The sequence below is a fragment of the Sceloporus occidentalis genome, unplaced genomic scaffold (assembly GCF_023333645.1).
Source record: "Sceloporus occidentalis isolate IW3139 unplaced genomic scaffold, rSceOcc1.0.p SCAF_3, whole genome shotgun sequence".
Lineage (NCBI taxonomy): Eukaryota > Metazoa > Chordata > Lepidosauria > Squamata > Phrynosomatidae > Sceloporus > Sceloporus occidentalis.
Genome location: NW_028316983.1, coordinates 113,649,527 through 113,937,884, shown reverse-complemented (window position 1 = coordinate 113,937,884; position 288,358 = coordinate 113,649,527). Strand labels below are relative to the sequence as shown.

General features: G+C 40.0%; 3 protein-coding genes and 2 long non-coding RNA genes across 10 annotated transcripts in view; 3 read left to right on the top strand and 2 right to left on the bottom strand.

Moving 5' to 3' along the window:
• Positions 1–129,452, top strand: part of CUNH1orf21 (chromosome unknown C1orf21 homolog) — a 141,405-nt gene extending 11,953 nt beyond the window's left edge. For 2 of the 4 annotated variants that reach the window (XM_089515858.1, XM_089515857.1), the window contains exons 2-6: positions 39,513–39,739; positions 61,535–61,629; positions 104,957–105,033; positions 114,516–114,576; positions 126,939–127,698. In XM_089515858.1, the coding sequence (XP_089371984.1) occupies positions 39,646–39,739; positions 61,535–61,629; positions 104,957–105,033; positions 114,516–114,576; positions 126,939–126,977 (366 nt within the window). In that variant the 5' untranslated portion in view covers positions 39,513–39,645 and the 3' untranslated portion in view covers positions 126,978–127,698. Of the gene's footprint in view, positions 1–39,512; positions 39,740–61,534; positions 61,630–104,956; positions 105,034–114,515; positions 114,577–126,938 lie in introns of all 4 variants that reach the window. The other 2 variants (XM_089515856.1, XM_089515860.1) reach the window with 2 other exon arrangements.
• A 35,043-nt stretch (positions 129,453–164,495) lies between these two features.
• EDEM3 (ER degradation enhancing alpha-mannosidase like protein 3) lies at positions 164,496–204,167 on the bottom strand. 3 transcript variants are annotated; one of them, XM_089515853.1, is made up of 21 exons: positions 203,890–204,167; positions 201,329–201,374; positions 196,934–197,034; positions 195,120–195,159; positions 194,083–194,195; positions 193,050–193,203; positions 192,224–192,358; positions 190,814–190,919; positions 190,315–190,412; positions 188,113–188,238; positions 185,088–185,171; positions 184,049–184,132; positions 181,386–181,510; positions 179,299–179,464; positions 178,899–179,053; positions 177,715–177,868; positions 176,589–176,783; positions 174,730–174,895; positions 173,230–173,415; positions 171,084–171,131; positions 164,496–168,083 (listed from the first exon to the last, which is right to left on the bottom strand). In XM_089515853.1, the coding sequence occupies exons 1-21, from the start codon at positions 204,033–204,035 to the stop codon at positions 167,707–167,709; spliced, it is 2,805 nt and encodes a 934-aa protein (XP_089371979.1). In that variant the 5' UTR covers positions 204,036–204,167; the 3' UTR covers positions 164,496–167,706. The 3 variants fall into 3 exon arrangements, with proteins under 3 accessions (XP_089371979.1, XP_089371980.1, XP_089371981.1); XM_089515854.1 differs by lacking the exon at positions 171,084–171,131; XM_089515855.1 differs by lacking the exons at positions 195,120–195,159; positions 196,934–197,034; positions 201,329–201,374; positions 203,890–204,167 and adding an exon at positions 194,683–194,752.
• Positions 204,168–204,304: 137 nt separating this feature from the next.
• On the top strand, positions 204,305–210,489 carry LOC149316573 (uncharacterized). The gene is made up of 3 exons (XR_016280709.1): positions 204,305–204,391; positions 208,579–208,734; positions 210,363–210,489. It is a non-coding gene; the product is annotated as an uncharacterized LOC149316573 (long non-coding RNA).
• Positions 210,490–211,069: 580 nt separating this feature from the next.
• On the top strand, positions 211,070–217,734 carry LOC149316572 (uncharacterized). Its single transcript, XR_016280507.1, has 3 exons — positions 211,070–211,147; positions 214,345–214,436; positions 217,435–217,734. It is a non-coding gene; the product is annotated as an uncharacterized LOC149316572 (long non-coding RNA).
• On the bottom strand, positions 211,444–286,423 carry NIBAN1 (niban apoptosis regulator 1). The gene is made up of 14 exons (XM_089515827.1): positions 286,329–286,423; positions 248,433–248,563; positions 246,454–246,585; positions 245,504–245,618; positions 241,941–242,108; positions 228,424–228,539; positions 225,196–225,300; positions 223,162–223,324; positions 221,856–222,043; positions 220,591–220,752; positions 218,595–218,705; positions 217,448–217,555; positions 216,442–216,553; positions 211,444–215,924 (listed from the first exon to the last, which is right to left on the bottom strand). Exons 1-14 carry the CDS (start codon positions 286,381–286,383, stop codon positions 214,537–214,539), a joined length of 3,054 nt encoding a protein of 1,017 aa, XP_089371953.1. The 5' UTR covers positions 286,384–286,423; the 3' UTR covers positions 211,444–214,536.
• Positions 286,424–288,358: the final 1,935 nt, after the last annotated feature.

The window sequence follows — 288,358 nt, the reverse complement described above, 5'->3', positions numbered from 1 at the left end:
CCTCTGGCTTTCTAGTAAGAAACTCTGGCACACTCTGTGCTAGGGCAACAGCATGTGTCTTGCATGCGTGCCATAGGTTTGCCACGACTGGGTTAAATGTACACAAGAATGCAAATGGACTTCTATGTGCAGACTTATTAGAATAAATCTGTTTAAGATTGTAAAATGAGAAAATAACCCAAGTGGACAGATTTAAACATTTGTAATTGAGGTATGTGGTTCTGTAGGATGGCGCCTGCTTCTACTTTAGTCTGCTCAAGGAGTTATTTTCTGATTTAGGAATGCTTTGGCTTTTTAAAAAAAATTACCAAGGCTTACAGTCTGTTGATGGCTTTGGCTTCTTGTAAGTTTGTAAACAGTTAAAGAGGGTGGAAGAAAAGTAGCACTGCTGACTGCTGATGAATTATTAATTCACATAATGTATGTCCATGCATCTGTGTGTGTTTTGTTCCATTATGCCTCTTCAGCAGTATGTGTAATGGTTCCTCCCAATTGCAAATGACTGGTTTTTATATATAGGTCAGAAAGCATATTGTAGTTGGAATAACTATGTCATTTAAGTAAACAAAGATGTTAATCAAGTAGTGCAAGCAATACTTAAAATGTTGGTGTAGCCCAAATAGGTGGCTTAGAATGTTGTCACTAGAATCCCTATTCAGTGCAACATAAAATACTTCCAAAATAAACAGTAAAGCTAAACAAGACACAGAAAAAAAATTAACATGATCAGAATGGTCAAAACAGGCCAACTTTTAGGGATTGTTTGTGTAAAAAAAAGAAGAGTGACTGAAAACACAAGAGTAAGACAAGCAGAAATAGAAGAGTCACCAAGGCACAAGAGAGTTGTAAGACATAAGTGCTGTGGAGATCATGAGAAAATACTCCATGACCAAATGACAAACTGGGTTTGAATCCTCTGCAGATTTGCAAGGGAATATATGCAGTTGCGTATATTTATATACATGGGAATGTATGGAGAAACAAGATGTGCCTCTGAGTAAATCAGCATAGGATTCTGTGACCTACACTTGAGAGGCAGCAGATTTTTTTAGATAAAAATAAAAGCTCCCAATAATAAGTAAATAATGCATTTGAAATACTCAGAATTTGATGATTGAAACTTGGCTTATATAGGAAGTGCTTGCCCAGGTTTTGTGCACTTGTACAGTTCTTCTTTGTATATTTGTTCATATAAGTAAGTGAACAAACCAGAAGCTACACTTAATCAAAGCTTCTTGTTGAATCCTAACCAGGAGACCCTGGCATGAATCCTATTGGTAATCCAAGTCAAGTAGACCTCTTCAGTTGTTGAATGGTGAGTCAGAACTTGTGTAAATCCTATTGATTCAATGTTGAGACTGTCAGTAGGATTTAGGCCTATGTTTAGTGGCCTCCCATCAAGCCAGGGTATGGAGCCAGTGGAAGCGAAGGGGCTCTTTGATAAAGCAGATGCATGTTTGGGTTCATGAAGCCAAGATTTTGTTGTTTGAAATCAACCTCTGTTTTAATAATCTGCACACCAGTCTTGAAAGATATAGATTAATATCATGTAGTAGATTAAGATGGAACTGAGTAGAAATATATTGCTTAATTCAGATGGTAAATTCATGGTCAAGCCAGCAGTTTCTTGATTTACAGCTCAGGTTACTTGAAGTATGTTTTGTATTCATTGAAAAGCTAAAGTGTGAAACCAAGAGCATAAACTTTGTAGAATATATTGTTTGCATCTTTTTATGGCGGTTGAATGAAAAGGCTTCATTATGGAATAGATATTGATATTAGCATATACTGTACATCCTCTATGAAAAGTAGTATCTGTCCGTGCAGCTCTGAGTCAAGCGAGGAATTGCTGCAAAAAATGTGCAAGTTCTTCAAGAAAGCTTTTTGTCAGTCTGGTGGATGTGCCTCAAACATGTTTATTAGACTGTTTTTGGTGGGGAAATTCTTGCTTGCATCAAAGTTTCTTCAGTTGTAGTGCCAGGACTACCAGCAGCCACATTCCTGGTGGCTGGCCGATAGATGTAATAAATTGGTCCATTAAGTGCCACATAGATAAACTATCTCTGTGTGTATGGGTTTTAAATAATCCCAGACTGACGCATCACTGTGGGCAGAGTAATTCCCTTGTGCTACTGAATGAAAGGGACTCTTATAATTAGCTCTCACTGACAACTTGAGACATTCCTGATCTTTTAAAAAAATTCCACTGGAACATACCAAATTTTATAGGGAAGAAATCACTGGAAGTGGTTTGCTTTTACTTCATGCCCTCTTTCCTTACTTTTCCCTTCCATACCAGCCCACCTGATTACTAACCTGGTGTAGAGGAGCAGTTGGTCATGGCCCTCTCTTTTCTTTGGTCCTAATGCACCTCTCACCCACTCTGAATTGAGATTCTGTTACTTATATTGGAATTTTAAAAAAATCTCCAGGCAAGTAGACAGGCAGTTCTTTTTTTCCCTTTTAGTTGATGTCCCACCTCATCATTAACATGTTATTGCAAGTGGCCTAGTGAGTTTTCTTTCCCAGTCTTTGCAACTCCCAGAGAGAAATGAATGCCTTTTGATGCGGCTGCTCGCTTTCTGCAAAGAGCCAAAAAAGACATCTCTCTACCCATACAAGTGGTGGCAGTTCAGATGGCCTGGGGTAAGCCTCTTTCTCCTACTCCATTATGCCTCCCTGCTGCTCTTCTGGCTTTGCTCAAGTGCCGGAATGTCTGTGGTTGGCGCATGGCACATTGGGCAGAACCATCCTGAATGGCTGGCAAGGCATCAAAGCACAGGACCTGTCTTGCAAGCGGTGCAGCCATGATGAGGGGTAGGAGATTGTGTGCACTAGGTTTGCTGTCTAAGCATGTAGGGGTTTTTATTTTTCAACAGTGCAGCTACAGTGGGCATGGATATGCATGTGTGTGAAACCCTCAAGGAAATTAGGAGCCAGTTGGAGACCTTCATATTTTGGAGATATATTTTTACTCATGTGTTTTCTGCAGACGCTGTTCTGTATGCTGTTCTTCCAGGAGTATTTGCATTTTTTAAAAATAGAAATGCGTCACAGTACATCAGAAATTAGGAATATTCATAGATGAAATTTTTAATATGCATTACTATGGTAGCCAGTCTTCCCAATAACTGTGGAAAATTTAACTAGCTTCCTGCCCTCACATGCCCATTATTAGTCAGCATGGATACACTAAAGGCCTAAAAGAATAAGGAGATATCTTTATAAAAGTTTATAATCTGGCTGTCAGAGAGCAGTTCTAGTTTGATAACGGCAACCAAACAGATGAATATTTTAAAATCAGAGAATAATCTTCTGCAGTATGAGAATTAAATTTCCCATGGGTAAGCTTAGAGCTTCCTTAGATTCTAACTGTTCTAGCAAGGAAGTTACTGCTGCGTTTTTCCTCCCAGGGACAGAAGACGGCACAAGTGTTGGAAAGAGCTACATTACAGACCTAACAAGCTCTAGAGCTGCTGCTTTCAAATTAAACCATCTGGTTTAATTTGAAATAGGAAAAAAACATGCACTTTCCACCCTAAAAATTCTTAAAATTGGAATCTGTATCTCAGGGAAGTGATTTTCAAATTTCATTTTTCAAGTTAGGAAATTGCAAGCTCAGAAAATATGGGCATGCCAGTGATTCTTCCATTCTGGCACTAGGAAATTACATGGTTGTTGTTAACTGCCCTCAGGTTGACTTGAATGACAGATTTTCAAATCACGCTATCATCACATTTTTTTGTGGGTTTTTCGGGCTATGTGGCCATGTTCTAGAAGAGTTTCTTCCTGATGTTTCGCCTGCATCTGTGGCTGGGATCTTCAGAGAATGCTTGCCTGGAAAGAGTTGGGTATGTATATACAGTGTGAACCTGGGAAGGCAGGAGTGATTTCCCTGTATTATTCTGTTGCTAATGGAAGGCCTCAGGCTGGGAGGCTAATTCAAAAGAGGATTAGTGTCTGCTTGATTAGTGCTCATTGTCTGCTGGGAAACCTCTGACCCTGTGAGATTTCTCATTTGCATTTGTTGAGTCTTCATCTTGCTATTTTTCAGGACTGGTAGCCAAACCTTGTTTACTTTAAGGGTTTCCTCTTTCCTGTTGAAATTATCCAGGTGTTTGTGGATTTCAGTGGCTTCCCTGTGCATCCTGACATGGTATTGGTTGGCATGGTCCAGAATTTCAGTGTTTTCAAACAGTATTTTATGCCCAGGATGGTTTGTAACATGTTCTGCTACTGCTGATTTTTCTGGCTGACCCAGTCTGCAGAGTCTCTCGTGTTCCTTGATTCTTGTTTGCACACTGTGTTTGGTGGTCCCTATGTAGACTTGTCCGCAGCTGCATGGTATGTAGTAAACTCCTACGGCTGTAAGAGGGTCTCTCTGGTCCTTGGCTGAGCGAAGCATTTGCTGGATTTTCTTCATTGGTTTGTAAACCATTTGAAGGTTGTGTTTCCTCACTAGTTTCCCTATTCTGTCTGTGACTCCTTTGATGTTTGGTAAAAATATCCTTTGGGTGGTTGTTTGTCTTCCCTTCTCTGAGTTTTTCTGGGCCTGGCAGCCCTTGTGATGTCTGAGCTGGATAACCATTCACCTGTAGAGCCTGGTCTAGGTGCTTCAATTCGTCTTCCAAGAAATGGGGTTCGCAGATGCGTTTTGCCTGGTCTACCAGTGTTTTGATTGTGCTTCTTTTTTGTCCTGGGTGATGGTTGGAGTTCTTGTGCAGGCATCTGTCTGTATGTGTAGGTTTTCTGTATACTGTGTGACTCAAACGTTGGTTCGGTTTGCGGATGACTAGGACATCATCATTTAGGTCTTGCACACACAGGGCTGCGGCTTCCTTGGTTGAATCTATCTTTGGGCCCAAACAGACAGGCCAAAATAAAGCTGCTTCGGGTCACTTTGGCGGTATGCTGTTTAAATGACACACACATCTTAAGAGGCCACAAGGTGCGCCAAAGCTGCACTCCAGTCCTTAGGACTGGAGCATGGTTTTGACATGGCTTCCTGCCTCTTTAGGATGCATGCATCATTTAAACAGCATACCACCAAAGTGACCCAAAGCAGCTTTATTTTGGCTTGTCTGTTCAGGCCATTTCTGAAATCCTCTTTCCCTACTGACTTCTACCTTACCAAGCATTAATTGTCTTTTTAGGGAGTTCCGCCTTCCAATGCTGTTTCCAAAGAACAACAGTTTTAGTTTAGGCATCTTGGTTTTTCAGGCTTGATTTGTTCTAGGACCCATTTATTTATCTTTTTCACAGTCCATGATATCTGTAGAACTCCTCTCTACCAACACATTTCAGATGAATTGATTTTCTTCCTATAGGCTGAGTCTCCCTTATCCAAAATGCTTCAGACCAGAAGTGTTTTGGATTTCAGGGTTGTTGTTTTTTTGAATTTTGGAATATTTGCATCTGCTGAATGAGACATCTTGGAGATGGGAACCAAGTCTAAGCATGAGATTAATTTGTTTCGTATGCATCTCATACACATAGCCTGAAGCTAATTTTATGCACAATACTTTTAATAATTTGGTGCATGAAACAAAGTTTGTACATAATCTCCTTTAAAAACCACCCTATCATCGGCAGCCCTGCTCAGGTCTTGCTGACTCAGGACTATGGCTTCCTTGACTGAGTATCCATCTGTAATCCAGTATTCCTTTTGCCCTACTTCTTTCTATCCTACCAAGCATTATTATGTTTTCTAGTGAGTCATGTTCTGACGTGAGACCTCCTGTCTATGCTTTGAGGTTACCCTTTTCCTCTTCTCTCATAAAATGCCCTCGTCAATGACACCTGCCTAGCATTCACTCTTTATACACTTTCCCTCAATATATAAGGACTAGAGACCCCAAGCGTCTTCCTCTTAATAGTTTAATATCGTGTTTTTATGTGCCTGTATGGTTTAAAATTCACACAGGCGGAGGCTTCTGTTGTAAGAAATAAACATTTACTTTATTGAATAACATTTAGCAAGAATTTAACTTGGGGAGAATAGTTCCAAGGTGGCATGGGTCCAAAATACACTGCAGAAACTTTTCTGTTTATCCCTAATTCCAGATCATTTATAAACAAGTTTAAAAACGCAAGCCCCAAAACAGAACCTTCAAGGACTCCATTGAAAGTCCATTTGGTTAGTAGAAAGACCAACATGGAACTAGAGTACAGCCTGATCTAGATGGGAATGCATTCTCTCATTCTGGAGTACAGCTATGGGGATGTGGGAGTTTTGTTAGGTACTGGTACTAACAAAGGAAAGTTGGGTGGCATTGGTGGCTGGATGTCTTTACCTTTAGCTGGTTCTCTATCAACTCATGTTTAGATTAATAAAGAGCAGAACTGCCCTTCTAAAGCGTGGCTAGTGCAAACTGCAGCCCTAGTGACAGGCCAGACACCAGGCTGTCTTGACGTACTCTCCTTAGTTTCTTGCTGATTTTTAAGCCCAAAGACATGGAACCAGAATTTCTGACAAACCATCTCCTTTTGTATGGACCTACTCAGAGACCCAAAACAGGGGCTTGTGTGTAATAGCGCTCTGGTTGTAAAACTCCTTTCCTAGGGAAGTTGGCTTGGCTCTTTCATTATTGGCTTTTAGCTAGTAAGGAAAAAGCATATTATTCCACTAACCTTTGCTGATTTTAAAATGTTAACTTTTTTTTATTACGTTTTTACTAGTTTTGCCCACAGTATGGAAATAGTACATTACAAATAAAGTTACCAAGGGCCATGCTACATTTAGGGCAACAAGGAGGATAATATTGTTATTTTTGTCAGGTAACATAACAGTGGATAATCCTAGTACTTTTTTCTTAATGTAATGGATAATGTTTACTTTTTCTCTTAAACCATTGTTTTGGGGACTTGTTTTGGGGGATTGGGGGCCATTTTCAGTGTTTTTAAATCTTGTAAAATGATTCTAAAAATAGCTGAACTGTAATGTTGCCCATTAAAAAAAAGCAGTGATGCCTCCTAAAAACAAGCACAGCTTAACAATAAATTCCTATAATGTTCTATGCTTTTAGGTTGTCTAGCTTTAGTGTGAGTGTTTTTACTATAACATTGTCCTGCGTATTCATTAGAGAGAGAAGTGATTCCAAAATATTTTAAGTTGCAACATGGAGTGTTAAAATGTTCTGAACGGGAAATGCTTAGAACATTTCAAAACTCCATGTTCCTCACAGAGACTCAGAATGACTTAAGGAAAATATAACACTGGAAATTAAATGTTTCCATTGTAAACAAATATTCCGAAAATCAGCAGATTTGGCTGAAGCTCCGTACCTCTTTGCTTCTTTTTTCAGCAGCACTGCTGCTGTCAGTGTTATTTATGAGTTTTGAGTGTATTCAAGACAGGCTTGCACAGGCATTATACCCAAAGGGCACCTGTTGGTTAAATGAAAATGGGGTGGTGGTGATGCTGGCTGGTTGGGAGGACAGCTGTTAAGGCTCTGGCCGGTTCCTTCTTTGATCCAGTTGCCAGGCCTTGTCGATTAGGAGGGGCAGGTGTTAACGCTTTGGTGTAATAATGTCTAGCTAAGGCAAAAGCAGTCAAGAATATAATTGGGAAGCTACCAACAGCTTCCCAAAACACTGAAATGCTTCACCAAGAACAGCAGATAGAAAAGGTATCCTTCTGTTAAACCAAGGTTCATGTTTTGTTTCTCCCTGAGTGGGACATTAGCCATGTTCAAATGTCACATTGGACTAGACTTAGGCAGTCTACAGCCAGGGGCCTGGACTGATCCATTGTCTCTTTGTTAAACCTTTTTGCCACAGGCACAGGATCTTTTTCTTAGTACACTATTCATTCTTGCTGTGCTGAATTGTGGACCAAACTGGGGCAGTGACTATTCTGTAGCCACTTGAACCTTAAGTATAGTTGAGGCAGAAGAGTAGAAATCGCTGTTTTTCAAAATGGATTAAAAAGGAGCTGACATTCTGGAGTCTCCTGCTTCACATACATGCATTGACACTGGCCAGATTTTAAATTGTGGACATGTTTTGATTTCTAGTCAGTGAGTCAGTGTTCATGCCCTCACAAGTTTTCTCCCAACCTGGTCTTCTTGTGAAAATTGTTTGCAAGTCCTTCTAACCTTGCTATGAGGTATGTGCAATTTTGCAACTGTTGTATCTTAGTTGCCTGGGTAAATGAATTATAATGGCCCTATGTATAATTCCTTGAGAGAGAGAAAAACAATTTTTTAGTTGCACATTCTTCATCCTATTGCCCAGCAGATTGTGCTGGACACTGTATGTCTGTCTGTAGTTTGAATGTTACTGTTAAAGCGCTCTGGTGTATGAATGCATCCTGTGTGTTTGTGTGTACACACACACACACATACATACATATAAAATAACTTCTGTGTGTACACATAAAACACTCTGTGTCTGCACTACAAACATTTATTTTTATGAAGTTTTGTGTTTTGGGAGAGGAAAGTTACTCAACTGCTTTATTTTTATTTGGAATTATATTTCTATTCTTTTCAAGAAAAACTGAGCTTAAAACAAATACACTTCATGCTTTCCTGTCTAAATCATAGAAAGTCATTTTTTGGAAGGTGAATAATTTATTCTAGCATTCTAGTTGGAAGGACATATTTCTTTGCCATCCTCTCTGTTTTTTAGGGCCACAAAGTACAAATAGGCTGGTTGATGAATTGATAGGAGCCACTTTTATTCAATAAGGCTCTAATTTTAGGGCAATCTCTTTTTACATTTGAAGCTGTTCGCCAAGTTTTCCTGGTGCAGTACTATAAAAGCAAGTGAAAGAAAATATGACAGACTAGCAAAAATATGCTGCCCATGAAACAATGAGCAAGTATCTAAGAGAGATCTTCTTGAAGATCTTTGCATATTGAGCTTCTTATAGTCGGGGTGGGGTGGGTGGAAGGAAGATTTTGACTTTACTACAGTGGTGTCATCATGGTTGGCAAGTTATTTATTTTATTTCCCAACCTTTCTCTCAACATATTTTACCTCCCACCTTTCCGCCAAGGCAGCTCACAGTGGTCTATCCTCCTGCCAAAGGGGTGAATAGCAACCCTTTCATTTACATGGGGTGTACTTGAGGAGAGAGATGTTCTCTGAGGCACCACTGGGTTGTGGGTTAAGCTGCTAGGCATCCCTGGAATCATTGAGGATCTTTCCTCATGAAAGAACTTTCTTCTTAGTGGGGTAATATTTGTGTTGACAAAACTGAAAGGAGTGCTGACCAGAGTCGTGTTCCCTAAGCACAGCCATTACTTCTAGAGGTACTTCTTTTCTTCTTATAATAACTAGGCAGCAAAACACCACACAAGTGACATACTGATTCCCCACCTCCACCCTTAAATTTGGAAAGTCATAGGAAAGCCACTAAGCTTTTTTGTTACCAGATATATGGTGGAGTACCCTAGGAAAGATACCCAGCATTGAGACATAAATTCATTGTATAGCTACATTGTGGGTTCTCTTCTGTGGTTGTATTGGGAGTATGAGGGAATGCTTAGACAGTGGGACATCATGTTGGGAACTATGGTATTTATATAAATACATGTAAAATCTTGTTTTGGTGGGTGGAGTGTGCTTGGAAAGATGAGTTCTGACAGTGCAGTAGTCTTCCAACACAAAGTGGATCTGTTGGTGGAATCTGTTTTGCTTCTCCACATAAGAATTAATGGCAAATATTTGTCCATATGAGGAAAAAGTTGACAAACTGAAGATTAGCACTGAAATGGCTGGCTAAATCTCTTCTTTTGACTCTCCATCCCTCCTTCAGTTCAGGCCCTTTAACTGCCCTGTGGAGGCATTTCCTGCAACACACGAAAAAGCAAAAGAGTGCACAAAAATCTCAACAGCTAATATCAGCAGACACTATTGGAGTCATTTTCCTATATTGCTGTTCTAATGCTAGATACGAAACAAAAGATGCTCTGTATGATTTTACACTGTTCAAATTAGCTGTTAATGGCGATTGCATGGCTGCTGCCAAAAGTGACAGCTTTCTCTCCTGTCTTTTCCCTGGTAATGTTTAGTAAACTAAAATGACTGTATGGTTTTGGATACGAAAATTCACTTAATCTGTTCATGGTGTAACATTTGAAAGGACAGAGAAACCCCCAGCATGATGGCATTGTGTTTTGCTTTGCCGGACGTTATGAGGGGTGATGGACAAGTCTGAGTAGAGCTTGAAAAATGTACTTCTGAACGTCCAGTGGCCATGCTGGTTGTTCTCCAAAAATAGAGGGTTTCCAAACTTTGCTTTCTTAGACAGCCATGCAGTTTTTAAGGTCATTTTTTTTTACCTTTGTTCTCCAATCCACAAAATAAACAACTTTTAAAAATTTGAGTAGTTTTGTTAGAACTGTTGAAACGGTTAAACTTGGATAAGCTAAATAAAATATAATTGACCAGATTTTTTTCCCCTCACCAGACAATTCCTTTCCCTCCCCAAGTATATTGTTTTTTATTTCTGGTACTACATTAAACATATATCTAAAAATGAAAGCTATAACTTTTTTTTATTAAAATTAGGATTTTTATAGGCAATGGTATAACATTACATGGTATTGAACATGTTTCAGTGGAGTTAAGGTCTCTGTGATGAACGTCTTAAAAATGCAGCCATGACATTATTTCTTGCCTTTTAAAATTTTGAATAAATGACTCCTTCTACCATAGGCATTTTTATTGAAATTGTTATAGGCTTATTTGCATATGTGAAAAGAAAAACAAATACAGAGGCAGAAACTGTATATTGGATCATAACCATAATGCTCTGAGAACAGGACTTCATTGTCACTTTAATGATTTTGTTACATTTTTATTAGGTACCAAGCTTATGTGTCTTGTTCACTTGTGAAGGAAAATGAGATGGAGTTTCTAAGGTTACATCATCATCCTTTCATTTGTATATTTCCATGACATGATGCTATACAAAAAACAAGCCTGATAAGTGTATGGTTTAAAACTGTACACAGTAGGAAGGAAGAGTTATGGGGGACTCTTGGCAAAGTCCTGGAAAGCCAATGTCGTGGTGTGATTCAGAGTACAGGATTGGGATTTGTGTGATCCAGGTTCAAGCTCCCCACCCGGTTGAAAAATTCACCAGTTGACAATAGGGCACTCACTGCCTGTCAGCATGACCTACCTCACAGGATTGTTGTGATGGTGAGCTGATGTCTTTGGACATCAGCTTGAGATCTTTGGAACAGGGGCAGAATTCGTATGTAAAAAATACAAATACAAATCAATACAAATCAATAAATAATGCAAATAAATGCCTTGCAAGTATACAGGGAAAATACAAAGCGATAGTATGCAAGCAAGGAAAGTTGTTTAGGCAGTTGGAGGCTTTTAGATGTCTAAAGGTGGCTGGATCACAGAAATGAACTTTCATGGGGAAGAAAATATGGTGAAAGGCAAGGAGTGGGCAAAACTCTGGAGAACCTTGAAACTAAGTAGAACTGGGTTTGCTGAGCAGGGATATCACGGGGTCTGAACTTCAAGAGAGTTGTGGGCAGGTGCCTGTGAATACGTTTTGTTGTTGCCAAATCTCTTGCACCTGTGGGAAACTGTGACCACGGGCATGATCCTTGAACACAGTACGTGAGCTTAGACTTAGCCAGTGGACTTGGTTGCATGTTGGGAGGCATGTAGGAAGTTTTTCAGCCAGATTTCCACACTTGAACTTTGCAGCACAACTACTGTTGTTCCATCATGACCTCTCCGTTGCCCCAGATCCCAGGAATGGGCATGTAGCTAGGATGGAGGAGGACTGAATGCATACACAACTCTTTCACTCCGGAGGTTCTGGACTTAAGTAGAAAATGTTGCTGCATTTATTAGATAAAGGAAAGTAAAGTATTGTTATGTGTGCACTATACAGAAATAGAACATATGTTAAGAATCAAATTTGAAATGAAACCGGAGACATATTTGCTAAACATGTTAGATAAGATTAATTTTCAAATCAAGAGAAAATATGAAAGAATTTTGCTTTATTTAGTAACCCTGGTGAGAACTGTAATAACACAATTTTGGAAAAGTCATGCGATGCCTACCTTGGAAGATTGGTTAGTAAAAAATTTTGAAATGTGGGAGATGGACATGTTAACAGGTCGCTTAGCACAGAAAGATAGTACAATAATAGCAGAAGAGTGGGACCCGATTTTAACGTATTGTAAAAAGAGACAATAGAGGGTGCGGATTACAGTGAGCTAAATGTATTCAACGTATGATTAAAGTTTGATAGGATTGGAATAGTAAGATCAATACTTTGAGGATACAAGTAGTAAAGAAAGATGGATAGAAGAAAGAGAAGGAAACTTCTACAATGTAAACTGTTGAGACAAAGCTCTAAGGCAATGAGGGAAGTAAGGTTTATACTCAATTTACTGTCTGACACTATAGAAAGGGGAATTCACTTTCAAATGTGATATGAAAGTTGTGTTGAGCATGTATTTTATGTTTTAATAAAATAAAAAATAAGGGAAGGATATATTAGGAAAGGGTAAGAGAGAATGGAGTTTGGGGCATGAGTGGTGATTAGTGGAGCATCTAAGGAGATTTTGAAAATGCTAGTATATGACGGTTGGTCGGGGAGTGAAAGTTGTGTTGGTCAGGATCAGGAGTTAGTTGGGTTTAGGAATCTGAGTGGTTAGGAGGGGATAGTCAGGGTCAGAGATAGTGATTAGTTAGATTCGTGGTCAGAGTTAGCAAGGAGATGAGTGTGGGATATGTGATTTAGATCCATTAAATAACTACTCTGTGATGTTATGTTCAATTTCTGTTTAATAATTCAACTGACTGTATTATACACCTGAACCTCAGAGAATGTTGCATAAGAAATTTTAGTGGAAAGCCTCATAGTTGATGGCAGCGGGGAAATTAGTGGAAAACCGCACACCCCACCATTGTGTGTGAAAGTAACCTGGCATGGCCAGCCCACAACAAGTGTAGTGCCTAGCCTTTTTATGTCATCCCTGCTCCTTCTTTGTGTGCTGAGCTAAAATTGTTGTGTGCACCCAGGATGGATTTTGCAAAGTGAGAAAGGAATGGAAGCAAGTGAACAGAGTAAGGGAAGAAGGCACACAGTGTTTCAGTGACAAGGTGCAGCTGCTGGCAACCACTAGGGCTGAGCACAGTTGCATGAAGAATTATGGTCTTGCCTTGAGTGGGGGGGGGGGGGGGGAGATAAGAAATAAAAGAAATGGATCCCGTTTAACCAAAATAACCAGGTCTGGTCTTCCAAACAAAATGAGCCCAGAAACAACCCCCTAATAATGCTGGCCCTTCAGGATTAGACCTGATTCCAACCCAGGTGGAAGAAAGGTAATGCAAAATACTGACAAAACTTGGATTAAAACTGTGTTAAGTCTCATCTAAAATTATAGCCCGTAGGCAGTGAAAAGATCTGAGACTGCTCCAAGAGGAAGTGAACCTCATAAACCACACAACGGTTAGAATCAAGACTAAGCAGTATTTTTAGCTCCATATAGATTGAGCCAAGGTAGGAGTGAAGAGAAAGGAAAGTTTGTTTGCATTTGCTGTGTTACAAAGGGAGAAGTGACATGACTTGTCAACAGAACTGAATAAAGGGTGGGGGGAGTCAAAGATAATACCAGTTTCTTACATAATGCACGATGAGATAAATCATCATAACTCTGAAAAGAACATGAGGATAGATACTTAAGAAGTGAAATAAATGCTTCAGCATAACTGTATGAAACTAACAAAGTGGTATTTCAACAGAGTGATTTAGAGAAAGTGATGTGAATGCCTGAGACGGTTGAAATACACATTTAAAACATGGTTGATGTTTCTGAAACTGCCACTTAACTTTTCCCCCACACTTTCTTTTCTGTGTGACACAATTGTTTTTTTAATTTCAATGGCTTTGTTTGTATTTGACTGCAAAATAGAAAGCGTAGTGTCTTTAAGTTTTTGTTTTGCTGTAGTTGTGATTATATTTTTAATCAGATGTTAACCAGCCTGGTCTGGTGGAGGTGTCACAGCTCCATTCTCATGAGTGCAGGCACTGGGGAATTGTTTTTTCTCCCTGCACAACTTTGGTGGCGTGAGTTCCCTGTGACTGAGGCTTTTATGAATTATATTCATCTTAATTGGGGTTTTTTTTGTCTCCTGGACACCCTAATAGTTGATTTGGAGAAAGTACTAAATATCCAAACTAATAGCCAAATAGCACTGGTTTTAATCACAAAATAAATACTAGCCAGCCTTCCTCTTTTAGCATGTTCAATTCACATTCTAGTTAGGAGGATTATATGATTACTTTTATTCCTGCTTAAGATAGGTGCCAGCGGGCCTAATACAAGAGTAGAATGGTATTTGTTCGTCACCACTTGCATACATCTTCTTTATTTCAGTGGAGACAAAATCATTTCCTTTGTTTTACGAAAGTTGATGGTTTCTTCTATTTTATTTGGAGCTTTTTGTCTGTTTGTCATAAACAGGCAAACTAAACAGGATCTGTATAGTTCAGGTGTTCTTTACAGTTTTGGCCTTGTAGTTCCAGTTGTAACCAATTTTTTAAAAGACATTTCAATTTGTAATTATTTTCTGATACAAACAGCTCTTTTACTACATTAGTCATGATAACTTTATACAAAACCAAATTATTTGTATGATGTGTTTTATGTGATGTGTTTTACGTAAATAAAATAACAGGATGACTTTCAGTCTGTAAACGTGGCATGTTTCCAATATTTTTTTGCTGAAAAAATCTGTTTTAGCTCCAAGCTGGACGGTGAAGAGAGCGCATGGGAAGAGAAATCAACTCATTTGATTTCTGGAGGAGAATGGAGGATACCCTGGACTGCTAAAAAGATAAACAAATGGGTTCTAGAGCATTATACTGTACATCAAGGCTAAACTCTCCCAGAAGCCAAGATGATTAAACTGAGATTTCGTACTTAGGCCATGTTGTGAGATGACATGTCTCACTAGAGGGGGAAAAAAAAAAGACAATTATGCTTGATAACATAGAAGTAGTAGGAAATTAGGAAGACTGCATTACAGATGGATAGATTTAATCACGAATGGCCCTGAGTCTACAAGACCTGAGCAGGGCCGTTGTTGATAGGGTGACTTGGAGGTCTCTTATTCATAGGATCTCTGTACGTCAACGTCAGTTTGACAGCAGTTAACAACAATTCCTTTTCATCAACTGTTGCAGCATAAGTACTACTCCAGTCAGCTCCAATGATTGGGAGCATCTGATGTTTCAGCATTGTGGAATCTTAACTGAACATGAACCTGAGCAGTCTTTTGCATAGGCAGCAACTGGGAAGTCCATGTAAATTAGCTTGTACATGCAATAAATTAAAAACAAAAATATAACTCCTGTAATCTCCATTGAGATAGCAAGCAGATTCAGTTTTGGAGAGTGAGATTACAAGGTGTTGGGTTATTGTGGGGAAGGGCATTGTCTTCATACTATCACTGCACAACAATTTCTCTAGAAGTTAATTATGTCATAACTAATTTTTACTAACCTCTAAACCCACAATTCCCATGCAAATTATTTGTGGAGAACTCACAATAGAAAGGAGATTAAAAAACATTGCCCTAGCTGTCTCTCTGTTTTCAGAAGCTCTTCTGTTTGGTTGCCAGAAATCAGTTCTTAACTTGCCATTGGTTACTAGGGAAGTGACACTTTACAAGCCTGTGTTATCAATAAGTATGTTTATTTTAAATTATAATCCTACTGTGAACTGCTGAGTTACTAAATTCTAGATATTTTCCAAGTTTATACTTTAAAGTTTAATCTGAGTCCTAAGAACAGGTCATATGATTCTTAAATGTTATGTGTGCTCTGAACCAAAGTTATTTCTTTTGTCACATAATACATTTGCAGTATTTGTGAAGTTCTTAAATATTCTGTTCTCCGGCAATAATTTGTCCACTTTTTCCCAATTAAGGAATGTTATGTCCATCACAGAGAACTTGTGATGATGGGAATTTCTGAGCCACTCAAAACTTGTTCCATTGCTCATTTCCTATGCAGATGTGTTTACTCTCTGCTTCAGTTTGCTTGTCTTTTCAAAATGGGGGAAAATCTCTAGACTAAATAAGATCAAGATGTTGCAAAACCATGCATTAATTTACAAATTCTGGACAACATAACCCCTCCAGTGCAATAATTTCTGTAAATATTAAGGCACTGTTTAGTCTAAGCTTCTAGGACCGTTTTAGGATCCACAGCTCCTGAAAGAATAAAGCATTTATTTCTGGTGGACAACTCTGGGTAGTAGACTGATTTGAATTTTATGTCATCTTTTACTTTGTCCCTTAAGACTACAATCAGTATACCAAAATCTTCATGCAGTTGATGAGCACGCCATATCCTTGTTGGGAAACCTTAAGTGTTCATTTACATTGACCATGTTTTTTTCACACTATAGGATTATAGCACTATGATTCCACTTCAGCTGCAACAGTGGCATCCTGTATAGTTTGATAAAACACTAGAGCTCTCTGGCAGAGAAATCTAAACATCCCTTCTTTAAGCAGTTGAACAATAGACAGTTAAAATGGAATCACAGCTGTAATTGTTTTGTGTGAAAGGACCCCAGATTTTATTTCTCTGTGGGATGTGAAAGTACCTAATGGACTCAAGTGGCTCTACCCTTTACCTTTCTGGGGAAATTTTTGTTTGTTTCTTTATATCTTTTTCTTATCTGTGAGGGACAAATGACATTTGTGTTTGGGTGCTGGAGGAGAGTTTTATGGATAATATGGATTCTCAAAATAACCAGTAAATGGGCTGTAGAAGAAAGCAAGTGTGCGCTCTCCCTAGGAGTCAAAATGGCCAAACTGAGCATATTGTACTATGGCTGTATCATGAGAAAAGACATTTATGGTTGGTGAACTGGTGGCCTAATACCCTAAAGACACCAGATCCCATTTGATTGTAGAAGCAAGCAGATCTTAGAAGCAATAGTTAGATGGGAGACCACCAGTGAATACCAGGTGCTGTAGGCTATATTTCAGGGGAAGGAACCTGCAAACCACCTCTTTCTATTCTTTGCCTAAGAAAACCATATGAAATTCATGTGGGTCACCATAGGTCAATAGGTGGCTTGAAGATGCATGTGCACACACAGTGGGAGGCAGTAGGAAAAGAGGAAGACTCCATTACAAGCGGATACCTCAACCAAGGAAACCACAGCTTTGAATAGGACACAAGATGTCTCAGAGTTCTGTCATATGTGTGTTGTGTGGCTTTAAGTAATTTCCAAATAAGGCAACCTTATCATGGGATTTTCTTGATAAGATTTGTGCAGAGTGCATTGTCTTCCCCTGAGGCTGAGAGTATGTGACTTGCCCAGGGTGACCCAGTAGGTTTCTTGGTTGAGCTGGGAATCAAACCCTGTTCTCCACAGTTGTAGTCTAATGCTGAAGCCGCTACACCACACTGACTCTCTCTCTTGGATTTATAGGGCTGCCATAAATTGAAACTGGCTTAACAGTGATTGGCAGCAGTCAATATATAGAGATAAATAATTAGTACAGTATTGTAATGGGCTGACAGTTTTGTCCTTTTTCAAAAAGGCACTTTCAAAGTTATTCAGCAGTTATGTTATCTCAAGTTTCTATAACAAAGAAGCAAAATTAAATCAACAGTGATGGAAACTTCTTTTTTGTTCAAGACACAGGTATTTAAAAATAATAAGAGTATGTCCCACCGAGTCAGTGCTGCTGACTTTCCTGGAAACATTTTTAGGACTTGAAGACGTTTATTCTTTAATGACAGAAAAGTATTTTAATTTTAAGACAGTCATTAAGAAATAGGGTTGGCAAGGAAATGAGAAAAGGTAAATCAACACTTGTGTAAATCCCACTGAATTATTATTGGCATCCCATTGATAGTTTACTGTAGTTGGAGCTAGCAGGTGGGTTTAGGTCTAAGGAATGAATGTGTCAGAAGAGAGTGGAGTAGTTTTTCAAAAGTCTTTAACTCCTTTGTAAATGCAGCTAAAAGTCAGAGATAGGAGGAGTCTGGGATTTGATAAAACATATTTCTGAGAAAGAACTCATGTTTTAAGGAGCAGCATAACAATGGAGGACAAGTTGTTGCTTCTGTACTGTGTTTTAATCTTAATTTTGTACACGTAAACATTTAAACATGTGCACCAGCTGTTTGACAAAGGAGTTGTTAGCGTTTTAATAAATGTAGGGCCTAATCCTTTATAAACTAGGAGATAATTGGTTTTTAATCCTGTGTCTTGTTAGCTCTGGCCTTATTCTTTAAAGCTTACGTAGTTCCTTGAAAGTGAGTGTCAGCAGATGCAGTGGGATGTTTCTAAGCTTAAAACATAAGTGAATTATAGAAGCTTTAGTAAAAAGCTACAATTTCCAGAACATTAATATACAACATTGTTTGAAAGGAATTTTGTCCATTGTATATGTCAGAGGTTCTCTGACCTTTGATCCTCCAGCTGTTTTGGACTTCAGCACCTAGAAGCCTTTGCCAGCATGACCAATGATGAGGGAATCTCCTTTGATCCTCCAGCTGTTTTGGACTTCAGCACCCAGAAGCCTTTACCAGCATGACCAATGACCACTGTCTGTTGGTTCATTTAAGATTTTCATGTGCTTTCATGTTCTGGTTTTGTATTGAATGTATTCTCACAACTTCAGAGGTTGATAGTTTCTACATTGGGTTGGATTCATTTGGAGGGAGGGAGAACCTGTCTACCCTACTTTTGGAGATCCATTTAATGAACCTTAAGGGTTGAGGCATTTGGGGGCAAGTCCAGCTTAGGTGCCATCACCCTTGTCTCATCCGCAGGGCTTTCACCCATGTGGCTCCCACTTAGGGTTCCTAAGTGGCAGACTAGGCTATGGAATTACATTGAGTGGGTTGTTCAGTGTCTGGATCCATTGCCCCTAGGCAGTGCCAGAGTTCTAACCATTCTGACTAATAAATCTGTGGCCATTTCAACTCAAAACATAGCTTCCACCTGCATTCAATCTTGACCTCCCTTTTGCCACTGGACTTGCAAAATGTTGTTGCCAGGACTGTAAGAACTGAATGGGAACACTGCCTAGAGAAGTTGTTGTTTTTATGGTAGAATCTTATTTTATCTTATTCAGTAGAATAACTGAATTAATTTTGATAATGAACTTTTACACTTGGTACCATCTTCTGTACAGGGAGGATATGATAGTTTTTATATTAGCTTTATATGGTGAACACTAGTTTTTTCCTTTCACTTCACAAATTGTGCAGTCTTAGTAAATGGGTGTAAATGGCTATATTTGTGGTGGTTTGGAATGTTCTCCCTATCTTTGTCCCCTTTGTGAACAGTGAACTTTTCCCAGTCTTTTGTGTAAGAAACAAAAGGTCATGTGAAACATTGGTAGGGAGGGTTTTTTTATTAAAAAAACTATTCAAACTGGTTAATTTAAATGGATCTTTTTTCATTGGGAACAACATCATTAAGCTACTTTATCTCTATAAAGTTTTGTTTTTCTGTGCTATAATTAACCATTTTCCCAAAAAGATAGTTCCCCCCCCCAAATTGTCAGAAAAGCTTGTGTCTGTATATCTCTAGATTCAGTGAACGTTTTTGTTTTGTTTTGTTTCTAATGCCATATATGGTGGAAAATGGAGTTTATCCTTTGATCAGATGAACTGAAGTATTGACTTGTTGTTTGCTCCTCTTTTCAATTTTTATGGTGCACAGTGTTGCCAGAGAAACAATCAAAGAAGGTGATAAATGGGTTATATTTCAAGATTTTTATCCTGCTTTCTCTGTTTTCTCATAACCTTTGGCATTTCAAGACAGATCAGTTTCATTTGTGGACAGTAATAAGACTGACATTTTGCTGTGGGTACTGAGAACACATGAGACAATGGGCCAAAAGTGCTGAAATGGAAACCAAGCCAGCAAAGCTTATTTTTGTTCATGTAATTTTCCTCGGTTTCTCTTTAATACTGAGCACTCAGCTCTCTGTTTGTCATAGTAGTTGTATATACTGTAGTAGGCTTTTGGAGCACTGGGGCACCTGAGCGATAGAAATCTGAAGACACTTTAGTTTGGGCACCAACCTTTAATTTAGTTTATAAATAATTAGTTACCAGGTGAAAAAAAAGCTCTTATAAAAGTGGAATAGGCCTAGCTTGGTGCTTTATTCTGCTGATTTGGATGACTAACTTTGGCATCTGTAAGAGGACAGATGAATGAAAAAAGAACTGGTGATGATTGTGGGGATTAGTAACTTTTGTATGAACTTGGTTGCAAGGCTATACTTTGGGAACTACTTTGCATTAACTTTATAAGATGTCTCTAAAATCCTCCTGAAGTCTTTATATTTTGTGGTCTGTGCATCAAGAGAAAAGATGAAACAAGAAATGGTGCATGGTTAATTTTCTTCACCTCTTTCACAATGTGTATGCATGATGCTTCCCTCATACAAGAACACTTTCTGAAGGGGACCAAACTTTGCTCTGGTCCAGCCTTGAGAGGCTGAATCCTTCCATGTGATTTGGCCTGCAATTCTTATCATCCTTGACCATAGGAAAGGACTTCCCTTTGGATATAGTAGTTCAGATTTTTTAAAATTTAATACTCCATTTACTCCCAACATGGGACCAGAGGCACCTTATAGCAAGGTTAAAACAAAGCAGAACTAAATGTATAAAATCATTAAGGAGCCAATGTGATGTAGTGCTTTGAGTGTTGGACTAGGTCTCTGGTACACCAGGTTAGAATCCCCACTCAGCCATGGAAATGCATTGTGTAACCTTTGGCAAGTCCCACTCTCTCAGCCTCAGAGAAGGGCAAAGTCAAACCCTCTCTGAACAATTCCTGCAAAGAAAACCCCATGATAGGATTGCCTTAGGGTTGCCGTAAGTTGGAGATGACTTGAGGATGCACACAAACAACAACATTAAAAACACAATAACAATAAAAATACAATTCCTTCTCCTTAAAACAGACTTTCCTACAGACAATTATTGGTTTAAAGAAAATGGTCTCGACACTGAAAGGAGAGCAGAGGGGCCTCCTGTGAAAGGGAACTCATCATCTTGGGAGCAGCTATTGGGGTGGCCTCCTTCTCAAATGAAGAAAGAAGGCACTTTGGAGATTATTTTGCATATATAGGCCTCATACAGACTGACCAAAATAAAGCTACTTTACAAAATAAAGCTGCGCTCCCGTCCTTAGGACTGGATTGTACCTTCTGCGCAGCTTCCAGACTCTTAGGACGCATGCATCATTTAAACAGCATACCTCCAAAGTGACCCGAAGCAGCTTTATTTTGGCCTGTCTGTATGAGGCCATAGTCTTGTATTAAAATCAGATTATACCTTGTATTTGTCCCACCAGCGAGAGTTTTTAGATCCTTTGTCAAGTGGTAAATGTGTAGTATGTACACATTTTAAGGATGAGGAAACTTCTGGGCTTAATACGATCAACAAGGTTAAAGATAGGAAAGGGAGTAAGAAAACTGTTGAACTTCTCTTCCTCCCTCACTGGTGTCCCTGGACCACCGCCCACCCCCGGAAATGGTTAGTACTTAGTTATTTTTGGACAGTGGGAATTTAATATTTGAATTAATGGAACAAAACAGGCCCCAAATTAATTTGATCTGCTTTTTAAAAAACTGCTAAGGCTAAATGTAGTATGGTTCTGTCACTAATAGATATTAGCTGGAGCTGAGATGGTAACATAAACTTTGAACAGCTGGAAATGGTAACTGAGAAGAAAATCAGCATTTCATTTCTCTACCCACAAAATGCTGTCTTCTTTCCTTTCACAACAACCAGTGTTGCGTGCAAATAATATCTCTTTTTCCACTGAGCATTACTGTTGTTTTGTTTCTGACTGTGTCTGTCAAATCACATTGGGGTCAAGTGCTGAGTTGACTTTCTCTCTGTTGCTATACAGTGGAAGGAAGAGCTTATATTTCCGCTTACCTTGCCAACATTTTGTACCTCAGTAACAATACGACTGGCCCCTTTTTCAGAGTCAGGCTAGTCAAACTGCAGAGATTGTTAAGGTGGCCTGAGGAGCAAGGTTCTTGTGTATGTTCCTCTGGGATGAGAGTTTGAAAACCATGGCACCTGCAACAAGCGCCCTTGATGGCGTCTAGGACAAATAAAATTAGCATTTGGATTTCTCTCCTACAACTTGTAGCGTTGGCAATTACCTTAATTGACTTCAAAAGGAATGACAGTTTCATAGCAGACACACCTGCCAGTGGGTATGATGCCAAAGTGGAGCTTCCAAGTATAAAGAAGCTCTTATCTTTGAAAAGGAATTCAAAGATACTAGACAGTAGGAAGAATAATAATTGGAGGAGATCAACATTGCTATGCTCTGCCTGTAACTCCAAGAGGGATTTAGCCTACAACGCTGGTGAAAATACAGATATACATGGACTTGTACTTTGATCCTAAAAGGCAGTTCTCACCTGATGTTTACATGCAGTACCATGTTGGAAAACTGAAAGTGTATTGTTGGTGAAGTGGAAACCTTTAAGGAAAATACTTGAGTTAGATGCTCAGAATCATTTTGAATTTGTGCATTGAGTAGGCTTCATAGTAGATGGGTCCAGGAGATGTGTCTCCTTTTGGTTACCAATTATAGGTAAAACATTTTTTGTGGGATTTTTGGGCTATGTAGCCGTGTCCTGGAAGAATTTATTCATGACATTTCACCTGCATCTGTGGCTGGCATCTTCAGAGAATGGTGGCATGGAGGTGTGTGGGGAATATATACTGTGTGACCCTAGGTTGAGAGGAAGTATTTGAATGTTAATCTGTGTGTTGGTCTGTTGGTGAATGGCAAGGCCTCAGGGTGGGAGAATATGCAAGGAGAATTTGTGTCTATTTAATTTGTGATCCATTATCTGCTGGGAAAGCCCCTGACTCTGGGTGATGTTCATTTGCATGTGCTGAGTCTTGATTTTGGTGTTTTTCAGGACTGTTAGCCAAACTTAGTTTACTTTCAGGGCTTCAAAGTTTAAAGTTACTTTCAAAGTTTGGCTACCAGTCCTGAAAAACACCAAAATCAAGACTCAGCACATGCAAATGAACATCACCCAGGGCTTTCCCAGCAGATAATGGGTCTCTGGTTAAATAGACACCCTGAGGCTTGCCATTTACCAACAGACCAGCACACATGTTAACATGTAAATCACTTTCTCTCAACCAAGGATCACACAGTATATATACTCCACACACCTCCATGCCATCATTCTCAGAAGATGCCAGCCACAGATGCAGGCAAAATGTTAGAAATAAATTCTTTCAGAATATGGGCACATAGCCCGAAAAAACCACATAAAACTATAGGTAGAATAGTTTGGGTAGGCTTGCATAAAATCGTATTTTGCTAAAGTTTTCATTGAAGGGGATTAGATTTTTTTTCAAACCCTTGTTCACATTGTGCTGCTGATAAGCTTAATTTTTGATGCTTTGGAGTTGGTAGAGTTGAATCGATTTTAGTGGAGTTGTTGTTGCACTTTAGCTATTTTAAAGCACTTCCCAGAAATCGCTTGGTTGCTAATAGCTGCTGTGTCAGCTGACACACTATAATTATTGATTGCAATAGGATTGCAACAGTCAGAGACCAATTTGGATCATGCAGAACTCAGTAAACTGACACTAGAGCTAGCAGGTTAGTCATGCATAACATATGCATGCCCCCTCCCAAGCTAGGAAATGTGGCCAGAGATCCATGCATAGTCTTGGAGAAGGGGAATTCTGATAAATTGGCATTTTGTAGAATAAGAGATTTATGTGGTCTGTGTAACTGGCTTCCAGGAAGCCAGCTATATATTTGCAAAATCAAAGTAAACCTTGGATTAGATACTAAGGTCCTTACTAGAGTTGCTGAATTCAAAGCACTGAATGTACAGATTGAAATTGTTTTCGTGTCAGATCTCCACTCTCCCATCATCAGTTAAATACAACAAAATACTGCAACCTGAGGTAAACACAGTCTTTAGTTCTTGCAGCTCTACAGTTATTGAATTGCAAGATGACATGATTCTAGGGTACTAAAATGTCCTGTCTGCAACTGTGAGGATTTATTGTACTGTTAGTGCTCTATATCATGGATTTGCAAACCTTGATTTTGCCATTTTATACAAGAGAATCATTTTACTATGCCATTGTAATTAATGTGAGTTGAGCATCCATGGGTTTCAGTGTCCACGTGGAGTCCTGGGACCAAACCCCAGCGAATATCAAGGACCCACTGTATCTGCAGGAAGAAAAGGAGAAAGTTTCACTTTGATGAGATGCAGCTAACTTGGCTGATTAGTGATTAAACTATGTATCCCCCTAATTTTTGCTCTTATGTTCCTTAGCACCCTCTGCATGACTGTTAATATTTCAGCTATACCAACATAGACCTTCTGAAAGCATCCTGCTCCCTCAAAAAGTTATGCCCTTTCTCATTTGCTGGAATTGCCTCCCAGAATGTCCCTACCGCCTCTCCCAATCTTTCCTCAAAACGCACCTTCTATGTGAAGCCTTTAGCACAATCTTTATTTCCTCTACTCTGCTACAACTAATGCTAAGTACACGTAGCTGAACTAAATGCATATTTCAGCCTTGTTTCCATTTGTTTTATTGTGTTGAATTTGCCTTTGTAAGCCCCATGGGGTAGAAATTTGCCCTCATGTATTTAGTAAAGTAGCATGTACAATAATAGAACTACAGAGGTACACAGTAACAGTAAGATGTGTATTTGTGTGTTGTGTGCCTTCAAGTCGTTTTCAACGTATGGCAACCTTAAGACAACCATATCATGAGGGTTTCTTGGCAAGAGTTGTTCAGAGGTTTACCATTGCTTGTATGTAGAGATTGGTATGTAAATAAGGGATCCAAAGTGAGATCCAAGGATAGGATCCAAGATCTAAATTGATTTCTGTGGTTTTGGGAGATTTTAAGAAGAGCTATGTCTAGCCCTTTGGTTGGAGACACTGGAAACTGTGTGGACAGTGCCTGCTGAAATATTAGATGCTAAAGGGTTGCTGAAATAAGATGTGCCATGAGCTGAGACAAAGACCTTAGTGCCCTGTTTAACTTCATACAGAAGCAAAACAAATTATGCAGAATTGTACATATTGCAGCATGGAAGATTGCCAATATTTTATTTTGCATAGATTTATACAGCGTACAGGATTAAGAATACCAAAGAATTAGAGGGTACAGAATTACAGAATTTATTGTAACAGGATTTAGGGTACCTTGGTAAAGCACTGTGACTAAAAAGAAAACGCTGATTTTGCAGGATTTTAATCACCGAAATGTTTTTAAGTGAAGTATGTGCATGGCAGGGAATGCTAATAGATACATCACCAGTTGTAATACCTTTTTGGTTGAATGCAACTGGCTCTAGCCTGATCTCTGTGTGTGCAGATATAAACAAGTCCATTGTCCACATTACTATTTGCTTTTCTTCTAGGAAATTCAAACCAGCATTTTACTGTCATGTGCACAGAAGAGCAATGTTAATATCCTCTTTCCTGTGATTTTTGAAAGTCTCCTACCCAATTGCTGTCAGTAGCATCTAGTTGCTAAGTGACATTTCTCCTGCCTCTCTCCTTGTTGCTATGGTTCTTCTTTCTCTGTTTCTGTGCTGGTACTGGAGCAAAGCTGCTTTTACCATCCTACCAACAGTGAAGAACCTTCTTGGTGTATAACTGTGTTGTGGGTGGTTCACCAGTGTGAAGGTAGACATGCCTGTATTTGAAAGTTTCCCTCTCTGTTTTTCTAACACTGTTAGTCTTTAATGGTATGATATTTATTGGAAGGAAGAAAAGCAACATCTCCTAGCTTACTAAATAGAAAATAGCCCAATGGTCCCAGGAACAGCAAGGCTTCCTCTACTGCCTCCAGAGAAGTTTAAAAGTTAAGGAGTGATGATCACTACATCTCATAATAATTTGGATTACTTATTCTGCTGGATGACAACTGTCTATCACATTGTCAAGCACTACCTTTATTAATTTCTTGAAGAGTAACCTGAGGTCTCTCTTCAAATAAATGCTTCAGTTTTCAATGGTAGTCTATGTTCTCAGAACTGAATAAGCAATAGAGATGGTGGACTGCTGAGGGGCAACTTTAATAATAGAAGAACATCAGTGCATTGCAGAGATTCTGATGCCTGCATTTCAGAATAAATGTTTGGGTAGTATACAGTAGACTATTTAAAGAGTTTCACACTTGTTTAGGAATCCTCAGAAGACATTGACCATTATGTTAATGTAGATCAATGGTTCCCAAACTTTGGTCCTCTAGGTATTTTGGATTTCAGCTCCCAGAAGCCCCAGACACTTTGGCCAACAGTCAAGAAATCTGGGAGCTCAAGTCCAGAACACCTGGAGGACTGAAGTTTGGGAACTATTGCTATAGTATAGATGGTGCCAGAAGTGAAGAGAGGGTAGATTTGCTTTGGCAACCTAGTAAGTTTGTGGCTTAGAGGGTAAATGTTAGCAGGGTGGGAGGGAAAGTGAACTGCTGGACCACCCACTACGTCCAAAGCCCCCGCTGCCTCATGCCAGCAAGGAGGTAAGGGGTGAGGCAGTTTCCACCAGTGACTTTCTTATTAAGCCTCTCACTATTTAATAATAATATAATAAAATTTATGTATATCCCACCTCTCTGTGTAACACAACCAGGGCGGCTTACACGTTAAAATATTCAATCCTGTGTCCCAATAACCCCCCCCCCCCATACAATTAAACAATTACAGATTAAAACATGCCTTAAAATAATAGACAGGCTTAAGACAACATTCACATGTACACTTGCATAACATATTGAGTATACTTCTGAGTATTCCTTGCTTAAGAAAACCCTATGATATTCATGAGGCCACCATAAGTCGACAGGCAACTTGAAAGCATACACACAACAACACACATACAAATTCCCTCCCCCCATTCATTTCATTGCGGGGATTTTCCAGTTCCAAGTTGGTTGAGTTGAAGAATCTGATCCTATGTACTTCACAAGGCATTTTTAAAGTAGTAGTGAGAGTTGTCATCATCATCATCACCTGGGACGAACCCTTCATTGAAGAATGACATGTAGGTGGAACTGACTCTTTAAACTGGTTTTTGTTGTGAAAGGTGTGTTTACCAGCTTTCTGAAGTTGCATCATTTAGATATCACAAATAGCAGCAATGCTTATGCTGCTCTTCTTTTTCTTCTCAACAAACATCTGACACTAAATGTTGGAATACTGTAACTGTTTTTTAACACTGTTGTGATCCCGCCTCGATCCATTGGAAGAGGCGGGATGATATAAATAAAAACTATTATTATTATTATTATTATTATTATTATTAAATGGAACTACAGTGAAAGTTGTACTAGTTGTACCTTGATTCTTATCTGTCTGTGAGCATTAAAGTGACTCTCCTAAGCAGTGCCTTTCTCCTATGTTTTGAATAGAACTTTCTCTGGTGGGTTATAAGGCTCCTGTATCTAAGTTTCTGACAAAGCAGTTAGCAACTGTAATGATCCACAGCCATCTTTTTATTATATCACTTTTTAAGCCTTGTTTTATGCATTTTGGCCTTAGGAGATGCAGCAGAAGTGGGAATGCTGGCGCAGACAATCTGCCAGTTCGCTTTCGCGTCTCGTCCAACCCACATGTGCTTATGACATCTTTGCAAATTGCAGGATCTAAAGCTGGCATCTGCTGTCTCGGAGTTTTTGTTTTGTTTTGAGGCAACTCCTGTTTGACATGTTCAGCGACCTGGGCTGACATTATGATCGGCCACTCCTATACCCCCTCCTTAGATTAATGCTTTGCTTGATATTTTGCAATAATAAGATTACAAACATTTTAAATAACAGCTCATTTTAAGCATCTTGGAAATCTTCTTGAACATGGGCACCTGTCATTTTCAGTTGCTGTGCAGAATGACATGTCTTTAATAATTCCCTAGTATAAATGTTGCAGAAACACAATTGAATAAAATCAAGCTTGTGACCTAAACATTAAAATTCTTTCACATATGGCATAGCTTCTTTTGCAAGCATATAGCCACAATTCTAACTGAATCAATTTCATGTACATCTTTTTCTCAGATTAACATAAAACAATTGTATTCAGACATTCTTAAAGCGCTGTAAGCATAGAATGGGAGAGGGGGCAATGACCCATTAGCCTTTCCAGCATCAGTTGTCATTTCTGTTGCCTTCCACATGTGGAGAGCAACTTTCTGAATCTGCAAATGTCCTCTGTCTGAAAAGGGGTTCAGTTTTGAACACTGAAGAACTTCCATGGATACAAGAGGCTTTCCCATGTTTCTTGGAGTTAACCAGAATGAAGGGGCTGAATTCTGCAGTGTTGATTTTCTCTTCTGTTTAAGTTGTGTTGTGAACATTATTAGTATTGTGGCCTCATTTTACTCCCATCTCCAGAAAAACTGACTTGAAAATGTTTTATCCTAACCACTCCATCTCTGAGGATTACAGTGCTTACTTGAGCCATACATTTGACTGTACATAGCCATAGTTTCCAGCAAAGATGACAAAGTACTTATGCTTCTTATTAAGACTAGAGCATTTCCACCCAGCACATGTACTGCAAAGTAATGAACATGTGAAGCAGAGCAACAGCATTCAGCTGCATGCCTCACTGTGCAGTTGAGGTATTCATTAATCAGTGCTACTTCTCCAAATGTCGTGTCTCTTGTGATGGATTAACAGTGTCCCACTGTGTTCAGACTTTACCATTAAAAGACACCGCTCCCCCCCCCCCCCCCGGCCAAATCTGATGTGATTAGTTTTTTAGTATTGCTGTGGTAATCTGGCAATTTATTTCTGTGGGCTGCTGTTAACTATGGACCATCTCAGGTTAAATTGATCTGTTTCAGTGGGACTTCTAAACTAGAATGCAACCCACATTGCCTTGGGAATGTCTTTCTCTTTCTCGTTTCCTTCATCTTGAGTCCAAACCACACTTAGCAAGGATCTCCATCTCAGATAAATGAAATCAGTGTGGGTAGAATTCGGCTTACACAGCTAATAATTTCTTTTTATGCATTCATATAGTAAGAACTGCCTGGTTGGCTCAACACCAAAATCTGCTAGTCTGGCATCCTCTTGCACTATACTGAGCTACTACACTTGTCACCAATTTTTAGCAGTAAGCATGGTGGCATGATCCTATGTGTTTCTCAGGGGATCCAGTGCAGCCCAATAATCCTGGAATATTGCTCACTCTTGCTATGGGCAGCAGTGAGAATAGGGCTCAGTGTGGGTCCAATGCATAGTGGTGCTGAGATGGAGAAAGTGTAGAAAGCTAGTAGCTTCTTCTCCCCTCAGCCTAGTATTTCTTGCTCTCCCAGGAGAGGAAAATGTTGGTGGTTATCTCTACTTCCTCATTGCTTATTTGTCCACCTACACTTTGGGAAGGAGTTGGTGACCAGGCAGTGATGGTGGCAAGGGGGAGCAGAGGCTTCTATTGACCCTCTTGCTCCTGGCAATGGTAGAGAGAGGAAAGGACCCACTCAAGGTGTCTGTCTTTACACCTGCAGCTGGCACTAGATCTAAAATGGGTGGCTTGTATACAGTCTCCCCAGCCAGTTTATCTGGCCACTGGGCTCTTCTGAGGCCCTTTGATTCTTCCTCTCACTCTCAAGTATTTTTCATCAAAATAAAACTGCGGGGCTGGAAGCTTGTAGGAACTGTGGTTCTCCTTTTATTCAAAAGTGCAGCTCTCCAGTATCTTTTAAGAGCTGAAAAACATTTCTCCTTTCAAAGCAAGAAAATTGACTTTCTTCCACTTTCAGTTTTGTTTTGATTTCTTGTTCGTTTTTTCTTCAATGTGGTGGGTCAGTCTGGCGCTCCCGAGTTTCCCTGCTCCAGCCTATTGGTTGGGAAGGAGAGAAGCACTATTCAAGATCTTTCGGTTTTCTGTGGAGTTCCTTATGTAAAGTCTACTGTCTAGTTTTTCAGAAAGCAAAGGCAACTGGCTGCTTGGATCCCTGAGTGTGTGTGTGGAGGGGAGGTGGTTCGCATTTGTGCAGTGCTTTTATGAATGCCTACCAGCATGTCACAAAAGAGTGTGCAAACATTCTCCACACTTCTTCATCAGATTCAGTGATACGAAAGGCAGGGAAGGGACAGAAAGTAGTTCAGGATTTGTGGCTATGAGGTCTTTAAGCCAAAACTCAGATGGATTGTAAAGTGGTTCAGTTTCCTCTTGATTTTTTTTCCAACCGCTCTAAACAAGTAGGGTATAATAATTGTAAGATTGCCACCTTCAAGTCCCTTAAAGGTGATATAGGGCAAACACTCAGGGCCCAAGTCTAGGCAGAAGGAATTCCCTGAAGGCAGAAAGTTTGAAATCCACCTGCATAAATATACCATTTTATACATAGTCAAAGGATGAATTCCACTGCTGTCATCTTCAGTTCATTTCCTGTTAAGGAGCTTAAAATAGAGAAGGTAAGACTTAGGCATAAGCCACAACAGTGTTTATTAGGTATATGGTTTTGCTCCATCTCCCTGACTCAGCTGCATGTTCCTCTGGTTTCCATTTATTTGAGCATCCTGATCCTTCTTGTCCAGTTAGAGGTTATCTGGATTGCAAGCCCCCTCTTCTACTAATAGCTGCTGGGTGATTTTAAAAAGTGTGATTTAGAGAAGGAAGTCTAATTTCTGCTCTGTATTCATCTCCCCTTTACTACTTTCTCTCCTGAAGATTGCACAGGCACATGCTGTGGGCAGTTAGGTTTACTTACTGGGTAGCTCAGTAACTGCCTCTGTTCACCCCTGCCACCCAGCCTTTTACTCAAGCATACGTTATTGTGAATGTAATGCAGTCATATAAGGAAAAATAATTAGGATTTAGTAGGCTTTAAAATGGGGTGGCGTACATACAAGGTATAACCGTATCTCTGGTGTTGTTGAGTTGCTCTTGTATTTAGAAATTAGATTACTAACAAAATATTAGCATGCTTCTATTGTAATTCAGGGCTACAGGATACGAATAGGTTTGTGTTTGAGGAATCTGCAACAATTTGTGTTGGAGATACAGAGCAAATGTACTCATAGAATACACAGTCATTAATATCAGTGTTCCAGGTAGTGACACTAAATCAAGGCTGTCACTCTGCTGACAAAAACTGAATCTCTCTCTCTCTCTCTTTCTCTCATATTTTTAAATTTAGAGACTGTTATGCTCTTTAGGCAAAAGAACTGTGAAATAACGTAGTTTGACGAACATGGAATAATATTTTCAATCAACTTTTACCTCTTAGTTTCTTTTTTGTTTTAAGGGGGGAAAGAAACAGCATCAATGGGTGAAAAACACTTTAATGAATATTGGCTTTATCATGGCAATATTTTTCATTTTTCATACTTTTTGCAAGCAGCCGTGTAGTCCTTTTTGCTACAGCAGACGAACTATACTGTCTCTCTAGAATTCATTTACATCTATCTATCTGTAGTATTTACAGTGGTGGTAACCTCCTTCCGTTATATACCCTTTCATGGGGTTTTCTTGGCAAGTTTCTTTAGAGGCAGTTTGCCATTGCCATCCTCTGAGGCTGAGAGAGTGGGACTTTCCCAAGTGGATTTTTTATCTAGTGGGTTTTCATAGCCCAGTTAGGATTTGAATCCTGTTCTCCAGAGTCATAATCCAATGCTTAAACCATTCTACCACACTGGCTCCCCTATATCCTTTATATTGTTATTATGTTAGCTTGATCACTGTTTGGATTCATCAAGATACAGTCAAACTATGTGATAGGTGCAAAAACACATAATGAAAGTTCCAGCTTTCATAAAGGAGAAAATCTTTTGCTCAGGAATTTTAATATGGGTATATTGGTAGGAAGATAAATTTGTTTTAACAATGAGCAATAAATACATTGAAAAATCAGTGCTTGTGTTGATGATTCATTTAATGAACTCTTATTATGGAGTGTGCTTAAATTGTACAGGCAGAGTAGCTGCATCTTATTTTGATTTTAATATGCTCTGCAAAACATTGCCGGGAGCAAGGTATGTGGTAGTATTTGTTATAAACGTGACTCACAGAACCAGAAAAAGTAGCTGCTCTGGGATTAGTTGAATAAATTGTTTAATATGCCTTCTGTTTGCTAAGAAGCTGAATGGATTCATTTTACTCTTTGGATCATGGTGTCTATATATGGAGAAGTAAGCAATTTAGTGGGGAATTGAATCCCTGATTTGTATGCCTTACAATGAATTATTTCATTGAGGAATTAGGTTGCAATTTCATAGAAAAATCTTTTTTAAATGATCGAAGATGCTTAAGAGCAGTATTTGCAAATCGAAATTGTTTTTTTAAAAAAATGGTATAGTGGAAGTCATTTTTGGTATTAGCTTCATAATTCATGAAAACCAGAGGTAGAATATTTTTTTCATGATAATAACTTTATTACGGCCATTTGGCCAGCACAATTTTTTTTCATGAAACAGCTGAATGCCAGGTTTCTCAAAATTTCATATTAGAAGACCCCTTTTCTTGAATTCAAATTAATTGTGAAAATTTTACAATGGCATCTGGTACTGCTAACATCATTGATTTACGTTGTGTCTCAGTAATCCTGGAAGTTTACCAGTGGTCTTTCAGTGGGAATAACAGGCAAGATTTCTTAGTTTTCCCAGTGCTATCAGTCTTCCGCTTTAGAGTATGCCCACGTTGGTGTGGCATGGGGCAGTGCTTCTCAAAGTGTGGGTCCATGAAGAAGTGTGGTCCACTGGCAGCCCCTGAGAAGTTTCCAGGAAAGAAAAAAACTAGTGTTAACCGTGTGCACGAATATGATACTTGTCCTAGCACATTGGAGGAGGGGGGAAAAAATCACCAGTTTCCCACATCAAATACCTTGAAATGCACTGATATGTACATGCTATTTTTACATGGAATGAAGCCCCAAAGGTCTGATTCTCTGTATCTGAAACAAACAGAAACAAATCTGTTGCAATGTGGAGGTCTCCCTGATAAGCGGTCAGGATGCTTGGGTGTTCTTGGCACAGATTAGGGAGAAAAGTATACCTTTCACATAAAATTTGAAAAATATTTCCTACATTATGTGGTTTCTTCTGTTGCTAGAGATGCCCCCCAGCTCTCTGTGGAGCTGTTTTGTAGCCCCATAGAGAATAGTGACACATCTGTGGATATCATCTTTGATGGCTTGTTTGTCATCTCTTTCCTAACATCCCATTTGGTGGGCTCTAGGAAAAATTTGGAGAGCCAGTCATTGAAGAGTATCCTGGCTGGCTGGAGGGAACAGTCTTTCATCTTGAGAATATAAAAGCAGGGCTCAGAAAGTTCTGTGAGACTGTCATCCTGGGCAAATGATCTGGGGAATCAGAGTTAATTGATGGACAGACAGGTCACCCAGTGTTTGGATCTGAACCTGTGCTAAGACAAATGTCTTCAGCTGCAACCAATAAACTTGTGGCCTTCTCCACTCCAAATGCAGTGTCTGTGTTTATTTTAAACCAAAGAAAGCTGTTGATCTTGCAGCTGGGACCATAACTCCTATATCATTTCCTGATTTTAAAATTCAGAAGCAGTTTTATGATAGCATAAAGCACAACAATATTACAAATGCAATCCTCTATAAGGCAAGACGTGAAACAGCCTAATCAGTTAATGGTTGGAGAAAGCCAGAGTAAACAGGTAAGTTTATTCTTTAATAAATGCTGAAAGCAGACATCGTTGATGTCTGGCAGATTGCAGAGGGGGTGATTTCATTAAGTAGAATGTGTATTTGAGTTTAAAATAGATCAGTTTTGCTTTCTTGATTTCATTATAAATTTTACCTTCATTACCTGTATTGGGAAATTAATTGCTCAAGAAACCAAATGGCATTTTTATAGTTTTTGTTTGCTTCCAGAGGCATTGGTGTGTATGTGTTTGTTTAATACATGAATATTAAAAACAAGTGGGGTTTCTCAAACCGTGTCACACTGTTCCACTAATGAAAAAAGGACTTTTTTCCCTAGTTTATTTAAAGTATCAAATTGAAGTATTGTATAGGGGAAGGGTTTACTGGAGGTAACACCATTAGAAGGAAGTATTTGTTTATTTAACACATTTTTACCCCACTCTTCACCAAGAAGGACTTACCGAGTGGCTTGCAAGTATTCTGAAGAAATGACTCAGTCCCTGCCCACAGGCATAAAATCAAAGGAAAAAAAGATACAGGAGAAAATACACCAGGCTTGTAAATGGTTTTTCATCTACTTACCTTTGAGGAAGTAATGCTTCCAGGTATTCTGTCATTGTAAACTGGTGTAAGGATAGTGGTGTTTTAAAAATTGCTTCTTTCCATGGGCCATAAATTACTTGTACCATTGGTTGTGGGCAGGTAAGACGTGAATGAGTGAGAAAGAGAGAAAATAAGAGAGAGATTAGTATAAGCAGGGTTTGATTGGTGGTGGGTTTTTGGGGGGGCTTTTAAAAAATATTCTTAAGGCATTGCATTCAGCACTGGTCTAGTGGATAGGATTCTAGGCTTGGATTTAGGCAACTGTTCAATTCTCTTCTTGATCATGAAGTTCATTGGGGGGGGGGGTTGTTGGAGTAGTTGGTGTTGTTCAGCTTAAACTTCCTCAGTTGGTATCTGTGATGAGAAAGGAATCAGCTGCACTCTTTTGAGAATGGCAAACATAATAAGGTTCATGGCTGAATGTATACATCTTGTTGCAGTATTCCAGTTCTTTCCTTTTTTTGTTTTTTCTTTAATTGGCTTCTGCATATTATTTATTATTATTATTATTATTATTATTATTATTATTATTATTCCTTATGGTGATGATACTTTTCACAGGGCTTTGGTTGCCACATAGGCTATGTGTTGACATTGAGAATCTCTTACTCCAGTGAGATTGCTTCCTCCCTCCCACCAAAATACAAATAATTCTTTTTTTTAATTGATGATCTATACTGATGCTGTCAACCTATCTGCTTCCAGCAGCTGTCTGATACTTAAGGCATACTTTGTCCAATTCTTATGCTTATTCTTATTACTACGTATTACTGTTTCCTTACCCAAGGTTCTTGTTTTTGTTGTATGCCTTCAAGTTGTTTCTGACTTATGTCGAACTTAAGGTAAACCTATCATGGGGTTTCCTTGGCAGGATTTGTTCAAAGGAGGTTTGCTATCGCCATCCTCTGAAGCTGTGACAGTGTGACTTCCCCATCGTCAACTATTAGGTTTCCATAGTTGGAATTTGAACTCTGCTCTCCAGAGTCATAGACTAATGCTCAAACTACTACATCTGTATGCATTGAGGTAGAGAACAACAGGAAGTTAAAATACAGCACATAGCATCAGTTAAAGCACATAAACCATTTAAAATAGATGATATCAGTTTAAAAGAACATAGAAGACCAATACCAATTAAAACAATCGATTCATAGTTTTCAAATCCTAATTTAAAATTAATAATTTAAAATAATGTGGATAGGCCTGCCAAAGAGACTGGTCTTTAATACTGCTTTAAATTCAGACAGCAAATTCATCTGTCAAATCTCTTCTGGCAGGTCATTCCACGGTCTAGGAAAGTCTGAAGAAAAAGTCCTCTGGGTGACAGTTGTCAGTCTAGTCCTGGATGGTTGGAGTAACTGTTCCCCAGAAGACCTGAGCATAGAGGACAGGTAATACGGGTCAAGGCAATCCCATAGGTAACCTCAACCCAAACTATGTAGTGCTTTAAACATAATAGCCAACACTTTATACCTTGCCCAGAAACCATGGTCCAAAATACATTGCAGAAATAATCCAGTTTAAGACCACTTTAACAGCCCTAGCTCAGTGTTGAGGAATCCTGGGAATTGTAGTTTATCTTGGCACCAGAGTCTCTGACAGAGAAGGCTAAATGTCTCACAGAATTCCCTAGCATTGAGCTAGGGCAGTTAAAGTGGTCTCAAACTGGATTATTTCTACAGTGTGTTTTGGACCTATGGTGGCCATAATAGTCTCTATTCTGTTTCCTGCTCTGAACTTGTATCATCTTGGAGTTGGAAGGCAACTGCTCTCTGAATCACTTTGCCCAGAAAACGCAAATTTGATACTGGTCTGTACTTGTTTAAGTCCATAGAGTACAGGGAGGGCTTTTAAGAAGTGGTTGAATCACTACCTCTTTTTAAAAGATGGAAAATTTCAACCCCTGAGAGATCCATTAACAATACATTACAGCAGAGCTCTAACGTCATTTCCTCCCTGGACAACCAGCCAAGAAGGACGGGGATCAAGAGAACTGCAGAAATAGTCCAGTTTGGCACCAATTTAAGTGCTGTGGCTCAGTGCTAGAGAATCCTGGGGGTTGTAGTTTATTGTGGCTCAGAGATCTCTGACAGAGATGTCTAAATGTCTCAGGAAGTTCCCTAGCATTGAGCCATGGTGGTTGAAGTGGTCTCAAAATGGATTATTTTTGCAGTGTGTTTTGGATCATTGTCTTCCTTGTCTGTCCTAGTAGCTTGTCCATATTTGTGATACTCACCAACTGAACTGTTCAGTGTAATCCTACTCATGGGGTTACTAGACACCCCATTCTTTACTTTGGCTGTAACAATGGCATCTAAGTCAACTACGCATTAAAGGCAACACAGTGAACTGCTGAGTGTTGTTGAATTGGATTTGGGGGGGAGGATACCCAATTAGACTGCTCACTACCTTAAATAATTCAGCTGGACACAAATTTGCGGATGAAATGTGCGCAGAGAAGAAGGATTTCTTTTCTGAACATATTGCTACTGTATAGGAACAAAGATGTTCTTTGTATTGTGTCTTGCTGGATATGAGTTAGGTTTTCCACAATCTTTACTCCAGTTTTCAACTTTTCTATTTCAGCTCCGTGAGATCTTCTGTATACCAAGGAGCCTAGTTAGGAGCAGGTCAGAGAGGACCTTTGGGAGCAATCATGTCGATATACCTAGCTCATGATTCCATCTGTTGGCCAGCTGCACCTAACAGACTTCTCCCAAACATAATGTAGAAGTCACCCAAGACCAAAAGTTTGGACGGCTGCCACACCAACTCCAAGACTAGTTCTGTGAGCTTGGCCAGGGAAATTGGTGCAGCAGGGTGGACAGTACAATAACAAAATTGCCAGCCTATCAAGAATGCAGATAGTGGAAAAATTGTAATTCCCTTTAATTTCACATCATAGTACTGATGGTGGAGATTTCTATTGGGATTTTACTTGTACAGCAAATGAAGGGAAAAAAAGCATAGCCATGAATTGCAAATAGAAAAATCAATTGAGCTGCTTGTTTAAAATATGCCACCGTGTAATTCAGCATTGTATTTGATCTATATTTGTTTCATGGCTCTTTGAAACGCCTTCCTACTTAGTCCCTAGCTACAAAAGTGCAAAGCTAGTGTTTATGTTAAGTTTGAGTTTGAGAACGTTGTGTGTGTGTAGTTTATGTAGATGTGAAAATGGCTTCTTAGAAACCAGATGGTACATCAGAACAGTTGAAAGAAGTGAACAAGGGATTAGAAAGGGGAGTTGATTATTGAGACAATGACCTATTTAGCGAATGCATTGCTTCTGTTTACTGCTGCTGGTCTTTTCACTGAAAAATAATGCCGCTATTTGCCTGCATTTATGCTGTCCAGTTGTACGGTTCTGTTAATACATGCCATTCCTTTAGCCATGCAAAAACATGGCTTTCTTTCTACCTATTTCTTCATGTGTTCCTGCATGCTCCCACGAGGATCCACTATAGCATTCATTTTTCAGAATTTCAAGCTTTGGAAAATCCATTCTAAATTTAGTGACAAAGAGCTTCTGCATGTTAGTCACAAAACCTTTGTGGAAGATTTTGAAAGGCTTCCTAGGGTACTTGCACATTTTCCTATGAAGAACTGGCCAGGCCTCAAAAACCTTTCCCTCACTTTGTGTGAACTGATAGGACACAATAGAGCATACCTACTGTATATACTTGACTATAAGTCAACCTCATGTATCACTCAAGGGCAGGTTTTGGGGCCAAAATTATTGATTTTTATATGACCCATGGATAAGTCGAGGGTAAAACTGAAGGGCATGCAACAAAGGATCTATCTAAAGGATGAAGCAAGGAAAATAATGCCAAACAATTTACAAAATCCCAGCAGGCACAACTCTTTGTGCTCACCTTAAAGGTTGGATGGATGAGAGAATACAGAATGCTTCCAGGACAGATTATGCTCTTGCTTTTCACCAGGGCATGGTTCCTTTTAAAATAAGAGTTAAAGTATAATACTTGCATTGACCCGTGGATAAGTCAACTCAGGTTTTTGGGGTAAATTTTTTTACTAAAATTATACATGAGTATATATAGTAGTTTTTTGCATTTTGCTAGGATGTTGGTGGTGATAGTTGTGCTACAAGGTTTTATGTACACTCAGAATTTCAAAGAGTAAACAAATCTGTAAAGTTAAAGTACAGTATGTACAGTACAGTATTTTCATTCTAATCATGTGTATAGAGACAATTTTGTGTAGATGGAATTGTTAGATTTCACTAGGAGTGTTCAAAAATTGGTTCATTCTTCCTGTGTTCCAGGTTTAAGTGGATATTTTTGGGAAGGGGGAAAATATTCCAGCAGTCAAAAGGTGGCGGCTTGCTAAAATTAAAAGATCTTGCAACGATTTTTATTGTTTTCATAGGTTGCAAGGATAAAGTGTAGACCTCAATATGTATTTCCCAAGCCTGTTTCTGTAGCCTTGGGTCTTCCACATTCTCTTTCTCTGGCTGAAAAAAAAGTGAATTGCTTACCTTGGTAGCCTTCAGGTGCCTATTAAAACAGTTACAACAAGGAGCTCTCATGGTTTTTCAAAACCAAAAGTGACTTTCTGGCCCCCTTCCAGACCTGTTTTGTTCACCCTTGTTGTTCTTGTTGTCGTCATTGAGTTTGGGATTCATTTTTGGAAGTTCATGCTGGTTCCAGAAGTATTGCGAGGTGTTTAGATTAGCCCATGGATTGGCCATAGTTCCCCACCCTTGCTGAAAACTGAGATCAAGTGTAGTTTGAAATGTTAACAACTAATAGGAAGCCATTTCTTGCATACAATAAGAAAAAAAATATTGATTTAAAAACAAACGTTTATCCTCCCAAGCTTCCCCCGGATAATTTCATGGATGTTAAAAGACTAGAAGTGCTGCAGAAGACATTATTTTCTTATGCAGAACTCTTAAATCTCTTTCACACTACACACTTAGCAGCTTTTAATAATTGCCATTGCTTTACCTTGTGGAATCTTGGGATTTGTAGTTTTGTGAAGTGTGTAGTAGTCTCTGACAGAGATCTCTAGTGCCTCACCAAAATACAAATCCTGACATTCTGAAGGATGCAGCCATGGCACTTCACTTTATATTAAAGTGCTTCATTGTGTGATGAGGAAGGGTTATTACAGAAAAGAAATGTTTTATCACATTATATGCAAGGCAGTTCTTGATTGATTGCTCTTTTTATATGTTCTAACATTTAGAGAGTGTCAGTGATAGCTGTTTCACTCATACACCTATTGAATTTTTGTTTTGTCAACAGGCTAGAAGAAAAGTGTCTGGACCACAAAGTTGGAAGTTGGATTATTTCTTTTAAGAAAGGGAAAAAGACCATGCGTGCATGTCTGTAGAAATGGTTTGCGGCTCAGTCAAGCTGGAGCTGACTAAATGAAAGTATGGGCTGTGCGTCAGCCAAGCATGTTTCTGCTGTACAAAATGAAGAGGAAGCTCAGAAGGGGAAAAACTACCAGAATGGAGATGTATTTGGTGGTGAGTGTCACTGTTTGTAGCTCCTAACCATTTCATAGAAGGTCTCTTTATTGCACTCTGCTTTTTACCATGTCTCAACTCTATTTGCTCATGTTGTCTTTTCTGAACCTATCAAATTCTTCAAGAATTTGTCTTGTTCTCATATTGTTCATATTCTTAACTTGTTCATATATTTGGGCACATTACTTTATATAAATGTTTACTGCATTAGAGGCAAACAACCTCTTTGATTTTCTTTGAGTGCAGTGCAGAAGCAGAATGTGGAACTAATTCAAAAAATCACCTTGCTAATAATCAGTGTTTACTTTTTAAGACAAACTTTCTAGTCCTGATGCCTGAAAATTTATGCTTGAATGTATATGAACAATATTTGCTGACCCATAACATTCTTGCAAACAAACTAGTGGAATGTAGGCTAGACAACATAACTGTTACATGGATTTGTAATTGGCTGACCAGCCAAACCCAAAGGGTGCTCAACAATGCCTCCTTTTCATCCTGGAGAGAAGTGACCAGTGGGGTCCTACAGAGCTCTGTCCTGGGCCCAGTGCTATTCAACATCTTTATCAATGACTTGGATGACAGAATTGGGGGCATACTTATCAAATTTGCAGATGACACCAAATTAGGAGGAGTAGCTAATACCCCAGAGGACAGCATCAAGATTCAAAATGACCTTGATAGATTGGAAAGCTGGGCCAAGGCTAACAAAATGAATTTCAAAATGAAGGTACTGTAATTAGGGCGGAAAAATGAAATGCACAGATATGGGATGGGTGTCACCTGGCTGAATGAAACTACGTGTGAAAGGGATCTGGGAGTCCAAGTAGACCACAAATTGAACATGAGTCAACAGTGCGATGTGGCAGCTAACAAGGCCAATGCAATTTTAGGCTGCATCAATAGAAGTATAGCATGTAGATCAAGGAAAGTAATAGTTCCACTCTATTCTGCTCTGGTCAGACCCCACCTGGAATATTGTGTCCAGATCTGGGCACCACAATTTAAAAAGGATGTTGAAAAACTGGAGTGTGTCCAAAGGAGGGTGACTAAAGTGGTGAAAGGTCTGGAAACCATGCCCTGTGAGGAACGACTTAGGGAGCTGGGGATGTTTAGCCTGGAGAAGAGAAGGTTAAGAGGTGATATGATAACCCTGTTTAAATACTTGAAGAGATGTCATATTGAGGAGGGAGCAAGCTTGTTTTCTGTTGCTCCAGAGACTAGGACCTGGAGCAATGGTTGCAAGCTGCAGGAAAAGAAATTCCACCTCAACATTAGGAAAAACTTCTTTACAGTAAAAGCTGTTCAACAGTGGAACTCCCTCGGAGTGTACTGGAGTCGCCTTCCTTAGAGGTCTTTAAACAGAGGCTGGATGAACATCTGTCAGGGTTGCTTTGATTTAGATTTCCTGCATGGCAGGGGGTTGGACAGGATGGCCCTTGTGGTCTTTTCCAACTCTGTGATTCTATGACTTTTTACAGCAACTGCTTTTGGCTTTTGAAATTTCTCTAGATTGGGATCAGGACTTTCTTTTACAGTGTATGGGTTACTTCTTTTCCCTGTGACTGTCAGCAGTGTAGGAAAATACGTGCATACTTCCATAACTTTAACAATTAACAGAATTCTCCATTTCTTTTTGCAGACTTTGGGTTAATTTGGATTGTCCTTGATTATGTATTTTCTACCCTCCTCTGTATATGCATATTCTACATGTGGCAGTCCTCCTCATGTCCTGGTTATATTTGTTTCCCAGCATCTGTTAAATAGTATGTGTTGAAATCTCTTCAGTGTGTTTAATATTCTGGGGAGTAAGTACATATGCTGGAGGCAATAGCTGTCAGTATCTTCATTTGAAAACACTGATAGTAATAGAGGCATTTTGCAGACAAAATACTCAGATTTTCATTGAAATTAAGGGGAGAAATTTCTTAAAACATCTGTAAAGCTATCTAATGGGTGTACTTCACAGCAACTTTCATGTGAGGTACATAAAACATTCTTTGGAATCTGCTGCGAAATCCCACAAAAATTAGTGGATTTAGCAGAGTCTGAATTACATGCAGCAGGCAAGCTGGAACATTACATTTGTTTAGCAGAATAGCTGAGTGAACTGTGAGTCAAGTTATGTTTAGTTCAAATGATGCCTTAGGCAAGCTATGGTTTTCTTGGCCTTGGCCCTTTCTGGGGTCCATTTATTTATTTATTTACTTAACACCCTGCCTTTCTCCCAGCATGGGATTCTCTAACAGTAGAATTAATGCCATGGTCTTTCTTTAAATTGTGGTTTTTGGGTTTTATTTATTTATTTATTTTAGATCGTTGAGGTAATATATAGGAAGCTAATACATGGGAATAAATGAAAATGCTATATAACTTTTCTTTTCTTAAAAGCTTTGAAGGAGGACAGTGAATTGATTTAAAAAACATAACAAAACTTGAAGAGCATTAGCTATTTTACAGGTATAACTCCTATGGGAACAAGAGAAGACAGTCCTTTCCTTATGTCTACTTGTTAATGCCAACAAGACACTTGTTGGCCTCATGAGTTAGCTGTCTTTCCCAGTTATGTTGATTTTCCTGAAGTTGTGCAAACACATGTCCAGAATATAGGTAGTTCCTTCATATATACACTTTCACCATCACACACATTGTGAGACAAAGATGACACCTGGGCCCTCTCTAAGAACAGTGATCATCTTGTCCAGATGTCTACTCTATTTCTAAACAGGAGTTCATGGAGACACTTCAGAACAACTGTCTTTTCCTGTTCCCCTTTCCCAAAAGTGTAGCATTCTCAGACCTGTCACCTTTTAAAACCATACAGAAATACTGGTCCTGGATGGATGCTCTATGATGCTGTCCCTGGCGAGAGAATTGAGATTATGGCCTGCAGCTACCACCCTACTCTTTATGCCAGCTGCACTTCTGATCCATACATAGGCATAACTAAAAATAAAAACAACGTAGAGGGTGGCACATTCTATCCCTTCCTTAATGCAGAATCTTGGGTCCTGATTTTTAACAAATAAGGTATGCTCATGAGAAAGTACAGTACTAAAAAAATTGAAACACAGTGAACTGTAAATTGCTTGCATGAAATCTGTGAGGTTCGCTAATCTGGAAGGTTGGGATCTGTGTTTGGAGCAACATTATCAAGTTTGCTTTAGGCTATTACTCTCTTGCATTGGCAGTATTTTATGGCATGGGAGGACTGTGGATTGTGAAGACCCAAATATTTTGAGTCTGTAGATCCAAAGTGTTCCTGTTATCTTTGAATGTATTTAATCTCAGAGATTATTTTTAAAAAACCCACATATTTATATTAAAGTAGAGTGTCTCTCCATAAAGCAAATACTGTAGATATTGACTCCTAGCAGGGTGTGCTTGTCCCACAAATTAATTACCTTGCAGGAGCTGGAACCTGTATGCGATGCTGATATTATTAAGATGGATTAATAATAGATCAGCATTCTCAAATAACAGTTATTTATTTAAGAGACATTCCATATTTTTGTATACACAGAGCATAGCTACTGTATTGGTTTGAAAGAATATGAGGACCAAACAATTTCCTGCTGAAAAGGCTGTACAGTCCTGAGTTCTTTCATATAGAGGCTTTTTTGCTTTCTTTCTTCTGATTATTTAATCAGTTGACATATGTATGTATATATGTATGTATGTATATGTATATATCAATTATGAGGAGTTTAAATATCCTGAAGGCACCAGATCCCATGTGATCTTGGAAGCTAAGCAGAGTCAGCCCTGGTTAGTACTTGGCTGGGAGACCACCAGTGAATTCCAGGTGCTGTAGGCTAAATTTTCAAAGGAAGGAACTGGCAAAATCACCTCTGAGTGTTCCTTTCTTAAGAAAACCCTATGAAATGCATGTGGTCAACATAAGTGGACAAGTAGCTTCAAGGCACATACACACACATTATTTATACCTTTGTGGTTTCTGTTTTTAAAGGTCCAAGCGTCATGGAGTCATTCAGATAGATTTGAGGCAAGGTGTTTTCAAAAAGACAAGAAATGGCAGATACAGTTAAAAGGGGATTGTATTTAGATGCTTCTGCATTGGGCTCTTGGTATCCATTGGGGTTTGGTTCCAGAAACCCCTCCCTCCATGGATATCAACATACTTAGATGCTCAAGTCCCATTATATACAGTGGTATGGTAAAATGGCACCCTTTATATAAAAGGGTGAACAACTGAAAGGTTTGATTTTTGGATTGTTAAAAATATATATTTTCAACCAGTGGTTGGTTGAATCTGTGGATGCAGAATCCTATGGATATGAAGTGTAGTGTGTTTTTATGTCAATGGAGCTCTTATTAGTTTCTACAGCACCTGACAGAAAAAAAATAGAGGATCATTGACTGTAAGCTCTGCTCAGCAAAAGTGGATGTCTTTCTGTCTTGTAGAACAGTGAACTGTACACCCAAGAGGCCTATGGCTACATGAAAGTCATGTTACAGAAAGTTCTTTGTGTTCATCAGAATGTGACAGTAAGACAATAATTGGAAAGTTTCTGACTACAACTTCTTGGGATGATGCTGGGTTTTGCAGAATCATTGAAGTCCAGACCATTTTCTCTTAGAACTATCCTGTATTATTAACGCAGATCTGTACACTGCAGAATTTATAACAGGGGAGTTCTGGTGGTTAGCAGTATGTATGGATAGCAAAGAAAATAAGTGTTTCAGCCATTGTCCTCATCTAAATTGACAGCATGTGGTTCCTCTGTCTATGGGAAAGGTAAAGACTATTACATAATCTCTTCAGGTAAAGACTATTACATAATCTCTAAGGACATTTACTGTGAGGACAAATGTTATTCCATGGGTGGATAGAAGAAAGTATATCATTAAAAAGTGTTATAGAGAAAACCACTTTCTAAAAGAGGACTTGAAACCACTTGAGCTGCGTTCAGCTGAAGCAACTCTTTCTACTCTGATTTGTTTTAGTTGGCAGTCTTCTACTTACCAAAAATAGATCTCAAAACCTACCAAAATAGATCTCAAAATGAGCTGTGGAAAAGGTGAGATGAGGGCATCTACATAGGCCCCAAATGTCCATCAGAAATGTCAATTAACTCTTTGTTGGATTTTTTAGAAGAATGAACAGAACCTAATGACACCTCCTTTAAATTGGAAGCCCTGCATTCTCTAATTTAAAAAAAATTATTTAATCTTTGAAATTAGCTATTGAGTTACAGCAAACCCCAGAATATGAGGTATATAATGTTCTCCAAGAGAAAACTTTATGAGGTACAGAAGGTTGCCTGTCAGTAGGAAATAAATTATCAAATGAATAGGACAAACTGTTCTCTCATACCCCATGAGCAAAGAAATGTCTTCTGTATATTCCATTCATATTGAGAACCCTCCCCTGCAAGTCCAGTCATTGCTCTTAAAATGAGGATAGTTCAGGTGTCCTAAATACAGGACTTGCAGGCATTGCAGTGGTCTGAAACAACTTCTTGGTCAGAACTTAACCATAAGCTTCACAATGAAAAACCTCTTTTGCGTACATAAAATTGTTTCACCTTGGCTGACCAAATTTTAAGGAAGACGTGGCCTCTTGTATTTAATAGTTGAGCATTAGAAGAGTAACTTTTCTCATCTGTGGATAACTGAGTCACCTGTTCGGATTCCCTCTTCCATACTCCTTAACAGTTGTACAAAGTCCAAGCCCAACTGAAAAAACATACTCTGAGTAGCATAGGTAACTGGTGACCTAAATTGACTAGGAGTTGTGCATTTCCTTTGAGAATGGAATTAAATTTCCTTTCGACCTGATTAAGAAGAGATCTGTGGATTCTGAATTCTTCTCTGCCCTATGTATGCCAGAACAAATTGTTCCAACAAAAGGTATAATTTTCAATCAGTTTGTGAAATGTCTTTTGAGAAGAGATGCATAATGGATTAGTGGTGGATATGATCTATTCACAAAAAATGTCCTGTGTAGAATTGCCTATATTACATGAGGGTCTGTTTATTGTCCTTCATACGTTAATTTATCACTATGAAAAGTCCTTCTTTCCTTTTGAGTTCTTCTTTGTGACAATCATATTTAGGGCAGTGACTAATATTCATAGCATATAATGCTGCCCTGGTTAGTGCCTAGATGACCAGCTGTAAATTTGCCTTAAAATGTTTGAATAGTAATTGGAAGTAACTGCTACATAGAGCTGCACTTAATACCTGGAGCTTTAGTTTTCAAGAAAATAAACATCTGGTATCTACAAGTTCTGTTTGTCACAATTCTGTTTCCAAATTTAACCATATCTGTATCTTGCTGGTGTCTTGGATGGTGGACGCCTTAAGTGCTCCCTGAACTTCTTAGGAAAAGAGAGGATTCACATAACCTGAACATTTCCTTGTGTACACCTGCTCTACAATTGTTCCCACATACTCACTGGCAATGTTCTAATCATCACAAGTCTTTTTTGCCATTCCTAAGAAAACTTTTGATTAGAAGTGCTTAAAAGAAGTTATGATGACTGCCCATAAAGTGTGTGCCCTTGTTTCAGTGTTATGTGAACAAAGAAGGGTTATTAATTAACCAAATACTAGACACTCCCTTTCCAAGCATTGCGGAGTTTGCTTTTTTAACCAAATAAATACAAAAGCAAACACCAACAGGAGCATATCAGGTGAACTTGCATGTTGTTAAGATGTTGCAGTCACTTTGAGTCTGTGTGTGAAAGAGAAAGAGACATGTGGACAATTTTACTGTTACAGGAAGAAAGCTATATTTTTTGGAAGTGTTGGCTCTGGACTCCTACATTCTTTTCAGGACAAAAATGCTAAGAGTATTGAGCAACTAACAGCATTTACAGAAAGTGAACATCTGAAACAGAAGTGCTGATTTGGGAGGGATTCATCAGAACGAGGCACTGAAACTTTACTCCAGCACTACCCCCTTTCTTTCTAAGCAAACCCAACATGATTGATAAAACCTGGGCTTCTGGCAAAATCCCACTTTCTTGGAAGAACTCTGCCCTTGAAGCAAAGACTTGGAACACTTTCTAGGAACAGCACCCTAAACTGAGCTATACCTTATTCAGTGGTCTCCGATTATGTTCCCCATATTCACAACTTTCTTCATATTTGAACAACCTTGTGTGCTCATTGGATTGATCCAAATTCCTCACCCCAAAAGTCTGAGCTTTTGGAATCTCTAATTCCAAGTGTGGTAACATCTTCCCCCCTGCTATTGTTGTGGAGTTCCTCCCTGTGTCTAGTTCTAGCAGATCCAGGGACTATTGCTCACGGGCAAATAAACCTCAAGTCATAGTCTTTTAACCATCCATTAAGAAGCCAAGCCCTTCCTCCAGTCCATCTGCCTTGGTCCTGGCCTCGGAGGTGGAGAAGATCTGCTGGACCTGATCCCATTCCCCACCACCACTCCCTTCTCCTTTTGTGTCGTGTCTTTTTAGATTGTAAGCCTGAGGGCAGGGAACCGTCTGACTAAAAGATTGTATGTACAGCGCTGTGTAAATTTACAGCGCTTTATAAATAAAGATTAATAATAATAATAATAATAATAATAATAATAATAATAATAATCAGTGCTAAGATGTTACATTTTCCCTTCTGTTGTGTGCATTGATTTAGATTTATAGCTTGCTCTGTTCTAATGCTTCGTGACACATGTGAAAGAGTCTGGCCATGGTTGTTATTTGCTGTCAAGTCAACTTTGTCTACCAGCGTAGCATAGTGGTTTGAGCATTAGACTATGACTTTGGAGACCAGAGTTTGACTCCCCGATCATCCATGGGAAATTGCTGAGTGATCTTGAGAAAGTCACACTCTCTGTCAGCTTCAGAAGATGGCAAAGGCAACTTCCTTGAACAAATCTTATAAAGAAAATCCCACAATAGGTTCACTTCAGGGTTGCCATAAGTTGGAAATGACTTGAAGACATATAAGAACATTAAAAACATAATAATAAAAATACAGCAGTTTCCCCTTAAAACAGATTCTTTCATGTGGGTAGGAACACCTTTTGTGGTGAATCATTGCAGTGTAACTACCAAAGTAAAAAAAAGAATGGCTCCTGTAGATTATACAAATTGTGTCATTCCAAATAAAACACCCTGAGCTGGGAGACTTACATCATTGCCATCAACATGACCCACATTTATTAGTTTGAAAGAGTTTTTCTGTCACTCCGTCAGACTTAGATCTGTCACACCTCTCTTTCTTCTAAAATGGAGCTGAGTAGGCTAGATCATGTCAGACCCCGCTCTTGTTCATTTCCTACATCCGGATTCTTAGCAAAATCCCTGACTTTATCAGACTAACTCCCTTTTGCATTTATCCAATGATATAAGTGAGTGTAACCTGCTCCATGCACTCATAAAGTTTGTCAGTTAAATGATCACCACGTTACAACTCCCCTGTTACACAGAATGATAGGTATGGATTTGGGAAGGCTGGTTATCACATTGCTTCTTGAAGTATCAAGAAAGTAAAATATGATGGATTTACCATTAAAAGAGACAAGTGAAGCTGATAGCCAGCAGAACTCAAAAGCAAGGCTAAGCATGATAAATTAATAGTTGTGCATAACACACTGGGATACAAAGCGCTTCTGTGCCCTGAAATTCATTTGTGCCAAACCTGCCTTCTCATTGCTAATAGACTAATAGAGAGGCAGAAATGGAGATGGGGTGGAGACCATATTGCCCTTATGCCAAATGCAATAAGCGTTTGTTGCCTGTAGCATTGGTTGTTCTCCAGCTTGGAGTGCAGTCACAACGCTCCAGTGGCACACTTCCTCCATGTTGGGGGTAGACACACTAGTCAATTCATTTGAGATGTAGTGCTGGAGAAAGTTGCTAATGATACTATGGATAGACAGATCAAGCCTGGACTCTTCCTGGGAGCCAAGGTAATTAAACTGAGGTTGCCGTACTTTGTCCATATCATGAGAAGGATGATTCACTAGAAAAGACAATAATGTTGAGAAATGTGGAGGGTAGTAGAAAAAGAGGAAGACCCCTGCAGACCTGAGCAAAACAGTTAAGGATAGTGGGTCTTGGAGGTGTGTCATTCACAAGGTCATCATGAGTCAAGACTGACTCGAGGGCAGTTAACAGTAACAACACTGGTCTTAGCCACTCACTAGAAATTATGTTTCAGGCATATCTGTTTAAGTTATCTGTTATCCTTATAGGCAAAAAGAAAGTCACAAGAGAGTTTTGTTTGGTCACTTGGTTAGTATTACATCTTTCTACAAAAGGAGCTGCTATGCTGTAACTTTTATTTTTAATTCCGCATAATGAAAGTGGTTTCTAAAACAAGCTTCCCACTTACTTCAGTACTTGAAGAAAGAGTAGTCAGGTGGTTTAGAACCATTATAGTTATCTGTCCATTTCTTCTTTTCACTATAAATAAAAGTAATGTATTTTCTGCTTTAAAGTTGACAATGAAGACATTGAAATAGCTAAAGATTTTCCATACCTTGGCTCAGTTATTAATCAAAATGGAGACTGTAGTAAAGAAATCAGGAGAAGACTGGGATTTGGAAAGGCAACTATGAGGGAACTAGATGAGATCATAAAGTTTAATGATAATAGAATACTAAATGAAAGATTGTCTATGCCATTGTATTTTCCATTTCTTGTATGGTTGTGAAAGCAGGACAGTGAAGAAAGCTGATGAGAAGAAAATCAATTCATTTGAAATGTGGTAATGAAAAGTTCCACAAATACCATGGATTGTTAAAAAGGCTAATTAATGGGTCCTACATCACATCAAACCTGAACTCACTCTAGAAGCCAGGATGACTAAGCTGAAGGTATTGTACTTTAGACATGACTCACTAGAAAAGACAGTAATGCCTGGTAAGGTAGAAGGCAGTAGGAAAAGAGACCACATTCCAGATAGACTCAGTCAAGGAATCCATGACCCTCAGCCTGCAAGACCTGAGCAGGGCTGTTGATGATAGGGTGACTTGGATGTCTCTCATTTATGGGGTGGCCATAAATCAAAGTCAACTTGAGGACAGTTGACAACAGTAAATTCTCTGCTGTGTGAAAGGAAGATAGATAGTAAGCAGTGTCATATTGTGGTTATGTCCATCCTGTATGCATTGTTTGCGCTTGTGTGTACATTTCTTTCGTGAGTACAGAACACAGTTATGATGTCATCTCTATATATTTTGTCTTGTTATTTGATTTATACTCTTTAACAGTTTGAAATCTTTTTTTCTAAAGCACATGGAGTAAGTGTGTTTCTGTTTAGCTCCACCAATTTGTGGTTTCATGCTCCATTCATTTCTAAAACTGACATCAGCCTGGCTTACCACAGAAGTCATCATAGCCAGGTGAAAACTAAGGTAGTCATATCTGCCAGCCCTGAGGTATGGGAGGAGACCCAGAAGTAGACTGATCAGATGAAGAATTTACCATTCCCTACTTCTAGATTAAGAAGCAGCCGCCTTTTGAAAAGAATGTTTTCTTGTACTGAGCTACTTAAACAATAGTTGTGCAAATTGTTTGGCATGTATTACACCAAGCTCAGGTGTGTCTCAAAAACTAGAGGAAGCATGGAATGGTAAATTCTGTTAACATCAGTTGCCTAAAATATTGGAAGAGGTTTAATGGGATGGCTCCATCTCAGACAAACAGCTTCCTTGCTTATGATTTATTCTTCAACACATGACTAATATAAATAAAAAATCTTCTGTGAAATATTTTTAAACTATTCTGCACATGTCTTGTGTGAAAATGTATTTTAATGTACACAGTAAAATATGCTTCTCCTTATTAGCACTTAATAAATAATAAAATGTCTCTGAAAGTTTCATTTATTTGACTGTAATACAGAGCAGCACATCACGGAAAATGCAGCATGATTTACCATTAATTTGCCATTTCAGACTGCATGTTTGAAATCAGAAATCTAAAAGATACTTCTAAGAGAGGATAGAAGGAGTGTCTGGGGAAAGGAGTGTCTGGGGAATGCCAGTGCCATTAATGTGAGTCCTTCGATTGTAGATTGTCTGAATAAACACGATTGGGTAGTCAATAATGATTAAAGAAATGTAAGGAAACCTTATTGGGCATTTATGGTTTCCTGAAATAGCCTTGTTTGGGAAGCATTTTTCTAGAATTATAATTGGATGAAAAACAGATAAATGTCTGTATCAGCTGTAAAATATGTGGGCAGTTAGGGAACAGTTAGCCCTCTGGGTTCTTCTGGATGAATACAACCTATAAAATGGGTGAAAACACTTTGCATTTATAATACACTGATTGAAATGCCAGTTACAGACAGGGATGGAAATTATTTCTAAAGCAATTATTATGGCTGTGCTGAATTAAAGCAGTGTATTGAAAATGCTGCCAAACTCTGGAATGCATGTAAATACTCTGTAATAGATTAAATGAGAGGTGTATGATAGTCATGTACTACTAATAGTATATAAGTTGATGGTTCCTTAAGACTGAAATGTACTTCAAGAACAACATGCCTTGTAATTAAAGAAAATGTTCCTTATAGCAAGATATTTAACAAGCCTAGACTATGTAGTATCCAGAAAAGTTAATGTACCTAGATTGGAAATGTCCATGTGACTTAATGAACCTTCACCAAGAGTATGTGATTGAATAGAATCATAGAGTTGGAAGAGACTGCAAGGGCCATCCAGTCCAACCCCCTGCCATGCAGGAAATCCAGATCAAAACATCCCCGACAGATGGCCATCCAGCCTCTGTTTGAAGACCTCCAAGAAGGGAGACACCACCACACTCCGAAAGAGTGTGTTCCATTGTCGAACAGCCCTTACTGTCAAGAAGTTCCTCCTAATGTTGAGGTGGAATCTCTTTTCCTGCAGCTTGGATCCATTGTTCCGGGTCCTGTTCTCTGGAGCAGCAGAAAACAAGCTTGCTCCCTCCTCAATATGACATCCCTTCAAATATTTAAACAGGGCTATCATATCACCTCTTAACCTTCTTTTCTCCAGGCTAAACATACCCAGCTCCCTAAGGCATTCCTCGTAGGGCTTGGTTTCTAGACCCCGCACCAAACACTGTTACCTTCCTACTTAAGTGGTACCTATCTATCTACTTGGATTTGTTTGCTTTCCAACTGCTAGGCTGGCTCACTATAAGCCTGGTTCAAAAACCCTCTAGTTCTTCAAAAAAACTAAAAACAGAGTTTTTAAATTGGACTGAGGTCTGCTGTTAAACTTTACTTTCTTATCTTCATTTAGAGACCCAAAACCCATCCTGGTCAAGGCTAGGACTTTTTGTTTATAACCAGACTTTCCCTCTAGCTAGGTCTGCACTGTGGTCCTTGTGAATAGATATCTGGTAGTTGGAGTTTTTCTATCCACTTTGCTAACCTGGATTTAATCTAGAATGATACTTGAGTTTTGCGGCAACAGCTCAAGTTGTCTTTGCAAGAACAGACCTTGCAAGAACTCAATGGTGCTATAGAATTTTTCCCTCAGGGAGGGGCGTCATTAGGGGTATAGGGAGTGTGAACTGCACCGCCTGACACCCCAGAGGTGTGTGTGTACAACTGTTGGGGTGGTACACTCAGCGGTACTGGCACAGTTGCTGGGTAAGTGAGAAAGGGTGTTGCCTCCTGCAGCTGCGCCAGACCTGGAATCTGGTTGGGAGGCTACAGCACTGCCTTCCATCAGTGACTGCTAGCGGGTGGTGCAATGCCTTCCGTTATGAATCTAATGACGCTGCTAGGTGAGCAGCTGCACTAGACCCAGAATGGGCTTTGGGGAAGCCTCACCACTTCCTGTCATCAGTGATCTGGCCAGACGATGGTTGGCCGGGCAGACTAGCAAGACAGCAGAAGGAGAGGGAGAGGTAGTCCACTACCGTCACACACACTGCAGCTGCCCTTTCTAAGCATCCGTATTGGGTGACACGAACCTTAGTGACACCACTGTCCCTGGGGATTTAGTTTTTGAACTACAAATTCAGAATCGATCCCTAAGATTTAGTTCCCTTTGATGTGCCCTTATTTCAGGTTCAGCTGATGATTAGTAAATGATAACCTGAAATGGTAACACTCATCTTCTCCTTATACAACTTAAATAACTTGTCTAAATATGCTGAAAGCACCAGATCCTTCTGATCTTGCTTATCATTTGGATGGCAAAAAACCAAGGCACACTGGGTGCTGTAGGTTATATTCAGAGGATGGCATGACAAACCATCTAGTATTCCTTGTCTAAGAAGACCACTTGAAATTAATGGGACCACCAAAAGTTGACAGGAGGTAGGGTGGTGCATGATTTTTAAGGCTCATAAGAGTAACCAAGAAACATAATTGATTGCTACAATTGAGAGCCAGCACTGTGTGGTCAAACTACTTGTAGGTATCCTGTGCAGTAGATAAAGGAGTGTGACCTGCACTGGCTTGTGCAGGAACCATAAAGCAAACACACACATTAAGTAGTACATTGGTGAGCTGAGATTACTCTGAAGTTCGGGGGACTCCAAGAAATCTGTCATACTGGTATGTAAAATTTCTGGTAAAGACTAGACCAGCATTCCCCCTGAACTGATGCCCTTCAGATTATGTTATACTGAATTTCCCATCAGCCTCTGTGACCTGTGTTGAAGGATGGGACCTATATAATGGGGGATTATGGAAAATGATGTTGAAAAACATCTGGGAAACGAGTACAGGGAAGGGTGGAGTAAATACTGATGTCTTTTAGAAGCATTTGCAATTGTTAATATTCCCTAAATGTTTAAATAAACTTATCCTTTTAACTATTTGGCTTCTAGTTTGGTAATATTTAACTAACTCTGTGTGAATCTTACTACGTTTAGACTTTTGGTTGGGTTCTTAAGGCACAGTGGTAGTTTGCCTTGTCTTCCATCTTACGCCTTTCTTTTGCAATCTACATTGTACTATAAATGTTCCTCATATTGTTTCCTTTACCATGTTTCCTTCCCTTGTAATTGTTTCAGTGGTACATGCTGATATGCTCATTTATCACGGAGACCATTATTAATGAATACTGTGCTTCTTCATTATGTTGCCATGGTAGCTTTGGGTTGTAGAATGATGTGTTTCCAGATGGAAATCTTTATTTACCTGTAGTATTGTAGTGTGGTTATTTCTGTAACACACACACACAACCCTGTAGGTAGTGAGGATGGACTATATTTTTTTCAAACTTTACTTATTTAATCATTGTTTGCTTTTCAGGCTATCATCTGTTTTATGCCATGATTTTGGAGAGGTACATTATGTATGCAGTCATAATATGTCTGACACCTTTATTGCTTTTCTATGCTTGGGTTCATTGTGTTGCTCTGAGACGCTTTTGTTTTATGGCAGCGACAGTAAGGTACATTCCACAAAGTACCCTTTTCTTCTTGTTTAAAAAAAATGCTTCTTGCTGTCGTTTCTCAGTATAAAATATTACCCTATGCTTTGTATTTTGCCAGTCAGTTAACTAAGTGGAACAGAAAATAATATCTTGCAAATATTTCTTTTTAATTGATTGCCTTGTTTACCCAATATATAGTAATATTACTAAGAATTTATGGACTTTAGAGCATTCAAGGCACTTCTCACATAATAGTCCCAGTACGAACACAGTCCATAAGGGGAGGGGAAGTCCAAAGGATGGAGGGCTCTGATGTCAGGACTGCTAGCATTTCCAAAGTTCTGCAATGCTGTTCCCAGTACGATGGAAATAATAGCTTAGATATGTGTTGCTATCCTTACCCCACCCCACCCCTGCAGTGTTATGAAAAATACTTTCCCATAATGTCTTTCTAAAAATGTCTTCCCACAATGCAGAGAATTTTCACAATAGGGATAGACTAGGACTGGTTTGAATCATTATTTTTACTGGGAATGTGATTGGAGATTTAAGATCCAGTGAATCTGTCCCCTGTCCCTTCCCATCCACTACCATTCTCCATCATGGAGAGGAAGCACTGGAAACCTGTGTGGTGGATGGGAGAGGTCAAGAGGGATTGGTCAACAGCAGACCTTCCCCTCTGAGGTCAAAACTTCATCACAGATCCTGGAGGTGGGGGATTTCCATTCCTCTCCATGAGCCTGGAATGTTCTTCCAAGGCCAAAGGATTGCACCAGAGGCCTTAAAGCACTCCCATAAGGACACATAGGAAGTTCTCAGCTGAAATGAGACTTGAACTAGGAATTACTCTATGACCAACATAATTAGTTGGCTTGTAGATGTTGAATTCTTTCATAAATACAGGAGAGAGATCTACACTTCTGGGTTGTTGTTGTTTTTGTTTGTTTTGTTTTTACTGTTGACCCTTTATACACACACACACACAAATCTTTCCCCCTAGTTTTGGCATCTTAAGCATTAAGAGTTTGAGAGCACACAATTGTGCATTCTAATAATGGAGTTCACATACCTGATCTTTGCTATCCTTGTGTCCGTTCTTTGTTGTTGTTTCCCTTTAAGTTGTTTCCAACTAATGGCAACCCTTAGGTGAACCTATCGGGGGCGGGGGGGGGGGGGCGGGGGGGTTTCTTGGGAAGATTTCTTCAGAGAAGATTGCTGTTGCCTTCCCCTGAGGCTGAGAGCATGTGACTTGCTCAAAGTCACCCAGTGCATTTCATGACTGAATGGGGAATCAAACCGTGGTCTCCAGAGTCGCAGTCCAACACTAAAACCATTACGCCATGCTGGTACTTACTGTATTCATATTGCAGGTCCAAGGGTAAGACTGAACTAGACAAATGGGAGAGCATGTCACTGCAGGCAAAACCAAAGGTCCCATGTTCCTTATAGTAACATAATTTAAAAGACGCAATGAGAGTTTTAATGCTTTTCTTCTAATAGCAGCTCCTTGCAGGGGTGGGAAAATTCTCAGGTATTGTCATTTACTAGAAGGTGATGCATGGCTGTTGGTTTTGTTTAGTTCTAGTCAAAGGTTATCTAATGTGTTTGTGGCAGAGTTCTTGGTTGTGGGTACTTGGTTGTATCCAATTCATAACTTCTGTTCAGAAACCCAATTGATGTAACTGTATCATGCTCTCCCTGTGAGACCCATAAGGTTAACCACTGCTAGGGACAAACACAGGGCTAAACAGCTTCTTGGCCTTATCCAGCAAAGTGCTACTTAGATCATAGATTGAATTAAGTGTCTAGTTTTCCCTTGATACTCCAGATGGCACATTTTTATGCTGAGTTATGTTGTGGCTATTTCATGTTGTCTTGCTAGGAATCTGTATTTGAACTCAAACAGATCACTTACGGTCTGGATGACAGCTGTAGCTGCTCTAAATTGTGAATAGTGATGATAATATTAGAAAAAAGGGTACTGAACATTTGTTGCGTTTTCAATATTTTTCACATTAAAAATGGTCTGAATGCAGTACTTTAAAAAATTGTGGGTTGTCAGAGATTTTTTAGAGCGTTTGAATAATTGGTTGTAAATCATGAACTGAGTGTTATATATTCTGTGCTCTTGAATTAAATGAAAATATGAAAAAATAATTTATACAGTAAATAGGATAGAAATGTAGGATTAATGCACTCCAAATTATGGTTGAAAATCAAGTTGGAACAGTTCCACACATCATTCATTTTAATTTATATGTATAAGGATATATTCAAAGGTGAGCTTAATAACCATGCATGGCGTTTTCTACATCAGCCAAAAGCTGTAGCAAGTATAAAAATTAGTAGGTTACAAACAAATCCCCATTTATTATATATTCCATTAAAGAGTGAATTTCTGAAATCACCAATCATTTTACATGCTGAGTTGTGTTTAGCCTATTTTTGGCAGCAGCTATAACAAATGAAATAATACATTTTTTGCACTTTTATCTCCTGAATCTAATTCTAACTAGATTCAATCTTTTGGTAGAACCAGATCAAGAAGCAATGAGCTATAATGCAGATCCTCCATTTGTCCAGCTAGAAATTCTGTCTCCTCTCCAAAGCTCTAGTTGATGTAGTTGAGATCTCAAACAAGAGAATATTATCCTCAGGACCAATTTCTTATTACTGGAAAAATGGACAGAGCCGGTGATAGCTAGTAAGTTCAAAATAATATATGATGCACTAATACCATGAAGGAAGGTAGCAAGATTAATTTTTATTGAGAAATTGGCATTTTTAACACAGTTTGAATGACAGTTTTTACATCTCAGTAGGCTCATACAAATTATTCACTGACACAATTTTCAAAGTATCACTATTCTTTTAATAATAGTACTAATAGCAGTAACCAAAGTCATTTCCTGGATCCAGGTACTGATAATAGTATTGTAGCCTTACACGTATGAATTGTCCACTTAGATTGTTGTTTTTGAAAGGATTACACACATTCTTGGGTGGTAGGCTTGTTGGGACTTTCTAGGCATGGTAGTGGACCCTTCATATTCACAGGTAGTATAAATATGAATATTGAGGGACCACTGGCTTGATCTGATGCTGGAGGACTTGAGAATTAGAACAGGAATGGGCAGAAAGTAAATAAAAATCCAGAAGTGCAGATCTGCAAGGATATGCACGACCAGTTCGTTCCTCCTTGCTGCTGCCACTTAGGTTGCTACAGAAGATTACTTGTAGAGAAGCCAGCTTGGAGAGTGTGTGTGTGTGTGTGTGTGTGAGAGAGAGAGAGAGAGAGAGAGAGAGAGAGAAGGGGGGCTAAACAAAAGGAAAGGATTAGTTAGCTTTCTTCTGTTTAGCTTTGTTAAGGTGTTTGTGTGTATTCCTTGACATTGCCTGTTGACTAATAGCATTTTTTAAGGAAAGAATAGAGATAGTTGTTGTTGTTGTTAACCTTTATTTATAAGTTCTCATTCCTGAGTTCAGCATGTGCTTAGGAATAACATTTTGCTAGCATATTTCCATCCATCTTAGCCGCCACTTTCTACCAGCCTGGTGAGTTCCCCCAAACCTGTATTGGAATAATGCTAGTCTTGGGAAGAGGTTGGGGCTATTTAAAGTGCAGGAGGAGGAAACTTATATCCTGCCATATATCACATGATCTCAAGGTAATGCACAGATAAAATGCATCAAACAATATAAAGCAGCTTACCATTGTAAACAACATCATGTAAACAGTCTAAAAGCATTCAAAGCCATAGCCATGTTAGTCTGGAAAATCAGTAAGCCAAGGGATTTGCAGCACCTTTGAGACTGTCTGAATGAGAGAAGTTGAAAGCATGAGTTTTTGTAGATTTGAGTCTACTTCCGCAGATGCATGGAAAGCACATTAGAAAGCATATATAATTTAACAAATTAAAACAGGCTAGCAAGATTAAAACAGTTTAAAACCACATGCGTATACACTTTGGAAGAAATGACTTAGCCCCAAAGGCTTTATGAAATAGCTGTGTTTCAGTTTTGTACCAGAATGAAGCCAGCATTCGGGTGCATCAGGTCTCCAGTGGGAAGGCTTTCCACAATAGGGCGCCGACCCATATTTGTCTTTCTTTCCCATGGACTCACACACTATTGCATGTAGGAGAGGGATGTTACCACTGTCTTATTTGCAGAATTATTACCACATTCTCCCTGGTTCTGCATATATTTTCTTAGAGATAGGAAATCTGTCTGGCTGAGGCATTCTTTCTGACTGAGAGACAGTTTAAGCAGCACTTGCCCACCTAGCAGTCCTCTACTTTTAAATTACTGAGCAGCATTAAATTACAGGCTATGTGACATTGCTATCATTTCATCAGGTTTCCCCTTCAGAGCCACTGAAGACAAATAATGAAGAATGCAAGTCCCATTTAGGTTTTCCTTTTGTTTCTCCAGAGGCGTTCTGGCTAACCATTGTGAAAAATGGAATATTGGACTGGATCCACCTTGACCTGAAAGCAGTCTTTATTTTCTTAAGTCACATTCTGATAGAGTTGATTATTATGACAGAAATATGGCCTGTAATAAAAGCTTACACATTTTCCCTCTAACATGTAGTCATTTAATTTTGCAATCATTGTGTGTATCTCGGGGTGATGTCATGGCCAGCCAAGATCAGGTCTTGGAGGAGGAGGAGGAGAATGGGGCTCCTCCAGAGCAAGAGGTAATTGAGGCTACACCAGGTGCTGGTCCTGCTCCAGTGCAAGAGGTAGTTGAGGCTACACCAGGTGTTAATCCTGCTTTGCCAGAGTCCAGCCCTGATCTCCCAGCCCTAGAAGAGGAGGATCAGCCAAGTCCTAGTGCTGGTGGGATTCCTCTTGAGGTGCAACAACCTAGTGGTGACGCTGGGGAGGAATCATGCCTGGACGTGCCTTCCTTGAAGCAAAGAAGGGCTGAGAGTGCTTGCAGGCGTAGATCCAGGAGGATTGCAGAGAGGCAATTAGCAAATCAGCCTCAGGTGGCATGGGGGAGAGTTTCCCTTACTTAATGAGCAGAGAGACATCAACTCAGTGCCAGAGTTTACTGCATGATCCTTTGGTGTGATTGCTGCTGGCACTGTGTATCCTGACTCCTTGTTGCCTTGACTCTTGACCTTGGAACGGATTGGACTCTTGCTACCTTCTGCTGCCCTGACCCTGGACCGGACTGACTACGTTGACCTCTGTTTTCCTGACTTCGGCTTGCTCTTTAACTCCAATTCCTTGCAAGGTTTGTGGACTGGTTCCAGTACTTGCTAATTACCTTGCTGAGACATCCTTATCAGTGTTGTTTATGTATGCTGGCTGCAGTCCAGGACAGGTGTATGCATACAGCAGAAATAAAGCAGTTTGACACCACTTTAACAGTCATGATTCTATTCTGCAGCATCCTGGGATTTGTAGTTTAGTGACATGCCAAAGCAAGTGTGACCTAGTGGTTTGAGTGTTGGACTACAACTTTGGAGAAAAGGGTGAGAATCCCCGATCAAGCATAAAAACTTAATTAGTAGCGAAATTGTGTTGGTAGTGGATATTAATTGGATTTCTTTAACAATGAGCATGCATTTGTAAACTTGTATGTTACTGTGTAGACCTGCTGGGGGCAGGAGGGGGGATAGACAGTGAGATCCACATTCAAAGGTATTATTTGAGTGAATTCTTGGAGCAGTGGTGAGTTGTGCATGTCTGCGTTTGAGGTACAACATTGGTTCTTGGGCTCATAAAGATTGGTTCTTGGATCTAAAGAGCAATGGGCCAGTTCCAAGAGAGGTATTTTATCTGTGTTATAAATTATCTTAACGCTGCTGCAGGGTCATAATTAGTTAGAGATTTCTCTTAACATTGACAGTCAAATTACCTGGAAGACACTTCAGTTTTCTCAGCCGGGAACTCACATATTTCAAGTTGTTCAAGTAACCTCTGGCAAGTTATTCTTCATTTTGATTGCACACACTTCTTATTTTTTCATAGCCAGACTGGCAAAAATATCCTCAGTGCAAGAGAAGTCTCTTGAATCTATAGTGGATGTCAGCCATTCATGTTCCAAAAGATTGGGTAATTGTCACAAGATGCTGGCCAAACCATCATTCTATGGGAGTAGCTGCCTCCTATCCCAATCTCCCTCTTCCATGCAAATTTACCCCCACTTTACCACCTCTCAAAGGACTGTCTAAGGAAAAATATCTGCCGACTCATGGAAGGACCCATTTATTTATCTTTCTAGCAGGTAGTAGTATCCAAATCTGTAGAATATGGACCTGTAGAATACCAACAGCATATTTCAAAGGAGTTGCTTCCCTTCCTGTCAGCTTTCTTCACTTCACCGTCCACATTTCACAGCCATACATAACATTTGAGAATTCTATGATATGGATGATTCTGACTTTGATATATAACCTAGTATCTTTGCACAGGAGGATCTTATCTAGATCCTTCTTAGTATCCTTGGTACTACTTTTCCATGGGTGCCAAATTGGTATCAGTCACCAAGCCAGTCACTTCACTTATCTTCTCTAACTCCATATCATTTATGGAGAAATTCAGCCGGATTCTTACATCCATGTCAACTTCCCAGTCTCCTCTATCTTCTGCAGGGCATTGCAAGACTTTTTGGTTAGCTCCTTCCAGTGGACAGCAAGCAAGATCCTATTCCAAAACTCTTCTCCAGTAAGAGGGGCCACCTCCTTTTCCCCAGAAAGGCCCTGCTTGGTAGCAGCTCCAGGAACTCAGCAATTCTTAGTTCTTCTTTTTTCTTTTTTTTTAAACAAAAGGTTTATTTTCATTTTATTTGTCTTTTTTTTCCTAAGTTCTCCTTTGCCCCATTCTTAATTTAGCTTTATTCTGGTTATGGATGGGATTCACTTGATAGGCAGCCATAGTCTGTCAGAGAGCCCCTCACTCTTTACGTTTTCCTCAGTGCTTTTGATATGGCTACTCCGGCTGAGTAGATAGATTTTTTCCCCCAGCCACATTACCAGACTTTGCTCAGGCTTCAAGCCCTTCCTGCCTGGGCAGAAACAAAGCTGGTGGCACTACATGGTTTCTATTTTTGATGTAAAAAGCATTGCTTTTAGTGCCCTGCCCTAACTCTCCTTGCTATATTTTTTTAATCAGTTACTGTTTGATAATATTTTTCCCTATAACCTTTGTGTATGTCAAGGAGGCTTGTGTTGGAGAGTTCCAGCTGGCAGCTCTGCCTGGCACACATTACAATGTGTGGTGCAGTCTTGTCCATGGGCTTCAAATACTCTAGCAGTAATTGTGATTCAGTCCTGCAACAGTGTTGAAGTGTTCCCTAGTGACACCTCAGAGTATTCTTGACATAAATGTGCACTTAAAAATAATGTGTTTTCATCTTATTTTCTTCCTTTTTTAGCTATTTGCATTTTTATTTGCTGAGCTGTGCGTGTTTTATAGCTGTACTTACATGTGTCTTGTTTTCCTCTTGATCCTCAGATGAGTATAGAATCAAACCTGTGGAAGAAGTCAAATACATGAAAAACGGAGGAGAGGATGATCAGAAAATCGCTGCCAGAAACCAGGAAAACTTGGTAAAGGATTAATGTTATTACTAATTTAACAACTTGGACACTGCTGTGTGTCTGTAATGAAACATAAAGTATATAGAACACTTAGTGTACTGAAGAAGAGCTGTCTTTAAAATGCCACTGCTATTAATAGCTCAGAGGGAAAGTGCAAAATGCTACCTTCCCTGGTTGTCTTTATGAATTATCCCACTCTTGGTACTGTGACGTGTGCTCTAGTAGAATGGGCATTTGTATTCAGCCCCTTTGCAAGTGGTAATGCTGCTTGGCTCATGATGAATGTGTTTGTGCTCAAAGGAGCTGTTAGTAACACAGGAATTTACTGCCTTTCGAGAAGGAAACCACCTACTTTTAAGTAGTTGTCTGTCATTATTTATTCTCTGAGCTGCTATACTGAATTTTAAAGAGTGCAAAGTTGGGCCCTTAAAGATGTATGCTATGCGTACAATAGAGATTTGTAGGAATCGGTGTTTTAGTAAATTGCTGTAAAGTAGAATTAATTTCTTGTTTTGTTTTTCAGCTTGTGTTACCCTCTTACTTTATCAGTTGTATAATGCTAGGGCTCTGCTGCACATTTTTGTGAGAGCTGAAATAATGCAAAATTAAGCTTCCTATGAATTATGGTTTTTTTTAAATCAGTTCTTATAGTTACAAAGTCCTTATAGTTACAAAGATAATTTGAAAGTACATGGGTGATGTCTTCTGAAATCCTGAGAGCTAAAACTTGAATAAGTAACATAGAATGTAAAGAATTATACAAAGCATATACAAATGACGAAATTCAGATCTCCATGGTACATGATTTGGATTACCATTTTTTTTAGCACTGATAAAATTAATCTTGCATATACATTCAGCATTGTTTTCCCATGGTAGTATCACCCAAGGTGTATCTGTATTACATATTTACGGTTGCCAGAGTGAAATAGGATTGCAACCTGCTGAAATTGCCTCTTCTGCACAAGCATTAGAGGCACAAGGACTCTCTCCAATTTTCAGTTTGGCAACCCTATTTGTTTTGTGCCAGTCAATCAAAACTGTCCCAAGGAATCTTGGGAACTGTAGTTGCTGAAGGTGCTGAGAATTTTATATTAGAGATCCCTATCACCATACACAGTTCCCAGAATCCCGGGTTTAAAGCTGTTAATGCAATTTAAGTCTGTGATGTGGGTATGCCCACAGGAGTTCAGAAGAATCTTAAATCAGAAGAATTTCTAACTGAATATTAGGGGAAGCTTGCCTGAAATAATGATCCCACCCAGTACACTGTATCCTGACATGTAGCTGGAAGAGAGATGGAAAAGGCTGAGTGAGAGAAAGAAAGATTTCCCTCTTCTTTTCTCTTTCCCTCTCTTCATCCCCTGTGTGGTTCTTGCTAAGGAAAATAAGAGGGTGTTTTGGAGAGATGGGATGATGAGGATGGTTTGTAGTGTGAGGTCAGTGAAGAAAGACAGGTATGTAGGTTTTTAGTTGAAGCAGGAAGATTTGCCTCTCATTTTGTGAAAGGCCTTCCAGTCTCCCAGGATTTTGTGTCCCAGCCAAGGTTGGGGGAACTCCCAGATTTTCTTACCTGTCTAGCCCCTTTAAATAATGTCTAGGAAAAATCATGTCTAGCCCCTTAAAATAATAATAAAATACTACAATCGGTCCTCCATATCCATGGATTCTGCATACACACATTCATCCATTCGTCCATTCACAGCATGGAAATGTTTTTTAAAATCCCAAAAAGCAAACATTGATTTTTGCCATTTTATATAAAGGATATAATTTTACTATGGCATTGTATTTAATGGGACTTAACATTATTACATTCTACGTAAGACATACATTATTCTGAGGGAAGGGGAATGAAGAGGGTATAATGGTGTGTTATTTTAAAAGAAACATAAAGTCTGGTCCACATTACTTTTTGAATGCAATCAGTAATGTTTATTCATTATTCCTGAAATATTGCTTTTAGGGGGCATTTGGGATGAATTTTGGGCACTTTTGTATTAAACAGTAATGTATCACCAAAACATTTGTCTTCACATAGTAGCAACTAATGTGTCATGTGCAGCAATCGAATTGCCAGTTTCAGTTTTGTAGATACTTAGAAAGCAGCCTCATTTGGAATGATGTGTAGTATTCTGGCCATCCTATCTGGAAAATGTGTAGAAAGTAGGAATTAAATGCATTGGAGAACTTTTACCGTGGAGATATGTATAAAGTGGTGGAAGTGAATAAAGAAACTTTCCTCCTTCTTCTATAACAGTAAAGTTCAAGATGATCATAATTAATTCACAATGGAGTTTAGATCAGCGGTGCTTGACACCTAGTCTGATGGTTGCACACATTCCTTATCAATTTCAAAATTCTTATTCTTATGCCTTCATTTTGCTCCCACTATAGCTACACCCTTGTTGTGTGTGTTTCTCCTTTGTTTAGAAAGGAATGAAGGTCATGCCAAGAACATTTTTTGCCTGGATGGATAAATAACTTCTAGAAGGAGCCAGCAGAACTCTGGCTGGAGTTTCTCTCTTTTTTAAACTTGTGGGTACAAGATTGGTGTAAATAAGGTATTCCTCCAGTTATAAAGATCCATTTATCTTCCTTTCTGAAAGCATTCATTGTTTTAGTTGGACAACAGTGCAGTAAGTTTGCAGAAACATCCTCATAACATCCTATTTAACATTCTAAGCAGCACTGGCTTAATTGGAGCACTAATGGTATTTCCGTGTAAAATGTTACCTCTGAGAAAGGTAAAATGAGATTGATATGGTATTCATGAAATTTGACATTTGTCTTTTCCATTGTGGTTATATTGGTTAGTTGTGTGTTCTTTGTATTACTTTATGGGTTTTGTTTTTCAAGCCTATGATGGTAGTGTAAACAGTCTGTCTTAGAGCTTCTTTTATAATTGGCTTTCCTTGAGAAAAGAGTTATGAATTACAGTTCTCTATAGTCTTACTTTAAACCCCTTCATAACCGCCAGGTAAGCTACAGCTAATAATTCTAAGCATATAGGATCATTACAGACATATTGTAGTAGATAGTGGGATGTCAGTCTTACTCAGACATTCAGTCTGTGGTAAAGTTTTTCACTTCTGCATTTCAGGAGCATGTCCATATGGCATTGCACAAGTGTCATCAGATGTAGCTAGATGATCATGCACACTCCCTTTTTGGAGAGAACAGCATTGTGCATATTGGACAAATTGCACATACATTCAAATGAACTCTTGATTGCCCATCTCATATGGGATACCATTCATTTGACACTTTGTACCTGTGGGTTTGCCATAGGGAGGTCATTACCACAGAGCCTGGCATCTGAACTAAGTTCCTTAATAGAGTTTCAGAAGAAGGCATCAGAGGTCATAGGAGATGAAAGTTGCTGCTGTAGTGTTAAACGGTAGCTGTCTTCTAATTTCATCTGCTAGAATAAATCTGAAAACATCTGCAGGCAATACCCTTTCCCCTCATTACCTTCAATGTGTTCTTAACAAGCACCCTAAAATTAAAGCCTAAAAACTACTCGTTTTGCATTTCTTCAAATAGGATTATCTTAATAGACTTTATAGTTAATATATTGTATGCAAATAGTTGTACAATTTTTAGGATGCTTTTATCAAAATTTGAGGTATTTTTACACTATGTTTTCTATGGTGCTAATAAAAAAAAACAGTTCCCTGGCTTTAGATATTTCATACTAAAGAAATTCCTTATGTTCTTGATTTTCTAGCAGACATTACCAGTATAGTTTTAGAGTTCAGTCTCTTGCCACAAGTGTTTCTGATCTTGGTAGCCACAGTATTCTATAGGTTAAGATGAGTCTGCTGTTTCTGGGACATCTTCTTTAAATAGTTTATGTAGGCTATTGGGGTTTCCAGCTTTTTAGAAGTCTTCCAAAGAGCTGAGAATAGCTTGCCTGCTGGGGAGACAGGCTCTCTTGTGGACAGCAACATCTGCAAGACTGGCATGGCTATCCCAAGATATGATGCTGCTTGATGCAAAGGACAAGAGGCACTCCTTCCCACTCCCTTGTAGGGTTGCTGTCTGGTTTGTCTTCAAAACAGAGGACAGCCAAAGAATGCATGAGATAGCCACTGCTACCATCAGCACCTGCTGCCTGATGTGTTAATTTTGTTTTCCTAATCGTAGGGCATCCCTAAGTACTGAATTGTGCTACTTCAAGGTAGCTCAGTAAGATGTTCTCCTGGTTCTTTCATTCACCTTTCTTTTGCTCATCGGAGAGAATGAGAAAAGAGCCATAAGCGGAAGAGGACTTGATTCTTTGCAGCAACATTATTACTAATTGTCTACTAGTTATTTTTTATATATTTTAAATTATATTTTAATATTACTGGTTGTTTTCTGATAAGTTATAGATGAATTGGAGACATTTCAGGTAGAGGAAAATTTCAGCAAACAGAGTGTGAGTGCATGAGGATAAAGAGGAAGCATGAAATTGGAGGGATAGTTGATGACAAGGGAAACAAGAGTGACCAGCATCTATTTCTTTCAAATTAAGTACTGTGGTGTGTGTTTTTTTACAGAGTGTGATGGACATCTGTTTATGAGCAGAGGCATCTGCTGCTGTTGACATTCTCTGAGGTCCATATGTCTAGATTTCTCATCATTTTTTCCATGACGTTTGATTGTCACAAACTGACAGTGTTACTAATTATACATTTCCATTTACGTAGCAGAAGGAATTGCTCAGGGCTCAATATGGGGAGAGGGTTAGCAGAAGGGTTTCCTTAACACCAGCTGTTGTAGCTTTTGCTGAACAGTATCATAGCATCCTTTTGTAAGCTGCATCAATCCAGGACAGGAAAGGACAAAATGGTGGCTAGATTTAAGGGCATTACAATATGCACTGTGCAGCTGTTCAGACCATAGCCAAGTAGGGAGCTTCAACACTTCACAGAGATGCAACATGTACTGGATGGGGTTACAGTCCTCCTAAAATCTCAGAGTTGCAGCTTGGACATATTCCTGAACTCAGATCTGTAACAGCGTTTGGCAGTGGCCAGGAGTGCATATGCACAGCTAAAACTGGTGTGCCATCTGTACCCATTTCTTGAGATGTCCAATCTGGGTACAGTGACACATGCCTTGATTACATCACATTTGTAGTATGGTAATGGCCTAAAGACATCAGATTCCATCTGATCTTGGAATCTGAGCAGGGTCAACAGTACTTGGATGGGAGACTGCCAAGGAATACCAGGTGCTGTCAGCTTTATTTCACAGGAAGGAACTTGCAAAACTCTTAAGTAATGTTTGCCTAAAAAAACTCTTTGTAATTCATGGGGTCACCATAAGTCAACCTAGTATTCATTGACGGTCTCATCAAAGTACTAATCAGGGCTGAATCTGCTTCACTTCCAAGATCAGACAGGATCTGGTGTCTTTTGGATATTTAGGCAAAGTCTTGGAAAAAGCAGGGGAAAACACCTCTAAATTCCTCTCCAATATTTTTCCTGGCCTTCATATTTCCAATTGAGCCTTATTTTAAAGTTGCCTTTTTCTTTCTAAGAAATATTGCTAATGCCACTCGGTTTTATTTAACATGGAGACAACTTGCTGCTTTCCTTTTTTATGTACATGGAGGGGGGCTACATAAAGTGCAGGATGGTGGTAGTGACTGAAACCAAGGAAACCAATCAGGTAGGAAGGGAAAGCCATTAATGTCAGAGCAGTTACTTCTGCTCTGTTCTCACGATGTTAGGAACTGCATTATGTATCTTGCCTACCATGGTTTTAGTGCAAAAACAGGGTAATGGGAGTTGTTATGCTGAAGTACTATGACGGGATGTGCTGTAAGGTAATTCCTGTAAGGAAGTGGTTATCATTTCCACATGTGGTATGATAACAAAACAGAGGAGGCAGACTTGGCTCAAGACTACTCAAGGTCATTCCTCTGGGAAGAAACTAGCTGAAGAAACAAGGAGGAGGCAGTGTGAGAAATGGGAGAAATAAGACTGTTTTGAGTCTGTAATGAATGAGAAATTGGCCCACCAATAATTTGAAATTAAGTGTAGTTCAGTGAGGCATTGCTGACACTTGCTGCTTCGTTGTAACAATGAACATAATAATAATTATAATAATAATTATTATTATTTGTATACCGCTATTCCAACATTAGATCATAGCGGTTAACAACATTAATACAATAAAAAACATAATACATACCCCCAACAACAAATATCCCCATCCCAAAAAAACCCCCATACTATACAGCACATCCTTAAAAACATTACTATTTACAAGACAACAAAATTAGCTGGATAGAAACAGTTGTGTATTGGGGGGAGGACAAGATGGAATTAGGACACATGAGGGAAAGCTTGTCGGAAAAGGGAGGTCTTTGGTGTGGACCTACAGTAACTGAATAAAGATTAGCTAGGTTTTAACTATTGAAGCCTACATTACTAAACTTGTTTACCAGCTAGATTTGACATACAGTCAGACACGATATTTGAATAGTGACCAGAAGCACTGAAGGCATGATATTTTCAGGAGGAACAAAGAAGGAGTATTGTGTTGTCCCCTGTGAAGCTAAGTTTGTTGTATGCCTTATTGCAGAGACTTTCTCATTTTTGTTAGGAGAAGATGAAAGAAATGAGCTCAGAATTTAGCATATTCAGGAAATGTGTTGCATGAAGTAGGACTGATAGGCTTCTGAAGGGTGTGATGGCCTTGATGTCTGATTTGTGGGTGTTAATTAAACAGAGATTTGTCCTCCCTCAAAGTTGGTCAAATTTTTTTTTGGCTTGATAATACTGTGCAATATTGCAATTAGGACACTCCCTATTAGTAAACTCTGTGTGTACCTTGCAGCAGTTACAAATGATGCCTGACACAACATATATGTAACTTCTATATGTTCATACTGAGCCCTGTGTATTTCTTCTGTCACTGAAATATAGCCTCTAGTGACTTGGTCATTCTTAATAGTCTCTCTGTGCATTTCCTTTCTCAGGTGTGCTGTATATAGTTCTGAATTTTAGGGATGGGCTTGCAGAAGGCTGTTCAGTCAGGCCTTCTCAAATGATCCAGAACGTTTCACTGGATTGCTAAAAGGTACCTGATTCCATCCTTGACCACCCACCTGAACACCCAATTGGAAAAGCTTCATTTGTGGGGCCAGGATAACATAGTAGGTGATGATTGCTCTGGTAAGAAAGGGTCTAGTGGGGACTTCTTCCTTCTTCAATGGGCCTTTTCTATGCTGCTTTGTAAACTGGGGAAAATGTGATATGTTGATGCCACTTTGTCATCTTTGAATTCCTATCATCTAGAATATTATCTCTGGTAAGAAAAGAACATGAGCACAAGATTCTCAGCTAGTGGAATTCTACCAGATGATGCACAGTTCAACTATCCTCCCTTTCCTAATAACTTAGGCTATGACTTAGCAGTCATTCCCCTGTAGAATACAGTTTTAATACATCTGATGACATAAGGGTTCATTTGGCTAGTTAAAAAGCCATTGGCCTGTGGGAAGAGAGAGGCTAGGTTGCATGTGAACACATATCTTAACTGTCTCTCTCACACACACGCACACACTAATGGTGAGACTGCTACTCTCTCTGCCAAAAGATAAGGCATGAGACATTGCAGTTGTGGAGCACTAAAAGCCATTCTAGTGCTGTTCTCAACAGAAGAGGCACATCACTGGAAAGGGGATAGAGTTTGGAGGAGAAAGAGGTTGCATTGGTTGGCATCTTCTCTCTACCTCCTCTGCCACAAATCTTTTCTCTTTCTTGTCTTTTTCTTGCATCACATCAACTGGCAGGTGTTTGCCCCCACGGTATTGATATAAATGCTGCTAAGAACATAAGAGGGAACCGTGCTGGATCAGAACAAAGGCCTATCCAGAACAGCATTCTGATCACACCAGTTGCCTTCAGGAAACCACGAAGCACATCTTTAGTTCAACAGCACATTACTGCTTGGGATCACTAGCAACTGATATACAGTGCTTCTAGTACTGGAAGAATAGGTCACCATCATGTCTAAAATCTCTGATTGCCCTATCCTGTATTACTCCTCCCCTCATCTTTTAAAGCTGTCCAGGTTGACAGTGATCTCTAGTTTTTGTGGTAAGACGTCCAACTAGGCATTGTATGAAGAACTTCATTTTTCTGCCCTGATTCTTTGAATACTAAGCTTCGATGGATGATTCCAAATTCTAGTATATTGGGAAAAGAGAAAAAGCTTCCCCCAATGATTTTCTTGACATCAGGGGTTGGCACAACCCTCGGGCCATGTTGGACCGCAGCTCCCAACATGACTAGCAGCATAGCTAAGAGGCTGTTTGATTTCCACCTCTTGTCTGTACAGTATAAGCATGTTTTTGCACATCTCCATCATGTCTCCATTTCCTCTGAAATAATAAACCTCTAATGTTGTAATACTAGCAAGTCTAGTTCAGGAAACCCTTACTGCAAAGATACTTGTTGAACTCCAAAATAAGAAGAGAAATCAGAGTGAAAATACAAGGCCACCCCTACCCTGCCACCATTCCCATTGCTCACATTTCTTAGAAAGGCTTCAGAATTACTGAGGTCAGAAGAGGTGGTTGGAATTTTCACTTTGGGGAAATATCAAATGTAAATAAGATAAACATTTGATTTTATCACCCTTTGGATTGTTAGTATGTGTGTTAATACTTGTAAGTTTGACCCAGACAATCTGTTGTTGTGGTCAGTAGCAGATGCTTTTAAAAAGTCTCAGTTTCTAATAAAATCTCATGGTAATATCAGCAAATCTTCTATAAAAGCAGTTATTTTGAAACTAAACTGAAATCAGGGTGCTGTGTTTGCTACAGAACTGTCCTAAGCAAATTCTAGTACTTAGTGACAATTGCAATGGGTTGTCCTCTTCCCACCTCAAAGAATCTTTCACTGCACCCAAGGCTTCTCTTCTCACTTCTTACCTCTCACCTCAATAAAGTTTTACCTCACTACTCACTTCCCAGACCATGTTTGGGTTCTGCATGGCAATGGCTGTTGAGAAACAAGGCAGGTTGCATCCCATTTTATCTATACAATATCCTTGTAAGGTAGGTTAATCTGAGAGATAGTGACTGGCCCAAAGTCATCCAGTGATTTAACATGCCTGAATTTGAACCTTTGTCTTTCCAGGGACTTTATTGTACGAGTCAAGTAAAGTGAAATTACATCAAAATAATTGCACCTCTTGAAGAACCTTACCATACGATGCTGCTAATGTATTGTTCTTCTCCAATGGCAGATAGTTTGAAATGCACTTCTTTTTGATAACAGCAACAACAGAAATCTGTTAATGACCTCCTTTCCTGCTTCTGTGGCACTCTGATTCCCAGTGCAAAAGTTCAGTTGCACTTGTATGGAGATTTGGGCTGGTCAGGGGGCATGTTGTGAGTAGGGAAACATAAGTCCACTTTCAGTTATCAGAGGAGCAGGAGAAGGAACTGGAATTACAATTTGATCTGCCCATGGAAGCAGCCTCCTCCATCCCAGTTTTCTCTCTGCTCTTCCTCTTTCCACTAATTTTTTTCTCTAGAGGCACACACATTGTATACAAGACACAAAAACACTGTACTCCCCTCATCATCTCCCCCCTTTTGTGCCTTGCAAATGTTTATTTTTACTATGAGTCAAGGCAAGAGGATGACCTCCTTGTTCAGTTCTCGCTCACCTGCTATTCCATATAAAACTGACACACACACACACACCTTTCTTAGTGACCGAGGAACACAAGCTCCTACACTTTTCTCACCCCAGCTGGCTGCCCTTTTGCCCTGGCTGTCGCTTCAAAACCTCCCAGTTTCACAACCAGACCACTCAAATTCTCCCCACATAAATTTTCTCTCCATTTCTCATAGCCACTGAGGCAAAAGGCAAAGCTCTGGCAAGACAAGGATGGTATGCCTCTGTGTGCTGAAGGAAAGAGTGCTCCCAGGACCAAAAGAAATTAACTCCTACTGCATTCTTAACACCCTCTTCCTGAACGCTATTGTAACCGACTTCCTCCCTCCAGCCTCGTTTCATTTCATTTCAGACATTAACAGTTTCTGAGCCAAACAATACATGGAGTCAGACTTAAGTCATGCTTGGAAGCCATCCCCACCAATTGGGACTTGTGAGAGAAGCCAAAATTTTACTGTTTGCCCTCCCACCTCTCTTTGAGCCCCATTTGGGAGTCTCTCTCGCTACAGCTGTATGATGCTAGAACGCATGAGGTGCAATAGGAAAGAGAGTAGCCCTGATTGCATCGCACTTTTGAAAGCAACACTATTTTAATGGAAGAAAGAATTTGTGTGATAAGGCTCCAGGTCTAGGCTTACCCTCTGCACCACACCAGCCACCATGATAAGTGGATTCCTGCTAGAACAGTCTTCTCAGGATCCTTTAACAAACTGTTTGGGAATTGTCCGAATGTTTCTGTTCTTGTTTTTTGTCTTTAAAAATACTATCAGGGCATTTATAGCTATATTATAGCCTTGCAGATAAATTAATGGAGTAACCTCCTGCTTTTCTTAATTAGTCCCCACTTTTCTGTGCATATCAGTATAGATCATCTATAGCTTGTCATGAGAAATAAATTGCTGTCCATTTTACTTAAACACCTTGCCTCCTTCACTTGGAGGCAATGCAGATTTACCAGCTTTCAAGATGCTCACTTGCCAGCAAACCAGGAGTGAGAGATTTTTTTCAGGCAAGCAAGAATTTGAGTGTGAGGGTGGGAGTTGCACTCCAACAGTTACGTTAGTCATCCCACAGAGAGAGAGAGAGAGAGAGAGAGAGAAGATTTTTAGGAGGGACTCACTTCTAGCTACGAATAGTGTCAAGAAGGAGTTCCACTCTTTCCCTTCTGTTTCTGGAAATAGTGTAGATCTGATGGGGAAGCTGGAATAGAGGGAGTTCACAGCATCATAATCAACCAATCTCTCTTTCTCTGTTCAATATTGTGTTGTTTTTTTTAGTTCCTCCCTATACTCCAAATATGTCCCAGCCTACAACCTCCTGCCACTTCATTCCAACTATAGGTAGTGGTTTGGTTGTTGTTGTTTTTTTTAAAGAAGAAGGGTGATGGAAAGGTTTGCTTTATAGATCAGTAGACTAAAAGACAGAAATCAGAGAGAGAATTGAAACCTCTCTTTTTATTTCCTATGATGTTTCTCCTTCTGCAGATTTTCTCCATTCTTTAGTTTTATTTGCAAGTGGTTTCTCATTTCTTTACTCCCATTTTCCACAAGACTGGATTGTGAAGGGGTGTTGCTACAGAGAAAAAAGAAAAATCTGGAGTAGATTACTCAGTTGAGACGGGCGGGGGAGACTGTGTCCTGCAGCCTCATTAGCCCTGGTTTTGAAATTGGATGTTGTGTTGTGGGTTGCTAGAGAAGTAGGGGCAAGATTTAACTTTAAGCGACCAACAAAGGACTTTTAATTGATATATTGTGTAGCATTTTTGTGAATCTGCTTAATATATGTAGTAGGTTCTAAAGAAATTTCTTGCTATACAGTAAATACTGGTTTAATTCAAGATAAAGATTGTTATTGCATTATATCTTGTATAAACTGGCACTAAGTATTTAAGTCTCTGTTTTAGCAGTGTATTTGGTTCTCTCCCTCCTTGATGCAGGACAGAAACACTGACTATTCAGGGAATAAGGTACTGTGTTAGAGCTAGGAATGAAATGTGTTAGGATGCAAACAGATATGTTTTGATATCCTGTAGCTCAAGGTGTTTGTTGAACTAACAGATGCTCATATGAATTGTCAGAATACCTTTGGGGTGCTACTTGCTCTTGGCTAGATTTTTCATATGCAAAGTGTAGTCTTTTGAACTTGGCACCATATTTTTGTTACCACCTGTTGAGTTGAATTAGATGTTTTCCCTTCTGAGTTGTAGAATTCGCTTGCCTAAGTTTAGTTTCATGGCTGTGGTGTTCTTGTACTGAAGTAGGAAGAAAAGGTCTTTAACCACCAGCCATGCCAAGAGTTGACTTTATGTAAACGGTTCTTTGGCGTCCCCAGTCTTTGAATTTCAGGCTCATATAAGCAAGCTATGTTTCCAAGTACAGTACTATAAACATATTTTACCACCCCAGTATATCATAGTTGCTTCCCTAAACAGGACTAGTAACGGAAAAGGTTTCTCTGCTACAAAATTGTGGGTGGCGCTGATAACTTGCCTTGCAGCACAAATGAGTGCCTGTTAAAAGTAGAAATTTAGTAAGGCAAATGTGTATAGATCCATTATACAAGCAAGTTTATTTCAACGTAAATATTTTAACATGTTCATCTTGTTTAAAGCAAAAATCAATGAAGAGTAATTTTCATTCCTTTATACAAGCAGAGCAAACATTAACCCTGTCCAGCTAGTTGATGAGATATCTACTGTTTAATCAGGACTTGGAGATCAGATTGATGATGTTAGTGAATATAATAGACTTTTATTAGCCTGATAAAGCACTGATTTCCGTACTCTTTTTCTGGATATGGAAATTTATTCATGCGTGAGAAAGGAGGAAATAGGGTTGTTTTTTTTACAACAAACAAACAAATCTTTTGCAAATATTTCCAAAAAGGGATTATTTTGGAGAAACTGAACCCTCTTTTATGTATAGCTGGCCTTCAGGGTGAGAATGAACAATTGTCCTTCTTGTCCCCTATATTGGCGCCAAATCAAAATATCAGAGTCCAGCGACTGGAAATTACTATCAATAAATTACTGACATATTGTAATCAATATGTTAAAGTGATTGTTCACAAACTAGTACTTTCTTGCCGAAACACCCATTTGTAGAATGAATCCCCATCTTTTTTCCATAATTATTATTAGGCATGATGTCCACACCAGTACTATCTACAGAGAAAACTAGCCAGGTGTTGTGCTCAACAAAGAATTTGAAGCTATGGTTTGAGGTTTATTTCATATTCTCTTTAACAGGAACCCTTGGTAGGCTTAATGGCAGTTAATGTCGGTGATGATGTGATGCTTAACAAACAGTTGAGGTAGAAATGAGAAAAGTGTTCCGACAGCACACTCAGTTAAGACACTGCCTGCTGTGCATACATATGTATGTTGCATGCATATACCTTTGTGTGGTCACATACATATTATTATTGGATATATAGGGGGAAACTTGGGAAGATACTTTTTGAAAGTAAGTTGCTGTCAACATTCACTGTTTGGAAAGGAACCCTTTGTGTTATTTGTTGTGTTCTTGTTGCTTTTGTTACTTTTTTTCTTGTTCTTTTTTGGGGGGGGAACATCCCTTGATTGATAAGCAAATGGCACCAGGAAAAAAATCCTGTGGGAATGCCTTAAATGTAACTTGCAAAAGTAGCTAGAAAACACATCTCATTCTGCCATTAAAGTCACTTTATTTTTTCTTGTTGTGTTACTTCTGAATTAAAGCTTCTGTTACCACACCCTGCATACTCTGCATTATTTTAGAGTACAGTACAAATATATTGTTATATTTTATTATAATAGCAGTTACACAGAGGCCATAAACATGAACCTGGAAAAGTCAGATGACCTTTAAGTGAAGTGATCATATAGACCTAAAGGCATACGGAAAGGACCCCTGTAACTTTATGGCTGTGCATATTGCAGCTTCCCCATTCCCTGCTGTGTGCATTTCATCTTGAAGGTCACAAACAAAGGTTTGTCAGCCTAAAGTAATAAGCCAATCTTTCTGCTAGCCCCCATTACACTTTCCCACACCTGATCCTATCCCAAACTCCCTGAGGTTGTCCTGATCTTATTCCTGCTTGATTAAATCAATGTCACTACAATTAATCAAAAATATTTCTTTTGTAACTCTGAAGTTAAAACCATCAATCAGCTGGGAATCCCATTGTTTCTGGGATTCCTGGAAAATAAAGTCAAACTGCCTTGAGTCAGGTTTGGCCCATAAATACCTCTTGTTGGGCCACTACTGTTTCACTCTCAGTTGGAGACAGGCATACTGTCAGATTCCAGTGAAACTCCTCAGATTGCTAACCAAATTCAGTCCCAGGTAATGATCCATTCTGCATCCATTCTCCAGATTGGATCCTGGATCCTGGAATTGGTAAGCATTCCCATAACAATATTTTAATTTGCTATGCACTACCACATTTTTATAGATAACTTTGTGTGTGTGTGTGTGTAAGTGCTTCATGTGAATGTTGACATCCTTTTTGTTGTTCAGATAATAAAACAGAGTTGGACTTAGTACTCTGGAGTTCTAGTTTTTCGGAACCAGTAAACACAGACTGAAAACTCCTGGCTAGTGTTACTCTGACCCTCTCACTGCTTCCTAATGAGTTAAATTAATTTTCCCATTGAATTCAAGTTGTGGATACCCTTTTAGGACCCCCCCCCCCTGCAATTTAGGTAACACTCTTTTGTGTTCTCGTTATCAAAATGGTAACTTATCACAAGTAACTACATTGGTTTCATATGCATAATTTGGGCCCCTGCAGTGTTAGTTTGTTGGCTTTTAAGACAGGAAACACTTCCATCCACCATCCTTGCTCTAGGCACAAGTCACTCTTTTCTGTTATCATTTCAAGCTTAGTAGTAGATGTTCTGCCAAAGCAGGATTGTTAAGCAATGTTGGAATAATGCTGAAAGTGAAGTAATAATTGTCTTTGTATGTAGGCAGAAAATGTATCGTGGTGTGATTGTCTATCTTGATATTTCCCAATATGAATTCTTATTAGTTATTCATGCATGCCTTCTCAGATACTGAGATCTTCAGATGTCTTCAGATTCCCCTGGGAATTATCACAGTCTTAGGCAAGGCAGGTGATGACAAGGAGCAGGATTATTGCGATTTTTCTTTGGAAATCCTTTCCTGGAGAGCTCATTTGGCCAATTAGTGGAAACATTTTTAAAAAATGAAACACTTCATGAATCTGCATGTCATCTTTGTTTATGGGGCAAGGCACTCTTCTCTGTTATCATTTCAAGCTTAGTAGTATATATTTTGCTGGGTGTGTGTGTCTCCTCCGTGTTCCACTAGTGAGATCAATCCACGGTGTTCGAACATTGAAGAAGACCTTATCAGCCATGGCACTCCAAATATGCAATGCTCTTCCCATTATTATTATTATTATTATTATTATTATTAACCTTTATTTATGAAGTGCTGTAAATTTACACAGCGCTGTACATACAATCTTTTTAGTTAGACGATTCCCTGCCCTCGGGCTTACAATCTAAGAAGACATGACATAGAAGGAGAAGGGAGTGATGGAGGGAAAGGGTAAGAAGTCCAACAGTTCCTCTCTACCTCCGAGGCCTGGACCAAGGCAGATGGACTGGAGGGAGGGCTTGGGTTCTTAATGGATGGTTAATCTTCTTCCAGGGAAAATACATACTCTCAAGTAGGATAATGCATATACAGTACATAGCAATACAGGAAATGGTTTGATAAACAGACAACAAAAGAACACCAAATAGTAAGCGACAATTATGCAATGCCTGGGAAGGCTTCTCTGAAACTAACTGGTGCCTACACTTATGACATTTAGGTGGCAAGTTAAAACTTGGCTGTTCACCAAACCCTTTGGGCCTCGTTAATTCACCCAAAATATGGATGTACATAGTTTTAAAGTCTTTTAAATCTATTTTTAACTTATTATTACTGTTCAGTATATTTTTAGCTTATTTAATTATTCAGTTGTTTTAAGCGTTGTAACTTTTAATGTTTTCTATAAGCTGCCCTGTGATATAGATAGTGGTGCTGATGGTGATGGAAGGGAATTTCTGTTGTCAGGTGGCTACTCCTAGTTGTTGTTGTTATATTTATTTGTATCATGCTTTCCCCCCAAAATTGGGACTCAAAGTGGTTTACAGTCTAAAAACACAGTACAAATAAAAATGTACAAAGGTGGCAATTCCAAATTGAACTATTACAATATTAAAACAGATAATTTGTTTAAAAATAGAATACATTTAAAAGAGATAAAGGCACTTACAAATGATACAAGTTTAAACCGTAAAACACCCCCAGGATGTTCTTTAAAAACTTTCTGTTTTAAAAGTGTAGCCAAACAAAAAGGGCTTAGCCTGCTGGTAAAAGGACAACAAAGATGGGGCCATTCTGGTCTTCCTGGGCAGGGAGTTCCAGTGTCTAGTTCTGAAGCTTTCACACAATTGTCGAGCTGTTTGGCTTTTTATTCTCCACAGTTCTAAACAGGGTAACTGCATATCCCTGTTGAATGATTCAGATCATTATAAGAGTCTATATGTAGACTATTTCAAAGGTAGGGAAACTTTAGCCTTCTATCTGTCAGCCCTACTGAGCATGGTAAGTGATGAGGGATTGTGGGAGCTGTAATTCAAAACATTCAGAGAGCCAGAGATTCCTACACAAGAGTATACATTTGGTACAAATGAATAAAATAAAATAAATTGTGAATTAAACTGGCATACTGTAGTGGCTGAGAAATTTAAGGGAGTAGCATCCTTTCGGATGCTACACTCTTAGCCTGAGCTACCAGCACCCCATCTGCATTATGGCAGTAGTACTAACCTTATGATTGTTTTCAGGGTTTTGTTGTTGTTGTTTGCTGTCAAGTTGACGTTGATTTATGACAAACCTTTAACAGGCCAGGCCATCAACTGCCCTACTAAGATTCAGGGCTATGGCTTCCCTGATTGAACCACTCCACCATAGCAAGCCAGTGAATTCACTTAAACAAATCTGGACAGAGGGAAACAAAATGATGATAGAACTATTTTGGGGGTGAGATTGTTACATAGCTATTATTAGGTTGAAGATTATTATTTGGGCCATATGGCCTTGCTGTGTAAAATCCATCTACTTAATGCAGAGCTAGATGTTATGACTATCACCGAATGATGTTCAGATACAACTATTATTCCTTCCTTTTTCTCCCCAGCAAATGACATGAAGCAGATGTGTCATGTGGTATGTGATAATGTGGCAAGATGTTTTCTTCTCTTACAGTGTCTTTACCTACGATTGTAAGAAGAGGAGGTGGAGGGATACAACATAGGGATGGTGTTTATGAAATCAACAGCATGATTTGCTGTCATGTCTAACTCTGTCCTTAAGACATCCTGTTCTTGAAAACTTGTTTTGTTAGGCAGTCACATTACAGTCAGAGACCTCTGTATAGCTCTGAGCCCCTGTGACCTGTTATGAAGGCCAGACAGTTAAAGGGGGCTGTATGTTAACGGTGTTGTCAGTAAATGAACCTTTTGTTCTTTTAGTTGCTGATTTTACGCTTACGCTTCCTTGGCAGGTAAACTTTGTTTTCTGCTTTAGGGAAGCATTTGAAAATAGGAAGCAAATATTGATTCTGCAGCAAGTCAGCTCTTTGTCATATTATCTGATGATGTTGCACCATAAACTTGCAAACGATCAATAGGATGAATCCAAAATAAAGTTGATGAGCCGTATGTAAGAAGAGCGCAGCAGTATGGCAAGCTGAGAAGAGGGAGGGGGGGGAACACACCCTGCTATTTTATTTCTTTATATATTTCGGTGTTTGCAGTGGTCTGAATATAACAACCAATAAATATCTTGAATTGAAAATAGTTCTATGTCACATTCTCTGCCATTCCACCAAACTGCCCCAACACCTTGCAGTGAAACACACAGCAGATCTGCAGTGAAACAGCCATTTTTAAAGTTCCACAGTTAAAACTGTGTGTGTGTGTGTGTGCTTTCAGGTCACCTGTCAATTTATGACAACCCCATGAATTTCATGGGGTTTTTTTCGGCAAGGAATATTCATAGGTGGTTTTGCCAGTTCCTTCCTCTGAAATATAGTCTACACCACAGTATTCATCACAAGTCTCCCATCCAAGATCTGACCCTGCTTTGTTTCCAGGATCAGATGGGATCTGGTGCCTTTAAGGCTGTAACTGAAACAGTATAGCCATCTAAAACAAAACAAAGCCTAAAAGAAAAACGTCATGGGGAAAAAACATTTTGTGAAAACCATCTGTGAAAATGATCACCAGAACACACTACTGCGAGGGCATCCAGTCAATATTTGTATGCTTATTACTTTTGCCATCATGTCTTTTCATGGAGGTATCATGGGGAAGCAACTATAGGAAAGGCAGTCCCATAGCCTAGATAAACTATTTAGATTAGGGACTGGACATTTGTGGCCCTTTATTTGTTTTGTAGTCCCATGATGGGCAGGGCTAATAGGAGGTTGAGCTCAAGAGCACATGGAGTACTATAGGGCCACTGCTTTTTCTTGGAAGCATGGATGGGCAACTATCAAGATTTAGAAGGTTGTATTGACTGCACATGGATCTTGATGAGCTGCACCTCCAAGCCACCCATCCTTTAAAAAATAATAAACATTGTCCCCAAATGCCCCGTAAGGTATGTTTTGGGGCTCTCTCTGGTCCAGTTTGGCTTCAAGAGGAGCCTTTTTTCCCCAACAGGAGGTAATCCAGAAGTCAACTCTGCCAGAAACATGGTAAAATTGCCCCTGTAAGAGTTCTTTGAAAACATGTGAGATAAAAAAAAATGAGGTGTTCTGCTTGCTGTGTGCAACCCATTGCCTGCACTTTTCTCTGCCCCTGCTATAAAGGCTGAAGTTAACATGGCATATCAGTTGTATAACAAAAATAGAATACTCTGTAGTCAAAATTCACAGAGGAGATTTTTGAGCAGATTCCCCCTTGCCCCATTTCTAATCTGATTTGTATTTCCTTTCTGAAGAATGAATGTATTTTCAGGATTTTAAAAAAAATCTTTTCTGTTGTTGTAGACAAGCTTATTTGTAAGGCCAAGCCTGTTTTCCATAGAATACCAGAACAGGAACAACCGTCTTTTCTTCCTGATTCAGTTCATTTTGCCATCTTTTCTTCACGATTCAGTTCTGAGAATGGTAAACATTTTGGATGTGCTTCTAGGGTGTTTGAAACGGCAGAGCTTAAAATATTAGTGTCATAAAATTCCTTTAATTCTTTTGTGAAGTTAATATCTGTACAGGAGAAAAATAACATGTGAAACAACCATTGTGTTCAATCTTAAAAAGAATTTGTGGGTTCTAAATACCTCATTGGTTCAGAGAGTGAATCAACCCGTAGCGTTTTCTTCTTAATTTGAACGTTTTTGCCTGAAGAAGACATCTGTGTAACTGCTTCCAGTATCTATTTATCATACAGAGCAACGTTTCCCAACCCAGCATCCAACAGGTGCATCATACTATACCTCTTGAAGGATGCTGGGTCAGAGAAGGCTGCTACAAAGGCAAGCTGCTATTTTCTCTGTGGGATCAACATAGATATTAAGAGTGCGCTATGCAGGAGAACATGACTGTAGACATCAGGAACACTCCTTTGATCAACCTTAAGAACAGGCCAGGACTTCTGTCACCATGAAAGTTACAAGGGATAGCACCATTGAGTATCTGCTTTCCCGCTCTTTACTGCAGTACTGAAAGGGAAAGTAGCAGCCTGTAGAACTGTGTCCTTCAGAGCTCTCAAGGGACTTGAAAGCCCTTTTCTTCTTGCATGAGAAGAACCTAACTAAATAAGTAATTAATGACAGTCACCATCAGTGGGGAATGCACAGTGCTTATGGAGATTGGCAGTACATTGGCTACAGTAAGAAGCACATGTTTACACTAATGTATGATGGCTTAGCCCATCTTTCAGGTCTGTTATGTGTAAACATTTTGCCTTGATGGAAAGAGACTCATTCCTTCTTAAATATGAGCCCCCATTAGAAATATATTGGGCCTTTCTTTACACAAAGGGCATTTAGCCAAAAGAAAAAGAATTTCTGGAGAATGGAACCAGCTATGGACTGAGTAGAGTACATGGTAGATTACATGGCCTCAAAATTTTTAGACGGGATTCTTGTTTCAATCTACTAAGCCTTGTAAGGACCTGACAGACTAAAATGTATTTTGACATGAATTCTTGTGGATTATAATCCACATCTTCCAATATGCAGAGTTCTGTACTCAGGCTACAAGTGTATCTGTACAGTGTATATAGTTCTGGAGAGGATCAGAATGAAATTGGACACAGATAAATCTGTTATTTGCTCAGGCCATCAACCATTAGGACAGTGAGTAGAACTGTTCAGCAGTGCAATATGCTCATGTGAACTTTGGCTCAGTGGCTTATCAAGACAGTGATTAATTCTGTTTTCAAGAAAATGTTTGTTTAATTTTGTTCTGGTGAATCCCCAGAATCTGCTTTCATCTTGCAAACATATCAGCATTTGGCCAAACACAAACTTGTTATGAAAACGGGTGCATTAATAAGATGTGTACTGTGTTAAGGTAACAGTGTGCTATCCAGATTGAAACTTCTGAAGACAGATTAAAATCTATGAATATATCCCATTTGAGAAGTCTTGAATATAGCCCTATTTTTTGAGTGTCCTACATGATTGAAATATGCCGAAATAGGTTTTTTATGTTGCCATTTCTAATGTCAGTCTATAGAGCTATCTTTTTTTTAAGTGTTCTTTTTACACAGAGATTGCCTTCTTTGACTAGTGCAGAACGCAGAGGGTCATTGCTGGAAGAGATAAAATATATCATATTAGAATAAAGTCTTGTGTAAATAATGATGCTAGGTTCTGTAATGATGATAGAATGTAAAATCCTTAGAAGTACAATAGAGCTGAGCCAGTGTCCTGGCCCACATCCTGCTCCGACAGATTATTTTTAGTCCTCAATCCCTCCAGACTCCCCCACACTGAGCTTTTTCTGGCTAGATGGTGAATTGCCACTTGTGGGATTTTCCAGGAGTGGTAACTGAACTTTTAAATAGGTTTCAGGGGCCTCTTGTGCCACATATACACATGCAAAGACCTATGAAAACTAACACAATTTGCCAAAACCAAAAGTAGACTACCAGCCGCTTCCAGATTTCTCTCTCTCCCCCCCCCCCCCCCCAATATTTTGGACAGTCTGTGTAGAATTGCTAGTCCAGTTGCCCATCCCTAAAGTACACATTATTAGCCATAAATAAAACTTGACACATCCAGTCTTGTTTGTATAACTAAGAAATAATGATCAGAAGCATGCATTTGCTGACAGTGGCCATTAGTGATCCATCAGTTAGGTTGAGTCATTTGGTTGCCGTGTGATGAATTTCAACGTCATAGGACTTTCCACCTGAACGTCATTTCTTAGCCTCTTTCTCGCATTTGTTTTAGTCTGTGTACAGACAATAGCTTTTCGGAAACATAGAGGTGATTCTGTGCATCTAGCTTATTGAAATTTATACTGTTTTTACTTTTAATCCTGGACTGAGGTCTAAAATGCCCCTGAATGTATTGCTGTTATCATTTTTACAGGTGCGAAACAGGCCGAAAGAGAGTATCCATCTTGTTTTACCAAATATTTCTCAGGATGGACTAGCATTTGCACCAGCATCACTTCCCTTTTGATGTCTGTTGAAATCCTCCTTCTTTGGATAGTGTTGTTTTTTAATCTAAATTTCTTTATGTAAGATTTGCTGTCCCTCACACAGTAATCGAGAAGTCAAAATCAAGAGCTGAGCTATGAGTTTGCTTTTACTCCTGGAGAAATCTCTGTACGAATGCTGAAGCAATTACTCCAACACTTTGTTTATTTCAAGCCAAACCCTTACAGATCACACAATTCACAAACTGACAAATAATAAACAGCGAGACATTGTAAATCATTAAGAATAATTTAATGTTTGCAACCTAACAGATTAAAAAGCCAGTGAAAATTTAAATTGCAGCTCTCTCTTCAACCCCAGAGGTTGATATCCTCACTGTTGAAATGAGAATAAGAGCTTTTTTTTCTCTCTCTCTCTCTCTCTCTCTCTCTCTCTGGAAATTATATCTCTTTTATCACAAGAAAAAGTGTGTATTTTGCATGTGCTTTTAAAGATCACAACAGATTTTTGCCAGCAGATTATTAGGCAAGGTTTTTTTTGCAAAGTGATTGATGCTGGATACTTTTGTTAAGAACAATCAGAGAGGAACACTTGGTACTTGGTGTCTTTTGCTACTTTTAAAGTTCAAGGTAGAATTCTGTGCAGTAGTCTGTATGTATTCAGACAAGTCATTTTGGATTTTAGCATGGTTACATAATACTAAGCACTATTGTAACATGTTAATATCATGTAACAAATTAACCAGGAATATACTTTCTCCTTCCAACACAATCTGATTGTGTCACTCTGACATAACACTTCATCTGGGGTATCTGGAAGGCTGAAGGATGGGTTTGACGTCCTCTCTTTGAATGACCAATCCGATTTTCTCTAGTCCAGTTTAGTTATGTCCTGATCTCCTATTATAGTTAGAAGACTGGGAGTAACGGGATGGTTGTGTGCTCTCACAGTGTACATTCCTCTCTACTTTTATTTTCAAAGCTAACCGCATCTACACAGATGAAATCTTCATTAACCCTTAAACTCTAATCCCAGTTTGACCCCACCTTGGAAGCAGATTTACAAACTGTGGTTGAATACGAACGTAATTAACAAGAATGCCAGGGCAAATGTAATACTAAAAAACATTATCTCAATAAATGAAAGGGGAGGAGTTGAATATGCCAAGGAAAGGTAGGCGAGATCCTTGAGTATGCTTGGGTTTTTTTAAATAGGAGATTAGGCAGTGATACATCTGGATTGGGCCTTGAGGAAATTGGCATAATCCTTCTTTGTTCCCCGCAGTGTATGAAATAAAATTACAAGTTTTCTTGGTGTACAATTTTGATTCTTTTTTTAAAAAGCACATGGTCTTGACCATAATTTTGCCTACCAGGGCAAGGTAGGAATTATTGAATTCATCATCAGGGCAGATATTGATTGTGCCTTGTCTCGTTCAGTTACCCTGTCAGGCAAATCTCTTTTTGTCCCCATTTTACTAATAGGAGAACTGAGACAGTTGATCAAGGTTGGGTCTCTGCTTGAGAAGGGAAATGAAGCCAGATCAACCAAGTGCAACATTTCTCTCCACTCCAGTGGATTTGTAACCTGGAGTGTTTTTGTGATCCTAATTGAAGTGGCACGTTATTCCACTCCAAATTACTTTGCTCAGTAAAAAGCTTTAATTCATTTTTAATGGTTCTTCCTTCTACAGTATGGAAGTTGTCTCCTCCTTTTCACGTAGCCCTGGATGTTAAGCATGCTCTGTGGTATGCAGCAAGTACAGGCAGTTATTTTCAGCAGCAGCAAAAAGTTTATCCCTGGAAGACAGGAACATGAACAGACAGGAGCCGGATGAGATCAAAACAGTGGGCCTTTTGCTGGTCTTGAGTGTGCCTGATCTAATCTGGTTCTTTACGTCTGAAACAAAGCCCAGTATTTCAGGGTGTGCTCTTGGATGGGAGAACTGCCTGGGGAGAAAACGAATTCAGCAGAGACTTGACTTTCCTATATTTATAACCCTCAGGGTAGCTTTAGCTCTGCCAATGATCCCCTAATCTTCTAGGATTCATGCTCATTGTGTTCCAGATGTAAGCTGAAATTCTTCTCTGGCAGAAATAGCCCTTTCACATGTCAGGTACTTTCCTCTTCTCTGCACTTTCTGTTATTGGGCATGGTCCCTCATTTTCTTAGGTCTTTGTTTTGGAGTCTTTCTAGGAAATGGAAGCAGGGATCTTGGTTTAGGAGAAAAACTGAGATTCTCCACCTCATCATTACTGTGTTAATAGGCAGAATCACACAGAGGGTACTCCTTTCTGCCCCCCATTTTATTCTTCCTGATTGTCACCTTCAAGATCATTCTTACTCTTTCAAGTCTCCTCCAGCCTGTCCTTCTTTCGAACTAGTCTTGATAGGGCAAACGTTAACACTTTCTTCAATGCTACTGTATCATCTTATGTATCATGTACATAAAATGGCAGAGTGGTAGCAATAGCAACGGCTGCATTTTGAAAAGCTTTTTGGAAGTTCATAGATCTACAGTTCACTCAGCTGTTCTCTCATAAATAATGTATAGATTTGCAGATCCCAAAACTGTGTTACACTCAGCTTTCTAAGACCCCATACAGACTGCCAAAATAAAGCTGCTTTGGATCACTTTGGAGGTATGCTGTTTAAATGATGCATGCGTCCTAAGAGTCCGAAAGCTATGCCAAAGCTGTGCTCCAGTCCTTAGGACTGTATCGTGGCTTTGACGCAGCTTCCAGACCCTTATGACACATGCATCATTTAAACAGCATACCTCTAAAGTGACCCAAAGCAGCTTTAGTTTGGCCTGTCTGTATGGGACCTATGTGTAAGATGGCAAAAGCAAATCGCCAAATGATACTTCCAATCAACATGGTGTTTGTGTTTAAATTCATTTCCTGGATACTTCCTATTTGTTACACTCCCAGCAGAGCCAAAGAATGGCGTAGCCCCTGTTTCCACTGATTCTGCTTCTGTGGAACAAAAGGAAAAATTGCATTGAGCTACATTTTGAGTTGAGAATGGGACAGAAACACATCCCAGCTACTATACTGAATTTTGTTGCCAAGGACTTAGCTAGCATTGATTTAAAGTTTGCTGGAGTGGGGCAAAAAGAAATGTAATTTTTGTAAACCAGCTTCTGTTCTATAACATCACTGGTATCTCTTGGATTGACAGGATAGATTTTAGGTAAGTGAAGTGTAACACGAGTTTGATGTTAAGCGTGAATCGTGAGCGTGTGACTCTCCATTTTAAGAACTAGATCTCCATCATTTCTGATTATTGGCAGTGCTAACTAGGACTAAAAGGACTACAGTTCATTCTTTCAGATCTAAAACAAAACTATTCCTGAATTGGGTGGTGTGGTGTTTTCAAAAACATATTGATGTATTTTGTATCCATTTAGCTAACTGAAGCCAAACATGGGTTATAAAAGCTTAATCTAAACCAAAGCCATACCTAAATGGGGCAGTGTGGTGCTTTGAAAATATATTGATGTATTTTCTATCCATTTAGCTGCTGGTAGAAAAATGTGGGAGGTCAAAACCACTCGTGAGGAAGCAACTGCAGGAGCAATTATAGCCAACATGCTGAAAAAAATCCCATGAAGAAAATAGTTTAGAACTCGGATGAGCTGATTGTTTGAATAATTTCCAAATGCAAAAAGCATGTTCTGTTATCTGCTTTAAATCTTCCCACCATCATTTTAAGCCGTTTTGTCATTGTCATTTTTTTAACATTTAATTTTTATACCCCCAGGCAATAAATGACCCAAGCCTTCCAGCAGCACGACTGAATTCATGCTGATGTTTAAAATGCTGTCAGCTTCTTCTGACTCTTCGCCATCCCTTTTCATTCCTGAGCAAAACAGTCTCAGAAGCTTTGCTTTGATTTATATTTTCCTTGGTTATTCAAAGAGACATTTCTAAATCTGTGTGGCGCATTTTCTGATTCATGCAGTTTCTGCTGTCTTCCCAGGCACTGTCTAGGGTGGAAGTCATATTCAGGTTATATGAGGTTATATTAGTCATAGGAATTCGAATCCAGAGAAGTGTGAAACCAGTAGTACTGAGCAAAACCATCAATTCTAACCAGCATTGCCAAAGATAAGAAATTAAGGGAGCTGAAGTCCAGAAATAGAGGTCTCTACTTGCCCACCCCTGTCCTAGACAAAAGAGAAAAGCATCTCGTGGGAAGTATAAAGGCACAAGATGTTAGTTGAAGGCACTGTGATTCCATTTCAACCACCATGGCAATGTCCAATGCAACCCTAGCTTCTAGTTGTTGACACCTATCAGTCCTAGCCATAAGAGTCAATAGTGAAGGATTGTAGGTGTAGGTGTAGCAGTCCAGTAACATCTAGAGGATCACGCTTTGCCCATTACTGTATTACCACACACTACATCATTGCATGACTCTAATGGGCTGCATGTTGTTTCAGATTGGTTTTGTGGTGGCCTGTACTAGCCTTACACACACATGCACAAAAGATATTGGCAGGTTGCCTACTTGATGGCCTAGTCATGATGCCTGACTGCCAGCCATCAGCAACCAGGTGAGCAAGCTCCAAAGCTTACTATGCCTGAATGCATGTCTATAATAGCTTCCAATAATTATGGGTTTTCATGTTGAGTATCATGTTTAAACAGGGTACTAGATGTTTGTGATGCTAATTTTTATTTTGAGAGGCATTCAAACGTAAGAATTCTTTGCAAGTCAGATGCAGAGAAGCAAAGAGAGAGATCAGACCAAGCACTGAATGCAAGCACACTAATTATTTTCCAGTGTGTGTAGAGTGAAAGGGCAGAATGATGTGCTAGGAGTACAAAGTTATACCTGGTATTCATCAGCTTCTTTTAAGGGCTTTGAAAGCATAAAAATTTGTTCAGATGAGCAGTCTAACATTTATAAACTTGCACATGAATTCAGCCTTTAGCCCTTGCCCATTCAAATGTGTATATAATTGGGTAGATAAATCATTTCAGTGTGTTGACATTTGTAGACCATATATAGTCTGATACAGTTCGTGTAATTTAGCTAAAGTGATATATATCTATCCAGTTTTTTTCTTTTTACATCCTCTGATCCCCAACCTAGAGATTTGTAATAATTTGTAATTCTCAATACAGCACTTACATAATTTAAAAAAAAAAATCCTAGATGAAAGTAGGGTCTCTCTGCTTTAGCTTTCTTCTTTTGTCAACAGGATCCAAACAGGTACATCCAGAGCAGGGGAGGAGAATTTGCAGTCCTTCTGATACTGCTTCACCATTGTTCCTATCATCTCTCACCACTGGCTATTAAGCCTGATGCTGAGCCTGATGGTAGTTGGAGGCCAACAATATCTGGAGGGCCACCTCAGCATTCCTCACCATCTGGTATGCTGACTAGGTCTTCTAGTCCAACAAAATCTGGAAACTCATATCATTCCCACCCATGCTCTAAAACAACATCCACTCATGTTGAAGAGGGATGTCTACCATTAATTCTAACTCTGGTTTTGGAAGGGAGTGAGGATGTGTATACAAATATGGTTAGAACTTCTCAAGAGAGTGTGTTGTCATGACTCTGGATTCACAACTAGAAAGAAGTACGTTCTTAAAAAGGAGAGAAAAGGCAATGCAATTTTAATTATTAACATTTATAAATGATAATGACATAAGTATGTTGGTAAATAAAATTAGCTTCTGATATTACTATCTCATTGAGCCAGTCTGCTGTAGTGATCTGAAAGATAGGCAAGGTCTCCAGGAGACCAAGGTTCAAATCCTCATGCAGCCATGGAAATCTGCTGGGGAAGTCACACTCTCTCAGCCTCAGGCAGTGGCACACCTGCTCCAGATAAATCTTTACAAGAAAGCCCTATAATAGAGATGCCATAAAGCAGATAACAACTGGCCATTTTGACTATTTAGGTGGATGTTGAGGTTACTTTCCTAAAGTGTTGCTTGCATACATGCAGGTTTCTTGTCCCTTTTCTGATTCTCTGAAATCCCAGAGTAGGGGAACTGACATCTTGCATATAGCTTTTAAGTCACACACACTAATGCCAAAACACTGCTGCCCTTCTGACTCTTCCATAACTGTCCAGAGAGCAGGGACGCATGTGAGAATTGCAACTATTTCCCCATGTACTCCTCAAGATCTGTTGTGAATTTAAATGTTCTATTAAACTTCGTTCAGCTTCAGAAAGTAAATGGTTGTTTACTTATAATATCTGCTAAATGAATACAGCGTACAGCAGAAAGGATTCTTGGGCATTGCATGTTATGGGAGGGGGCTGATATAATGAAGATTGTTGGAGAATAAATTACAAATTCACATCTGCTTCATTTCATTTGTGAGTATTGACAGTTATGCAGGAGAGCCTTGCTAAAAAGTTCCAAATTTTTCTGCACATTGCTTGTTTGCATTGAACTGGCTGCTTGCCATATAAAAGCTATAAATTAGAAACAACATGTGTAAAAAGTAATTTCTAATTTCAGAAATAAAGGAGAGGTTTTATGGGATTGTTTAATAGGAAAATACATGAGATTAATTGAAGGATCCTTCATCTGATAGATATTCTGTATTCTAAATTCAACTTTTAATGTATTACTTGCTTCTGGCACTGACCTTAAAGTAGCCATTGTGAAGAAATGTGAAAAAGAGGGAAAACTTCAGAGGAAAATATGAGAGAGCGAGAGAGAGAAACTGCAGAGTTAAAATGCATTAAGAAGTTCTCAGTCTGTCTTCCAAGCTTTGAAGTAGGATGGTTCTTATCATGCTACATTTGTTAATTGGCTTATCTAATGTCAGAGTGTTTGTGTTATCAATAACAGTTTGTTGAACAGCTAATGTTGATAATGTAATTGCCATTGTCAGTACGTTTCTGCATTTAATTTCCCTCTTGACCTAAGAACTGACAATCCTGTCCCCCCTGCCCAACCCATCTGTATAGTATATATACCTGAAATTATTGATAATACTTCATGCACCTGAAGTGTCCTGTAGGCTACAAATACAGTTTATGCTATCAGAAATGTGTTAGACTTTAAGATGCCATCAGCCTCCATTGCTTTTGTTGCAACTCACTAATATGGTTACCCCTTTAGAATGCTAAAAATCTTTAACTCAAGTTTTACACGATTTGGCTGGAAACTGAAGTTTTGGTATGTTGAGATGTAAAGCCTTGGGATTTATCGTAGAACCCACTGCTAAGAATAAAGCCACAAAATGAATACCTTGTCAGGAGCACTGAATCTGTTCCAGGACGGAATATAGGATTTTGTTTGTTTGTTCATTGCTTCCTTTCCTCCTACAATCCCCAGAAACTGCCAATATTTCATATAGGTTTTAGCTGGGATTTGTTCTTGTTGTTAATTGCCTTCAAGTCATCTTTGGCCTATGGTGAATGAGAGACCTCCGAGTCACCAACAGCCTTGCTAAGGTCTTGCAGATTCATGGCTTCCATGATTGAATCTATGTATTTGATATGCATCTAAGTGTCTATGCACTCTTCTTCTTTTCCTGTTGCCCTCAACTTTGCCAAGCATTACTGTCTTTTCTAGTAAGTCCTTTTTTCTCATGATAAAGCCAAAGTATGACAACTACAGTTAAATCATCTTTGCTTCTAGGGAGAGTTTGGGCCTATTTTGCTCTAAGACCCATTTATTGGGCTTTTCAGCAGTCAATGGTATTTGCAGATCTCTCCCCAGCACCACATCTCAAATGAGTTAATTTTCTTCCTATCTGCTTTTTTTTACTGTCCAGCTTTCACACCCATACATAGAAATGAGGAATACTGTGGTATGGACCCTTCTAATTTTAGTATTAAGTGGTACATTTTTATACTTCAGGACCTTGTTTAATTCCTTCATAGCTGCCCTTCCAAGTCTTCTGATTTCTTGACTGCAGTCTCTGCTTTGATTGATGATTGAGACGAAGCATGGAAAAATCTGAACTATTTCAATGTCTTCATTATCTACTTCAAAATTATGTAGATTGTGGCCATTATTTTTGCTCTCCTAATGTACAGCTGTAAACCTGCCTTTGCGCTTTCTTCCTTGACTTTTTTTCAGGGATTGTTTCAAGTCTTTGCTTTTTTTGCTAGTAGTATGGTGTCATCTGCATATCTTAAACTATTGGCGTTTCTTCCTCCAATTTTCACATCTCCTTCTTCTGAGTCTAAATCATGCTTTACCCATGATGTTTTCAGCATAGAAGTTAGACAGAAAGGATGATAGAATACAGCTTTGCTTGATTCCCTTGCCAATTGGAAACCATTCTGTTTCTCTGTATTCTGTTCTAACAGTTGCCTCTTGTCCAGAGTACAGATTACACATCAGGACTGTCAAATGTGGTGGCATACTCATTTCTTTAAGAGTAATCTCTAATTTCTTGTGATCTAGTCTGTACAGCACTGACTGATTTTCCTTTGGTATTCCTTAGTAAATTCCATTATTCAATGTATGGTTGCTTTATGATCCCTAGTGCCTCTTCCTTTCCTGAATCCAGCTTGGATATCTGCTCACTCCTTATGTGGTAAAAGTCTTTGTTGTAGAATTTTTAGCATCACCTTGCTTATATGGGAAATTAATGCAGTGGTACAGTGATTATTGCAATTCTCAGTGTTCCCTTTCTTGCGGATTAGTATGTATACTGAGTATTTACAGTCTGTGAGCCATTGTTTTCTTTTCCAAATTTGTTGAGCTGAGATACTCTGGTCCGTGAAGGTAGCGTGTACCTGCTCTCATTCCCCTTTCCTGGTCAAATTGTAGGAGAGGATTTCCCAGGGCTTTTTTCCTATATTATAGAGTAAATGACAACGCTGGGTTTGCTTCTGAAAGAAAATTACGTGAAAAGCCATAGCTAATCTGGTTCCTGACCATAGTGCATCTATATGGTGCATGGTCATTTACTTTGAAAAATGTCTTTCAGTGCACACTGTTAAAAAATAGGTGCAAAGCAACCCAAGGTCAAAAACATGTGGATAAAGACACTGTCTCATAGGAAATACAACTTTAGTGCTGTAGCTCCGTTGTTGTTGTTGTTGTTTTGTTTTTACCACCCTAGGAGTACCACCAATTGCTAAGATCCAGTGTGATGTAGTGGTTTGAATGCTAGCTTATGACTTTGGAGCCCAGGATTTGAATCCCTGCTCAGCCATGGACACCCGCCGAGTGACCTTGGGCAAATCACACTCTCTCAGCGTCAGTGGACAGCAAAGGCAAATCTCCTCTGAACAGATCTCGCCAAGAAAAACTTGTGATAGGGTCATTTTAGGATCTGAAACGACTTGAAGGCACACAACAACAAACACCAATGGCTAGGTTGCTAATGTTTTATTCCAAAGGGTTGTTCCAAGTATTAGCTGCAGCTCTGAACGGCAGTTAGTACCTGCTGTAGCTGATGAACAATTACGACTTAAATCTTCCTCTGTCTAAGAGGCTCAATTCATTATCGTTTGTAAATTCCTTTGAGACTACTGGAGGAAAATGTGCTAATGAAGTGTAAAATGTTGTGGAACACAAATTGTTCATTCCTTGCTCAGGGAAATTCCCTGTGGGACCCTGTTGTCTTTGGACTTCTTTCCTCTGAAGAGAACACGAGTCAAGGACACAAATGGTTTGGCTTCCTTCATCATCTATTATTCACCCAAAGAATCTGATAAATATTAAGTGGTTTTAAAAGATTCATGTGCAAGATTTAACTTAAATAACGCTTTGTCGTCTGTAAACAGTAGCAGATAGTGGCTTTTTTCCTAAAAAGATTGGTGAAGGAGAATTGGCATACGGATTTTCTGACTCCTTGACTTCGAAGTGCTTCTATTTTTATTATGTTTTCCTTTTCATGCGTTCAGGCATTCTAGTATTTTCAGTGCATAAAAGGCACACAAAACCGTAGTCTTGTGGACATTACCAGTCTGTTTCCTGTTTTTGAAATCTGTAAGCAGCTCTTTGTTTTGCTTGTAATGGAAACCATGGCCTGGTAAGAAGGGAAGGGAGAGTTAGGGAATTGTTTGTTTCTCCAGGATATAGAATGCAACCATAAACCATATTTTAAACTGCTTTTTTTGTTGCAGGGTTGCAGTGCTCCGGGGCGGTAACTATGAAGCATCTAGTAAAATGAACTGGCCAGGCTCCATTATTGCCTGAAGTGCCTCAATTAGGAGGTATTCTTCTTTAAAAAAAAAAAAGGGGGGGGGGTCTTGCTTTGGTGGCAGATCATGAAATATATTTTCTAGGTGCCTAGGGCAAATGTGCATCAATAATGGAGCAGTGCCAAAGCCTATTGACTCATGTCAGGGTTTTGTGTATTGGCGTCTACATGACGCCATCCATACAGTAAAATAATCATTACCTGCCACGATTGCATTGAAAGGGGTGGGGACTCTTGTTAAAGTACCAATCTTTTCCAGTGGCCTTGTTTGCGGAAGGACATTGGAATATCTTAATACTGGTTCTGATTATGTGTGTGCACACCCAGTTATGCGCCTGTCAATTTGGGGAACAATGTGCAATCCCAGTCCTAAATTGCAAAGCCTCATGATAACCTACATTCATTCTCCCACTGCCAAACATCTCTAAAGATTGCTTTACTGTGTGCTCGCAAAATAATCGATTCTCTCCAGCTATTTTGTACGGCCTGCGGTGGTAGGAAATGAAAGATATGGCCCTATATACCATGGATGTGTTTCTGGCAGGCTGATTTAATTACTAGGACAAAATAATTGTTCATGTAAACAGTAAGAGAGGGCAGTGGGGGGATAGAATGGAATAAGACCAGGGATCTATGTTTGGATCATCCTCTTGTCACTAGTTGTTGTTTCTTTTTATGTAATGCTAAAGTTGCAAGGCAAATGACTGAGAGTGTGACTGATCAAAAAACCAATTTTCTATTTGTGTTAGGGAAGGACTGAGGGAGGATCTGGAATTTTGTGCTTTGCATGCACAAATGTGTGGGGCACACATTGGGTCTCCAGCCTCTGTGCCATGGAAAAGGAAAGGTTTGCAGAAGAGTTTTTTGCCTGTGGCTTGGAGAGCACACTTCACTTTAGGTGTAGCGAACTAATGATCTGGCTTCATATGTCCTTTACTCTGCAGTTGACCTTTACAAGTGTAACGTGAGGGCGACCTAATCTTCTACACTAAAGACAGGCTGTTTTCTCAGAGTGAACAAAACTCCCTGGCATAATGTTTGTTTGAAGAGTCCTGCCACAATCTAGTATGTAAATTATTGATAAAACTTTTATAGCTTTTGAAATACTTATATAAGACACCTGATAGGTCATCATCCTTGCAGGAGCAGGAATACAATTGGGGGTTATGCTAAGTCAGATTTGCTTTGTTGTTGAAGGCTAGCTCTGCCATCCAACATTGTCATTGTTTGCTTAGGGGTTAGTTATACCGTGGTGTGCAACTGCTGAAAGTTACGTATAGTTTATACAGAAGCTGCAGTGTAAGAAAGAGATCTGCAATAAGTTATTTGAAAAAATGATTATTTGGAGATGGAAAGCCTAGTGCAAAAACAGAACTAAGTCCTATTCTTGGGGATTTTATAATTGACATTACTCTCCCACATACAATATCACAGAGCATGATCTTTCATTGATATTTGTTGTTGTGTATACTGTACTTTGATCTTGAGAGCCAGCATGATGTAGTGGTTTGACTGTGGCTCTGGAGATTGGGGTTTGAATCCACCACCACCACCACCCCCGGCCATGTAAATCGACTGGGTGACCTTGGGTAAGTCGCACTCTCTCAGCCTCAGAAAGGCAAAGGCACAACCCAACAAGCTACATTTTGAATGGGGAAGATACCAGATATAGTCATCCCTTCACATTCGTGAGGGTTAGGGATACAGGACTCCTGCGAAATTGGAAAAACTCTAGGTCCCCAAACCAGTATGCTACAGACTCCTGTCAGCATTGCCAAGCCATCACCCCTTTTCCCACCTGGCCACCATCATGCCTCAGCCAGATTTTAAACCCCTTTCCAGCTCTCAGTCTCCTCGCCCCACTGCTCTTTGTCTCAGTCCGCCTCTGAATCTCTCTTCCTGCCAAAAGAGTCAGCCAGGTTTTAAACTCCTTTCCATACTATCACCCTCTCACCTCACTGCTGTTTGTCCCAATGGACCATCTCTCAACCTCTTGTCCTTCCAAAGGACTGGCTCTTGGAAGGATGAGAGATTGAGAGTGCTGGATGTTTTAAGCAAGATTTGAAATAAATTGAAATTGTCATTACTGGGAAAAGAAGCACAGTTATAAAACAGAATATCTTATCAGAGATGTTTTTGTTCCAAAAGCTTAAATTTCAATTGAAGCCAGAATATTTTCTGTTGAAAGTCGCATGTGCTCCCTTTTGTGTTGTTGCTGTATCATTATTATGTGTAATATGTTAATACATGTTCTGTGTAATGTGTAGATGTAGTCATTTTTCCCAAATGTGTTATTTTATACTATTAAAAGTTGTGTTTTGATAATAAACAAAAAATGTAAAGGGAAAGGCAAAGCAAACCCCTTCTGAAGAAACTTGCCAAGATACTCCTGTGACAGAGGCCTTAGAGTCACCATAAATCAGAAACAACTTGAAGACAATAGTTGATGTTACACAATTAAGGGAAGAAAATGGTTTCTGTTCTCCTGTATCTGCATGCAGCTGAAAGACCTGATTGAGGATAATGAAATGTTACAGAGAGGGCTTTCCTACATCAGGGCTATCTGTGCCGGAGTTTGTTAATGTGGGTAAGATGTATTAAACCAAGATGGTTGCAAATGATTTAGTCCATTGCATGAAATCTTACTCTAGAAGAACATACAAATTCTAACCGGTACTCTTTCAGGTTAAATCTTGAGAAAGAGAATTATTTGAAAAGGAGTTCATAAAACGTCTTTGAAATCTAGGGAAAGAACCGATAGATGCTTCATTATAGCGACCCTAGCGGCTGCTATTCTGCTAGTAAGCACCTGGCCACACAGTTGCTGCTGTCTGTTAATACTCTGAAATTCTTTCAGAGTAAAGCTGGCCTAGTGCAGCAAAAAGATAATTAACACATCCAGCAAATATAGTCACTTTGGCTTTGATGTCGGCTTGAGTTGTATATGAATAATCTTCAGATAACAGAGGTGTGTGTGTTGAAATGTTCCGAAATGATCATAGGAAAGACTATTTATTTAATCAAATAGGCAAGCATAATATACCAATATTAAGCTCAGAATTATAGCTTCCCTTGAACAGCATGCACCAGAACATAATTAAATCTTTTTAAGCCATGCTGTGAGAGTATTTGCTCTGAAGGATCTTCAGCCATCTTAATGAACATGATTGGCAGTGGGCTCGGGATAGGCAAAAGAAGTATATTTTGCTTATAGAATTCGCTGTCAAGATGAAGCGATAGTTTTAAAACCCACCTAAGGATTAGACAAATTCATGAAGTGTTAAGTTGGTCATTGATGTGGTTGACCCTAAATTACTGTTTATTATGAACTGCTTTCAGTAGATTTGAAAAAAGACTTTGATAATTTCCAGGTGATTGCAAAGCAATCACTTCACATCTGCCTTCATGTATGTTAGGTAATCACTTCCTTTAAGCACCTTTGTAGTATCATGACCACACTTCATTCACAGTGTGTTTGCCAGTTTGCTTGGGACCATAAGCATGGCAGTCAGAAAACACTGACCTTGTTTTCAGTTGTCTCAGGTCTTAATGTCCCATAACAAATCTAATTGGTTATGTAGCATTTATGTTTGTTTTTCAGCATGATTTCCCCATTTGGTCGATGGGACTTAATGACGAAAGAAAATAATGTGCTGAACAATAGATGGCACAAAAACAACAGAGGGTACGGGATCAAAAGAAGTAAATATGTTTTGTTGCTGCTGCTGCTGCTGTTGTTTTTAATTGTGAACCTGCTCATTGTTAAGGATTTCAAGGGAATACGTTTTGCCTCTGTTTAACCTCAAAATTTTATTTTTGAAAAGAGAAAAAATCCAGTGCAACTCTAATGAAAGACTGCCAGTTGGGAGTCCTCACATTAAGTGTAGCTCTGACTGTCTAATCCCAATAGTTTTAGACCTAGACTTGTTTTTTTTAACCTTCCAGAAGCATCAGTCTTGTTGCTAGAATATATGGACCTTGCTCAAAATCTATAAGGAAACATATTCCTTATGAATCCTGAGTACTGCCCTTACTTCTTCTTGGGCAGAGTTCGTCTCTGGGGACATACTTCCTGACTAAAATGTCAGGAAAGTTGTGTGTGTGTGTGTGTGTGTTTCAAGTTCGTTGCTCTAAGAATAAAGGTTAAACTGATTTTTTTTTAATCTTTTGCATATTATGTTATCTAATGCTGCAATGGCTGCAGCCCTGAGCATACTAACTAGAAAATCAATCGTTCTGACCCTACTGGAACTTGTTTCAAAGGAAACCTACCGTAGTTAGGTTTGGAACACAGGAGTTTTGAAAAGGCTCCATTTGCACATAACATTAACTCATTGCTACATGTCTGAACAACAGTGAAGTTACCATTTGTGCACTCCTCCTCCCATCTTCTCCTCTGGTATGGCTATGGCTCGTCTGGTTGTTGTTAGATGCCTTCAAGTTGCCTTGAACTAATGGCAACCTTGTAAGTGAGACATCTCCAAGTCCCCCTGTCATCTACTTCTCTGCTCAGGTCCAGTAGACTCAGACCCATAGTCTCCATGAAGAGCAGACTGGCAGCTTTTTCAGGTATTTTCAACTAACCACTGTTACTTGTTACAGCTGAACTAAAACTAACTGTGGTAGATGTTAACAATGGTTTAATGAAACAAGCCAGTCTGTAACTACCACAGTTGTTGTTTTTAATCATCGTTAATGCTACCTATATGTCTTGTCTGGAATATAATGAGTAACTGCAATGAGTATGAAATCTAACCAGTCTCATTTGATGGCCACCTTGGAGGAGAGGAGGAGGAGGCTAAGGTTCATGCATGCAGTGCTTATCTGTGGTTTACTATCACATGCACCATGGGCCATTGTACATGTATCCACATGTTTTGGACATTTATTTATTGTGAGCAAGATGAATGTATGGCTTCTTTGGCCTCATTCTGCTTAAGATGGAAGGCCTTGTTGCAAGAACCAGAGTGCTAACACCAGGCAACTGTGGACTTCTTTTACCTACTTTTGAAACCAAGGAATATCTCCTTCATGCAGAAGTGTTAATTCGGGGGTGGGGGAGGAGGATCATAAATGTGCCCCTGGAGGAGGCTTTTGGAAGTACACTATTGTAATGGATTTGAGTTAATTACAGTCCATTGTTAACTTTAAAGCAAGGGTGGATAAAAGTTGATCCTCCAAATAGTTTTGGACTGCAACTTCCCAGCATTCCTCCTCATTGACTATGCAGGTAGGGCTGATGGGAGCTGCAGTTCAGCAACAGCTTGCTCACCTGTCATTTTACTTGTGGGGAGCTGAGCTTCAGCCACTTCCTCCTGAAGTAATTCAATGTGATTAAAATTCAGTGAAATTTTTAAATATCGTGTGTCAGCATGTGTGTTTGTATGCATGCAGCAGTTCTCTCTCTCTTTCTCTATCTTCAAATACCTGAGTTATGGCAAATCATCTGAGTTATGGTGACCCCATGAATTTCATAGGCTTTCTTAGGCAAGAAATGCTCAGAGGTGGTTTTGCCAGTTCCTTCTTCTCAAATATAGAATGCCGCACCTGGGATTTGTCGTTGGTCTCCCTTCCAAGTACTAACCAAGACTGTCCCTGTTTAGTTTCCAAGATTTTATGGGATCTAGTGCCTTTAGGGTATTTAGACCATCGTTTTTAAGCTTTGTTAAATGCACTCACTGTGGGGTACAGTTCTGGGGTAGATTTATGATGTATTAAATTAACCAAACATGGAGGTAGATGTGTCTGAGTAATGTTAAAGCCTCTCCCCCCCCCCCCCCCCCCGTTTACATTTGTTGGCTTGTTTTTAAAGTTATACTTAAAATCAGTCAGGATTTCCAGGTGTTCCTTCTGGGCTAGTGGGAAACAATTGTGGTTTATATTCTGTGAACAAGAAATCCAGTCATTGCTTTAGAAAGGGTTGCTGAGAAAACGGGTTCAGATCGTTATTTATTACCCAATTGGTTTAGCACTGGACTGTTCTTTATGAAGCATTGAGTGTCCCAGTCTTACTTTATATTCTGAGAAGTAGCTTAGAGGGAGGGATTGTAGCCTTCGCAAAACCACAGGATGGTTTCCGAACTGGAGTATAGACTTTGGTCTGGATCTCTTGCGTCTTTGCCCAGCATCCCAGGCAATGCACTCCCCTAGTCCTTGCATCCAACAGAAAGTGGTGAGATTTCTTACTATTCTGAAAAGAAGCTCCATCATATACAGCTCTCTGTGCCAAGCTGGAAAAAAGGTTGGAAAGTCTTCCTTGCACAGACTGAATGCCATCTTATATTTAAAAGCATTTTAATAGGTAGTTCACTACAGAGCCTTGGATGGATTTTTTAAATCAACCTTTTAGCTCTGCTCCTCAAGTATTTCCATTAAAAATGTTCAAACTCTCACAAGATAAAAATATTACTGCTATCAAGAGATTTCTTTGAGGTCCTACTCCAATGCCTCAACTTTCTGAACAGTATAGGGGTGTTCATTATAGTTTTATATGTAGTTTCATGTAATCAAAGCAAAAGGAAGGAGATGGGGGTCACATGAGTGGGTTTTAGAGTGAACTCCATAGGGGATAATAATACAATTAAAAAGAGAGTGAGTAAATTTATTTTAGAAGAAGTCAGATGTTGCATGGCACATGCAAAGAAAAAGCAAATATGTCTAAAAGACATACAAATAGGGAGAAATGTGGCATTACTTGGGCAAAAATTCCTCTCTGTACTGCATGGTGAAGCTGGGATGCCAGACAGGTTTTCCCAATGTTTGTTCTGTTCAAAGAGCTTTTTGTTTTAAGACATTTCAAAGAATTTCAAAATGGAATCAGCTCGATGTTACAGGCCTCTGGGAAAGCTGTAGGCAATTCAGCCACTTTGCTTAATAACAGGAATAGACTCTAGGAATAGAAAGGACTGAAGGACTGCTTGAAGACTCTCAAGTGCCTTCTGTTAATAGAGAGTAAACTCACTGTTTGCAGAAGGGTGTCTGTTTGATGTAGACCAAGGGGTAACTGACTACTACAGAAGCTGCTAAAGAAATTGCTCATAAAAGCTCCATCAGGAAAGGAAGGAGTACAAAAATAAATTAAACCTATACATTTAATAATACAAGTTGAGTCTCCTTTCTCAAGAATTCCAAAAACGGAAATATTCCCCCAAAAACGAAAATACTTTTCATGGATGGCACTTTTGTTTTCTGATGGTTCAGTGTACACAGGCTTTGTATAACATTACCTTCAGGTTATGTATATAAGGTGTGTGTGAAACATACATGGATATTGTTTTTAGACTTTGATGTCATCTCCAAGATATGTCATTATGTGTGCAAATACAAGTATTCCAAAATGCATAATAATAATAATAATAATAATAATATCCAAAAATATCTGAAAGCCAAAATGTCTCTGGTTCCAAGTATTTTGCATAAAGGAGATGCAACCTTTTTTACTTATTATGACTGCTCAATTCTTATAGTCATATCAGTTTGTCATAGATGCTCACAATCAGATTTTAAAAAACATCAACATTCCTCGTTTGTCAATTTGTCAAAATAACATTGCACTCATATTTTCTTTGAGGTTTTTGTTTGTTTTGTTTTGTTTTGTTTTTCGAATGTTCTCTAATATTTTGAGGTGTGAAATTGAAATTCTAAAAGTTAATAAGCCTTGGAAGAATTCTTGATTGTATTCCCTAAAACATGCAACATTTTCAGATGAAGAGCAAATTCTTTTTGGAATAGAATCCAGATACAATTTGTCATTAATCCCAATTGAATTTATTTAGACTTAGAAATTATTCAGTCTGGGGAAGAAAAATCCATTTTCATTAGACTGAGCCTTTGAAATTTCTATGAATATGCACTTGTAGTAAAGTATAAGTACATAAACAGTGCCTCCTACCAGGTTAAAAAATAAATGGGCTTGGACTTGATTAGGTGGAGCATTATTTGTGTCATTAAATTCTTTTCCTGCTGCGTTTTAGTCCTGCTGAGTAACAGAATGAAAATAAAAAGAAGTCTATTTGCTACTCAACAGTACAATTTCAATTGTTTGATAAATTTAGACACACTTAATTATGTGGTTTTTTTTAAGTCTGTCCATGGCAGCCTATGGATAGTGCTGTGCTATAAACACTAGCACCCAAATCAGATATCATGCCAAACCATGATTTGTGCTATCCACCTTTAGATAGATATAAACCATGATTTGAATTTAACAAAACAAGCAAATGGTGATTTAGAATGAGGGACCTTTTCAATCTGCTCATCACTTTTTATCCATGATACAGCATAGAATAACCCATCAACCCACCCTGCATTTGAACATCATATCATAGCAAAACCCTTTCTTTGCAAACTCAGTTCAGACCATGGTTACTGACTCTGATTTGCTAGTGGAGCATAAAGCATTGTTTATGTCAGGCCAAGCCATAGATAAGTTTCCTTAGCCTTGGTTTGGATTGATGCCTGAATTAAGTTGTATCTATATTGTTGGAGGATTGTACTAATCCCAGTAAACCCCCTGCTTAGCCATAATAATATTCACTGGGAGGCTTTGGCCAACTCAGTAGTCTCTTTCAGTTTAACCTACCTAGCAAATACACAGCAAAAATAAAGCAAGAGAAGCTGGCCTGGATTCCTCAGGGGTGATGTAGACATAGTATTTCTGCATATTTCTATGAAGCATTAAACCTGGTAGTCAGTATGCATAAAGGGATTTAATACAGGCCACCCCACATAGAAATGCAATAGAGGCTGCTGGAAGAAAGACAGAGTTCAGGATGGAGTGCCTACTTGTGTCAGCTTCCAGTAAGCTAGCAATGTTTCGTGGCTTGTAGTTTTAGTGGTCTTCTGTATAGGTCTCTACTAAATATCATTAGAAGACCGTTGACTCTGTTGAGGTAGAAACTTACTATGTATATTAATAGTTAATCATTCCATCTGCATATATCTTAAGTGCAGTTGGAGCTAACCAGGACTCTCACATAACCCTAGGGTTTGGAATTATGGTTTCGGATTTTAGTTTAAGAGGAAATTCTGATTAGCTTTTAATGGGACTAGATTTCCTTCCATGCTACTAAAGGAAAGGGGAGTGGGGAGGGAATGAGCCATCAGCAGCCTGCTCTCAGTTGCATAACAATGCAAATATAATTGAAATCAAATTGCAGATTTCTGTTTCACGTCTGCTTTCCAGTGGTCTTAAGCCAGTATGGGTAGGATGGCAGGAGATATGTTTCTGATAATTGTTCCAGTAGCTAGTTGTCTCATTCAGTCTATGACAAAGAGCAAAAGACACCACAGAGGCATGTGCAAGTAGATGCTGACTTGATGCCTCCAGCTTTATACCCTCACGCTACGGCCTGGCCTTTCTAATCTAATTAGCTTTCACTGTGCGTCTCTGTCTTTTCCTCTCAGTTTGACCGTGGTATCTGCTTATTGTGCATAAAGGCAAAAACAAAACCCTGCCCAGAAATAAATATGACAAAGCAAGATTAAAAGTTTCCCCATGGGATGAAGAGAATCCAGCAGATGGGCTGTACCCCTTATTCAGAGGCTTTATATTGTACTACTGAAGAATGAGTGGAAAGGTCTGGCAAGGCTGATAGCTTTGAACCAAAGCCAGCCCTTAGTGTTGCTTATCTAAATCATAGTTGCTGATATTCAACCTGTGATTCTGCATCCCCAGAAGGTGTTTGACACTGACAGGAAGTCAATAATTATAATCATTACTGTTATTTTGTAATTATCCATTAGCTTTGCATTTACCCAGTAAACAGACAAATCTAAAAGGTTTTTTCAAAGCTTAAAGCACTGAGCTGTTAAGTGATCCTAATGGATGGGACTTAATTTTTGCTGAGATGGTAAATCTGTCTGTAGTATACAGACTGCGGGTGAAGCATCACATGAGAGATTGCCCTGCCATGCAGTAACAGCAGCAATAACAACACAAAGTTTACTAGGTACAGGAGTGTGTTTTTGTTTTTGTGAGGAAGTTTTATATCTTTGAAGCCATTTCCTGCCAGCTGGAGTGATATACATGAGAAAGAGAATTACAGAAGAGGGTTTGACATTGAAGCAAAAAGGGCCCCCAAACCCTAAAAGCACCAGATCTTGCCTGATACTGAAAGCTTAGCAGGGTGAGCCTTGGTCAGTACTTGGTTGGGAGACTGCCAAGGAATACAGGCTGTGTCTCCCTTATTCAAAATGCTTGGGACGAGAAGTGTTTAGCATTTTAGAGTTTTTCAGTTGTTGGAATATTTGCGTACACTTAATGATATACCTTAGAGAAGGGAACCAAGTCTAAACATGAAATTCGTGTATATCTTATACACATAGTCTGAAGGTAATATTACACAGTATTTTTAATAATATTATGCATTAGACAAAGTTTGTGTATATTGAATGATCGAAAAGCAAAGGTGTCACTCTCTCAGTTATCCATGTGGATAATTTTGGATTTTGGAATTCCAGAGAAGAGAGACTCAGTGTGTATCAGGTGCTGTAAGCTATATTTTAGAGGAAGGAACTGACGAAACCACCTCTGAATATTCCTGAGAAAACTCTGTGAAGTCCATGGGGACCCATAAGTCAACATGTGACTTGAAGGATTGTGCATACACCTGCACATGTGTAAAAAACAAAGCTCACAATACCTTTGGGTGAATCTTTTGGTTTAAAAATACTGAGTGAGCATTTTAAGAACAACTCAGAGTGAGTGTGTGGCTGGTTTGGGGTGAGGAATAAGATTGCTACCTCCTGCATCATTTGTTTTTCACTTCAGTTTTATATTATTTGTATTTTAAAGAATCTGTCTGAGAGGTGTCCTGTCTGTAGTACGTCCAGCAATTTCAGATGCCGTGGGGAGGACTGTTCCTCTCCTCTCTGTCACTCACTCCTCCAGGTGTCTTTTCCTGCTATACACCAAGTACAATTCATTATTTTACTCCAGATGCTCACTTTTGAAAAAGATACCACCTACCCAAAGTAGCAGTGATGTTTCTTTTCAAGGTATATTCCAAGCTTTTTGAAGCCTGAACTTGTCTTTTGTTTTCCCCCTTACCTGTCCTAGTGTGTTCTGGAATATAAATATTCTGTATATTGTCATAGAACCAGATAACAGCCACAGTCCTGCATGGTTTAGCATAAAGCAGTAGTTCTGCATGTGAAACTGTTACACAGAGCCTTCTGCCATCTTCCCAAAGCTGCTGTGCAGTTGGTATTATTACCAATATCCCAGTGGCCAATGATGAAGGGGGTCGCACAAACATCTGGCTGTGTCCCCACAAGCACAGACAGACACCATCCACTGAGACCCCCCAAGGTCCTGTGGAGGTCTCCATGGCTGATGTAGGGATTCTGCATCTGACTGTTGACCCATTTGCTTCTCCAATCCCAGCTGCACCAGGCATGGAATGGCCATGGTTGGGGAGGGAATTCAGGGGCTCTGTAGTAGCTGAGGAAGGAGTTATGGGTCTGTGGCGGGAGGAGGGGTAGACTAACCTCCTCAGCAATCATCAACAAAATGCCAGCCAGTGTTAGCCGTTCTTAAAAGACTGAAGATTATAACAATTATAGGCCTTATGACAGAGAAAATGTAATATAACATGGAACAAGATGTTGAAATCAAAATTTTCCAACAGGGCAACAATCTGTGAGTTCGTCATGTCTCTGCATTATAATAATTTATCACTCTTTATATATTTTAAAGACTTTTTATATGTGGTTTCTTTATCCAGCTTCAATTGATAAGAAATGTTCCTTTAAAAAAAACCTTAATACAGTTGTTTGTCTGTCTTTCTCCATTCTGATGTGTTATCTTTTTCTTCCCCAGGAAAAAAGTGCCAGTTCCCATGTAAGACTTAAGACTAATAAAGAGCTTCCAGGATTAGTACATCAACCTAGAGCAAAGTAAGTCTCCGCTTTTTATAAAAAAAAAATACATCTTTCTACCCAGAAGATGCCTTTCCCTTCAGTTCTGCTTATCTTTCCCCTCTCACCCCAAAGTACTAGTTTGCATTATGACATGCTTAATTTGCTGGCTTTAACCGTGCATTATGATTGCATCCCAGTTTGTTTTGTCTTGTCTTTGAATTGGCAGTGAAAATAGCTATTTTGTTGCTTTAAATAGTTATTGTGCTGTTTACTTTGTTGGCCTGTTTAACTAATTTCTTTGGAATAAAAGAGTGAGAAAGAAGTCCTTCAGATAAAGAAGCACCAATCAGAAGTCATGGGGCCCATTCCCACTTCAGAATTATAGCACTTTATAACTTTAACTGCGATGAGGTTGGAATTCTCTGCCAGAGAGCACCTCTATTTCCTCTGACCAAACTACAAAACCTAGTATTGAACCATGGCAGTTAAAGTGCTATAATTCTATATTGTGAATCAGCTCATGGTCTGAAAGGGATTTGCAAACCAGGGTGTGTGCTAGCTATACGTTGGTGACTTTTGAATTGATAATTCTCAGTTACATCAATTGTTTTACCTCTAGGAGGCTACTGTACCTCCAAGTGGGAACACAAGTCAGAGAATTGCCTCTAAATTTCACCCGGTCGGGATGTTTGCAAACTTGGGCAAAGGTTTGTGTTCAAAATCATCATTAATTATGATCATGACTTTGTGTAATGCTGGATTGAGCCATAGTGCTGAGCCTTAAAATCAGTCTGAAAAGCTGTTTGAAAAACCTCATGTGTGATGACAGCTGAATGGAAGCTGTTTCATGTTCTGAAAGTAGACTATGGCTCATCTATCCCACATTTAGGTGATATGTTAGCCTACAGTTATCCCCCTGCTCAGCTTTTCAATAACAGCTACAGCATGGTAGCATAACTAGCTGTGGATATGAACCCCCAGATAACACTATGTAATATGACCTGGAAAAGAAATGGCTATTTCCTCTCTGGCCCAGCCAGACTTTTCTGTCTGCATGCAATGTTTACATCAATTCTCAATTGCAGTATTCAAGCTCAGACATTTTGATGGTTATGTTACATATAATCTGTTTTACACAGGCTGTCTGCAAATATTATGCCCACAAATAATTGTTAATGGGTACATTTGGGATAGAATTGAAGTTCTTTATTGAGGCTTAGTGAATTAAGGATAAAAAAAATAGGCTTCAAACTTAAGCGCTGTTAACAGCTGTTCGGCTGAGCTGTTTAGCTTAAAAGGAGAATAGTTTACTTTCCTTTACCTATAAAAAGTTTGACACTCTCACTCTATGCAGCATCATCTGCAATCCTCTGTACATTTGAACACATTGGGATTTATGTACATATGCACTTAAAAAGTGCACTTCTAAGTGCACATGTATAATATTATACCTTGAGTTTAGTTTCCTAGGGAAGCATATAGTGATTATACAAGGAAAACCTTTAGAAAGAGGAACTATTTTACTTCCAAGTCAGTCCCATAATAGTTCCCTGCTTTACAGCAGAATGAATAGTATAGGTAATTGATATTCTGCATTCTGTTTTTAGTATATAGCTTTCATATTTTGGATTGAGCTGACTTGTCTATCAGAATTTTGCACTGTTCCACAAAACTCAGCATGCAGACATTTGCCCTCCTGCTGCTTCTGCTTTTCAGTTAGTTAGAGAAATCACTGCTTTCCAAAATACTTTAAAAGGTAGAGTCTTGCTGGCTGAACTCTGTGATGTGCCTTTTAAGTGAATACTAAAAATAATAGGGCTTTGTATCTACATGGCTCCCTTTTCTTATTAATATTGATGTCAAAATTGTGCCAGATCTTTGGTTTCTTGATACCAAGGGAGAGTGTTGTTGATGATACCGTTAACATCTTCCACTCCCTGTTTCTTTAAATGGTTAGAAGTCTGGGGCTTCAAATGTTTTCTGAAAGTGCTGATTTCCTTCAAATAAGGTTATAGGAGGTTTGCTGGCGTTTTGTGATGTATGGCTTATATGCACATAAACATAGGCAAAGCATAAGGTGGAGGTTTGTAGCCTTAACTCCTTAAATTAGAAACTCAGTGTCCATTCACCAATTCATCTGCTGGATGGAATAAGGATGAGTAATTTCTGCCAGTCTCATAGCCTTGTTGGTCCACCTTGGCTCCCATTGGGGCACATCACCTGAACATTACCAGCTGTCAGCAGTCTTTTGTCAGGCCTTAAAGAGGCACTGCCTCAGGGCAGCCCACAACTGATCACTCTGCTTCTAGAGATCTTAAAATATAGAATGACAGGAATGGAAAGGAACCTGGGGCTTTTTAAAGTTAATCCCACAGCTCATTGCAATACATTTGGTTACTTTCAAATCCTCAGAACTTTCTTGAAACTCAGCCCTTTGACAAGGAACCAAACATTATTAAAATGTAAGCTGTTGCAATTGGCTAGGATGGTGGTTTTGTGATACATATTTTTACTCTTTCTCTATTTTCATTTTCTACTGTCCCTCCCTTTTCAAATAATTGTAAAAATGACTTTATTTTAATATTTAATATAATAATAGCATTTGGTAGATATTTAGTATCAAAATTTATAATTTAACGTTTTTCAAACATACATTGCTTGATAGAAATTACATACAGCCTCCCCATAATTGTATGTGCATGTGCCTTCAAGTCACCTCTCGACTCATGGCAACCCCATAAACTTTTCTGAGGCCAGGAATACTCAGAGGTGTTTTTTGTTAGTTACTTCCTCTGAAATATACCTTACAGTACCTTATTTTATTAGCCGTCTTCCATCCAAGTACCCTGCTTAGCTTCTATGACCCTGCGTAGCTTCCAAGATCATATGGGATCTGATGTCTTTAGGGTATTTAGGCCCTAATCTTACCATAATTAACCTTCCTAAAAACAAAAGCTTTTTGTACAAACCTAATTGTACTAGCACCTAGAGAGATGAAGAAGCAGACATGAATATGAGAGGTTTAACTGCTGTTAACTTGGTGACATGATAGGACAAGCAGGCTGTCTGATGGATATTTTGGCTGTGTCTGTCTACAGGTCAGGCAGGCCATCAGCTGCTGTGAATGTGCCACATCACCTTGTATAATGACATATCAGAATCATGTCTCTATTGCTCTGCCGCTAGATTTGAGAGGGAGATGTTGGGGCACAAGGTCTGCCTGGCTGGCGTATGTTAGCCAAGTTATCATGATCCTTTCTTTAAAAAGAGTGTTCCTGTAGAAATGATAAACTGCCTCAAGGCTAATTCAAAGTACTGCCAAATTTTTCCATGGAAGAGAATTCAGTCCCTTGCGAAGAAATGACAAAAGTGTTGCTGTGATCATGGAAAGAACTGCTGGCTCACAGTCCTTCACATTAGCCATTCTGTACATGGCATTTGCGGAGCTATGCAGTGGAATTTATGAGAGGAAGCCTAAGTATGTATAACTTGAATTGTCCACATTCATCCCTTGATCCCCTTTCCCTGTCTTTCCCGTCTCTTCTTCAGTTCTCAGTTCAGTCAGAGATCTGCTTCTTTTGCTTTTGAATCTGTATACAATCCAACCAAAAAACACAAAGAAAACTTAGATGTATAAGTATCTACAGTACAGACTGAATATCCTTTATCCAAAATGCTTGGGATCAGAAATATTTTGGATTTTGGATTTTTTTCAAAGTTTGGAATATTTACATATAAATAATAATAATAATAATAATAATAATAGGATATTATAATAATGAGATATCTTGGATGGGACCCAAGTCTAAATGTGAAATTCATTCGTGTTGCATGTATACCTTATACACATGGCCTGAAGGTAATTTTATACAATATTTTAATAAGTTGGTGCATGAAACAAAGTTTATGTACATTGAACCATCAGAAAGCAGACATGAATGATCATTCAACCACTCGTGAAAAAAGTTTTGGATCTTAGAGCATTTCGGATTTTCAGATAAGGGATTCTCGATCTGTACTAATAACTGGGTGAGGGTTTAGATCCTCCTTTGTCTGTAAGATGTTGTTTTCCTTGCCTGAAAAACAAATTCCTTGATAATTCTTCTCCCCTTATAAGTATTTGGTCTGATTTTTATTTAGCTTAAAAATAAAAATGTTATGGTAAAAATCTCCATTCCCCCCCCCCCCCCCCGCCCCAAGCCTGTGTTTGGTTGCTAACATGTCAGTGCAAAACCGTCTATAGTAATACAGTATTTGCTAACCTCTCAAAAATAACATAGTCTGATTAACATGTGATTGTTGAATATTCTAGGCCAGGTCTTATTCCTGTTGTTGCCTTCTATACTGTCACTGACCCTAATAACGAATTTAGAGGGTGAGTGCTATCAGACTCTGGCCACGATGGAGTTAACTGAGAAACAATAAGAGAGGCAAAACATAAGTTTGGAGCAATTGTAGGTTTTCAGAAGTATAACAGATATTTAGGGGGGAAATCAAGAAGGGCAGAAGCCTTGAAAACAACATCGTGTTGGCTGAGCAAATTCAGCGACTACAGAATGCCATGTGCTTGTTGGGGAGGCAAAAACCAGAGAAAGGGATATGTACAATGGAAGAGAGCATCACCCGCTGGAACTCTGAACAGGAATACTCCACATTGCATCACTTCATTGGATATTCCACCTTGATTTCTATTTTATTTTAATGTTTATCTGTTTTGCATAATTTATTCTACTCTGTTAATTCATGGGAAGGGGCAGAGAGGTATATGAACTGCCTGCCCACAACAATTGGAAATCCATGCTCCTTTGGCTTCTGAGAGAAAAACAAACATTGCCTACTTTAAGCATGTTTTCACACTTGTAAGGATTAAGAAGATGCTTTAAAAAAGGAAAGAGCTACTCCAGGAGCTGGAATCTGTGATCAGTGCCATGCTGTGCACATTTTTGAGGCTCACAAAGAGCTGCAGCAGAAGATTATTTTAAATAACGCTAATTAGTGTCAACTAAATATGATGATGAAAAGAGAAAGCAGTTGACCATACAGTGAATAGTCATATAATGTGTCATATTCCAGTGTGTTCAACCCTGTTCAAACCCCAGACAAGCAGTCCTCCTAAAATGTGATGCAAATTTCACAGCTGAGCCAACCAATGTGTGTGCATAAATTTAGAGCATCTTCCCTGAGAATCCAGTGTCCTCTAACTTTGTAGAAGCATCTGACCTTGCACTGAATGTTCAGCTTTTATGCTCCCCCCCCCCACACCCCTGTGGCATGGTCTGTACCACACAAATGCACTGCCAGCACTTTGCCAGCTACTAATAATAGTATTTTTCCAATCCTGCACACTACAGTGAAACATAGTCTCACCAACCCCATAACACTGTGTTGTTAATGGAAAGAAATTATCTGACCTTCTGCCTGGAGAGAAGAGTGGGCAGGACTGGTCTGGGAAATGTCACTGTATACTAGAGATTTCTAATGAGCTTAGTGTAAAGAGGCACTGTGCTAAAGCCAAACTCTACAGAAACACCTCTAAGGGTAAAGCTGTAAATCTTGACTCTTACAGACAACATGGCTACCTTGGCTTTTCTTTTTAATGTAAATTGTGTCAGATTTGCACTGCTAAATACTGTTGATTCTGTGAGCAACTTTTTGAAATCCTGGATTCAGCCCAGGGACCTAGAGTTTCCAAATAACAAGCTCTTAATAAAATCTGCAACTCCCACTCTTGAGACAACTACATTTTATTTGGATTGTGCTGTGGGTAGCCTTATAAAAATAGATAAGTGGACCCTGCCCCTCTCTGATCCACTGTGATCAAAGTCTTGAGTTATTTTTCGGGACTGGCTCCCTGTCTGCCAAGGCAGAATGTAAACAGAGTTTGCGTAATGCCAGTTTAATATTCCAGGAACACTTGTGCTTTTCTGATGCTCATTCTGCTAAATCACTCTGCTAAATCACTTTCCCTATTCTTGTGACTGGCTTTTTTTAAAAAAGTTTGTGTTTCTGTAGGTGGTATTTCTGATTTTTAAACTCCCTGCTATTCATTTTTTTTAAATTTATAATTAGTTTTAAGCCAACATGACAGGTTTTTTAAAAATATCCTTTTCAGATGAGGTGGAAAATACAAACAAGAAAAAAACCTACAATACCTTTTAAAAACAAATGCAAAAATAAATAAATAATAAGAATAAGAATCCTGGTGGTGGCGGGACTCTGAGCTGATGCATGTGCTGATGAACTTTGTCAATTTTGCATGCAGATAAATGCAAGGACTTGAAAAAGAATGTACCTTATAATGTGCAGCCTTCCATTCCACATTCTACCACTGATGCTGTTCACTTTGAACTTCTGGGATTTTTATTGTGCCTTAGGCCAAAAGAGAAGACACCTTTGCTTTCAGATAAGCGCAGAACAGATAACTGTAAAATAAATATAACCTCTGGCTTGCTTTTAGCAATGTGTAATAATACAGGTTGAGTCTCCCTTGGGACTAGAGGTGTTTTGGATTTAGGATCTTGTTTGTTTGTTTGGGATTATTTGTGTGTACACAATGTGATCTTGGAGATGGGACCCAAGTCTAAACATGAAATTCATTTATGTTTCATATACACCTTACACACGTAGGCTGAAACTAATTTTATACATAATATTTTTAATAGTTTTATTCATGAAACAAAGGCGGGTTACAGACCGCCCCTTTCCCCGGAGTATCGGGGCTTCAGTGGTTACAACGGCAGCCGCCGAGGCCCCGATCCGCCGCTTTTCAGGCTGCGGGGAAGCGGCAAAAGGCCCCTTCCCCGCAGCCTGAAAAGGGATGTCCCTGGGGCAAGTCCCAAGGACACCCCGTAGCGGCAGCGGGAAGGAGGAGAAAGGGGCCGTTTGGCCCCTTTCTCCTTTGGTCTACTGGGCGCAGCCGTCTGAAGGCTGCACCCAGCTGACCAAACCAGGAAGGAGCTCCGTTTCGGAGCTCCTTCCTGCTCCGTGCTCAGGGCACACTATGCGCCCTGGCGCGGAGCGAGGACGTCACGTCCGCGCCGCCCCGTATAGAGGCGGCGCGGCCGTGACGTCCTCATGGCGGCCCCCATGTAGATGAGGCACCGCCATTTTGTACGGACTCAGTCCGTACTAGGGTTAGGAGGGTGCGGAAGCACCGCACCTTCCTAACCCTAGTACGGACTGACTCCGTACTTTAGTGCCCGTCTGTAACGGGCCAAAACTTGAGTACATTAAACTATCAGAAATCAAAGGTGCTTCTAACTCAGCTACCCATGAAAAAGGTTTGGGATTCTGGATATTTCAGAATTCTGGATAAGGGAGACTTCAACTGATGAACACATACCTATGAAATGCGTGCCATCCAGCATCCATTTTATATACAGTCACCCCTCCGTTTTCATGAGGGATCTGTTCTGGAACCCACCCACCCCCGCAAAAATGAAAAATGCCAATATTCAAGCCCCACTGGCTTGAATGGCGGCACCCGCCCCATTTTGTCCCCCTCTATTTCCTGCCCACGAACAAGCGAGGGATGCGGACTCCAAGTCCATGAAAACAGAGGGGTGACTGTAGTTCCCTGCATTTTTTAAAGTCTCCAAACTGAGCAGAATGTGCATTTTTATAGTTGTTGATGGCTACACAGTTCAGCTGGAGAGCATGCAAATTACTACTGCTCATATATAAGATGCTAATCATATGTGTTTTCTTCTTAGTTGGTATTTCAAATGCTCTTGCACAAAGGAGTTCATTATTAACACAGATGGGCTAGAAATAAGGAGAAGGAGGATGGGACACATACAGGAGATAATATTGAAATGGTTGAAAGGTTTATTGGTTGCAGCTTGTAGAGCTTTGGCACAGCATAAAGCATGGATTGAAGAATTGGCTGACCAGCCTGTTCTCAAGTGACACCCAACCGCAGTCTCTCTGCTGGGGGAAAGATGCACAGGATGGCAGTAAAGGGGATCCATATCAGAGGTATCCACTGTGTGATTCCCGCTGCTTCCTGAGAGTGAAGCAGTGATAGTAGGTCCCTGAACTGGTCCCACTGCAAATCCTTCAACCTCCTATGATCTCCCCAAAGGGATCTCCAAAGTGAAGAAGGTGGCACACTGACCTCCATTTCCCTCCAAAATGGATCCAGCCCACTGCCCAAACTGCTACTCCAAAATAGTGACAAGGATAAAGACAAATTAGCATCCCATGACAAGATGGGACTACATGAGAGTCCACATGTGCAGCTCAAGTCAAGAGAAGGAGGGAAAAACTCATCAGAGGAAAATTGGCTGGACTCACAACAAGGGAGAGTTTACATGTGGTAGACTGTAGAGACTGGAGTGAAAACTTCCTCGTGCAACAGCCTCATCCAGGACTTCTGCACCTCCAACCAGCCAGTCAACCTCCAGATTAACTGGCCTTTCCCACCATTTACAGGAAGCCTGTAATAGTTAGCTAATAGCTGTGTGTGTTGTGTAATACCTATTGATTGTTGCAATTTGTTTTGTTAAGTGAATCTTAGTTGAAGTTGATGGCTGGTGACTACTAGGAACACCACTATTTGGGGATGGGATTGAAGTCTATAATTTGCAGTTGGAATGTAGTCACCAAATGAAGTTGGCTTAGGAGAACACCAGATGCCATCCATTTGGGCAGTATGTGAGATAATGTTGCTCTCATTAGTAGCACTGTTTGGTAGAGTACCTACCTACTTCTCCTTTTCCCACTTCAATATTTGTGAAGAGGTAGAAATCACAAGGGAGTAGAAGGAGTAAAAATGACACTAAATACCCTAAAGGCACCAGATCCCATCTGATCTTGGAAGCTACGCTGGATCAGTTCTGGTTAGTGTTTAAATAGGAGACCACCAATAAATACCAGGTGTTATAGGCTATATTTCAGGATAGGGACTGGCAAAACAGCATCTGGGTTCAGTAGTTTTTATCTTTAAAAAAAAACAAAAAGCCCTGTGAAATTAATGAGGTTGCGAACTCACCATAAATTGACAGGTGATTTGAAGGCACATAATCTTTAAATCACCAAAAAATCTTCAGTGTTTATATCCCATGAGGAAAATTATTCTGTAGAAGGCTGCCTTTCCCCTCAAAACCTTATGTCATTGGGGGAATAGGAACACATGTAACTGTGCCTCTGACTCTCTGTGTTTAAATAACAGAAATGAATGATTAAATATCTTTAGTTGCTAATAGAATCATAGAGTTGTAAAAGATCACAAGGGCTGTCCAGTCCAACCCCCTAGAAATCTCATCCTTGTTAAATAAAGGAACTACCATGTTCAGAGACCACAAAGCAAAGCAAAATTATTCCTTATTATGTTTAAAATTCATTTTTGTTTGTACTTTTTATAATCCCAAGGGTGGGGGAATGCCTGGGGGGTGCAGCCCTAGGGCTCTGTAGGGACCAACTGAGCCTGCGACACCTGACAGTTGCCCAATGTCCATCCTACCCTAAAGCTTGACATAACAGCTGTGTTTTTCAGTGCACTGCTCTCTCTGTTTCAGCATGCACATCTCTGAAAGCCAACAAGAATTCTTCAGAATGCTGGATGAGAAAATTGAAAAGGTAAGAAGAATACCTAAGGAAACATTTTTATTTGTTTTAATGTGATGGAATCAATTGTATGCTACCCCAAAATCTTAAATGGGATGGAAGATAGTGTGCAAATGTTTTAAAAGAAATGCAGGAGCTATGGAATGTGACATATTGGAACATGGAAAGATCTCTTGTGTTTACTGTCAACTTTTTATGTTATGTTTTTTCAGTGTACTGCAACTATGGCTTGCAAACAAATGGTGGCAGTTTTGCACATTGCAGTTATTATGTGTTTAGTTGCCAAGATTGCTTTAGCTGCCAATATACTTTTTGAATGCAAGGTGGTGGAAATGGCATTGAAAGCCCTAAATAGCTCAGGAGGACATGAATACTTGAATGAGTGGCTGTCCCTATATATGCCTGCCTGAGGTTTAAGCAAGGGCCCTCCTTTGGGTTCCACCAGTCAGGGAAATATGCTGTGAGAGGGCATGGAAGAAGGCCTTTGCTGCTGTAGCACCTCAGTTATATATCCTCTTCTTAGAGATCCTGTTGGCACCTACACTGCTGACTGTCTAGTGTCAAATCAAAACATGATGGTATACGAAAGCCTTTGGTGCCTAACTGTTTTTACACAGATTCACATGTGTGCATGCTTTTAAATTGTTTTAATATTATTTAATACCTTTTTAGTCTTTTAAAAATGTGTTTACTGCTTGCATTGTTTTAAATCGATTGTGCTGATTTTATTGTATGCCATCTTGAGATCTTTAGATGGAGGGCAGGATATAAATATTGTAATAAATCAACAAATGTGTCAGCCAGTCACTCACTACTTGCCCATATTTTAAATGTGTGTTTAATTGCCATCCTGTAAGTAGGAATAGGAAAGGACTATGGTATTTAGCAGTGAGAATAATTTAGCATTTTTGGACACTGTTTAGCCAAAATGAACCTGAGGTCTAATACTTAACTTAGTATGTGTAATGCTGCACATTTTGTTTCTGTTGATGCTTCTTATCTATTACTGCGTTTCCACCCACCCCCCTCCAAACATTTACTCTGAGGACATCACGTATTCATGCCAAGTGAATTATTATCCAGGGTAACAAATTCACATCTGGCCATTAGTAGCAGGAACATGGTAAATAACTACAAATAATTCATTCTGTGACATAATCAAATCAAATAAAATCTAATCCCCAGAACTGAAAGTTGCTTTTAAATACACAGGGGCAAAGAGATTTCGTCAGGGAAGAAGCTAGATGAAACACTTTGTATGCTGTTCCTTTTTACCTTAGGATTTCCATATGGCATTTCAGGTCTGAGAATGATCCAACCCAAGGTTTCTCTGATCTTCTTTTCTCCCACAGAGCTGTGAGGAGAAGATTGGGTGCATCTGCTTCCATTTTAGATGTATGATGTATCCTGGAAACAACAGTGGCTTGCAATTGGTTTCTTTCAACTAACCATAGTTAAGACGAACTGTAATTTGTCTGCGTTTGGATGTGTTTCGTTTCTCTTGGGTGCGGTAAAGGAGAAAGGAGGTTGACAGGACAGTGCTGGCAGGGCTAGGCTTGTGATATGCTGAATGTTGGTTTAGCGTATGGCTGGTACTTGTCTGTCTTCCATTGGAAAGCCTTTTAATGCAGTACAGCACTGCTCTAGCTGATTCTTTCTTTTAGGGTTGATTGCAGGCTAAATATAAGATTTCGCACCTTCAAATAGAAAAGTAGATTTTGTGTGGTTTATCATCTTTTATGATAACATAGGATATCCAACTCTATGATTTTATAATTTTAGGTCACTGATGACAGCGGACCTCTCAGTTCATCCCAAAAAATGTCATTACAGGTGTGGTGCTCGGAATCTTGAGTCAGCCAATCAGGAGCCAGAGACTCTGAACCAATCAGAGGCCGGCTGGAGCTATAAAGTTTCGGAGGCAGTTGAGAAGGGGGTTAGAAGTCGAAGGGGGTTGGTTGAGTGAGGTTGGGAAAAGACTGGTCCCGAGGAGGGCTATAGTCTTGAAGTCCCTGAGGGGACAGGGTGTTAAAATGAGTAAATTTGATCTTTTAGACCAAAGGAAGGCCTAAAGATTAGGAAAAGGGTCACATCTGATGTGAGAGTTTCTATAAACCTCTGCAATTGATTGATTAAGAGACAAGTTTACAACAGTTTATTATTGACAATCTGTTATTCTGTTTTGTTTATAAAATAAACTTATTTTATTGATTTATAACCAATCTGCTTGGCCTAAGTGATGAGTTTTTGCACACGCTACCAACTATATATTTGAGGCTAGAGATTTGAAATTTTGTTACCTCATCATATAGAAGAAAGATTGTTACAACAGGTGCATATATTAATAAAATAAGGAAACTAGATGAATAAAACATCTGAGCATGCTGTTTTTATTGACTATTTCCCTTTGTTGGGATAAAATCGAAACTGTAATACAGGTTGAGTACCACCTATCTGAAAGGCTTGGGACCAGAAATGTTTTGAATTTTGTTTTGTTTTTTCAGATTTTGGGATATTTGCATATGCATAGTAAGATGCCTTGGAGATGGCACCCAAGTCTAAACACAAAAATAATTTGTTTCATACGTACCTTACATACATAGTGTGAAGGTAATTTTATACATAATGTTGTGCATGCAACAAAGTTTATGTACTCTGAACCATCAAAAAGCAAATGTGTTGAATTTTGGAGCGTTTCGGATTTTCGGATAAGAAATACTCAACCAGCTCTGAAGGGATTTGGTGGTAGCAGTGAATTGGCTGAATGGTTAACAACTGTGAAATAGCAACAACTTGCATTTGTTAGAATAAGTCCATGGATCAGATCTTCTGTATGCTTAACAATTAACAATATATTATTTCAATACAGAAAGAGGAAGCATGTTATATTCTCCCCAAAGGTTCCTGAATACACATTTGATATGTTTGTAGATCTGCCCATCTGTGATTTAGATATGCAACTGAAATACCATTGTTTCTGTTCAAAGACAATATACCATAAGAATGCAAGATCTACTGAACCTGTTTCCTTTCAGATACTCAGTCAAAATTGGGTTGAACTATAGCAATATCAATATAGCAAGTACATTTCTATAATGCTTATCAATGCACTTAAGCACTCCCTAAGCCGTTTACAATGTGTTACAAAATTGCCCCCAACAAGCTCATTTTAGTGACTTACGGAAAGATGCCAGGCTGTCGACCCTGAGCCCCTGGCTGAGATTGAACTCAGAACCTTGTGGCTTGTGAGTGAGTGGCTGCAGTGCAGGCACTGGTTTTCAAAAAGCAATAAAGATATATCTCCAGCCAAACAAGTAGAATGCACACTGTCATCTTGAGTTAACTGAGACTAAGATCAAAATATTCAGTTGAGAGATTATTGCAAGCATCCTTTTGCATGATGTGTGCCGTTGGGGTTTCAAATACAGGAATAGAATTTTTAGAAAGCATATATATGAATTTTGGTACTTGGATATGGTTGTACTGTACAGTAGCTACCTGATTCTGGGCTCCTTGAAGGAAATCAACATGGAAGAGGATTTGACAGGCTGCAACTATTAGTCCCTCTGTCCCAAATTGCAAGGATAGCTCTGTGGATCATAAAACAAAACAATCCCAAATTCATCTTGTGGTGATACTTTTACCAGGCCAACCAAAAAGTGCAGTATATATCATACTCTCTTTTTGAACCTCTTATAGGCTTCTGCATCAGCCAAAGATGGGAAAACAGTATTCAGGAAGAAGCGATGTTGGAGTCACAGTATCTAGTTTTTTGCTTTGGCATGTTCTGTAAAAAGTGTCTACATAGATGACAAGTTAGGCCACACACTCTCATGACAATGAATTGACTAGAAACAAAAACTGTAAACCCCAGTTACATTTGTACTAAGTTCACACACTTCATTATATGGTACCAGGTTCACAGAGCCAGTTTGGATTCTCAGGTCATTAACTTTGGTTTTTGACATTGGGCACGGTGAGATGTAGCTCAAACCACACATTCACTCTTGTTTTCCTGTGTGTGACGGAGGAAGTTGGATCCAATATCCTGCCCTCAGCATTAGAGTTCTGGCCTTCACATGGTAATATGATCCCACTGTTAATAGATGATCCAAAATAAGTAACAGGCTGTACAAATTAAGAGGGTGCAACAGAAGCAGAGATAATCAAGGAGATAGATATTTAGGGAAAGTTTAATAAGCTTACAGATTTATTTTAAATAAGACTCACCAAAGCATAGCCAAAATCACAAAGGGCAGATTCCCTGTGGAGAATTGAGAATTTCTAATGGCATCAATTAGACCTGGGGAAAGAGTCCCGGGAGTCAATTAGAGGGGATTGGGTCAGAAGGACAAGTAATTAGCTTGACCTTAGAAATCCAGGCATGAATATTATCTTCAGAAACTTTGGGTATGAGATGCAACAAAACAGCAAGAGTAAAACATTGAGGATTCTTGGGGAGTTGCTACAGGCGACAGTTCTCTGAAGCAAATTAATTAGCCTCAGAAAGAATGCTGTTCAGTTCAGGCGGTACAATCTGGGATTTGCTCTTTGATGTTAGCAGACCAAAGGGAGCCCTAGCATTTTGGGGGTGGTGGCAAGTAGCAGATTTTGGGTGCCAAGGTGGGAGGGGTTAGAGCAAAAGACAAACCTGACCAACTTCTTCAGGGAAGCTATTTATCCAGGTCTTGTTGCAATTAATTGGGCCCCAGCTCCTGTTGATTTAAAAGAACCTCCACATAGATGACAACCCATGTTAATCAGTGGGATTGTCTATGGATTTTTATCTCAGGCGCTGAATGTCTTAGCCCAGTTAAGAATAAGACCATTTAGAAAGATTTGAGTGAACAAGAATTTTCCAAAAAGAAAACCTACATGCAATATATTGGCCATAGCGAAGCCTTTGGCTGCATAGATCACAAAAAGCTATGGAATGTGCTCTGAGAAATGGGAGTACCACTACATTTGATTGTCCTGTTGTGTAACCTGTACTCAGGAGGAGAGGCTTCCGTCAGAACTGAATACAGAGAGATAGAATGGTTCCACCCAACTGGTAAAGGGTCAGGCAAGGCTGGAGCCTATCACCCTTGCATGCAGCAAATATCACACCCAGAGCAGGATTAGACTCAGGCATGAGGCGTGAAGATTGGAGTAAGGTACATCAACAATATAAGATATGCAGATGATAAAATAATACTAGCACAAACCAACATAGACCTGGAGCAAATGCTGAAGAAGGTCAAGGAGGAAAGTACTAAGGTAGGCTTACTGTTGAACATTAAGAAAGCAAAAGTAATGACCATAGAAGATCTACAAGAATTCATCCTAGATCATGAGAAAATTGAAATTGTCAGAGTCCCCGTACCTTGGATCAAATATTGACTGGAACGGCAACTGCAGTCAAGAAATAAGAAGACAACTAGGATTGGGAAGGACAGTAATGAAAGAAGTGGACAAGATCCTAAAGTGTAAAGATATAATTCTGAACACTAAAGTGTCTATCATTCAAGCCCTTGTATTTCCCATCACCATGTATGGATGTGAGAACTGGACAGTGAAGAAAGCCGATAGAATGAAAATAAACTCATTTGAGATGTGATGCTGGGGAGGTGTGCTGTGAAGATACTGTAGACAGCCAGGAAGACAAACAATTGGATTCTTGAGCAGATCAAGCCTGAACTCTCCCTGGAAACCAGAGTGACTAAATTGGGGCTATTGTACTTTGGCCACATCGTGAAGGCATGAATCAATGGAAAAGACGATGCTAGGAAAGGTAGAAGGCAGTAGAAAGAGAGGAAGACTACACGGCAGACAGTTAGACTCTATCAGGGAAGCTACAGGCCTGAGCCTGCAGGAACTGAGCAGAGCAGTGGAGGACAAGGGGGTCTTGGAAATGTCTCACCAATAGGGCCACCATGAGTTGAGGTCTACTCAAGGGCAGTTAACAAGTTGAACAACAGAAATGAAGATACACCATCATTTATGCCATGGATGGGCCCTCCAGATGATTTTCGGCTGCACATCCCATCAGCCCTTGCCAGTTAAGCAAATGGTGAAGAAACATCTATAGAAGTGATGAGAAGTGAACAGGAGCCAGGGACCAAATATCTCTCTGTTCTACCAAACCTCTCCAAAACTGGCAACAAGAAGTGACATTGTATCACTTCCTGTCACCATTTTGAGAAGGACTTTATTGAAGATAGAGGTAGTGGGGGGGGGGGGCTGTGGAATTGCTCTTTGAACTGTGTGTGTGTGTGTGTGTGTGTGTGTGTGTGTTTTGGGGCATCTCCCTATGGTTTTCAGGTAAAAATACCCAAAACTCAGCCTGGAAAGCGCTCCAGGTCTTCTTGATGCGGTTGGGGAACTAGCAGGGTGGGTGCCAAAAAAATGAGATCCACGGGCTTCCTACTGGCCTCACTTTGCCTATCTGTGATCTAGTGGGCTGCAATCCACCCACCCAGGTCTGTTCAACTGCTTAAATCAGACTTGTCCTTTTCTTGCCCCTGCAGCCTCTGCGAAGTGCCCTAGAGGATTCTCCAGCTGTCTGGGGCATGCTTTAAGAGCCCTAAGTGGCTGCGGCAGGGAAGGAGAAATAATTTGTGGTTCCAATTTCCAGTTGTAATGTTGCTGTCCGTGCATGTTGAAGGATTGCCTGTTTTACATGATCATCAGTCCCAAGACGTGTTCATTGCAAAAAAGCTGCAGCTGCCTTTTAAAATGCAAATTTAACATCACTGTTTGTCATCCTGCTTATGAAATAGGTTTCATCTCATAAGTTTTACATCAGCATAAGCCAAGTCATGCAAATGCCATGATAAACCAGTGTAGGGCTTATGACTTGAAGGGACAGTGTGGCGTTTTTGTGCGTCATACAACTGTTTGGCTGGCATGGTATTATGGTGATAGATTCATTCTTTTCTTTGCCAGAAATGAAAGTTAACACTTTGCATATGAGTGTTGAGTGTGCATGCTTGCACACTGATGTTCATTTTTATTCCGCCTTTTCTGGGAATGGAAGAAGACAGATGTCAGACCTCCTCTAGGAGCCAGCCACTTCATTATTGCTTTGGAGAGACATTTATGAAAAGAGCCACTGTGTCTTCCAGTCCCTTCTGCAATAGCTACTGGAGAAACTGTCTGGCACAGTTGCATTCACCGCAACAGGCCACTTCTCCTTCTTCCTTTGCTTCCTTTGGAATGACAGTTAGGAAATGCAATCCTGTTGTTAAACGTTACTGCAGTTATAGAAGACAGCTGTGTTGCCTTAGAGACACCCTGCTCTCCCCAGCCTCACACTGTGGAAGACTTTATAGCTGTACAAAAGAGTCATTTTGCCCAGAGAACTCCTGTATTCCTGTGGTGTCAGTTTGTTTATTAATCTGTCATTTTAAAACAATGAAGCAGCTAATAAAGGGGTATTGTAGAGTACATACTCTATGCCGGTAGGAACATGGGAATGATTACAGTTCTTAACTGCTGAAAATTGTGTTGAAGGGAAGCAAGGGGCCTGCTGTGTTGGAACTCCATTTGATCCATGTATGTGTACTGCTGACAGGACCAAAGATGCCACAACTGTGCCTGCATATACATGTATTTAAGCATTTCTTTGAGCTTTCAAGATGCAACTTTCAAAGACTGTGACTATGTTCTTCTTTAAGACTGCAGGGACAGAATATTTGTATTTCAAATCACGTGGATCTAAAAATATATGTACTGTTTCAAATTGGGGTGAGTGTTAGGGGGAAATATTTCATTGATTTCAGAATGTTTAAGAAGAGACTTCCATAATCAATTCCCTCCAGATGTTATGGATGATAACTGCCATCCTCACAGCCGCGATTCCTTTTGGCTTCTGTGGGTATGGTGGGAATTTTAATCCAAAAACCCAGAAGGTACTAGTTTGGGAAGTGTCTTTTGTTGTTGTTCTTTATACCTTCATCATCTTTCTCCCAAGGAGTTAAGATGGCATAGTTCCCCACTGTTCCTTTTCTTCACGACAACCCTATGAAGTAAATTAGACTAAGAGAGTTTGACAACACCTTGTTCTCAACATCTCTGCACAGGTCATGTAGACTCAGGGCCATGTCCTATTTAATTAAGCCTGCCCATCTGTAATGCAGTCTTCTTCTCTTCCTGCCTTTCTAAGCATTATTGTCTTTTCCAGCGAGTTCTTCCTTCTCATGATATGGCCAAAGCATGACAGCCTCAATTTAGTCACCTTGGTTTCTAGGGAGAGTTCAGACTTCATTTGTTCTAGGACCCATTTGTTTGGCTTTTTAGTCATCCACAATATCCTCAGCACTCTTCTCCAGCACTACAAATGAGTTGATTTTCTTTCTATGACATGCTGATTTTCTTCTGTAATTATTTAGTGTACCTCATTATCCAACATACGTTTGCTGTGTGATCCCTAGTGCTTATTCCTTTTCTGAATCCTGCTTGCGCCGCTGGAATTTCTCACTCCATATATGATAGGTGTCTTTGCTGTAGATTTTTGTGCATGACTTTGTTTTCATAGGAAATTAGTGCAGTAGTCCTGTAGTTACTGCACTTTTTTGTGTTTTCTTCGTGGCGAGGTGATAGGAATATATATTGTTCATTTCCAATCTGTGCGCTATTGTTTTGTTTTCCATGTTTGTTGGCAGATTTTAGTTAGAACTAAAGTTGATTTTGTCTCAGCAGTTCTATTAGTATGTCATCTGTTCCTGGTGATTTAGTCTTCCAAATTCCCTTGAGTTGCTTTCACTTCACTTTCCAAAAGTTGGGGTTCATCTTCGGCTGAGTCTTCTTTCCATGTGTCATTCATCCTTTTACCTCTTTTAAAAAAACTGCTCTGTGTATTGCTTCCATTGTCTTTTTATTTATATTTGTCATGTATTATGTTCCTCTGCTGATTATAGAGTAGCCTCACCCTTGCTTGAAATTTTCCTTCAGTTGCACAGATCTTGTGGAAGAGGTCTCTTGTTGTTCATTTTTTGTTCTCAACTTCTATTTCTCTGCAATGATTATTATAAGTAATTTTCTTTTTCCTTGCACACTAATCGTTGAACGGTTGCATTCATGGTTCTGGATCTATTCCTGTCTCCCTCTTCTTTTGCTTCTCATGTGTCCTTTATTGCTTGAAGTGTTCCATCTGCCATCCATTGATTTTTCTCTTTCTTTTTGGCAACAGATAACATCTTTTTCCATTCCTCCTTGGCTATATTCCTGACCTCTATCCCTAGTTCATCTTGTTCCTGATCAATTAGGCTTAATAATGCAAATTTATTTTTTGCATTATCTTTAAATTCTGCTGGGGTGTTCTTCAGATCGTATTTGGATTGTCTCATCATTGGCTTTTCTTGGTGAGGCGTTCTCCAAGAGAACCATTGCCTCTCTCTGCAATGCTAACATGGTGCCACTGCTCTTCTCTCATAAGATCTTCCACCATTGTCACCCATCACTACTCCTGCTGCCCAGTAGCTACTTGGTGCCCTAATACTTCACCTAATGGTGTTAAGACTAAAATGTTACATCTTCCCTCAAGGACGTCCCCATTAGAGCCTTCCCCATTAGAGACCTGCCTCTCTCAAGTCCAACCCCTCTGTCACCTCCATCTTTGTTGCTTGAAACTCATCTCACACACACATAAGCAGTAGTGTAACAAGTGCCTTGTCTGATGCTGTCTGACATGCAAGCCATTTCTTTCATATTACTCATATGTCATTTAGGAAATACAACATGACATGTTTGCTCTTGAAGAGCTTAATCTAATTTGTGTTTCAGTCTTATGTAATTGACATAATGTGGACTTCACTTCCATGGATCTGGTCAGAACTAACCTATAGCCAGTGACTCATTGTTTTGCTTACTGTACACTTTTCCTGTCCTGAAATGCTTCCTTTCAAACATCAAAGATGCCTGACAACAAACATCCAGGTCTGCAATTAAGCTGCAGTCTGCAGTTGAATTTCAGTCATTCATGTGATGGTGATCATGATACAGCTAAATCCACTCACTGTTCATGCGAACTACAGCAGAAACTTAGAAATCAATGGGACTTTTAGAAATTATGACTAAGAAGCCCTATTCGTTTCAATAGGCATTCTCTTCTTGGTACGAGTGTTCAATTTAGCCAAACAAAGCTAGACTAAATCTACTACTACTCCCAACTACAGCAGACATATTGAAATGAACAGGACATTAATCACTACTTATATAACTCTCATTGATTTTAGCAAGTTTGCTCTAGTGGGAACGAACATTTGATTTAGCCTGCAATTGCTCCACCTCTGCTACTACTTTTTCTAGCCTTACTTCCAACTCTGAGGGTTACATTTCTTAAAACTACAGTCTGTGGTTTTTAGGATCAAATACTCAACAAAGTACTATCTGTCTAAAGTAAGATGAAAGATGACTAGAGAGGAAAGCAAGCAAGACCCTAAAATGAATTCCAAACCAGATCAAAGTAACTACATCATTTTAATTGTGATGACTGTGGTGTGGTATTTTAGGATACACAAAAGTACATGGTTGACTGCCTGTTGGCTCTTCATGCCTTACAGGAGTAAACTAGGTAAAGATTCTCATGAGCACCCTCCTTTCCTTCCATCCAACTCTTGGTTTTGGAACTGTATTCCAAAGAGAAGCTTTACTCATCTCAAAATGTGGGAGAGAGAATAACAACTAGATCTGTTTCCATAAAATGATAGCCTGCCCTCTGAAAATGCCCCTGTCTTCTCCCTATCTGGTGATTGGTTAAATCCTCTTTCTTCTGCCTGTGCAAAGTTGAAAAATGAATCCATTTTGCACCTTGGAAATACTTCAAAGTGGAACAGATTGGTATGAAGGGCTATGATAGTGACCTATATTCAAATATGACATTATGTTAACTTCTCAACTCAATTAATATGTGATCTATTTTCTCTGTGGTAGCTGTATTTTCAGAGAGAGGCTGTGCTGAAGAGCCGCTTGTCACGCTTCAGGAAGGTGTGGGCTGTGTACCCCCATTTCTTAACCAGTGTCTGTATGCTCTCATTCTCTCCTTTCCCTTTTTCAAGTGCTGTTGCTGCCTACACAAAGCAATCACAAAGCTGACAAGATTCTTAAAAAGTTAGAGTAAGCGCTTGAGCTGAGTTTCAAATCAAGGAATAAAAAAATTCCCCAGGGTGCTAAAATGTCCTGGTGCTTGGGTTGCTGAAGAGAGCAGGAGGCAGGTTTCTCCACCTCCCTTATGTGTTGCTCTTGGTAGGTGCTGTTGCCTTCTTACTTCCTTAATGGTGGTTGGAGGAAGAATTGAGGATACTGTACTAGTAAATAAGACTTCTCTTGAATCCCCAGGATTGTGCCAACAATCAGCCAGTCCCAAATGTATACCCTTTTGGAGTCATACAGATATTCAAATTGTAGTGGTGTAAGTCTGCATATTCTTGGTTATCACAATATCTAGGTTCATTCCAGCCTGGTTTTAGCAGCAAAATAGTTTGGCTCGTTTAAGGCAAGAAGAGCATTATTCAGCTAAATCTTCTGAACTACTTCTTTAATTTTGACATTTTTGATCATGAAATAATTCTGCAGCAGCTGTCTCCTATCTTGTTGGCTTTTTCCATAAGATGTCTTCAGGTGTTTGCTGCTCTGCCCCATAGCAGTTACAATGGGAGATGCCATGTTTTTTTTTCCGCAAGAGCCCACCCCTGCAAAAAAATTAGATTTCATATTTGTGAAATTGCTGAATGAAGATTGGGGTAGGTGTTATCACCATCTCTGCTTTCCTTTCTCAGCAAATTCAAGTGAGTCACTGGAGTTAGTGATCTGGTGCAAAGTCAAATGGATTATTGAATACCAATAAACTGAAATCCAATTTGTACAAGACAAGGGGGTATTGCTGGTGGATATTTTGCCTGACTTAGGAAGTGGCATTTGCTCTTTTCTGGATGGGATTGTACTCTCGCTCCCCTTCTCAAAAAAGGAATCAAGTATTCAGCCTGGGGAATGCCTTTTTGGATAGAGGTTACCGGGCCATGGTTGTCCATACTCTCATAGTATCTTGCTGAGATTTACTGTTAGTGCATTGTGTGTAGGGCTGTTTTGAACACTGCTCACATGAACCCTTAAAAGAACCCTTTGAGTAGTATTGGCCCCGTGGTGCAAAGTGTTGAGGCTGAGGTTGAAGGATGATGGCCTTTGCTTTCTTTGGGGATTCACAGCACATGCTGCAGGTACGGCTGTGTAATTTACATTATGTTATTGCATAAAGATATTCCAAGAAAAGATAATCCTCATAGTATTTTCATAAACTTATGTAACAATTTTCTACAATTATAACCATGTTTTCCATTTTCTGTGTATTGTTTTCATATAGATATATTTTTAAAATGTTCCTTTTCTCTTTAAAGGGCCGCGATTACTGTTCAGAAGAGGAGGACATCACATAGTGCCAATTCTGCTGATCGAACAGGAATACTACTGTGTAAATAGATTATGGTCCAGTCAAGATCTTTTTTGGAAGTCTTCTCAAGTGAACAACACTACATAACAAAAGATCATTTCCACATTGTATGCTCCATTCAGTTACAGTGTTTCTCAATGACCATACAATGAACATGGCTACAGGAAAGAAGAACAGCTTGTGTGGAACTGCCTTTGCTGCTGCTGGTTGAAATTTGTTGCGGATTGTCACTTACCTTGTCCAGGAACACAGCAAGTCTTTGACATACAATCTGAATGACACTGTAGATTTCACTGGGGCTGCTGGCCGGTTTTCTCTCGGCTGAGCTGGTGTTGTACAGAATCTTCCATAACTGAGCAGTTGAGCCTTCCAGTTCGTCAGACCAGCCATGGATGGGGCTGTGGCGTTCCTGTTAATACTGACAATTTAGAGCTTTGGAAATGGGATGCTTTGCCATGACAGACCTCGTTTCTCTGCTAGGAAGAAGTTGTCAATTTAAAAGCATGTTGTCACAGAAATACTGGCTATGGTGATGCAGGAGCAGAAAGCTGTATTTTTTATAAAAACACAATTTCTTTTACTAGGTATTTCAATCGAGGAATAAGCTTTCAGTATTGGCTTTGCTGACCGCAGATGGAAGTTGTGATCGCAATCAGTTTGAATCCCTCTTTTTTTTTCTAAGGAAATAAACATTTTACTGTTTTTAGGTATTCTTGTCTTATACCCATTCATACAGTCCAACATGTTAAGTATAACTGGGGAAAAGGGAGAAGGGGACAAAGTACCCCGTGGAACTATAATGGGAGAGGATGTTATTTTAAAGCGCCTGTGTGCCAATTTGGGATGTCTTGTAGAGTTTATTTTTCCATAATATAAAAAAAGATGATACTCTCTCTTCTCAAAGGCAGATGTAATATTTTTAACAAATATTGTCATGAGTAAAAATAATCCTAAGGTTTTAAAAAAAACACTTTTGCATTTATTTTTTAAAACACCTTTTGCTGACAAGATTCTCTTCAGTGTCTTTGAGGGGTGTAACCGTATTAAAAAGGCTTCTTGGAAGCTGAACTTTTTATCCCTCAGTTTGCCTTAATTAGGGTACCAAGATGACAGCTTGTCAATAAAACTGTACAAAATTGAAAAAGCACATTTTAGGTCAGTCTATAATTTTGTGATGTAGCTTTGCCCAGGATCATGTTAGATGTTGCAGATAGGAAAGAGTTGGTGTTTATCTGTTTGTTTTTGGTCTTCGTATATCCATCTCGTTTAATTAGATTTTACTAGTTAAGCACTCATTGTCGATACAGTGAAGCATGAGCATCACTGAACTTCTCTGTGTCTCCAGTTTGATGAATTAACCTGCTCCAAGGTGTAGCCAAGTTAGGCGTGATTAATAAGGGATTAGATGGACACACACTTGCTTTGCCCTTTCTCCTAAAAGAGTGGGGTGAGAATACGAAGTAGATGAGAGCTTGATAAACATCTTAAGCCATTTGTGGAAAGGTCAGACTTCAGCCAGTGGAAAATTCCCTTCTGCCTTTGGGAAGCCAGTAACAACCACAGGAGGATTTGAGCTCTGTGATACGAAGTTACTGCCTTCAGCAGCACCAACTCAATTACCTAAAATATAGAGGAACAAAATTTACAAGGGAAATCGCATTGATGCTGCACACAATAGCTTGTCTTAAACTTCCTGGAGTATTCTGTTTTCTTTCTATCATCACTCATTTGGGAGTTTTTAGGGGTTACAAGGTGTGAAATAAATTCACTTAAGAAGTACATTCCCAAGCATCTGTACAGTCTCCTCAGTACCACTTTCTCCAAGTTGACTGAAAGTTAGTTTCTTTTCTGGGTCCCTGTGTCTTGTCTGTCTGTTCAGAGTTGAATTTCTTCTGGTTTTCCTCTAGAATTAAAATAGAGGCTTCTCTACTACCTGGTGTTGACTTTATTTCCCAAGTGTTGCCTTTTCTGAACATGGCAACAAAACAAAATTAGTGACAAGAAGTTACTCTTATTTAATCTCTGTGTAATTTACAGCAAATTCTGCAGTCCCAGGAATCCTCAGTCAGGTAAGTTAACGGATGTTAATCCAAAAGGTTTATGGAAGAGATACTCATTTATATGATTTTACCAATTGGGTAACATATTGTGAGGCTCTACAACCAAATGGTGGAGTGTATCCCAGACCTCCTACACTCACTGATCTGGCCAGGGCCTTTCTTATTCTTTTTTCAGTGCTATAATTCTTTCGCTGTGTGTGTGTGTGTGTGTCAGATACCCAGCCACTGTAGTATCAGTTATGTAATCCTGTTACACCCCACAACAGGAAGTGATCTGGAATCCTCTAAAAGGTATTTGGGGACAGTTCTGGCCAAAAAATGTAAAAAGCTCTTGTATGTTTTTAATTGTACTGTTCTCATCAATTGTAAACTACTCTAAGGGGTGATACAGACTGACAGAAAGGGGCAGCAAGACGCTGCCCCTTTCTACCCCAGATGGAGACCGCACCAACCAAACGGTGCAGCCTCTGGGAGGCGTAAAAAGAACACACTTCTGGTGGGTTCTTTTTAGGCTGCGCACGGGGTGCTATTAGCATGCTCACACATGATTATAAAGTCGGTGTGGTGTTGTTTAGGTGCTGTGCTGCATGGGTGTCATCATTGCGCACCCCGTGTGGGTGGGAGCGTGGCAAGATGGTACACAGGTGCCGATAGTAGGGCTGGGTGCGTGTGAATGTCCAGTCCTATCTAACCCTAATTTCGGCCCCAGGCCAGCACAAAACTCCCATCTGTACCGGGCCAAAAAGGAGCCAGAAAAGATGACTCATTTTTGTGCTCTGTGGAGGCCGGATTGGTGCCGTGGCATGCATTTGCCACAACACCGATCCAGGGCAGAAAAGGGTGGCGTCTCACCGCCCCTTCCTTCCCATTTGTACAGGGCCTATGTCCCAATTTGGGAGGGAAAGTGGGATTATCATCATCATTGACCATATTTTGCCTACCCCTGTTTTAATTCTCTTACACCTCTGCTAAAAGTCCTTTAAAAATACTGCATGTTTTTCGATTTCTCATTCAAGAGAGGTTCTGCCTCACCTTCCTAATGTTAGGGCCAGCCATGCCATGGTGGAACAACCTGATACAATGACTGGAAAGGAGATCGCATTGCTAGAAGTGCGGAAAGAGAGCTATTTTGTTAACCTCTACCAGATTTTTGAAGCATGCTTAGAAGAAACATCTATAGAACTTGTGCCTCTGGGGAAAGCCACACTCTTATGATCATCATTTCAAAGTGTAGATTGTCTACATCCTCCTCCAGGTAAGGAACCTTGCTAGCCTCATCTGTCTTATTTTCCAAGCCCTGAAAAGCAGAGGGGTTAATCTGTGACTGTCATTCTTCAAGTGATCCTCTGGGCAGTCTTCCATCTTGCTTATCTGCCCTATAAAGAGATCCTACAGAGAGAGTCTAGATAGAAAGGAAGATGAAGCATCTCCAAAAGTAACATGTCTAGAATTCATCCCAGCTTACTTTACATTTATTGTGATTTGGAGTTTTGATGTCTCATAACTTTAGCATGGACTATATAGCTATGTTGACCATGTACCACAATACAACAAAATTCACAAAACAGTGCTACCTTTATTGGGCCAGTTAAAACGCACAATATACTTCATGCAAGCTTTCAGATCTTCACTTGCTGCTTTATGAGGCAAAGATGTTAAAAATCATACAGGAGAATAAATGTGATGATATTAGAGCCATAGGCCTACATTTTGGCTCAGGTGTTACTTCTATTGCCAGTTAAATGTCTGGAGAGATTGAAGTGTAGGCAGGAGCCACTCCTTGGCCATGTGGCGACTGAGGACAAATTTTATTGCCTGTGTTTTACTGCTCTTTGCTCCCAGTCCTTACATGGCCAAGAAGGTGAGTGGCCTCTGCCTTCGTTGATAGAAGGGACCGTGCTGATTAATCCTCTGCCCTCCCACTTTTTCAGCTGCATGTAAAATGTCCTGGTTGCTCTCTCTTCCCCTAACTTTCCTCCTCTGTCCTCATCTTACTTCAGTTGCTGTAAGCTAATATCAAAATGTAAAAGTAGATTGCACTCAACTAACTCAGCTTGATGGTAGTGCAGAAGTGGGGGCCGAATGTAGGCCTTCTCTGTAGGCTCAGGCAAAAGCAAACTGCTACAGCCTCTCCTAGCTTGTGTGTTCTTCCTCCTTAATAACTGTTGCAATCTTGAAGACATTCTGATGTCCTAATTTTCATCTGTGAACTTTTGGAGGCTATGATTGGGTTGTGTGAAAGGCTCACTGAACACTAGTGTCAAATAGCCAGAGCCTAATATCCTAACCTTGAAACATTAAATAGAATTACTTGGAGGCAGGGTTGGATTCTTCACAGATTGCATTGCCTGCTCCATGGTAGACTACAGGTTACTGGCACTTCTGAAAAACATAAGGGAGATGCTGGTCAATCTTCAGATGGTTAGCCATGCCTCTATTACATTGAGCCCTAAAATACTGGCACCTGGTTCCTATTTCTGCTCCACTGTGATGCTAAAGGAGGGTGCAGAGCTACCCCAAAACATTTTGCTTCCTGAGGTGGAACAATAAACGGTTCCCTCCGCTTCCAGATCATGGTGCATAATGCAAAGTGAAAAGCCCACAAGCACCCCCATATTTGCTATCTGGACCAGCTAAGCCCCTCTGCCTAATGATAGGGCTGGCCCTGAGGAAAGGGGAATGAAAGCACTCCTTGTCAGCTACTCTGAAAAGGACTTTGGAGGAACAGCAGGAGACAACTGTGAGAAGAGTACTTTTCTTCATCCGTTTCAAACAAGTGACAGCTTCATGCTCCAACTTTCCAAGAAAGACTGAGTCAGAGACAGTCTTGATTATTTCACTTCTTGCAGAGAAATAGGCAGAGGTTGGGAAAGTGTACAGAACTGTCTGAGACTAGTTCATTCTGTTAGAAGGAGCAGTAAATAATTGATTCATGCCTCTCGGTTTGATAAAATATACATAGGGTATAGCAGAATGTCTCCCCCATTTTGCTCCTGATGACATGTATGAACTAATAAGACGGAGAGAGAATCTGCTTCCACTCAGTCACTCTTTTCAGCGTGATTCCGTTTGCAAACAGCAAGTGGCCCTCCAAATGTTGTTGGACTACAACTCTTTCACCACCAGTTGGTCTGGTGAAAACTCATGGGAGCTCTGATCCAAGAATATCTGGAGTGACATAACTGCCCATTACCAGCAGAGCTTTGCCTGCAGACTACAATATCATCTCCATTGGGCAGAGACCTTGGGCCTATTCACACCACACATTTATAACACTATTACTCCACTTCAGCAGTCATGACAATATGCTATGGAATCCTGGGACTGACAATTTAGGGAGGGGAGATTTAGAGCAAGCTCTTCCAATGTGTCAGCCAACTACTACTTATTTGTATCTTATTTATTTCCAAGATTTATATCCCGCCTTTCTCCTGCAGTGGGCTTCATGGATGGATACTAGGATGGAACCTCAGCAGCTAACACTATAACTGTGTAGTGCAGATAGGCCCTTAGAAAGGGAAATATGCTCCAGAGAGTTAATTCCTCCCTCATTCACAATCTAGAAATTCTGAGTGATATTGGGAGAGAGGAATCCTATATGTGTATTGTGTGTGTATGTGTTTTCAAGTCGCCTGCCAGCTTATGGCAGCCCCATGAATTTCATAGGGTTTTCATATGCAAGGAATACTCAAGAGGTGGTTTTGCCAGTTCCTTCCTCTGACATATAGCCTACTACATCATGGTTTTGGTAGTCTCTCCTCCAAGTACTAACCAGGGCCAATCTGATTTAGCTTCCAAGATTGGCCTCCTCTTTTCAGACATCCTCCACAATTGAGGAAGAGGGACCTCAAATCATTCCACTGTTTTCATCTTTGCAGCCATAATCATGTAGAGGACAAATAGTGAAGTGGGCCTTAGAATTCAATATTTTAAGATAACTGGATTTTAAAAATGCGTTGCCTTTTCTGGACCATGATCTAATTATGCAGGAGGACAAGCTGTTCGTGTCATTCTCTCTCTGGCTTCCAAGGAGGAAATGTGCTCAAATGGGTACCTGCTAACAGGTTCAATGAAATGGCTATTTTTAAATAGGTTGAACATTGTCAAATCTTTGCTACGCCCCTCTATTGAGCATTACTCTTTAATAAGCTAAATTGTTTTGTTTTTAGAGGTGTAGGCTGTAAGTCTGCTTAAAATCAGAGCTTGTGAAACTTACTTTTTTGGATCTCATACTTGCACAATTCCATAGACCAGATCGTTGAGAGATTCTGGGAACTGTCCTAAAATTAACCTTTTGAGTTAATCCTATGCTTTCTGAACGCTTCATATACAGAGAAAGAGCGAGTCAGTGTTAAGCGCTCAGTGTCCCACTGATTTCCACCCGAAGTCATGTTTGGTTTATGGAGGCTAGAATGAACAGTGGAAGGGACGTATCCTGTGGTGGCAAGTGTCTCCATTCTACAACCGATATGAATTCATGTTGAAAGTCTGTAGGAAATAGCTATGTGTACAGCTATACACAGAAAAGATTCTGCTGAAGAAGGGTAGGTGAGAAAACTTGCTTGTTTAATTATTGTTGTTATTATTTTGCTGTTCTCCAGCCAAAAGAGAAAACATCATGTAAGGAGATTAAAATACATAATGCCACACAGGTTCCTTAAAACACTATCACCTCTAAAAATGTCATCTTAACCATTGATCTGGGGATGGAGAAGAAGAGGCCAGCAGCACTCTTAAAGTAAGACTGCTATGTTTATCTAGAATAGGGGTGCTGCCTCTCTGCATGTTGTGTTTTCTGATTCTTTGTTTTTCCCCTCTTTTTTCCTTTTTTTCTCTTTTTTTCCTGTTCTTTTATGTTTTGTTTCTTTGTGTCAGTGTCTGTTTTTAATGTAGTTAAATAAATTTAATCAAAAGGTTTTAAAAAACAGACAAAGATATATCTGGACTGCCAGACTTCACCATTCCCACTGTGTGTTTGTTCTACATTGAATTAAGAAATGAAGAAGGCTAAGGTGTTAAACGTATGCTTATTTCTTCCCCGCTGAAACTCATTAAGCATAAAAATGCTTACCTGTGACTTTGCCCGCTCCCCAGTGTCTAAAGCAGCCCCAGAAGAGAGACTCTGTTTGTCACTTTGGAAGTAATTTGCACAGTAGCAGCAACAGCAGAACTGCCTTTTGGTCCCCATCCCTCCTTCTTCCCATTGCTTCTTATGTGATGCCACAACTTATGCTAGGAATGCTGGTCTTTTAAGCTGTGATCATAAGAGGCTTAGGCAGTGATGGTTCTTGCGTGTCGGTGTCAACTGCCTTTGCATCATCCCCAACTCATGATGACCCTGTGGATGAGACATCTCCAAGACTCCCTGTCCCCCATTGCTCTGCTTAGGTCCTGTAAATTTAGGCCCATGAACTCCCTGATTGAGTTTATCCATCTGACATGCGGTCTTCCTCTTTTTCTACTACACTCTATCTTTCCTAGCATTATTGTCTTCTCCAGTGAGTTGTGCCTTCTCATGACATGGGCAAACGGCAGCCTTAATTTGATCATCTTGGCTTCCAGGAACATTTCAGGCTTGAACTGTTGAAGGACCCATTTGTTTGTCTTTTTGTCTGTACATGGTATTCTCAGCACTCTTTTCCAGCACTACGACTCAAAAATGAGTTGATTTTCTTCATCTCCACTTTCCTCCCTGTCCAGCTCTCACATCCGTACATGGTGATGGGGGATACAATGGCTTGGACGATTCTAATTTTGGTGTTCAGTTGTATACCTTTACTCTTTAGCATCTTGCCTAGCTCTTTCATAGCTGCCCTTTTCATTCTTAGCTTTCTTCTAATTTCTTGACTGCAGTCATTCTGATCAATGTAGGTACAGCAACACTATTTTGATTTTCCCATTGTCTGGGTTGAATATATGTAGTTCCTCCTTGGTCATTAGTTTTGTTTTCTTTATTTTCAGCATTAAGCCTGCCTTTGCACTTTTTTCTTTAGTAATTGTTCTAAGTCTGTGATATATCCTGCTAGTAGTATGGTGTCTATCACATATCTTAGATTGTTGATATCCTTCCTCCTTTATTAACTCCTCCTCCTGAATCTAAATCTGGTCTTCTTATGATATTATCTGCATACAAGTTGAATAAATAGAGTGATAAAATATAGCCATGCCTGACGCCTTTGACAACTGGGAATCATTCAATTTCTCTGTATACTCAGGAAAGGCTAAAACTCTGGTGAAATTCAGTCTAAGCCAAACAAGACAATTGATTAAGAACTCTTCAAGCAGAAGATGGTGGGGACATAAATTCAGTATAGATAGAGTAATAGTGAAGCCATGTGCCAGTCCTTATTTAGCCAAAAGAGCTGAGTTACCAACCCAGTACAGTCGGCCTTTCTTATACATGGATTATTTATACACGGATTCAAGCATTCACGGTTTGAAAATGTTCAAAAAAAGTATAAATTTCAAGTATCAAACCTTGATTTTCCCATTTTATATAAGGGACACCATTTTGCTATGCCATTCTATTTAATGGGACTTGAGCATGCATGGATTTTGTTATACACGGGGGATCTTGGAACCAAAGCCCAGCGTATAACAAGGGTCCACTGTATCTGCAGAAACAGCAGAAAAAGTATTGGGAGCAGGAAATCCTCTAATAGAGACCCGATACCCCAGAAATATAGACAAAACCACATCTGTCACCTAACACCATCCCATAATCACATTTTAAATACATCCACAGTCCTGATATCTGTTTAATGTAGGGAGGGGAAATGTGTTCTGCCAGAACTTACTGGGTTGCATCAATGATTCTTTTCCACTAGCCATCTTGGGTAAACCTGGTAAATGTTGTACTCCAGAATATCTGGATGACCATTTTATGTCAGAGGTGGGAATCCCATAAACTATTGTTTGCTATTGAACCACAATAACAAGAGTCCCATCTAGCAATTCCAGTGGTGAGAAATATTGGTACTTCCAGCAACATCTGGAAGGTTGCATGATTTCCACCTTCAATTCAGTGAACTGTGGCTTCAACTAAAAGTTAATATTCCACAAAGGCAAAAGCTAACAAAATGAATTTCAATACAGGGAAACGTAAGATACTGCACTTAGGGCAGAAAAATGAAATGCACAGATATAGGATGGGGGACACCTGGTTCAACAAGACTACATGTGAAAGGGATCTAGGAGTCCAAGCAGACCACAAGTTGAATATGAGCCACCAGTGTGATGCGGCAGCTAAAAAGGCCAATGCAATCCTAGGCTGCATCAATAGAAGTATAGTGTCTAGATCAAGGGAAGTAATAGTGCCACTCTATTCTACTTTGGTCAGGCTTCACCTAGAATATTGTGTCCAGTTCTGGGCACCACAATTAAAAAAGGACATTGAGAAACGAGCGTGTCCAAAGGAGAGTAACTAAAATGGTGAAAGGTCTGGAAACCATGCCCTACAAGGAACGACTTAGGGAGCTGGGGATGTTTAGCCTGGAGAAGAGAAGATTAAGAGGTGATATGACAGTCCTGTTTAATTACTGGAAGGGATGTCATATTGAGGAGGGAGCAACCTTGTTTTCTGCTGCTCCAGAGACTAAGACCCAGAGCAATGGATGCAAGCGCCAGGAAAAGAAATTCCACCTCAACATTAGGAGGAACTTCCTGACAGTGAGAGCTGTTCCACAGTGGAACAAATTCCCTTGAAGAGTGGTAGTCTCCTCCTTTGGAGGTCTTTATGCAGAGGCTGGATGGCCATCTGTTGGGGGTCCTTTAATTGTGAGTTCCTGCACGGCAGAATGGGATTGGATTGTATGGCCCTTGGAGTCTCCTCCAACTCTATGATTCTATCTTCTTTGGTATAATGCTAGCATTATAGATACTAAGGCTTTTGTCACCTCCCCCCCCCCCATTATGCTTTTTCTTATCATCTTATGCTTCGTGCTTTTTCTAGCCTCCAGTAACGGCTGTCACGTCAACTGAGCTGTCTTCCTTTTCCTCTCCCGTTCACTTTCTAATTCTGGTGCTTGTTCCATGGCAAGCCAAGTGGCAAACTGAGTGCTGCCGTTGCCGCCTTCTTTGCTACAGCAGAATCATAAGCAAAGAGACCACCAGAAAGAGGATGAGGAGCTGCATGCTCTCTTGAAATTGTTGACATGACAGAAGGTTGGGAGCTGGCAACCTGAAGATGGCGTTTTAAGCTCTGCCGTGTTCCTCCAAACGGTACGGTTATAATTTGATTTGCTAAATGAGAAAATCTGTATGTGCCATATGCACCAATTATTTTTTCATTTAGAGCTGTTGTGCAAATGTCGATCGGAGCCTCTTCAAAGCCAGATTGCATTGCTATAAAGAATTCGTTAACCTTGAAGAAACTCTGCAGACAGTAAACACTTTGTCTTGTGTTATGTCAATGGTGCCTCCTTCTGGAACTTCTAGAACAACACACTGCTCTGTTTTCTCATTTGTTACATGGGCTGTGTAAATGAATACCTGCACATTGGACGCACTTTGTACAGCCTAGCTTTTCTCTCCTTTCCCCCTTGCATACAATAATATTAGATGTCAAGATTTCCCTGTGGGTGATAGAATAAGAACTGAAGAAAGGGGGGGATCTTTTGCTTGACACGTAACTCTGTAAGTGACAAGGTGTTCGCTGTTGTGAGCCTTTGAGCCTTTCAGGTCCTTTTGGATTTAGGGTGACCCTAAGGCGAACCCATTATGGGGTTTTCTTGGCAAGATTTGTTCGGAGGTTTGCCTTTGCCTTACCTGAGACTGAGAGCATGTGGCTTGTCCAAGGTCACCAAGTGGAATTGCCAATGATTTTTTTAAAATGCTGAATTTAGAAATAGAGAGAGAGAATGGATCCATCAACAGCTTTAAGACAAAAATTAAGTCTCCCCGCACCCCGTAGGGCACATGTATGGGCCAGGAGGAAGCCTTCTTCATTGAGATTGGACCTTGAAGTAGTGGTGCATGCACTGGTAACCTCTCGCCTTGATTTCTGTAATGCACTCTACATGGGGCTACCCTTGTACCAAGTTCGGAAGCTTCGATTAGTACAAAACGCAGCAGCCAGATTGGTTGCTGGTTCTTTGAAATTTGACCATGTAACACCTATTTTGAACGATCTTCATTGGCTACCTATTAGCTTGTGGGTGCAATACAAGGTGTTGGTTATCACCTATAAAGCCCTACATGGCTCAGGCCCAAGTTACTTAAAGGAACTGTGTTGGGATGTAGCAACTTCGCATGAATAGACTTTCTAGCAATACATATCAATGGTTTGCATGTTAAGACTTTCTAGTAATGCATGTCAATGGTAGTTTTATTGCTTACTAACAACCCCCCTCCTCACTCCCCCTCCTCATTTCCTGTTTACCATGAGGACACCTAATTTCCTTTGTCTTGAGGTGAAGAAGCAGCAGAGACGAGACTCCATAACTAAACTTGCTTACCAACTAATCAGCATGCCTATGCCTGGAGCTGAGAAGATGCTGAGAGAGCATCTTTCTTAAGATGCATGGAGACTACCTTTTCTACCTCATTTTTCTTGCAACATGAAGCTAGACCTGTGTATCTCTTCATACACATGATTTTGTAAGTAAACTTATTTTCTTTTTCACTTTTAACCAAGTGAGTGTGTGCTTTTATTGGGGACATGTGGCTGGGAGAGGAGTGAGTTAGTTAAAGTTTTATTCCTGCTTGCCCCATCATCATTTTTTCTGCTGAGTAAGCTCTGCTAGTGAGATTAAACAGTCTTGCTTACTTTCCTGAGTTTTCTAACAATTCTCAAGAAAGAACTACATTTCCCAACAAACTGTATAATCCCTGTATAATCCGCCCCACACTCTCAGAACTTCCGGGGGAAATCTGTTGGAAGTACATCCAACCAGACTGGTTTCAACTTCTCAAAGAACCTTTACTTCAGTAGCTCCTAACATGTTAAAATGTATTTATAAAAAACATATAAGTTCATAAAAGTAAGCCCAAGAGCTAGTTCCAATAACAAATAAAAAATGTTCCCGGTGAAAACAAAACAAAACTGCATTCCTCTACCCCTGTCAAAGACACTAGCAAGGGGACTTGTTGGCCAAGCATTAAGAACAGATGGTTTGCTGGGTGCTGAGTACAGGGCCTTATCAGCAGTGGTTACCTAAGATATCTAAGCTTTAATTATCCTGGATGAAACTGACTGGACCTTTACCATCAGGAAAGGCGTTTCATGAAACTGAGCTACCTTTGTAGGCAAGACAGCTGTTGCATTGGTACTCACTTCTGAGCCGACTTGCCTAGAATTGACTCATACCTTCCAACATTTTACATCTGAAAATTGGGACACTTGTGGTCAAGCAAGATCAGGGAGTGGTCAAGACAATAAAAGTTATGAATAAAGAAATTCACACAAGCTAGAAGAGGTTATAGCAGTTTGCTTTTGCTTGAGCCTACTGGGAAGGGCAAGATCCCACCCCTCCTCTCTTCTCCTCCCTTTTGCATTTTGAACTCATATTGTGCCAATGGAAGTAAGATAAAGATAAAGGAGGAAAGTGGAAAGACGAGAGAGAAACTGGGACATTTTACTAGTGAATTAAAAATTGGGAAGGCAGAAGATGAATCAGGATTGTTCCTGCCAAACTGGGACTGTTAGAAGATATGAGTGCTTTACATGTTTAGCAGGAACATGTTCAACCTTCAAGAATTACACCTTAAGCCCATCCACTTTGTATTGGTCCTGTCCCAATTCCCAAAGGAAACCAAAGCACCCAGGCAAAAGTAATAAGGGAAGAAATTTTAAAATGTAACTTGTTTCATCTTTCACTTGCATACCTCACAGCTGAATACAACAATCATATTACCCAGAAACTTGAAGCCTTAGGTTATTTAAAATCAGGTGACACTTGGACTTTGAACTATTAATTAACAGATAAAACCATGTAAGAATCCACTGAAGCATATTTGAACGATGACATTTCAACACATAAGATATCAGAAGTATTTTTTTTAATGAGGGCTTCCTTGGACAGATGGCATCACCAAGAGAAGCCAAGCTAGAATACCCTTCTCCCATGTGTGTGCACATCTGTGTGTGTGCACAAACACACACATATTGGCTTGCTTAGTAAAGATAAATTGTCTCTCCTCGAATAAATGGAAGGAAGGATATTACTTTTTCCTTTTCTGGAGCCAAAATTATACTTCAATGTGAACTTTCACCTTGTTCTATATAATCTTTTAATCTAATTATGTTCTTGTACTGCAAAACAGATCTTTCTAAAACCCCTTATCCCAGTACAAGAACCCTGTTATGCCTCACAGTAAGAGGAACTGGTTTCCGTGTTACATCTGATGACAACCTGGCATTTCCCCACAGGATTAATCCATATATTTATTTAGTGGGGAGGGCTGGGTTCCTACCAGAAAAGTGCTTTGGGACAAAATTACTTCCTGCATCATTCCGAACACTTCAATTCTATGATGGAATTCAATGGTCCTATGTCATTACCATACTCCAAATCTCAGACTTGTCCTGGAGACAGAAATACTGTCATCTTCCCATTATTTATTTGGTGTTAATTTGTTGCATGTATATCCCACCCATCCTTCAAAGAGGCTGAGGCTGAGAGGCAGTGTTGGTCCAAAGTCATCCAATAAACTCTGACCAGACAACCGTTTGAACCAAGATCTTTTTATTTTTGTGTCCAGCTGGCTGAAACTACATCACACAGGCTGTCAAGTACAACTAGTAGTAACAGTAGTAACAGTAGAAGTAGAATGTGATGCAGAACACCTATTGACTAATGGTGTTCCAATGAGTAAATAAATAAATAAATAAATAAATAAATGGCTAGCCTTGTAGCCATGGGGTGAGTCCATGGGAGATCAGTGAGGTCATATGAACTAACAATAGTTTAGCCTTGCATTGTGAATTCACAATGGGTAGTCAGCTACATTGCCTGGTATAAGCTTCTGGACTTCATCCAGTTGGACTTATAAGCCAACATGGCTGACCTTACTGTGTTTTTTCCAGTGGGCTTGCTGTGGCTTGACGATGAATACAATCCCACTCCAGAAGAACCAGTTTCTGGTCAAGTTTGGAAGTTGGTGGCAGCCTGGATCTTGTCCATACTTTCTGCAATTCTCTATACGATCGCAGCTATGAACTGGTGGCAGGGAAAGAAAACTTGCTGTTGTTGTTGCTGTGCTAACACAAGAGAAGGACCTTCCACACAGAGAGAGGTGAGTAGACCATCTTCAGAAATAAATCTTCAGCACCTTGGATAGCGGATGTAATTTTAAGAAGACAGATGTTATCACTTTCAACCACTGCTGGGCCGTAGGCAAGCTATTTGCAACCCGGGTAACTGCTGCATAATTTCAAGAATTAGAAAAACTCATTCATGAAAAGATGTGGCAGGATGGCACAGGAGGCTGCAACTGTCTGATAACTTAATGTGTGCAAGGATGAATAAGAATGCATTACATGGGGTCGGGGGGAACCCTGCAAGGAAGCCTGGGATAGCCAGCCTGTTTTGTAGGGGGTAAGAGTGAGACACCTTGAATAAAATAAATCATTCTACCTTCCCTCCTGAGGCTCAGTCCTTCCATCCCAAGAGAAGGAGCAGAGGGTTTCCCGCGCTCTGCCTCTGCCTCGCCTTCTCCTCTTCCCTTCTCTTGCGAAGGATGGACCCTTGTTTGGGAGAAAGAGAGACCGGAGTCAGTTGGGAAGGAGGAAGCAAGGACCCACTTTTTGTTGCCAGGCTGGAGACTATAGTTCAAAACACACTGCAGCAATAATCCAATAAAGCAAACAGCTCCGGCTCAGTGCTAGGGAATTCTGAGAAATGTAGTTTTGTGAGAGATTGAGGCTTCTCTGTCAGAGAGCTCTGGTGCCACAATAAACTCCAGTTCCCAGGATTCCCTAGCACTGGGCCAGGGCAGTGAAAGTGCTCTCAAACTGGACTATTGCTGCCCTGTGTTTTAGACCTTTGTTTCTTTTCTTTGGCTAACTGGAGAGAAAAAGAAAAACAACAACTCTTGGCGTGCAGAGAAAACAGCCAGGCTGCTCCTTAGGAGTCTGGCTGGAGGCTTTTCCTGGGCTTCCTGCTTTCTTTCTTTCTTTCTTTCTTTCTTTCTTTCTTTCTTTCTTTTTTTCTCACATGCCTCTCATGGTGTATCTACACTGTAGAAGTAGAATGTGCCATCCACTTTAATTGTCTTGGCTCCATCCACACAGAAGCATAGGGTTTGTAGTTTTTATAAGTTTTATAAAACTACAAATCCTAGGATTCCAATAGGATGGAGCAGCGGCTCTTAAAGTGGCATCAAACTGCATTAATTCTACAGTGTAGATGCACCAAGAGGAAGGGCGGGAGGAGTTGTCGAGGCGGGTGAAATAATGTTGTGTATGCTGTTATTCCAAAATCGGAACACACTCCTTCCTTGGAGTATACTGGAGACTCCTCCTTTGGAGGTCTTTAAGCAGAGGCTGGATGGCCATCTGTCGGGGATGCTTTGATTGAGAGTTCCTGCATGGCAGAATGGGGTTGGACTGGATGGCCCTTGGGGTCTCTTCCAACTCTAGGGACATTAGCAGAAGGCCAAGCCAGCTGGTTGGGTCCTAAAGAGAGCCCACGGCGGCAAGGCCTTCTCCAAGGCGGAGGACATGCCTTGCACTAGGGTTGCCATAAGTCAGGACCTCCAAACCGGGACAAATGTAGGACAACAGTTTCAAATGTAGGACAGTTTTTTGTTTTTTTTTTTGTTTTTGTTTTTGTTTTTTTTTTTTTTTTTTAATGGAGGACATGCGGGGGGGAATTGATGCTTTTTTTAAAATGTTAATATAAATGCATGTTTCTTAGGCATGATCAAAATGGAGGACATTTTGGCATTACTCCTAGACAGATGGCAGAAATGTACTTCCCTTTCTGGCCACACCATCCCCCTCCCCATTCCAAAACACACTACAGCACATTTGGGCATTGAACATGGCTTTACTTAACATGGCCTCTTGCATATTTCAGTGGCTTATTCCATAACCAAACCCTTTGGGTTGAACACTGAACATGGGTTAACATGGCTATGCATATCAAACATGTTAAGGTGGTTAAACAAAAAGTGGATTTGCCCTCGGTTTCAGGTGTCTTGCACCAACTATATTTCTCAGAAATGTGTACTTGGTCAAGGGACTTTGGTTTTTCTTCATTTTGACTTGTTTTGTCTGTATTCCACCCCACTAAATAAAGGAGACATGAAATGGAGTTAATGGGTACAAGTTGTTAAACAAAAAAGTCTTGTGAGACTCCATAGGCAAGAGGTGCACCATGTTAAGAACTGCATTAAGCACACTTAGGCTGCTGCCACACTGCAGAATTAAAGCAGTTTGACACTGCTTTCACTTGCATCACTCCATCACTCCTATGGAATCCTGGGATTTGTAGTTTGTTGTGGTGCCAGGGCTGGGCTTTGAAATCTCAGGCATAAGAGAGGCAAAAGGCTTGGGCTGCAGCTACACTGGAGAAATAATCTGGTTTGAGACCACTTTAACTGTCTTGGCTGAATGCTATGGAATTCTGGGAATGGTGGTCTGTTCCAGCACAACAGCAGAATGGCAGTTAAACCCCAGTCAAGCTCTCTGACGAAGGTGACCAATGCCCTCACCCCAAAATATAGGGCACTCAAGCAAAAAATGTAGGACATGGCCAAAAATCAAAGCTAAAAACACCCATGTAATTATAAATCCATGCTTCTTAGCCATGATCCAAATGGAGGACCTTTTGAAATGTGACAGAAGAGGACATGTCCTGGAAAAGGAGGAGGATGCCTGGTCACCTTGTCTCTGGTCCAAAATACACTGCAGAAATAAAACAATGCTGGACTGAAATGCCCAGAGTTCCTCACCAAAGCTGCATCCACACTGAGGAAATAATCCAGTTCCAGAGTGACTTAACTGTCCTGGGTTAGTGCTGGGGAATGCTGGGAATTGTAGTACACTGTGGCCCCAGAGCTATCTCTGACAGGGAGTCCCATAACCCTCCAAACGTAGTTGAACTGCAGTGCCCAGAATGCCTCCCCAGGTGCATCCACACTGAGGAAATGGTCCAGTTTGAGACTGCTCAGTGCTGGGGAACCCTGGGAATTGTAGTCTATTGTGGCTTCAGAGCCATCTCTAACAGAGAAGTCTCAATGTCTCCCAAACACTAGCATTCCCAGGATTCCCTACCATTGAGTTAAAGCAGTCTCAAAGTGGATTATTACTCCTGCAGAGTGTGAGAGAGATATAAAGGATAGGGGCTGGATTCATTCATTAACTCACAAAAGGAGGATATCTGTGTCCAAAACACACTGCTTTGACAAGCCAGGGCTCAGTGCTATGGAATCCTGGGAATTGTAGTTTATTGTGGCACCAGAGCTCTCTGACAGAGAAGGCTAAAAAATGCCTCACAGACACCAGAATTCCAGAGCATTGAGCCCTGGCAGTCAACGTTAGGAAAAATACATAGGGGCAAAATGAATATTGAAAATGGCCACGCACCTCTTCCTCCTTTTCATCATCATCCTCGCCACGGTGCCAAAGGAAATGGCCCTCTCCCCTCTGCTGCCTTGCTGGGACCAGTCCATGTGGGGACCAAACAGAGCAGGAGGTCCTCTTCCTGAGTCTGGCAACCTCCTAAACCCAGGACAAACCGGAGTCAAGGAGGAAACCGTGCAGGGACGCCCCCTAGTGGTGAAAAACCAGGAATGTCCCGCCGGCAGGAGGGTTATGGCAACCCTATATACGCCGGAATATACAGTACTTTCCTCACTATTAATGCCACCCTATTTCTTTTTAGATTTCCTGAGTGAATCACTTTGTATTTATCTGACTCAAAATGTCCTACTCTTCTCCACTTCTGGCACGAGGTCAGAACGAGGTGCCCCCAATGTAACTTTCTTTTTACTCTCCGGCAGGGGAGCTGTGGACCATTTGGCTCATGTTTCAAAGTGCCTCCCAATCTATCTTCCGGACCAGCAAACCTATGAGCAGAAACTGGATTGCATCTTGCAAGAGATGGAGAATCTTATGTGCATGGGATGAGGGCAGTTTAAAAGACTCCGTGCTAATGTCCGGGGAATGGCCTACATATTAGGAGAACTGGAAGTTTTCATGTGTAAGGTACAGTCAAAAATCCATGAAATGGCTCAGATGAAAGTCATCGCTAGTCAAGAGCTACAGAAGAGCCTAAGCAAAGAAGGCTGCGATGTTGATGGCCCAAGAATGGCAGCTGGCCAGAACTAAGGAGGACTAAACGAAAGCAAGCATCCAAAGTGACTTTGGGAAGAGAATGGCAGCTGGGCAAGACTGATAACTCATAGAAAACAAGTCTACAATGTTGACTATGGCAGGGGGAATGGCAGCTGATCAAAGACTATGGAGACGCTCAAGAAAACATACCTGCACCTAAGTAGAGAGTAAGAAAAGATCCAAGGCATCGGATTATTTATAACAACATATAAATACAGTCATCTCTCTGAATTCATGGGTAGAAATGTTCCCTTTTGTCACACTTCCTGGAGAGAGAAAGAAAAGTGACAAAGGATGTGTGATCTTGCAACTGGGAGAGAGAAGAAACGAGACAGCCTTCGCAGTTGCACAAGAATGTGTACTGATGTGAACATTTCCCATGGTGGCCTGTAGGCACATAAAATATTCCAGGCCTTAGGAGCCCTTCCCTCTGGCTCAGTGTCCCTGGACTGGAGGACACCCCCCTCACAGCCACCCAGCAGAAATCTTGGCAAGAGGACAGTGGGTGCAAGGGAGGTGGGAAGGAATGGAGGGAGGAGGAAATATCTGTGAGATATCAAATCCGTGGGCATCTCCATGAATTGATCGTCCATGAATTCAGAGGGATGGCTGTTTGTATTTATAATACGTTATTTATTTACTGTCAACTCTCTGATCATGGGAACTTTTACAAACAGAAGTTGGTTTTATCTAAAATACAATCAGTAATCTACTGTGGTTGATAGAACTCAAGGTGGCATCCTGAGAATCTCCAAGTGGACTCCAAGAAAAATCTATCCCCAGTGCCTTATATATATATATATATATATATATATATATATATATATATATATATATATCAGCATATATCTTTGATTTGTTCTGTTCTGAAATAATAAAATAATTATCCCATCCTCCTTTGTTGAGCTTGGAAATAATCTGCTTTTAAAAAGGTCCTCTACTTTGTTCATTTTGTCCACTATGAGTTTACATTTTATTTTTCATTGTTAAAATACCAAAATGCAGTTATGTTAACATTTCCCAGGATGTCAACTCATTATGGCTTTTTGCATAAATTCTGAATGACATTTTCATGTTACCACTTAGGGATTCAACCAACATAGCAAATATCTTAATGTTTTAAACATAAGGAGTTAGTTTCCCATAACATTGTAATGTCAATGCATCAGTGCTACCACTAACATTGGTAAACCCTTGTGGCTCAAACTGCTCCTACATTACCAGAAAGGCGTGAGAGAGGTTTAGGTGTACTTTGGTCTATCTGGCAACTGCCTAGCAGCTGGAAAACAAAGTACCACTTCCAGGCACACTTCCAAAAGGGTGGCAGCTATTCCAGCGGTCGTCTAATCTGAGGTAGACATCCATGTGCCAACATATTGTACCTGTATTGCCATTCATACAAACACAAAAACTTCACTCAGCACAACTATACAAACAAAAATCCTCCAGTGATACCTTTATTGGCCAACCGAAATATATCACTGGTGGGGTTTTTTTTGCATTTGTTGAATGGCCAACGCAGCTACCCCTGAATGCTTTCAGCACACCTATGTTTGTATCACTGCACCATTTTACTACCTTGCTGTGTATAGTGAGACTTAAGCATCCATGGATTTTGGTATCCAAAGGGGTGGGTAGGCCCTGGAGCCAAAACCTGGCAGATACCAAGGAGCCACTATAAGGGATAAAAGCTTGCAGTTACTATAACGCCAGCAGCTGCCAAAGTAAAATGGTGAACATTTATTGCACCCTTTTCAAATGAAAGTCTGCTTGAAACCTTTGAAGACTAGGAGGTTTAAGGGAATAGAAATTGCTGAGAGAAATGGCATATGCAGGTACTTGATCAAGCATTCCTTTCCCCCAGCGTCATGATGGTTTATCTATTAATAGCTTCTTTGACTGAGTCATTGGGAGATGCAGCTATTCGATGTGCCAGAGTGGGCTGCTACTTAAAATAGCATCTATGTAATCTTTCCTAATACTCTAATGTCAGAGTGGATCATACACAGCTCTGCATTCAGGTATATCTCTGGTCCTTGGTAAGTGGAAGGCTGACATTAAATTGGAAAATAAGAACAACCTGTTCTTACAGCACCCTTCATGCCATTGGACAAATTCTTTTGGATGTTTTACATTTCCTAGTAGGTGTGTTTTTATATTACCTTTAAACGGCAAACAAATGGCTGATTACCCATCTGACCGCTCCAAGAGCAGGATTGCATTCCATAGTAGTGCTTAGTGGTGTTTCACTTGCACTGAAAAGGAAAGGCAAGGAGGCGGCCTTTGCAATTCTCTCCATCAGGATCCTACCATAGAACTAGTTACAGTGTACTTAACAGGGCAAACCAAATGTGGAAATGATGAGAGAGGAAATTGTCTATTTCTGTCTGAACCCCTTTGGAAAATTGACTGTCATTCCCATGAATGCTCCACTTATTGATTCTTTATATGGTTTCTCATCAAAAAGGCACAATAAAATAATTAAAAAGAGACACCCTGCAGGAATTTTACTATTGTATTTTACTGTATCACAAGCCACCTCGCTCCTGTAGGAGAGGCGGGATAAAAATGAAATTTCTATTCTATTTCTATTCTATTCACACTCTTGGAGTCGGGTGGTAGAAAGCCAGAGATTGAACACACTGAACTCTAATATTTTGTGCATTTAATGAGTTTATTTATTTATTTCATTTGTAGGCCACTTTCCTCCCAGACGTTTCCTCCTCTTTTTTCTGATATTTGGTGTCATCCTCACATAGGAGCTTGTTGGAGAGACAGACACAGTCATGACAGCAATACTTCACCTTTGCCAAAGTAATAAGGTGAACATTTATTGCACATTTTTAAAATGACAGTCTGCTTGAAAGCTTTGAAGACACAATTAGGCCCACTGAAACCTGCTGTACTAGGAGCTGTAACGGACCCCCACTTAAAGATGGCAGGCGCTTGGGCTTTACTTATCCCACAGCTGCCACCAATTATGTAACGGTTACCCTTCTTTCCTTATTGCTGCCACCAATTTTGTAATGACTACCCTCTTTTTAAGGGCTGGCAGTAGGGTCTTTTCTTTATATAGTAGCGTGGAGCTGAGATGTATGACTGACAAGCTTTTAGGTAAACCAAAATATAAACTTTATTAAACAAAAAGGTTGAACATCTCTTTCTTGAACTGAATGATATTATGGAACAGCTAGTTCAGGCACAGGTTACTTAGTTACATTTATATTCATTGACTCGACTCTAGTCACTTCACTTTTCCCAAGTATTTCTCAATTACATAGGGACTTTTCTGTCTCTCTTTAGGCAAGTCCTTCTCTTAACTCAGCCACCAAGGCTAACCATACCCCACAGGATCTCACACTCCAGCCTCTCCCTTTTCTAGAGGTCTGGCAGTGAAACGGTAGGGAGCCCTTTTCTCACTCGGACGCTACCCCTAACCGTCCTTCTCGAGCCCTGGAACCCCCCCTCCCTCTCAGGATTCCAGCCCCTAACTAACACATTCCCTCAGGAACGCCTGGACCTCAGTCCTCTCTCCCCAAGATTCTAAACCCTAACTGCCGTTTCTAAACTGTCCCAGTTCCAACTGACTCTCCAACTGTCAGTTCGGAATCTTCAAAAAGTCCAGCCTACAGGCTATTGGCTGCCTTCTGCTTGGACAGCTGGGAGTGCTCTCCATTACAGACCTCCCCCCTTAATAGGTTCATTGAGACACATAGCCCTACGGTTATACGTATCAATGAACTCTCATACCTATTATATCATCCCTTAACTATATCCTTATATAAACGTATGCCCCCTGACACCTGGGCAGGAGAGCTTCCAGCTGTGGGGAGGACTTTGCCTTGCCCCCAAACGGCGCCTCTGAGGGAGGGAGGAGCTGGTGAGAGCAGCTTCTCCTCCATAAAATCCCTGCTTGCCGGGACCCAAAGGACGCCGACGTATGCCCCCTGACACCTGGGCAGGAGAGCTTCCAGCTGTGGGGAGGACTTTGCCTTGCCCCCAAACGGCGCCTCTGAGGGAGGGAGGAGCTGGTGAGAGCAGCTTCTCCTCCATAAAATCCCTGCTTGCCGGGACCCAAAGGACGCCGACGTATGCCCCCTGACACCTGGGCAGGAGAGCTTCCAGCTGTGGGGAGGACTTTGCCTTGCCCCCAAACGGCGCCTCTGAGGGAGGGAGGAGCTGGTGAGAGCAGCTTCTCCTCCATAAAATCCCTGCTTGCCGGGACCCAAAGGACGCCGACGTATGCCCCCTGACACCTGGGCAGGAGAGCTTCCAGCTGTGGGGAGGACTTTGCCTTGCCCCCAAACGGCGCCTCTGAGGGAGGGAGGAGCTGGTGAGAGCAGCTTCTCCTCCATAAAATCCCTGCTTGCCGGGCCCCAAAGGACGCCGACGTATGCCCCCTGACACCTGGGCAGGAGAGCTTCCAGCTGTGGGGAGGACTTTGCCTTGCCCCCAAACGGCGCCTCTGAGGGAGGGAGGAGCTGGTGAGAGCAGCTTCTCCTCCATAAAATCCCTGCTTGCCGGGCCCCAAAGGACGCCGACGTATGCCCCCTGACACCTGGGCAGGAGAGCTTCCAGCTGTGGGGAGGACTTTGCCTTGCCCCCAAACGGCGCCTCTGAGGGAGGGAGGAGCTGGTGAGAGCAGCTTCTCCTCCATAAAATCCCTGCTTGCCGGGCCCCAAAGGACGCCGACGTATGCCCCCTGACACCTGGGCAGGAGAGCTTCCAGCTGTGGGGAGGACTTTGCCTTGCCCCCAAACGGCGCCTCTGAGGGAGGGAGGAGCTGGTGAGAGCAGCTTCTCCTCCATAAAATCCCTGCTTGCCGGGCCCCAAAGGACGCCGACGTATGCCCCCTGACACCTGGGCAGGAGAGCTTCCAGCTGTGGGGAGGACTTTGCCTTGCCCCCAAACGGCGCCTCTGAGGGAGGGAGGAGCTGGTGAGAGCAGCTTCTCCTCCATAAAATCCCTGCTTGCCGGGCCCCAAAGGACGCCGACGTATGCCCCCTGACACCTGGGCAGGAGAGCTTCCAGCTGTGGGGAGGACTTTGCCTTGCCCCCAAACGGCGCCTCTGAGGGAGGGAGGAGCTGGTGAGAGCAGCTTCTCCTCCATAAAATCCCTGCTTGCCGGGACCCAAAGGACGCCGACGTATGCCCCCTGACACCTGGGCAGGAGAGCTTCCAGCTGTGGGGAGGACTTTGCCTTGCCCCCAAACGGCGCCTCTGAGGGAGGGAGGAGCTGGTGAGAGCAGCTTCTCCTCCATAAAATCCCTGCTTGCCGGGACCCAAAGGACGCCGACGTATGCCCCCTGACACCTGGGCAGGAGAGCTTCCAGCTGTGGGGAGGACTTTGCCTTGCCCCCAAACGGCGCCTCTGAGGGAGGGAGGAGCTGGTGAGAGCAGCTTCTCCTCCATAAAATCCCTGCTTGCCGGGACCCAAAGGACGCCGACGTATGCCCCCTGACACCTGGGCAGGAGAGCTTCCAGCTGTGGGGAGGACTTTGCCTTGCCCCCAAACGGCGCCTCTGAGGGAGGGAGGAGCTGGTGAGAGCAGCTTCTCCTCCATAAAATCCCTGCTTGCCGGGACCCAAAGGACGCCGACGTATGCCCCCTGACACCTGGGCAGGAGAGCTTCCAGCTGTGGGGAGGACTTTGCCTTGCCCCCAAACGGCGCCTCTGAGGGAGGGAGGAGCTGGTGAGAGCAGCTTCTCCTCCATAAAATCCCTGCTTGCCGGGCCCCAAAGGACGCCGACGTATGCCCCCTGACACCTGGGCAGGAGAGCTTCCAGCTGTGGGGAGGACTTTGCCTTGCCCCCAAACGGCGCCTCTGAGGGAGGGAGGAGCTGGTGAGAGCAGCTTCTCCTCCATAAAATCCCTGCTTGCCGGGACCCAAAGGACGCCGACGTATGCCCCCTGACACCTGGGCAGGAGAGCTTCCAGCTGTGGGGAGGACTTTGCCTTGCCCCCAAACGGCGCCTCTGAGGGAGGGAGGAGCTGGTGAGAGCAGCTTCTCCTCCATAAAATCCCTGCTTGCCGGGACCCAAAGGACGCCGACGTATGCCCCCTGACACCTGGGCAGGAGAGCTTCCAGCTGTGGGGAGGACTTTGCCTTGCCCCCAAACGGCGCCTCTGAGGGAGGGAGGAGCTGGTGAGAGCAGCTTCTCCTCCATAAAATCCCTGCTTGCTGGGACCCAAAGGACGCCGACGTATGCCCCCTGACACCTGGGCAGGAGAGCTTCCAGCTGTGGGGAGGACTTTGCCTTGCCCCCAAACGGCGCCTCTGAGGGAGGGAGGAGCTGGTGAGAGCAGCTTCTCCTCCATAAAATCCCTGCTTGCCGGGCCCCAAAGGACGCCGACGTATGCCCCCTGACACCTGGGCAGGAGAGCTTCCAGCTGTGGGGAGGACTTTGCCTTGCCCCCAAACGGCGCCTCTGAGGGAGGGAGGAGCTGGTGAGAGCAGCTTCTCCTCCATAAAATCCCTGCTTGCCGGGACCCAAAGGACGCCGACGTATGCCCCCTGACACCTGGGCAGGAGAGCTTCCAGCTGTGGGGAGGACTTTGCCTTGCCCCCAAACGGCGCCTCTGAGGGAGGGAGGAGCTGGTGAGAGCAGCTTCTCCTCCATAAAATCCCTGCTTGCCGGGCCCCAAAGGACGCCGACGTATGCCCCCTGACACCTGGGCAGGAGAGCTTCCAGCTGTGGGGAGGACTTTGCCTTGCCCCCAAACGGCGCCTCTGAGGGAGGGAGGAGCTGGTGAGAGCAGCTTCTCCTCCATAAAATCCCTGCTTGCCGGGCCCCAAAGGACGCCGACGTATGCCCCCTGACACCTGGGCAGGAGAGCTTCCAGCTGTGGGGAGGACTTTGCCTTGCCCCCAAACGGCGCCTCTGAGGGAGGGAGGAGCTGGTGAGAGCAGCTTCTCCTCCATAAAATCCCTGCTTGCCGGGACCCAAAGGACGCCGACGTATGCCCCCTGACACCTGGGCAGGAGAGCTTCCAGCTGTGGGGAGGACTTTGCCTTGCCCCCAAACGGCGCCTCTGAGGGAGGGAGGAGCTGGTGAGAGCAGCTTCTCCTCCATAAAATCCCTGCTTGCCGGGACCCAAAGGACGCCGACGTATGCCCCCTGACACCTGGGCAGGAGAGCTTCCAGCTGTGGGGAGGACTTTGCCTTGCCCCCAAACGGCGCCTCTGAGGGAGGGAGGAGCTGGTGAGAGCAGCTTCTCCTCCATAAAATCCCTGCTTGCCGGGCCCCAAAGGACGCCGACGTATGCCCCCTGACACCTGGGCAGGAGAGCTTCCAGCTGTGGGGAGGACTTTGCCTTGCCCCCAAACGGCGCCTCTGAGGGAGGGAGGAGCTGGTGAGAGCAGCTTCTCCTCCATAAAATCCCTGCTTGCCGGGCCCCAAAGGACGCCGACGTATGCCCCCTGACACCTGGGCAGGAGAGCTTCCAGCTGTGGGGAGGACTTTGCCTTGCCCCCAAACGGCGCCTCTGAGGGAGGGAGGAGCTGGTGAGAGCAGCTTCTCCTCCATAAAATCCCTGCTTGCCGGGACCCAAAGGACGCCGACGTATGCCCCCTGACACCTGGGCAGGAGAGCTTCCAGCTGTGGGGAGGACTTTGCCTTTTTTTTTTTTTTTTTTTTTTTTTGAAGACGTTGGTGTCCGCCCCCTGACTTCGTGACATCGCGCCAGGATCCTTTGGGAGGGAAGATTGGGAATCTTCAGTTTTGATAAAATCTTGTTGGTTGTGTGTAGGGGCTTTTGTAATTTGGTTTGCTCTATTGTTAGGGAATGACGTTTTTTGCTTTTCTCTGTTTGGGGGTATTGTGGTTAGTAATAGGTATGGGGGTGGACGTGGGATGTGAGATACCAGCTGTTATGGAGGATGCATGTGTAATTGGAGCCCCTATTGAGGTTGTGCGGGGCAAGGGGAGATATGGCGGTAGGAAAGTGGGTTTATGTCAAAATGGAAGGAGAGATCGATGCATAATATCTATCTCCCCTGCCTTCCACTTTCCTAACCAAAAAGGCCTGGGGTTCAGCCCAGTCGTACCACAAACCCTGTCTCTGCTCCTATGCAACGCCAGGTCCATAAAGAGCAAGACCCACATCATTTATGATCTTTTGCAGGACAAAAACTGTGACCTGGCATGCATTACTGAGACCTGGCTTGGGCCTGAGGGCGAGGCAGTGTGGGCCCAGGCCCTTCCAGCCGGGTTCTCAGTTAAGGACCAGATCAGGTTAGGTGGACGGGGGGGTGGTGTTGCCTTGGTCCATAAAAACACCTTCTCCTTAACCAGGATCCCAGTCCGGAAAACAGATCACATCGAGTGCATTTACCTGTCCCTGAGGGCTAGAGACAGTCTGGGGATTCTGTTGGTCTACAGGCCACCCCGTGCGCTAACAGACTCCCTGGCCGAGCTCACACAGCTGGTCTCGGAACTGGTGTTGGAGTCCCCAAGACTTCTTGTCTTGGGAGACCTCAACATCCCTTTCGAGGCCAGTGAAGTTCCAACAGGTGCTGCTCGGGAGTTCATGACTACCATGACAGCCATGGGCCTGTCTCAACTAGTCTCAGGGCCTACGCATTGCGCTGGTAATACCCTTGATGTGATCTTTAGTACGGACATGGAGGTTCCGTGGGTAGAGATCTCAAATATCTCTCCCTTGTCATGGACGGATCATTTCTTGGTTGAGGCTCGAATCAAGGCTTCTACCTCAAGCTCCCCCGGGGGTGGCGGACCCATTAGGATGGTCCACCCTCGAAGGCTGATGGAACCCAAAAGGTTCCAAGAAGCCCTAGAGGGATATGCGACTGGTTCTGACGGCGATTCTGTTGATGCCCTGGCTAATATCTGGGATACCAACCTGTCCAGGGCTATACACAGTGTCGCTCCCAAGCGTCCTTACCGGCCTGCTCCTAATAAACAACCATGGTATACGGAAGATCTTAGAGTAAGGAAGCGGGCTGTGCAACGACTAGAGCGTAACTGGCGAAGACATCAGCGTTTATCTGACAGGACACTCCTCCGCTCTCATTTGAAGGCCTATGGAGTGGCAATAGGTGCAGCTAAGAATTCGTTCTATGCTGCACGTATTGCGTCCGCAGAGTCGCGTCCAGCAGAGCTGTTCAGGGTTGTGAGAGAGCTGACTCAGCTCCCTCCCTCCCTGGGCCCTATTCTGGTACCATCTAAAGCCTGCTGTGATGATTTTAATAACTTCTTTGCGGATAAAATCTCTCAGATCAGGGCTGATCTTGACGCCAGTATTTATGCAGGTCCTGTAAGAGAGGCGTCCGAAGCATCCGTGGCCCCAGTTATACTGGATCGCTTTGAGTTTGTTAGTACCGATGAAGTGGACAAGATCCTTCGAAGCGTTAGGAAGACGACGTGCTCTCTTGATCCCTGTCCCTCATGGTTGGCAGCTCAGGGGGGAGATGCGGTGCTGACTATGTTGCACCGCATCATTAATACTTCTCTAAGAGAGGGTCAGTTTCCATCTAAATTGAAAGTGGCAGTGGTTAAACCCTTGCTCAAGAAACCCTCCTTAGACCCCCTGATTCATAACAACTATCGGCCCATCTCGCTGCTACCTTTTTTGGGGAAGGTGATCGAGAGAGCAGTCGCCTTCCAGCTTCAATCGATCTTGGATGACACCGATTTTCTGGACCCATTTCAAACTGGCTTCCGGGCGGGCTATGGAGTTGAGACTGCCATGGTCGCCTTAGTTGATGACCTCCGTCTGAGCATGGACAGGGGAAGCGTGTCCCTGTTAGTGCTCTTGGACATCTCGGCGGCTTTCGATACCATCGACCATGGTATCCTTCTGGAACGCCTGGGGGAGTTGGGTATCGGGGGCACTGCTTTGCAGTGGTTCCGGTCCTACCTCTCGGGTAGATTCCAGATGGTGGAGCTGGGGGATTGTCGCTCCGATAAGAGGGCACTTACATCCGGTGTCCCTCAGGGAGCGATTTTATCCCCTATGCTTTTTAACATCTACATGAAACCGCTGGGAGAGATCATCCGGAGACACGGGGCGCGGTGTTATCAGTATGCTGATGACACCCAAATAATTTTCTCTGTGTCTCCGACTGATGCAGTAACTAAGGATGGCATCTCTCCTCTAGATGCCTGCTTGGCGTCGGTAATGGGCTGGATGAGGGAGAACAAACTCAGTGTGAATCCAGGGAAAACGGAAGTACTGGTGATAGGTCCCTCGGTTCCGGGTGGTGAGATTTGTCAGCCTGTCCTGAATGGGGTCACGCTCCCCTTGAGGGACTCGGTGCGCAGCTTGGGAGTACTCCTTGATTCGTCGCTTCATCTGACATCTCAGGTGGACGCGGCGATCAGGAGTGCTTGTTATCAGCTTCGGCTGATACGCCAGCTGCGCCCCTACCTGGGCCGTCGGGACCTTGAAACTGTTGTACATGCTTTGGTAACCTCTCGATTGGATTTCTGCAATGCGCTCTACATAGGGCAACCCTTGTACCAAACCCGGAAGCTTCAATTGGTGCAGAATATGGCAGCCAGACTGGTCGCTGGTAGTTCCAGGACAGACCACATAACACCTATTTTAAAAGATCTCCACTGGCTACCCATTCGCTTCCGAGCTCAATACAAGGTGTTGGTTTTGACCTATAAAGCCCTAAATGGCTTGGGCCCAGGGTACTTGGAGGACCGCCTCTCCCCATACAATCCGCCCCGCACACTCAGAACATCTGGGACCAATTTGTTAGAGGTCCCTAAATCCCATTTGGTGAGGACCTCACAGAGGGCTTTCACTATCGCCGCCCCCTCATTGTGGAATAAGCTCCCTGTAGAGCTCCGTTCCTCTGCATCTTTAGTTTCTTTTAAGAAACAATTAAAAACGCATCTATTCCAGTTGGCTTTTTCACTTTAGGTAATAGTGTTTTTTCTCTGCTCCTTGCCCTCTGTTTTTCGACCCCGGATTAGTGCAATATATTGTCTTTTTCTTGCCCCTAGTGAATTGTGATTTGTATAGATTCCCATTCCTACCCCTAGTAATGATGTTTTTAAACTTTTTATATTGTGATGTTTTACTTGTATTTTATCGTTTTTTGTCTTGTAAGCCGCCTTGATCATGCAATTGGAAAGGCGGGATATAAATAAAAATTATTATTATTATTATTATTATTATTATTATTAAGTAAACAACATCACAATATATACATATATAACCTTTATATATATCTACTTGTTATATATTGACCTATTTTCACAACTTACCATATCTTTCTTATATATTTATCATATTATAACCATATCTCATACTATTTGTTGGGTTTAACACTTTAAAACCACTTAAACAACCTTCTCTCCCAACTTCAGATCCTTTGTATGTTCCATTTAAATGTTTCTCTCAAACATATATGCAATCTTTTAACCTCTCCCTTACTGGATTAAAGATTGATGGAACATCATCTCCAACCACTTTTCCCCGTTCCCAGTATGGCTTTGAAAACATTTCGATGAGGCATTTCATCGAAATGATGAAATAACTGGCAATCGATGGGTCACATACAAGGATATATTAATCCGTGACCCTATAACACAGCAGTTAAAGCTAAAACCTCTGGAACAACTTACACGAGAAGGTTTCTCGGTCAACTGGTTTTTATATCGACAGCTAAAAGAAAGATTTACAGTAGATTGTAAAGCCACTGGCATTTATTCAGAACCTCAGGATTTTGATAAAATTATTTTAGGAAAACATAAAGGAAGAATTTCAAAACTATATAAATATTTGTTAAATCTTGACCTGCAGGGTGAGTTAATCAAACCCTCTATGGTTAAATGGGCACAAGACCTAGGTGAAAATTTAATGCTAGAACAATGGGAAAAAAACTGGACTGTTAGATTGAAATACACGGCTAGCGTAGCAATCAGAGAAAACTATTTAAAAATGCAATATCGATGGCATCTGACTCCCTTAAAACTGTCCAAGATATATAAAAACCAAGACCCAACTTGCTGGAAATGCAATAAAGCTAGCGGTTCTTTTATTCATTTGTGGTGGTCATGTGAGTATGCGAAGTCATACTGGAAAGCGATCCATCAAAAGGTGCAAATTATTGTGCAACAGATGATTCCGCTTGATCCAAAAATGTATCTCTTGAACATGATTATGAATGATAAACTTGAAAAAGCTCATGGAAAATTACTATTTTATATAATTGCAGCAGCTAGAAACGTGTTTGCCTCACATTGGAAAACAACTCAGCATCCTTCATGGAACGAATGGGCTATGAAGATGTTAGATTATGTTCAGATGGACAAACTGACTTGTTTCATAAGAAATCTGGATTGGAATAAGGAAAAAAAAGTTTGGGAACCATTCATGCAGTTTATGAAAAAAGAGGATCTGCCCTTAAATTTTATTTGGTAATTGGTTGTGTTAAATTTGTATTTGCTAATTTTACGTGAGGGTAGAAACAATATAGCATAGAGTCAAATACTTAAGAAATGTAGCTGATTGGTTATCTTTTTGGAATATGTAACACCTATGAGAATTGAGTGAGACTACTACGATTAATATGTAATAGGACTTATTTTTATTCAAAGCTTCTCATTTGCTTGTCCCCTCCCCTCAGAGGAAGTTTGGATTATTGATAATTGATACCTAAATCGTATAGGCTATATCTTGTTGTATAAGCTAACTTTTTTAGGCGTCGAAATAGAGCCTACGGGTTATCTGTTGATTTGTTAATGTAATTTTCTCCATATCTACACTTGCAGTATTGTTTTTAAAGAGAAAACCTAATAAAGATTATTTAAAAAAAAAGAAAACATTTTTCTATCTATTATATTAATGGCAAATAACCATATATGGGTTTTCCAGTCTATCAACTCAATTATAACACTGTCCTTTTCAGGCGTTTTTTCTGGATCAGTCCTTGTAACCGACAACATATTCCTTTTCATCAGTTGTGACCTTATCTCCTCATCTGGTAAAAAGTCTTTCTTTCTTTCTGTTGTACTGGACCAGATTTTTTGAGTACGTTGAACCACCTTTACATCTTCTTCTGCAGACTGTAAAGCGTCTCTTATCCAAGTTACCACTTTTTTTAGATAGCTCATCTCTGGTTTTTCTTTTTCCGTTGAATTTCTTTTTTCAGTTGGTTGATGGCTTTTTGGGTTCCACCAACGCTTGTCTCTTATCTGGTCACCACCAGTATATTTGACAGCAGGTTGTTGTGTCCTGTTGACTTGGCAAGGACGTTTTTCCTTCAACCTTAAATCTTTTTCCTCATCTGATTTTAACCAAGGTTTGACACTTTTAGGACTCCTTTTTTCCTGGCTAACTTTTTTTTTCTTTTGAGCTCCTATGACCACAGCCAATTTTTCATCAGGCTCATTAGACCTATTAATCTTATTGTCTATGACTGCTACTTTTTCTTTTTTATTTATCACATCTACTTGCTCTTGTAAAGCATTTTCTTCTGGTGTAATTTCTATTTTTTCTTTTTGTATCTGTGTCTTGGACTTTATATTGAGAAGTTTGCGTTGGAGAGTATTGTATATTGTTTTTATGTGGCAAAACAGGGTTTTCCATCCTTTTGCTTGTGTATTGGCGTTATGGCAATTTTTCACAAGAGTTTGAACTTCTCTGTCTTTAGAGTTTAGCCTCTTTTCCAGTCTGGCAATCTCTGTGTACAGATCTTCAGTTTTTAACTTTATGTTATCAAGTTCACCCTGATCTTTATTGACTTTTTGATGCAGAATCTGATTTTCTTGTTTTAAACCATATAGTTGTTCTTGTAACTTTTTATTTTCCTGTATCAAAGCCTCTTTCTCTCTCTCTTTTTGACTAAATCTCTCATTTGTTTCATCTAACAAACCCTGTAGCCTGATAACATCTTCTTTATATCTATGTAGGAGCTCTTTCTTGCTAGTTGAGGACAGTTTCATCTCAGAAATCTCATCTTCCAATTCTGAAATAATCTTTTCTTTCTGATCTAAACTTGCTTTTAGAGTAACACTTCCCTCTGTTTCTCTTTTCAACAGACCTTGTAACTTCTGGTTTTCAGATTCCAGATTAGCTACTTGTTCTTCAGGTGTGTTAATAACTTTATCCTGGTTTTTAAACTTTTCTTTAAAACCATCCAGTTTTTCTGCTAACTCTTTTTTATATTTTTCTTCTAATACATCTTTGTTATGTTTTAATTCTCTCAACTGTTTTTGAAGCTCCATCTCTTTGCTGTGCCTCATATTCTTTTCTTCTTATTTCTTTTTCATGTTGCTATTCTTTTTCTTTCATTTCTCTCAAATATTTCAGTTCTCTTAACTCTCCTTCATATTCTTTTTCTTTTAATTCTTTTTTATGTTTCAGGTCTTTTAATTTAAACCTAATCAAATCACACTCCTTGTCTGATATCTCTATATCATCACAAGCTTTTTCAAAACTGGCTAGATATATATCCAAGTTACATCCAGTAACATATTTAGGGAATTTCTTTGGATCATAAAGAGGGAAACCCTTAATATTATTCTTTAAAATATAAGTAACTCTAGATTCTAAACTATCCATTAAGTCCCATGTCTTCATCTTTATGTCATGCATTTCTCTATCATGAACCATCTCAGTTTTCATTTTTTTCATTTTTAGATCATGTATTTCTCTGTTATAAATATTTTTGTTTTCACTTTCAATTTTGGCCTTTTCCCTTTCTTTTTCACTTTCAATTTCCTTTTCTCTCAAAACTCTTTTACACTCAATTTTGGCCATCTCAAGTTTGATCTTCCACATTTCTAAACTTTCTTGAGGTTTAGAAACAGCCGTGTTACCACTAGCCACCATTTCTTCTCTAACTTCCTCTTCCTCCATTTCTATCCCTGCTGGAGGTTTGACTTTCTTAGGAGGCCTTGTTAATAGTATTTCCTTACAAATACCTCAGACTTTTACCTCAGGAAATACTCTATTTTTACTGTGCCTCAATTGAGTCTACAGAATTCACTTGGATTTAAAGTCAAACTAGTGATTCCCTACTTTCACCACAGATGTTTACCTCAGGAATCACAAAGTGTGCTCTTTCTCTTCCTACTAGTCTCTTACTAATACCAATCTGTTTACCTCAGAGACTAGTCTTCTCTAGGGTTGTCAGTCTTTAAGTGATCTCCTACCAATTACCCTTTTCGATTTTACCTCAGAGATCACTCCTCTGATTCCAACGCCTAGATTTTAAACTGTAGGTTTTTGTTCCTTTCAGTTTAAACGTATTATTGGGTATCTGGTCTTCCCACTCAGACCCCTTAACTTCAGCACACTTCTGGCCACCTGATTTGTCAAATCCAGGTGCTTTAACAACTGTAACTTTCTTTTTCTTCCAGTCCCCTACAATTTACCTCAGCAAATTACCTCAGGGGCTGGTATTACTCATCCAACCTAGTCAGTTTATAGGTAATCTCTTACACAGTACCCTCGACTATTACCTCAGAGATTCCCCTCACTGACTTATACCTCCTTATTCTAACTGCTGAACTTTTTACTTTTTTAAGTTCAACTCAAATCTTGGGGTTCTGGTAACTTGAACTCAGAACCCAATACACCAATTTCCTCCAGCTCACTTCTCCTCAAACTCTCAGCCACTGGATTTTTCGGATCCCACCACTGCCACCAATTATGTAATGGACCCCCACTTAAAGATGGCAGGCGCTTGGGCTTTACTTATCCCACAGCTGCCACCAATTATGTAACGGTTACCCTTCTTTCCTTATTGCTGCCACCAATTTTGTAATGACTACCCTCTTTTTAAGGGCTGGCGGTAGGGTCTTTTCTTTATATAGTAGCGTGGAGCTGAGATGTATGACTGACAAGCTTTTATGTAAACCAAAATATAAACTTTATTAAACAGAACAGTTGGACATTTTATTCTTGAACTAAATGATATTATGTAACTTCTAGTTCAGGCACAGGTTACTTAGTTATATTTATTCTTCTTTTCCCCAGTTTCCCTTTTACTGTATTGGGACTTTCGCATCCCTTTTAGACAATTCGTTTTCCTATTTCCGCCCCCAAGGCTAACAATATCTCTTATGATCTAATATAACCACAACCCCCTGTTAGAGTTTGGCTATTCTGAGCCTCTCTTCCCTAGACTCATCAACCTAATCCAGTCCCTCTCTGGACCTAGCAGTTCCCCTAACTAACACTATCCCGCAGGATATTCTACTCCAGGCACTCTCTTTTCTAGAGCCCTGGCAGTATAATGGTAGGGAGCCTTTTCCCATTCAGACTCTACCCCTAACCATCTTTCTCTAACCCCTGAAAACCCTTCTTCTCTGGGTTCCAGGTCCTAACTGCTCAACATTCCAACCCCCAACTGAACCTTCTACTGCCTGAGTCCCAACTGACTCCCCAACTGTCAGTTCGGAATTTTCAAACGTTCCAGCCCACAGGTGATTGGCTGGTCCTCAGCTGCCTTCTGATTGGTCAGCTGGGCGTAGGAGCGTGACCAAATCAGTGTCCTTTTCACAAGATATTAAACAGAATTCCTTACCTGAGACATCAGGGATTCCCGAAGAAGGAGCTCCAAAATGATACCAGTTACCTGAGATATGCTTCAGTTAACAAAGCTGGGTTCCTGGCCATAGTTCAGAAAGTTTAAAGGCAGAAATAACAGAAAGAACAAGGATAGGTTCATGCACCACAAAAAGGAAAAGGAGTTCAACACGTTTCCACAAACTAACAATATGTATATGTAAAATAAATCAGTCAGGTCAACTTTGCAACAGTAAACAAAAACATTTTGATGAGCCCTGGGACACAGCCATTCTAGTCTGGGAAATAAATATGCAAAGGGAGCTTGTAGCACCTTCGAGACTAACTAAGCAAAGACATTGAAGTATAAGCTTTTGTAGACTTGGGCTACACATCTGATATATCTGAGGAAGTAGACCAAGTCCTTGAAAGCTTGTGCTACATCTTTTGCACAAGTTAGTTTCAAAGGTGCTAGAAGATCCTTTTGTACACTGTTGAACCCTCGCAGAAACTGCAGAAAGGTTATTTGCCGAGGGAATCGTGCCCACTCCTCTCCCTGCCTTATCGACATTTGAATAGCTTTAGAAACATGTCATTCCTTTTACTTTCGGACTCTTTTAAGTTTTACCCTATAACTAGTTTTAAACTGACCATATGTCTAGGCCCTTTGCTGCTGCAACACATTTCAGACCAGCTCCCAAATAATTTGGAGATCTAATGGTGGTATTTTAAGAAGCTGACAACCTGGTGAGATTGAAGAGGGTGTTGTGGAGCTTTAATTTTGGAAACACAGAAACATGTAGAGGTTGATGAGGAAAACAAACTCTATATTGCAACAAAGCCTACACAATGTTATTGACTGGACTACAGCACTTTTTACATTTGGTTTCTACATCATTAATTTATTATATTATTTATTATATTTATTTGTATCCCACTCTTTTCCCAGGACTGGGACTCAACTTTTTTCTCTTTTATCCAGCCAATAAGACAGTATTAAGATGCAGATACGTTATACACATATATGGTTGTGTGCGTTAATAGAAGAATGGGCACATTATTGTAGAGATAACTTTCTTATGTCTGTGACACAACTGTAATTGCTGTCTTTGCTAAAAGACCTCAAAGACATTAAATGTTAGCAATAGCAAATTTAATTTTCTGCCATTAACACCAATAACAGAAATAGTTTGGGTTGCTGAACTATTAATAATTCAGTATTTGAAAAAGTTTGTTTTCAGAATAGACTGTGGGAGCTATAGAGAATGGCATGAAGGTTTTCAGTGCCAAGCCATAGGGCATGTTGTCATTGGCATTTTGAAAAATGTTCTTCGTGTCATTTGAAAGTTGTCTTTCCCTAAACTATTCCCACCCCCATCCTTGTTGCCTTGAAAGAGTGGGAGTCCAACATGTTCCAAAAACTGTCAGATTGGACTCCCCTCATTTTACAACCTGTTCACTTAGGAGAGAAAATAGATACAGATGGCAAGGTGACAAAACCTATCTCCCTCCACCAACCCTTACTAACATCTATTGTTCACTTGTCCTTCAAATGCCCTTTTCATAAAAGGTTAATCCGAAGTGATGTTAAAAATGAGTAAGGAATTATTTTTTATTTAAAGGACATGTATCTACTCCAAGTGTAACAATAAGTTGGTTGCGAAAATCAATCACATATGGGGAGTTCTTAATATTTTGTATGCCTTGGAGCATATGCAGGAAATTGTACAACTGAATCACTGCATTCTCTCCATCTTTCCATTCTCAATCAATAAATTATAAAAAATATTCAGTACCAGAGCAAGCATTTTACATGCAGGAAGCAGGAATCCCAAGTTTAGTCTATCACCACCCTAGTTCTTGTTCAACTCTTGGCTCAAAAATCTAGAGAGGCTAAAGTGTGCAAACCAGAGTACTTTAGATGCCTTAAAGGGCCTTTGTAAAAATAATCTGGGGAAATGGGCTGATTCAAATTGGATGCAGCAATCCTATACTCATTTACCGGAAAAAAAACCAAACTGAATTCAACAGGACTTACTTTTGAGTAGACATGGGATGCCATGGTTTAGCTATTCAGGAGTCCATGCCACCAACAGATTCTGAGGGGAGGCAGGCTGCAGGGCAAAGACTGTCTTACCAATCCCAATGTTTATCAAGGACAGCAAATTCTGTTTTGTGGACGAGTTGCTAACATTTTTCCTGCACAAAACCATCGAGACAGAGGAGGGAAAGTGAGGAGAGAAAATGATTTTTAATTGCTATGAAAACAGAGGAATCAGGTAGAAAATGGAACCCAGAAAATGGAGCCTATCTTTGGAGACCAGGGAATCAGATAATAAATTAGGCAAAGAGATGCAGAATGCAGAGAAAAGAAGAAATTGAAGACCAAGACATAAAGTAAATGGAAAATCACAATGTTGTGGTCGCTGCTTTCCTGGGCATTGAGATGGAGGCATCCTCAATGCCCTTTGGTGCATCTTCAAAACAAACACAGAACTGACACATACCTCTTGTAGGGAGCATATATGTTTGATACTTTGATACTGGGTAAGTGTATGTGCGTGAATGAAGTTGGAGGAGGGGGACACAGCTGATTCAGCGATAGACCAGCAAACTCCCAAGCGCCTCTGCCATCCTCAGTTTACAGATCAAACCGGCATTCTATTTTGACCAGGATATTTACAGGTTTTATTAAATCTTTACAATCAGTAATTATAATCAAGTACACAATTTTATATACAAAGATTATGTACATTTTGAGCTCAGACTTTTACATCACAGTACACAGTTGCCCTTAGGAATACTATACACACTTAAAATCACCAGACAATAAAACCCAACAACAGTAGTGTTAACAGCACCCCTTTAGACTTTTCATAAATTACATCATAAGAAAATATATGGCTGTAAATTGGGCTGGTAAAAAGTCTTTAAAAATCTGGATGTATGCTATGCATTCATAGAATGTCCCCTCTACTGTCCTGGCTGTAGGGTATTATCATCCCTGGATCTCTATGCATCTGCTCTCAGTAAACCATGTTGAAAGAGGTGTACAAGACAAGCAGGCCCTTGATCCAAGATGAACCCAATATTGTGCCAGCACCTGGATTACTTTCTGCTCAGGGGTGGAGGGTGTGAGGGCTTAAGATTTACACACTCCTCTTAACAGATACATGCTTGTCCAAAAAGGGCTCCTGTTGTGATATGGAGATATCAATTCATAATTAAGTAACCTCTTTCCTAAAAGCAGTTTCCAAATCTGATAACATGTAAACCTTCCGTTATTGTGAAACAAGATTATGGCTGTGATGAAGAACTAAGATATAAAAAAGGGCAACCTATATCTGAGGTAGACTACCACCTTCCAGATGCTCCATTCTAATGGCAAGGGAGTCTTTCGATAATCCCTGAAATCAATAACAAAAACCTAAAACCACTTGCACATGCTTTGTGTCAGACAACCTAAAATCCATCTTATGGACTATGTACAAGTAGTAGCAGGTAGTGCAAACTCTTAATAAATTATTCGTAGGAAGAAATGAAAATTTAGTGGTTGCTGTATGAAGCCGGTATAATCCTGCCAAAAATGCCTTTCAAGATATAATGTCTAGAGAATCACTTTTACCAGAAAACACCAAATGAGCAATTTCTTCTCAAGGACAAAAGAAAATAACAAGTTGTTAAATTAGGTTACATCACAGTTAATATATAAAAAAGCTTTAGTGGCACTAGGACTCGACATGCAGAACTGATTTGCCTTTCTTTCTTTTTTTACAAGACTAATGTAAATTTAGTGCATTTTGTATGCTTGGCCCCAAACTGCTGGAGCTCTTTTGTGGGCCATGGAAACACACATTCTCCTCTACACCGGGCCTAAGCTACTAAAGGACACTTTAGAGAAACCCTTATCCAAATTCCCTGAAGGAATATTGCATCCTCTACAAACTGAGCCTTAAGACTAAACATAATTCAATCAAGGTACCTCCACAAAGAGTTGAGAGCCCTGGCTGTAAGATTTATAGTATGTGCAAATAAAATAAAAGTGAAAAAAGTTGAAAGGACACTTATTTGTCTGCTAAGATTCATCACCACTAGTTTTCTGCTCAGTTTTTGCACAACAGGCTTTCCACCTGACTAGCATGGTCTTAGGAAGATACTGATGTCTGTACATTTTCACACGTTTAAACTCATTTGTGCCATACAATAGGACCAAGAAACAATCAGGAGTGCATGAAGAAAGGAGCAACCTGACCATTGCTCCACACCTCAGCTACTGCTTCAACAGGGATACAACAGAGAGAGCAGGTTTGGTGGATCCTACATATCATCCTATATATCCTACTTCACTTTTGTGCCAGATACAGTCAATGGTTATCATTCACTTCTATGGGGAAAGTAAAGTGCTACATTGGAGGGTTGCTGCCATTTTACAAAAGCCTGGGGGAAAAAGGGTCCTTTAGAGGGATGCAGTGACCCATCCCCAAATATTCCTGCACTATATAAGCGCCCCTTCTTTCTACTACACACTGTCAGAGACATCCTGCTAATCCTCCCCTCAAAATCAGTTGTACATAAAGTGGCTGAACTAAGCAAAGCATACAATGCTGCTGTGTAAAAGCCATTTCCTAAATGCAAACAATCATCAGAAACAAAAAATATCAAAAATGCGAGTAATTTAAGAGGGAATATAAATAAAGTCTGGCAGCCTTGCGTTAGACACAACTGTATTATCTGCTTTTCCACTACATTTGAGTTTTTTAAAAGGATCCTCATTGTAAATTTAAGACATTATAAAACATGATTGCTCTCATACGTAACTAGTACTCCTACTACAATTTAGAAAGAATCTACATGTGATACCAGTCTTTCCTTGACTTCACACTACACTAGGAACATTATCTTTAGCTAAAGCGACTGGCCTTTTTGTCCAAAGGGAAAACAAGAAATTTTGTGTACAGCAATAGAGATGGTACCGATCTAAGGCTTTTATACAAACGCAAAGCAAAACAAGTTCCATCCCTATATTGATTACTGTAGTACCTTTTCCATAAATTGTCAAGGATGCTAGTATGCTAGTTTTGGCTTAGTTTTTTTAGTTTACTACTTAATGATGAATTTTCAAAATCAAATTAATGGGAGTGTAAAAAGAGGTTCTCCCCCAGCCCCATGGCCTAGACTCAAGTTTCAAAATTATCTTTTTAGAGAATACATTGCCTTTGGTTTATAAACTATCTCGATTTGAACTAGGAATGTAAGAGGGAGAAATCCAACTTTTCTTGGTCATTCTTCAAAGTAATAAATGGAAGAAGTGATAAGGAGGTACAGCACACTTTCTATTATTAAGTGGCACTGGACATATCACAGTTCACCTGTTGTTCTGCCCTCATCATAAAGGCACAACAGCTTGAAGTACCTTCTATCATGTCTCCATAAAGGCTTCTGGGATACAAGTATTGACCCTTGAAACAGCATTGATGCAACAGCTGGCCTGGGGCCTTCAACATGTGCCAAGAAAACATGCCCCAACCAGCCATACAGACTCAGTGGTGCATTAATCCCACTGCATTCATTCTCTGCCTCCTAAGGCTAAGGCAAGCTAACCCACAGCAATCTGGAACACAGGAAGAATTCAAATCCTTCCCTGAATGAACTTCCTGCATTACGGAACCATGCAAAGGAACCCTGCAAATGGGTGAATTGCACTTTCCCATTTTTAAAAACAGGGAAAACAAACAAAAACAAATTACAACACATGCTGGGTTTTGCTGATAAACCTGGCTAGTTGTCACAATACTGAACAATTCTGTTTAATTTTCAGATATTAGGGCCTTACTATCCTCCATGAAATTCACCATTTTGTAGTCCCGTGTGCACATTATTTGAAATTATAGTTCATCCTTCTCCATCATTTCAAATGCTTCTATGTCTTCATTCCAGTCAGCCAATATTGATTCCACAGACTGACCTTTATTATCCCAGCTATTACTGGGATTGGAATCTGTCTCAGTCTTTGATTGTTCTTCAGGATTATTATCCAGTTCTGACATATGACTGTCACTATTAGCTTCCTGCACTTTAGGAATACACGAATCCTGGTTTGGAAGTGAAACACTATTGCTACCTAACTCTGTATGTGAATTCAAGCCACTTTCTCCTTCAGGGTCATGAGGGTTCAAGTTCAAATCTGTTGAGATTTCTTCTGACCTCTGATTATGAGAGTCATTGTCCGATGACTTCTGATCCATGCTTTCCATTTCTAAATCTGTGGGAAGGAGGAAGAACAATGGAGTGACAAAAGAAAAGCATTATTTCCAAAGCTCCTGGTATTTCTTTCCACTTTGAACTATAACATGACTCTGGAGCGTAAACCCCTTTCTTAGCTTTTCTCAAGTAATACTGTCATGTCATGTAAACATGGTTTATAGCCAGAGGCCACCATAATTTTGTACATTAACATATAGAAAGCAGACTAAAAATTAACTTTGTTTGATTTCATTTGTCAAACAACAACCACTCCTAATAAGAGATTAAATTACTAAATAACTAAAATTAAAATTTATAATAAAACTCTCCCTTCTGCTGCCAAAAAAAATACCGAGTCCCCTGCCAGCTTAAAACATAGGTGCAAAAAGCTTTAAAAGGCAAGACATACAGTTGTCCCTCTGGATTCACTGATTTCCCATTTGCGGTTTTGAATTTCTGTGGATGGGCAGCCAGGAGGGACAAAATGGTGTGCAAGTGTGGGGCCATGCACAGCCATTAAAAACAACGAGGCTCCAATATTTGCAGTTTTTCTGCAACAGATCCCCCCAAATCGGGACAACTGTAGTTCTATTTACCCTGCTAATTTTTTATATGTGCTTTCCTCTTTGTTTTCCAGCAGCCAAAGGAAATTTAGCAACCTGCATAGCAGCAGAAATACCGCTGCCTCTTGGTAGTATTCTATTCTGTTCCAGGGGGATCTGTTTGCTAAAGAACAAAGGGCAAAGGCAGGGAATTTTTCCCTAGAAGACTTGTACATTGGCTTTCTTAATAAACAGTGGGAGATATCCTCGACTCCACCAAATTTACAGATACAAAATCTTTGATGTGACAGGATATTATTAAACTTCTCATGCAAAAAGGCACTGGAGTCATTGAGCTATAAATTATTTTCTTGAGAGGGCTACAGTGAAGTGTGAAGCGTGGCTGTAAACCAAATGTAAGTTTATATAAAGGATACAATAAAAATCAGCACATTTGTGTGATTGAAGATATGAACAAACACAGTGTTTAAATTTGGATGGAAGAGAAGATTGAGAGCACATTCAATGGATGTTCAAAACAGTTTTAGAAGAATTTAACCAGGAGGTTTGTAATAGTTTGGAGTTGTTCTAAAAATGTATTTTGGGCAAACAAGACTCATTTAAGCAAGCCAAATTCAGGCAGTGTCAGAGAAGAGCACCATGGATGTACATTTCTAAAGGCAGCAGTCTTGTTCCAGTCCTCAGGAGGGAAGCAGGAATACTTTGAGACACAACTAATGGGAAACTCATACAAGAGTTCTGTAAAACCTCCACAGAAAAGGCCTTTAGAGGCTCCTCAAACTTCTGCACCATGCAAGAGCTGAGAAACTATCTTCTTTGAGTACTTTTCCAAAACTGGAACTTGGAAAAATGCAGCAATGACTATATGGAGTGCAGGGTTTCAGTTTGGCAGTACATCTAATACTGAAGCTGGCAAAAAATTCTAAACCCTACATTTCTTGTATGACACTGTTGACATAAAAATTAAAGTGGGGGAGAGGCAAAATGCACTCCCGTGGCAGGATACAGACCACCCAAAAAGAGTGGTCTCCCGCTGCCCTGGTTTGCTCCGCGAGGGAGCTGCAGCGGGTTCTTCTTGCGGCGCCTTTGTGACGCTGCAATGCACCAATGGCACACTTGCGGCGTCACAAAGGCGCTGGGATGTGTGGATGCTAGGCGTCTGTCACATCAAAATAGTGGCACCCGTGTGTACAGGGCGCCGCCATTTTGACGCCCCCGTCAAGTGCTAGGGGTGAGGCCAATATGGACGGTGCATCCTCGGTCAACCCCTAGCACGTAAGGGGGGGCGCCACGAAGGCCCGTATAAATCAGGCCTGTCATACACCTCTATTTATTGTTACACTTTCTGATACTTTCTTGTTTGCCTCAAGTCTGACTCTATGTGAAGAACTGGAGTGAAGTATGTGTATTAATTGCAAATGCCTTCTATCAATGTCTATGGCAACTAACCTGTGTCACAGATGCCTCCTATCTATGGATTCAAAGGCAGAGTCAACATCCACAAAAGCACAAAAGAGCTCTTTTCAGCCATTCAGGTAGGATTTCTGAATCACAAACTACTGTTAGTAATTAAAAGCATAATTTACAATATCACTGTGAACTGTAATAATTCAATAATTTGCTATTTGTGTTGTAATAACGTGCCATACATTCCGGTGGCAGCATTGGAAGTGGACTTGTGCAAACAGCTATGTTGTGTATGGTCCCATTCAGTGATGTACATTGCTGCAATTCAGTATGGGGGTTGTGTAAAACTGATGTAGTGTATCCCTACAAGTGGATATTTACCCTACTCTGAGGTGATGTGGCATTTTAGCCCTTCAGTGTTTGGGACTGTATTTTCTGAGAAACATTTCAAAGGAACCCAAAAATTAAACAATCGCTAAGATCAATTAATAAGTGAACTATCAGATAGTAAGTCAATCTAAACATGACTTGGACCTAATTTTTTGCTTGATCTGAGTACCTGTATCTGACCAAAACCTAGATAATCAGAATCTTGAAAAATATCTACGAAGTAGAATTTGTTGAGAACAAAATACGATCTTCTATTAAGTTTAGGCCAGTACTTTTGGGAGCTTCTCACAGTTAAATTCTGAGCACTGTAGAGAACACGGCCTGTAAGAATTTAGCTACTCCTACCATTCAAACTGAGTGTAACCCCTGTATGTTAACTGAGTCTAGTGAGGGAAGATGGATCATGTCAAACAAGGTTTCTTGAGAAGCTCTTCAGACATAATTGCGCTTCTCAATGAGGGACGCCAAGATTCAATAAGCACACTTGAGAATTACTAGACCTTGGAGACCTATTGATCAACCACAACCTGGCTTCTTCAGATATACTACCTCAAATAGACTTAAGAAATTGTAGTTAATTTTTACCAGATAAAACACATCCAAGGATTAAGTTTTTAAAGAACTCTCAGCAAAAGTCTACAGATATGTCTGATACTTACTGCTATCAATAATGTAGTTTGGAATCATTTTATCTTTAAATATAGTTGCTGATATTCCAAGGGTAGCAGAGGAAGAAGGGAAAAAGCACATATGCATTTTAAATCCACAAACACATGAAAGTATAATGGTAATTCATTAATATAGTAGCTACTTAAGGGAATCACGCTAACAATATTGCGAAATGTGACAGAGGATTCAGAAATTTGCTGTCTGAATATTGGTGTTTCAGGAGCAGAAGGAAGAATTCTGGCACACAGTGATTTCCTTCCTCACTTTTTATTTTCTGCAAATTGTCAAATGGTTTTTCAAATAATATTGTATTCAGTTCCAAAGGACTAGTACTGGGCATCCACTAACAGCAGCAGAATCCAATGGAAACTGGAGGAGGGTTATTCAGGGCAGCTCCCTGTGTTCACCACAATCAATCTCCAAGGGATTGGGAATTCCCTCACTCCAGAGCCCACTTTCAGGCAGCTCCAAAGACTTGGAGAGGGGAAGGGTTGCATTGGTGCCCAAGTGACAGCACAGCATTGCATTCAGGCCATGGGTTCCACAAAGAAGAAATGGAACCAGAGTGTACAAATAGACTGAAAGGATCCCTGAGCACAAATGCCCAAGCCTCAGTTATTTCTTGAGGAGTGGATCGCCCAGTGTATGGGTAACAAGAAACCACTGCAATTTCCCCAAGAATGAATGACTGTGCACATGATTTTGGAAAAAATCATGTTACTAAAGTAAAGATAAAGGTAATCCCTTGACATGAAAGTCTAGTTGTAACCAACTGTAGGGAGTGATGCTCATCTCCGTTAGTAAGCCAAAGAGCCAGCGTTGTCCAAAGACTACTCTAGTGGTCATATGGCTAGCATGACTGCACCGAACGCTGTGACCTTCCCACCAAAGTGGTACCTTGTTTATCTACTTGCATTTGCATGCTTTCAAACTGCTAGGTTGGCAGAAGTTGGGACAAGTGACAGGAGCTCATCCCATCATGCAGCACTCAGGCCTTGAACTGCCAACCTTCTGATCGTCAGACTTTGCCTCTTAACCACTAAGCCACCACATCCCTATATTATATTACTAACAACATAAAAAAAACCTAACTTACTCCTTGACAGGCCCCCAAATTATTTTTTAAAGGTGACAGAAAAAAATACCAGTTTTCTAACCTGCATGTCAAAGCAATAGTTTTCTAACCAAAGATAAAAGAGGTCTTGCTTGTTATTTATTTTGAGCTTTCTAATATAAGCTTTTTTAAAAAATAAAAGTCATAAGCCATTGTTAACATATTCATATGTAGGCTTGGTGTTCAAAATGATCTCTCTTGTACTTATTTAAGAAAAGTTTGAAATCTGGTTTAAGTTAAAAATTCCAATTAAATTTTTAAAAGTAACTTAAGGCCAACCAATTTATTCCATGTAAGGACTTAAGCTTTGTATTTTGCAACAGAATTTAAGGATGTTTTCACTATCAAGACTGTTTTTCTTCAGAAAGTACAAGGAAGTATATGTTAAAATTAACACTAATTCTGCACACAATTCAATGGCAATACGTCCTCTTGAACACAGCTGGATTAAATTTCAAGCAAATATGGAGAGGATTGTTCTGCAGGTGACTAAAGGGGCAGTTTTAAAGTAAATACAGTGTTGATGTGATCAAAGATTTCTTTCTAAAACAACAGAATTTGGGGGCTAGATCAGAACATATCTATGTTTAGTCTCCTTTTATCTCCAGCATCGTTTATCTGGGTCAGGGTGGGAATTGTGCATCCTTGTAGATGCATTTGGATGGTAGGTAGCTTACACACACACACACACACACACAATCACAGTTACTCGGTTCAAATGAAGACACTATAGTAAATGGAAGACTCTCTGCTTGCTTGCTGGCAGAAGTAAAGGAGTTTTATGTGTTTGGCCAAAAGGTGTATTTCTATGCCAGCTTACTGAGAAAAGCCATTCAGTGGATCTGGATTACTTGTTTTCTTGCCATGGGTGAAAATGGTTTACTTAAAGCAATTCAAATATCACCTTTAAATCACCATGATTTGAAAAATCTTTTCAGGACACACCCCAAACTGCTGAAATTTAATCTGTCAACTCATTGGGCAGCAACCATCTTCCACCTGTTACACTGTTTTGCCCTTACCTCTGTCTTTTGCTTTATCAGAAAGCAACACTTCTACTGCTTCATATTCCTGGATGGCATCAAGAATAATGCTGCCTTCCTTATTAAACAGAAACAGCATGGGGATAGTGATGTCATCGGTATTCTTGCCATCTCCAGCCATTTGGAAGAGGGGAGCTGTGTCACTGCTACTTCCTTCATTATCATCTGGTTGAACAGATAGTTAGAATAAAATGTATTAACATTAATGCATCAGTTTAACCTTCTGAATTATCAGTGACCATATAATATTTCTTGTATGCAGAGGAAGTGGAAGATAGTAACATTCTATGGCACTGTACATATCAAATAAGCCTGTCACAGCACAAATTTGGCATTTATTTAAAATTTTAGTCTGCCTGCTGAGACATGGCAGCTGCATAGGCAACACATAGTAGGATCAGAATAGTTATTTGACCTTGTTACAGGGGGAAAATGTTACAGGGAAAGAATGCGCTCTCTCTTCCTGAAGAGCACGTCTTTTGTTCTTGTTGTTGTTGTTTCAAACCTCTCCATGCTTGCCTCCCTTCACTAGGTGAATGGTGCAACTCATTTTTAATACATTCTATTAAGTAGCAGGTAGACTTTCTACTTCCTTTTATCCTCATCATGAAGCTGTGTCCATGTATACGAACTATGCACAGTATGTTAAAATTCAAAGGCCAGCCTAAATAAAAAGACCTTCCCCTGCTGGCTGAAAGAAAGCAAAGAAGGGTCAACCAAGCCTCTGTGGAAGGGAATTCCACAACTAGGAATGGACAGAAATTTCAGAATGCAGATGTACAAATCTGGCAGCACCCTCGGCTGTTCCGTCCAAAGGTCCTACAACCAAGGATTCACCCCTTTGGGGTGCCAGTTCGCTTTTGTAATGGAACCCACAAATGCCAGTTTGCTTTTGTTTACTTTCATTGTTGCTTCTTTTATGCTCCTTCAAGTGGACTCTAACTTATGCCAACCCTAGGGTTTTCTTGGCAATATTTATTCATCCATCATTACCTTCCTCAGAGACTGAGAAAGCATGATTTGTTCAAGGTTGCCTAGTGGTTTCCATGGCTGAGTAGGGATCTGAACCTTGGTCTCCTGGAGTCTTAGTCCAACATTCAGGTCAATATACCGTGCTGGGTCAACTGATATATCACAATAAAAATTATTTTGCATCTTCACAGTGTTGCATTTTTGGTGTATACAAAGTCAATTAATGTCAATTAAATCCTTTTCAATTCCAGATTGTAACACAAAAAAGTGTGGAAAAGTCAAAGGTGTGTGTGTGTGTAAATACTTCTGCAGGGAAATGTATAATATAGACTAAACCAAGTGTGGAAAAGTCAAAGGAGTGTGTGTGTGTAAATACTTCTGCAGGGAAATGTATAATATAGACTAAACCATTCAGTTTAAAGCTAATTGAGTGAACAATCCATCCATACCTTAATTGAAAAACCACACAATTAACATTAGTGTCTTTATGTAACTTGCTTTGCTTACCAATAACAATGCCACCTATGGCACCTGCTTTTTGGATATTGCGTGCCTTTTCAGCAAACATGCACTGCCCTCTTTGCATTAATGCAATTTTCTCCTTCAGGGTTTCAGGATTGGTGATCTCAGAGCATCCATTATATGGTTTACTGACTGCAACAAATCCTCTTGTCTGTTGAAGAAAATGAGTTTTAGCAGACTATCACGCCTGTAGAAAGTCTGTACTCTCTCCAGTGAAAAATCTGAGCAACATGATAGGAAATATACCTAACAAAGTCCTGCCCTCCACTGAGTGCCCTGCACTTAAACCTGGTTAAATCCATGAACTCCAGCACACTACACAGAACTGCAGCCATTAGCTTTAGTCTTGATACTTTTATTATTTGTCCTTGCTCTTACTAATTATAAAAAGTAGCAACACAAATCTAGCGTCATTTTGAAGTTAATTGATTTTATGAAACCTGACCTAAATTCAGTTGTTACTTCTAACTCAACTAGATCCACAAAATCAATAACATTTATTGGGATTAACCATTTGGTTTAGGCTACTATTTTCCAGCAACCTACACTACAGGCTGGCTTTAAAATAAAATAAAAAGTTTTTATTTTTAGTTTTAAAAAACTTTTATAATTTTTTTTAAAAAACTTAACTTATGCCCATGTTCCTACTGAATAAAACTGCAATACACACAAATTCAGTAACATCCAGACTATCTGTCTGCATTAGCACAATTTATCCTAACAAGTCCAGAAGTTTAGTCATGTATGTCTCTTGCAGCAAACAGAACAGAACACCTTTAAGATTAATGAACTGTAAGCATAAACATTTTCTGGGCTGTGGCCCCCTCTGACAGATCCTTTTACTAGCTCCACCTTTTACTTCCACATCTGAGTTCTTCCAAATGTTTTAGACTGTTGGTTTTATCATCCTTAAGCACTGGCCCTGCTGAGATGTAGTCCATCGCATATGAAGAGACACGAACTGGGAAGGTTGTCCTAAACTCATGACATTTTTCCTTCTCATCAGCTTTCCAGCTGTTTAGTATTCCTCCTATACTTACTGCAGCCTATCTACATAACTAGGAAACAATAAAAAAGGCTGCTAGGTAGTATGTTATGCAGGAAAATGTGTGTGATTGTGAGGGTCATATTTTTTAATATTTCATGATAATCAGAAATGTGCTTATTATAAATTATCTGGTTATAGATATAAAAATATCTGGTTATAGATTAAAAATGGTAACCTTGGCCTTGGGCTGCTGGATGAGCAACAGGGAATCCAGAACACATATTTTAAATAAAGTACACATACTCTCTCCTTCTGTGCCCTTTTCATAGGACTTTATCATATGGGGGGAAATAGGGGGAGGAAATGGGGGTTTAAACTAACATTATGCCATGAAAATAGTGGATCACAGTGAAGATTTTCACATGCATCCCGATTAAAGAGGACTTATCCCGGCAATAAACAGGTAATAAACAGCAACAAATCATTCACAGGATTCCCCCGTGAATGATTTATTGCTAGTTCTTACTTGTTTATTGCTGGGATAAGTCCTCTTTAACTTCACCACCGTGGATTTTCACGGGATAATGTTAGTTTAAACCCTCGCTTTTCCCCTTGTGATAAAGTCCATAGTAACCACTGTTGTGAAAGTAATTCACTATCCCACTTAATATTTTTGAGCTTTTTTCTTCCAAATTAACCAACTGTTTTTCAGGTTCAGATGCTTTCTTAACTTTTGGAAGTCTGCAGGAAAACTGCTTCAGATATACAAAACCTGGTATATGAGTGATTTCTCCAGTAAGCACCCTTGTTCACAGTTTAACAGACATAGTATTTTTGCTCCAATGACAGTACGCACCCCTGATTTGTGTTTGGACAGGTCCATTCCAAACTGTGCAGGCCCAGCTGTCAAAACTACCCTGCCAAAAAATGGATGGGAAACAATTTGAACTGCACGTGGAGGTAGTTGCTGCTCTTTTTGTTGTTGACTGGATAACTCAATCATTTCTTGCATGAATCGTAAACCATCTTCAGCATCAAGAGAACTTGCAGCCTAAGGAAAATAGGCAAACAAGTAAGTTCCTACATCAATCCAAAAGCTTTGTTTTTTTCAGTTCCTCCTTGAGGACAAAAAGAGAGGACAGACTTTCTCAAGAAAGCTTGATCATTAATGGCCCTGAAGTTTAAAATTGCCAGTTGTGTCTGACAGTATTTTAGAATTAATAGCGAGGAATGGCTATCTTAACAATTTTACTCATCAATGAAAGATATTAACCAGAGATGTGAAAAATTTGCAGAAAATATACTTTATGGGAAATTTTACATACCATATACACACTTATGTTTATCTATAGTTGTCTGGGCTGTTCATGTTAAATGGGCTAAATATAGGATATGAATTTCTAGTTATTCTTCTAAAGAGACAAGTACTGACAAACCCTAGTACAGAATTCAGAGGAACAGAAATAATCATATTCCTACTTAGTAAAATGTCTTGCTTGTCAATCAGTCATAAATACAAAAAGTATCATTAAAATATTATGTTAGTTATACTGAATCAGATTCTTCTTAACTTGAAATAGTATTGCTAAGTAGTGCAGAGAGTGAGTGAGTGGAGCTGAACATCCTCCTACAGTTATACTTCAGCAAACAAAGTTAAACTGCTAGTGTGAGATATATCAGGTATCTGTTATATCTGTTTATCTAGATGTGTGTTCTAAAGAACAATGTTATTTCAAGTGTAGTCATTTTTTGGTATTTGCATCCCACATGATAAAGGCATATACTCAAAATGATCAATATATAAAAAGAATCAAACAGGAAGACAATTATATTGTCCCAATGCTTCACAGAAATTCAGGGAAAACATTTGCAAAAAACACTTTTTCATACACCATAATTTAGAAGTGCCTAGATACTATCTCTTTATCTGTCCCAGACTAAAGCTGGGTCAAGATGTGGACCAGGCTAAGGAAAAAACTTACTTGGATAGCATGTTGCACCAACTGGACTCTTCCATCTTTGAGATGAATCAAGCTGACTCCCATTTTCTTCAGTATCTCTAAGTGCTCAGGATTACTGGCCATGAAATCCCTGGCTCTCAGTGGAGGCTTCAGTCCATTGCCCAAACTCTCCTCCCTGTGACAGAAAATAAGGTCTAGCTAAATTTTAAGAACAGAACTTAGTATCAGAGCAATATACCTAAGGTGTACATGAATGCAATTACAATGAATGTATATAGCATGCATTTCCATCAGTGGCCAATAAACTGAGGGGAAGTCATTGGAAGCTAGCAGGCTGGAAAATGCACTCTTCTTTTTCCCCAGATAATTTTTCTTCTTATTTCCTAGATCTTTAAAACCTTGCTTTCACACTACTGTGCTCTGTTGTTGTAGTATATAAACAAGAGCTTTAAAAATATATTCTTCCCTTGCTTTGTCACCATATTCACTCCTTCTCATATCATTCTGATTCTCTCTTGTTAAAAACCACCACCACCCTCCTACATTCCACTCACTCCCTCCACTCTGAACCATTCACTCTGAACCTTTACTTTTTGCTTGCTTGTACATTCTCTTGTTTGTACACTCTATTATGCACCCATCCACCCTTCTCTCACAGTTTTTGAAAGAAAATATCTGGTTAGGTAGACTTCCAAAGCAATCTTTTCTCTCTGCTTGGGTGTGATAATGGTTGCCCATATGCAGTTATCCTCTAAGCTACATGACAGATTTCACAATCAAACTGAATACTTCCATCTGGACATACAGCATTAGTACAACAAGAATCCATGGCCCAGGTAGGCAACATGCTGGTATGCTGCACATGTAGCAAGTGAGCATCCTACTGAAACACAACAGAAGTGACCAACAGACAAGCTTTTCCAGTATACACAGCAACATCTTTACATTAGAGGTTTATTTCCACTTTGCCTTGTCTTTTCTATTTTACCACCATTAAGCTCTTTTGTGTAATAACCTTGTGCAAGGAAACTTATACCGAAGGAAGCATTTCTACAAGGTTAAAATAAGATGACAATGAAATCTGATCTACCTTAAAACTACACAAACACACACACACACAGTTCAATCAAAGCCATTTGCTATAGGCAATTTTAAAAACAAACCCAAAGAAACTGTAGAGTACAGTAAGTATAAACCAATCTTACGCTCTGGAAACTCCCCTGGGGCAACTCTTGTCCACCACATTTTTCAGAGGCTCCCTGATACTCTGTGCATACATAGGATCATTTGGAAATAGGATTTGTGTGTTGGGACATGTCCAGTCAAAGTTACTATCATCCAGCTCTGTGTATTCTGTTGTCTATAAAAGAAAAGAGGAAGAACACATTTGCTCTAGAGCCAGCTTTAGAGCTCTGTTTTATAATCATAAACCATAGCTTCAACAAAAAGGGGGATATGAACAGACACAGAATCCCTTTGTAACTGACCAAGAAGTCCTGTAAAAACCCATAGCAAATTGCGTAAAACAATGTAAAACAAACTTTGCTATGGCAGATAAATCCTGGTCTACAATTACATTAGCTGAAATTTAATAGCAACACTCACAATATTTTTCCTAGGTGCTGTTTGGTTTGTAGTAGACAGCCAGAGAGGTAGTAAGTGAGCCTCTGTAGTAAATATATAGTCTTCTATATCAAAAGTCAGGTCATCCTTATCAGTAAAGAGCAGATATAAATATTTGAACATTTCAGCTAAGAAGAAAGAATCCATCCTGGAAAGAAAATAGAATTATTCTTAACATCAACAGAAAAGACGTTATTGCATTATTTTTTCCAAAGAAAGTGTATGTTTTCTATGCTAGCAATAGGTACAAGAATGATATATAAAAGGTGACTTACTCAGAACTGACCACCCTCCTCCTTAGACAACAAAGGTCCTAGCTCTTCTTCTGTATGGTGGTGGGATGTTGCTGCTTTATTAGGGGCTTCTAAGAAACTTACAGATAGTCTTCCACTGGTACAGAAATGGACAAACTATGGTCCACTTACCACATGTGACCCCCAAGGCTGTCTCTGAAGCCTTCCTGCCCATCATATTTTGGGCGGGGGTGGATAATTTGGCCACCCCTGCACTAGAGGAAAGCTGTTTCTGATCTAGCTCAAGAGTGCTGTATGACAAGAGAAACCCGAAATCATTCACCCAAACTGTTTTTATAATCTAATGCCATTTATAACCTATGCTGCAACTTCTAGCTTCCTTATTCAGCATATTTGTCGTACTGTAGCAATTACAACACTGGCATCTTATTTATTCATGTTATTAAATAAATTAATATACTGTCAACAAAACTATTTACCAAAGCAGAGTATAATACAAAAACATGTACAATAAAATAAACATAATAGTAGTAAAGTATCCAATTTGACACAAATACAGTCCTCTCTCCACATTCGCAGGGGTTAGGGGATCAAGACCCCTGCAAATGTGGAAAAACTGTGAATTCCCCCCCCCCCTACGGCAGCCATTTCCAGGGTAGGAGAGGTGGGGGAATAGGAGCGCTCCTTTCCTCCACCCTGGAAAGCATCCCTCAAGCCTTTCCAGGGCAGCAGGGATTTGGGGAAAGGAGTGCTCCCTTCTTCCAGCTCCTGCCACCCACCGAGGCCCTTTCCCTGCCTGATCACTCCCTGGGGAGCAAAGGGAGCAATTGGGTAGGGAAGAGCAGGAAGAGCCTTGACTTTGCGAATAATTGAAACCACTTATATCAAGGCCGTGAATGTGGAGGGAGGACTGTATCGGTCTAAAGGAGTAATCTTCAACATACTCAGCAAAAACTAAGTTGGGAAAGCTTGGGTGAGAAGAAATATCTTAAAGACGCTCCTAAAGCTCCCAACTGTTAGAGCACTGTACAAGGTGTAATGCAAGAAGTCTTTACTAGCTTGCACAAGAGTTCATAGAAAAGCACTATGATTGACTCTGCTTTCCATTTAAGGTTGTTTGGATCCAAATCTTTGTTTTCCAGATCTACCACTTTCTACTGTATATTTGTCATTTGAACCCTTGCTTTTATTTTAGTGCTGTTTATGGTTTTTGATTTCGATTTTCTAATTTCAATTAATAAAGTTGAGTTGTTAAACAGTTAAGTTTAGAAGAAGCATTATAACATACATCTGTTGGATAACCAGAAACAAAATATCCTGGACGACCAGAAGCAAAACCAGTCATATTTTTTTTAATTCAGTTTCACAAGTCACAGTGGGTATCACCCTGTTCTTTATTTACAATGTCATTAAAGTAGAACTATGAACTTGCAAATTTTGCAATTAACATTTATAGTTGTTGCTCCATTGCAACAACTGCAAATCTTAGAACCTAGGCAGCTGCACCAACCAAGGAATTCTGAGGTGCTGGCAAGATGGGAGCTGGATGATACATCCAGCCACCTCCCTCCACTAACCTGTGATGCCACAAGGGTGCCAACCACTGTGGCTCATTACATAGTGGCTCAGTTGTTGGAGTGGGCTAGATGCATTATCCTTCAGCATCAGTTGGTGCAGCTGCCTGGCATATACTAGGTGGATTTTGGAGGGGCTGAATAAGGAGATAGATCCTAGCTATGTTGTCATAGCCATGTCTCCCATGAAGGATCTCGGCCATTATTTCAAAGGCTTTTAAAATACTTTTCAGTTAGTTACCTGTCTTCATGGCTTCCAGTACGAACATCCTTCATAGCAGCAAATCCACAAGGCACACGTGCATATTTATTTAAGTTCTCAATTAGAGTTTTTCCTACTTCTAGGTAGTAAGGATCTCCAGTAGCCTGTTTTAAAGGGAGATATTTTACGTTTACATCTGGAGATAGACTGCATATTAACACATGACATTTACATGCTGAATATTACTTTGGTATTTTAACCTCTGGGCACTTCCTATTGTAGTCTTTGATCTAAATTCATACACACTAATAAAAATATGTGAATTTGGAAGAAAAGGCATCACACTGCATATAGTAGAAGAATAATCTTAAAGAAAACCATGCAGTGCCAAAATTCAAGGAGTTCCAGGTGAGATTCTTTCAGTTTCCACAGAATTGTGTGCTTAACTCCACTAATCTTTCAGGAGACAGCTCTTGTCTCTTGCAGGAAAAATGTAAAATACCCTAGATATTTTTACTGCCAATTGGATAAATTTGTCTATTCCGAGTAACTATTACCCCTGGCCTTGAGTAAGAAGATCTCTTAGACATAATAAGAAATTTCTGGTGACCTGTGCTGCACTAAGACCAAGGGGTTTTGAAGTCAAGTACTATCCTTTAAGTGATGTCTAGTAAAGTTCAGATGCGGATAATAATTTCCAAAGGCTTTACAGAATATTTGGTAAAATCAATTAATCTAACTCTAAATGTGTAGGTATGTTCTTTTTCAGGCCTTTTTCAAAGTCATCTAAGTTAAATGACATCACTACCTCCTATGGTAAGAAATTTCACACAGATATGCTGTGCAAAATAGTACTTTGCTTAGTCATAAACCTACAGCCAATCAATTTTATTCAGTAAAACATAATTTGAATATCGTATCAGAGAGAAGAAGGTCTTCATAGGGAAGCTGTTCTAAAACCTGGACTATTTTGATGTCCCTTTCTCTGCTTCCATGTGAACTATAACATTTTTCCTGGGGAGAGGCAACCGTATCAGTACATATTGCTGCACCATAGATTCATATAATACCATTAAAATACACTGGATTTTGTTTTTAATCTCTTTCTTACTACTATCTAGGGTTTAATTAAAAGATAAGAAATGGGGTGGCATTTATAGTGAGAAGAGTTACAGCAAAAGAAGTAAAAGGATATAACAGAATCATATCATTAAGACTTCAGGGAAAACCTATCAATACAACAATAATCCAAATCTATCATAACCCAAAAGAAGTAGAAGAAATTGAAAGTTTCTCTGCTGGGATCCAGAAAGAAATTGCTTACATACTAGAACAGGACTTCTTGTTAATGATAGGCAATTGGAACACAAAAGTAGGAAGCAGAGCAGAGTCAAAGACAGAAGGAAAATTTGACCTAGGATCAAGAAGTGACGGATGGATTTCTGTGAGGACAACAGTATGTTCAAGCGACCAAAGAGACACCAGTAGACAAGGACATCAATGGATATTCAATACAGAAATCAGGTAGATTATGCACCAGAACAGACAGCCCTTTAAAGCCGCTCTCTGGGTGGCTTGGGAGCACATAAACTGCATGCTCCCACATTGCCCTGGAAGTTGGGCAGCTGCCCAGATATGGGTGGTTTCAAAGTGCCCTGGCAGCATGTTTATAGGCCATATGCCACCAGAGTAGCTTGAAGCCATCCTGGGGCTGCAGCGGGGCAGGAAAAGCTGATCTTTGCTGCTCCTTTTTTGGTTGGCTCCAAGAGTAACGGCCCACAGACTCGAAACGCTCAATATACATTTCAATCCCCTCAGAAAGGGAAACAAAAGATTATTGTAATCACTGCATCAATCTCTAATGCAAACAAATTTATACTCAAAATTGTACAGCAAAGAAATCTAGCATATATGAAGCGAGAAATTCAAGCTGGGCTCAGAAAAAAAACAAGCACTAGGGATCATATTGCAAACATGTTACATAATAATAGTTCATGAAAGAATTCCAAAACATTGGCCTAAAACAGGCAAAATGTGGCAGCTTCAGTCTGCTTTGGTAGTGTGGTGTTAACATGATGCATGCGCCCTGGATCAGCCGGATGCAGCACCAAGGCTGCCTAAGGGGCCCAAACCCGGCCTCAAAAGGAGCAGGGGGAAATGGTCCTTGATGGTGGTCCATTCTAATCTGCAGCAGCAGCCAGTCTCAGGACTGAAGCGTCAGGAAAGGCTGCATTCTATCACCCTTTTTCTTCACCTTGTATACCAAAGATATCACATACAAAGCAAGATTAGACTCAGAGGAAAGAGGTGTGACAATTAGAGAAAGGAACATTAACAATTTCAGATAGTCAGATGACACCATACTACTAGAAGAAAATAGCAAAGACCTGGAACAATTGCTGAAGAAAGTCAAGAACAACCAAGCCTGAAATCAAAGCCTAGAAGCCAAAATGACTCAATTGGCTGTCGTACTTTGGCCATATTATGAGAAGGCATGACTCACTAGAAAGGATAGTAATGCTTGATGAGGCAGAAAGCAATAAGAAAAGAGGAAGACCACATTATAGATGAATAGACTCAATCAAAGAAGCCATGGCCCTGTGTCTGCAAGTACCTGAACGAGACTACTGAAGACAGACAACTTGCAGGCAGTTTAGCATGCACACAGGATTTAATATGCCTTGAATTTAAGATGATCTTACTTTATACAAGAAATATGTGCTCTCTGCAAATTCAGGCCGTAGAGGATGTTGAGCCCAATGAACCCGAAAGTCTGTTGTGAAAGCCTGAAGGAAATAAAGAGAAAAAAATAAAGTATTAAACGGTTATCCTCTCCAGTGCACTTTGGTTGCAGCTGCTATAGGGAGAGTTATTATTCTTCCTCATTACAAATTTGGAGGCTACTGACCAAATCCAGTTGCTAGTTCCATCTAGAACTTGCCCATTGAATCAACAGTGTAGTTCTGTTCTAGTTGGGACTTTCAAGTAGATTTAAAACAATGTAGTATGTATGATTCAGTCAAGGCAACACAGCAGTGGTCTCCGGCTATGCCAAGGTCTCCCCAGTCAATTATAAATTGGGCAATTTATCACACTTCATTCTCATCACCTCATGCGTATGTTGTGGGATTTAACCACTATAGCTCTCAAATATACTACCCTGTACTTGGAAAAAGAGCAAAATATAAATTAAAATACCTTCCCTACCCCCAACATTGTACAACACTATTAGAAACAAAGCATTCAGAACTGGTCATCAAGCAGTAAAGGGTCTGACATACTGGTTGCCTGTGTTATGAATGGGGGAAGAGGTGGGCTGGAGGTGGCCAGAATTTGAACTTCAAATTATAGCATGTGTCGGCTCAAGGCCACTGGTGATCTGACTACAAACTTCATAGGATTACCCGAATGTAATGCACAGTGCAAACAAACCATGGACTCAAATGTACTTTTTTCTAAGACACATTGTGTGAAGAAGTATTGAAAATAGGTAGAGTTAATGATGTGTGAGAGGCAGACATACATGAACACAAAGGACTATGCTAGCCTCCAGATCTCATTACTAAAGGAAGGTAAATATCTGAAGGAAGACTGGTACAAGTCACAACTAATTACAAATCATTTTTTTTCTTTTTTGCACCTTACATTAATTTTCCTGTAATAATCAATTTTTCCTTCTTGCATCTTTAATTATTTTTTCTGTAATAATAACTAACTTGCAATACGTGCATAATGTCTTACCTCTGGAAGGAAGTTATGCTTTTTTATTACTTGATACAGCATTTCATGTGTTTCTATAGCTGGTCTAATATCACCTTTCAATACCTAGAATTATGACAGAAATTGTAATATTGCATTATAAACATGCATTTACATACGATACTATTCATCCTAAAAATGGCATATATTTTTCTAGTCCACAATATAGTTAATGTCGTCTCTCCACCAAATACCAAGGCACAAGAAACCTGAGAATTCAAAATAACAAGGAAGCAGATCCTGCATATCTGCTCAAAGAGGATAGACAACGCCAGATCTTATAATTTAACTGAATCAGATGTTTATAATCTGAATGTAAATAAATCTATTTCTAAAATAGCTTATTCTGTTATGAGGAAGGGGTTTCCTAGAAATTTTTATACCAAATCAGATATTACAAGACCAGTAAGATATGTAAAATAGCCTCTTGTTTTGCTTTTATTCCTTTATTTTTATAACAATGGTTTTTAAAGGATTGTTTTTCAAAGTACAAAAATTCAAATGACATACCAGCAAGCAACAAGGACTATGCACTGAAATAGAAGGGAACCTTCATTTATTGTACAGTGCTTCATAATGTCATGTACGTCATAAACAGAATGGGGATATTAAATTCAAGAATTTGTGACCATTTATGGTAAAAATTAAAATCAGTCTTCAGACTGAGTCCCTATGTTCTGGTATTCAATACTATTCTATTTGTTGTTGTTGTTGTTGTTAAGTACTGTCAAATCAACTTTGACTTATGACAACCCCATGAATGAGAGGGTTCCAAGTCACCCTATCATCAATCAGCCCTGCTCAGGTCTTACAGACTCAGGGCTGTGGCATCCTTGATTGAATCTATTCATCTGGAATGCTGTCTTTGTCTTTTTCTACTGCCTTTTTCTTCTACCTTAGCAAGCATTTAGTCTTTTCTAGTAAAGCATATCTTTGCATGATATGGCCAAATTTCTTCAATTTATATAGAATTTAGACACACAGCCATGTTAGTCTACAATATCAATATGCAAAAGGATCTTTATAGCACCTTTGAGACTACCTAACTCAGTGAAAGAAGTTGCAGCATAGGCTTTCCAGTTCTTTCACTCAGGTCCAAAAAACACTGCAGAAATAATCAAATATGAGACTGCTTTAACTGCCCTGGCTCAGTGCTAGGGAATCCAGGGAATTGTAGGTTATTGTGGCACCAGAGCTCTCTGACAGAGGAAGCTAAACATCTCACAAAAGTAAAGTTCCCAGAATTCCATAGCATTGAGCCAGGACAGTTAAAACAGTTTGAAGTGAAACAGATGGGCAGGAAGGAGCGGCCAGAAGCCGCTCCCAGCCCAATCGCCCTGGGACCACCGTAAACACATACCACGGCCCCAAGGGCACCTCCTGTGGCAGTCCCAAATGGAAAAGATCCACTCATTTTGAGTTGATTTTGGGGCACAGCTCCAGGGGTATGCGTCATCTAAACGCCATGCCTCCGGAGTGGCTGGAAGCCACCCCCGTCTGCCCATCCATTTTGGGCCTTACTTATTCTCAAAGTTGCTACAAGATCTCTCTGCAGTCTCAATTTAGTCAGTGTGGCCTCTAGGGAGAGTCCAGGCTTGATTTACTCTAGGGCCCATTTATGCATCTTTTTAGCAGTCTACAAGATCCATAGAAATCTTCTCCAGCACCACACTTCAAATTAGTTGATTTTCTTCCTATCAGCTTTCTTCGCTCTCCAGATTTCACAGTCATACATAGAAATGCAAAATATGATGGCATAGACAATCCTAACTTTAGTATTAAATTATGTATCTTCACACTTCAGGATTTTTCTAGTTCCTTCATAGCTGCCCTTACAAGTCCTAGTCTTCTTCTGATTTCTTGATGGCAGACTCGATTCTGCATAATGAGTGAGCCAACTGAGACTGAAATCTTGAACTATTTCAATGTCTTAATCACCTGCTTTAAAATGATGTAAATCATCTGTGGTCATTATTTTTGCTTACTTAATGTTCAACTGTAAGCGTGCCTTTGCACTTTCTTCAGTAATCATTCCAAATTGTTACTGTTTTCTGCTAATAGTATGGTGTCATCTGCATATCTGAATGTTGATTTCCCTTCCATCAATTTTCATGCCTCCTTCCTCAAGAGTCTAATCCTGCTTTACATATCGTATGTTCAGCAGACAAGTTAAACAGATATGTTAAAATGCAGCCATGCCAGATCCATTTGCCAGTTAGAAAACATTTCTCTATATTCTGTGCTAACATAGCCTCTTGTCCTGAATACAGGGTATGCAACAGGACAATCAAATGCAATCCATACTAATTCATGAGCTATACAATCAAAGGCTTTGCTATAGAACCGGTGTATGTTGTTTGCTTGGGTCAAGAGAAAGAACAAACAACTAATCGAAGACATAACAAGAAAGAGTTTGAGGAAAAAACTAACAAAATAGCATTAGAGGTCCTTACTGTGGTGTCAGGGCATGGCTTGGGCTATTGCCCAACTATACCACAAGAGGACAGTAGGTGTCTGATGTGCCTTATAATAAAACAAATGGGAGAGACAGATATATTACGGTCAGATTTAAAGGAATCTAGCTTCCAAAAATCTGAATAGAATTGCACAAAGTTGTTTCAATGTTAATTACATAGTGCTAGTAAAACCTGTAGAGTCAGCAGCCATCAAAGATTGTTTTCTTTTAACAAACCTAACTAATATGACATTTAAAAGCATACACTGATTAGATCTGTCATTCTTGGCTATATGAATGCAACACCTTGGATGACAACATACTGTAACCATATTGGTCTTGAAAAACTTCTTGGCAGACATGATGTAGACACAAGAGAGGGTGGCTATCAACCTCCAAAAGATGCCAAGCTGCTCCTTTCCTTTGTGATCCTTCAATCAAGAGACATTTTTACTTAGGCAGGCTATTGGCAAATGACTTTTAATAGAGGATATGTTTTAAATTGTTTATAGTCTGGCTGGTTGAATTTTTCTGCATAGCTCAGATATGTACCTGTAAACCTGGAAAAAATGCTAGTAGCGAATCCATCCACGTCCGAGCATTCAGCATTGGTTTGTGTATATGCACATCAAGCAGGAGAGGCGGCTGGCTAATGTATCTCATTATGGCATCATAATGCTGGAAAAATCAGAAACTTGTGAGCTTGCATCCTACTTGAAAACCAAATTCTTTCACAAAGTTAGACTTCAATAAGCCAACTGAATGAAGGTTTATAGGCCACAACAACACTTCCCTAGCATAGTGACAGATACCTACCTACATCTCTTAACAAAGAGTTCACTATACCTTCCTCTCCTTAACTATTGTGAAAACAGTGGTATGGAAGTGTGCTAATATGCCCGTGCTATTGGCTTAAATTCAGCAGCACAAAGGAGCAAAAACCAATGTAACTTCCACAAGCAAGCAGAATGAAACTCAAGGGCTGGTACTGATAAGAAAGGGGACTAGCCACAGGCTCATCCACTCTCTCCCTAATATACTGAATTCCCTCACACACATTTTAACCATCATAAAGGGGCACATAGCACTGGCTAAGTATAATACAGGGTAATCAGGCGTCCTGCTTTCAACAGTATTTAAATGAGGAACCTGGGTGGTGTTGTATATTAACTGCAAGAATTACTTTTCTGTGGTTTCACCACATGCTGACTCAGTAATAGTCACATGACTTTGGTGAATTACACTGACAAGGGGAGGCATGCTGTGGCAAACGGAGATGCAATTCAACAGTATCTGGAAAACAGCCAGATCCCACCCCACCTCCTACAAGCTTCCTTCCCAGTGAGAAGTTATCCATCTGGGAAGGGAGAGTCCAAGAAGCAGCATAACTGGTCCTTTCACAGGGTTGGGGCTTTAAAAAAAATGGAGCAATAAAGAAGACAAAACTGCTGTTGTGATTAACCATTAATCCTGATTTATATTTTAACTGCAGATAAGCAAAAGGGAATCATTCACTCCAGACGTGTCTTACTCCTCTTTGAACTGTTTGAACTAATGACTTCCTGGATCTCCATTCTGCAATAGACCTCTACCAGCTCCATATCATAAACTAATAGTTCTTCCCTGTATTCATGATACTATGAAGTTCTGAGCCACATTTGGAGAAACTGAATGTTCCTGACTCTACCACAACATCTGCTTGATAAATCCAATGAGAATCAAATTGTTTATAGTCCCTGGCAGGGGGTCCCATGGACCACAGAGAGAATAGGTCTCCCATTGGCCACAAATAGAGTATATCATCTCCACCAAGGTCAGCAGGAAAGCTCTCTTGCTCCCCTGACCCTTGTATTCCATAATTGCTAACTACAGGTGTAGTGGGTTAATGCTAAAACTAGGGCCTGTTACAGACTGCCAAAATAAAGCCGCTTTGGGTCTCTTTGGAGGTATGCTATTTAAACGATGCATGGGTCCTAAGAGTCCAGAGGTCGCGCCAAAGCCACACTCCATTCCTAAGCACTGGAGTGCAGCTTTGGTGCAGCTTCCGGATTCTTAGGATGCACGCATCATTTAAACAGCATACCTACAAAGAGACCCGAAGCAGATTTATTTTGGCAGTCTGTAACAGGCCTAGATGTCTAGCAGCATATAAGGCTAGCAAATATCTTTTAACATAAACATTTACACATAACAGTCCAATATGTAGAGAGATCTTATAGCACCTTTGAAGCTAACTAAAGAAAGAAGTTGGCAGCACACACTTCTTTCTTTAGCTAGTCTCAAATGTGCTACAAGAACTCTCTACATACTGATTCTACAGACTAACACAGCTATTTCTTTGAATTCTACCACATAACAGTCCATTTACTGTAACTTCTGTTGCCACTGTTTCAAATCTCAATGTAGCTGATACTTCAAACCCATCAATTAGATTAAAGGGAAATTTCTCCTCTGGAACTGCTAATGTTTGGAAGTAGATTGAATGGGATGACATCAATAAGTACACCTTTTTAGGGAGTAAGAGGGCAAAAACACTCAACTTTCTCAATGAGGGAAGACCAACAAAAAGAATTGCTATGATTTTGATGGGATAAATGTGATAGTCTACTATAGCAGATGCACACATCTGATAAAGTGCAACTGTTTCCACAAAAAATGTAAGCCAAATTCAATACATTAGTTTGTAAGGAGCCACAACACTTTTTGCTTCATAAAGGCACAGCAGGGCTCTAAGTGTCACGGTCTTATACTCACTGTGTTAAATCTTTCCAGAAAACTGTCATCACCAAGCAAGACGTACGCCTTTAATAAATATTCATAATATGAATCTATTCCTGCTCCAACTCCACTATCTAGAAATAAGATAAAAATGCTATTACATACTCAATAAAACCAGGAAACAAATAAAAGGAATTGTCAGAAAGTGCAGTGATCCCAGTAGAACACTTTACCTCTATCAGCCTTCATATCCAAAATTTCTCTATTTGTTCAACAGACTTGGGAAACAACAGGTTGGAGCAAATTACTTTTATACTTCCTATAGTTTTGCAGATATGCAACTTTACAGTTCATTCACACATTTAAGAGGGTCACATTCTCATATAATATGTGGCAAGGTGACAAATTTTAGATCTCTGGTACTACCAGATCAAAGAGATTGCCTAGGCATTCAAGTATGCCACAAATCTAATATATTTTGAGGTTGCTTTGCAGTTTTGATTCCAGCATGCAGATATTACACTGTCATACATACCTTTACGGACCCAGTCACCCGTATGAATATTGATAGTGACTCCCACTAAATTGCTGCTGCGTTGCCTTTTCTCCCAAAGAAAATCAAGTGCCTTCCGTGCATACTCCTGTAAAAAAAACAAAGTCAATATAGTTCAAGGTCAATACATTAGTTCAGAAACTGATCAAACAACAGGTGAATCCATTTCATTATATTTATAAAATTAAAGATCTATATATACAGAATCATCTTTGTCACCAGAAAAATTATCTTAAAACATTAGGATAAAGCAGACATTCATTTGCAATATAATTCATTCTTTGCTATCAATAAGGCAGGAGTGGAAACCTACATCCCACTGAATATTGTTGGACTCCATCAGCCTCAGTCATCATGATTACTAGTCAGGGATGACTGGAGTCCAGTAGCTTTTGGAGGGGTACAGATTGCCTACCCCAGTGAAAAGAAATATATTCATGTGTCTGCCTGTGTCAATGGGAAATTTAACAGTTATCTTAAATGGAATGGTGAGCCTTTCAATATCCTAAGAACTAGTTATTCTTTACAGCTTGGATTAATGAAGTGAGACACACACAATCCTTGTGTTATTCTCTATAAACTGCTACAGGCAAGGAAAGTGTTAAATACCACAGTTATTTTAGGGTTTACATATTTACATTCTGCTCAGGAGGTAATAAAGGGAAAACAATTCCACCAGCAAAAATAAAGAAAAGCTAAGAGAGAGTAACTAGCTTTGGCACCTTTGGGTAGTTGAGGTGAGATGTAAAATACTGACTACTTATTCTGCTGTCTCCTGACTACTCCACTACAGTAGTGCTCAACTGCATGCTGTTGATGATAGCACACAGAGTTAACACCAACAACATCTGTTCAATATAAGAAATCAAAACGTTTGTTTACTCCCTTAATGAAAATATGATGCAAGCTGAATGCATACAATTAATACAAATACAAACGTATAGCAGAAACTTAATGAAGACCAAGTCTGACAGTAAATAGCAGAGAGGTTGACCACAACCTTTGTGTGCTGGTTGAACACAAAGAGGTCATTAAAAGTGTTTGCAAATAATGATGACAATGTAGCACTCGCTACAATGTTGATAAACTATACAGCTGTTTTGTTTCAGGGCTATAAAATATATACAAGGATAAATTCTAAAATATTTGTAATATTGCCTTCAAATATACACAGTGAAACAATTTATGAGCTTTTGGTACAACAATTTCAGTTATCAGTTTTGCAACAGGTATACCACTGTTAGAATAAATTCTACCAAATAATTCTCTCTCTCTCTCTCTCTCTCTCTCTCTCACACACACACACACACACACACACACACACTCATTCAGATATATTAATCAATTTTACTATTACACAAGAAATGATGAATTATATGTCACCCAACAAACCTCAAATATTGATGCCCCTGTGAAGCGGCTCAGAGCAGCAAACTCTAAGATCAAGGTACCTGCACAAGCTGTACAGGTATCAGTTTCTGTTCCTGTCCGTGCCTCTGGACTCCTTACACCAAATTTTAAGTTAACCTACAACAAAACATGGCAAAATTTCTAAGTATTAATATTGCCTATGAATCCAGTTTTAATAGATGACTGGTATTAGATAAAAAATCCATGGGCTAGAAATTAAGGGCATACTGCATTAACACATGCAAGATGTTCAGAATCAGTGCTTCTTCAGCTATCTGACAGAGGCAGAAAAGCAGTTATTTTTTATTTCATGTGCCAGGGACTAAGTATTGTATCTGTGCCCTCTGGTTACAATGGTTTTTTGGCTTTCTTGGAAACTCTTCAGAAACCAAGAGCCAGTCCAGGCCTACAGACTTAAAGAGTTCGGAATGAATTCTAGCAAGCTATGAAGCAAATATGTTGGCTAGTTATCAAAATCAGCATGTTAAATCTTTTAAATACCTGTAATTCTAGTCTGGGTGAATGTGAATGTTGACATGTCCCACTCAGTGCACTGGCTTTAAGGTAAGAATACAAAAGAGAGAGACCTACTGTTCTCTACAAAACAGTAAGTCACTCTAACTAGTGTTTTGGGGAGTCCTAGAGAAAGTTTGAATTCAGTGACCTTTAAGGGCCACCATCCTGTGGGAGTTTCCGAGATAGATTACATTTTATGTGGAATAATTTTCTCAGATGATAAGTAGAATTACTATCTAGCCCAACATCACTTAACAATAAAAGAGATGGCATTAGGTCACATTATACTTACTCTTGGATATGGGAGACCACTGGTGGTGTTAAAAGCTGGCAGAAGCTTGTAGCCCAGCTGTTTTGCCATGTGCAGAAGTTCCCCACTGTACCACTGCATGGCTTCACCTTTCTCTTTGAGCATAATTGCTACCGAGTGCCCACCTAAAAGACCTCTAAATACAAACAAGAAGTAGCACAGTTCAGGAACTATATCATATTCTGAAAATATTAACCTCAATCATGGGAATGGCTCAAGGACTTAGCTGTCAGAGAAACAACTAGGTGATGTTCAGAGGCATGTGGCTTCTGTTGCCTGGGGGACCACAAAGCCACCAACAGTTTCATCACCCATATATTTGACTACTCCTTTTAAAAGTCATCTTAAGTAAGTGACCATCACCACATTCTGAGGTACCTATGATTCACCTTCAAGCTTAACATATTTTAGCAAAGATAGGCACACGCGAGTAATCTCTGCAGATGTATCAAAAGACAGAGTAAAATCTCTAATGAATGCAGGTTTCAGTGCCCAACAAAGCTTTCTGCCCCTTACAATGAAAAATTAAATTAGAATTGTTACAGAAAATAAAAATGAAATAGCTAACCAAATTAAGAGAAATCCTGTATGCATGGTTAATGCAGCTTGCAAAACAGAGTTTCTCTCAGCACGGTCCTGGGATTATCTGGTGCAGTATTTTAGCTTTTTGAATAAACAGGCCTAATTATAATTCACTGTGATTGTTATGCAATTGCTTAAGCATATATTTCAAATATCAAGCTGTTATTAAATGAATGTTTGTAAGAAATGGTGCTGCAAACTGGACACAGTTGCAGCCAAATTAAAACATGCCCTAAGTCAAATACTGCAAAAATGCAACATATATAAATTGTAAAAATAAAATTTAAAATGTATTTTATGGACTGTGGATTCCTACTATGCGTAAACACTTAACATAACAGATATATTTAAATTCATCTTAAAATATGTGGAAAAAACAAACACATGACTCATGGCAAATGTAGTGTCTTTTCTCTTGATGCATAAAACTTACCCAAGGACTCTGATGTTGGTTTCAAACACTGATACTACAATATCATTGTCTAAATTAACATCTCTGATCACCTTTTTAACAGCTTCTTCAAACTCTTTGGTTTTGTTTAACACCTGAAAAACAAATCTGAATGTGAAACATTCTTATCACCTGCTTTGAAATTTGTCTACTAGATAAACTATTATTTAAAAAATTAGGGTCAAAATGCATCAATGCTGGAAGGACTTTTTTGAAGTTTGATGATTAATGAATATCAGATGCATTTCAATTAGATTTTCTTTTTCAATGATAGTTTGGGGTTTTTTTGGTTTTTCACAAAAGCAAATTCTGGAGTTTCTGAAAGCAGACTGGGCAACTAAATTTTGTTCCTTCAGCAAACAGCATAACAGTTTATTAAGTAGATCTATAGTATTTCCCAGACTAGAGGTAGAGGGCTGAAACCGGAAAAAGTAATGGTTTGCCTCCAGCTACTTAGTATATTCATTCATGGACAGTACAGTAAGCCATCTCCAATCAAATGGCCAGAGGTACAAAGAGGGGACCTTCTTGAAGGTTTTCATGGAAAGGTTAGGGAACTACTGCTTTGTATGTAAAGCTTACATGTTGTCTTATGTTGGGCAGGGACTGGATTTTTGGATCTCTTGAGACTGGCCCCAGTTCTTATACTAGCAGGAAACCACCTTTTTATCTGCAAAGCATCAAAGTTATAAGGTGCAAAAACTATTAGAATGCATTTTTATAAAAAAGAGCCTAATATACTAAAGTAATCTCTTAAGAACAATTAATGTATGTCATGGTTGGGCAATCTCCATGGATTTGGAGGATACCAGCCTCACCTACCCTGTCCCAGAGGCTTATGGGAGTGTAGATGGACAATGATAGGCCAAACTATTTGGGATGACAGAAAAAAGGTTTTGAGGGCCCAGAACTATTATATGTTAAACTCAGCATTAAAGAAACCATAACACAATTGCTAAACTAGAAGCTGGAATATTAAGAAACTTGCAACAGCAACAAAGTAAGAGAGTACAACCCACCACAAGCGTGTCTAGAGTATCAATCAGCGTCAGTGAAAATCTAGGGGTAGGGGGAGAGAAAAGAACAAGATGTTAAGACCGAGTAAATTTTATGTAGCAGCTAAAATGAAACATTACTGTCTAATCAGTCCTGATTACTGCACTAGCTAGGTGTAGTTGAGCATACATGTAAGCGAACTGAACACATAAAACCAAAGCCTTCTTTGGAAGTCTCAAAGCTGATGAACTAGGCTACTATACACAGTTCTGCAATTTATATATGCTCCTTGTGTAAAGTCATATGAATGTATGTGCCCCACCTACCAAGCCCCAAAGGACAATTCTGATTTGCAGGTTGCTCCTTCAAGTCTCTGGCTTCTGTGCAAGGAAGTTAGCATCCCATAAATTTTCAAGGCCCTCTATCAAATTATACAATTTTTACAAAAGGTTTGCCAAGTATTATAATCCCACATAATCTGCCCTGTACACTCAGGTCCTCTGGAAGACATTTAATCCAGTCAGCCAGGGCTAGGTTGGCAACTGTCAGCCAGAGGCTTTCTCTTCAGCCGCCCCTAGACTGTGGAATGACCTGACAAAAGAGATTCGGCAGCTGAATACGCTGTCTGAATTTAAAACAGCATTAAAGACCACTCCCTTCCATCAGGCTTATCCTGATGATTTTTAAATTGTGAATTTTAAATGTTGTTTTAGATGTAGATTATTTTCATATGTGTACATTTTATTTGGCCTTTTAAACTGATGTGTGTTTAACAAGTGTTTTAACTAATGTTGTTTGTTAATTGTTGTTGTCCCTTGCCTTGATCCATGGAAGAAGGGGTGATAAATAAATAAACAAACAAATAAATAAATAGCATACTAGTATTCTCAATATGTCCTACATGCAAACAATTCTAATGAATCTGAGCCATTATGAAATAAAGGGTGATCTTTTCCTTTCTGTATGTATGGAGGGAGTGGACCCACAACTCCATAATGTAGATTTTACATTCTATGGAGTATAGGAGATAGCCTTGTTCTACAGGGCCTAAAATCTCCAGCATTAGCTAGGGTCTCTGTTCATGAATGCCTTCCCAATTATGAGCTGCTTATACAATCCTTCCACTGCAAAGAAGGTTCCAACAGAGAGAACAAACAGGGCCCACTCACATGGACTGAGCCATACCAAGGATTTTCTAAGCAGGAGTGAAGGATATATTATCCCAAGGCTTATTCCCACACCCTGCTACGTGCAAGGACCAACTTGTTGCTTGGTTTTATTTATAGCACAAAATGCTGTATGGTACTGAAAATTATTAGAAGGAATTTATGTTTAGTAAAATCTGTATACATCAATACAATACAAATTTCAATAAAGTTAAATTATATACAATACAGTTCATACTATATTGTACATATAATACAAATTATATGGGTGGTGTTACTCCAGTGCTGTATTGTCCTTTGTGTTACCATGCTGGTGGCTGCAAGACTATCAATCTGTAAAGTGGGTTTTCACCACTCTCAGATTTTGGACCAGGATTACTAGCTTCTGTGAAGATCAGCAAAGTACACCAGCAAATTCATATTTTCAAATTACTAATGCAAACACTTTTTCAATTCACTGGTGAGGCTTTCATTAAACTATTATTTAGACAAGAAAAGTTTTTCACATCCAGGCAAGTAATACTATGCATGAAAAAAAAAAAAACCTCCCATGGTTATACATCCAATATTTACATTCAGGTTAGTATAGCTACTAAGCACAGACCTACAGCACCAACCCTGAAATAAAATGTTGCCATTTCACATCAATACAGTCACTTCAAAATACTAACTTTCCCAAGGCATCATCCACATCCCCACGACTTGGTTCTTGACCTCGAACTCTTCCACGGCAAGTTAAAGGCATGAGCTCATCGGCTGGGTAGGCATGTTCCTGTTCATCCCAAAAAGAAAAAAAAGGTAAAAAACAAATGGGGAAACTATAGCGGTGTATAGGTAGGCATGTTGAAATATATAGCACCACAATACCTGGGACATTTTTCAAATTCAGACTGTTGCAAATGCAGGAACTAAGAGGCACACGGTTTCATAAGAGCTTGCTTGTAGCAAAACAGCTGCAGACCACTCCGAATGAAACATCATGTTCTTTCATTGGACAGTACGTATTTTAACTGGCTAAATGGCAATAAAAGTTTTCCACATAGGAAACGCAAGACATTTAGGACAAGTCACATTACCACCAGCAGCAGAAAGCAGCCTTTTCTAAGGCTCTTGCTTGGGTTTATTTACCCTCCTGGGGCCCACACATTTCCACTGTGTTTTTTGCCTCATCCTGATTCAGACTAAGCTGCAAGGCATTCATTACAAGAAGCCTCTGTCCAAAAGTAGCAAGCTGCCACTACAATGCTATTGCTTTTCACAGAAAAATGTTACACTTGTGAGACTGCCTTCTGCTCAAGACACCTTCCAGCTCAAAAGGTGCAGAACAAGCAGAACCCTTGTGGACTTAAAAATTTAGTTTTTAAAACACAACACAATATGTAAATACATGACTTGTTTTATTGTTTATGTATATTCTGGTCTCTGACCAAAACAGATCTACTCTAGTTTCTAAAACTCAACAAATATTGCTAATGGTCTCTTAATCTAATACTACAAAATCTAACAGGGCTATTCTGTATGTATCTATTTAAAGTAAGGTACCTTTGGTAATAGAGTTTCTTCTCAAATAAGAGTATATAGGATTTAGAGGTAAAAAACACATAAAAGGGACTGAGTGTATAAACAGTATCTTGCACAGCATCAAACAGCCAGCTGAGTAGCTCTATCAACTTATTATTATGAAAAGAAGTAAGGAAAACCCAGCAGCACAACTTACACTGGTTTAATATTATAAGCATTGTAATTCTTTATGAGATCTCAAAGGGGGGACTACTTTTAATACTGGAAGAAAAACTTAGAATATAGCAGAAGTTGTTTTTATCTACTGTATATACTCGTCTATAAGTCTAAACATTTATGCCAAAAATTGACCCCAAAATCCCAGGTCAACATATTTATGGGTCACTAGGGTAATGTGATAGCAGCTCTTTCAGATTTCCCCATGTAGTTTCTTTCTCTCTTGAGCCAAGCAGAAAGAGTCCTGGGTGTCTGATTGATATTGCTGTTTGTTTAAGAGTCCCTCTCCCACAAAGGCAGAAATGAAAACTGAATGCTTAATCAAAAAGCCTCAATGAGAGTCCCCCTTGCCGCATCCACACATACATACACTGAAGGAGCCGCCAAGTTTTACCCTCAACCTATCCACTGGTCATGACAGAATCAATCATTTTGGCCCCAAAACCTGCCCTCGACTTATTCAGGAGGTCGATTTATAGTGGAGTATATACATACGATAATCATATTTTCTAGGATCATAGCTAAAACCAAAAACAGCAATAAAAGTTAACACTTTGTTGCAGTCTGTTTAATACTTTGCTAGCTTAACATCAAGCAAAGCTTACATTTCTTATCTTTCTTGCCAAGTTCAACAATCACAGTAATGCCATTTCTTTATCTAAGGTCTTAGTATACGTGGCATGTAAATATCCTTTTGACTGCAAAGATTCCAGGATATGCCATGTCATAACCTAAACATTTCATGGTAAAAGTGCAGAATAGATAGCCACATTTTCCAGGTAGTAAAACGATAACACTGAACTATCAGCTATATGTGCTCTCTCCATGGGTTCAGTCTAAAAATGTACTAAACAACTTTTTCAACACTCAATACTGCCAATCATGATTTGGGTTCAAATACCCATTGTCTGAAGTCTGCCCAACATACTAAGTTGTATGTATATTTTATCCTCAAGTGCAGACACAAAAATTCAGACCACTACTTACAAATACTGCTTATGATCATGAGCTCTTAGCTAAAAAAAATATGTTATGAGCAGGTTGACGCCCATAAGAAAATATCCAGCTCTGTCAGCAAATTTTCCAAAGGTGTAGACACTAGCGGTATGAAAGTTTCACAACCTCATACTCCTGTTTCATTTTATGATGAACTTTTGTCTAAAACGATTAAAAACCTATTAATTCTTACCTGTCTTTAAAAAAGGTCACCCCCAAATTAAAAAGTACGGAATGTATGCCTTTTCCATAGAAACAACATAGTAGCTATGTATTTATTATATAACAAACATGTACTGTTGTATTATAAACAACAACTATCAGGTCAAAATGCACAGGGAAGCCATTGAAAGCCACAAACACCTGGACAACTTCCACAGGAAAGAAGAAACCCTTAAAGCAAACAAAGGCCTGTTACAGACTGCCAAAATAAAACTGCTTTGGGTCTCTTTGGAGGTATGCTGTTTAAATGATGCATGCATCCTAAGAATCCAGAAGCTGCACCAAAGCTGCACTCCAGTGCTTAGGAATGGAGTGTGGCTTTGGCGCGACCTCCGGACTCTTAGGACCCATGCATCATTTGAACAGCATACCTCCAAAGAGACCCGAAGCAGCTTTATTTTGGCAGTCTGTAACAGGCCCAAGTTTGGTTACCAGTCCTGAAAAACAGCAAAATGAAGACTCAACAAATGCAAATGAAAACCCACCCAGGACCAGGGGTTTTCCCAGCAGACAATGATCACTAATTAAACAGACACTAATCCTCTTTTGCAGATCCTCCCACCCTGAGGCCTTGCCATAGACAACAGAACAATACGCAGATTAACATGGGAATCACTCCTCCCTACCCAGGGTCACACAGTATATATATATACCTTACTTTCTTCCATGCAGCATTCTCTAAAGATGCCAGCCACAGATGCTGGCGAAACATCAAGAATAAACTCTTCTAGAACATGGCCACATAGCTCAAAAAAACCACAAAAAAACTATGGATGCCGACCATGAAAGCCTTTGACTTCACAATAATACTTTTATTTTGAACCAGGCAGGTCAAGTTAATTGTATTACTCAGATCCTCATGAATGACAGAGTTTAAATGTTCTAAGTGCTTGCCATATATTGCTTCAACATTTACCAACCCTATGAGATCAGTATTATTACTTCCATTTTATAGATGCATAACAAAAACAATAACTAGTTTCCCAGCCACAAAGTGAACACGTGGGAAGGATGAGATTTCAACAAGGAACCTTCTGATTCACAATTTGAAGTCTTATGGGTGTGTGTGTGTGGTGTGTGTTTTCAAGTTGTTTCTGACTTACACTGGCCCTAAAATGAATCTATCATGGGGTTTTCTTGGCAAGATTTGTTCAGAGGAGGTTTGCCACTGTCTTCCCTTGAGGGCACCAGCTCCTATTACAGCTGAACTATAGTCTTGCCAGGGGAGGTGGGCAAATGGTGCTCTTTACAACATCCATCAGCTGAATTAACTGTAATTAATTCAATAGGTTTGAGATGATAAATGAAAGCATTTCTAATGTGTCAAAAGCTGTGCCATTTTTTAAAAAATTGCTATTGACATTGTTTATGTTTCAGTGCATATTTCATTTTCAGGGAAAAGGTAACAGATGTAATTAAGTCCTTACAATAAACCCTCAAGAGGCAGCTACTCGCAATGGTGGGTGAGGTTTCATCAGGAATGAACAGAGGTTTCCAAACCAAGCTATCACAGCAAGGCAAACTCACCAAAGGTTCTTGCATTTGATGATTCAGTTACAACATCTTATGAACCCATCGTTTAAACTGCAGTTTAAAACTGGCATCTTGATTTAAGCTTCTCAGTATATCAGTTAAGGATCTATAGCTGTTCTCAACATTTATTTTTCTTCCAGCACTGGGGCAATCACTACCACAATGTATTAAATCAGACATCATGCCAAATCATTTTTTAAAATGTACTAATTCACGGCAAACCAGGGTTTTTCACTACTGACTGCAAACCGCGATTTGTTGATTTAGATATTAAATCAAACTGTAACTTTTCTTAATTTATTGCAAACTTACTGGCAAAATATAGGCATATTTCTCTGAAGCTATTCCACAAAGTGAGAACGGACTACAACATTTCTAAGCAGTCTCCTAATTTAAATAACCTTTGGCAAAAGAATAAGAATTTCTCAGAATAAACATTATCAAAAGCATTATTCTCAAATGCTCACCTAATCTATACTATACTAAAAACAGTAATTAAGAATAGTAATTAAAAACAGATCTAGTCAGTTAGAAGCAAACTAAATGTAAAAAAATGATTATGTTCTCATTTTACTTACCATATAATTACTATAGGCATGATCAAACATTTCTATTACTTGATTCCTACAAAGGAAACAAAAAATAGTATGTAGTTGGTTACATCTCAGAAAGGAAGATTTATGGTAAGTAAAAACAGCAACTCAGATTGGAAGTCACAAGGAGATTAAAGAACATCTCCTAAACAGGTACACATTGGCCATAATAATTTGTACAAGCAAATAAACTAAATGAAGGTTAGCACCAATAAATATCTGTTATTCTTAGATGCAAAAAAATGAAATGAAACAGTATCATGTAAAGATTTTTTTGCTCTTGTTATTCTTGCTTGCCTTCAAGTCACTTTTGATTTCCGGAGACCTCAAGGTGAACCTATCATTTTAAAATTATTTTTATTGTTTTGACTAGATTTATTCTGAGAGCATTTAACATTGCTCTCCTCTGATCTGACTGAGCAGAGATCCATTCCTGGGTCTCCTGGAATCCCTGTCCAAGACACAAACCGTTACACCACGGCAGCTCTCTAGACATGTTTACATGTGTGTGTGGGTATCTTGTGTGACTTCAAGTCATTTCCAACTTATAGATTCTGCCTGGTCAACCTCCCTCCGGCAAGTCTCTTTTATTAATCCCTTTATGCCCCTAAATTTTACCCTTGACTTATCCATGGGTCACATCAAATGCTCTGATTCTGGCCCCAAAAGCTGCCCTCGACTTATACACAAGGTCGACTTATAGTCAAATATACATGGTACTCTATGTGAAATGCTCTTTTTGAGTGCTTTTTATTTTATGAAATGAAAAAGAAGCCATGAAACAGATTCTGTAGCACACTACATAGATATCATCATGGGAAAAACAGTACTGTCATCGATAGTGCAAGAAATCTTCTGGCCACAGCGAGTTCAGTGAGAGGCGATGACGGCAGGCCAGTCATGCAGACCCAAATGACCATGCTTTTTATTCCCAGATTAGGCTAAATCACTTTCTTCTGCAACGGTTATAATGGTGATATTTTCCCACCACAACTTCTAGATTTTATGATTCTGATGATCGAAACTGGGACTGTAAAGATGCTGCTCACAGCACACACCCATCTCATTGCTCATCATAGAAAAATCCTCACTTGCATTTGAAGCATATGCAAATTAAAATCACCACTCCACATATAGACCTTATTGCATTATGCTCTTAAAACAGGGCTGGGTCGCTTTAACTGCTCTGACTGCCTCCTGTTGCATTTTGGGGTTTGTAGTTCAGTGAGGCTTAAGAGCTCTCTGGCTGAATATGCCAAATGCCTCTTCCTAAACTACAGGTCCCAGAATGCAACAGCAGGAAGCCACAGCAGCTAAAGAGACCTAGCCCTGTTTTAAGAGTGTAATGCAATAAGGTCCAGACGTAACAATTATGTACATGTACTTACCATCCTCCTTTTATCATCTGTCATGTGAGTATTTCAATATCCCATTACCCTAACATGAATATGTATCCGAATCTATAAACACTGCCACAAAAAATGCTAATTTCAATGTAATTTAATTTTGTTTCTGATATTGGCATCATGAAGGGATCCATATTTGTAAGAAGGCTTGCCTGCCATGTATGTAACTAAACAGAACCATTAATCCAAAGTCAATCATCTATCGTTGTCAGAAAAGATGTAATGCATCTTCTTTGCATCCTCAGACACAAAGGCAGGCAAGAATAAGTTCACATCCCTCTTAATCAGAATTAACAGGCATGTATTACATGTTTTAACCTGTTTTTTTTAATTTTTAACTGCATTTTAACCTTTGCATTTTGTGGGTTTTAAACAATGTTTCTTAAATCATTTGCGTTCCAATCTGAGGAAAAAACAGGATAGAAATAAATATAGTAATAATAATAATAATAATAACAACAATAATCCATATTTCAGGACATGACTCCTCAGGCACTTGCTTGAAACCACACAGTACATTTCTACCTTATCCTTGATCTATAAGAATAGGGAATATATTACTAGCAGGCGTGGGAAACAAACACAAAGCACTAACAGGCCTCACTGCTATGCCGCTAAGTTGCAAACAACTGTCTGGTCAACTGTGGCAGTGACATTAGTCTGCATGAGCAGAAAAGGAGAGCAATCATAGAATCCTATTGGAAGAGACCCCAAGGGCCACCCAGCCCAACCCCTTTATTCTGCCATGCAGGAACTCTCAATCAAAGCATCCCCATTGACAGAGGACCATCCAGCCTCTGTTTAAAGACCTTCAAGGAGGGAGACTCCACCACTCTCCAAGGGAGTGTGTTTCACTGTCGAACAGCCCTCACTGTCAGGAGGTTCCTCCTAATGTTGAGGTGGAATCTCTTTTCCTGGCGCTTGCATCCATTGCTCTGGGTCTTAGTCTCTGGAGCAGCAGAAAACAAGGTTGCTCCCTCCTCAAAATGACATCCCTTCAAGTATTTAAACAGGGCTATCCTATCACCTCCTAACCTCCTCTTCTCCAGGCTAAACATCCCCAGCTCCCTCCAAGGCGTTCCTGATGGGTTTCCTGTCAGGGCCCTCCATGTCTGGCTCCCCTCGCTGCCTCTCACTCACCCGAGGCGGCGCTTCTCTTCCCGGCTCATGGCCGCCAGCACCGAGGAGGCGGAGAGGAGGCCCAGGGCCAGCACTTTCCAGCCGGGAAAGCGGGCTCTTCCTCCCCCTCCTCCGCTCCTTCCCTGGCCCGCAGCCGCCGCGCTCATGGCAGCCTCTGCCCCGCTAGGCCCGGCCCGCTCCCATCCCTTTCCCGAGGAGGAGCCGCAGCCGCAGCCGCAGCAGAAGGGACCGGCCCTTGGCTCGCGCTCGCGCTGCTTCCCGCCACCCCTCCTTCTCTCCGGTGTAGCCAAGGAAACCGCAGCCCCGGCCGCTTCCGGGTTCGCTTCCGGCCACGTGACCGAGAGAGCCAATGGGAGAACCGAGATGGGACGGGGTCACGTGACGAGAGACGCAAGCGCGCGCGACCTGAGGAAACGGGGGACGTGGAACCAACGAGAGACCCGCCCTCGCGCCAACCTTGGCCTGACGTGGCTTTCTCTCTCTGGCGTAGAGATAAGCGTAGGTTAGAGACACCCTCCCAGCCACTGGAATGTGGAGTTTCCGGGTTCGCGTTGGGGGTGTGGGTGTGGTAATGCTGAAGTGTTTTGTCTTTATCTGAATATAGAGGGATATATATATATAGAGAGAGAGGGGGGGGGGAGGATATATATATATATATACACACACACACACACACACATATATATATATACACACACACACACACATACATATATACATATATATATAGAGAGAGAGAGATACATATAGATATATATAGAGAAAGAAAGACGGAAGGATATATGTATTTACATATATATATGTATATATATAGAGAGATACATATAGATATATATAGAGAGGGGGGAGGATATATACATATATATATAGAGAGAGAGAGTGAGAAAGGGAGGATATATGTATTTACATATATATATATATATATAGAGAGAGAGAGAGAGAGAGATACATATAGATATATAGAGAGAGGTGAGGAGGATATATACATACATATACAGTATAGGGTTGCCATAACCCGGTTGCAACCGGGTTTTTCCCGGTTTTGGCTGTACCTGCCCGGTCACGGCACGGGTGCAGCCAAAAACCGGGAGAAGCCCGGTTGCAGCGGGCTTGCTGGGCAACCCTGGGGCCTCGCTGCCCTCCTCCTCCTCCACCGCGCATGGCCACGCGGAGGAAAAGGAGGGCAGTGAGGCCTGGGGCGGAGGAGGCTGCAGGGAGGCGGCGCCTCTTGGGCGCAGCCGCGCCAACCTCCCTGCCTCCCTGCAGCCTCCTCCCTCCTTCCTGGCCTCCGCGGGGGCCAAGAACGAGGCGAGGCCGCGGCGATCGTCGCCAGCCTCCTCCCCTCCTTCCTGGTCCCCGCGGGGGCCAGGAACGAGGAGAGGCCCCGATCCCGGCCTCCGATCGCGGTGAGGCCCGGGGCCCAGGCGGGGAGGGAAAGCCTCCTTAAGTGGAGGCTTTCCCTCGCCGCTTGGCCTCCGCTCCCCGCCGCGATCGCCAGGGAAATGTAGGACAGAATTTTCAAATGTAGGACACATTTTTGTGTGTCCTACATTTGAAAATTTTGTCCTACATTTTTCCCGGTTTGGAGGTCCGGCGCTATGGCAACCCTACATATACATATATATATAGAGAGATACATATAGATATAGATATATATAGAGAGAGATACATATATAGAGGGGGAGGATATATATATATATATATATACACACACACATAGAGAGAGAAAGAGAAAGATACATATAGATAGATAGATATAGAGAGAAGGATATAGATATATCGATAAGTGTGTGTGTGTATATATATGTATATATATCTATATATATATTTACAATACATATATATCTCTGGGATGCATTCCCACTGCAGAAATAACCCAGTTTGAGACCGGTTTAACTGCTGTGCTCAATGCTAGGGAATTATTCTGGGCACTGTGGTGTTTGTGTGGCACCAGAGCTCTCTCTCTCTCTCTGGCAGAGAAGGCTCAATGTCTCACAAACACTACACTTCCCAGAATTCCATAGCACTAAGTCATGGCACCTAAAGCGGTCTCGAACTGAGTTATTTCTGCAGCCCAGAGATATATGTATTGTAGATCTACATACCCCTCTATCTTCAGATAAAGAGAGAGATAGCTATAGATGTACACTACACATATAGTACTTATTTATATTGCTATTCGGACCCAAAATATGGACAGTTATTTTTCAGAGGGAGAGGGACCATTGCTAAAGAAAGCCAAAGGGGGGGAAGTGCTAAGGCAGGCTTAATGCTCAATATTAAGGAAGCAATAATAATAATAATAATAATAATAATAATTTTTAGTTATATGCCGCCTCTCCACCAGAATCAAGGCGGCTTTCAGAGCGAACAAAAATAATAATTCCCACAATACATAATAATCCCAAATTACCCCTCTCTCCCTTAAACATATAAAATCCCCACATAATAATAACAAATAACAGTTAAAAACATTACAATATTCATTAAAAATAATGAAAACTGGAAGAGCTGTACGGATTCATCCTGGATAATAAGGAAATTGAAATAGTTAAAAAGATCTGCCCTTACCTTGGATCAAACATTGATCAGAAATGAGAGACTGCCGTCAGTAGCAATATAAGTAGCAAGAAATCGGAAGAAGGCTAGGAATGGGAAGGGCAGCTATGAAAGGGTAAAGAGCCTAAAGTGTAAGGCTAGAGATATAAACCTGAACACCAAAGTTATGATCATCCAATCCATTGTATTCCCTATTGCCATGTATGAATGTGAGAGCTGGACAGTCAAGAAAGAAGATAGGAGGAAAGTCAACTTCTCCTGAGGAGAAGAGTGCTGAGGATCCCACTGATAGCCAAAATGACTAATAGATAGGCCCCAGAGCAAAACATGATGGAGTAGTGGCTTGAGCGTTGGACTAGGATTCTGGAGAACTGGGTTCGAATGCCGGCTCAGCCATGTAAACCTACTGGGTAACTCTGGGCAAATCATACTCTCTCAGCCTCGGAGGATGATAATGGCATATCCCCTCGGAAGAAAATTGCCAAGAAAACCCCATGATACGGTCATCTTAGGGTTGCCATAAGTCAGAGATGACTTGAAGGTGCACAACAAGAGCGAGGCAAGCCTGAACCAAAATGACCCAATTTTACTGTGGCCATCTGCAGAGATGACATGTCTCATTAGAGACAATAATGTTTTGTAAACTGGAAGGCAATAAAACAAGAGAAAGACTGCATTACAGGTGGATAGGCTCAAGCAAGGAAGTCATAGCCCTGAGTTTGCAGGACCTGAGCAGGCTAACGGATGATGGCTGAGGCTCTTGGGTCGCTTTCCTTCGTAGGCCTTCCATGAATCAAAACCAACTTGTTGGCAAATAGCAAGGGTTTGGGGCCAGGATATTTGAAAGACTGCTTCCTCCTATAACAACCCTGCCTATAACTTGTTTTTGTTTTTTAAACTAGTACAGATCTTACAAGCCTTAGTTTTATTGGTTTTCTTTTCTTCACCACTTTGGATTTACTAATTGCCTGTGCTTGTAAGTGCGTCATGCCAGGGCTAGACAATGTCATAGGAAAGAAAGTGTAACTTCTGGTCCCGAGTTAAAAAATATTTGAGAAATTATTTTTCATGCAGAGCCATGTTCTATTCCCATTAACAATGGGACAGTACATGTATCTTCTCAGAAATAAACGTCAATTAATAAAGTGTGACTTACTCCATGGTAAACATGTTCGAGATTGTGACAGGAGAGACTCTTAAAGGTCAATGGAATGTGTGCATTTCTTTATGACGATCATATTTTTTCCCAACCATATCTCCACCAATTACATTCCATTTATCTCTTAGAGCCAGAAGTATTGTATGTTATTCCCCTCCACCCTTATTTTTATCTTTGGGCAGAAGGGGTGGGTTGAGCACAGAGCACCTACAGTGACCATGAATGTCAGGGAAAGGTATCATTTTGAATAGGATTTAATGAAGGCACTTACATTTTACAATAATATGAAATATCATTAAAAACATGCACAGGTAGCTGCGTTGGCCATTAACATTTAACAGGCAAAAATCCATCAGTGATACCTTTATTGGCCAACCAAAATGTAAAATATACCTGTTGCAAGCTTTCGAAGCTCTGTGGGCTCCTTCATCAGGCAAAATGTTACAAACCAAACAGAAAGGGGAAAAAACAATGGGAGATGTTAGTCAGATGCCTGCATGTTGTTCCAGTCCTTGGTAAAGATGTTATGGTGGGGAGGATAACATCTCCAATTTCCCCCCCTCCTGTTTGGTTTGTAACATCTTGCCTGATGAAGAAGCCAATGGAGCTTCGAAAGCTTGCAACAAGTATATTGTGCATTTCGGTTGGCCAATAATGGAGTGATATTATAATTATTGTCTTGATGTACAGCCACACAAAGTAATGCATTTATTGATCTGGGAGTGACTGGTTTTATTTCTTTCGTTCGTTTTCAGGCTTTTCAAAACACAGTACATAAATTCCATGGTTTCTTTGTTTAAAGTAATCTGTTTTTTTCTTCTTAATGCTCATAACCCTTGCCCTTTTGTTGCCTGGCCACATCCTTTTGATCACACTCTGATGTCACCCAGCCATACAAGTTGTGGGTTTCATATGTGAAATGTTGGGGGATGTGCTGTTTTCACCAGGCTGTGTGGTTCCTGTCCCCACAGCCAATGCAGGTGGAGAAATGCAAATGTGGAACCAGTTCTACTGAGTTGGAGCAGTGGACAGCAATACAGATCGCCATTTTCAGCAGCTGTTTGTGTTTCTTGAAACAGTTTGCCAGGCCTCTGAAGTTGACTCTGAGAGTCTTATCACACCAAGGGGTAAGGATAATGTCATGGAGGAGAGAATGGGTGGTCAGATCCAAATGTTACGTGCGGAAAGCTTTTAACACAAATGGACACAGTCATCCCAGAATGGTTCTGAAGGTGCAAGAGAAAAGAGAACAATCCCACTTAAACACTATTTTTAGAAAGATGCTATTGCAGAGAGAGATGAGCCTAGTAGTGCAATAAGGCCCCAAGTTTTCAATTTTCATGGGCCATGTCCAGGTGGGAGACAAGGGTGCAAATTCTCCAGTTTTGATGGGTGCATCCTCAGACAAGAGGGAATGGCTAGTCTATTTAATTACTTGGTTTTGTCCTTCCCCCAATCTATTTACTTATTTAGTTAACTTAGTTTTGTCCTTCCCTCCCACTCATTATTGTACCAGGGCTCACACTTTGCTATGCTTGGTATCCACCTTCTGGCTAGAAAGAGGTAGGCGAGATTAAAAGTTCCTTTTCACTTCTTCCTAAATATGTAAGAATGGATACCCCCCCCCCCCCCAAATCTAACTGATCCCAAAACAGCCCCTTTAGCTAACATTTATATCATAATTTCCAGAAAGGAAAATGTGTGTGTAAGTTTGAATAACAAGCTGTGAACAACTGTGGTTGGTACTTATTGCATAACTTAATGTCATTCCAGTGTGGCTGTCCTTAGGTTTCAAGTTTTGGCCTGGAAACCTCAGGGCCTGGAACAATCTTCACGTAGAAACCCTACTTGTAACATGTTCAGTCCAGAGATGCACATACACAATTACAGTGTTCGCCTTTGGCCATTGAACTGCAGCATATTTGTGACTGATTTACAAGCATATTGGTTTTCATAACATTCTAACAATATGCTGACAAGGGAGAACCAGCTGTTTTATCCATTAATCATTAAAACTGGAAAATATGCTCTAAATGCACATGGGGGAAATGATGTAAATAAGAGCCCGTCTTGTTTATGGAGAGAAGCAAATAGTTTCCATAAAACAGTGAAAAGAAGGGGGGAAATGCATGGAGAAAATCCCTAATCTTGCAAAGATACAATAAATGTGCTTGAACATGTTACATTCAGGTTTCCATTTAGGAGGCTGAAGTTTAAAAAGATGCTCTGTCTGAAGACAGAATCATCACCATCACAGTCGGTACATTTTAAATAGACTTGTACATTTTAATGTACACCGGTGGTACTCAACATTTTTACTCTTGGGATCCCTTCTTTACATCTACATGTGGATGTAGCATCCCCTCCACTTGATGCAGTATATGAATAAAAATAATTTGTTTATTTATTGTTTTCATTTGCACATTCATGTATATTCATATTTTAGCTTTTTATAGGGAATGATATTGTTCAAATTAAAACAGTTTTATTTTAGTCAATTCAATATTTAACTCTATGAGTGTGTATTATACACATAAAAAAAAGTTTGGGAAGAGTAGGGGGGAACCTGCTTGAGAATCATTGGTATACAATGTGAATCAACAACTGGAGAATTCGATGATATAGCTGTGTTAGTCTGTAGAATCAGTTGTGGAGAGATCTTGTAGCACCTTTGAAACTACTGAAAGAAAGAAATGCATTTGAAGAAGTAGACTTTAGTCTATGAAAGCTCATGCTGCCAATTTCTTTCTTTCAGCTAGTCTCAATGATGCTACAACAACTGGAGACTTTAGGAAGACAAGAGCACCCCGAGAAATATTACAGCAGTTGCCTTCCCATGCTGGCAAACCAAGAATAAATTATCTGGGAGCAAAGGACTATTGGTTGTGGTAAGTGTAAAGATAATTGATGACCAGGGCTCTATGCTCAGCTATTGTAGTTCAGTGTCTCCAATGCACAGTGTTGGAGTGTGGACAACTGTGGGAAGTCCCAATGGCCCAGAGGTCAAATTTTCAATCCAGGACAGATTATGGGCTGCATCAGACCAAAAATGGGGATGGGGTGATTCATTGGGGGCATGGAAGCCCTGTGTTCCATATTACTGCAAAATTCTACTTCAGAAGTCCTCCAGGAGTGGGAAAATTATACTTTCTTATGGGGAAAGGTAATGTGTAAGGGGAACATAAAAGACCTCACAGGTGGAAAAATGGCCTTGGGAACCATATGTGGCCTGCAGGCTGTGCTTTGTTCACTCCTTATAGGATTACATTTATATTATAACTTATATTTGTGATGTACACATGTAGAAAATGGAGGAACTTTGCTACATACCTGCCATACCTTAATAATTCCAAAAATGCTGTAAGTTATTGGACAAGAGAGTGAAAATTATGTCCTTAAAGAGATTTTAGTAACATTTTCCTTTGTGTTTCACACTTCAGTTCTTGTTGGAATCATGAAATGATGATGTATCATCATTAATGGCTACAGCAACTAAAGGACAGATGAAAGCACTTTGGTTCAGTTCACTACCAGCTTCAGGTAAGACTCCAAAGAATGTTGCTATTGTTGTGTGCCTTCAAGTCACTATTGACTTATAGGGACCCTAAAGTGACCCTATCATGTGGTTTTCTGGGGCTGAGAGTGTCTTACTTGCCCAAGGTTACCAAGTGGGTTTCCATGTCCAAATGGAGACTCGAACCTTGGTCTCCAAAGTCCTAATCCAACACTCAGTTCAGTACGTCATGTTGGCTCTTCCCAAAGAATATTAGTCTTAAATAATTTCTAGTTCTCTGGGTGGTAGAGGTGCTAAAATAAAAGTAAAACATTACCAAATGTTAAAAGTGTATTGATTTTTTTTATTATTATTACAATTATTTATAACCTGCCATTCAGGATACAAATCCTTTGATGAGAGCTTACAAGTAACATTAATAAAAATCAGGGCAGACACAACATTTGCTTTCAAAAAATGACCAGGATCCTTTTCATAGGAGAGTTTGTAGTAGATGCCCCTGTGAATAGAAGAGACAGGCCTCCTGGGGTAAGCTCTGAGGTGGTATTCACCTGTCAGCTTGCCTGCCTCTCTTTCCAGAAAATTTCCAGCTTATCTTTTTTTTCTAGACCAAAATACCCAGTGAAAATTGCTTTCTTAAATTTTTCATACTTGGTGCGAATATCAAAATACTTAGAAAAGCCAACAATTTCAACAGTGATGACTTTCAATCTTCCACATTCAAGAAAATGATATGTCAAATTAATTATACACCACTAGAACATACAAATTAACTCTAGTCCTGACTTGCAATAAGAAATTCAATATTGTAAAAACATACCCACTACCAGTCCTTAAAGTAATAATCAAATATACACTATGTTTTCAAGCAAGTGTTAGCTTAAATGCACTCTATTACTTTAGTAATAGTTGGGCTGTCTAACTGTGTCTGAATGTATCAACTCAAGAAAGATTATTCATACAGAACGTAACTGGGATATGCCAAATCCTTTTTTGCATTTCACATTTCTGTTAAGGCAGAGATGGCTAAAAAGAAGTGTACCACAAGGCAAGACCTAAGAATGGGAAGGAGCTGAACCACACAAATGTATAAACAACTCTTTCTAGTGTCTTTAACAAGGGAATGGGGCGACAGTTAAATCTATGAGAAGGAGATAGGACTGACTTTCTTCCTGATCCTATTGTTGGTCCACAGATACCAAAAAAGTCCCATTGCCTGGGATACTTATGGTGCACATACCCCATACTGACTCCATGCTATGTGAAAGTATTTTCTTAGATGTATTTACTCGAGGGATCATTATAAGAGTATGCAAAGATGTAATGTTGACATCCTGAATCTGTTCTAGAGATACAATCGCCTTCATAATTCCTGTATTAGTTTTTTAAAAGCATCCTTTAGATAGCATTGCAATTGTTTCTGTGGTTAAAATCTAACAATGCCTGTGGTTAGTTCCAGGTATATCTTCTTAACTATGACTTTAGTTTTAATAGGAATGGAGTAATATTTGTTAATGACTGTTAAAAAGTTTTATTATATTTGTACTTTAATTTTAAAACAAACGCATTAGTGTATCTGCCCATACTATCACATTAAATATTCCTATTTGGTTGTATCCAAAGATGATTACCTGCCAGCAGAATGGATGCTGTTGTTCTTGTGTGTTTTGCTCCTTCCTGCTGACACCCTATGTGCCCCTTCCAATCTGCTGTGAAGAGTTAGTGATTCCTCCAGAGCAGATGGGGTACATTGGGAGTACAGGAAAAGGAAAAGGAAGTTGTTAATATTGTGTGCCTTCAAGTTGTTTCCAACGTACAGAAACCCTAAAGTGAACCTTTCATAGGGTATTCATGGCAAGATCTGTTCGGAGGGGATTTGCCTTTGCCTTCCTCTGAGACTAAGAGACTTACCCAAGATCATGGGTTTCCATGGCTAAGCAGAGATTTTAAGCATGGTCTCCTCAAGTCCTAGTCCAGCATTCAGACCACCATGCCACGCTGGCTCTACGCAAGCAAGTGCTGGATGTAATCCTTATGAATGTTACTATAAAAATAATATTTGTGGCTCTGACCACCAGGGAAATGGGGGTAGCTAGGAGAATCTCCTGGCCTGATCTGAGATAGACCTCGACCCTCCCCTGAATTTTCAGGGTTTGTTAAAATGATAAGACTGTAGCCCAAAATGCAAAAGAAAATATGTAGATAGGCATTCCATTAAGAAGTAAACCTTGGTCCTGGCTTCCATTGTCATGGCCAAAAGAAACAGCCAAATACACTCAGTTTGTATAACATATACTATGGGCCCTTGGTAGCTGCTGGGGTTTGGTACCAGGACCACCTATGGATACCAAGATCTGTGGATGCCTAAGTCCCATTAAATACAATGACATAATAAAATGGTGTCCCTATATAAAATGGCAAAAACAAGGCTTGCTTTTGGAATTGATATCAATTTTGAATCTTTTCAATCCGTAGATGGTTCAATCCATAGATGGTTCAATCCATGGTTGAATCCATGGATTCAATACGCAGAGTAGGCTGTATATTGAAAGTTGCATAATCCCATTCTTCTGTAGACAAACCACATCTGCCTTATCATTGAATTAGGAATCACTGCAGTGTGCGTTTTTTTAAATAGGCATAGCCTTGGTTTAGGCACTTTGAAATAAATACAGGTGCAAATTACTGTGAAACGTTTGTCATTCCTTGTGGAGAAAAAAATGTATAAAGTGCCCTACAAAAGGTGCAAAGGGGGCGGGGAGGAACCGAGAAACCCACGCCAACTATTCTGGCAATTTAAGTATTTCAGCAACTAAAAAAGGAGGAGAACTGAACTGCTCTATGGTCAAATCTCTGCCAAAGCTTTTAAATACAAAAAGAATAATCCAGCTATTCAAGGTTAACGCTATATATGGACCATTACACTGTGCAAGATTCTAATAAGCAAATCACCCTATTGCTGAAAATTTCCCATCTGCTTCTTATTAACATGCTTCATACAAAGTTTCATTCCCCCTTTACTACATCTAATTTAAGCCTTTCCTTCTAAATTTTGCTCTCACATCACTGCAGTCCTCACCCACATGAAACAGTAATTCATTATAAACAGTGACACTAAATGTTCTCAGCAAACTATCACCTATCAACTTATCGCTGACAATGTAAGTATTTACCACGTTGGTGACAGTAATCAAATTTTTATTATCAATTTCCATCTTCTCAGAATAAGCAGGAATGGGCTGACAAAAGCAGTAATTCAGACCACCAGGATTCTTGAGCAGATGCCGAATGAGAATGTGAGTGCTCTCAGATAAGGTGTGTGTGTTTTGAATACATCTCTCCACATTAATTTTGAGGTGACTTATATCATAATGATCTCAGGGCTAATGTTTTACATTCCCCAGATTACCTTTTTTTACTTCTCAGATTGTAACTCAAGATTGTTGCCCTCAGCATTTTTGCATCTGTCTCTTGCACCTTCTGTCATATTCATAGACTCTGCACTTGGAAAGGACACATCTGCTTGTTCAGAATCATCCCCTTGAGTGAAGATGAGGGTTTTGTCTATCTTTATCAGTTCCTCCAGATTGCTACTCTCACTCTCTTTCAGTTCTGGAGAAAGTGGCTGATCATTTGGGTCTATTGTCAGCTTTGCAATATTCAAAATAGACTCCTGTGTTTCAACAGGGTAACCTGAAAATGATGGCGCATCCACTTCCCTAGAGACAGACTGAGAAGAGAGTTCTGCTTCTTGAAAATCACCTTCAGGAGGTTGCTCTGTTTTGCTATTATCACCCATTGGGACAGAATGAGAAGAAGAAAAGACTTCTTCCTTCTGATTAAGCATTCCTTTTTCAGCAGACTGTTCTACTTGTAATGCCTGATCCATGAAATCAAAATGACCATGAGAAAGGCCTACTTCACTCTGGCCAGATGGTCCAGTTTCAGCAGGTGGTTTTGGTTGGAAGTGGTTACCAGTACTGCTGTTCTCCACATCAGTAAACCACATGATTGTCTCCAACTCTGGCCTTGAGTGACAAACACTCAGCTCTCCAGACTCATTGGAAGGATCTATATGTGTTATGAAGCTTCTCTCCCCAAATGTGCTTGCTATATTTGTGTTATTTCCATCTGCAGTTTCCAACGTGGGCTCCTTTATCTCACATGTTTGACATAATTCAGCATTCATTCGGTCCTCTTTGCCTGTTTCTTCTGCAGATTCCTGTGGCTTCAAAATACAAGTTTCATGCAGAGCTTGTTTTGTGTTCTCAGATGAGATATCAACTGGCAGTTCAACTGTCAGTGTTAGCAAGTTCCTTATTTCATCCACACCATCAGGAAGCAGAGTTTTTTCCTCTTCCACCGACTCCATATTTTCTGCTCTTGCACTTGTACTTAATGTTGCTTCTACTACATTTGGAAGTTGAGGGTCTCTCTGTTCTTTTATAGCATTTTGTGTTACATTGGATAACTCCTCCTTGCCACTGAAATCTGAAATGACTACTTCCTCCTTTGCTTCAGAAGGAATGAAAGATACCTCAGCAGAAGCTTCTTCTTTACTGTCTAATGGTTTCATGGTCTCATGGCACTCCTCCAGAGTGTTTTTTTCTGGTGTGAAAATTTCATTACTTGTAGTGTCAGTATCTGAGACCTCTGTCTCACTAAAGGCTGGCTTCCTGGCTGGGCTGGCTTGTGCCGATCCTGATGGAGTTTTTAGATCACTCAAACTGGAGACACTTTCAAAAGGATGGCTCATTTCTTCAAAGAGGTTGTGTTTCTTCAAGTGTGCAGCCTCTTTTATCACTAAACAGAAGATGGAAACATACACAATGCTTCAGTCACATGAGCATAACAAAAAGATGCCATAGATAATAGGACACTTAAATAGGACACTAGTCCTGTAAAATACAGGAGATAGTGTTCCTTCCCAAATGGAACATAATTTGGGACAAGATTCTAACCATGCATCTTACTTCTGGTGCACAATGAGTAAATGCTTGGCTGAGCAAAGAGGAAGAAGATGCAAGGACTGTCTGCTTGACAGGGTATAACTTTGGCTCCCTAAACTTTTTTTATCTCCACTCTCTGAAAAGTTCAAAGCTTTGGGGTTCTTAATCTTCATTTCAGCATCTAAGCAGAATGAAGATAATATTCAGATAGCTATTATTCAGATAAAGGAGTATCTAAAGATTTCCAACATTTGATGAAATGCAAAGTGCCACAAATTAAATGACATGGATCAAAACAAATCAGCCACCTCAAGAGATACGATTTCTTGTTTCATAAGATTGATGGTTACATTTGTCACATGAGAGGTTACCTTGTAGGGTTTCATCCAGCAAAGCTTGAAGTAAAATTTCTTCATAGACATTTTCAACTTGTATCACATTGGTATGCTCAGCAAAGATGTATTCCTCATATTCTTGAAGCATCTGTAAAACAAGATACAATTTTAAGAGAATAAAAAGACATTGCCACATATTGGATTTTGCCACATCACTGTCTCTCTGGGCATTAGCTAAGACCAATTACAATAGCTAACCACTTCTTAAAATTGGTAGACTTTAAATTTGGCTCTGATCGAAGACAAATTTCATGGGGAGGAACAAAGGATTTGCAAGAAGCAGCAAGGCAATCTAAAGGAGTAGTTCCTTGCAATGCAGCAAGAAACTCAAAAACATTGCATCTGGAATGAGAAGTAAATAAGTAATAGGGAATACAGCAAAGACAGGCAGGGCACACACAAAGCTTCAAGGATTCCAGTGAGGGCTCAGGAGCAAGATGATGTTGAAATTAGCCCTGCAACAGTTGTACCAACACCTTACTGCGGGCTTGTCATAAGCTTATGCGGACGGCAAGCCCCAGATATTAAAATGACACGCGAGCCTATGGCATGCACACAGCACCACAGATGGCCACTGAAACAAATGGGACTTTTGGTCCCATGTTTTTTCCCTTATACGGGGGGGAGGAGATCAGAAATGGATCTCCTGCATATACTAAGGGTGCACTGTATGACTAAATTTAGATCCAGCTAACTTTTCTTGTCTCTATGTCTACAACAATATTTCTTTACTTCAGCATCTTTTAAAATGGTACAATTATTTTTGCTTCCCAATAACAATGATTAGAAGGAGAGCTTTGGTCTCTCTGTGTGTCTGCCTTTAAGTTGCCTGTCAACTTATGGCGACCCCATAAATTTCATAAGGTTTTCTTAAGCAAGGAGTACTAAGGAGGTGGTTTTACCAGTTTTATATAGCTTATAGCATCTGATATGTATATCCTTATTATACTTTTGTCTCATATACTTCAGTGTAGCAACCTACTGGTTTACAGGTGGAAGCCAGTGTTCGCTGCAGGGTGGGCAAAGTGATCTGGACCAGAGCATCCTGAAAGATCTTCTTCCGGACAGTACTGCTGTCATAGTCGTATTGCTGCCATTTAAAAGAAGGAGAATCAACCATGAGATCCTGAAGTGCTGACAACCCCCTCTCACTTTCATGTATGACCCAGAAATAATACCAACTGAACGCAATGCACAGAAGCATTAATTAATTGCTTCCACTCAAACTTGGCTCTGGGAAAGTCATTTTATAAAGTTTCTGTTTTCATATTGTACAATGTTAAAGTATCATTGTACTTTAAAACTAGTTTAATTAACAAAATTAAAAATGTATGAACACCAGTTCTAAAAGCTCCTCTCCCATTTTTCCTTTCATGGTTATGTCTGACTGCAAGTTGACATACAGGCATACCTCAGTTAACAAAGCTTCTAACACTGAAGACATAATGCCTATGAACATATCTATTTTGTTAACTGAGGTATACCTGCATAACTTGATAGAGCCAGCTGTACCATTAGACAGAGGATGTGACTAGCTCAAGCAGCCAATTTTGGGTGTCTCACAAAGCAGCAGATGGTTAATTATGTAATTTGTTCTTCCTGTATTACTATCAGGGAAGGAGAGAGGTGCTTGTGAAATTTTCTGCTTCAGATGCAACACATGTGGAGGATACCAGGTTCCCTTTCATTCTAAACAAATTATAGCACTATGCTTTTCTAGTAACTGTCATGGTGGCATCCTATGAAATCCTGAGATTTGCTTAGAGAGTGGCGCTCCTCTGCTCCAGTGCTTCTCCAAACTCAGGATCATACAGAGGCAGTCATGGCAGTTAAACTAGGATCATAAGTGCTATAATTTTGTAGAGTGAAAGGGCTCCAGGTTTGCAAACAACTGCACTAATAGCTATGTTCACACACTCATAGGAATAGCTACTGAAAGCTCAAATAATGCATCCTCCTTTACATCCAGGGTATAATTGTTGCAAAACTGTTTTGGAATCAATATAGTTGATTATAAGAAACACAAATGTTTTTAACATATTAGTAGAAATCCAAATCATTGGATTTTTTGGTAGACACTGTAGCCCTGCATTTCTCTTGGCAGACATGGCTAAAGAAATTTCACATACCTTTAAGACACGCAGTTTGACTTTTTCAATGGTTGCTGCCAGCTTTGCCAAATCTTTAGGATGGCTCAGGCCCAGCAACTGTTCAAAGGTATACACTGCATTTTCCAGCAGCTAGAAACACATTGAAAGGAAGATGTCATACTTTTAGCCTGCAGTAATCCATCTGATGTCAAGATAAACCCATCAGTCAATATCTGCTGTACTTTATTAACATGCATAAAGATTTGTGTCCTTTTGTGATGCTTCTTGCAACACAGATATTTTAATCATATGGAAGACCTTTTCAAAGCCTGAATATATACTTTTAAAAATTACATTTTAACACTTTTAAAAATTAAAATGATTATTGCACAAACAGGTGTTTTGGGGTCTGTGTTTTGTACACAATTTTTGCACAAAGATAATATTTTTGCATCAAAAATTGTTTACAAAATCAAATAGGCTTTTGTAGTTATATAAAAAAACACAGTTTTTGTACAAAATCCACTATTTTGCACAAAACAAATGTGTTTCTGGAACCATTCTTGCACAAAAATATATTTCTGTACAAAACTCTCAGTTTTAGTGTAATCTCCTCCATGTGTATTTATGGGCAGAGTAATTTCCCCAAATACTTCACGATGTGCGTATACTAGGCAAAAACTGTACAGAATTCTTCCTTCTGAGCTACTGTTCCTCACTGGTTTTCCCAAGTACCAGGAAACCTATTTTCAGCTATAAAAGAAGAACAGCAAGTAGTCACTCCCTTCCTACTCATTTCATAGACCTTAGGGAACCTGGCACGATGAATGTATCTTCCAAGTATATACAGTTCCAGGCTGGCTCAGGAGTCTTGGATGGTTCAGGACAAGCATTCCCCAGGTAGCCTTTGGGAGCCTGTTTTAGTGGCAGTTAACCAAGAAACATGTACACATACACAGTCTACGTGGGAAAGTACTGGCAGCAATAAAAATTATTCCCAATAATACCACTGCATTTTAAAAATTTGTGTTCTTTGTGTTTTACAGCTACTGTAACAGGAAAATTTATCTTCACTGTTGTAACTACATTTTCCAGTCTGTCTCTTATGTTATACAACTTCATATGATTTATTACAGTCACTAGATTAATCTAATATATGTGTTATCTCATGGGACCAAGTGAAGATGAGAAGATTTTGAACTCAATCCATCAATTCCTTTGGTATCACCCAAAGATTACAGATTTCTATATTCTCCTCTCTCTGGAATGGCTATAAGATTGGGGTGACATTCCGAACATTTTAATTGCACTGATGTAATTCAATGCTCTTTCCATCAGAAAATTGCTGGTCTTAGTCCCCTTTTCATGGAACTTGGTGTGAAACCAATTGTAAGGACTGTGGGTGCTACCAGTCAAAAAAAATTCCATTCATATTGTAAACAAAATAACTAACATTAGCCAGACAATACCAAGTAAAATTTCCCGGTGAGAAATATATTTTTGTATGAACCCTCAATACACACACACACACACACACACACACACACACACACACACACACAGAGTCTATAAATAGATAAATGTCCTTCTTGGGGAAACTGGCTTTTTTATTTCTGTCTGAGTTGGACTCAGTTTTCTCGAAGGGTGAATGAATGGTGGGTCTTTCTAGAATGAGTGGTAAATTCTTAAGATCTGAAAGAATGAGAGCCACTATTTAAAACCATTTAAAATCAAGATTTCTTGTTGTTGTATGCCTTCAAGTCATTTCCGACTTATAAAGTAGGATTTATCATGGGATTTTCTTGGAAAATTCTTCAGGTGTTTGTCATTGTCATCTTCTGAGGCTGAGAGAGTGTGACTTGTCCAAGGTCGCTCAGTGGATTTCCATGACCAAGCGGCGATTTGAATCCTGATCACTGACCAAGACAAACCATTCAGAAAGCTGTGTGTTGATCTACTCACAAGACCAGTGTACATATGCTGAGACCTAAACTGGGGTGCCTGGTGGTCAAAATCAATAGGTATCCTACCGTACCTCCTGCATTAAATTTTGGGTCTTCTGAATAATCAAATCAATGTCATAAAATCTGAAGCGACTCTTGAGGTCCTGCAGTTGCTCCTGAAGAAGGTTGACTTTCAGATAGCAAGGCTCCATTTTTACAGAATGGTATGGCAGGTTCATCAGGTGTTTCACATTCTATCAGAAATAATGTTTTGCAAAAAAAAAAAATTGTTTTCAGTAATTATACAACCATTTTTAGAGAATGAGAATGCTGTGCAACCAGTGCAGTGGTTCCTAAACTTTGGTCTGCCAAATGTTTTGTACTTAAGTTCCCAGAATTCCTGACTGTTGGCCAAACTGCCTGAGGTTTTGGGAGCTGAATTCCCCAAAAAACTGGTGGGTCAAAGTCTGAGAATCACTGACCTAAAGAATAGTGGCAAAACTGAGGCTTTGGAGTCCTGGAAAAACAGTGCTAAAAGATAATGTGGCAGCTACTAGAAGAGGACGGAAACTATGGGGTGAAGCAGACAGGCCAAATGGAGTGATCTGTGGCCACTTTGGCTGCGATCATTCTGGGTCCATGGTGACCAGATGCCACAGTCCTGAAGCTGGCTGCTGCTTTTCGGGTCAGCTTTGGGCCGCATTAGCCAGTCCCAGAGTGGCTTCAGGCCATTTCGGGGGCATGTGTCATTTGAACGTCACAGCCACAAAGCGCCTGGGAGGTGCTTTTTTGGCCCATCTGCTTTAGGCCACGGTTGGTCTTTCTGGAGAAGGCAAACCTGTGGCCTACATCATCCAGTTACACGGCTGATCGATTAGCCATGGGCTTAACCTAGCTGATAAATGGCTCTGATATTACAGGGATAGGGTAGACTACTTGTTAAAAGGAACTAGGGGCTCAGGGCATCATTCAACACCTTAGAACTGTAGAGTTACTAAGCAATATATGCACGTAGGCTGCAGCCTTTTGGAAGAACTTTTTCATACAAATGTGCTGTTGAAAAGATTTTTATAGAAGGTATTTTACCTGACTTTCTAGTCCTGCTTCCTTCAGGACAGTGAGCAGTATTTCCTTATCTTATTCATGCCTAAAGATAAGTCACCCTGTGAAACAGGTTGTGGCTATTCTTAGTATACAAATGAGTACTGAGATCTAGAGATAATAACTTGCCAAAGGCCACATCATGAGTCCTTACTAAGCTGGGAAACTAGAAACTGATCCAAGATATGACCATAATGTACTCCAGAACAAGAGCAGACCTACCCCACATAAATGGCAAATCACATGGTTCGCTTACCTCTTTTAACTTTGTGATATCATTTGTTGCTTGAAAGCCTTGACTAACTGCATTGACCTCTTTTTCAAAGAGAAGACGGACTTCACCAAATCCAGAGCTCACAGGGCCCATGAGTTCCTCCAATATGGAAACAAGAAAGGGCTGGATGTTTTCACCACAGCATTTCTGGACAGGCTCAGATACACTCCCTGAAGATTTAAACCAGGCAGGAGTCAAATTAAGAGGGAAAATCCAGAGTCAGAGAAACCAAATATCACATGAAATACCATTTATCAGTTAAACAGACAGAGAGAGATATGTATGTTAGAAATATTGTATAAAATTACTTCAGGCTATGTATATAAGGTGCATATGAAACATAAATTAATTTTGTTTTTAGAGATGATCCTCTCTCCAAGATATCTCATTACGTAATATATATGCAAACACAGGTATTCCCAAATCCAAAATAAAGAAAGAAAGAAATTCAAAATCCCTAACACTTCTGGTCCCAAGCATCTTGGATAAGGGATACTCAATCTGTATTGCTAACATTTTGAAGACTGATTATATGAAGCATGATCCTGTGCATATTACACATTAAGACATCAAAAAATAGTCAGTGGAGCATCCTTCCAGATATGTGTTCAGAGGACTGTAGGTTTAGTCTGGAAGTATTATTACTCATCTTTATTTATACTGGATTGTGGTTTACATTTTCTGTCATTCATATTAATACTTTTAAAAAGCTCCTGGGATTAAATATCCATAATTTCAGCAGAGCTAAGAAAAATTGTGTCTGGAAATGGCAAAGATGGAGGGATTGTAAAGGCTGATGAACTTTGGAAGATGTCCTAAAAAAGCAATTTTTCCAAATTCTGAATTTTAATAATAGGTTTGTTGAATGTTTTGCTGCCAGCTTGAAACAGAGCTAGACATTTTCTGACTGGTTCAAGAAAGAGAAAAGGTAAAGCAAAGAGAGTTTACATCCTCAAGCATGCATGTGCATTATGGACATCCTGTGAATAACTTATACATGCATTTGGCTAAAACCTTAAGTCTCAAAGTATAAAGATGAAGCCATGTTTTCTCCAAGAACTTAAATGCTCAGGTAACCAGTTGGTTTAACAAATTATGCTGTTGTACCTTTAGCAGCAGCTTTACGCATAGGGGTTTAGCAAGGGAAACTTCTTTCTGATCACTTTCTGATCTTTATTTCTTCTATTTTACACTATCTCTTTATGCTTCAAATGCTATTTTTCTGTTCTGGTCAGCAGAAGTGTGAGGATGCCTATCCCTCCACCCCAATATTTAACATTCAACTTACCTTTTATTTTCCCAGCTAAAAAGTTTTTGGAAGTTATAATCTGATCCATGTTTGAACGAACAGTTCCTTCAGGACCTTTGGTAACTTCTTTGCATTCCTCTTTCAGGGCACACAATCCCTCTGAAACATGATCTTGAACCAAATAATAAGTTTCTTCTATTATCTGTAACAAAAAGCATGAACTGAGTCAATTGCAAAGCAGCAAACAAGCTTGCTGTTAATAAACTAACCATGGAGTTTCAAGCATGATTTAAAAATATTATTTTTAGTGAAGGCTTTTGTCTGTTTCTACAACTGAGAGTGCTTGCTTAATAGTCTTTGAGTCCTGATGGCTACTACAAACCAACAGAATGTTAAAAATACTGCATGTGGCTTGTTGAGAGTGAAACCATTTTCAGTATATTTAGTGAGACTGAAAGAAGTCTGTATTTGCAATGTTGACAAGAAGCATCCTTGAAGCCCTCTTACATAATGCTGTTTTTGAGGTTCTGTTCAAGTTTATGGCCTGGCCACTTCCTACAAATGGATGAAAATCTCTTTCTTTTCATTCTTTTTTCTCAGCTTCAGTTTATTCAGTTCCAATTTCACATCAGATTTAGATTTTATATTCTTTTTTAGCTGGCACAGAAATTCAGACAGATTGTTTTATATACACTTGTTCAGTATGTGCATTTCTCTATGCAATTTTGGTTAATGTAGTCCTTTTTCATGCAGACAATTTTCTCTTCCTTAATACATTTCTACTATCTGGATTGTTAAACACTATTTTTATAGAGGATATGCATTTCTGTACAGGCCTTTTCTAATTTTATATATATATATATATATATATATATATATATATATATATATAGTGTGCATAATTTTGTAAGGAAATTTGCAGAACAGAAAATAACAGTGTTCTTTTTTGCATATTGATTCTGCAAAGATGGATTTGGTAAATTTATATCAAAAGGTAAACAAAAGGATGGGTTGCTTACCTGTAACTGTAGTTCTTCAAGTGATCATCTGTGAATTCACACAAATGGGTTCCTCTGTGCAGGCACAGGCAAACCCATTTGTGTGATTCACAGAGACCACAAAGAAGAACATAAGTGTTCTTCATTTTTATCATTTGCCTCTGTTCAACCTGTGTGTTCATAAACAAATTATTATTACAGGTAGTGGTGTGATTCAGTTGGTTCATTTTGGTTTGCCCAAACCAGTTGTTAAACAGCTGCCTCCCAATACTTGGCTCTAAGCTTCCTTTCTCTGACATCTGCACAATCTCTTTTGGTCACTCTTCTTCACTTTGGTGCTTTTCTTCTCTTCCAGAAAATGGTGCTTTCAGGAGGTTTTGCTTACAGTATCTTTGGGTGGGTCTATACTTGCCAGAATACTCCAGGATGCACCTGGAGTATTGTGGCCCCAAGTTCCTCCCAAATTTGCCCCTTACCTGCTCTGTTTTGTTGTGGATTTTCACTCTTCCAGTGAACGACAGAAACTGCCTTACCACATGGCCCCTATTTATCAGGTGGTGCCACTGCTGAGGTCTGGACAAGGCATCCATATACTGACATTGTGTGCCTTGCTCTGACCTCAGAGTGACTTGCATCTGCAGTGGTCTCACAGGGACCATAAGTGGAAAGGCAGCCACCACCATTGCTGTGAAGAGAGTCCAAAACCTGCAGCAAAAGGTGAGTTATCTAAATGTGGTTGGGGGAGGACGCCCTTAATCAGTATGGGCATCAGTGAGTCTGGGGGAAATTCAGGATAAGCCACCCATGTAGACAAGCCTAATTCTCCTTTGAGAAGGCTATTTTAATTTTAGTTATTTGTAGCAGAAGTATAACACCGAAATATCAAAGGAGCATATTAAATTTTATCCGTAGTTGTGTTGACCTGTTTAAGAGGACTACATATATTGGCCAAAAAAAAATTAGAAACTATTGTTAATGATTTTTAATGATACCACTGATTGCAACTGATCCTTTAAAAACCTTCCCTGAAACAGACTGCCATCCAAGAACTTAGGGTACTCAAAATAATACATACCCCAAACCATGCCCTCTTTCGGTCATTCCTCTTCCCTTTCATTTTAGGAAGCAGCATGCTCTGAAGGCTAGGTAAAAGCTCTTCCATCACAAGGTTGCTGAGAATCTACAAAGAGTTAGAATAAAATAAGAGCACAGCAAGGTCTTTTAGGCTGATTCAGACAGTTGTATCTCAACCTAATGAACTGCTATGATATGACATTTTCACATTGTAATCTAGTGGTGCCAGCATGGTGTAATGGTTTGAATGTTGGGCTAGGAGTCTGCCATGCAAAACTCTCTGGGTGACCCTGGGCAAGTCACACTCTCGAAGTCTTAAGAGACAACAGTAAATCTCCTCTGTAAATCTTGCCAAGAAAATCTTATGATAGGGTCACCATCAGCTAGAGTTGACTTGAAGTACAAAACAACAATTCCAGAGAAATCTTGTGATTCATCGCAGGCTTTTGAATGGATCCTGGGTGGACAGATGAATAATAGTGGATACTTATTTTCTTGTTTATTACTTCTAGTCCCCTGTTGCTGTGCACAACCATAGGAGATATTGAGTGTACTCTTAAAGTAGGGACAGCAATGGGTAAGCCCAAAGGAATGCTTCCTAAACCCTCTGCCATGTTGAGCTCTGCTATGGCAGACATGCAGAGGTCTGTCCACAAAGAACGCAACCAGTTTATTAAAACTCAACAGCTCAGTGTTCCCCAATGGGACAAAATTTTAAAATCACTGTTTTGTTATCGCATCTTTAGGCTTCTTGAGTAAATCCAACATCCCGTGGAAATCAATGAAACTTAAGTTAGTCGTTATTAGCTAGTTAAATTTATTTCAATTATTCTACTGGGTAGGACTAATGCTAGATTTTACTTTATGAAATATCTCCAGTCAAAAAGATTTCATTGTTTTGAGCTATGCCTTAATACCAATGGGGAATTGAAAGAGTTAAAGAACAACACTAAGTATATGTTGGCAGGATCAGAAGATTGGTATATCCATGTGGAGTAGGCCTATATACCCTGAAGGCACCAGATCCCATCTGATCTTGGAAGATAAGCAGGGTCAGCACTGGTTAGTACTTGGATGGAAGACCACCAATAAATACCTGGTGCTGTAATCTATATTTCAGAGGATGCAACTAGCAAAACCATCTCTCACTATTCCATGCCTAAGAAAACCCTATGAAATTTATCACATCACTATAAATCGACAGGCAACCTGAAGGCATATATACACATACATCCATGGATATTTTATCAGTGTTTGATGAAAACTTTCCTGAAATATTTGTATGCAAGACATTACGTACTGTTCCCTTAGGCTGGGAAATCGCCTAAAATATTATATGTAGTCAAAGCCAATAAGAGAACATATTATACACATAACAGTGTACACTAGCTACAGCATGAATCATTACTACAGAGATAATAATGTAATTTATCTAAGCTGTCTTACAATAGCTCTCAAGGGAGAGGGGAATGAGTAATTCCTATTGCCTGCCAAGTCAGCTAATTAGACACTGCAGGATTTCCAGATAAATATGAACCTTTCAAATAATACCTTTATCCTTAATCTCTTGAGGGACATCATAACTTCCAGATGTTATTATGTTTTAGGCTAGTGGACAATACAGGGCATCTTATGCATTGCCTAGCCCAAAAACACACACATGTGGATATAGGTCTTGCTTTAAAAATTCATGGGAAATCAGACTTTAAATAATTTTGAGTGCAATTGCTCTTTCATACCATTTCTAGCCATTGACATCCCATTCCAATCATCATTCTTGCATTATAAAAGTTATATCATTATAAATTAAAATAGCATTTATATGTTGTAGTAGTTGTTGTTGTTTGCCTTCTGGTGATCCTAACATAGGATGCTCTTGGCAAGATCGAGGCTGAATATGCACTGCAGAAATAATCTAGTCTGACACCACTTTAACTGCCATGGCTCAATGCCATGGAATTCTAGGAATGTAATTTCATGGGACATTTATTTTATTTATTTACGGTATTTATACCCTGCCCTTCAGCCTTAAAGGCTCTCAGAGCAGCTTAGCCTTCTCTGTTAGAGAGCTCAGGTGCCACAACAAACTACTACTTGGAACCATGGTAGTTAAAGTGGTGTCAAACTGGATTGTTTCTGCAGTGTGGATGTAGCCCTATTTGGAGGAGGTTTGCCTTTGCCTTACTTTGAGGCTGAGAAGGGGATTCGAACCCTGGTCTTCCAGAATCTTAGTCCAACACCCACACCACTGCAGCAGGCTGGCTCAACAGCATTTGGAGAGTAAATTTCAAACACCAAAAATATTTCATTCATATCATGAATGAGGAAAGTACAACCACTGGGCCTCTTTTTCCAGCTCTTCCACATCCCCACAAACCCCTTCAGAATGCCCAGGGGGAAGATTCCAACTCCAAAATTGCAAAGCATGACAATATTTACCCTCTGCTTCTCCCTCCTCCCCAAACCACAACCCCTGAAAATTGGCTGAAAACAACATTGGAACAATAACAGCAGCTTACTCTCAGTTTTTATTTTCTTCATGGCTGCAGCCCACCACAGGCTTAAAAAATGGCCCATGCCCCCACTACACTGCCCACCACTGCATACATGCTCATATCTGTAAAAGAGGTAAGCATAATTACTCCCTGAGAAAGGCTAAGGCTGAAATGAGCATGATCCATATGAAGTATTTAGTATTTCTGAAAGATGCCAATTCTGACGATCAGAAGGTTGGCAGTTCGAGGCCTGGGTGCTCCATGATGGGGTGAGCTCCTCTCACTAGTCCCAGCTTCTGCCAACCTAGTAGTTCAAAAGCATGCAAATGCAAGTCGATAGATAGGTACCACTTTGGTGGTTAGGTAAGCAGCGTTCGGTGCTTACCATTCTTTCCAAAAGCAGTGACCAATATGCTAATATGTAAATATTTAAAAATAATATTCCAAGCTTTGTGGAAATTAAGTCACATCAAAGGAATTGATCCACATTAAATTAGTGTTGTTTAGTGCTACTGAATTCTATGGGACCAGTGAGACATACTAACACAAATCCCACTAATTTCAATGGGACCAAGGCATGACTAATTCAGCCTAGATTCAACCCCAAGTGGTTATTTAATGAAACATGCCAACTTTGGGGTGGGTTTTCTAGTCCCAAGTTTTCCACACAGTTCTTTCCTTATTACCACCACAATTATCCTGGCTAGGCTACAAAACCAAAATAAGGCAAGTACCTGTACTTCATTGCCAGTTATCATTTCCCAGGACCCATAGTGACCTTTTTCCTGACGGAAAAACTGGACAGCTTCTAAAAATGCTTGCGCTTCAAATGAGGGCTGCTTGAAAAAATCTGAAAGAAACAATATGTAAAGACAGTTGATTGGATTAATAGATACTGACTTTTTCTCATTACATTTCCCAGTAGCAAATTAGATGCCATTCAATATTGAGTTTCTACCTCTCATTCCAAAGACAAGAACCTTGAAAGTTTTATTCATACCAAATACTTACATGTTTTATAGTAGTTACCTTTTTCCTTCCGCTGTGAAATGGGAAACAATTTCACATGAACAGAATTAGGCAAGTAAATCATGGAATAAAACAATATTTATAAAAGCAACTATAATCCCAAAAACATTGTTGCCAAGAACTTCAGTTATGATGGCTTGTGGACATACCCAGTTTGAATTTTGCATTTATGGTGGCATCACCCTAGCATCCCATCTAATACATCTTTCCTTGAGGGAAATGATGTGTAAGTGTCTCAGGGCAGAATAAGAGGAATTTGAGAAAGCTATGGTAGGCAAGTTGTCTTTATTGTAATTCAGGTTCTCAATTTGGATGTCTTCTGTCTTAATTGGATTAAGAGGAGTTGCCCTTCTTTAGTATGCAAAACATGGGAACTCTAGAGTCAAGCAAATGCCTTTCCAACTACCACATCACCACTCAGGTTGAGCAGACCATAATGTCACCTTTATACTGGCCAATCTAAAACATGATCACTTTGTTAGGTCAGCAGGTTCAAGTGGTACATGGATAATTCTTGATGTACCATTTTCCTACAAATCTCCATGGAATTGTACTTCAGAAGGGAAACTTTCATAATGCTTAGTCTGCCAACCTTATCTCAGTTGTGTCACCAGGAGATCAGAGAAAGACATGGGTTTATCTCCACAGCTAATCCACTGCTCTTTTTGTTTAAGCTCATCCTGAATTTGCCCCTTTCATGATTCCAGCTGGAAGCTGATAACTGACCTTGGGGTCAGCCACCTTCCATACTGTACTTACTGGTTTGGGAATGCACAGAGCTCTAAGATCTATCTGGGATTCACTTGGTATTAACTGGTTCTTCATGATCCATATTTAACCCTTTACCTCTCCTACTCCAGTTCCTGACTCACATGTCATTCCTTCTTACTTGACTGAAACACCTCACTGGTTTGTATGTCCAGATGCTGTTGTATATACTCTGAAAAACCAAGAACTCTCTACTACATTCTGTCCATTTCTTTTTATCAGGGTTATTCCACTGTCTGCAGTGGTGGATCCCATGTCAGTAAGGCAGTGAATTCATTCCATATTTTCATTAGCTGTGAAGGAGCTCTTAATGGTACTTAACCTGTTTAGAAATAGGATTCAGCACCATGAAGAGATGTATTAAACCCTGTATTACAACCTAATGTGGAGTGACCACCCCACTGACATGGAAGCCAACTGCTGCTGCTGCTTGATTCTTGTCATAAGGGCTGGGGAATATCCATTGTGTGTGTGTTCATTTGTGGGATTGTTGATCTATGCAGAATCACAGTGCAGCTATGTCTTGCATCAGGATGACAGGGCAAGTAAAGTTGTGGTTTTTTAAGTTCAGTATATTTTCCAAAAAGCTGGAAGCTTGGGGCATTGTGATGAGGATGTCCAAGGTTTCAAATGAAAGGCCAACTTCCTTTCCTCACTTCCAAAGATTAGATAAGATGGAATCAGGGAGGCATAAGTAGACCTTGGCAAACATTGGACATGCAAGATATTCATTCATGAAGCTAATATCTGGTTGCACCCATGTTCCACCACATGGGAGCCTACAGATATGAGCACAGCAGTTTCTTAGACAAAAGTTTAACACTCATCAGGACTCTCAGTTAAAAGAAGAATTTTTAAGACTTAAGAGCAATTTCTAAATGGTATGATACTGTGCTGGCAAAGCAGTCCCTATATGTTTATTTTACGGCGCACACCAGTCTGGAGATAACATCATCTGTTCTCTTGCGCACTTATAGAAATCATGTTGACCACCAGAGGGCCAGTTGCTGGAAGCCTCCATGTACACAGGGTTTTGGCCAAAAGAGGACACAAAGCAGTAATTATTGCACTGGTGGGGCTCTGAGTCATGTGTGCTTTCATATTTAACAGTGGCTCTCATTCCCAACAATAACAATGAAAAAAAGGACTGGCTAGAGGGCTGGCATGTGGATCTACCAGATATATCCATCCCAGCTTGTGATGAAGGCGCTTCTCTCACACCCATGGGCTTTCAAATATAATGACTTATTTAGCCTCTCCTCAATATTTAGTATCCGACTGTATGAGGGGAGGTAAGCAGATATAGTTTTCAATTATGTGTATGAAAGTTGCAAGTCATTCAGCGGCAGCTGGTTCCTCCAAAATGTAAGAAAGCTACAAGTTCCTCTACCCCAAGGTACTCTCAGTTCACAGGTCCCATAGTTTCAGCCCAGTTTCATCTGTGGGAATCCCCTTCTATGAATCATGATAGCTAAATGGAACCTCCACGTCAAGAGGCAGTACACCTCTGTATATTAGATTCTGGATTGAAAACTGTGGGGGAAGAATGTTCATACATTTCCAGAGACATTTGGCTGACTTTGGTTGGAAACATAATTCTGGGATAGACAGAGACAAGTCAGCTCCAAAGTTAAAGACTGAACACCAGATAGAATCTAAGCCTCAAACACCAAATCACAGATTGAATGCCACGTTTGTGTTGCCAGCATCCACGTTAGAGATGCCAAAAATGAGTCTAAGAAGAAAATCTGTGTGTGTGTGTGTATTCTGTCCTCTGGGTGCTTACACGCCTTGTCCAAGAATGAGAAATTAATGATAGAGACAGTGGCCAATGCCTCAATTTCCGAACTCCATTTGCCCCAAAATGCATTTTTCCTCCAAATTCTGTTTTCCCAAATTTCTTTCCTTTTTTTTAGCTTCCTCTCCCTAAGACACAACATATCTCATTTTCCTCACCCCATCATTCTGGGATCCTACGCCACTGCTTTCTTTCATTTCATTGTTTTGGGTTGTTTTACTGTAAACAACAACAATAATTCTGCACAATCTAATCCTATGTTAACATTGCCTCTTTTCTCACAGCTCCCTTGTTCTTTGTTTGAGAGGAAAGCGAGGAAAGGCACTGCAATATTTTTTATAAGAGAACCTTGCCATTTAAGAAGCCACCTGTACCCAATGCACCACCAGTGAGCTAGCCTCCTCCGCTCAATCCTTCTCCATGAGCTGCAACCAGAAAATTGCATAAGTAGGGTATTCATGAAATCAGGACTTGCTCCAGACCTTTGACCCTAATCAAAAAATTCCTTCTCTTGTAGTGGAGTCTCCTTCCTTGGAGGTCTTTAAACAGAGGCTTGATGGCCATTTGTTGGGGATGCTTTGACTGAGTTCTTGAATGGCAGGGAGTTGGACTGGATGGCCCTTGTGGTCTCTTCCAACTCTACAATTCTATGATGGGTCAGAGAATACGTTACCTGGGAAATAATCTATTAGTCTTAATAGTTTCACAAACCTTCTTTTTCCTTTAAAATGTAACATGATGCTTTAAAGAAACATTACTTTTAAAAGCAATGGTTAATAGTGACCATGTAACTTGAAAAGAAAGAAACACATAACATACATTCCAGGTTCTGGTACATGAACACTCTATTCAGTTACAGGGCTTTTTTGTAGTGGTTGTGACATCCAGTTACACAGCTTCAATAGGTTATCTGTTGTTTAGCAGTCTGGGTTTTATTTATTTTTTTGTTTGGTTTTTAAAAGTTTGGGCTTTTCCCCCTCCCTTTCCAGTTATAGTGAAATTTTACACTGGCTCTCTTTGTTTAATTACTGGTGCTACTACTTTATTTTTTATTTTGTGTTTAACCAGTTGCCTTGGGCCTTATCTGGAACCACAAGGCAGGATAGATTTTTAAATAAATATTTATTAAATTAATTTTTGGTTAAGTCTCAGAATATCAAAGCATCAGGACAGCAGAACCTTCTAAAATGGCTGCATGGTTTTTCAAGAATCACTTGCAAAGTGATTGCAAGTCATTGTTTCAAATGTCTGAATAGCTCAATTTCCTATGTTTCTTTGACAGTGAAGTGTGGGGATATTAGTCATTTTCCAGGTCAGACTGGCAAAAAAACCCAAGATTATTAATTTAACACACACACACCCCACTGCCATAAAGGCCATGAAGAAAAAAGAACAGACTGTTTGGCCTGAAATGTTATGGGGCACATAGCAACACTGCACAAAATGTCTCAGACAGAATTATCAATCAGCTGGATTCATTTGATGGTGTATTTCTTAGTAACCAGAATGAATAAAGACATTCAAAATGTCCATTACCGCACCATGAAATATTTCTGAAATACTGGAAAAAAGCAGTCAAGGCAACACTGTATTAAGCATCTGGGAAGACAGTACCATTTGGATATTTCTTACCAGCTAAAAAATCATCATTCTGTCATCATCCCTGAGCTGGAAAACAAGAGTACTCCACTGAGCACTTCCTTGCTCTAGCTCTTCTGAAGATAGGTGGGCTAGGATGAAATCTATGTTTATAAAGATGGAATTCCCAAGAGAAGCCCTATAAAATCTCTATACAGTATATATATTTGGAAGTTTCATTAGTTAGATCCAATAACTAGACAGCTTCCAAAATTTATGAAGCTAGTTTGCCTGCTCCGTAACAGAGCACAACTACAGCTGGATTCATTCCACAGGGCTGAGGCACGCTGACTGACTCACTTTTTGGAAGAAAAGTATCTGAGTGACATGTAGCTAGCAAAAGAAAGAAAGAAAAGGAATGGTAGTGTATAAGATGGGGTATCTGAAACATGGTCAAATATAAGGTTTTACACTGTACACTGCATTAGTGTACAGGTGGGCAGGAACGCAATTTATAAATATTTTCAATAAATCATTAAATAATGCTATAGTAAATGTTCTGTACTCTAATCGTGAAGCTCATTTGCAAATAAAAATATTTTTAGTGAGATACTATTTTTCTACATTGGCTAATTAACTAACATGTTGGCCTTCTGTTAATTTTAGTAAACATGTTTATGCGTGTATGTTGGTATAATTGCAATTTCCAATAATACTGGATGCTGGGACAATACCAATTAAAATACTGTGCCATTAGACTACTCAATACTTGACCCACATGTAAATGCCTAAATAGGTCTCTTTCTTACTGTGGTTTTCTCTATGAGACAGTTAGACAATGTTGTTGAAGATTTGTTGAACTGCAGCTCCCGTCATCATTCATTGTAGGACATCCTGGCTGAGCCTGCTAGGAACTGCAATCCAACAACTTCTGGAGGGTCGTATGTAGGCTGTGATGCTCATTTACACATGTGACTTGATGACTCTATGACTAAAAGCAAACAGTGTATAAAACAGAGTGGAACACACAGGACTTGCATTTTTGCCTACAGAAAAGAGAATCTTTGTACATATTTCCCTTCATAAATACAGGAAAAGTCTTGTAAGGTCACAGTTTCAAAGGATGCCCAGTGCCTGCTGTATTCAAACATGAAAAATCAAGGTTTGGGAAAGTTACTGTTTGAAGTACAGTTCTCAGAGTCTCCCAAGCAGCATGTAGCCATGCCTGCTAGAATACTGTGAAAATTACAATCCAAAATGATACCTTTTCCAAGTTCTGTTGGAACAAAAATAAAAATGAAAGGATTAAAATTACTCTTGCACAAATGGCTTAAGAACCACAACTCAGGGAACATATGTGGCTGCGAGTGTTTCTGCAATACCCAATTATGATAGTTTGATATATCACGGTAAGAGGCACGGGTCCATTCTATGGAATCCTGTGATAGTTTTGTGAGAGGTATTTAGAATTCTCCACCAGAAATACAGTATCTGGTGCTATACTTCATAGGAGTGGACTAGAGCTTTCTAGCAAATTCCAAGTATCCCTCACCTAACTATAAATTCCTGGATTCTGTAAAATGGGAGCCATGGCAGTTAAAATGGAATCCTATAGTGATGTAGATACATTCCTACATGTCTATGAATGTGGCTTGTCTGTAGCATTTTCTCCCTAAAATACACTTTCAGATATATGTAGCCAGATAGGGGAATGGATCAGAGATATCTTTTGAATGTAGCAACAAAAATCAGCATAATCTCACACGAAAGAAACAAGATAGGCTATTCACTTGGTATAATCCTTTCCTGTAGTAACTATGGAAATGGATTAGAAGATGAGAATAAAAACAAGAAATCGTATTTAGAGTCACAAACATTTTGTACAACCACAGAAACCTTTCTCCTCTACATAATTCCAAAGAAAAACCCTCCAAAGCTGCTATTTTCCTTTCCAAAGCAAGTATCAATTGTGGGTGGGGGATTTCTCTCATACTACGTTGTAGAGCATATTAAAATATAACGTGTGTTTGTGTGTGTAATATTTTAACATTATACAGTACATTGTTTGTTTTTTAAAAATTATATTTATACTTATTAATGCTTTTGCACTGTTTTAAATTTGTTGCTAGCTGCCTTTGGTCCCTATGTTGTGAGAAAAGTGGGGGATAGGTAGGCAGCTGTGGTTCCAATGTTGACTGATGTGTAGCTCTATGATAGGAGGCCTCTCATTCATAGGATAGCCATAAGTCAAAGTTGAATTGATAACAGCCAACAACATCAATGGCTGCTATTCTAAAATAGAGAAATACAAAAATATGTTATATAAAGAGGACTACTACGAAAGAACTTGGAACGAAAACTGCCAATATGTGCCTGCATATACATCTGTGGTGTAACAACTTCTGGAATATTGTGTCCAGTTCTGGGCACTACAATTTAAAAAGGATGTGGAGAAACTGGAGTGTATCCAAAGGAGGGTGGCCCAAATGGTGAAGGGTCTGGAAACCATTCCTTATCAGGAACAACTTAGGGAGCTGGGGATGTTTAGCTTGGAAAAGAGAAGGTTAAGAGGTGATATGATAGCCCTGTTTAAATATTTGAAGGGATGTCATATTGAGGAGGGAGCTAGCTTGTTTTCTGCTGCTCCAGAATCTAGGACCCAGAGCAATGGATGCAAGCTCCAGGAAAAGAGATTCCACCTAAACATTAGGAGGAACTTCTTGACAGTAAGGACTGTTCGATAGTGGAACACACTCCCTCAGAGAGTGGTGGAATCTCCCTCCTTGGAGGTTTTTAAGCAGAGGCTGGATGGCCATCTGTCGGGGGTGCTTTGATTGAGAGTTCCTTCATGGCAGGGGGTTGGACTGGATGGCCCTTGTGGTCTCTTCCAACTCTATGATTCTATGAAAGGAGGGCAACATATCGTCCTCAAGGACCTTGGCCATGCTGCAGGATTCTGCTGAGAATCATGTGTTCATGTTTAAACAAAAATCACATGTTTACCTTGGCAGTGGTAAGTCTGCAAATAGGATGAAAGGGGATCATCTGTACAGGAGGTACCTGTGAACAGTCCCCAACCTAGCCCATGGAGGGTCCAGGGGACCCCCCCTCCAAAATACCAACCACTATGAATTCTTCTCCTGCAAACTATTTACCCTCTCAATCCACAATAGGTCAGGGAGTAGGGAATCTCCATCTTTTCTCTAATCTTATCTCCAAACTGGCAGGAAACAGTTCTTACTGATAATGAGAACAAGAAACCTTCATCGACTCAAGATTTTAACTTCATAAAATATCAGTTTTGTGATTCAACATTTGACCATAATGTGCAAGCCCAGAATTTGATTAGGGCAGATTTTTGCAGGACTGGCACTGGGGGCGGGGGGAGGGGGAGCCCTGAAGCTTCAATGAGTGCCATCCACTGTAGTAGGCATGAATTGTCTAGATATACAAAGAATAAGGTTGTGAGGTTCCTTAGCCAGCTCATGTTGTTGAACAGCTGCTAACCACCAACAGAAACTAGATGAAGTCACTTCCAAACAGGATGCAGGCCTGCAATCATGTGTTGTATTTATAGCAACTGAAAACTGAAAAATTTATGTTCCAACTTGCATTATCTGTAGACTTAAGTTATTCACATCTTGCATGACTTGATACCTGCCCAGGACCTTCCCAAAGCTTTGCAATAAGCATTACCCAGCAGTATGAGAGCTTCTAAAATAGTGAATACCACTTTGGCCCCCAAAGGCCACATTTAGAATTGGATTGGTAGTGGCAGAGCTGTGTGCATGTGCACATATACTCTTTTCATACATATCCACTGCACAGGCACACACCATTTGCACATCTCAGAGCATGTGCACTCTCATTCATTTCATTATGCAGGAACAGAGGAAAACATACTTTTCCCCCCAGCTTTCCCCTTGAGATCTAGGGACTGTTGCAGGAGGAGGCAAATGCCTCTGAGATCCCCAAACAGGCAAAAGACACTGTAGGCTGGAAGAAAGTTTTACCTCCACCACTAATGCCCCATTAAATGCCCCACTGAAAAAGAGAGCAATCTTAGAAATGGCATCACCAGGACAGAAGTTGAGAAAGGATACACACACACACACACACACCACCACAGTGATCCTGATTGAGAGCGCTGTCCTAGCACTGCTACAACTAGCACTGGAACAGCATCTCCCTCCCTCTCGCCACCCAGAGGGGAAGCTACACTGTGCCAAAATGAGAGCATTGCCCTCCCAAATAAGAACTGCCCCTCCCCAAGGAATTCTTACTTCAATATCAAAATTTCTAGCATTCCAGAAAGTGAGACATCTAAACATTGTTCACACCTAGCAGTCTTATATTTGCCGTGTTCTCATTCTCTTGGTCACTTTGTCAGCCCCTTTTCTGGCAAAACCTTGGAGGAATTTTAGAGAAGCTGGAAATTTTCTGAAGGTGTCAACATGTAGGTAAATTAGAAATTCTCTTCTAGTTGGGAGTAAGGATAGGACAACAGATTTGCTTTTCCCCAACCCAGTACCCTCCAAATCTGTTAGACCACAATGTCCATCATCCCAAGCTACTGCAGTGAGTTTCGGGGTGGTTAAACGTGATCAGAATTAACAAGCTGGCATGAAAATTTTAATGCTGCTAGTTGTTTAACTTAGCCATCCTGAAGAAATGAAAAAGGCAAAGTATAAAGCTGATAAAATAAATTAGGATGTTTGCCCTTCAATTGCTGTGTGCAAATGTCTCTGTATCAGGCTTTAGAGTTTAGCATGATTTATGGTGTTCTTAATTCCCCTAAAAGAGCAGAAAAATGGCAGACATGTCAATAGCTGCAGTAGAAAATAAAAAGAGAACCTCTCACCTAGAAGGTCTTCAATTAAATATCCAAGCGGCAAATAAATTATTATTGAAATAAAATTATTGAATTAATGGGAATGTGGAAGCGAAGCAGATGGGCAGGAAAAAATGGCCCAGTCTGATTGCCCCAGGGCCGTGGCAAACACATGCTGCGGCCCCGACAGCGCCTTCTGCCATGGTCCCAAAAGGAGTGGAAAAGATCCGCTATTTCTGGGGTTGGTTTTGGGTTGCCTTAGGCAGCCCCAGCATGGCTTCTGGGTGCTCCAGATGCATCGTGTAAACACCACGTCCCTGGAGTGGCCGGAAACTCCCCCTGTCTTCCCGTCTGTTTTGGGCCCAAGTAAATCAAAACTTCTGTTAAGTTCAATTCATTCAATGAGTCTACTCTAGTTGGGACCAACAATTTGATTTAGGCCCAGGGATGTAGGCTACATTTCAGAGGGAGGTACTGACATGGCAAAACCAGCCCTGAGTATGCCTTGCCTAAGAAAACCCTATGAAATTAATGCAGTCGCCATAAGTCGAGAGATGACTTGAAGGAACACATACACGCATGATCTACACAATGGGAGATCCTTTCATGGTACAAGAATTCCATAGGACAAGAATAAAAAGTGAAAGGAGAAGCAGGCACAAAGTACTGGAAATATATTCAGAAATGCTAGATGCTGGAGGAAAAACTTATTAGATCATTTTCTCCACAGTTTACTACCATAGTCTTTGCTCTTTAAGTCCGGAGAAATGGGCTGAAATTCAGCTAGGAATAGCAACTGCCAAGAGAACTGTAAGTTTGCTAACATTTCTGCAAAATGCAGCTGAGTAAATGAGAGCTTTGGAATCACAGTTTTTGAGTCACAGAGTATTTGCATCACTGCCAGGAAAAGTTGATCTATTCTTAATGCTTGCCCAGTATAGAACAAAAGGATTATATTGCACATAGATCACTGGATGACCAAATTTTCAAAATGACTAATGGGGATTAGAAACCAGGCAAAAGAAAGGCTTTCCTTTTAAGACCTCATTGGAGGAAATTGGCATCAACCGCCTGCTTTACAGAGTGAATTTACTGAAGCCTATAGATTCAAGTACTTTTGGTGATATGCCAAAATATGTGTTCTCCTTAAAAGGCAGAAGCTTAACCATATGAAGGTCTTACCGAGCACTAATGCAGACATACTTTGAAACAGGGGAATCATATAGCTGTTCAGACGTGTTTGAACTGCAACTCCCAGAATTCCCTATTACTGGCTATTCTGGCTAAGACTAGTGAGACTTGCAAGTCCAGCAATATATGGAAGGCCTCATGATTCTCTCATCTACCTTAAAAGAACTGTGAAGGGAATGGCTTTGCTCATGAAACAGTATATTTATAAAAGCATAGGCAAACATTCCTGTGCCTCCCTTCCTAGAACACAAGCCTTCTGCTTACTAGAGTAGGCTTGGACATACAGTGGTAACTTGCAGTTTGTCACAGATTAGGCATTGCTGGTTGTTATATTATTGGCCTAGTCTCACATAACTGAAGTGTGTTGCATGGGGAGGGGGAGACAACAACTGCCAAACAATTGCAAATTTGAAACACTGAATATTTCATGTGAATACCAAATGAAAGTTCAGTGCTTCACCTTTTTGTAATGTTTATTTAGCCCTGTATCCTTTTAGAAGTTTCAGCTACAGGAGGCTAAATGAATAACATGGAATTATGTATGTGTTGATTCAAAAATGGGTTCATTGGGTCTACTCTAGTCAGGACTGCCAACAGGCTTCAGGTCTCAGATTCCGCAAGTGCCAAATTTGTGATCGCTTATCATGAACATAGATATCAATAGCTTATCTAACAATACCCAGTATTTCAAAGTTAACTGATGAACACAAGTGTTTTCCCCCAGACAACAAGCTTGGCTGGAGTGGAGCCAAAACAAGGCCAATGTGTGACAAGAGAGAAGTATGAACATGCTCAGGTAACCCCAGATTTTTAGAAATATAACTTACCTTTCTTTGGGTGGTAATCCTCTAAAGGGGCACTTACTCCCTTTGCTTACTCAGTCCTTAATGGGACACAATGTTCTTTGGGGGACTGAGTGAACATGTTCAGTAGCCACAGAATGACAAGTGTCAGGGATGTAGAAAAGTTGGTCAGAGGGAAAGGAGTGGTGTATTCTGGAAGAGGGGCTGACTTTAATCCTGAACAGGAATATCCCACAATGCAAGATTTTGTTGTACATCCCACTGCATGTAATAATTTGAATTCACTATTGGAGGCCAGCTACTAAATACTATCAAATTTTAAGTACTGTGAAAAATAGACACCATTTCATTTCAAGTTATTGCATACTGCCCAAACATCAAACATTAAAATGAAAGATAAAAACCATGCATTGAAATAATCACCAATTATGAAACACTGTTATTGAACACACACAGAGCATCCGTGGATTATTTGTGAGGAAACTCAAAAGGACAATGTGATACACTTGTCTCAGTGATATGGACTTTTCCAGCAAGAAATTAACAATAATGGTGATAGTGGTGGTAATAATAATAAAAGTTTTGTCTCCCTTATCCAAAATTCTTGGGACCAGAGGTGTTTTGCACTCTGGATTTTTTTTTTTTATTTTGAATGCCTGTATTTGCATACACATACATAATGACATATCTTGCAGATGGGAACCAAGTCTAAACACAGTATTCACTTATGTTTCATATACACCTTGTGCACATAACCTGAAGGTAATTTTAAACATAACATTTTAAATAATTTTGTTCATGAAACACAGTTTGCTACCAAACACTGTTTGCTACCAACACTGTTTGCTACCAAACAGCAAATGTGTCTCTATCTTAGCCACCCATGAAAAGTTTTGGATTTTGGAATAGTTAGGATTTTGGAACTCCAGAGAAGGGAGACTCAACCTGTAACAATAATAAGAACAACAATGATAGCATTATACCTTTCTCTCAGAGCTGGCACCCAAGGCAGCTTAGAAAAATCAAAACAGATCGGTAAAAACATTCACAAATAAAAACACTTGAAAAGTAACTTTTAAATTGCAGTTAGACCACCTATAGAATTAAAAATCATTAAAAACATATTCATTAAAAGGAAAGATACAAGTAGTCTGCAGAGTAATTGATGTTCTTTTTTTAAAAAATTAATTAATATTCTTAATATATACAATACATATCATATTTCTATATATGAATATATTCCTACTTTCTATTACATTTTAACAATTCTTATCTTCCATTGATGTTCTTTTAAGATAAAAGTGTCACTTCCCAACACCTTGTTGGGATGAAAAGATCTCCACCTGCTGACAGATGGACAAGGACACAGTCTTTATGGGAAGAGAGGTTAAGAACCCTCTTTCACCTTTCCACCATACATGCCTGTGAAGATGGCAAGACTCAGAGAAGAGCCTCCTGCCTCCCCACATCTCAAAATCCAGGCAGTCTCTTATGGGAGGGTATAATCATTCAAAAAAGGCTGTACCCAAGCATGTGACTTGAAAAGAAACTATGAGCTCAGCCAGTGTGTAACAAAGAGAAAGCATTGGCTTTGTTATATTCAGGAAGTTAGCTGAATTTATTTAGTTGGGACTGTCCAATTTGGCACTGATGTGATGTGGCTGGCTTCAGTGAGACTGTTGCATCAAATGTATTTGGATCATGTAGCCATATGACAGTTTCCTTCCCCTTTGTACCACTACTGGGCAGAAACACAGAGTTAGGAAATACATTATAGGATTGCCAGCCCAACTTCCATCGTTCCCTGACAAAATAACCAAATTCTATCCTATGTAAAGTCAAAGGCTTTCATGGCTGGCATCCATAGTTTTTTGTGGGTTTTTCAGACTATGAGGCCATGTTCTAGAACATGGCCACATAGCCCAAAAAAACTACAAAAAACTATAAATTCTATCCTTCCCTGCAGCATGTAGGATCATATTATTCTTGTTATTGTATCATCTTAACCCAAACATCTAGTTCCACACAACAAGCTGATGCTGAAAGGAGCAAGAAAATGCACAACCTGACAGCATCTTCATCTCACTCAGAACGTATAGTTCTGTGTCAAGATTATCTGTAACAGAGCTAACCTACAAGAGAATTGCACATTTTTGCTAAAATGAAAGGATTGGACAGCCAAATCTACAGGTCTGTCACATCCCAAGTGGAGGAAATGCATCAAGGATATCCGATGTTGCCTGTTATACTTACCATGGTTTAGGTGTCTGATGCAGTCATTCAGTGCTGTGCTGAACTGCTTCTGAGCCTCTGCATTCGTAAAGCAGAAGTAACCATGTCTGAGGAATGGTTGCCACAGATAGACAGGGAATTCTTTTGGAAGGACAACAAAAGCTGGGGCATTCTCTTTTTCACTGGAACCTTTAAAAAATGCATTTGAAATATTTGTAGGTTTCATGATCTGAAAGCATTTGTCACAAATAATTATAGCTAGCCCTCCACATTTGCAGACTTGATTTGTGTGAATTTGATTATTTGTAGATTTAATATGCTCTTTCTAGGAATCTCTAGGTCCTCCAGCACAACTCTGCCAGAAGCTGACCATAGAGTTGCGCTGAAGGACATAGAGATTACTAGAGAAAACACATCTAGGCATTTATAGGTCCTTCAGCATGATTCTATGGTCAATTTTTGGAAGATGCTGACCAGAGAATTGCTCTTGAGGACTTAGAGATTCCTAGAGAAGTGTTCTCTTGGGTTAAAAAAATTGTGTTTTTTATTAGCTGTTTTTCCACTTTCATGGGGTCCTATGCCCCTAACCCCAGTAAATGTGGAGGGCCCACTGTACATACAAATATTATACAAAGCCGGGGCTGGAGAGCAGTCTTAAATCATGGGACCCAGCAGCTGACTCAATGATCCTTGTGTCTTACAGATTTTAAACGAAACATACTACAGGCAACTATGGCCCGGTACAGACCTCCCAAAAAGGGAGGCCTGCCGACACTTTTCCCTCCGCAGGGAAGCCACAGCCGCCAAACCACGAGGCTTCCCTTTGAGAAAAAAGAACTCGCAAATAGGGGATTCTTTTTGTGCCGCGCCAGTTATGCCTGAGTGCGCCAATGGCACACTCGTGACGTAACTGGCACGGTGTGACGTATGGATGCTATGCATCCGTCACGTCACAATGGCGGTGCCCGTATACATGAGGCACCACCATTGTTATGGCGCCGCGCCATACTAGCGTTAGGGACCATGCGGTTGCAAATTGGACCCAATCCAGCTGTCCAGACAGCCAAGAGAACTGGAGGAGTAAACCATGGTTTTTCATAAACTGGATTAACATCTTAAAGCAGCATTTTTGCTGTGGATGTGGCTGCACATCATCTGGACAGATCACACTGGTACCAAGGTGAGTCCAGTGTATGTCCTTAGTGCAGACAATCTCATAGTCTCCTGAGCTCTAAATCTTACAATATACTGTCAGACCTTTGTGTTCATATGGACTAGTATTGTCTACTTTGAGTAGTGTAACTTGCCTTTCTCCTAAGTACTGAATGTACAGAGGGCTTCCACCTAGACTCTGCCTTGCTGCTGTCGGCGTTCAGAAATGCATGCTTTGTCTGTAGCGAGAACTATTTTACTACCCTGCTAGTTTGCACTAAGTGAGACCTAGCTGCACACAAATGTCACCCCTAATTCCTGTACAAGCTTCAAACAGTTAAATAATCGGAACACTTCTAGGTGCTCTGTGACTGAAACCAGTAAGTTTCCCCTCCCATCCTTGTACAGTTCACATGCTTACTTTCTCCTTTTTGACTTCTAGCTGCTTTTCCTCTGCTTTTTGGTGCATAGAATGTCTGAGGTAAAAAGACAGCCTACACATATTAAATATATGCTTTTCTTTTACACCTTCTTCTCCCAACGCTCCTCCTTCTTTCACACATCCCAATAGTTTCAGAGAGATTGCAAAGCAGACAGTACATGCCTCTTCTCTATGTCTTTATATAAAGTCTGTGAGATTCCACACATTTGCTGTAAACTGCATCAGGAGGCCCAGCTGACTGTCTTACTAGATGGTGTCTGCGTTCCCTGTTTCTTTCCTCCTCTCCTTTCTTTCGTGCAACCACACGCAGATAAATTCTTCCTGCTTTCTTTAGAGGTGAGATAGTTTGCCCTCCCAAGTTCTTCTTTTTTAAGACTACACCCAAAAACCTCTGAGAATCCTCGGGAGTCATCATCTCTTGCTCAGAAGCAGTTGTGAATGATATAGCATGTTCCTGCTAAGCTATTACTCTTTTATAGAGATGCAAATCTTTATTTATTTTGTTCTTGTGCACAAGAAGGAAGAATTTAAAACACCCCCCCACCCCCATTGGGTGAGATTACAAGAGTATTTGCTCATGTTTTAATTGTTGTTTTTTTATTTCAGATCTTTTCTGCAAAAGAATAGTATCTGTACACAACTCATTGGATTCTGTGCAAAAACAAACAAAAAATACAATGCTTTTCACAAAAAAATGAGTGTATGGTATATTATGCACAAACAAATCTTTTTGTAAAAAATAAATAAATCCCAAAATACAAACAAATCTCACAGTGGTTGATCATTTTCCCATTGGGTTGTTGTTATGTGTTGAAACATCCTTTCTATCCAAAGCCAAATTTTAAAAATGTGTGATTTAGCCCAAATTGGAATGCAATGGTGGGATGGAGTTGGTGCCAAAACAGTAATGATTCACACAGTTAAACAGGAAAGATGTTTGGAATGGGAGATATAAGACTCCAGGCCCAAAGTGAGCTGCTGCATAAAGATTTTGAGGAAGAAGAGGAAGGGAGGTAGTAGCTCCAGATGGCAATAGGATCTGAAAGGTATGAGAAGCTTAGGAGAAAGAAAAGGAGGATGGCTAAAGTGAAGGAAAATCCTGTGTCCTGATGCATAGCGAGCAGCAGGCCTATAAACCTAACTCCAATAGCTACCAAGCTGCTCTCTAACCATTTGAATGCAACACTTCTCCTAACAGTATATGGAATCTTAAATGCATACATGCTCATGGCAGGTTAAATGGGAAACAACTCTTAGTAGCTTCTTTCTCCCCTGGCCCTGACTACTGATATTTCTCCTACTGTAAAAATGAGGTGTTACAACTATATCAGACTTACTAAGGTACAGCTCAGAAGGGACAAGGCTATACTCCATGAAATACATAGCATGCAGTTTTAGTTCCCTGTCTTTCTTATACTCAAATAAGTATGCAACTATGACAGGCAGGTGGAGGAGACTCAACATATCCTTTATCTGTTTTTCTTTCTTCCAAAATCCACAATTCCCCAAATATGGTAAAAGAAATGAACTGGTGCGAACATTCAACGGTTCACAAACCAGCCCTTCTGGAAAAGGCTGTTCTACCTCAGTAAGCACCAGGGCAAGTTCTCAGATGTACCACATGAGCAGGGGGGCAATATTTGACAGAAAACATCACTACACTATATATAGCAATACTCTTGTCCTATTTGTTTGTGTGATTATTTATCAAGTGTTGCCCCCAAAGCAAACTCAGACTCTATGGGTGCATCTGCACTATAGAAATGATGCAGTTCGACACAACTTTAACTTCCATGGCTCCATCCTACAGGATCCTGGGTTTTGTGAGGCACCAGAACTCTTTGGCCCAGAGGCTAAAGACTCTGTAAAACTACAAATCCCCGGATTCCAAAGGGTGGGGAACTACAGCACTTAAAGTGGTGTCAAACTGCACCCAATAATCAAAAAGAAATGTTTAAAAAGTGGGTAAATTTAGGAGGCAGAGTCTTACCATTAGGGTCTGGGAAATGCTTATCAGATAATAAGTTATATTCTTCCTCTGTAGTCAGTACTTTGCCTCCCACAGGTAGAATGCAGCTTTTAGCACTAAGCCCCTTTTGGAATGCCTGGAATTGAGAAGGGAAAATAAAATGTAAACACACATAGAAACGATCTAAGCACATGGAATTTATCCAATTCCTTATGCTGAAATGGAGGACAAACCAAAGAGTAGAGCTGTTTGCTCTCTGGTACTGGGAGCAGGGTTCAGCTTTCTGGGAGTCTTTTTTTTTCTTTACCTTTTGTGAAAGGGATGTTCCTAAGTCCTATGGCTTGAGCAAATTAACTCAAAATATGTGTAATATAAAATTAAATATGCAAATAAGAATGCACATTATGGAAACTAGTTTTTTTCTGGCACAACATATGGAATGTTTGGTCCATGACAACAATAGCTATATATTAAATAGCACATATATCTGCAACCTTTAACAAAAACAAACTTTGAAAGTGGTTTGCACAAGAGCCCTTAGAGCTGTCTGAAGTCTAAGACTTAATTCTGAAATAAATGCTGCCGTGGAGATGCTACCATGTCTCCAGATTTCATGCACTTATGGGGGGAAATGTTATTGCTGTTTTATTTTCCCAATGCAAGTCAATGGAAGGTGGGACACTTCATACTTCAAAACCTGGACTCGGAATCTGAATTGCTTGAATTAGATACACACTGGTTGAATTAAATTGGGTTGCATTGTGAATCACCAAACTGGATACAAAACCAATCAGGGGCCTTTGCCACATCCCTTGTTTTTACTGGATGAAAAACAAACTCCTTAGTATGCTGAGTAATAGTTACAGCAGCCATTCGCTATTTTTGCCCTTGAGGAAGACACTACGATCTCAGAACTGAGCAGGGTAGTTCAATGCCTCTGAATACCAAGCCTCACTACTGGATAAATTTACCTCTTTGCTTTCAAAGCTCTCCACAGCATAGTTGTTTTTAATCACTATGTATCTGTCCTTCCATTTCTTCAACTCTTCAACAAAGTGTAACAATTCTCCTTCATAGAAGACCATACTGGATTCTGCAGGAGGCTATGGAAGATTTTAAAATGTTACAGAGAAATAAAATTTCAAATTCCCAGTCTGTTCTCCCCCAAAAAAATAGACAAGAAAAAAGGGGCTGCCAGGTACAACCCAGTGTCACAATAATAGTGGCTAGCTTCCCCACTCCCCCACATTATTCTATGGGATGAATTGTAGTATTTTATGTTGCCGTTTTAGGGTTTGTTTTAATTAATTTTTTGTGAGTTGCTTCAAGTATGAAAATTTTATACTAAAATTTAACAAAAAACCAAATGTACTTCGTGCTTGCTCAGATACACAATCCTGTATTATCTTCAATTAAGCTTCATGTTTTCTGCTTTCAGGGTGTATTAGCAAGGGTAGTGTTTCTCCTGGGAATCATAAGGAATGAAGATCAATTTTTTCACATTGCAACCTGCTTATGGATGCAGTAGCTCACAGTCACATCACAGCTAGAGGCCCCTTGCTGCTCAGAATGTGCTGGGATGCTTATTGTAGAAGGTTCTTCTTGGGACAGAAAAGAGATTCCACCTAAACATCAGGAATAACTTCCTGACAGTAATAGCTGTTTGACACTGGAATACCTTCCCTCAGAACATGGTGGAATCTCTCTTTTTTGGAGGTTTTTAAACAGAAGCTGGATGGTCATATGTTGGGAATGCTTTGATTTTGTGTTCCTGAATGGCCAAAAGGGGTTGGTCTGGATGGCCCTTGTGGTCTCTTCCAACTCTATGATTCTATGTCTATGCTATGGAAATTAAAAGCCTTATCATATGACAAAAAAAGCCGACACACAGTGAGAGAAAGACAGCTTTCTGCTTAGCTCTCCGCATGCCATTGAAGCACTTCCTTCTCTTCCCAAGAGAGATGGTCATAAAAGTGTGCCTTTTGTCCTGCTGGAAAAATCTATTTGGTAAAAGGCATGCTTTTATGACTGTCTCACTCTGGAAGGAGAATGGAAGTGCTACAACATCATGTGGAGAGCTGTTTTTCCCTTGTTGTGTTTTAGCTTCTTTTTGTCATGCAATAAGTCTCTATGCTTTTCAATTCAGACATAAGAGATGAAAGTTCTGAGTACAATTTGGCCATGAAATCTTCCTGGGTGACTTTGAGCAAGTCGCACTCTGAATTTTTTCATGCCACACAATTGTGGCATTGTGTTTCCACTTTAACTACCATGGTTGCATCCTATGAAATTGTGGGGTTTATAGTTTGGTCAGAGGCATCAAGGAGTTCTCTGGCAGTCGATTCCAAATGACCCTTCTTAAACTGAAAATTCCACAATTTCATTGGATGCTCCCATGCAAGTTTATATTTGTTTGTCTGCTTGTTTATTTATTGAACAAGAATCAAATTGCTATAACTGTATAGTGTGAAATGAGTCTCTAACTCAGACTGACCTACCTCCTGTAATAGTTGTGACTATAAAGTAAGAAGGGGAACTATCATGGGTGCCACTCTGAGTTTATTGGAAGGAGGGTCAGATATAACTGTAAATCATAAATATAATTAATTAATTAATTAATTAAGAAATGTCAAAGATATATGCCATCCTATGCTTCTGTGAAGTACTGGAAGCTGAGAAAAGGTGACTGGACCAATGTCACCCAGTAAACCTCATAACTACACAGAGAACTGAAGTTTGAATATACAGTTAGTCTATTTTGGATACAAAAGCAACCAGGAAATCAGGAAGGGAATGGAAATATGTGACCAGAGAGTGGAAAGCTTGGAGCATGCAAAACTGAATCTTGGTCCCAAACTGAACTAGCCCACTGTGACCATTAAACTGGCTTCCAGTAGGCTTCAAAAAGTATTATGTGGATGCATTCACAGTAATGAACACTCCCTCTTACCTTTGTTTTTAAGAACTGGGACTGCAGGTCTCTGTTTTGTTCCAGCTCATTCTGGATGTGCTTGCAAAAGGACACAGCATACTGTCGTTTATAGTGTGGGCTGAAGTTCTTGATCACAGCTTCTGTCTTTCCTAAAAGGACATGTTAACAGGTATATTACATCTTGCTTCACTCTCTTAAAGGCTCCACAACTGTGAAGTTCTCAGAACTGCTGCAGGAAGCAAATTTTGCAAAAGACCTATGTAATTGCATGTATCTGACCATGCAAAACAATATAAGTCCCTACATGTCATCAGCTGCAACAATAATATTTCTTGACCACTGTGCCACCAGGGCTCTATAACCCTTATCTTATAAGTCATTTTCAAAAAAACATATTAAGAAAGGATATATTATCTCCTAAAGAAATCCATCCTGTGTTCTCATGCCATAACATTTTCCTTTTCTTTTATTTCAGGTTGTAGGTCTGGTTCAAAGTCTCTACAACAGACCTATGAGTCTCTATAAAAGCTATAATCTACTTGCTCCTTAACCATTTTTGGTTTTAATGTTTGTAATTTTATATTGTTTTTATGTGAAGTTTTAATTGTTTAACTGTAACAAGTTTTTAATGTGTTTTCATTTGTGAGCTGCCTTGAGTCCCTTCTGGGAGAAAGGCAGCATAGAAATTAAATAAATACATTACATAAATAAAAACAAATAAACCATTATATCAGGCATCCCTTTTTATTCTACAGACCATATAGGGGAGTGATGAGGATCCAAATTACAGTCAGACCTCTATATCCACAGATTCCTTATCCACGGATTCAAGAACCCACAGCTTGAAAAACATTTTAAAAAATATAAATTCCAGAAAGCAAACCTTGAGTTTGCCATTTTATATAAGTGACACCATTTTGGTATGCCACTGAATTTAATGGGACTTGAGCATCCATGGATTTGGGTATCCATGGACGATCCTGGAAGCAAACCTCCGCAGTATTAAACTCATTGAAGGGGACAGTTCATATGTTGAAAGCGTAGAAATGTGAAAACACATTTGCACAAGTAACTACAGTATGTGTCTATAGGAGGCAAGAGAGGTGCAGCCAAGTACTTAAGAGTTCCCTGGTGAGTTCCTCTTTATTTCCTCTGCTCTGATGCTTCCTCACCTATATATTAATATTTTAAGCCTTGACTTCATCCTGCAGACCTCTTCCTCTCCAAAGTCCTTTTGTACAACACAATTACAACCCTATGATTCTACTTTAACCGCCATGGTTCTGTCCTATGGGATGTTGGGATTTGGAATTTGGATTTGAGCTTTGGGGAGGGCGTTTAGAATTCTCAGCCAGAGAACTCTAGCGCCTCCCAAAACTAAAATCCACAGGATCTCACAGAATATTGCCACAGCAGTAAAAGTGGAATCACAGCACTACAGCTGTGTAATGTGAAAGGGCCCTTAGTCATGTAGACAGTAGTAGGTACCCCATTTTTCTTATTATTCATATGCTATAAAAACAATTCTAATAAACAGCTTTCTCTTTAATTAAGGCAAGCTCTTGTTGATGATTCCAAATACCAGTTTCCGTCTCACTTGGGCCTCAATGAATGGCTTGCTTGTGGTAAGGCATGGGGGAGTGTCCTTCTGGCACAACCAGAAATTGGAAATGCTACTGTTTTGGACCACAGCACCCACAATCTTTCCACCAGTTGCCTTTTTGCTGTGGGAATTTGGGAGTTGCCGTAAAAAAAAAAGGTCCCAAGCTGTTAGCACAGAGCTATATGGGAAATCAAAAAACCACTCCTTAGAACCCTTTTGACGTTCAGTTCGCGGTCCTCCATTTATTTTCTAAATATATATAGACATGTATACACGGACAGGGATGACTTGCAAGCCAGCTTTCCATATGCAGGGATTGTTTGTTTTCTGTTTTCCAAAAGAGAGGGCCTACCATTAAAACTTACAGTGCTGACTGTTTTGCATGTCATCTCTATAGGCTGGAATCAGTCACTGGTATGCCATACATTGGTGAAGAGTGAAATAAATTGGTTGCAAAGGTGCTTCTGCGAGCTTAATACCTGCCTTCTGTTTGGGACCACTAACAATTCCTGTTCAGACTGCTCTTAACCTAGAGGAGAACAGTACTGAAAACGTGGCATAATCATTGCAACGCTTAACAAACCAACCATCTGGAAGCATTTTTGAAAAACACTATATTTTTATTAGTTTCCATGTATTACAAAGCAATTTAGGCTGCAATCCTATACTTACTCGTGTGGGAGTGAGTGCCATTGTACGCAACATGACTTATTTCTAAGTGTATGCTGTAATCAGCTTAATAGCAAAAGTTACCTGAAGAATAACAAAAAGTAGTGCACTACAACATTTCAAATGTAGAAATAGCACACCAGCTATGAGACTGAGAAGCAAATTACATACACATATTTCTGAAAAGATTTTTTAAGAAATGAAAAACAGCCTTAGGAGACAGCAATTTTAAATAGTGGATTGGCAAGACAGAAAGAGCTGCATATCTCTGGACACTTGGTTATTTCCTTGCTCATATATTGATTCTCCCTGCCTACCTTTTTGGTTGCAGGGTTCTCTCTATATATATTGACATGAGTAATTTACAGGTATAGAAGCCCACTAAGCAAAAGGATTTTGAATGGATAGATTCTAAGGCTGCATCCGCACTGCACAAATAATCTAGACTGACACCACCTTAACGACCATGGCTCAATGCTATGTCATTCTGGGAATTGTGGTGTTGTAAGACATTTAGCCTTCTCTGTCAGAGAGCTCTGGTGCCATAAAGAAACTACAATTCCCAGAATTCCATAGGACTGAGCCATGGCAGTTAAAGTCATGTCACACTAGATTATTTCTGCAGTGCGGAGGCAGCTGAAATGGAGGAAAGGCCAGAAAGCAAAAGTGTTTGTTTTATTTGTTTAATTTAACAAGTTACCACCAGATTTTCTTTTCACAAAGCAGCTCACAGAATCAAACATCATCCAATAAAGACAATCAATATAAAAATACACACATGCACAGACGCACATAAAGAACAATTCACCCTGAAATATTATAGAATATGATAAACATCAGTTATAGAGGTAATATCACGGAAACAACTAAGTCAACAGGTATGTTACTGACAGAATAAAATGTGAGAGGTTATGCATGATCTCTCTGGTCCTACTTCTCTATTTAAAACAACACCTTAATGAGGTTACAGATGGGGAGAATATTCATTAATATTTCGATCACAGTCAAAAAAGGTGTCCCAACCCTAAAGAGATCCCAATGAAGCAATATATATACATATCAGTGAGATTCTTTGCTATTTGGGATATTTTTTGAGGGAAATTCTGCACAAGCCCACGTGATGTTTTTTTCACAGAAAAAAAATGTTTGACCCGAAAACTCTTGTCTTCTGTGCAAAGGTACTGTTATTGAGGAGAAAATATATTTTCTGTATACACCCACACTGACAAACCCAACTGTGCTTCTCTGCAGACCAACGAGTCAAAAGTGCACAGAAGTCCTCAGCATTCTTGACAGTAGAGAGAACACCGCTTGCATTACTTGTATTTGCCTGATACAGCAAAAAGTAGAAAGATTTACATCCCTAAATGAGATCAGTTTTCGGTTGAGTAGGGACCACGATTGGGATTTATATCTGTTTGCATGTAAATATAAATGCTAGGCTCTGTTTAATTCTTTTAAGATTGTATTCCTGTTCATCCCATCATGAATGAAACAGAATGGCATTTTGCTGGGCCATTATGCTAGTACAACTGCGGGATTGTACTAGCAGTTCTCTTTCTGAGGTTTTATAACAAGGTATTATCTGGTAACTTTTAGGTGTGTAGAACTGTGCAGGCAGATGGGCTGCAAGGGCTGCCCAAGGAGGCCTTTTTGGAACTCTCTATCTCTCTTATGTTTCTCCACTGGGATGGTAGGCCATAGATGCCAAGTGTCTGGACTCCACAATGCCTATTCCCATTCCATTAACAGAGTCCATGAATATGTGGTCCTGGGGTGGGGGATGTAGCTCTTGCTGGTGGTAGAACGAAGGCTTCCTGGATGCAAGAGGTGTCCATCTGAGAAAAAATATGGGCACTTTGGATGTCACGCCAGCACAGAGCAATCTTTCAAGCACTGACTTCCTGGGACAACTCTTTTCTAGTTACAAATCTTCCAGCACTTGGGCCAGCAGAAAGGTAGACTTCACTCTATTCATGAGCTGAAATCAGCTTCCAAGGAAGACTACTTTATCATCATACTAACCAGTGGACTCTGCCAGACCTCTGAAGGGCAATTTTCATTTCAGAGATTGGCCCCTAGCTTTTGTATCCTAATTGCCTCTCTTACTTAAACACCCTCACCTGGAATATTGTGTCCAGTTCTGGGCACAACAATTCAAAAAGGATGTTAAGAAACTGGAGCATCTCCAAAGGAGGGTGACTAAAATGTTGAAGGGTCTGAGAAGCCATGCCCTATGAGGAATGCCTTAAGGAGCTGAGGATGTTTAGCCTGGAGAAGAGAAGGTTAAGAGGTGATAGGACAGCCCTGTTTAAATATTTGAAGGGATATCATATTGAGGAGGGAGCAAGCTTATTTTCTGCTGCTCCAGAGGACAGGACCCAGAACAGTGGATGCAAGCTACAAGAAAAGATATTCCACCTCAACATTAGGAGGAACTTCCTGACAGTAAGGACTGTTTGATAGTGGAACACACTCCCTCAGAGTATGGTGGAGTCTCCTTTCTTGGAGGTCTTTAAACAGAGGCTGGATGGCCATCTGTCAGGGATGCTTTGATTGAGAGTTCCAGCATGGCAGGGGGTTGGACTGGATGGCCCTTGTGTTCTCTTCCAACTCTACGATTCTATGATTCTATTATCTCCATTTCAGTTCACTGCCAACCCCTTCCTGCATCCCTCCTGCAAGAATGGCTGGTCTTTCTATTTCGCCAAACATTCCCAGAAAGCAATGCTGGAGAAGTACAGCTGGACACTTATTGTGAAATTGGTAGCCAAACTGTTGTTAGCTATGCATTTTATAGATTCTTATTTTCCAGCTCTGGGATCTGTCTCACTGACTTCTACTTTGTTTCCAAGCCAGATTATATATCCTGGTTCTTATTTGTAGAGATCTATATGATTTGGTCTAAGAGTAAAAGGGGAGGTATGAAGGAACTAGATAAGGTTCACAAGTGTAAAGTTTTATCATTAGATACCAAAGTCAAAATCATCTGTATCATTGCATTTCTGGTTTCTATGTATGGTTGTGAAAGCTGGGCAGTGACGAAAGCTGACAGGAAGAGACTCAACTCTTTTGAAATGTAGTGCCAGAGGAAAGTTATATGGATACCATGGGCTACCAAAATGTAACTCAGACCCAATCAAACCTAAAATTTCCCTAGAGGCCAAGAGGACTAAGGCCGGGATATCTGAAAGCCTGCTTTTTCTTTATGAACTTGCCCATAACTTATAGTTGTCATCAAAGGCCTCATTACAAGTCACACTACCTAGAAGACAAACTGGGTTGATGGTTGCTTAGGACAATGCCTTTTGTATAGCAGCATCCTGACTGCAGCACTCATTCACTAGAAAGACACACTGGTCCCTTCTCCATTATGCTTCAGATGGGCAGTGGAAACTGTTGTGTTCAGTCAAGCTTTGAATGGTCCTTGGTGCCATTTATCAAACAAACAAACAAACAAACAAACAAACAAACAAACAGAAAATTACAGACTTTTAAAAATGACACATGACTGTAATTGGCTACTGTTTACAATACTCCTGCATTCCATCTGTTTCATATTCTTTGGACACTTTCATTAGGTTTTCCACTCTTGCTTTTGGGGAAGAGTCCGTATCATTGCATTTTAAAGCATAGATAATTGAACTGCTCTGAAGACTTTCATGGTGAATTCTGCACCACGAGTCTCTATTTGATGCTCAGAAATATTCCCATCTGGCTTGGGTTGTAAGCCATTCCTATGGTAACCTCAGTGTTTCAACACATGGGACAACAATATTGGACAATAATTGAAAGCATTTTTATCATTCTCTTATCTCCACTGACCACTCAGCAATAACTGTGGTAGCATTTTAAAGGCTTTCTTTATTATTTGCCATCATTTATTCATTATATTTTATCCCACTTTTCTGCCAGGAAATTCCAAACAAGAAACTTTTACTTGCATAAGGTTACACAACGGACAATGTGTTAGGCTTTACTCAGAGAAGATTCTGAAACAACATGATGATATCAGTTTTCATTTTGTAAAGCAAGTCATAAGCCATTTTGAATCACATTTCCCTACTTCATATTCTTCCTTATTGGAGAAGTTCAGAGCAGTCATTGTAGTAGCATGCAGGTAAACCTATTTTTTTGTAACTCAAGAGAAACTGTCCATGACCCCGATCTGGATTAGGATCTATATTCAAAGGTAATCTTTAAAAAAAAAAAAAATCACATGGTTTATGCATCTGTCTTGCTATTGGAGAGACAAGCCAGAGTCCCAAGTCAAATATCATGATAAACAAATCACAAACCAGCTGATTGCACCAGCACACTATAGTCATTCATGCACAAGAAAACCAGAATTCTAGCTTATTGTGGCATCCATATCCAGTGAGCCTGTCATATCAGGGGGCTAGCCATCTGCAGATGGCAACATGCATCTATGGGTACACTGACATGGGTGTGCGCAATGTGCATATTGCTGCTCATTGAACATATGGGCTTCTTGTTGCTGTGTTCCATCAAGTTTTTTTTCTGATTTATGAAGACCCCAAGGCAAACCTATCACAGGGTTTTCTTGGAAGATTTGTTCAGAGGCAGTTTGCCATTGCCATTGTCTGAGAGTGAGAGAATATAACTTGCCCAAGGTAACTCAGTGGGTTTACCTTGGTCAAGTCGGGAATTGAACCCTGGTCTCCAGAGTCACAGTTCTGCATTCAAAGCACCATCATGGGGCTCTCTCCAAACAACTTATTAATTTATATCTCACAAGGAAAAGAAATACTGTGACAGGTCATCTGAAAGGGAAAAAACCCGAAAACAGTTGTGCCAAAAGAAATGTTCCCCTTCTTTCCAACTTTCCTCCCTGGGAGTGTAAAACTGTAACACAAAGTTAAGTCAGAAAAAGTATTAGCACCATGGATTAAAATGTGAAAATTAAGATTTAAGATGGAACTTAAATTTAATTAAAGTGAGGAGAAGAATAGGGGCAAAAGATGGCAAGCATACACACACATACACCCAAATCTCCTGCCAAAACCCCCTTCCATGCCTTCATGTAGCATAACCCCCTTGTTGCCAAGACCAGTGAGCAATTCAGATCTGGAAGCTTTCATAGTGGTCAGATAAAAATACCATATGACCAGTGGCAGGTAGTGGCTTCTATGCTCACTCCGGGATTTAGCCTGAACTTTAACGGACCCATCCAGAATGCTGAACCTATTTGGGGGATAGAGTTTAGTAACTTGGATGGTTCACATTAAAAGGTGGAGTGGAATCCCCAACTGGCCTACAGTTGTTGAAAGGATTCCCCCACAGATCTTCCCATTACGCTTCTCTATGGGGTCATTCACATGTTGTTATTTTTAGTGTGACTATGCAAATACATACTCACACATTCTGGGTATGTTAGTCACACTATGGAACCGTACCTATGTGTATCTCTGTGAGTTTGGGTGATCACATGGGCCAGAACTCGTACAAAGATGGAATTGACGATGCAAATGTATTCAAAACACATTTAAGGCATGCAGAGTTTTATCTTGGTTTATCTTGGGTCTATTCACATTGGTTATTCACACTGCCAACAATGTGAATATATTTTTAAAACTTGAGGGGAAAAAACAATATCGATTATGCTGCGTTAAGTGGAATTTTTGGCAGCCCCCTTCCCCAATCTAAATTTGATGCATTTGAAATGCAGCTGAACAACAAAGATTCAACCCAAATTATTTTCACTGTCTGAATAACGCCCTCCTATCCCTTCCATCCTTCCTTTAAAATTAGAATGTGATGGTTGCAGACAGGCTGTATTTTCCCTTGAAATCCTTTAAGGATGATACAGTATGCTATGAAGGGGAGATGGCACACAGTCAAGGGATCCCCAACTTCTCTGCAGTGAAAAAATGCATACACAGTGTGAAAGGAGCTTTTAACATCTTTGCCTGTGAGAAGTGAACAGGATTTATAACCTATTAAGGATCTGGTATACTAAAAAAACATTTCTGTACAGACATGGATTAGAAAATAAGAATGTTACTGATAATTTTCCCCCTTAAAGATTTCCAAAAGACTGAAGAAATGAACTTCCCTGATGCCAGCACTTTTCCATATTTAGTACTGATTTAGTTGTTTAAGGTGAAGCACAGCCAGATTTTTTTATTAGTTTGCTTAGCTGGAATGCTAGTACACAGCTTGGAAAGGTGAAAACAGAGCCAAGGGTTGAAGAAAGCTATCTTCTCAAGGATGAATGACAGGGTTCCCAAATACACAGGGTGGCCTTTCAAATGTTCTAGTTCTGAGGAGACCCTGAATAATAAAACTGGCCAAATAAACCGGTTTCCTCCTGCGTTCAGAGTGTAGTGTTTAGATGACGCATGCCCTGAGTGCAGCCGGAAACCGCCCCTAGGCTGCATCTTTTACAAAGAACCGGGCCAAAAAGGAATTGTAAAATATTGCTCATTTTGCTGGCCTGGTTCAAAACTGGGGCAGTGGCTCAGATCATACTGCAAATCACACTGGAGCGGCCCCAGCTCGCAATATCAGGCCCACCTTGAGTTACTAGACTACAGCTCCCACAATACCTCAGCAATGATTATGCTGGCAAAAGCTGATGTGAGTTGCAGTCTCAAAATATCCAGAGGGACATGTTCCCCACTCCTCCTCCAAGCTCTTGCATAGGATGCCACAGCCATGCTGCCTGTCCTCTCTAGATGGAAACCTTCTCAATGGCAGAACAAATTTTGCACCAATGGTGTATCTTCATGAAACCCTTTCCCCAAACATTACTAATCTACCCTCTCACATCTTTTATGAAATTCCTTGTGCACTGCAGAAGATCTCAGAGTGTATCACAGCACAGAAAGCTAGTCCAAGACTTTTTGCTGTCAGGATTTTTCCCCAGCTTCATTCTTCTTACAGAAGTTGACTTGACAGGCAGTTCAAACATGCTCAACTTGAGACCTAGGCTGGCTGTCTCTCTGGCTGCTCCTCTTATCAGTCATGGATATTTTCCAGTGGTATCATTTGTGTGGTTCTCATTATCTTCCTATATATTTTAACAGAATGGGGAAAATGGCTCGTATGTTTCCTAAAAGCACAACATTCAACCAGATGGGCCTGGTAGCAACATGGGGACAACTGGTAACTATCAGTAAGCTGCTTTTCAACACTCCCTAGAGCACAGTTTAAGAAACACTGCCTAGATCGTTTCTGAAAAATGATCTTCCTCACTCACACACACTATAGAGGCAAGCTCTTTCCATCTGGCAGATCCAGTTCTTAGACAAATTGTCCAGCATTTAATGCTGCGGCTGTGGTGGGTCAATAAACCATTGTTTAAGATTCACCATTCGCATGATATGATTTACTGCTGCCTCAAAATGCTAATTTATATATTTCCTGTGTCTGAGCACCCAGGCAATCCATGCCTAAGCTATGCACACACAGTTCAGATTCAAAGGAGCCCAAAGAGTGGTCAAAAAAATTATGCCTGTGCACCCCTCTTCAAGGTCAGAAACATGAAAGATGGTCTCACATGAGCAGAGAACCACATGAGGGTTTGTTAATCAATCATGTGATTTGGTCCTGTGTTTATATTCTTTTCCATTTCTTCCTTTCCTCAGATGCACACAAATATCTTTATCTCATCTACCATCTTTTAATATGACTGTTAAGCTCAGCTGCACTTTTGTCATCTTCTCATTTCATTTCCCAGCCCTGTCCTCTCCCTTTGTTCCTTTGTAAACCTGATTTTAAAAGGCAGACGGGTAAGTGACACGTGTTTATTTTACTGAACAAACCTGTTGCATGAAGTATTGCATTTACAGAACTCTTCCCCTCACAAGTCATTTCTAATCCTTTCAGCTAAGAACATAATGGCCAAGATCCTACATGGGAGTTGCAAACATAAATCTCTGCACACACAGTTAACGCAGAGCCAGTGTGGCATAGTGGTTTGAGCATTGGACTACGAGTCTGGAGACCAGGTTTCAAACACCATTCAGTCATGTTTCAGCATTCAATCTCTCAGAGGAAGACAAAGGAAACCTTGGGCAAGTCACACTCTCACAGGGGCAAAACAAACCAGCAGTAAAACAGGCTGGGGCTGTTGTCTGACAGCACCGTTTAGACATCGCACACTCTGATGCCGCCCCCCATGCCACTGAGAAGCTGCATGGCTAACCACATGTGTGGCAGCTTCACAGTGTTTGGGCAATGCAGCGTTTACGCCATGGCAGTGGCAGCAAGGGCGCCCTTTTTCCATGCCAAAAAAGAGTGGCATTTTGCCGCTCCTTTTGGGGGCAGAAAAATGCCAGATTGGGACCACGGCGTGTGGTTGCTGCAGCCCCAATCTCGCACACAAAGGGGTGGCATGATGCCACCCCTTTAGGGCCATCTGTTTCAGCATTCAGTCTCAGAGGAAGACAAAGGCAACACGCACACCCTTATTAATCTTGCCAAGAAAATTCCCGATATCTTTTCCTTTAGGGTTGCCATAAGTTGGAAACAATTTGAAGGCACATAGCAACAACAACTGTGCTACACAAATCTTGTGCTGAGTGTCAGCGTTGTGCCATTGAACTCAGACACCAAATGCCCAAAGGAATTCACAATATCATGAGCATGCACATGCAATGAGCAATGCATCAATGCACAATGCCCACCTGTATGCACAATGGCACTGCACACCCAACTCCACTTCAACTGAATGCAGACATGGGGCAAAAACATCCATCCACATCTGTGGGGGAGCACATGTGTGAAACACTAACATGGTAATCTAGCCACTGGATTTAATGCTTATCTCCTCCTCTCCCCCTTACTTCACACCGTGCTTTTAACAGCAATCTGATGTGGACAATGATACAGGCAAAGCTTTTCCTGGCAATATTATCTCAATGTCTCCAAAAGCTTATTCTGCTACTTTTACTGGAGAAAAAAGGGTGAGCAAGAAATGCAGTCCCAGATCTACAACCATGCTTGCTGCTGATGCTGTAACTGGAAAAATCAGAATATGCTGGCTGTTGGGGGTGTACCCCCTTCACAAGATGGAATTGGAAATCCTGCTATTGCTTTAAATTCTGCATGGGATTTATGCTGGCTCATTTCTGCCCTTTTAAGAGGGCTCATTTCTGCTCTTTGCTTCAAAATGTGGATTATTCTCATTGTTCCAAATTTTATTGAAAACTGTAAAACACTGGAAAATATATAAGCAGAGGCTTTAAAATGCAAACTTTAAAAAGAATTGTGCAAGAATTTATGCCAACCACTTCCTTTCTCTACAAATGTCTCCCTCTTCATATTCTGTCTCCTTCCCGATGCTGGTCATAAGATGCCATTTGTAATGCACAAGGCTCTATTTTCCCTATGTATTGGGCTCTGACTCAATCTTTCCCCACTGGTATGGGCTTAGATCTTGATTGAGGACCATCTAAACAGATTTTACAAGAAAAGTTGTCACTTTTGCAATGCCTTATAGGTCATTCCATGTGCCTGCTTCTTTGCCTACAGAGATTAACACTTCTCTATGAGTGCATGGAGAGTACAGCATGGTGTAGTGGTTTGAGCACTGGACTATGATTCTGGAAACCAAGGTTTGAATTTCTGCTCAAGCATAAAAACCCACTGGGTGACTTTAGGCAAGTCAAACTCTCTCAACCTCAGAATATGGCAATGGTAAATCTCCTCTGAAGAAAATTGCCAAGAAAACCCTATGATAGGCTCGCCTAAAGATTGTCATAAGTAAAATATTACTTGGATGCATGCAACAACAACAAGGGCATAACAAAGGATGAATCCTCTGGTGTATTCTTCAAACTCTGAGGGCTGTGTATCCCACATAGCTTCTCAGATCCTTCTCAAGTCTTTGATAGGCCACAAAGTGGGTCTCTGGGCACCCTAGGAAACAGCCATATATATATTTGTGTATATGTGCAGAGACAGATCCTTCTTCCTCCTGTGATAGCTGGTGTCCATGCATGTGAGTCCAATGGGCTAGGGTTGGGCAGTGGCTAGCTGGTTGTCTGGGGCTGAGGGTTGGGCCTGGCCCTGGAATTAACTGGAGGACTAATTAGTTCAAAGCCTCTTGAAACTATGTGATGTTCCTCTGGGGCATTTATCAGTTCTCTTGGGTTGCTTTTGTGGTGAAATGAGCTCTTTGGGCAACTGCAGAATGCATGACAACCAAACTGGCCTGGACCCTTCTGAGCTTAGGGTTGATCCCTTTGTGGGATATTTTACATGTACAGAATCACAGGACATGCATAAAGCTTGGCTACACCAAATGCAAATCCTCTGTGTGAATAAATGGCAATTAGAGGGTACTCAGACTCATACACTTTATTCTAGCACAAGCAATATGTTGGAGACATTCAAGTATGTAACTGTATCTGCTAAATGTGTTATCCCTGATGGCCTTTGGTGGGGTTTGTATCTATCAAAATAGTTGAAGTTTTATAGAAATTTTAATTCCCCTCCCATTTTTATAAAGACATTCTTGTACTAATCTTAAAACAGTGTGCTTAACCACATTGGTTTCCCCACAGTGCTGAATGAAATCCACCAAGTTGTCTAAAAGGCCTGTCACAAAAATTCTGCTAATTCAAAGATATTTTATTTATTCATTTATCTGCTCGCATCTTGTAAAAATGTAAATTTAAATTAGATTTAAATTAATCAACAACTCTCTCATGAAAGCAAGAGGTGCAATTATCTTTAATATACCTCTTGGCATGGGAAGGCTCTCATCAATGTTGTTTTTCTTTCAATGTGCAGATTTCAGTTTACTTTTTTGATCCTAAATTACTGTATTTAAACTTTTCCTACCACCTCAACTGTGTCACTAGGGTGTCGCACAGAATGCATGCCTGGGCTATAATTCAAGCATTATATAATCTCATCACCTTTTCATTTTTGCTATGTTTGCTAGATTGGAAACTCCCCAGCCCTAGGAATGTCCCACAAGGGTGAGAAACCCCATGTTGCCCTAAGGCAAAAAAAGAAAGGAAAAAAATAGGCAGAGCATGTTTACTGTAATTACAGACCAAGTCTCACAGATATGGTTTAAAGTGTCAACACTGTTAACCGAAATTGCTAGTAACCAACCCTCCTCACACTTCTCACGTCTTTAAGTGAAGAGCACAATTACAGTCCAAATCCATAATATGCCATTCCAAACAAGGCTAAAAGGGTAAAGGAGTTCCCTGAGTGACTAGACCCGTAAAGGCATGCTTGGCATTTTCTATAAACCCTATGGCCAGTACATTTACTTGACCTCTCTAAGATGTGTGAATGTTTGAAATATTACAGTTTGCACCATGTGTTGCTATGTGTACTGTACACAGGGACATTATAGGGACTTGAAAGCTTTCATCAGTGCAAATGATTGTGGTGCTGTGGTGTGATGGCTAAAACATTCAAGCCTGAAGCTGCAAGCTCCACACCAGAATATTTGCATGGCACTAAGGGTAAAGCTAGATGTTTTAAAGCTTTTAAGAACCTCAAATACAACAGTCAATTTTTGTAGAAATTTTTTTGTTAAAAGCTAAAAGCCATCACAATATAAAATATATCCAACCAGTAAATACAAAAACAGTTTTTTTAAAAAAGCATAAAAATCACCAAAAACAACATGGTAAAGTTAATAAAAGAGATCCATCAACAAAAGGCCAATAATACATCATAAATGATAAAATAATATAACCATAAAACTAGACTGGAACTAGCCATCATTCCCATCAAGAAAGCTAATTCTAATCTTGCTAGCAGCTAAACCAAATTTTGCTACCATAGAAGTAACAAATGCATTGTTGCCAGCCAAAAGGACACAAGTCTGCTGAAAGCAAGATCTACCGGAAAGGGATTTCAAAATACAATCAAGAAACCTTTGTCTAGGAGATATATACAGAGGGCAATGTAGAAGGTAATGTTCTATATTCTCCACTTCCCCATTTTTGCAGATACATAGTCTTAGATGGACAGGAGTGTTGTTATATCTGCCCGTCAAATAGGCAGAAGGCATACATACAAAAGTCAATTGCTAATGTGCTCTGCATCACGTGTTACTTTTAAGGGGTTACCATTTTATGCTGCCAGAACAGGGTGTGGGTTACAAATCACCCAGTGACAGCTGTCTACATATATTTGGGGGGGGGGGATCATGCAGCCTTCCAGATGTTGTTGAACATCAATTCCCAGCATTCTTACCATTGATTACATAGGCTAAGCTTGTTGGAAGCTGCAGTCTAGCAACACCTGGAAGGCTGCTTCCCACTCTGGACAAACACTCTGAGAGTCCGTACAGACAGGGCAAAATAAAGCTGCTTCGGGTCACTTTGGAGGTATGCTGTTTAAATGATGCATGCGTCCCAAGAGGCCTGAAGCTGGCCAAAACCATGCTTCAGTCCTAAGGACTGGCGTGCAGCTTTGGCACAGCTTCTGGCCTCTTAAGATGTGTGTGCCATTTAAATAGCATAGCTCCAAAGTGAACCAAAGCAGCTTTATTTTGGTCTGTCTGTACAGGACCTATGTGTCCCAGTCTCCATTTTCTGGTCTCTGTCCTCAGTAAACAACTGTTGCTGAAATGTTTAGTGACAGTACTCTAATCATACGCTGGCTTGGGGTTTCTAGGAGTTGTAGTCCAAAAGGATTTTTTTCCTGCCTACATCTGGCATTTAGGGATGTCATTCCAATAATTTGTTAAGAGTGAGTTACCAGCTCTATCACTCTTCAGGATTCAAGTCACTCTTTAGGTTGTCTGAAGTTAAATCTCTGGATTAGCAATGGTTGCATCTTCTCTCTAGCACTCACTTAAATAAACTGGGTAAACAATTTCCCAGGGTTAGGAAAATTCATTGGACAACCACTTCATTAATTCATTGGACAACCATCAGGAACTGCAAGCTGTGTTGGCTGCCATCATTAGGAACTGTCAGTGGGGCAGTGAATCCATGCCAGGTTTTGGATAGCGTCAAAGGAGCTGTCTAGTGTGCTGAGTCTGTTGTGGGGGATGAATTTCAGAGACCTTCTGGAAAGCCTAGATTAAAACCTAGTGGATTTACCGCACCACTGATACGTGAACTGCCACTGGCTACCAAGCCTCTTGTCATTCCTGCAATTGCTGCTGAAATTCTCTCTTTGGTGCTATAGAGCCCTCTTGTATCACACAGCCTTGCAGAATGGTAGAGCACAGTGTCTCTTTCCTTTCTAGAAACCCTCAAAAGGAAGGGATGGAAGACAGACTAAGGCCCCATTCCTACTTACAAATAATTTGGTTTGTGATCCAAATCAATGGTTTGGTTCAACAATGGAGCGTCGTTCACACTACATTTGAGCCGATCAAATTTTCCTGTTGCAAATTAACCCACCTCTTCTTCACGTTTAGCAATGAATTGATTAAAAAAGGACGCTTTTCTGCAGCTTCTCTCCCCCCCCCCCCCATCAATCATGGCAATTGCATCAACGTTTTCACCTATATTTGGTGACATGCTCTGTCACATGCATTGTCATAAAGAACCCAAAACCAAACAAACCAACAACGCTGGCCAAGCGGCACCTTTTCTACTTGTGTAACTAAGGCCGGGTACATACCTTTCTTAATGTCCGAAGTGGCAGCAGCCTTTTTTCCTCTGGAGGGAAGCCGCAGCCGCCAAACCATGTGACTTCCCTGTGGAGGAAAAAGAACCAGAGAAATGCTGGTTCTTTTAAAGCCACAGGGGTGGCGTAACGAGTGCGCCACTGCCGCACTTGTTATGTAAGCGTCGCGTGGCAATGTGCAGATGCCATGTGGCGCTTACGTAACAATGGCAGCGCCCATGTACACAGGGCACCGCCATTGTTACAGTGCCAGCATGTACTAGAGTTAGGGACCATGCGGTTGCTGCACGGTCCCCTAACCCTAGTACGGCGTCATAGTAAGAATACATATTCAGTTGAAAGACATGTGTAACCAGTCCTTAAAAGTCATCTTTGTATCTTTGGTTTGTTGTTCTTTTATGGCTTAAAATGGCTGCCTCTTTGTGTAGGGCCTGAAATGTCTTACACTTGTGTATCCATATGTGTACAAAAAATGAATCATCATCATCATCATCATCATCATCATCATCATCATCATCATCACATCAGCATCATCATCCAGTACTGGTCTAAACTTGGAATCTGCATCTTTGCATTTACTTTTTCCACCTAGAAGAATGGGCCAAGAAGTTCTTTTCCATTGCAACATCATCTCCAGATGGCTTCTCTCCATCTGAATCTCTCTGAATGAATTTGACAGCACATAGATCCCCCCACTCCCTATAGCTTATTATGCATGTAAATTCCCTTGTCTCAAGCCATCTGTATTTCCTTGTACTATGGAAGACAGTTTGGTTGCCTCTGCCAAATAATGGGAATTACACTCAGATGAGAGACTTCTACAAATATAGCTTTGGAATAATAACAACAGCATTTGTTCAGCTGGAGCATGAGAAAAAAAATAGAGAGAGAGAGAGAATAAATACCAATGAATCAGGCTTCGCTAACATACATTTTAAAAGCATGCACAGTCAAACAGACAAGCCAGTAAAGGGAAAAAAGATTAAACTTTCTGAGACAGAAAGCAACTGGGAAGATGGTGGGGGGGGGGGATGACATAAGGAAGTGTTCAGATATGCAGGACTGCATCTGCAGCCTAAAGTGAAATGGTACAGATCCATCTGGTGTTTCCCCCCTAACCATTTGATGCTCATTGATATATTTTACTTATATTTTCCACTACAGCCAGAATGATGTAGTGGTTTGTTTGAATGTTGGGACTAGCACTCTGGGAGACCAGGGTTTGAATACCTTCTTAGCTGTGGAAACCCACTTAGTGATCTTGGTCAAGGCATACCCTTTCAGACTAAGAGGAAAGCAACTGAAAATCCCATTATAGGATTGCCATAAATTGGAGTCAACTTGAAGGAAAACAACAACAACAACAGCAGCAGCAGCAGAAGAAGAAGCAGTTTCTACTGAAGAGAAATACCAAAGGGGCTAAACATCAACAGCAGAATACGTATTGGGGGGGAAAATCTCCGAACATTACATTTTATTCGCAATGTTTTGTAATCTTTTTGTCAAATGAACCTGTTCATATTAGAAATGATGTTTCCAAACAACATTGTTTTTGTTACTACAAACAAAAAAACAAAACATTGTTTTTGTTACAACACTTGGTCACTTTCTTTCTTTGCTTCCCCTCTGGGATTTCCTTCCCTTTTTCTTAAAAGCCAGTGGTGGCACAGTTGATAGAAGGACAGCAGGGTAATGCTTGCGGCTGTGTTGCCACAACAGTGTTTCCTAAAGTGGGATGTGTGACAAGCTAAGGAAGCACAGGCTGTTCCACACTGCCAGGCAGATTGGGAGGAACATATTTTGTAGGCTTCTGAAACTAATTCATAACTTCTTGTTTCATGGATACAGTCTGAAACAGATGGTGAATATTTTGCTCTTAGAAGTTGTTGTTTTTCAGAGCAGATTCAAATATGCATGGATATCATTTGATGGCCACTGTGTCAAATTGGGACTTGTGTGCATCACACTCCAAAAATTCCTGAAGAGGGAACTGTCTTGTTTCATGTCATCTCATCGCCAATGGCATTTCAGCTGACTCCATTAACATTTTCAGCTACATGCTGTCCAGGTTGATGTATGAATCCTGCAGTCACTGCTGATGAAGAGGAGCTAGTTGAGTTCTTCTAACTGTCAGCTGCTGCCACCAATACATCTGCAACTAATGGGTTTGTGGGTCAGTTCAAAATGTGGACTTGGGGACAGGATGTGGCTGACCACTAAACATGGCAGAAATTTAGCGATCAAACTAGGGGAAGCCTCGCAAATATCAGAATAATTGTATCAGAACTTGTATCCTCTGGCAAAAGAGTCCAAATCACCAGCAATAGGTGAGGCAGATCAAATATGGCACGGAGACCAGGCAGAGATGGAGCGATAGGGAAAATGGTGCCCAGAAATAGCAGGCCTATTATATCCAGATTTACTAGAAAAGAATTTCATCAGATGTCCAAAAAGACTGGTCCTCTGCATTAGAACCAACTAATGCCAAATTGACGGTGCTGACCAGGTTTAACATAACAAGGACACTGTCACTGAAGCATTACAAAAGAGTAACTCACATGATCATAAACCACAACGTCTGGAAGTAATTTCTGATAATAAAGCTGATGACCTTGAAAATAGAGGAGACATTTAAATATCTGTTTTAGAGGGGTCCCAGAGCGTGCAGAAAGCGGTGACACAATTCATGATTACTTCTGGGATTTGTAGCCAGGTGAAGTATTCAATCTGATCTGTCAGAGAGCTCTGGTGCCTCAACAAACTACAAATCCCACAATTCTCTAGGATAGATTCATGGCAATTAAAGTGATGTCAAATTGTTCTTTTTCTGCAGTGTGGATATATCCTAGGATCTAGGTTGTTGCAAAAGGCTCCGAAATCAACACTGATCAGCAGTGTTAATCAAGGAACAGCACCATAGAAATGGTAAAATTTGTAACAAATGTTGGAACAGAGTTTAGAAAGTATCATACAGCAGAAGGAGAAAATTATGTCTCATGCTAGGACCATAACTGCAGTTCACTTTCCTAAACTATACTTCCAAAATTCTAGATATTTATTTGACACAAGAAAATATACCATAGGAACAATATTTCTAACAACCATAATTATATGTTTGTAGTCTTTCCACATTCCACAGTTACTGTAACAGGAAAACAGTCTTAGCCACCAGCTGGAAAAGTCATTGGATTATTCTACAAGGAAATCTGCATTGATTTTACAGATGTTGCCATTCTCATCTTTCTACTTAAATTACAATACTGCTTACAGATGTAATCCTACATTACAAATCTGGATTTTACATCCTTAACACCAGATTTTTTTTAAAAGTAAAGCCTCTTTAAGGCATTTACACCAAGGTATAGACTCATCTCCAAAGTAAATTCACTTCAGAGTTGTTCCATATTTCTAACAGAGATGGATAGAGCTTGGAAAAGTTATTGTTAGGGACTACAAATCCTCCTCATTGAGGATTCTGGGAATTATGGTCCCCAAAATTAACATTCCCACATTCTCAGAAATGGAAGCTCTTAAAGTTGTTAGAATGCAACTTGTCTTTTTTAAAAAAAAATTAAAAGTTTTAAAACACAAAATGTTCCGTTGTTTGGTCTATGGACCATAAAAATATTTTGACAAGTGTTTTGCTCTTTATCACAGTCCTCTCCTTTTATCGTTAAAAAATTAACATTACTCACTTGCAAGTAAAGATCGTCTACTATTAATTTCTCAGTTTTCATTTATTATGTTTTGTTCCATGTGACTATTTGCTGAGGTGTCTTCTAGTTGGTCTTTCCCACCCACTTGACTGCAGGGCAATTATCTGGTTTCTGAGGGGGAAACTACACATTACAAAGGAAACAAAGAATGCCAAACCAGTTGTTCCTATCTGCAGTGAAAAAGGAAAGGATGGTATACTGATCCTCCCATGCAAGAATCTTCTCTTATGCTTATCCCCCACCCCCTCTGCTTCCCATTTCAGAAACTCAAATTATATACCTCCAACATTTCATAGGACTTTATCACACTAGCAAAAAAGATGGGAGCATAGCAGGATGCTCCTGTCTATATCGCACAATAATGCTATGATTGTCACACAACATTGTGCAATGTAGCAATTACAGAGGAATTATCCCATGAATAAACAGGCATTCTAGAGCTGCTTTTTATTGATGGGAAAATCCTGTGAATAAAAAGTAGTGCTAGAATGCCTCTTTATTCATGGGATAATTGAGCGATAATCGCAACGTCAAGCGACGTCGTGTGATAATCATAGCGTTATTGCACAATATTGATGGGAGCATCCCACTATGTTCCTGTCTTTTCTGCTAGTGTGATAAAGTCCATAATTAAAACCAGGACACATATAGCCAATCAGCAACAGAGTGTAGTCAAGGTAGTAAAAGGTGGTATTAATGAGGAAGGACATGCACCCCAGGAGAAGCTGCAATGATTTGCTTTTGCTTGAGAATAATAGCAATAGCAAGTACATTTCTATACTGCTTATCAGTGCACTTAAGCACTCCCTAAGTGGTTTACAAAGTGTAAATTAATTGCCCCCAACAATCTGGGTACTCATTTTAGCGACCTCCAGAAGGATGCAAGCCTGAATCAAACTTGAGCCCTTTATTGGTATTGAACTCACAACCTTATGGTTTATGAGTGAGTGGCTGCAGTACAGGCATTTAAACACTGCACCACCATAATGGGAAAGGCAAGATGCCCTCTTCTTCTCTTCCCCCAACTGAGATGAGTGCAAACTGCTTTTGCACTTTGCAAACTTGCAGCAATGGAAGTAAGCTGAGAGCTAAAGGGGTAAGTGGGAGGAGGAGTCAGAAACTGGAACAACAAAGGATTAATAGGGACTGTCCTGCCACACTTGGAGGGTATGGAACTAAAACCATTTGGAAGGATTATTTACCTCAAAGGAGGGTGAAGATGATCTCATCCTGGTACCTGTCTTCCCCCATATATATATCCTTGTCCTCTCATTCTCTGTTATCCTGGCAAATGTGGGATTTGCATAATGCACATTTGCTGATGTATCTTCTAGTTTTATCCCCAGCTGCTTGATTATAGAAGATAAAATTTGCTGGTTTCCGTTACAGCCAATCACAGCATGTAGAACTCTTCCAGCAAAAGGCCAATGGGCTTTAAATATCCTTTGAATCCTAGAAAATTATCTGATCAATGTCATTCTTTAGCACACAGCATCAGACAGTTATTTTTATATTAATGAAAATAACACCTGCTAGTGCTAAATCTTACAGGAAGAACAGAATATTTCAGTTGACCACATTTCCTGTTGCTAAAATATAGGGCATGCAAGGGGGAGGGTAAAAGCTTAGTAACTCCCAAGCCACAAGCTCTTACTAATGTTACTGTGCAGTATTTTAACTTACTCAGATACATTTTGCCATACTTGGATACCACGATGTAAACAAATATGTGGTCAATTTGTTACCACATACGCAAAGCAACTTCACATTTTCCCTACACAATCAGGCAACAGCTAACAGGAACAAAACAAACTGTACCATTCAGGAATCTATTCCTCTAATCCAGGGGTTCCCAACCTGTGCTCCAAGGAACCCTTAAGGCGCCGCATGCGCTTCCCAGGTGCTTCGCGTCCGCTCCAGGAAAATGAAAGAAATAAAAACTGAATGAAATTAAAGAATAAGAATATATTCTTATATATACTCCTAAACACCATTAACTTGTAAGACATAGGGTAGGCCTCTTAGGGGTTCCAGCATAGAAATAAGAGCTCAGTGAGTCAAAAAGGTTGGGAACTCCTAGTCAGTATAAAAATGCTGCACATCTAGTGGATATATTAAAGATCAATTTATTCATACCTTATGGAACAAAGTTGGTGGATACAACTTGAAAGGATGACGGCTAATACATGCTATATATTACCAGTAAGAATGCCAGATTTGCATCCTTAATGTTCTGATATCAGGGATCTATACCCTAACATCCTGGGGTGCATGGATGTTTAATGTTGTATGTTTATTGTTCATATTCCATAGATTGGATCATGCTTAGAGGAGACCTGTTGAGATCAATGGCCCTTGGTCATTACTAAGTTAACTTCCACTGATTTGAGTGGCTCTCCTCTAAGTATGACTAAATCTGGAAAGATCCAACCAATGCACTTGCCACAGGGAATGCATATGAAAATGAAAATTCGGGCAAGATATATTGCTGATGTTGCTGTTGATTGCTCTGGGGATGTTTTCGTTTAATTATGGTATCATTGTTTAGATTTTACATGTTTTAACCGAATTGAATTTTAAATTCTTTATATGCAAGATTGTTCTGCTATTTATTTTATGTTGTATCTATAATGCTGCTCTTACATGATGTATTGTATTTTATCATTTTGTATGTGAATGACCTTTGGTCTAAGCATTAGTAAATGAAATGAAATAAAATGCATATGAACCCCTTTTACAAGAAGCACAAGCATCCTGTAAAATGGGGTACCATGGACAGTGTCCAGTTCTTCTGGCGGGAAACCAGGCCTATACTCAAATGACTGCCACACTGTGATTGATTATTAAAAGTTTCAGCTATTATCTCTGTCCCTCAGAGGTGCATTTGGTGGAACATGGGAGAAGGCCTGCCTCCAGGTTCTGGAACTCCCTTCCCAGAGAGGTTTGACTGATACTCTCTCTACTTTCTTTTCTCAGACAAGTAAAGGCAATTCTGTTTAGAGACGGGTTTGATGATTGACTATATAAGGCCTGTCCTTCCAAAATAATGTGGTTAATCTTGCTAATTGTAGTTCTGGCATGTCTCTGTGTGTTTAACTATATATGGTTTAACCTGGTTTCAATTTTTTAAAGTTTAATCTTCTTTTAACTTGTATATTTTGTGGATTCTTAATGATACTTTTTTTTAATTTGTTGTAAGCCACTTTGAGTCCTGAACTAGCAAAAAGGTGGGATATACTGTAAGTAATAATAATAGTAGTAGTAGTAGTAATAATAATGATAATGATGATGATGATGATATTAATAATATAATAGGCTAAATACAACTGTTAATTGTAAGTAAAAAAGACTCACTGAATGTCTTGCATAAGTGTTAGCATAAGAAGTCAAGGGGTCTATTCTAGCAGGAATTAATAATGAGATTTAGTCTTGTAATATTCTGAAATGTGTTTCTGCTTCCAAGGCAATATATGCACTTTGAAACAATACCATTCCAAAATAAAGCAAACTGACAATAGAGTAAAACCATCTTTGAAACACACCTAAGGCCTTTTAAAAGTCAAACAGATGGAAAATATTTTGCCTAAAATTAAAGAAAGATGGGGGAACAAGCTGATTTCTTTAGAGAGGGTATCTACAGGGGAAGTCTTGTTTTTACCAAGCTTGCCTCTCTTGATGGTGGAGCGTCCAGCAAGGCCTCTAGAGATCATCATAACCAATATGAAAGGAGACAGATAGGAATCAGCCAGTGTTTCAGACTTTTAGATTGGGGGAGGGGGGACTGCTGCTCTCTCTGATCCTTCTTTGCTTAATGCGGAGCTTTTTATCTAATTCATGCACCCCACATGTGCTCACACCCCTTCTATAGTCAAGCTTTTTTGAAATAAATAAATAAACAAAATCCCTCAGTCTACTTGCAATGCAAACAGTCTTTCAGTCACAACAGCCAATCCAGTGTTTTTCACCCTGAAATGGAACTGTTAAGTGGTCCAGAGCACTGCCCTCAACAAAAGAAAGTTAAACTACCGATATAAGGTTCAGCTATTTTTAAGTATGGCCCTATACAGACAGGCCAAAATAAAGCTGCTTCAGGTCACTTTGGAGGTATGGTGTTTCAATGATGCATGTGTCCTAAGAGTCTGGAAACTGCACCAAAGCTGCACTCCAGTCCTTAGGATTGTAGCATGGCTTTGGTGCAACTTCTGGACTCTTAGGACGCATGTATAATTTAAACAGCATACCTCCAAAGTGACCCAAAGCAGTTTTATTTTGGCCTGTCTGTATCAGGCCAATGTCTCCTAATTGGGGGGGGGGAATGCTCTTTAAGGTGTACTGATTTTTTTGGTCTGATCTTGAAAACTAAGCAGGGTCAGCCCTGGTTAGTACTTGGATGGGAGACCATAAATGAATACCAAGTACTGGAGACTATATTTTAGAGGAGGAAAATATCAAAACCACCTCTGCTTATTCCTTGCTTAAGAAAACCCTACAAAATGCATGGGGTCACCTTAAGTCGACAGGCAAATGGAAGGCTCATACACAGACATAAGGAAAATACAGCATTTCTTTGAGGTTGCTAGATTTCTTGGGACACTGTGGTGCCTGAGCCTGCTGGGATGTATATATGGTCAAGATAATGATTTTCCTATACAGACAAACCCACTTATCTTATATAGATTTATGTTGCTGTTTCTCATAAACCCTACAAAAACATTCTACAGACAAATCCCATTTTTGGCTGCTCAAACTCTTGGTAAATTGAAGTCTGATTCAAACCTATAAAGTACTATTTGCCCTTTTCTGCTCATACCCCAACAGAAACTACAGTACCAAAATATTCTTCTTGTGTAGCTTGGTGAATTGACTGTCCTGCTTATCAACAAGCAACGTGCACAAAATGCTCCTTCCACATAAGTGGTGGGTACATGCTAAGTTAATGGGGTATACTTGGAATACCAGTTTCTGGTGGTAATATTATAGCAGTCTCTTTTGAAGGCAAAAGCATTAAAACTTCTTTGGGATATAAGAGCTCTATGGCTGTTGCTGAAATAGCCTGTGTTCTAGATACCAATCATTAAATTATAGGGTCGTCTTAGGGTTGCCAAAAATTGGAAATGACTTGAAGGCACACAATTCACACACAGTGTATACTTTTGTTTATATATTTTTCAGTGGAAAATGCTGAGGATTTTCATGCTTTTGGAACTGTTTGAGTGTGGACCTGCCATTATATGGTCAAGAACACCTTCCCACCTCCATTAAGAAACAGAAGTTGAGATTTTATGACCAAGCAAAGATTATATAATACTTCCCATTTTGTCTGATTTGTTTACGTTGTACGTGTTCTATAGTCTTGACCATTTGTAGCAGTTGTCGGTTTTCAGAGTATTAATAATGTTTATACAGCCCCTTTATATCTCACACTTTATTCTCTGCACCAGGGAGATGCTGCTTTCTCATTTGTGCAAGAGAAAGAAGAATGTTACTCTTGACTCTTCAAACATGGGGTCTTGTGGGAAATGTCAGAACCAATAAATACCACAGGCATCTTGAGACTTCTAGTGGAGCTTTATTCAGAATCTATTTAGGAATATTCAATTGATTTCAGTATTAGTAAGTGATTGGGTTTAGAATAGTAGCTTAATCTTGCTTTGACTACTTAAACAAACAGGCTGTTTGAGGCAGGCTACAGCAGGGAAGATTAAAAGGACATCCTTGTCCCGTCCTTTCCCCATCCTTATGGCGCGATCATAACACAATTTTCATACAATGTCGCGCTTATCCTGTCATTGTCCGGTCACTGAAGTGGAATTGTATTAATGAGAGTTTAATGAGAGTTTGTGTTAATACAATTCCATTCGATGACAGGACAATTACAGGATAAGTATGACGTGTATGAAATGCTTTCATGCGATCATGATAAGGATGGGATAAGTACAAGAAAACAATCCCGTCCCCGTCCTGTCTCCGTCTGATAATCTCCAAGTGTGAATACCCATGGGAGGTCCTGTGACTGTTTTTCAAAAACAACAAAGTGAAACCTCATTTAGAATATATAGAACTTCTAAAAACATTTTTACTTTTAAATTTTATTGCGTATTAATAAAGTAAATGCCTCTCATGCTCTTCTACTAATTTTTTAAACTTTTTAAACTTAATTTTTCTATCTCTCATTCTTTCATTTCATCAAATATTGCTTTTGAATGTATTTTTTAATGGAGGCTGGATGGACATCTGTCGGGGGTGCTTTGATTGTGAGTTCCTGCATGGCAGGGGCTGGACTGGATGATCCTTGTGGTCTCTTCCAATCCTATGATTCTATGCTTCTATGACTGTATACATTATTGTCTTTATATTATTACAAGTACTATAATTACGGTAAATAATTTCCATATAAAACACTGAAAGTGTTTGAATATAATATCTAAATGAGATACCATTACTTAAAGCTCCAGTTCTATTTTTTTCTGGAAAACCATCATCCCTGGCAGTGTTCAACTTAAACCTTCTTCTAAGGTGTGAGTTGAAGGAAAGATTTTCAGCAACCAGTGGTAGAACCTGTCACTCGGGAAGGAGGTATTCAACCCTTTATCCAACTACAATATTTCCATTCACCACCAAGGTACTTTTCGTGAAATGAAACTCCAGCTACCGGTATTTGTTTACATGGTTATCTGAAAAACAGCTTGGAAGGATTTTGAACAGAAAAACAGGAAAGTGTCAAATAAACTCATCTCCCTCCCTATTGTACTCAAAGCTACAGCCTCCCAAGCCTGTTTTCCAATTTTAAAATAGAATCAAGCTTTCATTAAATATATTTGCTTGTAATCTATAGTGCAGGGGTTGTGATAAGCAGACCCACTAAACCAGCAGGAACTTGCTCAGTGAGCACTTGTGCAAGTTCAATTGATTTGAAAAGGTTTATTCTAGTTGGGACTAGATTTAGAATTTCATTACTTACTTTGTTCTTATTGTATTTTTGCTGCTGTGGATGGGAAGAGGTGTTGGGAAGATTGTTAGCTTCATGTATCAAAATAATTTAGCTGGCTTTGGATATTATGAGCCTTAATTTAGGTGACCATGGGGCACCACATGCTGTTCCATCTCAGGGAGCAAAATGTCCTGGGCCAGCCTTCAGTATATCCACATGATCAGACCAAAACTTGAAGTTAAAGGCTTAGAAACACTGCCTTCCACTCATGGAAGACTGCCACACTGATCTGATACCGCACTTTGTTACAGAATCACAGCATGACAGATTGCATTGTGCTGTATCACTGGTCTGATGGCTGTTCACTGCTGTAAAAGGACTGTAAACACTAGAATGCTGAGATATATGGTTTTCTGTCACTAAATAAAATAAACAAACAGATGAAATTATGCCTTCGCAGAAAAGAATTGGCTTTTGAAAAAAACTCTAACCTTGGTGACACATTTTAGAGACAGACAGTGGAGGCCCAACCAAGTCTATTTATTCTTACCTTCATTTCTTCCTCCTATATTACTGGCTAAGGGACTCTCTATCCTGACCACCTTCAGGGGTGTTAGACTACAACTCCCATCACCTAATAGCCATTCTGGTTGAAGATAATAGTGGTTACAGTTCAATACATCCAGAGAACACCCAACTCTGTGCATTATGTTAATGAAGTTCAGAAGCATAAGGGACAAATCCTATTGCTATAAATATGAGCAGTGTGTGTGTGTATGTGTCCAGTCGGCAGTAAAGCTATCATTTGTCCTGTCTGGAAGTGAGTTATTTTCAAGGCGTTTGCTACTGTGAAGCCTTTGAAGAGACCTGTACCATTGGTTCAGCTCACCCAGAAGTCAGTCACTGGTGTTCACCCTTTGTCCTTTTACTTTATCCCCATCAAATGCTAGGCCTACCATCAACCCAATGACAACTCCCTTTAGATTAAAGCTATGCTAAGAAGGAGATATGATCCTTTGTTTGTGCTTGAGATTCTTACAGGCCACAAAAAGGACTTCAAGTTTACTGAACATGAACGATAAATTTGCTGGGGTTAATGAAAAGGAAAATGTCAGCTTTCATGCAAATAAAGAAGACTCTGTTTTTAAAGAAATGGAAGGCCTGTGAGCACCAGTATCTGCTTCTCCAATGCAACCAATCATATCAACGCAGCAAAAATTGGCCACCAAGCAAAACAGTGACTTAACCAGGCTTTGGTTCTGCTACCCGCTTCTTGCATCATTTCAGTTAAGGGCCCTGTGGAAGACTACACTGGTTTTGAAACCAGCAATATCCAGAATTGTGTAAATTGTTGTTACTGTACTATAACATTTAAACGCCCATTCTTCTGTCCTATGGAATCACGGGATTTGCAGTTTAGGGAGGAACATTCTCAACCTCACTAGATCCCAAACCCCAGAATTCCACAGGATGTTGCCATGGCAGTCGAAGTAGAATAGTACAGTAGTGCTATAAAAGTGTAGTGTAATAGCGTCAGCTGTGAAACTGATTGGAAACATCATTCTTGAACCAACTGCCACCTTCCTCAGATAAGGGGTCTAAAGCAAGAGACATTTAGAGCTGAATTCAGGTGCACCTCTCAGTTACTGGGTCATTTCAAACTATCATGCCCTTTACTAGTGGCCAGTTCCCAAATGACACCTGTACACTGGACATTTCACTGAGACAAGTAGGATTCCCCTGCACCCATTTATTTAGAAGTGCACGGAGATGCCTATCCAAGAAACACTCTGGTCTGGTGTTATAAAACTAAAACATTTACCATTCAGCACCAGAAAGAAGATAACAGGAAGTTCTTCTCAATAAAGATCTATAACATTCAATTAATCCCTTGACTGAATGATATGATGTTCCAGGAAGATAAAGTGCCCCCCCCCCTATCTCAGCGTTAACCGGGGAAATAACCTGTACTAAAGATCTCTCTAATTATAGATTTATATTGCTATATAAAACAGACCAAGCCCTCAAGACAAAAATTCATAGCAATAATTAGCACTAAGCACTCTTCCAAGCAAGCTCTGCAATCATTTTCTCATTCCCCTTTATGCACAGAAGGTATCATTTCTTTTTTTCATTCTCCTTGAGTGTGTGTGTGTGTGTTTTGGTTCTGTTTTGTTTAAAGATGACATGTCTCATGTTGCAAAGACTCTACCCCATTCCTGTGAAGTCTTTCAAATCTAATTGCTAAAGTTGTTTTTCCTGACATTCAGCCTTTTGGTTAATTTTGCCCTGTTCTGTCAGTACATTGCTGTACCACCCTACATATTTCTTCAACTTGTTTGGCGTCACACCCATTAAATATGATGGGCAAGCCTAATTATAGTTTATACCTAGTCAAGCAGACTACAAGAGCTGTGTTAAGATTTTGAGTTAAATCAGCCCCTGCAATCCTATAGCTCTGTTTAGAACTACAGCCCGCCCTCCGTATCCAAGATTTCTTTATCCACAGATTCAACCATCCATGGCTTGAAAATATTAAAAATATGTATTTATAAATTTTAAAAAGAAAACCTTGATTTTGCCATTGTGTATGCGCACCATTTCCCTACAGTATTATATTTAATAGGACATGAGCATCTATGGATTTTGGTATCCACAGGAGGTCCTAGAACCCCAGTGGATACTAAGCAGCCACTGTACTTCTGTGTATACTGCTGCTTTCTTTAAAATGGTAAGGATGGATTCACTCCCTTCTTAGAACAAGTGATGCTGGAAACAGTGCCTTCTGATATGAAAAGCCTTTCTCCTAATCTCTGTTGTGCATGGGCTCAGAAGATTGAGTTTACATATTATAATAAACCAGGTTGCCAGAGAATCGTGCCTTATAATTTGCAAGCAGCATGCATGCAGATGCTGCCTGATCACTCCCAAAGCAAACAGGAACGGTTTATTGTGGCATCTTAATTTAGGACTCTGCCTTAAACTTTCAACAAGCTAGAGTCATAAACTAACACCAAACCATGATTTATTGATCTGGCTTGTTTGGGAAGAACAAATCCAGAGAGCCAGATTCAGATAGCACAATAAACAAACTAGGTGTGAGGCATATGGTTTTGTTTGGCAAATTGGGCACACAACATCAGCAGCTAGTTCCCTGATAATGTTGAAATGGTTAGCTGCATTGACTCATTTTTATGGAACTCTTTCAAGAGATTTATACTAGAGTGCTGAATTACTGTACTAGAATGTATACAGCATCACTTAGGGCCCAAACAGACAGGTGAAAATAAAGCTGCTTCGAGTCAGTTTGGAGGTATGCTGTTTAAATGACACACGCATTTTAAGAGGCCAGAAGATATGCCAAAGCCACATTCCAGTCCTAAGAACTGGAGCGCAGCTTTGGCACAGCTTCTGGCCTCATAAGATGCGTGTGTCATTTAAATAGCATACCTCCAAAGTGACCTGAAGCAACTTTATTTTGGCCTGTCTGTTCAGGCCCTTAGTTTGCAAATTAAACAGATAAACACACCCGAAACTTAAGTAGTCCAAATCAATGTGCACATTTACGCACCAAGACTCTGGGGTGTTTCAGTCTCATACAATAAGTCCCTTTGCCCATATCCTCTCCCGCTCTTTGTTATATGCTTTCTCTTCCACAAAAATGAATCAATGCAACTAACCATTTCAACAGTATCTGGGAACTGAATGTAGGAGGAATATGTTGTGGAAGCAACCTGTTGATGATGTCTCCATTTGAGACATGCCTCCCCTTCCCTGCAAGGAAGTTAAAAGGAATAACCTAATAGACAGAGGTGACTGGTGCACCATGGATGCGGTGGTGGAAAGAAAGCAAAACTAGGGAGATTCAACAAAGATATCACAACAAGATCTGGGTTGGGGAAAGAGCTGATAGGGACCTGTAAATAAGTAAGGGCTTCATGCTGGATGGATATGACTGTAAAAGCTATTTTCCCATCAACATATTTGTAGAAATGGGCCCAAATAAAACACTTTCTATTCTCCTGCCTCAGCTTATTCCCAGAAAGTGCTGGGCTTAATAAAGCCCTAAGGTTCAGAAATACTCCTTCATAGCATGTACACTTAATCTCTGAAAGCTAGAATGGTTAGGAAAGTTTTAAATACACAAACCCACAAAGAAATTCAAGGAAGTAAAGTAGAGGCCTCGACAATACTGAATGCCAGAGAGAAACCCTAAAGTGTTCAAAATGTCTTCAGCTACCAAGTTATACTTTCTGAGAGTTAGGGTCAATTTTGACAAATCTTTTTACAAATTCCACTCCCATATAGATTCCCTCTACTGGTATGGATGTCTTCATCCATACCAGTAGAGAGAATCTACACAGATAATACACAGACTAGGAAACAGGAACTAGCCAGATAATCATGAGAATTAATGTTGTCACCCTCAGTCCTAAGCAGTTTTATCCAGCATTTAGCTTCTTTGACAGTAGCTGCAATCTATCAGTATGCTTAAGAGCGAACAGTTAGGACTAACTGAATTTTGTAGGAGTTTATATATTTCAGCAGAAGGAGCTGGCAAAACCATCACTAAGTTTTCCTTGTATAAGAAAACCTGAAGGTAAATATAACATTAACACAGGTTCATACACTTCATCATCTGAAACATGGAGAAGCTGGCTGCCATACATAGCTTGCTGTATAAGAAGAAATTCACACTTGATAGCTGTAATCAAATAGTTAACATTTTCTTCATTTAATTCAACAAGGATCAACTTTGTATTTTTGCCAGCATGGTGCAATGCAAGTGCTGAGCTTAAGGGCAGGATGGCCAGCAGCTCTTCTTATCTTGATTGTGTGTAACTTTCCTTTCTCTCAGACTCTGTATCCACCAGAAACTCCATCTACTCTAGGAGATGTGTCATCTTCTGCTTAACAAACGTCTTATTATGTATTTAAGATTTTGCTTTGATTACAACTGCACTCCTTGTGGTTCAGCTGGACGCACTGATTGCCACCTCATGAAGGATTAGTTTATTTAGATATGCTAAATCACACTTGATAGGATCTTTATGTTAAGGGGGAAAAGTCAGTCTGGCAATGCTTTTTATACAATAACTCTACAAATGTCTTATTACATATGTATATCAAAAAATGTTTTGACGGCTTTCCATAGCTAAAACCCCCCATACGGTCTGAAACGATAAAACCAATTAACTACATCAAAGCCAAGAAATATAATAATAAAACAGTGATGACATATTAAAACACTTCATTAAAATCACTAGGGCTGGCTGGTAAAGGGAAACACCTTCAATTGTCAGTGCAAACATTCCACATCTCCTGATCTCAGTGAGGAGATCAAGTTACAATTTTGCCAGAGTTAATAACTTGAGTTTTGTTGATTTCACCAGTAAAGTCTTTAAGTATATACTTTAACTACCGGTAGTAGGATCAAAAACAACTTTTGCTCTTTTTTGCCTCTCAACTCATCAGCAGTCCTTATTTTAATTCTTGCCTTTCATAGGTTTCTTGACCTTGCCCATTAGCAACAACAACAACAACAACAACAACTTAACTGTGGCTGGATCATAACCTAAGATTAATTAAATGCGACTTAAGTCTTTGGGTCTTTGCACTTCTTTAGCACTGTCAAAACACTACAGCAGGAGTGTCACTAAAGCGATGTAGAGGGTGCAGACCTCACCAGGTGACACCCCAGAGAGGTATGTACACCTAGTGGGACTGGCACAACTGCTGGGTGAGCAAGATAGAGTGTTGCCTCTCAGTCACCCAGCAGCTGCACCAGACCCTAAAGGGGTCATCCAGAAACTGTAGCACTGCCCTCTAGCAGCGGTCTGGCCAAGGGGCAGCTGGCCAGCCAGGGGGCAGACAAGCAAAGCAACAGGAGGAAGGGAGGCAGTATGCCCTCTCAAGCCCTTTCTGGGCACCTGCACTGGGTGACACCAACCACAGCAAAGACACTGGACTACAGGACGGAACACACTTGCCACAATGGCTCTGCTTACAAACCAGTGCCCTACTTAATATTTCAACCAGTCTATTTCCAATGTGATATAACTCACCTCTTATTTTTCCTGCAGTGATTTATTTATTTGTGTGCACTCATGAGTGTGTGTGTACATTGTAAACAGCAGCACAGAACAATGAAGAACCAGGTTATAAAAATTCTGTTGCCTATACAGAACAGTACGCAGGCAACAAGCCTAAGAGAGAGAAATGTTCATTCCACACTTCAGTATCGCTGAATGCAATATTTAATCTTATAAGAGCAGGGTTTTTTTTATTTTAAAGTAAATTTATGGACCTTATGGTTATTGCTTTATCTCTGATGAAAATGGGGGGAGGAATATTCATTCCCAGTATTTGTGGCTGTGCTTCACTGCTGTGCATAGTTGCTTGTAAAATTACACAAAGTAAAAAATTATGCAATTTTGCATAGTTTGAACAATTTATATAGGTTGCATTTGTAATGCAGAAAGAGGCTTGCAGGAAAAGATGGAAAATATTTCTTGTCCAGCCACCTGCTCTCTACCATGTATGTCTAAATCCAGATCAGGTCATGAAGACAATAGTTCCTACATCTTTAACCTTCATCAAAGTGACATTCAGTTGCATGATATCTCTGACCATGAAGATGATATTCAACCATTGTGCTTAAGGGTTGCTGCTAGACCTATCTTCCATTAATGTGTCCAGCTCCCTTCGAAAGCCATCCAAAGCCCATGATCAGGACATCATCTTACATACAATTTTATAAATTAATTATTACATGTGTAAAGCAGCACTTTCCGCACTCATATTATTACCAACGCACATTTGTTTAGCCAGACCTTTTGCTCTTTTTCCCTCTCCACTGAGCAACAGTTCTTATTTTAATTCTTGCTTTTCATAGGGTTCTTGATCTTGCTCATTAGTCATCTTGAACTCATTTGTGTCTTTCCTAAGATGTGATATATTTTCTAGCTGAGCTTATAGTATTGTGGTTTTAAAAAACTTTCAAATAGCCTGAGGAGAAGTGGCTTTCCCTTTTAACTTTTCCACTCCTTTTTTTGAGGCTCTTCTTCTGAAATAAAATAAAATTCTAAACATCTTGTGAAACTTCTACATGTGTAGTAAGCTGTGTGTGTACATGTGTGTATGTGTGTGTGCATTAAAGATTATATTTCTCTCACTGGGTTGGATCCAGTCTTAGTAATATTTAGAACAGGCATGTTAAATCAATGGAACTTTGATTTAAATTACATTGCTTTCCATAAATCTACTCTAAGCTGAATTCCAGACTGTTGCTTCTCTCTCCATCTTCCTTATTGTAGATTTTCAATTGTTTTGCCAGAATTTGACTCCCTTTGTTCTTCTCATTTGGGCAAAATTCAGTTTCATCTGGCAAAACAATAGTTACTGTTTGTGGTGTGTGTGTGTGCATGTGCTTGTCAGGGCCCTTTCGCACTACACAGTTACAGTACTATGAGTCTACTTTAACTGCCATGGTTCCATCCTATGGAATCCTGGGGTTGGCAACTGAGCGAGGAGCACCTCTAGTGCCACTGGCCAAACTACAAAGCCCAGGATCCCATACAATGCTGCCACAGAAGTTAAAATGAAAACATAGTGCTCTAACAGTATAGTATGAAAGGGTCCTTAGTGCAAAAATATTTAAAATAATAAGGTTAGAGTACAACAGATGAAAGTAATAGGAAGATGGTACAGATCACCACAGCAGTTATCACATATTAATAAAAATGCATCACCTGCTTGTTGGCATGGATGTGGGAGCAAAAGAACCTATATATATGGGAAGACTGCAAATTACAAAGGTTTTGGGAGAAAAGAGAACAAGAAATTAATGAAATAACAGGGAAAATATTCAGTTAAACAAAGATATAGAGTTAGTAGTGTTAGGAATATAGAATTACAAGAGGAGAAGAAATATTTAACTAAAAAATTATTATAGCAGCACAAGCAGCGATTGCACACGGGTGGATGGATAAAGGAAGGTGGAACTGTAATAGATGGAAGCAAAATATATCAGAGTATATGATGTTTGACTTTGTAATGGGGGAAAAAAGGGGGGTATTTTGGCCAACTGAAATAAGAGATTTGGTTTAGTAAGTGGAGAATACTAATTCAGCTTGCTGAGGAGACGAAGGGGTATGAGAATGTAAAGGAAACAATTAAAATGACCTTCCACATGAGAGAAAAAGGAAATGAATAAGGAAGCACAGCTCAGGGGTAGGTGGTAGGGAGGAGAAGCATGCAATATATAAAGGAAATATTATGCATGAATATGAGGGATTAGTTATTAGTTGACTTGAGATAGGATGTGAATAATTGGTTGATATGTAAGGTAAGATGTTGTATTAAAAAACTTACATAAAAGGGTCCTTAGTGCAGAGTATGCATATCACCAATCAGGTGATCATCAAATGAATATAAAGGCTGGGCTGCATTACCTTTAATAGTTCTGTGAAGAGAAACAACTGACAGCTTCTGGCTCCCCTCACCTCTGCATGGTTTAGCAGCATCATTTCTGCCTTCTTTAGCATTTGGCTACCTCTCCCTTTGATTTCCAGATTAGAGGCTGCTGTGACCCAAACAGGATAGTCCTATGCATGTCCACTCAACAATAATCTTCATTATGCTCAGTAGAACTTCATCCCAGAGTAGTATGTGAAGGCTTGCTCCTTGTTGTTGTTTTGTTTGTTTGTTTGTTTTTTGTTTGTTTGGGTTGTTGTTGTTTTTTGCACACTAGACTAAACCACTGGGAAACCTAGCAAGAAAATCCTGTCATGAGCATGATGCAGTTCTCCACATCTTTTGAGGCTTCACCAAAGATATAGAAAGAAATGGGACAATTGTTATCTCATACATCTGCCTTCCTCTCTCTCTTCCTCTCTCTAATATATATACAGATATACTGTATATACTCATGTATAGGTCTAGAAATTTAGGTTTAAAAATTGACCCAAAAAACCTGAGTCGACATATACACGGGTCAATATAGTACTGTAGTTTAACATTATATATATATATATATATATATATATATAGAGAGAGAGAGAGAGAGAGAGAGAGAGAGAGGAGTTTAATCAGCCCGGATCCACCTCTACTCTCTCATCCATCCAGCCTTTATAGTTTGAGCACAAATAGTTATGCCTACTGGAATTTTGTTAAGTTCTTCGGCATTGTTTTCCTTTATTTCATCCTTTAGATTCTTTATTACATGCCCCTAAATGTTACCCTTGACTTAGACACGTGTCATATCAAGATGCATACTTTTGGCCCCAAAACCTGCCCTCATATATGAGGTTGACTTATAGTCAAGTACATATGGTAGATATACACACAATGGACCCTTATTATGCACTCAGGTTTGTTCCAGATCCCCGTGGATAACAAAATCCATGGATGTTCAAGTCCTATTAAACACAATGGCATAGTAAAACAATGTCCATTATATAAAACGGCAAAATCAAGGTTTGGTTTTTGGAATCTGTATATTTTTAAAATATTTTCAAACTGTGGATGCTTGAATCCATGGATAAAAAAATTTGTGGATACAAAGGGCTGGCTGTTTATATATGTTTATATAGAGAGGGGGGAAGATATACACATACATTATGTATTATATATATTACACCCACCCACACAATATATATATATATATATATATATATATATATGCATATATATACAGCGAGAGAGAGAGGGGGAAAGGCAGATGTATGAGATGACAATTGTCATATATGTGTGTGTGTGTGTGTGTCAGGGAGATGATAAAAATGAAACAATTGGCTGTGACAGCTACTTTGGGGAACGCCTTGCCCAGTGAAGCCCAGCTGACTCATTTACTGGCCTCTTTTAGAAAGTAAATTCTAAGGCACATTAGTTTAGAAAAGAAATTGGAACAGCAGCTAAAAGGCAGTTTCAAGTTTACTATTATGCGACGCTGAGGTCTGGTTTGGTGTCCTTGTAAGGCTATAGATTTTATTGATATTACATTGCATAATGAATTACATTCAAGCATCTGTTTATAGGCTAGAAGGTGAGAAACAGACAGGTATATATGGGTCCGAACAGACAGGCCAAAATAAAGCTGCTTTGGGTCACTTTGGAGGTATGCTGTTTAAATGACACACAAATTTTAAAAGGCCAGAAGCTGTGCCAAAACTGCGCAACAGTCCTTAGGACTGGAGTGTGGCTTTGGCACAGCTTCCAGCCTCTTAGGACACATGCATCATTTAAACAGCACACTTCCGAAGTGGCCTGAAGCAGCTTCATTTTGGCCTGTCTGTTCAGGCCCTATGTTATGGAGCTGTCATTTCTACACAATAACAGAAGTGTCTTGGTGTTGCGACAAACTACCATTCCCAGAACTTCAGACCACTGAGCCATGGCAGTTAAAGTGGAGTCAACCTGGATTATTTCTGCAGGGCAGGTGTGGGTGCAAAGACAAAGACTGTGTGAGATTGGCAGAGAGGCTAAAATTCATGGGTTTAAGGAGTCACAAGTCACATTAATTCTTAGGGGTTGCTTGGGCTTTGGCGGGGCTCCATATTGAATCAATACAAAAAATATTGCAAAGATTACAAGATTATCAGAGGAAAAAGAAACTATGAAAGCCATGGGGTTACCATAAATCAATAGGCGATTTGAAGGCACTTACATATATACACAACACAAAGAAACACACACACATACACACATGTGTGATGCGCCTTTTCTGGACAAGCCACAAGCTAGGGCTTTTGTGAAACTTGTGGGCAACTAATGCACACCAAGACCCAGCCTGATGGAGTGGGTTTGAGCTTTGGACTGTGACGACTCTGGAGACCAGGGTTCAAATTTCCACCTGAGCATAAAAACCCACTGGGTGACCTTGGGCAAGCAAGTCACACTCTCTCAGCCTCATGGGATGGCCAGGGTTAAAACCTCTCTCAAGAAACTGCCAAGAAAATTACGTGACAGGTTTGCATTAGGGCCGCCATAAGTCAGAAACGACTTGAAGGCACACTGCAACAACAAATACGTATATATGCATATGACCCTTGGGCAAGTCATACTGTCTCAGCCTCAGAGGATACCCATGGCAAAAAAAAAAAACCTCTGAAGAAATGTTGTCAAACAAAAACCCATGATAGGTTAACTTTAGGATTGCCATAAGTTGGAAATGACTTGAAGGCACACAACAACAACAAAAATGTATACTGTATATTATACACATGGCCCTTGGTCAAGTCACACAGCCTCAGAAGATGGCCAGGGCAAAAAACCTTCTGAAGAAACTTGGCAAGAAAACCCCATGATAAGGATGGCCATGAACTGGTAAAAACCTTAAGGCAAACAACAAGAAAAGCAACAACTTAGTAACAAGTGAGTAAAGCCTCCCTGGCTGGGCTGCTGAGCCTTCTTACCTCGGATGTAAGTGCACTTGCTCTCGTCCAGGAGGCTGGATCCTGATGCCCCCATGGTTCCAGGATGGCTGGGAAAGGGCTTAAAGACAAGGCAAGCTGCTTCTGTGTCTTCCTTCCAGGCAGCAGTTCCTCCACTGCCTCCTTCTTTCTTTCTCTGCAGCAGCAGCAAATGCAAATGCAATGCTTCCCTCCTTCTCTCAAGCACCTCCTTCCCCTGAAGCCTGGCAGAGGAGGATCAGGGCAGGCAAACAGACAAGGACCTCCTCCTCTTCTTCTTCCTTCTCCTCCTCCTCCTCCTCCAAACTTTGGCCTCTTCCAGATGTTTTGGACACTTCCAGCTCCTAGCCACTCAGGGATTCTTCTGAGAGCTGAAGCCCCAAACATCTGCAGGACCAAAGATTGAGAACAACTAAACCTAAAGGGGATGCCTCTCCACACTTCAGGGATAACCCACTTTGATACCACTTTCAAGTTCAGGATGACCCACAGAGGTCCTCCTAGCTACAAAGGAGGACCAGGCACCCCAAAATGCAAGGCATTCAAGGATATAAAAACAAAATTGAGGGACCAATCAAAGCTTAAAAACACACTCCTGTAAATGTCAATTCATGCTTCTTCTTAAAGTACAATCCACACTGCAGGAATAATCCGGTTTGAGACTGCTTTTAACTCAGGGTGAGCTCATAACTGCAAAGGGAGACTAGGCACCGCAAAATGGAGGGCATTCAAGGAAAATAAAAGGGGGGCCATGACCAAATCAAAGTTAAAAACACAGTCCTATAAATGTCAATTCGTGTTTCTTCGTAAAGTACAATCCACACTGCAGAAATAATCCAGTTTGAGACCACTTTTAACTCAGGGTGACCCCATAACTGCAAAGGAGGACTAGGCACTGCAAAGTGGGTGCCAAAACACTCACACATCATGTATTCCTAAAGCAGCAGAAGCAGAGTTGGAGATGGGAAGCCATGGATTTTTTGGGTAGTGTAGACAACCCCTACAGTTACAAATAATTATTAAAGGGCTGTTTAAAACCCTAATGAAACAGTGGTTCTTATTTTTACTTTAACTACTTTTGCACTTTTAACTCAGTTTGCAGCAATGGAAATAAGCAGAGGACAAGAGAGGAAAGTGGGAGGAAGCAAGAGAAATTGGGACGTGTAAAAAGCAGCTGGAAACATGGAGTGAGAGGATGATTTTGGACTGTCCCTGCTAAATCTGGACTGTTGGAGGTTATGCTCCTGAGTGAAAGCCGGTGTAATGTACTGGTCTGAGCACTGGAGAAGGGACTTTATCACATGGGGAAAATTGGGGGGAATCGGGGCTTTAAACAGGGATTATCCCGTGAAAATCATGCGATTGTCATTAAGGTTTTCATACACATCATGATTAAAGAGTCATTATCCTGGGAATAACCAGGCAATAAAAAGCAGCAAATCATTCACAGCATGTCCCCATGATTGATTTGTTGCTGTTTATTGCCTGGTTATTCCTAGGATAATGGCTGTTTATTCACAACGTCATGTGAAAATCTTAATCGCAATCCCACAATTTTCATGGGATAATCACTATTTAAACCCCCGATTTTCCCTGCGTGATAAAGTCCTACAATTCTGGAGATCAGAGTTTGAATCCCAGCTCAGCCATGGAAACCCTCTTGGTGACCTTGGGCAACTCACACACTCTCAGCCTCAGAGGATGGAAATGCCAAACCCCTCTGAAAAAACTTGCCAATAAAACCCGGTGCTAAGATCGCCTTAGGATCGCCATAAGTCAATAATGACTTGCAGGCACACAACAACAAACTCCCGCTCCCAGAATTCCATAGCATTGAGCCAGGGCAGTTAAAGCAGTCTCAAACTGGATTATTTCTGAAGTGTGTTTTGGAACTTCTTTACTTTTCTAGATTACTGGTATACCTTGCTACACACACACACACACATACATATCAGGGGAAAGCTACTTAAAAAGTCTAAGAGCTCTTTTGTGGATTTTAGATTTAATTTTGCTGTATGGCCAGCAGGGCCATA

Coding starts and splice junctions, on each gene's coding strand:
- EDEM3 (XM_089515853.1), bottom strand. CDS start 204,035: ATGAGCGCGGCGGCTGCGGGCCAGGGAAGGAGCGGAGGAGGGGGAGGA. Junction 192,359..193,049: donor GTGGTCTCCCATATCCAAGA/GTAAGTATAATG, acceptor GTTTTGTTGTAG/GTTAACTTAAAATTTGGTGT. Junction 179,054..179,298: donor CAGCACCTAGGAAAAATATT/GTGAGTGTTGCT, acceptor TTTCTTTTATAG/ACAACAGAATACACAGAGCT.
- NIBAN1 (XM_089515827.1), bottom strand. CDS start 286,383: ATGGGGGCATCAGGATCCAGCCTCCTGGACGAGAGCAAGTGCACTTAC. Junction 242,109..245,503: donor GCATTTCCCAGACCCTAATG/GTAAGACTCTGC, acceptor CATTTTTTAAAG/GTTCCAGTGAAAAAGAGAAT. Junction 217,556..218,594: donor TCAAACTGCGTGTCTTAAAG/GTATGTGAAATT, acceptor TTTAAATGGCAG/CAATACGACTATGACAGCAG.